Source organism: Balaenoptera ricei, chromosome 4 (assembly GCF_028023285.1).
Source record: "Balaenoptera ricei isolate mBalRic1 chromosome 4, mBalRic1.hap2, whole genome shotgun sequence".
Classification (NCBI taxonomy): domain Eukaryota; kingdom Metazoa; phylum Chordata; class Mammalia; order Artiodactyla; family Balaenopteridae; genus Balaenoptera; species Balaenoptera ricei.
In genome coordinates, this window is record NC_082642.1 from 102889790 (window position 1) to 103131027 (window position 241238).

General features: G+C 39.4%; 1 protein-coding gene across 13 annotated transcripts; it reads right to left on the reverse strand.

The window, feature by feature from the left end:
* Nucleotides 1-2843: 2843 nt before the first annotated feature.
* Nucleotides 2844-232547, reverse strand: PHLDB2 (pleckstrin homology like domain family B member 2). Of its 13 annotated transcripts, none has more exons than XM_059921180.1 (20): nt 232317-232547; nt 129841-129994; nt 93491-94839; nt 66775-66936; nt 53767-53910; nt 52624-52761; nt 41146-41274; nt 35513-35668; nt 34455-34565; nt 32606-32695; nt 28940-29083; nt 28102-28287; nt 26201-26341; nt 24911-25010; nt 17448-17655; nt 10139-10229; nt 8959-9105; nt 6907-7126; nt 3939-4024; nt 2844-3337 (listed from the first exon to the last, which is right to left on the reverse strand). In XM_059921180.1, exons 2-20 carry the CDS (start codon nt 129986-129988, stop codon nt 3197-3199), a joined length of 3891 nt encoding a protein of 1296 aa, XP_059777163.1. In that variant the 5' UTR covers nt 129989-129994; nt 232317-232547; the 3' UTR covers nt 2844-3196. The 13 variants fall into 13 exon arrangements, with proteins under 13 accessions (XP_059777163.1, XP_059777155.1, XP_059777154.1 ...); XM_059921172.1 differs by having other exon boundaries at nt 28940-29014; nt 66553-66936; XM_059921171.1 differs by having other exon boundaries at nt 66553-66936.
* Nucleotides 232548-241238: the final 8691 nt, after the last annotated feature.

Consider the following 241238-nt stretch of genomic DNA (forward strand, 5'->3'; position numbering starts at 1 on the left):
CATGATGATCAACCTAACTGAAAAATTGGAATTAAAAAAATAACCCATGCCATTTTTCCTACCCATCAGATTGGCAAAAGTTAAAAAGAACAACTATTGTTCTTTTTAACTTTTTTCCAGCAAGGAAGCTGGGCAATGGGCACTCATGTATGGTTGGTGGGAGGGTATACTGACAAACTCTTTTGTCAAGTAACCTGACCACCTATGGCAATTTAAAATATGCATCATTTTCATGCCCTTTGACCCAATGGCCCCAATTTGTGACTTTCCTATAGAAAATACTAGTTTATACGGATGCATATTATCTACTAGAGCACCGTTTTTAGAGGCAAACAGAAGAAAAAAATGGAATGGCCAATTAATGGTTGAATAAACTGTGGTACAAGGGTTTCTGGATTCCTGCTCTGACACCCTTCAAAGCAATTCTTGGAGGCCTCAAGCATCAACAAGTAAGGACTAGTTTTTTTTTGTTGTTTGTTTTCTATTTAAAAGTTACTGTAGCTGGTTTAATACTGGATACAGTGAATCCAGCCTATCTTTGGAGTCTTGAGAACCTGTCCTATTAGAACACACTAGAAAAGCTGGATAAATAAAAACTTAATAGATCTCTTGAGAGGTGTATTGCCAGAAACACCTGCTTGACAGCTGCTTGATTTAGCAACTTTCTCCAAAAGCTGCTGAGCTATTTTGCTAGTTCTCCATTAAGCCTGTTGTAGACTCTAAAGGGACTAAAATCACTAAGGTGATGCCCAATGCACATCACTTCAGCATCCTTTGTTTCTTAACAATAAACACTTCTCCCTATGGTTCTGGATATTTGCAAATATTCTCAATCATTCCTGTCCCTATTCTGTCCCTTTATTTTTGCAGGTCTTCTTGCATTTTATGTGCAGGAAAAAAAAAAATCTTACTTGTTCTCATAGTGGGAAAGGCACTGCACAAAAAAAGCAGGGAAACCCTTGGACCATTTTCTCCATCCACCTTCATCAGTGTAACAAATCAGGAAAAATTGTAGCTAGAGTCAAGTGAAGATGCTTTTACTGACAGCAATGGGCCTGAAGTAGACAAATTTGTTTCCGTTAACCTACTATCAATGTTGCCTTCACTGACAGGTGTGAAAGGACATACTGTAGAGGGCGGTTTCTTCCTCTGAAATCTGCTTCCTTGTTCAGGGAAACAAATGATGTCCCCACCAAGTAAAGCCTTAGAGCTTTAACTTCATACCTGCATGATTTTTTCCCCATCAGAGAGAAGGACAGGTAAACACAGTCCTTCAATCCCCAGTAGTAATTGCATCTGTGCAATTAGACAAAAAGATGTCAGGTTTCTCAGGGGTTATCTCATCTTGTTAGCAACAGAAATGTGACCAGAGATATTTCTGATTACTTCAGTTTATAAACTACAGGTCATAATGTTAGCACACAACAACCTTTATGTCGATTCTACAATGGACTTTTGCTGATTAATCCATCCTCTGTCATGTAACCAATGGGTGACTTCCTAATGAGAGATGATTTTATTTTCAAATGTGAAATCTGGTCAATATTTTAATCCAAACTCAACATATTTTAACACACATATTGGAAAGGTTTACTATATCATGCAAGGCATAAAGTTGATTAGAATATCTTTACAATCCTATGAAGAAGGTAAAGTACAGTTCAGAAAAGTTATATCTTTACATTAACCAACAAAAGTTTAGCAATTGTATTTCACTCTCATTACAGGGTTTAGGGGTGATCTCTGAAAAAACAGATTATAAAAATGTCTTCTGCAATTGTGATTTTGTCCTTCACTGTTCAAGTAAAATCATGTGTCATCCAGTTGCAAAATCTTATTATTGGCAACATGTATACAAACCACTGCAAATAAAAAAAAAAATTGTACCCAGGCAGGCCTGACAAAGATTTTACAGACACTTCTAATCTAATCATTTCGCTTGTACTAGTAAGTAATGTCATTATTTTCTGCTTTCATTCTTTTGCCAAAGCGTAGAAAGAGTACATTCATACTTACAAATGCACACATGACAAACCAGGATAAATGGAATTTGAAAATCATTATAAAAGGACTTTCCTGAAGTCATTTCATTCAACAAAAATTAATTTAACTCTAAAAAACAAAGGCTAATTGTAAAGAAAATACATAATATAATAGCACATTACAGAGTATATTAAGTTGAACTTCATTTGCCTTTTAATGGAATCACAATACTTCTGTAAATAAGGATTTTAATTGGTCTGTTCTTTGGTGAAAACAGCTGTATTTCATAGTTATGTCATGTGAGGCTGCAGCAAAGAGAAATCAGATAATATAAAGAAAATCGGCTACTGGTTGCCTTTATTCTCAGTACTGGGAATGGAGAGATCTTCATCAAAATAGCTCCTAAGTATTCTCTTTATTTTAAATTGCCCAATGTGACAAAATGTCTAAGACTGCTTCTTCCAAAAACACACAGCTTTTTGTTCTTCTTTTACAAAGAGTAGTTTGCTATATATGTACAGTAGCTTATGCTGGTGGTGATTCTTCAAAGTCAACTTCCTGGGCACTTGTTGGCATCAAAGTACCATTTTAAAATGTAGAATAACACTAACTGCAGTTCATCACTTGAAACTACTACTGTTAAACAGAGGTGATATCGAGTCTTTGGTTTTGGTGTAGTACTTTAAAAGTAGGGCCAAACTCCTCGTACAATATATTCCCTTCCAAGCCCTTATTTGCTTATATTTATAAAATAACATTAAGCAAAATACTCCTTTTTCAAAAAAGCCAGTTGATTACCAGTAAAGTCAATGCCAATGATTTGGGTGCTAAAATAATTTCAAATTTTCCATGTACATATAGACATTTGTAAACGGTTTAGTTTATTTCACCAAAATCAACAATTGATAAAAAAGAATTTATAAGAAATGTTCCTATAAGTGATGCTATTTACCAAAATAGTATTTTCTTTCTCCTAGGCGCTTCAATTCTTTGCTATTTATGATCAAGCTTTGAGTTATTTACGCTCAATCTTTGAATTAAAATCCCTTCTTTCCCTTTTACAAATGACTTCCTGTTTATATGAAAACAGTTCTTAGTATCCATAGTTAAAGGGATGGGTCTGTTGGGTCTTTCCACCTGGTGTTGAATATGGCTTTATTCTTGTAAGAAATTATTGCAGTCTGCCCTGAAGTGGACTATTGGCGTTAGTTCACTACAACAAGAAGTGAGTGTAACCTTCCGCCCCAGTAACTATAACATCCATCCAGATCCGCATGGCTTCTGGCGATGGGGCCACCATATAGTAGATCCTGTCATGCGTCTTGACGCTAAAGGTGAGTAATGGATTAGGACTCTAAAAAAATAGGAAAAGAACATAAAACAAAATCTTGAAATTATAACATTAAATATAACACAGAGATATGTGAAGGCTTCTATGTAGCTATTACTTCTGTTCTAATGTAACCTATTCCCTTGCCCTCAACACCTTTCTCAAGATTGACCATATTTCTGGCCTTTCCGCACAAGAGCTCTCACAGTGAGCTCACCAATCGTTTCAGCAGCTACTTGTAAAGCTCCAGCAGGGTATCTAGCTGATAGTGGGTGCGCTAAAAATAGCTCAATAAATGTTATTCTTAGCCCTACTAAGATGTTTCCTTATGATCTTCCTCATAAGTAGGTAGTAGCTCCTTCTTAGAAGCCTAGCAAAGAGTTACTTGGCAGGGTCTCCCAAACCAATATATCCAGAGTATTTTCTCATTTTGTCATGATTTATTTTTTCACAAAAAGATCAGCTGCACTAACTACTTTACTTCTATGTTTACTTTTCCAACACCATTCTGATCATAACAAATCGAAAATTAATAACAAATCGAAATTAATTAGAATGCAAAAAATACCTTTTCCCCTACTTAATTATGCATTCAAATTGTAGGAATCTGAAATTCAATGTTTACCTTATTAGCATTCTTGAGGTGATCATAATATACTTCTTCAATGGCTTGAAAGTATATTACTCCTTTTAATTTAGCTTCATGCTTGTCTGCAATGGTAGATGAGTGTTAAAACAAATACTTTATCACCACTGATGGACAGGAAAAATTATAATTTCATTATAACTATCATCATTAAAATATTTATCTAGCATTTAAATTATCTAAGATTAATTAAGATAACCTAGGTTAGTACGTTAGCCGCACTCTGTCCTGAAAAAAGAAAAAAAAAAAGAAGGTTGGAATTAGCAACCCTAAACAAAAGAGACTAAGTGACTTTACTCAAGGCTCTTTACAAATTAGCAGTCAAAAGGTAACCCAGAATACTGACTGTCAGGTTAGCACACAAAGTGTAAACACCATTGACATCAAGATAAATTATTTCCCCACATTCTCCAAGACAGTAGTTGTAATGAAAATATTAATATGCAGCTCTGTTGCAATTAAATTTGTAAGCTGCAATGAAATTTGTAACAAGTGTGTTTTTTGATTTCTAATTTAAAATAATATCCTACTTATGTTTCTTTCCTATCAAATTTCTTGTCTAGTATACTTGATATTTTATCCTGTTCTCAATGGAGTTTCATGTCAATAATTTAATGTCCTTTCAGTGCAGCGTTTTCCAAACTGCTTCCAAAGATTTCGTCAGATTTGCCGTAAAAGCCAAACAGAGCATAAAACAAAACAAAAACAAACAACCAAACCACCAACCAAACAGCATCACTCTGTGGTGACTAATAACACCAATATGTTCTTGAGACATTTTGCAATTTAAACTCTGCAGGGATGACAGCACATGCAAGCACATTAAAGAATCTCAAAATTATGGATGAGGATACAGAGAAAGAGACTCTATCATACCCTGCTGGTGGAAACGCAAATGAGAAAGTCTCTTTTGGAAGTCAATTGGTAAAACATACACAATGAAAAATGCCAGAATTCTTACTCAGCAATGCTGCTTCTAAAACTGCATCGTATAAGACCTACGCATGCGTGTGCACGTGTATTTGGGTTCGTTGGAGCACAAGCTGCAAAAGATCTGCTGGAGCTTTAATAAGGAACTGATTTAATTCTAGACCAGCCGTACACTGCAATCTACTACACAGCCACTGAAAAGACTGAGGTAAATCTGCATGTGCTCAAAGAGAAAAATCTTGAAATACTGTTATGTGAAGAAAGGTATGAACAGAGTGAATAATTTGGTCCTAACTGTATTAAAGAAGAAAGAATACCTATATAGACTGAAACATACATGAAAAGGAATGGAGAAAGTCTGAAAGGATATTTCAGGCTTAACAGTGTTAGAAAAGGGAGAACTTTTGTGATGGGAAGAGACTTACTTTCATTATATAGACTTAGTTCCTAGGGAAACTCTGTTTTAATTAATACCGTGTTCGGTGGGTTTCCACCAGTTTCTGTGAAAGAGAAGGTCAGTGTGTCTCTCAAACATTTGGTGGAAAAGGTCCTGCAATAATGAATTCATGGGAAAACAATAATACTTTGTTTTTTGGAAACAGAGGTAAAATAAAATCTGGAGATAAAAGTAAACCTTGTCAGTGTTTCAAAGCAGACAGAAAACTGGGGAAGAAAACTTTTGTTTGTAGGGAGGGCACTTCAGATATGAGAAAGAATGTGAAAAATACAAGCATAAGGATGAAATACAAATCCCAGAGAAAAGGAGCAGAAAAGAGTGAAGCTGTTTTGTCTGAGTTATTTTAAAATTTTACTTTTGGAAAATTCTGGCTGAGGTTGTCTTTGGAGACTAGCACGTAGCAAAGTTTCGTTTAGGCATTTTGCAGACACTAAATTGGCATTTCTTATTACATAGGCATCTTTTCTATTGTATTAACTAAAGAGACTGTCTCTGGATTCTTATAAAACCCGAGGTCAGAAAGCCCAAGAGAGGCAACCTGTGAGGGTTAGTAGACCATTTACTTCAGGCCACTCGCCCCTGTAGCAACTGGAACCCCACCCAAAGAGCCCCTAACTGAAAGGCATGCACCCCCTGCCCTTTCCTCACCCCGATTCTGGGGCTCCATTGCCAGTGTTTCCTTTCTTCCACATGCTTCTTGGTTGCTCACACCCCTCTTCATAAACATATCCTGACCTCACACTACAGATTAAATGACTGGACTGTTATTTTTTATTACCTTGATACACTTTGTAACAATTCCCAACAATGCTCATAAATGCTGATACAGTCACCCCAAGGCAGGGTCTCTTCATAACCTCTAGTCTGATTCTACTCTTACTCAGCAGTTGAAAAGAGAGCAGAGCTATTCTTATGCTGCTAATGGACATATTTCATATGTGATCTATGTGTAAATAAGGGGCTTCTTAATAAGTAAACTGGTTACACAAATACTCCTGTATTTATAGAAGATTCAGTAGGGTATGGTTCTCATAATCCATCATTTAAAGAATCCAAAAATATTCCAGTCACTTAATAAATACTTACTTATTCACTAGTTCACTGATGAGCTTTACTCTCTGTGCTGAAATTGTCATTCTAGTATATAAACTACAGTTGAATGACTGTCAGTTAAGCTGCCTAATTGTGTGTGACTTTAGAGCATATGACCATAGAGAAATAAATAGAAACATTTTTTTTCTGATTTCATGGTTTAAAAGATAATATTTTGGTCTAAAAAATAAATTCCATTTAATATTTATTTGGGCTTGAGCTTATTTCAGAACTAGAATAGACTAACACACACTTTTTAAATAACATAATTTTTATTATTTCTAGAGGAAATTCATATCAGGTGGACCATATAATCTGAATAGAAAATAATATACATCTATCAAGCTAATATTGCCATTAATTCTATTACTTATCACTCTAATTATTTATTCTGAATTTTATTGCCTTTGTTCTTTAACAGAGAATTCCTGATTTGAATATATCACTCAGATTTTTTTTATCACCCACCTGCATAATAAGAGAAGGTGCGCTTGTTCCGATCAAAAACAAACCAACGTTTTTTCCAAGTTTTAATTTTTCCACCCATTTTGATGAGGAATCCTCTGCAGGTCTTCTCTGTGATTGACACATGATAACAGGTATCAATATTGTGGCCAGCAGTCTCCACATGGCTGCGCAAATCAAAGTCTTCCTTCCGGATAGGCAGATAACGGGTCAGAGGTCGAGCCTGGAAAAGCACAAGCCCATCTCATCTATAGCTAATTATTTGTTTTGTTTTAGGTCACAGATGTTTAGAAGTGAAAGTGAACTGAAAAGCCTAAGTGTTAAAATGTCCATGTGATTATGAGAGCTTAAGCTAAACATTGTCGTTTGGAATCTAAAAAGCGAATGGCATTTTAAGAAGGATGCTATGGTATGGGGGGGAAAATGTGGATAAACTCAGGCCAACAGATTCTATTCCTTGAAATGGCCAGATGAGAAAAATGGAAACATGTCATTTACCTTAGCTTTAACAGAGGTACTTAGCACTTAAAAACACAGGGAAATAAGGCATGAAGTTATCTGGGCTCCTCCTTACAGATGAGGACTCCTCCTCTGTAACGTATCCAGGAGTTCTCCCTGCCACAACTCAACAATAGTTCTCCTTAAATAACCGCAGACATGACATAATTGACTGAACATTATTTAGTAAGTCCAGCCCCCAAGGATGTATGTACATGTCGGCTTGCATACACCCTGTGATAGAAATTGAAGGCAGAGATGTATGTTTTGAAAAGCGAAGCTAAAATAAGGTAAGAAGTGGAATCAAAGCTGTACCCAATGAACTGTCCAGGACGAGACACTGAAGAGATGTACATAGATGTCTTTTATTTTACTATGGCTGGAGTAGAGGTTCATCTAATCTAGGAAGCACATATTGCACGGGTAGTATTTCTAAAATAGTCTTTTATTTTATCCTGTTAAATTACCCCACCCCTTTGCCCTGGGGGAAAATAACCTAATCATACACTTGGAAGCAAAAGTTATAATTGGGATTAAAATAGAATTGTGCCTTTTGGTTTTGGCTTCAGATATCAAACAGGCATGGATGGCCTTTACACTAAATCAAAATGTGACAGAGGTTTGGCATAATGAAATAAAATGAACAAGTTTTAGTTTGTATTTTTCCTTTATTTTGCCTTTGATTCTGTGGTACTTTGATGTTAGACAGATGCCACAGATTTACTGAGCCCTCAAAGGACATGAAGTCTTAAGGCGAGTCTCCAACTGTTGTACTTCAGACTGCCAGCAACTGTGAGGAATAAGGGAATTGGTACCTTTTACCATTAAGTCTAGTAAGCTTTGGTAAAACTGATTTGAACTTTAAATTACATGGCACTTAAATTTTTATTTTAGTTTCTCAGAAAACATACATTATGTAAGCAGTTCTAGTGACAAGAACAGAGACTCAGACTCTGCTGACTGAGATAGGAAGTCAAACAAAGTGGATGGTTTTCCTGAGTTTTGCTCGAGTTCAGGAATCCTGTGCACGTGTGTGTGGACTGATGCAGCAAAGGGGAAACGTGTGACAACACAGTGGTTAGGAAAAAAAACCCCAAAACATGAACACCACCACCAAAAAACCGGGCTGGTAAAAGTATCCTGTTCTGGAGTGTTTGCTTCCAAAAGATGTCTTAGTAGAATCTCTTCTCTTTCTCAGCTTAGTTTGGGTGTTGTATTTGTTTTCAGTAATGAATCCAGCTGCATTTTCAAAGCTGCTCAAGAAGACATTCTCCTTTTAAATATACTCCAAAAAAAATGGGTAGAAGAAAAAGTGCCTCTCCAATCAAAATGTGCCACGTATAACTAAAGAGAAATGTCATTTTGTTAGTAGTTCCCAGTGGGTTTTGAAATAAACACACATTTTTTTTGCCCATTAATGCACTTCTCTTAGCCATTACATGTCAAGGGCTAATAGGCAGCACAACCAAAGGCATCCTCAGACATAGCATGACTGTCTTCTGAAAAACGACCACCAGGGGGCAACCTACTCCAATCCATCCAAATTGACCAACCAACCTGTGCCCTTTGTTTCTCCCTTATTTTTACTTCCTTTTCAATTAACTTCTGCCTCTGGCTGGTTTCTTCCTGCAATCGTTTTTCCAGGAGTTCTCGGCGTCGTTTTTCTTCTTCCAGAGCGCGTTTCTTGGCTTCCATTTCCCGTTCCTAAATATCATTATGCAGAAAAAAATTTTCAGACATACTGGTTATACTTGAATGATTCCAATATGAAAACAAATAATTCTCACTAGACAATTCCTGATTTTATAGCCCAGTATGTATCTAAGACTAAAACACCCGTAATCACCATTCACAGAACTTTCAAAAGCATCCTGTGCAGAAATGCAACCACTACATTTAATTAAAAATGAAATATTAAGTGAAACACAGCTTGTGACTCTATTCAGTCATTTCATACTAATGACCCCATATATTAAAAACTCTCCATTTTTAATATAAAAAAGGCTCACTAATTGTGACCCAACACCAGTCACGACTTTCGGCCTTTCTTTGATGGCCGTAGGTCCTTCCAATTCCTGTTGTTGCTCTGTGGCTTCCTGGCTGACGGTCACAGAGGAAGTGCCCAGGGAAGTTAGAAGAGGAAAGGAGGTGCCCTTTCAGGCAGGATGCAAAGGCATTAGGGGAATTCCTAAGGAAGTTCAGATTCTGGCTTGAAATACAGTCACAATAACATGGGAGTTTTAATATTACAATAGTGTCTTTACCACGAACTGGCAAGGCAGGGAGAATGCATAAAGACCTGCCATTCCTCCTGTTCCCCGGCAGGCAAACAAAGGCGCCATTGAAGGGAAAATGTAATACAAAGCATTCATTTCAGTTTATGTCCACACAATACACATTTTACATTATGAAAAATGGTAGTGCAGTAAAGAGCCGTAGAGAACATCTCTCTAACACCCTCACTTTTCAGAAAAGAAAACGGGGCCAGTGGGAATTCCCTGGCAGTCCAGTGGTTAGGACTCTGTGCTTTCACTGCCGAGGACCTGGGGTTCAATTCCTGGTCAGGGAACTAAGATCCCACAAGTCATGTGGCACGGCCAAAAAAAAAAAAGAAAATGAGGCCAAGAAAGGTGGAGTGACTACTCCAAGATCATGCTGCTTATTGAGGCCTGAAAACAGTTTCCCAGTGTCAAGTGCAGGGCATCTTGAACTACTACATCAAAGATATTAGGCCTACCCTGGATTCAAGAAGCCTTGTCTTCTCTGCATGAGCCTGCTTCAAAAGTCTCTCCATTTCTTCTATTCGGGCAATATTTGAAGTGCTGGCACTGAAGAAAACACAAAAGTCTTTCAAGAATACTGCTTCTTACTGATGTCTCTTCAAACACACACACACACACACACACACACACACACACACACACACACACACGACAAGATCCAATACAATTTAAAGGATGTTACTTACAAGAATCACTGGTCTGAAGAGGCAAGTCAATTCAACTCTGAAAACTGTAGGTGAAACTTAACTTACCTCAGTTTTGAGAGATAAAACATAGGCAAGGAAAATAATACCAAATAAAGTGCTTTACTCATAAATAAACCAAAACCAACTCCTACAAAGTGTGTTCTCAAAATGTTTCCTCCAAAGTCTAAAAATTTTGGCTTGCAGGAAGTCTTCCCATTAGTTTAATTATTCAGGGATGCCAGACCAACGACACTATCACCAAAGTTCTACGTAAATGACCCCTAAGTTTGGAAGTCACTTTATTTGGTTTGGGATCATGTATCACCAGCTACTTTTTTGTTATGCCTTTTTGCTTGTGGACATTTTATTTCTTAAATGGTGATTTAAGATGGCCAATTAAAAAAATGACTTCTCTTACAGGTGCAATAGAAGGGTAGTGGCCGGTTTTGCCAATAAAGCCCATCCACCGTACGAACGAGAAAACTGCATTAAGGGATTCAAGAGCTTCAAAAGTAATGCATCTTGAAAAAGATACCACATAAACACATGAAGGAAAAAACCAAAGGGAGTGAAAGCTGCAAGACCAGGTAGGATAACTAACAGAGAAGGAGAAGAACTTAGAAATGTTTAACATTAAACAAAATATATTATTTTTCCCTTGTTTACATTTTATTTGACTATTCTGGAAAAAAAGGACCTTGGCCTAAGTCAAAACTTATTTATTTTGATGTTCCAGCCATGGAGAACCAATGTCATTTCTTATGCATGTTTACTTGCATAGTCACTTAAATGTATCTTCTTTTCTAGACTCTCTTGGCTATAGAGAGGCTTTTGTGCCTGTATCCTCCATAGCATAAAGCCTGGTACACAGTAGGTGTTCATGTTTGCTACACACATTCATATAAAAATTAATTCATATAAAAATGAATAAGATAATCATTAGTATAGTCTCGCTAAATCATATTGTTGATCAACTCAAACCTACGATGTTTGAGGGCTAAGAGTTCTTTTGAAGAGAAACATGACCACAGTAATGTAGGACATATGGTTTACCTTAAAATCAGTACTGTGCACACATGTTTATAGCAGCTTTATTCATAAATGCCAAAACTTGGAAGCAACTAAGATATCCTTTAGTAGGTAAATGAATAAATAAACCATAGTACATCCAGACTATGGAATATTAGTCAGTACTAAAAAGAAATGAGCTATCAAGCCATGGAAAGACATGGAGAAACTATACATGCATATTACTAAGTGAAAGAAGCCAATCTGAAAAGCTAAATGCTTTATTACTCCAACTATATGACATTCTGGAAAAGACAAAACTATGGAGGCAGTAAAAAAAAATTGTATTTTATATACTTTAAAAGCTACTTTGGTTATTTTGTTAAAAAATAATTAATTTTTATCCATGGACACCTACTTGTTCTCTATAGGTACACTTTTGCTATTGATTTAATATTTCCTTGACATGTAAACCACTTTTATTCAGCAAAATTTTTGCTGCTCTATGATACTGTGTTGCCACCACCTGATACTTTGGGGGGGATCAGAACTGTACCTGCAGTGAAAAGCAAAAGCAATTGCAATAGCAATTTAGGGTGAAGTCTAGACTTGTCAATACAATGGCATGGAACAAATGAAATGCCATTTGGCTAGCACCTGTCATGCCAAGGGAGAGCCTGAAGTCACTGAAGATACACTTTGTAATGCATTACCTGTAGCACAAGACACTCATCATTGGTTTCTCCAGCCCACCTAAATTACAAGAGGAGTAATGCTTCCTCCCATTGCTCCAAATTCTGACCTTCTTCAGAAGGCAGGCACATTTCTGATCTCATGTAATTACTGTATGATACTGAATAATACTGAATCACTTGGCCATTAATGGTATAAAGATGACTAGTTTTGCCTCCTTTCTCTACTTAGCCATATTCTATTTTATCAACTGAAGATTACTTTTTTTATGTGACTAACTTTGGCAAAAACTCATAGTCATAAAGAAAAATGAAACTTCAGTCAAGGGTAAAGGAATCTAAATAGCACATTTAGTTTTCAGTGCTGAACAATACCTTTCAGCAAAATTTGAATTTGCTTTTTAGAATATTCACTTTAGAGGCAAAGGCAAAAACAGAAAAAGGAAGGAAAAATAGCAAACAAGAACATTGTCATACAACAAACAAATAAATAAGCAAAACGCAAAACAAAATTCTCCATAAAGACATAAAACTTTTCCAAGACTGCCTTCAGCATACCAATATTGCCACTAAATGAAGAGCCAGTGTCCCAGAATATTTATTTTCAATTCATCTTCTCAAGCATTTTTTCAGGTTAAGCAAATTATTACTCCATATAAAATGTCTAATCTTTCTCTATTCAAAAAGATTAGACTATCTGGTCTCTTTGACAGCTGTCTGCCCTCTTCTGAAATCCTCTGGTTTTCAGTATCTCTTCTGAAAGAACTCCCTAGAATAAAATGCAAACACTGGGTGTTGACTATCTAGGGTAGAAAGCAGAATACAAACCTTTGCCTGAAACAAAGGGATTAGAAGTATCTGAAATTCTGGTTGATGTATCTCTTAAAACCAAGCTCAGCCTTGGATGCCCTCAACCCCATACCCAGTCTTGTCCCCGCTCCACACACACAGTGCTGGTGGGTAATAGCTATAATGAGAGATCAACTTCCTTAACATTTTCTCAAAGCATGAACACAAGGTCAGGGCTTATTAGCAATAGTAATAAGAACATATAATTTTAGGTGGTATTCAGAACACTACACTCTGTGAACTCATTCAATCATTTTAGCAGAAAACAGACTTTATGCAGAATTGACCTTCAGCTGCTGTTTTCTAAGACCCAAGACCTGTTTTCTTAGCTTTATATTTGTGTACGGTGTAAGTAATGATGCTGAAATAGCAAAAACACTGTCTGACTCAAAGAACTTTCTGCTGGACACGAAAATGATGTCTCAACAAAAAGTGTAAGGCAAAGGTACCCACAACTCTGAGTAATTCGATAATTCTACCAATGGCTTTTTGTGACATAATAAACCACAAGACTAAGTTTATGTTGCTAGAACTTCAGCATGGAATTACCTCTTTAAAATGTGTATCATTTCAGGATATTTTAATACATAATTTTTTAAAAATCTAAAAAAAGAGAAAAATTTTTAGTTCTTTATTTCTTTTTCTACCTATCTTCAAAAAGTTCCCATTTAGCATGTGCTGTCATACTATACATGCCAAACATTAGTTCCCTATTACCATTTTCCTGATGTTTATCACATTATTTTCCTTCATAAAAATAGGTACAAGCTTATCTTAGGGCAGCATGAATTTTTTTTAGGTAGATGGTGGCACAGAAGAGAAATGCTTGTTTGTTTGTTTGTTTTTTCTCTCTCTGTCCCTTTTATTTATACTAGACCTTTTGCAGGCATCTTCTACTTGCCTTCAATTTTTTGACATTCAGACAATCTGACAGCATATTTAAATAAATACTATTAGTAATTTCTGACCATGGTGATTGGTTAGTTATCCATGACTGCTAGCATCACTGGGTCAATTCTCTGTGAAGTAACTATGGAATGATCATGGCCACATGTAGCTACCTTCCAGGAATGATCACTCTGCAATAATGCTATCCTCTTAATATGGCACATTTAGTGGAGTCAATTCTCATTTTCTACCTTTGGAAACCATTTAAAGAAAAAGTAAGTAGGTGAACAAATAAAATTAAATTAAGATTTTGGTGGCCACTGTGCTTAAGTCTCTAGACCTAAACTTCTAATGCTTGGTAAATCTAACTGAAGTGCCTCCCTTTTAGGTAATTTCCTGTACTCACTGCTGCACTGCTGCTGTTACCACCTTTAAATATGAGAGATGGGGTTTGAGGAGCGATCATTTGGAGGGATGCATATTTGCTTTTAGTTTTTGGTGGGGATGAAGAGGCAGGGAGAAGAAAATGGAGCAGAAAAAGCCACCAAGATAGGAAAACTATAATATAGAGTGTATTTATTTATTAAAGATGGCTCAAAAATAGAAAAAAAATGGTCAAGCTATCAGGAGTTCACCACAGGAATATTGCTTTAAAATGTTCACAATTATATGGGAAAGTAGTCTGATGTTTTCAAAATAACAACTTGCAAAAGTGCAGAGTGCCTAAGAAACCCCTCTGAGATCCCTATACTGGGAAATGAAACAGCTACACTGTCAACTTTCATTCCTCCCATCATCATTATACAATAGTTGCTGAGTTGCTGACTTTTGTTTGTGTCCTGTCATTCAAAAGTAACACATTTAATTGGTCGGTTTACTGGCATTTATGAATAAGTACTCAAAGTTCTAGGCTTTCTGTCCTGAGAGCATCAGCTCCCGGCACCCCTGCATGACTCTCTGACATCCTCCTGGGAGCAGCGGGTGTTACAAGAGCTCCTTCATAGCAAGAGATGGATGGTTTGATGCCCAATTGTGCCACACACTCAAGTGTCTTTCATTTTTCAAAAAGTGAGATACTGTATCTTCTAATAGTGAATGAAGTGAAATACTAACCCTTCTGACATTAAAAAATAATGGCAGCGAAAAATTATCTTTATTCTTTATTATTACATAATTCCCTACTTAAATTTAAATTAAATTAAATTTTCCCTTGTAACAAGGAGAAATACCTATAATTCTCATGGTTGCTTTAGTGTTTTTCCCAAGGGACTCCTTTCCTTCTCTGACAGGATATATCCAGTAATATCAATATTTCAAACATTATGATGTCAGAATTAAAATACACTATATTCTATTCACCACAAACTGTAGCATCTATCCTTCTCTTCTTTTCTTCCACTCCCCAAATTTCCTGGTTATAATATCTGGTTAGATGTAGGTCTCTCATATTCTTTTCATTTATGAGACACTGACCCAAAGCTAAGAATACCTTGCCGATATTACTTTCCCTCCGTCTCTGTCACTCCTTTTTTGGGGGGCGGGGGTGAGGAGCAAATGATTCAAACCTTTGTAAAGAAAGAAATTCTATATACACGATGGTAATTTTCCACCAAAATATTTTAAAATCCATCATCCTCTTGCATTCAAGAAACAATCCTCCATTTAGCAGATAAGCAAATCAGGACCGAGAGAGTTCTGTGATCTGCTTCCAGAAGCACAATCAGTTGTCAGGTCGAGCCCCAAAAGGTCCTGTCCCAGCCTGTGACTTCATTGAAATAGAGGAAAGTTTTTTTGATGGCCATTATTCAACTAGACATTTTCACCTGAGACACACAATTGCTCAATGAACATTGATTAAATATTGGATGTTTTGGGGGTTGAACTCATAATGGTTCTCAGCCAATTGAAATAGATCAAACAAAGAAAAAAATCAAATATCCCGAGGTATTTATTCAGCCGACACTTACTGAATGCCTACTATGTGCCCAGATCTCTGCTGAATGTGGAAACCAAAAGATAATTAGACATCCTCCTTGACATTGAGGAATGTACCAATTAATTATTGAAGAAAAAAACTGTATACTGCAATGTGATCAGTGATATAGTAGGAAAAAGTATCAAGTTCCATGGAAACATGAAAGAAAAATGCCCTGAAAGGAGAAATTCTCATGAGTTTCCAACTTAAGTTTGAGCTTAAAGGATGAGGAGACTTTCTCCAGGCTAAAATGGGAGGGGTTGGGGGAAGGTAAAGACATTTTGCAATGCCAGACACTCTCAATGCTCAGTAAGTACAGGTTGAGGGAATAAACAAATGAGAGGATGAATTGACTCTAGATAGTGGTGTGCTGGTAAACTAGCTCTCTGGAGAAAAACAAAACCCCCGATATGCAGCAAATGTCTATTTATGTGGAGTAAATACTCCCACCATGGCCAATTTCAAGCTACCAACATGACATCACTGATCACAGAGTTAGGAGATGGGCACCTTTGGCTCTTGCCAGCCAGTTTGAGCCGACTCCAGCTCACTGTTAACTGTAGAATATTCTATAAGGATTTGTGGAATGAATGAGCATATAAATAAAAGAAAGAACAGATTACATGATCCCAGGGCTAGAACCAATATGGTCAAAGGCACAGAGATCTGAGAATTCATCGCCCTCTCAATGAATAAGAAGCTCTGGGAGGTGTATCAGGAGGAGAGAATGAATGGGGAGTTGGGCTGGATCTAGAATGCCAGGCTCTGGGGTCTGACTTTATTCAAAAGGTAGTAGGGCATCATCAGAAGCTTTTTTTTTTTTTTTAATTAATTAATTAATTAATATTTGGCTGCGTTGGGTCTTCATTGCTATGCGCGGGCTTTCTCCAGTTGTGGCGAGCAGGGGCTACTCTTCGTTGTGGTGCGCGGGCTTCTCATTGCGGTGGCTTCTCTTGTTGCAGAGCATGGGCTCTAGGTGAGCATAGGCTTCAGTAATTGTGGCGCACAGGCTTAGCTGCTCCGCAGCATGTGGCATCTTCCCGGACCAGGGCTCGAACCCGTGTCCCCTGCATTGGCAGGCGGATTCTTAACCGGCGTGCCACCAGGGAAGTCCCCATCACAAGCTTTTGAAGGAGCACTCTGACCAGATCCATATTTTAGATGCACCTTTGGCCATAATCCCCTAAGACCACCTTTGCTTGCCTCAAAGTATGAACACAAATGTGAATGGTTAAATCCTTCCAAAATTTTAATATGCAGAACAGCTAAAGCCTTCCTTTCAACAAAACAGAAGGGTAAGATATCCTTCAAATTCTTACTCTGTTCTTGGAAATTACTTCTTTATTGAATCAAAAGCAGTCCTAATGAAACTGGAGTTAACCAACAGAGGCAAATCCATTTTGAAGCGCAGTATACGCGTGAAGTCAAATGTAAAGAATAAAGGAGAAAATGGATTAGATGGTGTGTTACTGGCTCAGTCACACAGGATACAAAGAAACTACTTTCAAAGACCACCGTGACACCCAACCCTTTTCTCTACTGTAGACTCTTTATGTTTCAGAAATTTGGGCTGGTACATATACATGGCCCCAAATTGATGGCTTTACTTTTTGAAACCGGCACGTGCTTTTCCAAACCAGAAACCTTCCCCAGGAATACAGCTTACCTAGAGATATTGTCAGGTGAGCAGGCAGAGATGCTTGTCTCCATGCTGTCAGAGCTGTCTAGGCTCAGAGTATCAAAGGCCTGGTCCTTGTAGCTGTGATCTGGGTAGTGGAAACTGTTCAAGTAGACATTTGATTCAGATGCTGTGCGGCTGTAAAATTCAGAAGACTTCTGCCTTTGTCCTTCACTCATCTGTTGGTGATTATATCCTAAGGAGAGAGCCATAAATACGTTAGTATGCCTCATTTCTTTCAGTCTTAGATCTTCTAAGACTTAAACCAGGAACCCAAAACATCTGCCTATGAAACTGGGGCCTTGGTCTAATTTGTTTTGAAGCCAAGAAGATCAAAGAAATGGCATAATGCTCAGTGCAAGGAAGAGTTTCAAAGAAGTGGTCTTGTGAATGATCTTTTCTGTCAGCAGATCACTTGACACTTTCCTATGCCATTTCTACATCTCAGCACAACTGAGAATAATACATCAGCACACACACAAACACACACACAAAACCAAAACAGAAACACATTTAAAGGCCCTGAATCCTCTGATAATAGCTGGGTTTAAGTGAAGCAAGATGACTCCAGTGACAAGCAACAACGGGGTTTTCGGGCAGTCACTTCTTCAGTGGTATTGCAATTTAAAGGGTACTGGATCTGGTCATAAAATAGCAGGTGGATCATCTAGGTGTAGGATTTGAGAAACCTGTGTCTCACTCATATCACTAACACTTTTAATCTGGTTAATGTTCAAACTGACATTTTTCTCATTCTTTTTTTTCAAATTCCCTTGTCTGCCAATTACTTATTTAAAACACTCAGAATCAACAATCCTTCCAATGGCTGTACTCCTCCTAATTAGTGTATATATAGCTCTCTTCTTTTTCTGCCTTAACAGTCAGCCTTCAGCTAGCTGGTGATATCAACCGTATGAAAACATAGGGATCACATCAACAGGAGCAAAAGTGCCACTAGTAAGAGGGGTTTTCCTTACCCTGGTACCTGGTCAGCTGGCACATGAGGCCACTGGCTTGACTTTGTGTTATTCTATGGCTTTCTTCTGGTAGCTGATTCTGGGCATCACAAATCGAATTATTCTTCCTTTCAATTCTCTATTTAGCATGTATTCAGGAATCAGGGATCATAGTGATAAACAAATCCCTTAATTCATTAAAAAGATGTTTCTTTAACCAGTACCATAGTTCGCAATCACTTTCTCCCTGATCAAATTTACTTACCAGACTTATGAAGAGTTTACAGCTGGACCATCTGGATTTTCCCTGTTTTCTTGTACTTTACCTACTTTTCTATGAGGCTTTTAATTAGTAATGAAATGGCAAAAAGCAGGCCAGAGGGCAAAAGAAGGCAAATAATTCCAAACAGCTTCCTCAGCTGTTGATTAACTATTTTCATTTAAAAACGGAAGCCACATCCATGAAGCTTTAACAAAGCATTATAGACCAAAACTAAATCTGTAAAATGATTTGAGTTCCATGAGGAGTTTGCATGCCATTAGTATTTAGAGCAGTTTTAGATATCTAAGTGAAAATATGTTAGTTCAGGTTAAGGCATTTCTGGGAAAATAAGTTTCCTTGATATAAGATGTAATTATAAATTATAAATATACACGTATGTAAAAACTACATATCACTTTGCTAAGGAAAGATGCAAAACATAAAAGCACACCATGAGACTTTAGAGAGAATATTATTAATTGTAATGATTAATGCATAAAGCATTACACAAAGCCAGTGCATTCATAAGCGTGGAGCTTGTGCCTTTATTTTTTTTTTGTCTTAAGAATGGCAAAATAATTCATTACTCAAATATTTACCTTTGATACTTGAACTTTTGGAATTACTAACTGCTCCTTTTAAATCGTTTCCAATTATTCATTATGAAAAAAAAAGGGGGACAATAAAAAAAAAAAACACCAGAAATTATTTGAAAAGGTCACACACATATCTTTCCTTATACTTTCAAAAAAGGTTCGTTGGCAAAGAAACCTTCACACTGGCACCAACGACATGGAAGACATTTCCTTGTTTTAGTATGAACAACACATCCCAAAAAGACAGCCCTGTCATTTCAAACATATACGACTTATCTCCTTGGTGATGACAGGTGCCACAACCTCCCTTCCCTTCAGTTTTTCACTATGAGGAAAAGCCAGTTCCTACAATGCAATTAACACTTTCTTGGAAAAGCAGAGAAGAGGGGGAACATATTTCTTCTTAAAGCAACTGTATGCCCTACTCCTCAGATCTCCCAGGATTTTTTTTTTTTTTTTCCCCAAAAGTACCACAGAATAAGAAAATGAACTTACCACCTTCAGGTGAGGTAGACAGTAAACTAAAATGGCTCCAAGTTTTCGGATGCGGCCATAAGGGAGAGCCGTGTTACAATGTGTGCTGTGCTAAGGATTGTGAATGTAAATTCCCTAGATCACCTCACTATGTGTTTTATTTTTATTTTATTTCTTTGCTCTATGTCTGAGAAAACCTTGCATCACTCTGATGGTAGGATAAGCACCTTGCATTTTCATGGCAACTTAAATGAAAAAGGCTGCTGCTATCAAGTAGCTTCCAAGGCAAGATTTGAGTTTCCTGTGGATCCAGTGTGAGTGGGAAGGTCCACCTTATGCAGTCCCTTCTATCCCCGCAACCGGCCAATATTTTACTGATCACGATGAACTCAGCTGTCACCTGGCTTAGCCTCCTCCCTCCTGAACAATTCCGAAAAAACCAAGTTACCCCTGCAATTACAATCGAGGGCATGGCCCTCTCCCTCGTGACCCCAGAATTGCACCAGCGTGATTCCTAAGAGCTGGCTTTAGGATCCAGGCTCTGGCCTGGCCATTTAAAGGTACAGATACTTTCAACAGAAGGACACCATAGGAGCGCAGGAGATGGAAGGAGCGTTCCTGGTAGGAGGCCCAAGAAGAACTGCTGTGCATGAAGCAGTGCCAGAACAGGTGTGAGCTGGATTAAGCCACTGCTCAAGTATAAGTTATCGGGGGGGGGGGGGGGTCATATATGTCCTGTTCACCACAGAATCCCCGCTCGTTTAGCATTCAGATGTCACAAAATAAAAAGTCACTGAATGAATTCACTTGTTCAATAAATTCCAAAAAGAGTTTGTTCAGGTTTTTCCACAAGATGTTACTGAAAAACCCAAATGAACGTTTTGGCCAACCCAATATATTAGTGACTAAATAAGGAAGTGGAATGCATCTACTGGTTCGGGTGGGGCAAAGTAAGCGGACTGGAAAAAATGAGACTTCCCCAAATCCCTGAGACTGCTTGGTTTTTGTTTTTGTTTTTAAATTATGTAGCAAGAATAATATTCAGCAGTGGGACAGCATCTGAAAAGTAAAAAGGGCCTTGTAAATGCTCTAAATCCTTCCTGTCCAGATAGAAATGGCTGTTTGAATAGGGTATTTTGTAAAGTTTATAAAGTAAGACCTGATAATATCTGAGGCTGGTCGCTAAGCATAGCACATACATGGAATCCAAATCAACTCAACTCTCTTCACTGCCCCGGAAGAGCCAATCGGTTGGATGTTCAAGGCCCATTTATTATTATTATTGTTATCATTATTTTTAATGTCAATCTCTATGAATTCTGGCTGATTGTACCTGAAAAGTGCTTTGTGAGTTAACCATTGTGGGATATATAATCTTGCCAATATTTTCCAAATGTGTGTTATATACCTTAAAATGGTTATCTGGGCCTTAATACAGAAAATGAGATGACTTAAAATTATAATCTCGGTTTAAGAGGATAAAATGAATCAGTATTTCTGACAGTTTCTCACCTGCTGAGACATTCATTCTTCCTAACCATAGTCCCCAGCCGGAAGATGAAGGTGCAGGACAAGTCAGGAATGAGGAGGAGAATGATAGAGAAAGGGAAAAAGATACAAGATCAAAAAGGATGACAAAGGGACAGGAAAATTAAACGTCTTCCAACATGCAGTCATTGACGGTGTTAGTAACAATACCAGCTTGACAAGGTAAGATATTCACATTTTTAGATTAAATTTGAGTGTATAGAGACGAACTCAAGAAGTTAACAAAACAAAAACAAGCTTCTGATACATGCACACAGTCAAAAATGATTTGTTACGGGAAAAAAAAATCTTTCACACATGTTCAACTAGAACACAGGGAGAATAAAAACAAGATTATATCTATAAAACAATTCTTTTTTCCAAGAAGACATTAACAAATAGTTTTTAAGACTTAAGCTTTGTAAAATGCCATTCAATGATTTGAAGCACAGTCCGTCAAACTTTATAACAAGTCAGTCTTTTAATGCCCTACATTTCTGTCACCCAGCCACGTAAGAATCATTTATTCTAGTCAGCAATTCAGGCTGTTCTTCACTCTTTACTAAGTCTCAAGGCTTAAATGGAATGAATAAGTAGGAGCCTCCTAAATCCTTACATCCTCTCACATAGCCTGCCGCCTGCCTTATTTATACCTGGCCTTTATAAAGGGAAGACATCATATTTTACACTTAGCCTATACACATCACAAGGCCCACTCTTTTCTTTATCTAGATCCTGAGTCTTACAAAACGGTGCTTCCGAAGCATTCGTGTTTCCTACATGGTCTGACCTTGCAATAAAAAAATCAAAACAAAGAGGGTCATGCAGCTGCCAGTGAATGAACAGCAGCTGCACGCAGCATTGTGCTTCTAGCAAATGTGCAACAATTTTCCTCTAATGTGTAAAAAGGAATAATCATTAGACTAAAGTCCACCATTGTACAGTTTTAAATCTGATCATTTCTTAAAGATGACAATGACCTTTCACTATTTGCTGGAAACAAAAACACCACACAGGGAGGTTGTCATACCTTTCTTGGACTTTCCTGCATTGAACAGAAGATAAAAGGACAAAGATTTCATTCATTCTAAAGCTTACAAAGGAATAGTTCACAAGTTGTACAAAAGCCAATAACCATTACAACTTTAGGATCTGAGTCCCTGGACCCTTTGCTTTAAACTCTGCTCTCAGAGATCTTTGTTTGCATGATTCACGCTGCCAGGTCTATTTAAAAAGTGCTTATTGAAGGAAGGCTTATACTTACACCATTGTCCTTGATGTATCCATTATGAATAAGCAGCAAAAAAATAGTTCATTTAAGTTAATTTGTGTAAGTCATAAAAATGATAAGATCTATTTAATTTGAGTTAATGAAAATGTGCGAGGTCTAATTTTTTCAAAACCATGGACTTTTACTTGGTGTTTGCTATTTTAATGGAGCCAACAAGTAGTAGTGAAACAATTCCAAATGAAATTATGATTCATCCTTCCTGGTCCTTGTGGGCCACCTGTATGGGCTTAGTAGAAAATCTGCCAATTTTATGGTCCGTTGTAGCTCTAAAAACTGCAGTCCCTGACCCTTCCTCCTCTGGGCGGGGAAGCCAAGGGTGGCAGGCTGGCCTCACAAGATACATCACATCCTCTTGGATCAGTACACATATGAGGTTTCTCTATTTCTCAGAAGCTGTCTCATCATCACGACATGAAACTCTTTAAGAGGAACACCACTCAGAGCTGCAGCAGGGAAAGACACGCTGCAGACTTCTGGGCTGTACAAAAGACCCAGCAGTGAAGAACAGGAGCACAGAGGACAGGTCAAAGACAATAGATTTAAAAAAAAAAAAAAAGACAATAGATTTTGTAGAGGGCACCTCATGTCACCTAAGGGAATTGGCTCAGTTCTTCTTCATGGACCTAGCATGGGGATTCCCATTATTTGGGGGGAACACAGATGAGAAAAATAGAGATCAAACATCCCTCCAGTTTCACCATATTCTCACAAGAATCCTCTTACACAGTATTGTTTACAGGTTTGTTTGGTATAAAGGACTAGTTTTTCTTACTCTCTATCTTAAGGCAAAAACTCTCAACATAAAGTATGGTGCTGTGGCCAGTCCAAACTTTGATGCCTTCAGCCAGTGGGAAAAATACATTAAAAAAGAAGTCTATAAATATCACAGAGAAATGCTTCAGCGCAAAACAGACTTGACCCACAAGCGAACAGTGATTAATGAGAGCCAAAATATACTCATTTATGTTTATTATTTATATACCATAAGAGATATTTTTAGTTTATTAAGAAATTATGATAAAATAAAAGAGAAGTTCAATCAAATGTATTTTATTCAAAGGTTAACACTGTAAACCTCTCATATATTATAAACCACTTTTATGAACACCATAGCTTCTATTAACTCTTAAATCACTCTGGTAATGATATGAAATCCCCATTCAAGTGATATATACAGCTCAATTATCCACACACATATACACATTATGTATACATGCATATATATACACCAATACATAACATATTTCTAATGGTACTAGTGATTATTCCCTGGTGACATTAGCAAAGAGGCCGAGCAGTCAGAATTGCCTCTAAGCTGGCTTAGAGGGAAGGGTTTCAATCCCACTAATGAACGCATTGAGAGGCCAGACGCTCATCACTCTGTCAGCATCCCCATTCACATCCCGGGCATACATCCATCACTGCATTTACCACATTTTATTGAAAGCATCTGTTTTGTTTTTCTGTTCCTCATGAGACTCTAGGCATTTCAAGGGCAAAGATCATGTAATTTATTTGCATTTTTGCTGTCTAGCACCATGCCTGCTCAAAAGTTAGGGCCAATATAGGTTGACCTAAACTACCGTGTTAACACAATAAATCTAATCTGCACGAGAAGCTCACCTCTGGAACTGCCTTACAGTATCTTCTTCTAGCCCCACAAAGACTACTTGAGAACCCCATTAGAAATGCAACCTATTATTACAAAGAAACAGAACATGCTGAGAGTCCAAGTCTACCTGAAACCTAACAACCACATAGAATAGAAGCTCAACCCACTTTAAAAGGCCTAAGGGAAGTCTGTCCTGGGCCACTAGTGCTCTGGTTCAGCTCAATGAGTCTTTAGCACGTGTTCAACAGGGTGGCTCAGCTACAAACCAGGGGAGTGACTTGACTTGGTTAAGTGCCTTGGTAATCCCTCAGGATCTCAGGGGTCTCTTTTTTCCTTCTCCCAATCAAATGGGAAGGTTAGTAATTCTCTGTGGGCCTTTCTGATTGGAGAAGTCTACTGAATTTATAAAGTACAACGGGTATGTACCAGCCAAATATGCGTATAGGAAAACTTATCTCAGTACAACAATAAGGAAGTATACATATATATATCCCTCCCCTAAGTGGACACATTAAGAGTAAAGTTGACTGAATCACTTTGCTGTACAGCAGAAATTAACACAACATTGTAAGTCAACTATACTTAAATAAAATTTAAAAAAAATAAAAAGAGTAAAGTTGAGGACTTAGGTTGATCCCCTCCCTAACGATCCCCAGCTCTGTGTGGTCTCCCTCTCCCTGAGGAATTCCAGTGCTTGACGAAGGACATGACACTGGGCTTAAAAGGTACCCACCTCTGAGCATCCTCCGAGATTCTGAGTCTTTGGTCATGGTTGCCAGCGAGTGGGGAAGCACGCTGCCACAGCTGTTGCTCTGTCCCAGGGGCAGGTGGCCCTGTGAGGAACAGGAGGAAAAACTCAGGCAAACTGCAGGCCCAATGGTCCTTCTGGACATGGTCACACCGCTGATTCCTAGCTCCTATCTAAGCGCAGAAGACAGCGAAGGTAGGTCTTTGCACCCCGTGTGTTGATGCTCAACGGTAAAGGCCAGTCGCTGTCTCTCCCCAGGAGCTCCACAGCAGTCTCAACATCACAGCCATTCCTCCAGTGGCAGCAGTTCCAAAAGTGAAGACAGATGGGGAAAACACTGTCCAAAACCACCTTAGAGAACAACTCAAAGTCCCTCATGCGCGAGGAGCAGGTGCAGGGACAAGAACGCATGCACGTCATGCACAAGGACAGAGGAGATCTACACACGTTACAAGGGCACCAATTTCCATCTGCTCCAAGTGATCTAGTGGGCTGAAAACTGGAGACACCTAATATTAGCTATCCTGGTGGTTTTAGCACACTTTCAAAATAGCAAATTCCTTGGAACACCAGTTTATAAAATAGATGAAAACAAAGTGATTAAGGACAAGGGAAGGACTCCAAAGTCTGTCCCACTCAAAACCTCCTTCTCACTTGCCCTTCCCCTCTTCCTGCCATGACCCCTCGGTAAGGCAGCAGAACGGGCGTGAGGGCAACTCTGGCATCAGACCACATGGATTCACATTCTAGCTTCAATGCCGACCAGCTTCAGGTGCCCAGGTGGACAAGTCACCTAGCTTCTTTCCACCTCAGTTTTATCCATGTGTACAATGGGGATACTAATTAGTACCTCTACTACCTAGTGTTGTTGGGTTTTACAATGAAACAATCCACATCAAAGGCTTAACCCAGTGTCAGGCTCCAAGAAATGGTTCGATAAATATTTTTTGCAATTATTCCTGGAATCCAGAGCTTACGTCCTGCAATTTCCATATCTGGGATACAGCTATGGGAGTGTGTCACATAAGTGAAGGCTACTCACCACTTGTGTGGTGGTAGAAAACACTCTGGACCAGGTGCTTTGGTCCCAGAGCGTATAATTCCAAATGTCCTCTGAATAGGATAGAAAATGCAGTTTAGTTAATGACGTCTGCCCAACAAGCAAACTTAATGGTTTATTATTTAGCATTTTCTTTAGGGGCCTTTGCATGTCAGTCAACATAAGGACAAAAAGACTCACTGAAGGTGAAGCCCGTGGTTCTCCCCATGTCCTACCTTTGGGGTGGTGCTTCTCCCCATAGTAGCACTGCTGAAATGAGGGGATATGGAAGGTGTGGTTTTCTTTCGAGGCAAAGTGTCACTCAGATAGAGGCCTTCTTGGTGCTGTTTTTTCCTTTCTTCCAGACTTCTAAAATGCTTTAAATGCAAATGTAAAGCAGAATAGCAAAACTTGACTAACTGAAACAGGTCACTGAAGTAATTAAGAGGTATGCATTTACAAAGAAGCTTTGGCATTTTAACACAGAATTTTTAAAAATTATTCAACTTAGACTTGTATTCACTAAGAAAATTGGGCTAGCATTCGGTAAGGTACATAGGCACTGGAAGAATTTATTACTGAACCTAGAAAAATTCAGAAAAATCCACCTGTCATTTCTGTAGTAGTGCCTGCTGCCTTGGGGCCTCAGGACAACTTACAAATTATTATGATGGTTGCCATGTGGATGGCGGAACAGCCAGTGGACAAAGCAAGTAAGCAGTTTCTCCCTTTGTCTGTCTGGACAGTTCTGTGTGATGGCACAGATCCCAGTGTGAGGAGAATAAGAAAAGGGAGAAGGAAGAAATGAAGAGAAAGCATAAACAGGGAAGTGGGTTTAAAGTTAGAATCATATTTCAATCACATAAACACACTCCAAATCCACATAATGTTTCCATATAAGGCATCCTTCTAGACTGAAAAAAGATCTTGGCCAAGGAGCCTCTACAGCAATCCCTCACATTTAAAAATCCTCCTGTTGACTATTTCATTTCTTTTTTCAGATTCCTAAGGCAAAATTTTTGCCAACTCGAAACTTATCCAAATTTTTCTTGGCCTCCTCCAAAATGTCTTCAATAGTAAATTTATTTCCTAATTAGAGGTTCTTTAGATTTGATCATTTTTATACTGAACTCAGGCCTTTGAAATATGTAAAAATTAATGCAACTTTGGGTTATCAAACTTACTATCAATCTCCAAACACGCCAATCATGAAGAATATCTACAATTTAACTTTACAATTATCTGTTTATACTAGATATTTATTAACCTAAAAGTAGTGAGGAGATATAGTCCTTTAACCAAAGGTAATAGATAGTAAAGGTAGCTGTAAGAAAGGTAAGGGCTGGGCATAGGAAACCAGAGCTCACCTACTTTGCGGTGGGGGGGGGGGGGGCTATTGACTGACTCCTTAGGATCTTCTAGGGCCAAATTCACATAAGGATTTGATTATAGTGGAAAGGAGTCTCAAAATAGATTTTTTGAATACCCAAGCATGAGTATGCATAGAATGTATCAAAAGAGGGCAACACTTTTGGAATAATAAATTATCTATTTTAAAAAGTGCAATAAAAAACTATTGTTCTATGGACCAAATGCACTGCTTGTGGTGTTACCCTGGACAAGTTACTTACCAACGCTGAGCCTCAGTTCCCTAAATATCAATATGGAGATAGTTCGTATTTCACGGGATTGTTAGAAGGAAGAAATGAGACATTCGTAAAATGTTGAGGAAATTTTGGCTCATAGCAGAGGAATGATGTCTATTATTATGGTTTCAGTAATGTGTAAGGAAAATATTTTGTGTTGACACAGGAACTTTTTACACCATGGATTTTGTGGAAATAATTATTATGATTTTGAAAAATACCTGAAGTAAGTTGCAATATTTTGGTTGAATGGCAACTGAAGCATGAGGATGTGAAACTAGCTCAAACACATCAAAAGCCAGGAGAGGACAATCAAGGTCTCAAACTTTCTAACAATCCCCACACTCTTAGGCCATAATAAATGTCCTTAAAAAAAAACAGGAGTATGCATCTTATCTTTTTAAAAAATACCTTTGGAAAAGCTGAAGAAAAGATTTCCCATCAGTAAGTTTGTTGTTATGGTGAAACTCTAAACACCAGTTCCTAATTACCTGCTGGTCCTGCTGCTGCTGCCTTCTGTGTTTCTTAGCTGGTAGAGGAGGTGGTGTGTCATTTAAAGGAAAAGAATCGACAGATGTAGCCACGACTTCAGGCCAAGGGGCCGATGGAGGTTGAGTGATAGGATGAGGAGAAAGGGTGGAAGGAAACATAAATCCAGAACAGACAGGTGCTCTTTGCTTTATAGGAGAAAGAAAAAATATATGTGTCCACATGAAATGAAAGAATAAGACAAAGAAATGAAATCAATAATCTGATTGTTTTGTTTTCTTATATGTTACTCAAGAAGGCATAAATGATGGGCAGTATCTTTCAATTTAGCCTCTTGTTGAGATCTCACACTGTGAGCAACTTGGATCCGTAAGAGGTATTTTAATTTACTATTATTTACGCCTCCCCAGATGTTTTAAAGCAGCTTAATATTAAAAAGAAATCCATACTGCATAAAAAATATAGGACAAAATCAACTTGGAAAGGTGATTCAAACCAACAATTTTAGAAAGGCTTTTTGGTTTCTAAGAAAAGTAGGTTGGGCTAAAGTGCTAAGAGATATATATATATGTGTGTATATTTATATGTATGTATAGTTCATTTTTCTGAACTTACTTCTCCTAGTACTCTATACTCTGTACCATATATTTCATGGTTTCTAGTATTATCATTGGTAGAGCACTACCCCCAAATCGGTCTGTTTTTTTCATCTCACCATCCCGCTGGCCTTCTGGTCAACCAAACAAATATTTGTCTCACACACTCTTATTTTCAGTTAACCATGGGTTAATTTTTGACATGAGGAAAGCAGTGAATGAATGAAATGGCATGCCAACACACCTCTTTATTTTGTGGCTGGCTCACCAGCACAGCTGTGGTAGGCCCAGTGGCAACAGCATCAGCATCAGCAGGGAACTGAGTGGAAGGGGAGAGATTCGTGGAATTGCCACATGGCTCATTAATTTCATTTACAATGATATAGCCCTAAAAGGAGGAAGTCAGAAGTTAAACACAAGGAAAGCAAGAGCTGAGGCATGCGAGAGTATTAATGCTCCAGTACAATGGAGTTAGCTTAGAGCATCAGAGCCAGATATCTGTGGTATTATCAGATGTTTCATTAAGGCAATCATCAGCTATTAAAATGGATTTATGGTGCTTAATCTTGAAAAATGATATTTCAAACATTAAAAGTAAATTTTCAGATAAAATCAAAATGACTTTATTATAAATAACCCAATACCTTTGATTTAAATATCCATCCATATCGGCATTCATTCTGTTGACTGAATAGGCTGTCACTACACAGCATTTAAAATCATCACAAGCAAAAATAAATATGAGACAAAAAATCGACAGTGCAATCACTCTCTAATTCAAGAGCCTTTTCCATAAATCTTTATTTTTAGATTTTCCCTTCTTCTGTTTCCTGACAAATTAGAGAGTGAATAAATGTAGACTAAGGGCTACTGGTTTTTGCACTAAGACATTTATAAAGCAGTAATTTATTCGTAATGGAATCTTGCTTTTAGGTGTCTCAACAAAATGAAAATAAAAAGGACACTGTTCTGTTGTGAGCCTTCCTTAGCAAGAGAAACGTGTATATACACACACGCATACACACACTCACACAAATCCCTAAGATGAAGTTGCAGCTTGAGGATGTTTCAATTTAAGGCAGCTTGCCCAACTCCCAACTCTACCCCTAGGACAGAGAATTTCCAGTTACTTTTAAATTCAGTGATTCAGTTCTGGCTTCAGCTTAGAGAAAATACCCATGAATCAAAATTGATGAGAATCAAAACTCCTGAATTTACATTTGAGGAAAAGGCACTTGTAAATTACCATGGAAAGTAATTGTACAGACCATTCATGATTTTCACCACACCAATAAAACAGTATGAAAAAAAGAATAAAGGGTATAAATTAATATCTCTCTTTTAAAAGTAAATTGAGTTAAATTTAACACTTGGGTTCTTCTATTTGCCCATCAATCCTTTCAAACAGTGGCTCCAGGAAAGGCAAGATATTGTTATGTTGGTGAAGCAAAAATTCCAGGCTGCAAGCAAGGTTTTCACTGAGAATTTATAATCCTGACAAAGTGGAGAAAGCCAGAGTTGACTGTTTATAAATTGGAGGTATCAAAATGCTGCCGAATTTAGTCTTGCACTTCAGAAAGGGGCAATACATACTATGTAAAGTTTTATAAGATTAAATTGAAGAAAGGAAGTCGACAACTAGGTTGTCAAATTTATTTTATCTTTGATAATGAATGAGAGTGAAGAGTAACAACTTTGAGTTATTCTTTTGCTAAGTTGATAGTAGGATCTTTCAAAACCAAGGTTGGATTCTTTATATGAGTCATAACCATATATCCTAATTAATTGCTTCAAAAATGTATGTCATTTTCCAGAAGTGGGACTTGTTTAAAAGAGTTGGATATAAATTCATCACTCTTTAAAAAAAGAGAGAGGATGAGAGTGAGAGAGAGAGAGAAAGAAGGAAAGAGGGAGAGAGAGAAAGAAAGGGAGAGGAAGGAAGGAAGGAAGGAAGGGAGGAAGGAAGAAAGGAAGGAAGGAAGGAAGGAAGGAAGGAAGGGAGGGAGGGAGGGAGGAAGAAAGGAGAAAATCAAAACATCTTCTGAGCCAAGTCTGCTTGACAGGAAGGAAGGAAGGAAGGAAGGAAGGAAGGAATGAAGGAAGGAAGGAAGAAAGGAGAAAATCAAAACATCTTCTGAGTCAAGTCTGCTTGACAGGAAGGAAGGAAGGAAGGAAGGAAGAAAGGAGAAAATCAAAACATCTTCTGAGCCAAGTCTGCTTGACATGAAGGAGGACACACAGCCACTCAACAAACACAAGAGTTGCAGACACACCAATACAGTCAAAAAGGCAAATTGGATTTTGACAACAGGAGGGCTGCAGAGAATAAGAACAACTCTTGAATAGAAAGGGAAAGATTTTATTCTTCTAAGAGGCGAAGTGACCTTAGAGCTTATCTAATGCATTTGGAAGCCACAAGCCTTCAAACTCAGTATGTCCAGAGTCAAACCGCATTTCCCTCTCAAATCTATTCTTTCCCCAGTCTTCCCTATCTCAGTAAGAGCTACTCACAATCAACCTCATTATTCAAACTGGAATAACGGCAGCATTCCTGACAATACCCTTAATTTAATTCATCCCCACATCCAATCTATCAACAAGAACTGTCAACTCTGTCTCCAAAGTATTTCTGCATCCAGCTAATTTTCTCCATCACTCTTCATTTGTTCAAATCCAAGCCACCAGCACCTCCAGCCTATACTATTGCAATCACCACTATACTGGTTTCCCGGCATCTCCTCTTTATAATCCAGTAGAGCAGCCCAGAGTGATCTTTAACAAATGGACCTCAAATAATGTCACTTCCCTGCTTAAAATCCCTCAGTGGCTTCCCATCCACATAAAATAAACCAAATTTCTTTAACATGACTCACAAGACCCAGCCCCTGCCCACCTCACTGACAACCTTATTCCACTACACTCCATTCACAACCACCCTTTATGCAGTGAATCTGCCGGATCTGTGTTCTAAATAATGGAGAGAAACTACGAAACTGAATGGTCTAAAAAAGTTTTTTGGAAACATTTCACAAAATGCTTCCGAGGGACATATTATTCACTCCTATTATGTGATGAGCATTTACCTCACACACCTACACACACACACACACACACACACACACACACACACACACACACTACTTTCTATGAAGGAATTCCTAACTCTGCTGTCTTTTTAAAGCAGTTTATAAATAAAGGGTTTTTTTGCTATTATGAAAAATTTTATGCAGAAGCAAGCTTTTTCTTTAGCTTTTTGAAAAAAAATAAAACTATTTTCTTTCTCAGTCAGGGTTTTAATTTTCCAAATTAGAGTTAAAATATTTAACCATTATAGCAATGTAGCTCTGTAAAAAGATATTTGGGCAAGGGTGGCGATGGGGCCTGGGAAAAGATGGACATTTGGGATAAAGAGAGTGTACTACTTAATGTAAACAGGATTTTCCGATTTAGGGGCAAAAATAGCATAGACAACATTGGAGGAAAAAGGAGATAGAGATGTTTGGGGGCATTTTCACGTTCTAGAAGACTTAGGAGAAAGAGAAGAAAGTAGGAAAGAGGAGAAACTGAGAAAGGAAAATGGAGGAAGGAAAGAAGAGAATTTAAGACTAGCTTTGGTCTGGATCCTAAATTTTTTGAAACTTCAAGTTAACCCACAATGTCACTGTTAAGCAAAGTATACACACACACACACACACACACACACACACAGAGTGAATCTGCATTAGACACAAAGATAATCCCTGAAATTCTCAAAGCACAAATAACAAAAGGCAGGAAAACCATCAAAGCATTGAGTGCTTTCATAAGTCACTTCAGTTAGTGTTTTTCCTAGTCAGCTAATCGTATAAAACTGAGGCACATCTCCTGAGTTCTAAGGTGATATGAGTAGACAAGAAAAATCACAGCTTACCTCTTTTAGAGTATTGGGGTTGACAGGAAACCCTTTGCCCCCAGAGAGGCTGGAGTATTTCTTTTCCAAATTACATAGATTTTCCTTTTCCTGAAGGAACACAAAATCTATTAAACTGAGTCAACCTTGTATTTCCCTGATGACTAACGACTGAGTATTCTTTCATGGGATTTATTGACTCTTCACATAACTTCTCTTGTGAAGTGTTTCAATTCCAGTCTTTTGTCTGTTTTTTAAAAATTTATTTATTGGTTGTTTATCTACTATTTTTGAGTTTGTAGGAGTTTTTAATATATTCTGGATACAAGCCTTCTGTCATTTCCTCTTTAAGGAATCTTTGCTTACTCCAAGGCCATGAAGGTGTACTTGCACACCTGTATTTTCTAGAAACTTTTTCACCTTAATTTTTATGTTTAGGTCTATAATCTGTCTCAAATTAATTTATATGCATGGTGTGAGGATGAATGGTATTGAGATTCATTTTTTTCCATGTTTACCTAGTTGATCCAGCACCACATGCTGGACTTTCCTTTCCCTACTGGATTGTCTTAGAACCTTTGTCAAGAATCTATAGACAGTATATGTGTGGGTCTATTTCTGGACTCTGTTCCATTCCTTTGATCTATATGTCTATTTGTATGCCAGTACCACACCCTCTTAAATACTATGGCTTTATAGTAAAACTTGAAGTCAAATAGTATAAATCCTCCAACTTTGTTCTTCTTATTCAAAGTTGTTTCAGCTACTCTATGCCCTTTACATTTTCATATACAGTCGATTCTCATTATCTGCAGTAGTTGTGTTCTATAATGTTGCCATGAACACTGAACTAGAGAATATTGAACCATTGGGTTTCTGGTCACAATATTTTCATCAACTGATTACTGCATAACTTTGTTTTATGTGTGTCTCTTTTTAAAGACATCTTATTTAATATACAATGTTGATTCATTAACATTAAATTCATAGCCAACAGCACCATAATTCATGCCTGAAAGCTGTTTATCTAACACATGTATTTTCACCATAAGGCACATCACAGCCTTCCTGACCTTAGGAACACCAGACAATACTTTAGCACTTGTGAGCCACTTTAAACAGCAAAATCACCAAAAAGCACAAAAATGTGAAAACATGGCACTAAACAGTCCACAAAAAGAACACTTGTTTACAGTAAGAGAGCTGAAACAAGAAGGCAGAGAAGTGCCTTGTTCAATCTCAGCTGGGAACATGTCCATTGAGTGACTCAAAATTTTCACTGTTCTGTGCCTGTCCATCAATTACTGCATGACAAGTATTAATTTTAGGGTTACAAATGAATTTTAGTGAACAGATGGATTCACAAATACAGACTCCATGAATAATGAAGATCAACTGCTAATTTTAGCATCAACTTGTCAATTTCTACAAAAAAGTCTGTTGGGATTTTTATTGGGCCTTTGCCAGGAAGACCCACATGCAAATAATTGGAGTTCAAAACACCAGAGCAACTGAGCCAAAATGTTTGAGAGCAGTAAAAAGAGCAGAATATGTTTTACCTATTTGATGAAAAATATGATTTTTTTTAAAAGAAGAAAATCAGAAAACGTACAGATTTTTCATAGTTTGGATTTTCACACTGTGGAAAAAGCATGAATAAAATGTCTTTGCTTATTTTCTGTATTATAGTTAATCATTCAGAGCATCAGCTTATTAATGTGGAGGATTAAATAAAAATGTATATAGAAAATTCTTCCTCAAATTATAATTCACTATTCTTTATTAAAAGGTACTTACTTTGATGGAAGCAACTTTCCCTGAGTTGGAACCTGTGTTTTACTGCAACCAGTGCTGAAAAGGAAATACTTACTCTCTGCAACATCATTATTAAGTTATTCTTTTCTTTCACAAAATGATCTTGTTCTCTCTGAGCCTGCTGGACAATGTGATTAGCTTGCTTTTTCAATGCAGAAATTTTTTCCTGGAGGAAAAAAACACAAAAACGACCATAGAGATGTACATTAGACATTCAAGAGTTTTCCAGTCTGTCCTGGGAAAGGGAGAAAAAGTGTTATAACCTGAAGCACAGTGACCACATTTCATTGATGGTAGGTAGGCAGTGATTATTACCCAGAGACTATGGGCAGTTTCTTTGAACTGACAAGCTCAAGGCTTTTCTTTACCTAAGGCCAAGTGATTCAAAATCTATTTCAAGAACCTGGAAGTCAACAGGAAATCTTGTGTTAGAATATAAATGAATTTTTGGCATCATTTTGGGAGACGCCTCATGAGAAAAAACAATGGAATTTCTTATTTAAACTGAAAGCTTAAGAAGTCACCTTCTCCATCGTCCTCTCCCTCAACTTTATCAGTTTAGTACAGAGCACGGGGGTGCGATTCTAAATTCTGGAACAAGAGTTGAATTCTGGACTGGACATCCGGGTGCTCAGGGCTGGATGGAGGCGGTCATCTGCATAGCATTCCACGAGGCTGCTTCTAGTAGTAGTAAACTATCAGCCATCTTTGAGAACTACTGGGCAATGGGAACAGAGGAATTCTAAAAGAGACTGTTCGTAGAATTATTCTAAATCCAGTTACTGTGATTGCAAAAGCAAGTAATTTAAAACAAACATCTAGATTTCTGATTTTCTCTACCTTGGTTTTCACATTTATATTCATAAATGCATCTACAGCATCAAGTAACAATAACAAGTCTCAGTTTATCTAGTTGGGAGCACCATTTGGCATGTAAATGGCAGGCTCCATAATCTGCCAAATGTGACACGTGGTTAAACACACAAAGATATTCAGATATAACAGATATACAGACAGATGGACACATGCTATAGCTATATTAATAATCATTATTGTCACATAGCAAGGGGTATATTTTGACTTTTCACATTGAACAACACCTGGCAAAAGTACCTTTCTAGTAACAATGTTCCGTTGATATTCAGCCACTTCACGCAGGAGCTGCTGGGTCAGGTTCTCCTTTTCCTCATCTAGACGGCTCTCACGCTCAAGCTGCTGGAATTCCAGGTCTTCAAAGTGTTTGCTCTCCACATCCAACAGATCAGCATCCTTTGGAGAAAAGGGAATGAAAACAAGACACACCAGAATAGCTGCAGTGTTCTTAATGTGAAGAAAAAATTATTAAAAGCAAAAAGACCAAAATATCTTTCCAGTTACAACACTGACCAGGGTTAGAACATGATAATCCTCTCTCTGGAGTTAAACCCCAGAGCAGTGACTTTAGGATGAAACTGAAAGGGACTGGGGTAGGGGTAGGAGGGCAGCATCTATTTCACCATTGGTTTTAGACTGCTCTGTGGTTGTAGGAATTCTTGCTTTAAATCTACCAGGTGGCTTTAAAATGGATCATGAAATATAAAAAGAACTCAATAAATAACCTAAACATTATCTGCAGACCAAAGGTGTGACATAATCTCTTGAGAAAAATTCCTGTTTTCCACAAATTTTCAAATGAAATGAGACTTTAGTATAAAGATTAAATTCAATATTCCAAAGTTGTTGACTATAAAAAAAAAGATTCAAAAGTTGGCATACATAACAGATCAGAGGTCTCTAAGAGGAATATATGTACCCCAAATGGCATACCACACAAGGCACTGGGATGTGAGGAAGGAATATTACAGCTTCTTTATATTTATTTTTAGTTTTTCCTCTTCTTTTACAAATTCTCAATAAATGTTCTCTAATGTACTTTCAAGTAGAGTAGTATATGTACATTATTTTAAAAGAATATATATATTTTGAGCATGTATGCAATACATATAATATATACATTTATAATATAATGTGATCTATATGTATGTATATGTAGGCATGCATGCTCAAATAATTTTAATGAAGGGAGAAGTCGCCAAAAACATTTGAAGATTGGAGTTCTTAAACTGGGCTTCTGTGAATTCCTTAAAATTGTTCACAAACCTTTTTATTAGCAACAGTAGGAACCACAGCATTCATCAAGCACAAAGAATGACTCGAAAGGTTAAGCACTCGAAAGGTTAACTGAAAGGTTAAGATTATTCTAGGAATAATTTTCAGGACATTTAAGAACAAACAGAAATCACAGAAGTCAGATAGTCTAGAAGAGGCGTTCTCCAACCTATGAGATGTCTGAAGACAGGAGTGAATCTGTATCTGAGCAGAGACTGCTGCATGTTGTATGAATTGTTCTCCCATCTACTTAAAAAACAAAAAAAGATAACCACACACACACAAAAATACCTCCTTATTTTGGGAGCCTTTGACAGAACTGTAAATGTGGTATGTACAGAAGATTTTTTTAAAAATATAATTTATAAATAATTAATGAGCAAAAAAGAAAAAGTCAGCTGGGCTACATAGCTCATGGCGCTACATGGGTGAAAGTGCCAGGGCATTTTTTTCAATCGACACGTTAAAAAGAGTTGGATAAATAAATATATGATAAATTAGATCTATATCAGTATTTAAACACACCACCCCTTCCCCTGGTTTTTATATAAGTGATAAACTTATATATAAGTCTTCTAATCAAATGGAACATTTTTCTATCTTCTGGAATGAGTTTATTCTGGGGATGATTCACAGAAGGACTATGGGCTACCATGAAATTACAACCAACACTATAGCAACAAGATTATTATGTCAACACAGACAGTGGATTCTCAAAGCCTAAGAAGAGGAAAAACAATTTGAAAAACATATTCAGCATTTCTTAAAGCTTCTTTACATTTTAATTGGCCAAAAGTAAAGTGGTCTTGGTTTCAAGTAACTGGGTGACATTTCAAGTTTATCAGATATTTCATGCTTATAACATCTACAGGAATTAATGAATGTGGACCAAATCTAGTCACTGCTAAAGGAACTGAGACATAACACTAGTGTTATGTCTTGAAACAAAATATCTGTAGTCCTAAAACATCAGTGATATGTTTATTCATACAGGCCTCCATACTCAAGTTTTTAAGGTTTTTCAATTAAACTTGGTTTGCAGCTAAAGCTTATTGAGATAAAAATTTTAATAGGCTTTTTTTTTTTTTTTTTAGTTTATAAAGAATCTTCATTCAAAGTGGGCATATGGCTCACAATATATACACTATGCTAGTCAGTCGCTTACTCCACATCTGGTTAATGCGCAACATATGCTATTTTAACCACATGAAGGTCACACAGCCATTAATTTATTTGTAGTAAATATTTAAACCACTACATGAAAATAATAGCACACTAGGCAGGAAAGTTGAAAATTAAAGCTTAGCTCAGCACTCAGATTCCTCTGGTGTAATCATCTGATCAAGTTATCTAAACCATTAAAACGTGTGTATATAAACTTACACTGTGAAAGAAAAACAACTTGGGAGGGGAAAAAACTTTTACAAGATTTTAGATAAGAATAAGAATTCAAGAGATGGAATTTGGGGGCAGGAGTAGCTTAATTGAGCACAGAATAATATATACAGGAAGCTCAAAGTCAAGTGTATGACTAGTTGAGTGAAAATTTTAACTAAACTTCTCCACTAAAAGAACATGACAAATCTCTACTGGCTGGCAAGTTCAAAGGCCAGGCGTGAAAGGAAATAAGACAGCTGTGCTCAAGAAAATTCAACGGAATTCCTTTTTGCTTTCCAATAACTTTTTTGAGAATGTATACGGCAGAAGTTTACATGTACAACTTTATGTTTTCTTTGCCTAGTAGAGGAACAGAAAGAAGAGACTAGACGTGGAATGGCCAGGAGAGATTACAGGAATAATCTTATGACAGCTCAAGGTCAATTTTGAAAGCAAATTTAAATGGAGCTCAGGGTTTGTTACTATTTCTCCATCTTATGTGCTACAGTCAAACACTTTTTTGCATACTTTTGGAATTTGGAAAAAGACAATGGAAATCATGTAGTACAATCTTCTCATTTTATACGTGAGGATATTGAGGCCCACAGAGGTTGAATGACTTGTCCAAGGTTAAAGGATAAACTCATTGTAGAGCTAGTGAGAAAAAAAAAAAGGCTCCTAATTGTAGATATCACTGAACAGAATTGTTTAAAAATCAAGAGACCGAAATCAACCATTCAGCTGAGTAAATACCAAAACACAACAATACTATCCTAGCCAGTCCTCTCCAGCAGATGAAAGGCTCAATTTTCTTCAGGGTTTTTTTCTCACACTACTTGTATCCCAGGGAACAATTCGATTGGTGAGCCCGTTATCAACTACATTAAACCATGGGCCATGAAATCAACATTGGATGAAAACTATTCTGCTTCTAAAGCAATGATTTGGGGTCAGAAGCCCAGTCATAAATCCATAGTGCTGCATGCACAAAATCATTCTACAATTTCAGCTTAAGTATTTGAGACAGCATACAGTTTAAGAAAATGATTTTATTCCTATTCATTTATTTTCTATTCTGTCTGACTTGCTGCCTAATGAAGTTACTTGTAATAAAATCAACTTTATTGAATCTAGCTTAAATGCCTTGGGGAAAGTTTTGTAATGAAGTGCTATTCTGGAGTGTTCAAAGTCTGAAGGGAAATGAGTTGTGATAAGACAGGAAGTTCCAGTATGAATGGACTTCTCATGAAATAAGTGAACTTTTTACTGATTAAGCCAAAGGACTGGTGAAGAGTTATTTTGGTCATCATCCTTCCCTGGAAAACAGAATTAGTAGTTCTCTTAATATCAGGTGAACAGAAGCTAGCACAAACCAGTTTTCTCTCCTAAGGAAAGGGGTTTTATGATAAGAATTTTGCACTCTGCTTGGAAAGGAAGAGGAAGGAGTCTTTGCCTTCAGTTAGTGGAATAGGCTGTCTGTATCATTTCCTTTCCTCGTTTGTAGTCAAAATCCTTGGAACATATACAAATTTATGAGTTATCCTATAGAATCTAACAGATTAAGCAAATTAAGTAATTTGTAATTACTTAATTACAAAATTACAATTGTAATTACAATTGTAATTACTTAATTACAAAATTACAAAATAATTAAGTAATTTTTCATATCATGCTGACTCCAGGTTATTAATAGAATCTATCAATTTTTATTTGAAGCAATATTTATGAAGAATACAAACAATAACTGGATAACTAAAGGAAGGGAAGAACAAAATATATAACCATGCTTCTGACTCTACATAAAACATTATGGTGACTGTGTAAAATCTTTAGCAATAAGGAAGGTTGAAAAACAGTAAACAACTATAAAAAAATCAGTCTCCCAATCTCTTTTGTGAACTGGCATAAACACAAAAAAATTACAAGCTAGAATAATTTTACAAATACTATTCTTTTTCCAATCATTTTTTATCATAAGACTTTCACAGCCTTGGGACACTGAGGGACAGGAAGTTTTACCTTCTTTTAGCAAATTAAGCTGTACACAATAAAATGAGTAAAGGGGAAGAAACATTTTTAAAACTTTTTTTGATCCAACATTGTAAAAAATTAAAAATATTAGAACCGTTCCACTGTAGTTTAACCTGTCTGTACTGGGTACTCTTTATTCAACCTGTACAATGCATTGAAAAGTTTCAACTGTAATTTTTCATAACCTAGTGATACTCAGAGATATCAAACGTATTTGTATTCAAGGTCATCTTAAACATTTTCAGGGGTGTGCTATCTTAACTGACTTTTTCCCAGTTGCCCAAGAAGGTACAGACATAGCAATATGAATAAAACTAGTCTTCCTTCCTACTCATGTGGAATCATAAGTTGTTACTGACTTGGGACTAATTACTATTAGGCTCCTTTAGAGGTCCAAGACTGTTAATGACTGCCTCCCCAGAGTCACAGTCTATTTGGGCTGCTGTTTAGAGCAAATAACGCAGCTGTCAAGCGGCTATGAATTATCAAGTGGCCTTGCTAGTGTCTGCAAAACTATCCACCTAGGAAGATAAGTATCGAGGTCGTTTCAACACTGCCAACATTAAAGATCGAAGAATAACCTGATGAAGTTCAACTAGAAGATCTATGCTGCACGAAGTTTTAAAAAATATTAAGCTTGTATGAAAAAATGTTGAATGCCCTGCATCTTGGGTCTTGTTTGATTGCTGTAATCATGCTAATGAGTTCAAGGTCACTAAGAAGAAGAAAGGAAAAGAGAAACAAAATGATGAGTGGTGGTGGGGAGCAAATCAGAGAATAGAAAAATTTGTGGACAGGAGTATAAAATCAAGAGGAGGAAAAAAAAAACATTCGAGGGCAAACAGGACTCAAGATGCAGTAGAGAACAGAATGCAGGAAAAGACGTCAGCTGATTTAAACGCTACAGTCTTGTTGGTTACATGTCAGTAATAGCCCTCTTTTGTTACAAAAAAGGACTTGGGAAATGTGTTTGCATTATTAATGAGGCAAAGGATTCCAACAAGGAATTTTTCTACGGATTAGCATGGAATATATATGGTCAGCATGCATATTTCTATTTAAAACGTATCTAATGACCAGAATTTATGCAAATTTATGCTATGTGAAGGAGGAAGTCATAGGTAAGTGGAACTTAATTAAAAAAAACAAAAAAACAAAAAACAACTAGCACATTCCTGTTTGCTACTGACCCTCTTCAGTTGTTGTTGCAACTGTTCCCTCATGGACTCAGGACAATTGTCCAGCTGGGTCTTCTGCTCGGAGTAAAGCTCCTGAAGCCTCTCTAGTTTTTCCCTTTCAGCATCAAGCTTTACCTTCTCCTGAAGTTCAGAAATCAGAAAATAGAAGAATAGAAATTACCTTCACACCCCAAGCAGTCGTTAGTGAACATTTCCCAAGGATAACACAAACAAGCAAACACACACAAACTCCAGACATCCTATGAATGTAGAAACGTATCTCGTTAGTGACTAGGATAAGGGGGTGTAAGTGGAAGTAAGGACAAGGGGCCCCGTTTCTACATTCTCCAAACCCAGTTCACTCCATCAGGTATTGGCAACGACCCCTGTCCTTCCTTCCTCCCTTCCTTCCTGCCACCACGTTACAAAAGCAGGGGAAGCAACGGTCATATTGGTCAATGGTCAACAAAGAACAAAAGAAATGCCAACCGAATTCCTAAGATAGCCCTGCAAAGAGTCACTCGGCAGGGAACCAGACAAAGGAGAGCGGGCGTTTACCTCAAGCACTGTCAGAGCCCAGTTTGCTGAAGGCATGTGTTAAGCAAGCTTTGGCAATTATTGAAATTTTGTTCTCAGGTTAGAGGCACATTAGGTGCACAAGTTGATACCCTGGTCATGTGGAACAGTTCTAGCTCTTTGGCAAACTTCAGAGCTTAAGCAATTAGAAAATCTGCTGCCCTGGAGAGCGTCTAATTCAGACACTGAGAGAGCTAGTAAAAATGCAAGACTGACAAAGCAGCAAGAGGAAGGCATATTAGACAGCTCAGATGCACCAAAGGTGTGACATTTACTGTGGAGATAAGGACTTTCCTACAATGACTGACTGACATAAAAAATAATTGAAACATGGACCGTGGAAAAAACGAAAGGGTCACAGGATAGAAGAAAGGAGAAGATTACACTAAATCCCTCCCAAGTGACCCTGGACATTCTCCAGGGTATAACAGGCAAATACTATAATACAGTATCACACGGTCTTCCAAGGCCACCTCTTAAACTGAGAAACAAAACTTCAATGCGTTTAGTGCCAGTTTTCCCATCTTATGTTCCCTTTACGATACTCTGAACCCTTGAAGTAAATTTCAGACCTAATTCTCTCCTTGTGTAACACTCTCAACCTAAACTAAAGCACTTTAGTGGAATGGAAGCACCACCACCCTTTGACCCCCTCAATAAGCAAAATATTTACCATCACCTGACTTTCTTATGTTCACTATTGATTTGGTAGAAATAAAACTGGCTTCTAAGCATATCACAGAAAAAATTTTTTAAAGGATGAAGATTTGAAGTAGCCCTATAAATTTATACTACTCTCATTTCTTCATCCAAATGGTCATGATTTCCTGTGTAAACATATACATAGATTCTTTATAAAAGATGTTCGAGTTTAAGTCTAAAACTCTATGACATCAATACCTACACAAGTACACTTGAATCTCCACTTTTGGCTTACATTTTAAAATGTCAAGGGCATTTTAGAAAGGTATATTTTGATTTAGAAGCACTTTTTTTTTTTTCTCAAAATGATTACATCTAGAAGTGAGAAAACTGAGAATCCTACTCCATATATCAACCTAAAAATGATTCTACAACTTAGAATTTAGCAGATGATAACGAAAGTTTCCTAAAAGGGAATTCCCTGGCGGTCCAGCGGTTACAGCGTGGCGCTTTCACTGCCAAGGGCCCAGGTTCAATCCCTGGTCAGGGAATTAGGATCCCACAAGCTATGTGGCCGAACAAAAAAAATAAAAGAAAGAAAGTTTCCTCAGTCTTTACTGTGAAGTGTGCTCAGTGTGCACAGCTGCTGTGTAGGAGTGAGAAAAAGCGATGGCATCATTCACAGAATAAAGGATTCTCAAGTGTTACCTCACAGAAAAATTGAATATACTAGTGCCAGTTAGATTTAGTCTTTAGCTTCAGAATTAATAATTTTTTTCCCTTAATAAAACCAACAATACAGAACACCTGTTGTCTTTGGCTAAGAAAATGTGTTATTTCCCTTGCGTGCAGATCTAAGATTGCCCTATTACACAGCAAAAGAATTTTGTCCACAAAGAGTTCTATTTCTAGGTGTTGTCTCACCAGAATTTGCAGCCATTCTAGTTTCAAACAGAAAGTTAAATAAATAAGGAAACTATTCATTCCAATCAAAGAGCAAAGATGCCAAGCCTTAAAATTTAAAATAATATTCGATAGAAAACACTGATACGATATTTAATAACATGGAAAGGCACTGGCCTAAAACACAGGTCTCAACTCCGAAGAAATAACCAAACTATTCCTCTGATGCTCTCAATGTTTAAATTGCTAATAATAAGCACAAATAAACAACTAATAAAAAATACCTTATGTTTACATAGTGCCTTCCTTCTGAGGTGCTCAAAACATTTTGCAATTCCATACAAGGGGGCAGTTAGAACCATTATGCAAGCGGACACCATCAGGACCTTCTGCAGCTTCTCTGTGGTTTATCCGTAATTCTGTGACCACTACCTGGGTCTCAGAGTGACAGGTCAGTGGGGCCGAAGCTAGGGCAAAGGAAGTGAGGGGAAGGATGAAAGAGGGACTAGTGGCAGATGGGCCCGGCCATAAACCACAGGGGGCCACAGACGTGCTATCACTCCTACAAGAGCCAAAAGTAGACCACCTCTGAGCCAGAAAGAAATTAATATACCTCTCTTCTATTTACTGTCCAGGAAGTTTTCAAAGATAAATTAGCTCTAGGCAAGCAGCTAATTAGAGCTGAAAGTATCACCTTCTACAGCGAAGGTAAAATAGTTGGACAAATTAGATGACATTCCAGGGTTCAGGGATTCTAGCTTTTTACATGTAAAATATGAACACTGGGTGTTATTCTCTTCCCCCCAGATTTAAATTAGTTAAAGTCACCTATTCTAACTACTATAGGCACAGCAATATTTTCCAAACATCAAACTGGGAGAGAGCACAACATTTTTTTCTTAGGATTCATAAATCTGTTTTCAGGAAATAAATGAATTAAAATGCATTTTTAATATATTTAACAAATTTAACTTTGTGGAAAGAATGAGATTATAAGGAATCAGAACACTCCAGGAAGATCCAGATGTAAAGGGTGTATTTATAAAACAAAGACCAGAACATGACTTCCCTAGAAACACAGCCACCTCCATCATTCTCGAATTGACTTGTCCTCTCCTGATGGGCCAGCAAAAATCCAGTTGGGTCACAAGTTCATTGCAAGATTCTGCCTATTTTGCATATTTAAGACTGATGTTCCTGGGAATTCCCTGGCGGTCCAGTGGTTAGGACTTTCACTGCTGAGGAGGGTTCAATCCCTAGTCGGGGAACTAAGATCCCGCAAACTATGCAGCGTGGCCAAAAAAAGAAAAGAAAAGACTGATGTTCCTAAAGTGTATATAGCGCCAAAGGTAAATTTTTCACCAGCAAGTGAAAGTAAAAAGCAGTATATAAAATTGGGCCTACATCTGCTTCCATGGTGAGTTGTTCATTCACTCAATCAATAAATATTTATAAGGGGAATAGAGACAGAGAAATGAGGTAACTTGATCACTGTCTTCATGAAGTACAGTGGTTCTTAGCCCTGACCACATTAGAATAAGCTGGATGAGCTTTTAAATATACTATTTCCCAGGCCTCCACTTAGAAATCTAGGGGGTATAAGGCTAGGGAACAAGCTTTTTAAAAATCTCTCCAGGTGTTCTCATATGCAATCAGAATCACTGATTTAGCCACCCAGAATAATGTGAGAGGCAAAGGCAAAATTAATTACAATTTGATTTTTGTAATGAAGACGTAGGACATTAATACAGAATCTACCAAAGCTTGAAGACATTTGGCCTCAGCACCTTTCCTTCATAGTATAAAAGTCCTCTCTTACAGGTAACACCCCAAACGTAAAATTTTTACTTTTAGATTAAATGCCTCAAGTAAACCAAAAGAAAAAAAGAACTGTGAGATTCCAATATCCAATATGCTTTCAGAGAGGAATGATGCATTTCAATTTCAGAGGTAGAACGACTCGCTTCTAATCATACAAATGATCAGGAGTGGTTATAAACTTACCCTAAATAATTTGAACATGTACACAAGAATTGCCAATAATCTTGAATAAACTTAATAATCTAAGGCTTTCTCAGGACCACTTATTTTGCCAGATCCGTGGTTAAAAGACAATAATAAATTTTCTCTAAGTTGTATTCTCGAAGGAAGGAACTGAAATTTAACTTGCTGGCTCTATTTGAATTCCAATACTACACGGAAAATTTTTGAATACCTATAAAAAAATAATTTTACCACATTTAACTAATATTTGGTAAGCAGATGGTTCAAGGTTACCCTGAAAAGATGCCTACTTCATTACTTTATAGGGTTGCCAGATAAAATAGAGGACACACAATTAAACGTGAATTTAAGATGAACAACAAATGATTTTTTAAATGTAAGTTATGTCTTAAATAATGCACGGGGGGCTTCCCTGGTGGCGCAGTGGTTGGGAATCTGCCTGCCAATGCAGGGGACACGGGTTCAAGCCCTGGTCTGGGAGGATCCCACATGCCGCGGAGCAACTGAGCCCGTGAGCCACAATTACTGAGCCTGCGCGTCTGGAGCCTGTGCTCTGCAACAAGAGAGGTCGCGACAGTGAGAGGCCCGCGCACCGCGATGAAGAGTGGACCCCGCTTGCCACAACTAGAGAAAGCCCTCACACAGAAACGGAGACCCAACACAGCCAAAAATAAAAATAAACTAATTAATTTAAAAAAAATAAAATAAAAAAAAAATAATGCACGGGACATAATTACACCAAAAAATTATTCTCTTTATTTGAAATTTAAATTTAACCAAGCATCCTATATATTTTTTCCTAATTTGGCAGCCTTATTAGCTTGATAAAGATTTTCTTAAAAATTAAGGTTCATCTTTGTAATTTCCAAACTGTTCAGCATAGACTCCAGCATGCACTAGGTACTCAGGCCATGTTTATTGAAACACTGGGTCAGGTTTGGAATTGATGCAGTGATATGTCAAAATTCATAGTACCTAAGCCATCATTTTTAAGGGTAGCCCCTCCAAAGTCCTCTCCATACACCCTGAGGGTCCCCTTCCTTCCAGTTCCTGAGCCCTGTGGGGTGGTTTGAGAGGCAGGCATCCTCAGAGGTTCAAGATTAGGCAATTGTTTTAGACCCAAAATCACTTATCTGAAATTCTTAAGGCCAGATGTGTTCTAGATTTCGGAATATTCTGCATTTGATAGAGGTAACACAGTTCATATAGCATATACTGTATGGCATTTCCAGTGAGTTCTGGGGCAAAACCCTGTAATCAAACATGTTTCCATTTCTGCAGCTACTTATGAATATTCATATTGAGTGTGAATATCAGTCCAAGTCAGGTTTTGAAACCAACTAAGTTTTGGTGCCAACCTTATAAAAAGTTTTTTTCCTCTACAAAACTTTTCAGAATTGCAGAGGAAAGATTACGGACCTGTGTCCCCAGATGGTTATTGCTGAAAACCCATTCTCTGCCTGCCTCTAAAGAGGCACATTTTTATGTTACTTTCCTAGGCTTTTTTTTAACCATTGGCTTTGACATTTTAATTGCACAGTTGATGGATGTTTAGGGTAGAAAACATTGGAAAATCAGAACACTAAGGATTTACGTAATCAAACAACCACCAGAAAAAAATCACCCTAATCTGGAACCCTGTTGATTTAATCCCCAAATCCCATGATATATTTCCACTTCCTCTAACCAGGGAGCTAACTTTGAAATGTAAGAAAGAGGCACGGGAAGGGCTGGGTCCCTTCTGAACACTGCCTGTGACTTGGCAAAGACTCTGCACTCAAGAGGCATTAACACTTTGCTGAGGAATTCTGGGCAGGCTCTCTGTCTTCCCTTGGCTCTGAAGGAAAGATGGGGAGGAAGTAAAAGGTACTCTGGGGCAAGATAATAATGGAGAATACAATTTAACCACTTAAGACACAAAGCTATATGCTTATTACAGAAAAATTAGTCAACTAATTCAAGATTTCACCCAGGAACGTGTTGCATGGCGTAGAGTGATTTAAACTTCAGCTCACACCTTTAAGTGTGTTTAGCTATAAAAGTGTGCAGACCAGTATAGCTACAAAATATCACAACCTATCTGTGTGAGAACAGATCCTTAAACAGAAGGATGGTTTGAACTTTGTGATCACCATCTAGGTGATGGAAAGACTCTTCAACAATACTAGGTAAGCAGAGCCTTTCCTTAACCATTTTATTTAATTTCAGTACAGCTAACTTTTCATTGTCATATGCTAAGGAGCAGGAATGAGACAGACAATCCAAAAATAGAGAAGCTGAAAAACTATTTTTAGTTCTGAATTTTTTATGTAGTCAGAAATAGACAAAGACAGAAGGAAAATGTACATAAACAACTGCAGGAACACTTTCATACTTTTCAGCAATTGCCCCAAATCAGGCTTTGCCTTGGAGAGGGGAAGTGCAGGCGGGAGGGAAGCCGTTTCCAGCTTTTGCCCAAACTGAGCTTCATGGTTCTGGTGGCTTCCCCACCCCCAGTCACCAAGCCCATCAACCTAAAACAGTCTACCAGCACAGAGGTTAACGAGTCTCTCTCCTTTCTCTTGCCCTAAGAAAACACTATGGATTTTTGCTTACTGCTTCAAATAAACATCCCCTCTGGGTTTATGTTCGAGTCTGATACTTCTATTTGTTTAGGGTTTATAAGTTCATAGAGACTCTATTTGTGATGTGGCTACCGTCTGAGAACACAACAGGCAGGTGGCATTTAGCTCTGAGCTGCATGGAAACGGGTGCACTGATGTTCCTGACTGTGGTCCCCATAAGGACGGTGAAAGGTCAGCCCAGGGAGCCACTGCAAAAATGTTCAACAAATACACAATTAAATACATTGTCTATATTTTATGTTGTATATGTAATTATGTCTATAGTTTTTATTTTATATGGTAGCATACAATAAATAGTGGTCACCTATGAAATACATTAATTTATACTAAATATGTAAAATAGAATGACAGCTCCCAAATCAGCAAAAAGAAACAGTGCTAAAGACTGGTCTTGAGAGCCAAGGAAACAATGTCATTAATTTCACACCAGGATTTGAACTCTGAGGTGTTACTGAACTTTCTTCCAATGGCTCCAGGCCTTGTCTCCAAAAAATGAGGCCAGGCTTACAGGATGTGCTATTGACATCTGAATTGGAACTTCCCCAACAGGGATATCTTTTCAGGTTTTGGTTTTCTCATTCCACAGTTTATATCTGACAGCAGCAACAGGTGTATAGAAAAGGAAACGAGATCCAAAAGGGCAAAGGCCATTTCCTTCTTCTGTCTTAACGCTCTGGCTCGACGGGCAGCGTGATTACAAGCCCCTGGCATGAGCACTTGGACAGACCACCCCAGCTGTCCTGAAACTTGGCTGCACGTAGCTCTCAGGCAGGTGTTTGGCTCAGTGTTTCTGTTCAGACCCAGCCAGGACTCACTGTTAGCAGGAGATCCAAGTACAATATTCCCGAAGAACACTGGGCGGTATTCTGGCACCTATTATGAGCTGGATAAACAGTGGATAACAGTGCCTGCCTCTATTTCACAGGCTAGAGAGGGAAATAAATATCTAACAAGCCCAAAACAAATATAAATTATAAAATGTGATTTGTAAAAGGACTGAAAGAACAACAGAGAGAATATAATCTGAGCTGGAAAGGGCTAGTAGGGTTTTTCTGAAGAACTAACACTGAACTTAAGCCCTGAAAGACAGGCAACCAACAAGGCATGGAATATAGGAAAGAGAATTCCAGGCAGGCCACGCAGGGTGGGATGGATCTTTAAACAAACAGAAGGAAGGCCGCCATGAGAGTGGTGTGAAGAGGGAAGAAAGGTGATAGAAAGGGTCAGGACACGTAAGGAGGTTAGGTATATATAAAATACAGGGGAACACAAACCAGAGTGATCTGATCTAATTTAAATTTTAAAAGAAAAATCACTCTGGTTGCTGTGAAGCAAACGGACTGAAGGGAAGTAAATGGAAATGGAACTCAAAAGGACATTTTGATGATTTAGAAGAGAATGCTATTAGGGGAGATGCGGAGAAGTTAAAGTAATTGAAAAATAGCTTTGTAATCAATTAGAAGTGGGGGTGATAGAGAAAGCAGTATCAAGATCTACTTCCAGGTTTCTGTTTGGACATACAGGTGGATAGAGATGCCATTTCCTGGTGGGAAAACTAGAGGAAGAACAGGATCAGAGGCAGGGGAAGTGTATGCAAGGCCAGGGGAAGGATGAGATCAAGAGTTCGGTTACGTCGTGTTCAGCTGGAAATACCTGAGAAATATCTCAGTGGAGATATCAGGTAGGCTACAGGATATGAGTCAGAAGTACAGAAAAGGGTTGTGGGCTAAACACATACGTTTGGCAGTCACCAGCATGTACACGTTATTTGAAGCCATGGCTATAAAAGAATGTGAGAACGTAAGAGAAGAGAGTTCTCAACAAGAGATGGCAGATGTTAACCAGAAATATTGTGGTGATCATTTCACAATGTATACAAATATCGAATCGTGTTGTACACCTGAAACTAATATAATATTATATGTCAATTACACCTCAATTTTGAAAAAAAAAAGTAAATGATTCAAAGCATATATCTTCATTCAGACCAATGAGAGCAAGCAGAATTTTTCTGTGGACTTCTGGGGAAGTCTGAGCTTGCTTCAAAAAAAAAAAGAAGAAGAAGGTTTAGATCAGAGACACTGTAACAACTGGCTGGATAGAGGCAGAGGAAGAAGGAACGGGAACTCGGATGGAAAAGTCAGAGAGATAAGTAAGAGGAAGAGAAGGAAAGCCGGAGGAGTGTGGTACACGAAGGCAAAGGGGTGGGGGAAGGGAAGTGTCAAGGAAAAGAGTTGTCCCTTGTCTTGAATGCCACTCAGGAGTCTGATCATAAGAGAGCTGAAAAGCACCCAGTGGGTGGGTTAGGCAGCACCAAGGCTTTTAGTGGTCTTAACAGGAGCAAATCCGATGGCGTAGTGGAACAAGAATGGGATGAATGGGGAACTAAGCAGGAGAACGCACAGTATACTGAGAAAACTGTTTGAAAAGCTTGGCTATGCTGAAGAGAAACTAGCTAAGGCAGGTGCCGGAAGGAACTTTATTTTTAAATAATAATAATTTTAAAAAATAATAATATCGGCATACTGACAGTACAGGTCCAGTAAAGAGGGAGAGGCTGGGGGGAGTGGGGAACAGAAGGACTGTGGACCTCTAGATGGTGGGACGGTACCCTGGGCACATCCAAAGGGACTGGTGTTTGAGGGGAAGAGAGCCTCCCTTAGTTGTGAAGATGAGATGCTCTAAGTTCTCAGTGAAGTAGGTGGTGAGATCATCTCAGAGCCAGGGGCAGGAAAAGTGGGCTAGAAGTTTGAACAGAGTGAAGGTATGAAATAGCCGTGCTATAAAATGGTAGAATAACTTCACTTGAGAAACCAAGAGATGTTGCCAAGCAGTGCTGGGTCTCTATTTGAGTTTGGTTGTCAAGAATATGCAGTACCATCATCCAGCTCAGTCTGCTTTCACTTCCCTCATTCTCCTCTGGAATCCCTCACCCAAAGCCAGTTTTTGCCATTTTTCATATCATGTGATGACAGACAATAATCCCACCTTCCGAGACCAACTAATCCCCTAACAGCTGCATGAGCTGATTCTATACTTCAAGCCCCCAGCGTCCTCTCTCCTATGCACAGCCTCTATCAAGCCACCAAAACAATAATAGGAAGGATGGAAGTAGCCTCCCCCTTGCTTGTTTCCACTCATGTTCCTGGAGTTCCGACTCTACCTTACTTAGGTCTGGAGAATATAACACAGCTGTCCCTGGGAAGTGAGATTCAGCATTGACTCAACTTGCTTCACTTTTGTGTAGAATCTGATGCTAATGACAGGTAGACAAATAGAATTTATAGGTCATGTCATATGCGGGCTACACAAAGATAAACAACTACATGGATGGGGAAGGCAGACAGGTTCATAGGGAACCTGATACCCCATTCCTATGTCCCGCTAGCTTTCCGGTATGACATAAATAGTAAAATACTAGTAAGCACCAAAACAAAAACATCTGATGCCTCCAATGAAAGTTTCTTGCTGTATCAGTGCGGAAACTTTGAAAACCATAATCCTCCTGTACAGCAGAACTAGACAATCAATCCTTTGATATGGTTTTGAGCTTTTATAGAAAAATATAGCTACTACCCAAATGGATTCTTTACTATTTCAAAGTCTAGAGCTCGAAGGCACATACGTAAAATTTAATATGAAAAAGATGTGCAGTTTGATCTTGATAAGCAGGCAACCAAGATACTGATATGTAGCTTTTAATCTGACTTCAATTTTTGACAATATCTTTTTGAGCTCATTCTCTGGCACCAAGATCAAATGCCCTTCTTTATAGGTCTCAAACAAAGAGAAGCCTAAAAAGGAAGCCACACTGAGCAGAAATCCTTTCCACATATTACCACTGGAGTTTACTCAAACTGAAATTTTTTTCTTTTTCTCAGCTTAGTGGAGAACGTGATGAGCAAGAAAGGAATGTGTTCAAGCTCTTTAGTTTTTCTTTCTCAAACTGGAATTTTAATTTTTAATTTAGGCTTAGTTCAGCTGTAACTAACTCAGAACTTGAGAGGAGAGTAAGTGAAATATTTTCCGCAAAAAATAGACAAACAGAAAAACAAGAAAACCCAACTACCACCCTGAATTCTAAAAACTGCAAGTAATTCTTCCTACTCCCTAGGAGGTATCGGCTAACATTCAGGTTGTGGCCTGAAATGTGTAAGCAATATTCCTTTCCAAAATAAGTGTCAGCTGTGTTTCACAGTTTTCACTCGGCAGTGTGTGAGGATCCGCCGAAAACTGCAGTGCATTTTGCAAAGAGCAGTGCACTTGCATTGAAGCCAATGGCAAGGCGAGACAGATGAAATGCATGGTTCCCATTCATCTTTTTAATAAACAGAAAAATGAAAAGAAATGAGGCAACCATATTTGAATATGTTTAAGCCACCCTTACAGGGCACTGCTGGAAAGAAGTTCCAAAGTACTAAAATGATTCTTTAAAAACAAAGCAGAATCAGAAGAGCAGAAAGGCTGATTGGAAAAAAGCAATTCACTCAGCTCAAGCAGAATAAGCTGCCATGAATACTGGCTCAAAAACTGAACAGGCTCTTCTATCTGCTGCTCTGCCCCTGACAGTTCTTAATTTGCAACAACTTACCTCATCTTAAGACTTTTTTCCAGTGCCGCTTGTCTCCAGGAACATGACACACAAATCCAAAACCATGGCAATTCATACAACATTTAAATTCAATCAAATGGAAGCACCATTTTGCCCGTAAAATTGGTATCAAATATAATTTTCTTTTACCTTGGTCTTTTCACCAACAATGTTCTTTTCCAGTTCTGCTATTTTCCGGTTTAGATGATCCAAAATCTCCTTCTCTTTCATAAGTTCGGTTGTTTCTGATTTTTGTTCTCCATCCAGGAGAGCACATTCCATATCCAACTGAGGACACAAAACAAAGCTCAGAGGTGTTTCACCTTCAGGGAAATTTTCAGCTGCCCCCTTTAGAGGTGTATTTTTAACAGCTACATATTGCAAAAAGTATTACCATTATCAGTCAGATTATGGAGCCCAGAAAACACGCCAGAGAACCCGTGTGAGACTCAGGATTCCTCTATGAGAAAGTGGGGAGGCCAGAGTATATTTGCTAAGAACACTAGTTATCTTCTCATTTAATTTTTCTACGATAACCCCTTTTCTGCTCACTTCTCAAGGATATTTTGCCTATTCGCTTAGATTCAAGCTCAAGCGTGAACGATCTTGGGAGCAGCCACATCTCTGTTTGTCCCTAGAGCATGGGAAATGAAAATTACACTCAGCCCAGCACGCAGGTGCTGCATTCCTAGCAATGCCAGCAGGAGGGGCTTCCCAGGGTCTGTGCATAAGATGACAGGTGAGCAGTCCCCTTCCACACATGGGCTGACTGCATCATCCGTGAGTACAGACATGCAGATCCTTCTTAGGCAGAGTTAGCTGCTTCTTCTCATTCCATGGAGGTATTAAAAAATTGCCCCTTTCTTTAATTATGTAAATCCCCCCATAGTGCCAAGATGATACCCAACTCATGCTTAACATGCTCAGAAAATGTTTGTTGGATTTGAACTTAAACGTCTAAATACATGGTACCTCAGCTGACAGATCTTGAAGCAGCTCAGAAAGCATACACTAGTTAAGACAAAGTCGGTTATATATAACGCACATTAAAAATGGCTTCATATGTTCATCTCATTGGATGAAAAAAAAAAAAAACCCAGAAAGAAGAAAGAAACATTAAAAAAGGCATTTCTACCCCACATATGTACCCATTTTACACTGCTACAAATTGCTCATGTTGACCTCTATGTACTCTGCCCCCCAAGGCCTGTGCCCTAATAGGCATTGATATATTTAAGCCAAAGGAAAGAAAGAAAAATGAGAGAGGGTAATAAGTGAACTTGTGGTTTATACCTCTCTGGAAGATTCCTCCATCTGGTCATTTATATCTTTGATTTTTTGTTCAAGTTCCTCGAGGTTGTTCAGAATTGCTATCCGGGACTCTTCCATCGCAGTCAACTCCTGAATCCTTTGTTCTTCACTTATACCCTCTGGGGTCTGTGATTAATCAACACAGAAAAGGGCTAGTCACACTTCAATTCCAGAATTTCCCAGTTAATAAACCAGTCACAAGCCTAGCGTTTCACAGTCTGTGTCTATTTGGATTCTATGATAAAAGCATCCTTGTAATTGTTTATTTGGAACTCTGCATTTTCCCATAGACCCTCAGTACATAGGGGCTTAGTTTAGCTCCTACAAACCAACTTCAGTGTACAAATTCATGTCCTTTTAAAGCCGAAATAACTAAGAGGTTATACAGATGAGGAAGCTGTGGTCCGCAGAGATTGTCGTGACTTCTCTCAGGTTATAGACAAAGTTCAGCAGAGCAGAGAACTAGAATCTGGACTAGACTTTCGACAACCTCCTCAGGGATGTCTCTTGGGCACGCTGCTACCCTCATCATAAGCTCCATACTCTCTCCCATCTCCAAGCGAGTACATCTCCTACCACAGTCTCTAGAATCTCTGTTGGGTCCCACTGCTAGGGTTATCTGCAAATGAGCAAGCACTCTTATTTATTTCCTTTCCAACACAAGGTGGAGAAGAGGGACATGGCATTTGGCCTCATCTCACTGAAATGTTCCCCAAAGTTAATAATCAGGACAACACAAGGCTTTTTTATTACTTATTACTTTAGTGACCCCCCAAATGATTTAAAGCTACACACTTAGTATTAAGTTAATTCATGTTTCAGTTTTTGCATTAGCACACTACTTATCGGTCTTTATCCTATGTAATGATTAAAACACTAACTGGGCCAATGCGCTTTTGTGACATGAAATAGGATACTGGCCATTATTCATAAAATTATTTCATGGAAAAACTGAGATCCTTAACAAGGAATGAGAAAGTCAGGAAAGAAATTAAGTGAGAGAGGACATACTTATACCCCAAACAGAGTTATGACAAATGCCCGGGAAAGAAAGGAACATTTAGATGATACACACAGCCAAAATACGACTACCGATTATTTTAAGAAGAGAATACAGTGAATTGAAAACAGCTTCTTCTCTTAAGAATTTCAGGTTAGTTGTTTTGGATATCACCTCGTGGAGACCAGTCTTTCTGTAAGTGAAGGGGCACCCGTATTGGTATATTATTTATTTAATTTTATCTCTCTTTGAAAAAGAAGTAATTTCTTTGCACCAGTAAGTCAATAATTACATAATTTCACAACTGGAAATTGGAAACAGCAGCCTAGTTAAGTAAATTATTGACGATTACTCACTAACCACTGAAAAGAATATTCAGATTAACTAAAGAAACCATTAACATTTTGTGTTCCTTAGTAAGTTCATTTAGTGTTTAACAATCCTAAAAATTACTGTAACACGATAGGCATCATGTTGGGTTCTTTATTCTTTATTCATATTCTTTATTCTTTAACCTACTTCGCTGCTCCTGAAGATTAAACCATTGAGAAGTCAAGTATCTCAGGTTGACTGGAACAAAGGTATGCAGGCCTTCCAAGCCTCGACATTTAGCTTTTGTTTGTTTATTTGTTTGTTTGTTTGTTGACGTTTAGCTTTTAAATTGTCATCTTAATTCCAGTATCTTATGAACTAGTAAAACAACTGCTGACCTTTCTTCACATACAATGAATCTCATTGTCCTAATGCTTGGGTGCCTGTTTTAGGGCATGAGGAATGCTTACAACAGTGAATGGCATTCCTAAATCACTGACAAGTAATCCTAGCAGGAAAGCTTCAAGAAGGCCAGTATCCTGTCGGGTCAACATTTCATATTAGGTTTCAACTTCCAGCATGGTTTAAAAATATTTCTCTCATTGGTGGAAGCAAAGCATCAAAAGAAAACAAAAACTGAACAATCTGCAAAACTATAAAGATAGATAATAGTGGCAATTATAAGTATCTGTACAGCTCAAAGTTTCTAGAAAATTTATCACAATAGGTATATTTAATAATAAACAACTTGAGAGTCTGTTTGTAGCAATAAATGTTATCTAGGTAATGACTGTTTTTTATTGTTAAGTTGTTTATAAAAAGCAAAATCTTCAAGAGGCATTCTAAAACTCTGGTTTGTAATAGACTGGGATGAGGATACTGTAATATCATTTATATCCAAATAAAAAAACAATAGAGAGCCAAGGGTGTGGTAGCCACTGAATAGCTTTAGTTTATGGTGACAGAGAAAAGTGAAATTTTGATCTATCCAGGTTTTAAAATTTTTTTTAATAGTAACGTATAGGGTACTACTGAGAGTGACGTGTTTTAATGAAAGCACATATATGTGCATCCCCAAATATGCTGCCTTTGAGGTAACTTGATCCACACACACACAGAAAGGGGAGACAGTAGGGACAAGACAGTTTGCATCAACCTTTTTTTTTTTTTTTTTTGCAGATTTCTTCTTAGAAACCTCTTGCGACCAGAGAAGTTTGCGAGTGTGAGGGCTTTCCACTGCAGACAGAATGATTACTCAAGAAGAGAAGAGTGGAAAAGTTTTCATCACAAGGGAAAAAAACATTTTTTGGCAAATACATGAGGTGATGGATGTTAACTAAATTTATTGCAGTAATCATTTTGCAAAATATGTAAGTCAAGTCATTAGGTTGTACCCCTTTACTTTATACAGTGCTGTATGTCAATTATATCTCAGTAAAACTGCAAGGGAAAAAAAAAAAGAGAAGAGTGAGCTATTCTCAGCTTTCACCTCAGGTGGTGGTAGACAGGTTCACAAAAGCCAGTTAAAATGAGCGTATTTCCAAGGTCATCTACATCTTTAAGTCTTAGGTAAAGCAAAGTCTAGAATGGTAAATCTCAGGCTTCCTAAATATCATTAACATCTTTGTTTCATTAAACCAGCTTAGAGTGTTTTTCACATTCCTCTCTTCTCCATTAATCCTACGAACACTGTACTTTGTTAAGTAACTAATCCAGTGAGCAGATTACTCAAAGAGGAAGAGCATCTAAAACAATAATCAGGACTTCTTTTTCTTTTTTAAGATTCCTCTGTCTTCTGTCTCGAGGTAACATATGTCTGTCTTCAAAGAGTAATAAATGAAAAACCCATTGCCTCTCAGCTGCACTCTGTCTAAGCTGCCGTGTGGTACCCAGAGGTGCCCTTGATGTTCCCTGTGTCTAAAGGAGGCACAGTCTTCTATTGCATGCCACAGGGGAGCTGCTCCAAGCTTCAAAGGCCTCCTATTTCACAAAAGCATACTGGAGCAATGAAAAACATCTGTCATGATCTGCTCATTCACACCCAACAGCTTTCTTATCAAAGCCCTCTTCAGGAGGAAACCTATTTCCCAAAAGTTAGTCCTTAGAGCACACAGCTCACCACTTCAGCAAAAGTCTGGCAGATCTCTGTGAAGGAAGAAAGGGAAAGAATAAGACAACAAGGCAGTGCAGGAAGCCCAATAGCTGATGACAACAGCTCAAATGTTCAAATGACGGGTCATTTACTTTGCCTGAAACCAACAACTTTTGATTTCTACCCCAGATCCTAGTTTCTAACAGTTGCAACTTTCTGGCAAGAGGGACAGATGTCCTAACAGAATTGCTCTCCCTTGAGAATAAGTAAGGTAAACCTAGTCATTAGAAGAAAGAAGAATTGAACAGTCCAGAGTCCTGATGAATACAATGGGAGAACTCCATAGATAGATAAGGATTTCTGACTAGGAACATTCAGTCAGAAAGTCTTGTTGCAGCCAAACAAACAAAAATAAAAGCAAAGACACAAATTTCCCTGAATAATACTCCCTGTGATAAACTACCTGCAGAATTTAGTATGATAATATCTTTCTCTTAAAGAATCAGTATGTGTCCTCTTATAACAAAAATCTAATTAATGTACCTTTTTAAATTTTTGGCTCTTCGGGCATGACTGCTAAGAAATTTAATGGTCAGAGTTACTTAAATAAATTAATAAATCTAATTTATCTTTCAATAAATAAATTCTTGTGACTATGGTACCTGCTTTTTCTCTTATTTACTATTTTTGGTGTTCAGACTTTATTCTAATAAAATTGATGTCTTTTATTATAAGGTCTCTTAAATCCTTTCTAGAAAACAGGTAGGGGAGTAATTTTTTTTTATTTCATAGAAAAAAATTTCTTAACCTGTGTGAAAAATATAGCACCAAAAGATCTTCCCCGAACTCCTTTTAAGCAATCCTCAAATTTGGAAGACACTTTTAGATCAGCAAACAACTGGAAAACTAAGTAATAATTATGACTACATATAAATGTCCTATACATTGAAAAAAAATCATTAATAAAGCGAAGGGGAAGACAAATCACGATAAAAGACTAATTTCCTTACCACAAATAGCTCCTACTACTGAGTAAAAACAAGACAAAACATTTTTTAAAAAATGGGTGAAGAGGAAGACAAGGGAGATCAAGATGGCAGAGCAGGAGGACGCCGAGCTCACCTCCCTGACAAACACATCAAGAATACATCTAGTGGGAAGACATGGAGTTCGCGTCTCCCCCCAACTAGGGCGCCTGCCGGTTGCTGGTGGAGGACCTCAACGCCCAAGGAGATGGGAGGAACACCTGAGCGACTGGGTAGGACATGGGGGGATGAGGGGGGAGAAGTGGAGGCTGGACGGGACCAGTGCCCCTGAGGGGTGGCTGGGAGGGGGGACAGGTTCCCACTCCTGGAGGGACCCTCAGGGGCTTGGAGGATCAGGGGGAGCACACCTAGCATTTCCCCAGCCCAGTCGGGCCCCAGGAAGCCTGCGGGGCTCTCGGGCCAGGTCCTCCACCTTCTGAGGCCCTCTCCGGGCTGCGTTGGTCCTAGTGGGGTAGGAGGGAAGTGGGGGGAGAAGAAGAGAGGTGGATGGGAGGGGGCCTCAGGGATCAGAGGACCAGGGGAGGCACAGAAGGCGCTTCCCCCACCCTCTCAGCCTCAGGAAGCCCGTTGGGCTCCCAGACCTGGTCCTCTATTCTCTGAGGCCCCCTCCAGCCTTGTGGGCCCTAGGGCCGTGGGAGGGAGGGAGGAGGGGGAAAGAGGAGGAGAGGCGGTCGGGGAGGGGCCCTCTGGGATCAAGAGGATCAGGGGAGGCACGGAGAGCATTTCCCCCACCATCTCAGCCTCAGGAAGCCTGTTGGGGTTCCAGGTCTGCTCCCCTGCCTTCTGGGGCCCCCTCCTGCCATGTGACTCCTAGGGGCATAGGAGGAAGAGGGAGAAGAAGAGAGGCCAATGGGGAGGGGCCCTCCGGGATCGGAAGATGAGGGGGCAATGTGCCTAGTGCTTCCCCTGCCTACTCGGGCCCAGTGAGCCTGCTGCGGTCCTGGACCTGGTCTTACAACCTCCAAGGCCAGAGGCACTCCTGGGCCCCTCCTGCTGAGTCTAAGCACCACCCCCCCTTCCCAGGGCCTTTTCGGGCCCTGTGGGTCTTAAGCATATGCCCCACCCACTGCCTAAACCTCGCCCCCACCTAAGCCCCATCCCCCACAGCTAAGGCCTTTTCTGGCTTTTTTTTTTCCTCCTCTTTTTTACTATTGTGCTCTGTTTTACCTTCCGGTTGTTGTTTCATCTATATTTTTATTTTTTTATTCTTTCTAACATATTTGTTACTTTTCTAATCTTATTTTACTTTTTATTCTTTGGTATTGTTCTCCTCCTTTTTTTCTTTGTTCTTTTTTTTTTTCCTGCCCCACACAGTTTGCAGGATCTTGGTTCACGAGCCGGGGGTAGGGCCAGAGCTCCTGCAGTAGGAGCTCCCAGTACAAACCACTGGACTAACAGAGAACCTCAGACCCCAGGGAATATTCATCTGAGTGAGGTCTCCCAGAGGTCCTCATCTTGGCACCAAGACCCAGTTCTACCTAACAGCCTACAAACTCAGTGCTGGAAGCCTCAGGCCAAACAACCAGTAAGACAGGAACACAATCCTATCCATCAAAAAAAAAAATGAGATGACAAAAAAAATGTCACAGAAGAAGGAGCGAGGTAAAAACCTACAAGACCAAATAAATGAAGAGAAACTAGGCAACCTACCTGAAAAAGAATTCAGAGTAATGATAGTAAAGATGATCCAGAATCTCAGAAATAGAATGGAGGCACGGATTGAGAAAATACAAGAAATGTTTAACAAAGATCTAGAAGAACTAAAGAACAAACAAACAGTGATGAACAACACAATAACTGAAATGAAAAATACACTAGAAGGGATCCATAACAGAAAAACTGAGGCAGAAAAACGAACAAGTGAACTGGAAGACAAACTGCTGGAAATAACTGCCGAGGAGCAGAATAAAGAATAAAAGAATGAAAAGAATTGAAGACAATCTCAGAGACCTCTGGGACAACACTAAATGCACCAACATTCGAATTATAGGGTCCCAGAAGAAGAAGAGAAAAAGAAAGTGTCTGAGAAAATATTTGAAGAGATTATAGTGGAAAACTTCCCTAACATGGGAAAGGAAATAGTCAATCAAGTCCAGGAAGCACAGAGAGTCTCATACAGGATAAACCCTAGGAGAAATACATCAAGACACATATTAATCAAACAAAAAAAAATTAAATTCAAAGAAAAAATATTAAAAGCAGCAAGGGAAAAGCAAAAAATAACATACAAAGGAATCCTCATAAGGTTATCAGCTGATTTTTCAGCAGAAACTCTGCAGGCCAGAAGGAAGTGGCAGGATATACTTTAAGTGATGAAAGAGAAAAACCTACAACCCAGATGACTCTACCCAGCAAAGATCTCATTCAGATTCGACAGAGAAATCAAAAGCTTTTCAGACAAGCAAAAGCTAAGAGAATTCAGCACCACAAAACCAGCTTTCCACCAAATGCTAAAGGAACTTCTCTAGGCGGGAAACACAAGAGAAGAAAAAGACCCACAAAAACAAACCCAAAACAATTAAGAAAATGGTAATAGGAACATACTATTGATAATAACCTTGAATGTAAATGGATTAAATGCTCCAAACAAAAGACACAGACTGGATGAATGGATACAAAAACAAGACCCATAGATACGCTGTCTACAAGAGACCCACTTCAGACCTAGGGACACATACAGACCAGGGACACATACAGACTGAAAGTGAGGTGACGGAAAAAGATATTCCATGCAAATGGAAATCAAAAGAAAGCCGGAGTAGCAATTCTCATATCACACAAAATACTAGCAAACAGAATCCAACAACACATTGAAAGGATCATACACCATGATCAAGTGGGATTTATCCCAGGAATGCAAGCATTCTTCAATATACGTAAATCAATCAGGGTGAAACACCATATTAACAAATTAAGGAATAAAAACCATATGATCATCTCAATAGATTCAGAAAAAGCTTTTGACAAAATTCAACAAACACAGGCAAATTCCATCACACATTTAGAGAAGAGCTAACACCTATATTTCTCAAACTCTTCCAAAAAATTGTTGAGGGAGGAAGACTCCCAAATTCGTTCTATGAGGCCACCATCACTCATACCAAAATCAGACAAAGGTATCACAAAAAAAGAAAATCACAGACCAATATCACTGATGAACATAGATGCAAACATCATTCTCAATGGTTAAAAACTGAAAGCATTTCCATTAAGATCAGGAACAAGACAAGGATGGCCACTCTCGCCACTTTTATTCAACATAGTTTTGGAAGTCTTAGCCATGGCAATCAGAGAAGAAAAAGAACTAAAAGGAATACAAACTGGAAAAGAAGTAAAACTGTCACTGTTTGCAGATGACATGATACTATATGTAGAAAATCCTAAAGATGCCACTAGAAAACTACTAGAACTAATCAATGAATTTGGTAAAGTTGCAGGATACAAAATTAATGCACAGAAATCTCTGGCATTCCTATACACTAACAACGAAAAGACAGAAAGACAAATTAAGGAAACAATCCTATTTACCATCTCAACAAAAAGCATAAAATACCTAGGAATAAACCTACTTAAGGAGGCAAAAGACTTGTACTCAGAAAACTATAAAACACTGATGAAAGAAATCAAAGATGATATAAACAGATGGAGATATATACCATGTTCTTGGATTGGAAGAATCAACATTGTGAAAATGACTATACTACCCAAAGCAATCTATATATTCTATGCAATCCCAATCAAAACACCAATGGCATCCTTCACAGAATTAGAACAAAAAGTGTTACAATTTGTATGGAAACACAAAAGACCCTGAATAGCCAAAGCAATTTTGAGAAAGAAAAATGCAGCTGGAGGAAGCAGGCTCTCCGACTTCAAACTATACTACAAAGCTACAGTAATCAACACAGTATGGTACAAAAACAGAAATATAGATCAATGGTACAGGATAGAAAGCCCAGAGATAAAGCCACACAAATATGGTCACCTAATTTATGACAAAGGAGGCAAGAACATACAATGGAGAAAAATAGCCTCTTCAATAAGTGGTGCTTAGAAAACTGGACAGCTACATGTAAAAGAATGAAACTAGAACACTGCCTAATACCATACACAAAAATAAACTCCAAATGGATTAAAGACCTAAATGTAAGACCGGACACTATAAAACTCTTAGAGGGCCGAAGACCTAAATAGACATTTCACCAAAAAAAGATACACAGATGGCCAAGAGGCATGTGAAAAGATGCTCAACATCACTAATTATTAGAGAAATGCAATTGAAATTACAATGAGGTATCACCTCACACTGGTTAGAATGGGTATCATCAGAAAATCTACAAACAACAAATGCTGGAGAGGGTATGGAGTAAAGGGAACCCTTTTGCACTGTTGGTGGGAATGTAAATTGAAACAGCCACTATGGAGAACAGTATGGAAGTTCCTTAAAAAACTAAAAATAGAACTACCATATGACCCAGAAATCCCACTACTGGGCATATACCCTGAAAAAACTAATTCAAAAGGATACATGTACCTCAAAGTTCATTGCAGCACTATTTACAATAGCCAGGACATGGAAACATCCTAAATGTCCAATGACAGATGAATGGATAAAGAAGATGTGGTACATATATACAATGGAATATTACTCAGCCATAAAAGGAACAAAATTGGGTCATTTATAGAGATGTGGTGGACCTAGAGTCTGTCATACAGAGTGAAGTAAGCCAGAAAGAGAATAACAAATATCGTATATTAATGCATATATGTGGAATCTAGAAAAATGGTACTGATGAACCTATTTGCAGGGCAGGAATAGAGACGTAGATGTAGAGAACAGACATGTGGACACAGAGGGGGATGGGAAGGGTGGGACAAATTGGGAGATTAGGTTTGACATAAATACACTACCATGTGTGAAATAGCTAGCTAGTGGGAACCTGCTGTATAGAGTGGGGAGCTCAGCTTGGTGCTCTGTGACGACCTAGATGGGTGGGATGGAGGGATGGGAGGGAGGTCCAAGAGGGAGGGGATGTAAGTATGCACGTAGCTGATTCGCTTCATTGTGCAGCAGAAACTGACACAACATTGTGAAGTAATTTTACTCCAATAAAAAAAAAAAAAAGAATACATCTAAATGTGGAGCAACTCTTGCTGGACACAAACGGGAGTCTGAAAGAAAGGCTCTTCTACAACCAAGGCTGTAAAGATCCACATGGCGTCGGGTAGGAAGAGAGGAGAAGCAATCAGGCAAGACCCACACATTTAGCAGGACACAGAGGAGAAGGGAGATATGATGGGCTCAGAGATCCTCCCTGCAGAGTTAGGGGTTTGAACCACATATTGGGCACACCAGCCCTGGGGTCCAACACAAGGAAGACAAGTCCCCTTAGCTAGTTTGAAGACCAGTGGGACTTAGAGGAGGGTTGTAAGAAGCCGAGACTCTGCTCATGAAGAGCAGGTGCACCTGCTTGCCTACTCTAGGGAACAAGGGGGAGGAAGCAGATTTAAAACTGTGTGGGGCTCTGGCTGGTTTCCCACAACTGCTCCTGTCTGCAGCAAGTGCCTGATCAAGCTGCTCTTGCTCCTGTGCAGCTCTCTACTAGGATCAAGGTGCTTTAAGGGGTGGGGGGGAGTGCACACTTAGAGGAAATGAACCAGTTTGGACCCGACCCTCAGGGCTTCTGTTCCATCACCTTGAGCTCTGATCACACCCAGATAGGTCAGTGACAGCCACTGAGCATAGGAGAAGCCGGCTTGCACCTGGCTCTGGCTCTAGCCCCTCCATCTCCAGCCCTACCTCTCACCAAGGTGATAGCTGCCTGCACACCCCAGGAGAAGATGTGACCCATGCTCACTTCCCACCAAAGCCACTGGGCACATGCAAACTGCATAGGGACACTCCCATGCAAGGATACTCCTTCAAGACCAGGATAGGTAACTATTTCACCTAATTTCATAGAGAAAGAGAAACTTAAACAAAATGGGAAGACAGAAGAAATTGTTTCAAATGAAAGAACAGGGAAATAAACCGGAAGAAAACCCTAATGAAACAGAGATAAATAACTTACCAGATAAAGGGTTCAAAGCATTAGTAATAAGAATGCTAACTGAACTTGGTTAAAAAAAAATAGATGAACACAGGAAGAATTTTAACAAGGAACCAGAAAATATTAAAAAAAGAAAGAAAGAAAAACCAAATGGAGCTCAAAAATACAATAACTGAAATGGAAAATACACTAGAAGGAATTAATAGCAGATTAGGTGATACAGAAGAACACATAAGCAATCTGAAAGAGAGAATAATGAAATCACCCAATCAGAACAGCAAAAAGAAAAACGAATTTTAAAAGATGATTAAGGGACCTCTGGGACAACATCAAGTGTTATAACATTCACATTATAGGGGTCCCAGAGGGTGAAAAGAGACAGAAAGGGATAGAAAATGTATTTGATGAAATTATGGCTGAAAAGTTCCTGAAGTTGAAGAAGGAAACAGATTCCTGGTACAGGAAGCACAGGTAGTCCCAAACAAATGAACCTAAAGAGACCCACATTGAGACATACCATAATTAAAATGGCAAAGGCTAGAGATAAAAAGAGAATTTTAAAGACAGCAAAAGAAAAACAGAGTCACATACAAGGGAATCCCTATAAGGCTATCAGCTGATTTTTCTGAGGGAACTTTGCAGGCCAGAAGGAAACAGCATGATATATTCAAAATCTTGAAAGGGAAGAACCTGCAACCTAGGATACTCTATCCGACAAGGTTATCATTCAGAATTGAAGGAAAGATGAATTTCTCTGACAAGCAAAAACTAAAAGTTCATCAATACTAAAGTGACCCTAAAAGAAAAAGGTCTCTTTAAGTGGAAAAGAAAAGGCTACAGCAAGAAGTGAGAATTTATACGAAAGGAAAAATCCCACAGGTAAAGGCAAAAATACAGTAAAGGCTGTGGATCAGTCACTTAAATAAGTGAGCATGAAGATTGAAAGACAAAGATTGTAAAATCAACTATAACTACAATAAAGAGTTAAAAGGCCGTTTATGACAAACACACAGCTAACATACTAACATACTCAATTGTGAAAAGTTGAAAGATTTTCCTCTACAATCAGGAACAAGACAAGGATGCCCACTATCAGAATTTCTATTTAACATAGTATTAGAAGCCCTAGCCACAGCAAGCAGACAAGAAAAAGAAATAAAAAGGCATCCAAATTAGAAGAGAATAAGTTAAACTGTCACTATTTGCAGATGACATGACCATATACACAAAACCCTGAAGTCTCCACCAAAATTTAATTGGATTCCCCCACCGCCCCCAAAATGGGACCTAATTAAACTTAAAAGCTTTTGCACAGCAATGGAAACCATCAACAAAATGAAAAGACAACCTACTGAATGGGAGAAAATATTTGCAATGATATGACCAATAAGGAGTTAATATTCAAAATATACAGCTCATATAAGTCAATATCAGAAAAACAACTCAATTAAAAAATGGGCAGAAGACCTGAATAGACATTTTTTCAAAAAAGACATACAGATGGCAAACAGGCACATGAAAAGATGCTCAACATTGCTAGTCATCAGAAAAATGCAAATCATAACCACAGTGAGATATCACCTCATACCTGTCAGAAAACAACAAAAAGTCCACAAATAACAAGTATTGGGAAGAATGTCGAGCAAAGAGAACCCTAATACACTGTTGGTGGGAATGTAAACTGGTAGAGCCACTATGGAAAACAGTATGGAGTTTCCCCCAAAAAGCTAAAAACAGAACTACCATATGATCCAGCAACTCCAATCCTGGGTATAATCTGAAGAAAACAAAAAACAGTAATTTGAAAAGATACTAGTCAACCAAAGAATGAGGCAGAACTGTGTATAGTAATATGCAAAGATGCTCCAGACATTCAGTGAGGGAAAAAAAAAAATCGTACAGAACACTATACTTCTATATATGTATGTCTAGGCTTATAATATACGGCCATATATGCACAGAAATATTGGGAAGGCACGTAAGACACTTTGTGTTTTTCTCTCTCAGGTGTACAACTGGAGGGGGCAGGGAGAAGAGAAATTGTTTTTCTTTATACTTTTCTGTACTGCTACATTTTCTAGAGTGCAAATTTGTTACTTTATAGTAAACGCCCTAATTTGCTGCACCTTGCTTAGCTAATTACCTCTTAAATTGAAGCTTCGCTGAAAACATTTTGGAAAACAACCAGGATAAAACCTCTAGTGTCTAGGACAGTGCAGATGCATGGTCCAGGCCCTAAATTTAATCTGTGTGTGTGGCCGGCTTTACCTTTGGTAGGATACTTAGATAAGCGGACTCGCTGGAAGCTTTCAGAAAGGCAGAGGAGGGCGGTGGGGGAGTCCTGGTGAGGTCCCTGATCAGTTCATCATTCCTGGAGCTCCTGAGGGAAAAGAAGCTGGCGCTACTCTGACTGAGGCTCCCGAAGCCTGCCAGGTCTGCATCGTGGAGAGAGCTTTTCTGGTGGCACCTGTATCTGGTGTCAGGGCTCACCAGGGCTTCTTCAAACACGGACTCCTCGTCAGAGAGCTGCAGCTTCTCCAGTTCCTTATTGATTTTCTGTACATCTGCCACGGTGGTGCCAGTGGACACGTGACTGTCAGGCTTTGTGTACTCGGCACAGAGACTGAGGATGGTCTCCAGACGCTGTCTCTCCTAGAACACAGAGGAGGGAAGGTCAGTGAGTTTGTGAGAAGGAGACAACTCCGAATAAAAAGACGGAAGAGGCTGGGACCCCTGGTGAATTCAACCCACACATAATCCCACAGATACTTGGCTGGTGATGTTTTTCATCATCTTTGATGAACCCATTTATAAATCCAGATGAAACCTGGGTTAACAATGCCTGATTTTCCTCTCAAATTCAATTCTTTATTTGTATATCCCAGTGCTGATCCTAGCACATACTAGCACTCAGCGTGACCTTCCTTGATTTATCAATTCTCCAAACACTTCAAATGTTTTTGTTTAATCTCCTTTTTAAAATCTCACCCCCTTCCCTCCCTCTACTATCCACCTTCAACAATATCTAGCTCTTTCATCACTGCAGACTTAATATTTGAGTTTAAAATTAATTCTCTAGGGCTTCCCTGGTGGCGTAGTGGTTAAGAATCCGCCTGCCAATGCAGGGGACACAGGTTCGAGCCCTGGTCTGGGAAGATCCCACATGCCGCAGAGCAACTAAGCCCATGTGTCACAACTACTGAGCCCGTGCTCTGGAGCCCGCAAGCCACAACTACTGAGCCCGTGTGCCACAACCACTGAAGCCCATGCGCCTACAGCCCATGTTCCACAACGAACGAAGAGTAGCCCCCATTCACCGCAACCAGAGAAAAAGCCTGCATGCAGCAACGAAGACCCAACACAGCCTAAAATAAACAAATTTCTTAAAAAACTATTAAAAAAAATTAATTCTCTAACTTCCTATAGAAATATCATTCTACTGTTTAGACACACAAAAGAAAAATGCTACTTTAGAAAAGGCTTAATTTGAAAGGCTTAATAACTAGGTCTTCAATTTTTGCTTGAAATGCTTCAAATTTTTTAACACTCTTTTTTATGTCTTGTCACCATATAAAGGTCTTTCCCACCAATTTCTCAAATGAAAAATTGAAATGATTTTTAAAAAAAGAGATGAAGAACATTTAACGTCACGTCCAGATAGAAAGACAGCAACATATTTCAAATTCTGAGATCATTAAATCTTTGAATCATTTAGCTGGAAAATAAAATGATAGTTTATTTGTCTAAAAAAAATTAATATAAGGCCATTGATGTCTATAATGGTACCACTAACTGACACTTCACCAAGCTCCCCATGTAAAACACGTAGGTATTTATGATTTTTGACTTTAAGTGAACTTACTATACATTTGTGAACAAGGAGATATAGTTTACAAAATGCTTATCATAAACCTAGACAGCACTCTTTGGAGTGGGGAATCTCAACATCTTCACCTTTCACATTAGCCCAACTGCCAAAGTGAAAAGAAAAAAATAAAATAGCAAAAAACATCTTTGGTTATTACATCTACCACATTGAAAAGAGAATTCAAAAGCCTTCCATAGAAAAATGTTTTCCAACCTAAACAGGAGGGAAATCCAAAAGGGAGGGGATATATGTATATATACGGCTGATTCATTTTGTTGTGCAGTAGAAGCTAACACAACATTGTAACGCAACTATACTCCAATAAAAATTAATTTAAAAAAAAAAAAAAAGAAAAGAAAAAAGTTTTCCAAACTGGTTATCAGTAACAAAATAGAAAAGTGTTAAGCACCCCTGGGCTGCTGTTTTTAATATCTAATTGCAGAAAATTTGGAAAAACAAAATTCCGAAGGTAGTTCTCTTTATTAGCGGAAGAGTATCAAATAGACAAGTCAAATAGAACAGACTAACATAATTCCCTGGTTTTCATTAAATACATCCATTAAATGACAAAATAGCATGAAATGACTTTCATCTGTCCTCTAAAGTACTCTCCCCACCCCAAAAATGCAACAGCTTGATCAAAAGGACTCTTAAACGGGTTCTTATAAGCCCCACCTCCCTTTCACTGCCTGAACTTCTGGACTCCAGCTGCAGCTCCATCCTCATGGCCTCGTCCCAGGGAAGGCACTCGCCTGCACAACCTCATCCCAGGCGCTTCTGCAGGCTGTCCATCCAGGAGCCCTGATGCTTATTTATCTCTGTAGCCGCTACCAGCTGCCAAGCCCTACCCACCTCAGCTTTGTGGGGAAGCGGGGGGGCGGGGGACACACACAGCATTCATTGCCTTATTTTAAACTCCAACAATCTAGAAAAGTCTGCATGTGAATATGCAAAGACAACTGCAAGGGCGTATGTGAGGAAGGGGACAGGAACAAGATGTTATATTTTACCCCTTCTCAAAAGCATCTGCATCAGAGGCTAATCTCCAAAGAAAAGTTCTCTTTCTGCCATGTAGGTGAATTAAGTTGAAGCATCTAAACTCAGTCTTTGCTAATCTTCATAGATGACAGTGTGTATGCGTTCACCTCAACATGCATTACATTTGGGATTATCGGAAAGTTGTCAGTTTCTCTTTACCAGGGCACTGATGAACAGTGCGGTCCTCAAAAGCATGAAAGGTACTTCTGCCCAGCCTGTCATACATAGCAAAATTCCTCCCACATCTCCTTCCCAAAATAGTTTCTTCTGCTGCCAATGCCATTGCTTAATTCCAGAGGAAATAAATGATCCCAGCCAAAAGATGAATGCTATTTCAGACAGTGAAACAGTATTCAAAGGCGGGTACACAGGAAGTTTGGTCTACTGCTATGTGCTTCTCTCTATTCTTATCACCCCATTCACAGCCGATCTGTTCAGGTTTGAATCACACATGGATGCAGGACTGCTGCCCACGAGTCTAACAGAAATCCAGGCCGTGCTGAGACACACCGGCCCCGCAAGAACTGCATCAAAGAAAAATAAACTGATGATGAGAAGTGCGTCAGAAGAAAGTCTGTGAGGCATTTCAGAAAGCACGAGAAGCCTTTTAAGGAAACCCTGCACAGAATTTACCCTCATAACTCTCCCTTGAGCCCTCTTCATCTTTCCCATTCATCACGCGAATATTCTCTACTCTGCATGACCTAAAACGAGGGCGGCCATTCCACACAGGACACTTTTGAGAATCAAATAGGGCACTATTAATTACGCTGGGACAGCAAGCGCAAACTGGGACTGGCAACCTGAGATATGTGGCTCTCTTCCTAAAATTCAATTTTCTTTGACGCTTCACCTAACAACCTAATGAATTAGGAGGCTACCCTCTTTGACATCTCCAATTCCTACCCACCTTTCCAAACCAGCAATCCACTGCACATTCTCTTGAAAAGGCACCAGTAGAGAGCCCAAATATCTAAATGGCCCAAAACATTGGTGTTAAGGGTTTAGAACGTAGGTCCCTTTGAATTAAATTATTTAAAATACATTTTAATTTTTTCTCTCTCTCTCCATTTTCCCTTTCCTCCAACTCCATGTATCAAAGAAAGCTTTGAAGGGGACACAAGAGCTTAACAAATATACCTGAAGAAAATGGTGCACAATTCTTTTCCTTAGTGGTTAAAAAAAATGTTGTGGGCCGAGTGTATGGCTTTTGACCTCAGAGCTTTCTTTCTTTTTCAGAGGAATGTGTCTGGCACTGACCCACTTCAGTTCACAGTCCTCGGTCAGGAAACTCTTCCATCTCCTGAACCCATCCAGTCCCCTCGTAATCAACAGCAGCCAGTCTAGGCCCTAGGACTGTGAATATAATATAGAAATAAATTATGCAGAAAATCAAGTGCTGATACTTAAGCACAGGTGAAATCTTTGTTAAAATCCCTCTTTTAACAGCCACTATGGAGAACAGTATGGAGATTCCTTAAAAAACTAAAAATAGAGTTACCATATGATCCTGCAAACCCACTCCTGGGCATATATCTGGAGAAAACTATAATTTGGAAAGAAAGATGCACCCCAATATTCATTGCAGCACTGTTTACAATAACCAAGACATGGAAGCAAGGTAAGTGTCCATCGACAGATGAATGGATAAAGAAGATGTGGGGCTTCCCTGGTGGCGCAGTGGTTGAGAGTCTGCCTGCTAATGCAGGGGACACGGGTTCGAGCCCTGGTCTGGGAGGATCCCACATGCCGCGGAGCAACTAGGCCCGCGAGCCACAACTACTGAGCCTGCGCGTCTGGAGCCTGTGCTCCGCAACAAGAGAGGCCGCGATAGTGAGAGGCCCGTGCACCGCGATGAAGAGTGGCCCCCTCTTGCCACAACTAGAGAAAGCCCTCACATAGAAACGAAGACCCAACACAGCCAAAAATAAATAAATTAATTAATTAAAAAAAAAAAAAAAGATGTGGTGTATATACACAATGGAATATTACACAACCATAAAAGAGAATGAAATTCATGTTGCAGCAAAATGAATGGACCTAGAATTATCATATTAAGTGAAGTCAGACAAAGACAAATATCTTATGATATTGCTTATATGTGGACTCTAAAAAAAAACAGGTACAAATGAACTTATTTACAAAAAAGAAATAGACCCACAGACATAGAAAACAAGCTTACGGTTACCAAGGGGAAAGGAGGGCGGAAGGATAAATTAGGAGTTTGGGATTAACATATACACACTACTATATATAAAATAGATAACCAACAAGGACCTACTGTATAGCACAGGGAACTATACTCAGTATTTTGTAATAACCTATAAGGGAAAAGAATCTGAAAAAGAATATATACATTACATATTATACATATATATAAAGCTGAATCACTGGGTACATCTGAAACTAACGGGACATTATAAATCAACTATACTTCAATAAAAAAAAAACCTCAAGAAAAAAAAAAGAAAATCCTTCTTTTATAATTATATATGTTAGGTCATTTATTACATAAAACAAAGGGTTAACCTTTAATGGTTAGAAATAATTTAGTTGAAAGGAGATTTTTCTCTAGTTAAGAAGACCTGTTATAACTGATAAAAAAGACCTCTCTCTTCTGTTAACTCTAGGGATTCAATGTTTCCATATCTTCAGTTCAATAACAATCTATTAAGTTACTCTGCCCCGTAATGTACTGGGGATACAAAGAGGAAAAAAGACAGCATTTCTACCCTCAAATCTTTAACAAGAGGCACAAATAGTCAATCGATTAAAGAAACAGTGATAACAGAGGTGTACCAAAAGCCAATGGAGTCTTTTATGGGAAAGCAATGCACAAAAATTACAGAAAAAGAAATGTGAGTTGAGTCCTCAAGGATAAATATGAGTCTGGTCTGTTGGACAGGTGGGCAGGGCATTTCTGTAAAGGAAACATATAATCAAAGGCATAGAGTCATGGATTCTCGTAGTATGCTCAGAGATCAGCAACTACTATGTGGCTAGAGAGATGGGGTTCTTTGGAGGAAGAGGGATGAGGTACATGCAAGAAATGGGCCAAATTTCTTCCTCTTCATATCAGGACTCGTTAGATCCCAATACCCTAAATAAACTTTGGGAATAAATTCATAGGGTATACCAGCAAGAGTCAGAGACCTTGGTCGAGAAGTGGATGGCAGAATGAGAAGAGCTGGAGCTGACAGCAAGTAAGCAGAATTTCCAGGATTCCACGATCAAACTCTGATGTCTCAATTAGGTAGGTCAATAAAGAGGAAAAACAGAAGCAATGGCTAAAAGTCCTTTCTGTGGGTCTATTTGTTTTTAGAGATAAATCCCTTAGGGCAGAGATAAATCCCTGGGGCTTTTAAGATCAGTCCTCTTCTTTCTGGGCACAGAATAAAATGGTTCTTCTCTTCCCAACCCCCAAACTGGATATGACAGTCAAACTTGCATCAGCCAATGAAATGTGAGAAGCAACAAGTGTCACTTCTGCCTGAACAACCAGCACAGGATTCATTACATGCCTGACTTTGTCATGGCAGTGTGACACCCCAGATGATGTTGGTTCCATCAGTCTGGGCCCTGAGTGAGGAACTGTGGAGCAGAGGACTCATTCACCCCAAGCTGGCCATGGGGTATGAAGGAGAAACAGATCTATGCTGCGTTAAGCTTTTAAGCCTTTTTTTTTTTTTTTTTTTTAATTTATTTATTTATGGCTGTGTTGCGTCTTCGTTTCTGTGCGAGGGCTTTCTCTAGTTGCGGCAAGTGGGGGCCACTCTTCATCGCGGTGCACGGGCCTCTCACTATCGCGGCCCCCCTTGTTGCAGAGCACAGGCTCCAGACGCGCAGGCTCAGCAATTGTGGCTCACGGGCCTAGTCGCTCCGCGGCATGTGGGATCTTCCCAGACCAGGGCTCGAACCCATGTCCCCTGCATTGGCAGGCAGACTCTCAACCACTGCGCCACCAGGGAAGCCCCTGCATTAAGCTTTTGAGATACACTTGCTATATAATAAAGAATTTGACTTTGCCCAAAGAGAAGTCTGCCTCTGCTGTTGGCTTCTGGAAAGTAATCTACTTCATACCTGATCTGAGTGTTTTTGTTCATTAGGGCAAGTTTGGCCACACCAGATAATCTTAGGGTGGGGACTGGACACTCCAGAAACACCAACCGTGTGATTTCGCGTGGGTGCTTTGGGTCATGTGGTATCAATCGACCTGGAGACAGAGATTAATAACGTGGGCGATCAATCAACTATGGATTGTGTGATGAAGTCCAATAAAAACTCTGGACACCAAAGTTCAGGTAAGCTTCCTTGGTGGCCTACTCCATGTGTGCTATCACACACCAATGAAAGTAGAGTAATGCATCCTGACACCAAAGGGAGGGGACAGTGGAAGCTTCACACTTGGAAACGTCTGACTCTGCTTTATATATCTCTTCCTTCAGCATATCTTTGTCTGTAGCCTTTCCCTGTAACAAACAATAATCGTGACTATAATAGCTTTCAGTGGGTTCTGTCAGTCTTTCTATGGAATTATTGAACCTGAGAGTGGTCTGGGGAACACCTTGAACTTGCAGTTAGTGTCAGAAGTGAGGGCTGGTCTTGGAGACTGTGCCTTTCAACCTTGTAATTGGCTTTACACTTACCCAAACATTGCCTTAGTATTGTTTTCATCAGTTGAGGACAAAAGATCTGATTAAGAAATTGTATACATAAGTAAGGAGTTTTTATTGTTTGGTTTTACAAATTATCTTCATGGAAGTCAGTTTAATATCTAGCTAAGAATATTTTATTTTATTTTATAAACTGGCCGGGAAGTCTACCTTCAGGCTTGTGGTCAGGAAAGTACTTTATTCTGCCACCCTGAGTTTAAATAGATGTGCATGTGTGCCATCAGAAGGGCTGAGCTGGAAAGAGGCACATCTGACAAACAAAAGAGTAATGGTTTTGTGTGACTGTATCTGTTCTGGAGGCAACTGCAAGTTATTTAGAGAGTTACTAATAATGTGACAGCTACTAATTGATCAACAAACATTTGTTGTACACAGATTACTATTAGGACATCGTATCACATACACCTGTTCTCCTTCCATAGTAATGGACAACCCAGTACTGAGGGAGAGTAAGACATATGCAAATAACTAGGGCAACTTACCACTCAGTCAGTTTTCAGTACCTGTTTCTCAAATATACTCAGTACACTCAAATGCACAAACACTGCCTAAGGAGATCAAGGCTATCTTGCTTAAACTCCCTAAACTTCCCTCCTCTATCATCTTTATCTAGCTGGTCCTCCTTTCCTCACTGTGCCATAGTGGTTAAAAGCATGAACTTTGGAGCCAGCCTGCTTGGGTTTGAATGCTGCTTCCATAGCTACTTGTGTGGCCCTGGGCAAGTCATTTAGCTTTTCTGAGTCTTAGTTCCTCATGTATAGAACAGGGGATTACTGGAGTATCTACCTTACAGGGTGGTTGTGAAGATTTTAAAAAATATATATAGATAGCTGGCACTTAGAATGCTGTCTGGGACACAGTAAACACAATAAAAGAATTGAATTAACTCAGTTGCCTAAGGAGCGTCCCTCAGTCTTTCCAAGGCAAAGCCCCCTGCTTGCACCATTGCATCCATTTCTCTCCCACCTCCTTTGTGGCTTTGGTCTATTAATTATCCCTTCTCCTACACTCTTATTTCCCCTCTATTGACTCCTTCTCCTCTGTCTGAAAATGTACTCAAACCCCTTCCCTACACCCCCAATAACAATTACATTATCAATTAAACAACTAATTATCCTTATCAGATGACGCAGTAGCTCTACCCTTCTACTTCCCTTCCTTCCTTCATGCCCCACCACCCCACACTCCCGATCTCAAAGAAGTTGCCAATGTTCAACACGTCACTTCCCATCAACCCCAGCCCTCTGCAGTCTGGGGCAGTGTGTCCTGCATTTGTGCGGACTGGACACACAGTAAGAGAAGGGGGCACCTCCCACTTCTCCAGGAAAATTAGGGGTAAAGTGACCAGAAACAGGAGAAGCACTTTGAAATAAAGATATTTTCATGAAGGGAGCTTGGTAACTCTCTCTGTCATCTTATATTTTAATGATCTGTGGGGTAAAATGGCTTCTCCCTCTCACAGAACCACTGGATTTTCAGGGCAGAATCTGTGCTAAGTTTGATTAAGCGGAAAGAACATTTATTTGGATTTGAAGTTCTGGACTTACCAGATCCATAACACAGAAGCTCAATCTTTCTAGTTATTACCTGGTCTGTAAAACAGAGATTGTAAAATTAGCGCCTACCCTTAAGTTCTTGGAGAAACCAATAAGAGCTTGTGTATGAGAACCTTTCATACACTTTATACTATAAAGTTTACAATTGGTGCCTGAGCGGGTCCTCAGTGTTTGTTAACCAGGATTAGAGATGGTTCCCATTAAAACATGATGTGAAATAGACAATTGTCTTGTGGGTCCTGGGGAACCATCTCTAATCCTGGTTAACAAACAAACCTGAAAAACAAATCCAATTATTTTCAGGCAGAGGAAATACAGGAAAAATATGTTATGCAGCCAAATGGCTCCCTGAAAATTCACGAATCTATGGGGTTCCTTTGCCAATCTGGAAAGAGACAGAACGCCCTCATTGCCCAAAATGCCTCCCCATGGTAGATCACGTGCCTGAGCCCAGTCGCCATGGTAACCCGGGGAGGAAGGAATTTTTTCTGTCACTCACTGCCATTTGGTCCCTCTATCCCCACTGTTACAGAGCAACATATATTCCCTACAGCATAAGTCCAGTGGAGTAGCTTCTAGAAAGAACTACCTTCCAAAAAATTCATCTCCTATCCAGTGCACACTTCACCCTTGACATAAAACCCAGGTTTCTATTCCAGGTTGCCCCTGGCTCCACCTTAAATGCCAGAGATAATCATTGTCCCTGCCCTGTGAGTACATGCCTCATTCAAATACCTGAGGAGTTTATCACATCCTGCCTTTGCTCATACCCAAAGAAATTCAGTTCTTTTCATCTCATTTCATAAATGCATCCTCACACTCCTGATCATTTTTTAAAAAATTACTAATACTCACAGCTCCCTTAAACCTGCTTGCCTCTACTATTATTCTTAGCTGTGTCCCTCTTCTAGAAAGAGCTTATGCTTTAAAAAATATGTATAAATATAAGTATATAATATGTTTAATTATTAACACATTTATAAAATATATTTAAATATTAGTTTCATAACTTAATAATATATATGAATTACGTATAATACATGTGTATGCTGAGGTAACGTTTATTTTTATTCTCATTTATATCAGGCATGTCCTAAAATACTACCATTTGATTAAATTAATCCTGTTACTTTTTAATCCAAGAATGTTTTCTCAACTTGCTTTTTCCACCTCTATTTATTCCTTGCATTTGCTAGGCAGACTCAAGTTAATCTCTGACCATCTAACTAGGATCTTCTGTATTTTAGTCCTTTCCTGATGCCTTTTTTGCATCATTTTGCCATTTAAAATCAACTGACAGACATGTGAGTTTTGATAAGTTTTACTTTTATAAAATATCAGTCTTGTAGTGACCTTCTCTTAAAATATTACAAGATGCCAGTTGAAAGAAAATGCCCATTATGAATGACTGCATAACATTATTGCTGCTACTCAGAAAATTTAAGGTGGAAAATAATACACTTCTCCCTATAGACTGAAAAACATTGGCTGTAAAGAAATGAAATTCATGTGATCAATATAATCATAATTTTCACAGTGTGTAAGAAAAATATGTCAGATATTTTTCCTCTTACATGGACAGGGTTTCAGAAGAAAATCTACATGGTGTCTGAGTCCCTTCTGTTAAAGAAATTATGCTATTGTTCTACACCATTAAAGAAAACATGACAAAACAAAAGTCCAATAGTACTGTCATTTCTTTACATTTTCACCTTGGCTTAACTAAGTTCCAGAGGATCTTTTTGTTTTGTTTTGTTGTTGTTGTTGTTTCTCCTGAAAGGCCACAGTTTACAATATACAATCCATTGAAATACTTTTAGAATATTATGTAATATTTTATTTTGTTCAATCAAAACCAGTTCATGAGAGGTATCAAAACTCAATCTTCACATTTGAAAATCTATCCTAAAAAAAAATAAACTCTTTTTTTTTAATGCACAAAGAAGTTGGTGGAGTGAAAAAGTAAGAAAGTCTAACAAGTGAAAAAAAGAGACTGGGCTATCACATATCAACTGAAAGTACTGCAATGCAACTATTGATGGGAGATACATCTCATGGGAAATACTATGTGTTAAAATTTAAAAAGCATGCTAACAAGTTTTATATATAGAAATTCAAAATAAACAATGACATGTCTTCTTTATTTGAGCTGTTAGGAAAGTAACAATATTTTCCTTCCTCCCAAGACAACTTTCAAAAATTGCAATCTCTGTCTAACATGATTTAGGCCTTGGTCTTCATGAGCTGATGGAAACGACAAACTTTCAAAGTTCTGGCTCTGTTATTCTATAATCAAAATGAAAGAATAATACATGTCTGAAGAAACTTGTTCTTTTTAACTGTACTTTTAGCATTTTCTTAAAATTATCTTTTTTTCAAAATCTGAATTACAATCCCAGAGCTGGGATAGGGTCTTAGCCATTTTGAATCAGAAAAACATCAATTTTTCCAAACCAAAATTCTTTTATAAAACATGCCCCCACAGAAATATTTCCCCCTTGCAGTCAATTAGACTTCACCAGAGCAAAGTTCTTGGCTATTCTGAACTTTCAAAAACCAGTCTCACCGATTTCTGCTTTTGGGAAGATGGTGTAGAGGTCCTTTTCCCTATTCTTCTCACTAAGTACTACTAAGAACCTTGGACATTTTAAATATAAGACAAGCATAAGACCCTGAAAAATGGAGAGAAGGCAGCAGATCAGTTAGGAAAGTAGGGACTCAAGGAAAAGCACAGAGACAGGTTCCCTGGGATTTTCTTTTGCCTCATAAATCCCAGACTTAGAGTTGAAGAAGAGGCAACAACATCAACAACCTGGCTCAATCGCTAGAGAATTACGCAGTGAAAAAAGCCAAACGCAAAAGTTTACACAGTATGTGATTATATTTGTGTAACATTCTTGAAATGACAAAATTATAGAAATGGAAGACAGACCAGTGGTTGCCAGGGGTTGAGGAGGAGATGAGGGTAGGAGGAAAGCAGGAGTGGCTATAAAAGGGCAACAGGAGAAACCCTTGTGGTGTTAAAACTGTTCTGTACCTTGACTGCATCATCATCAATATCCTGGTGTAATAGGGAAGAACAAATCTGACTCCATGTTAGATCTGTTTCTTTTACTTTAACTTTGTATTTTATTGCTTTTGCTACAAGTTAAGAATGTTGCCTATAGCCTGAAATACATGATAGGCCATTCTCAAGGGCCTGACTTTTAAAAATATACTTTCCCATTCATATCGAGATACAAAGTTGCAGAACACTGAATACCATTTGTCTTATTGGAGGTTTACAGGAACATCATGACTGACCTACAAGGACAGCGGCAAGAACAAAGGATTCCAACACCAAGAAGTATGCAACAACCAACCACCCCCTGCCCCTTTTAGTATAAAAGAAGCCTGAATTCTAACTGGGGTAAGATGAGTCTCCTGGGCACTAGTGCACCATCTTCTCCGTCTGCTGCCTTTCTCAACAAAGTTGCTATTCCTTGCTCCAACCACTTGTCTCTTGACTTACTGGCCTGCCATGAGGCAAGCAGTATGAACTTGGACTCGGTAACACTGTTTGTGATACTGTACTCGAGTGTGCAAGATGTTACCACTGGAGGAAACTGGGTATAGGGTGCACAGGACCTCTCTGAATTATCAATATTTCTTATAATTAATTGCATGGGAATCTACAGTTACCGCAAAATAAAGACATTAACTTTTTTAAAAAAGTGCCTTCTAATATGTCTTAACGTACACACTGAGATGGCTGAATCAAAATTCTTCCATTGAAAAAGTGATGAATGTGTTTGATTTCTAATACTTATTTTGGACTTCTTCATCTTTTTCTTTTTTTTTTTCTGAAGAATCAATCTCAAACTTTAAAAATAGTCTTCACTGCAAATATCCCCATAAATTTTTCTAGAACTAAGGAAGAAAATTTCTCATATGAGAATTAGCCAGCACAGTCACTAAATCTAATCTTTGATGAGATATTTTTAACAGGCAGGTCAATAAATGGATTTAATTTAGAAATACTAAGTAATTTAACAACAAATATGGGGATCACTTTTCCTATGAAGAATCAATAGTCCTCCCTCATCACCCCTCTCCCATGTACCTGTTGGTATTGATATACTGTATTTCCAATGTTCATGTAGTTTGTACATTTTTCTATATTGATTTATCATTTTTGAAAAAAGAATGTGACTTTTCCCAGACATAGTGGCATACAGGGCCTCTTTTTAGTCTAAGTTACATTGTGTATTTCGGCATTCAGCCCGAGAATGCTAAATTATGCTACATAAGATGAAGAGTACACATCCCTCAGTTCTAAGCAGGGATTTTTAAATGTGTGGCACCATCAAGAGGCAAGAGCTTGTACTGTCACTGTAACAAGAACCTAGGGTTTGCTCTCAAGTATAGGGGACTATTTTAACACAAAATTACACTAAGACTTTGGCTCAGTTTTTCCGCAATGTGGAGTCACTAGATTATTGCTAAATGCTATTTTTTTCCCTTCCCATTCCTCTTCTACCCATCTAGCCCTCCAACTGAAGAAGAAGAAAAAAGACATTTTATTCTCAGTTAACTGGGGACAGTTGGCAACTCTAATTTGCTAAGAATTAATTCCTTCAATATTTACTGAACATCTACATTTATGCCAGCAATTTGCTATTTAAAAGATAAAGTCTTTATTCTCTAATGACCCAAGGTGATCTGACCATAGATAACAGTCTACTTTATATTATCTACTAGTTATAGAGTTACTCTTATTTTATTAGAAATTAAAGAAGTTGTCTTAGAGAATGGATAGCTTATTTAGAAAGTAGACAGTATTACCAATCTAATCCTGTGCTGACCAATATCCAATATATTATAATTAATTTCACCTTTTTTTTTTTGTAGTTTTTCTCAATGTAAGAAAATTTTAAAACACATGGTTCACATTTACGGCTCACATTGTATTTCTGCGTCAGACCCTACAAACCATCCAAACGAGTCATGAAAGTAAAGGGGGCAGAGAATGGCAGAGAACTGACTGGCTGCTTTAAACATCAGAGCTAGGAAAAGCAAGGCTCCACAGAAACAAATCATTCTAAAGCTTATGTCAAACCTGAAGATTAAATCAATTAATTAACGAATGGACATTCTGACCCAGAATACAGGAAGAGGGTCATAATTTCTAAATATCCCTTTAAAAAGTGTGAGCCATCAAATTTATTTGGTTAGTAAACCAACCTGTCACCCCATTTGCAGTTTAACTGACTCACTTTCCACCACTGCAACCCTTGTTTTTTTTTTTAAGTTAAAACTATAGTCAGGATGTAGCAAGAGGAAGGGCCACATCAGGAAGTAGATGCCTTTCAAGTCAGACGGGAGTGCAAAATAGTTTTCAATACTTAAGTTTGCCTTCACATTTCAAACACATTCTTCTTAGGAAAAAAAGGAAGATGGCTAGGAAGCCATAGGCATTCTTATAACACTGTCCTTTCTGCTTCCAGTGAAGAGGTGTCGTCAAATTTACAGTACAAAAAGGTCTGAATGACCAAACTGTCTTTTGGGGTCAGAAGTCACTAGCAAGTAGAGGCAGCAAGAAGCAGATATAAAAGCAAAACACATCCACAGGTAGACTAACTCTCACCTGACAATGCTCACTCTTCTTGAGTTCCCAAATTTTCTTAATTATAGAACTGAATTATAAAGCCTGTTTACTCTCTGGTCTTTAAAATAGTATCTGTCTTACCACCTTAAGGAGATTAGAGAACATACACTTTTATTTTATAAAATCCCATTTTATATAACTCCTTAAATATGCTCAATTATACTTTTAGTTAATTTTAGAAACATTATATCTATTGTCTACTCAAAAGTCCACAAGCCTTGGTTTTGCATGATTCTGGAGAGCACCAATTCTTACAAAGAATGCTACAAATTTTTCAGCATAAAGAAAAATAACTCATTCTCATCTTTTTATTTTTAATTGAAAAGTGGAAGAGAATTTTCTGTTTCTGGAAGTAAAAAGAATGCATTTATGCTGAGATATTTGCATTCTTTTGTGGAGAGCTTCACTGTTACCTAGAACTAAGTATGTAAACTTAAGTTTGAGATGTCTGGGAACTAGGGGAGCAGCCTATGGCCACAGAATAAGGAAAGCCAGAATGAATATCATTCACTCTTTCTAAAAACATGTGTGCAATGTTTCCCATACTCTACTCATCTGGCTACAAGGTGGATGCACAGCCGTGAGCAAGACAGGCATGGTCCCAGCACTTTGCAACTTAAAATTCTTTAGTTGTAAAGCACTTTCAGAAACGCTATTAGAACAAAACATCTTCTAAATTGTAGAGAATCACTGTCCCAGACATTTCACCTATTCACATAATAAATACCATGGAAGTATTATTACGTGTCTTGAAAGAAAGTCAACCTCATCTCCGGGGTGGCAGAATATGTAAAAAGTTAGAAAACCTTATTCCATGGTGCCTCATGACAGCTGGCCTCATATTACAACTTGCTGGAGAAATGAACACCAAGTGTGACCCTACAGAGTTCTAAACAGTGACAATACTGTTTATCAAGGTACCACAGATGACTGTCATCAGCCAGAAAGAAAATAATGGATTGCTACAACTCAATTTGTGGGAATCTATTGGTTCTGCACAATAGCACACAGATGCTTTTGGTGATGTAACCAAATGAATACTCTTAATAGCAGTAGGGTTTGCTTTAAGTTTTTTATTTTCCCCTTTTCTTCCTAAAATGACTTTAACTGCCCTGGACCGTAAGATGAACTAGATGGGCATCCCTACCTCTGTATTACTGGAAGGGAGGCAGGTATCAAATGAGACAAATAAAAGAATATCCTGTCTACTTTGTAATGATTTCTTTAGCCTTTCAAGCATCTAGTTTGTCAAAGGATCAGCATCCCAGCCCACTAGAGGTACCTTATCCATTCCCCTACTTGGAAAACAGCTCAGAACTGGGAAGTTTAAATGACCACTGGCCAGCCCAGAAGGATGTCACAAGGTCTATAAGCTGACGTGCACACACTTCGTGCACACAGGACCCTCTTAAGACCTCACTTGCACCTAGTAACTCTTAGTTGGCAGTATTTTTAAATAAGGCTTGATATCTGGTTTCTAAAAATCATAAATTTAAAAAAGGAGGCTGGCTTAATGACAAAAGAAAAATTGGCAGCTTAGAGCAAGAAAGAAGAAAAATTATAGAAAACAAAACAACTCAACTAGCACAGCAGTTGGAAGCTATTTAATGTTGACTCACTGTGGATAGTTGTACCCCATTAGTAGGTCCTTAGAGATTCATGATTAGGGTTCAGCCTTTAATACTCAATATAATTACCTTGAGTTTTCAAATAAAGATTACACAAGTAAAAAAATCCAAATGAAACACTGGGATAATCACAACTCAAGCTAAAAAATACTACAGAAATTATGCTTAGTGAATCAACTTTATCCTGCTTGGTTTCCTCATTAATGAATTCAATAAATCTTTGGCATCTATTAATTCTATATTTGTCTAAGAGTTGGGTTTATTTTTTGAAAATTATGCTTTGACAATTTGGAGGTCCCAGTGGACTCATCCTGTAGAGTCAATTAAACTGTACTGCTCATGAAGAATAGCTCATGGGCTGGAAGCCCAGGCACAGCTTTTCTTGGCTCCTGGAGTAAACCCCATATGGCAGTAGAACTTTACCTTCACTGACTCGCTATCTTCTGAAATTTTTGTTTTCCTGCTCTGGGTTTCTGATTCATGTCTACATCTGATTGGGGTTTTCGATTGCACACAATCAATAGTTATCTGCACTGATGGTGCAATGACTGGGAATCTGGTTTTATGATCTGACCACTTGGTGAACTGTCACGTAGAACTGGAAGCTACCCTTGTTCTGGTGAGAGACGGCTGAGCATTTATTTGTTGTCATTTCTCACTTGTTTGTTGTTCTTCTATTTGTGAACTCAAATCAGGACAATTTTTTTTGCCTAGTCTCTGTAACTGAGAAAAAAAAATCACTGTGTGTGAGTGAAATATTTTCCTACTTCCTGAGGATAATAATACATTAAAATAAAGGAACTCTATTATGATTGGTTTATAGAGACTAATAAGCATTTAAATAAATCTAACATTCCCAAAATTCCAAAAAAATAAAAAGGAAATTCTAAAAATTTAAATGTGTTCTCCTTTAGAAAAGACCTTCCTCTTCAAAACTGTTGACTTCAGAAGCAGTTTTCTTTGCCTTAGAAAACAAGTTTAGATGAATAAAGTGAATCCTTACACAAATTATCAAACACTGATTTGATGATTCGGTTTAAAAAACAGCTATATGTCTTTGCCTTGTCTTATCAGTGTACAGTATAATACAAGTTTAATTTCATCTTTAAAATAAGTTTGGATTACTTTTATCATAAAGAGATTAGTTTCTCTGAACTTCTTTACTAGTTTACTGAAAAGATAAGCTAAGATTACTTCCATATACAGTGTAAGATTAAGAAAAACATAAAATTTGTGTTCAACCAAACAATTATAACTATGACAAACATTTTTATATCAATAGTAATTATGTTCTGTGATGTGTCAGCTTAAATACAGTTTACAATATCTTAAGTTAAGGGCTTCTGTCTGAAGTGTCTGATTCTTCCAGAAAGTGAAAGAAGACCGTGAAGAACAAAAATTGATGGAAATTAAAAAATTACATATTTGGATGTCAGGGAGATCAAGATGGTGGAGAAGGAGGATGCTGAGCTCATCTCCCCCCAGGAACACATCAAAAATACAGTTTTCTGCAGAAACTTTGCAGGCCAGAAGCGAATGGCATGATATATTTAAAGTACTGAAAGGGAAAAACCTAAGACCTAGGACACTCTACCCAGCAAGGTTATCATTCAGAAGTGAAGGAGAGATAAAGAACTTCTCAGACAAGCAAAAACTAAGAGTTCAGCAATACTAAAGTGACCCTAAAAGAAGTGTTAAAGGGTCTTCTCTAAGAGGAAAAGAAAAGGCTACAACAAAAAGTGAGAATTTATAGGAAAGAAAAAAATCCCACAGATAAAGGCAAATATATAGTAAAGATTGTGGATCAACTACTTAAATAGTCGAGCATGAAGATTAAAAGACAAAAATTGTAAAATCAACTATAACTACAATAAACAGTTATGGGATAGACATGAAGATGTAAAATATGACATCAAAAACCCAAAAGTGGGGTAGGGGAGTAAAAAGCGTAGATCTTTTAGAATGTGTTTGAATTTAAATGACTATCAGTTTAGAACAAGTAGATATATTTATAGGTCAACATATGAACCCCATGGTTACCACAAATCAAAACTTACAATAGATAGACAAAAACTAAGCAGAAAGAAACACAAGCATACCACTGAAGAAAATCATCAAACCACAAGGGAACAAACTAAAAGAAGAGAAAAAACAGAAGAACTACAATAACAACCAGTAAACATGTAACAAAATGGCAAGAAGTACACACTTATCAATAGTCACTTTAAGTGTCAATGAACTAAATGCTCCAATCAAAAGACATAGGATGCCTGATTGGATAAAAAAACAACAAGACCCATCTATATGCTGCCTACAAGAGACTCACTTCAGAGCTAAAAACACACACAGACTGAAAGTGAGGGGATGGAAAAAGATATTTCATGAAAATGGAATTGGAAGAAAGCTAGGGTAGTAATACTCATATCAGACAAAGTAGACTTTAAAACAAAGTCTATATCCAAAGACAAAGAAGGGCATTATATGATGATAAAGGGATCAATATGAGAAGAGGATATAACACTCATTAACATATTTAGGTGCTCCTGTATTAGTTAACATATACCTAATATAGGAGCACCTGAATATATAAAGTAAATATTAACAGACATAAAGGGGGAAATTAACAATAATACAATAGAAGTAGAGGACTTTAACACCTCTCTTACATCAATTGACAGATCATCCAAACAGAAAATCAATAAGAAAACAATGGTCTTAAATGACATATAGACCAGTTGGACTTCACAGATATCTACAGGACATTCCGCTCAAAAACAGCAGAATACACATTTCTTTTCAAGTGCACATGGAACATTCTCCAGGAAAGATCACATGCTAGGAAACAAAATGAATCCCAACAAATTTAAGAGTCTAGAAATTATATCAAGCATCTTTTTCAACCACATGGTATGAAACTAAAAATCAATTACAGGGAAAAAAATGGGAAAAACACAAACATGTGGAGATTAAACAACATGCCACTAAAAAACCAGTGGACCAATGAAGAAATCAAAGAGGAAATCAGAAAATACCCTGAGACAAATGAAAATAAATACACAGGGACTTCCCTGGTGGCACAGTGGTTAAGAATCTGCCTGCCAACGCAGGGGACATGGGTTTGATCCCTGGTCCATGAATATCCCACATGCCGTGGAGCAACTAAGCTCATGTGCCACAACTACTGAGCCCACATGCCACAACTACTGAAGCCTGTGCACCTACAGCCCGTGCTCCGCAACAAGAGAAGCCACCGCGATGAGAAGCCTGCACTCTGCAATGAAGAGTAGCCCCTGCTTGAGGCAACTAGAGAAAGCCCATGTGCAGCAACAAAGAACCAACACAGCCAAAAATAAATAAAATAAGTAATTAAAAAACAAAACAAAACACAACTTTCCAAAACCTATGGGACACAGAAAAAGTGGTTCTAAGAGGGAAGTTTATAGCAATACAGGACTATCTCAAGAAATAAGAAAAATCTCAAATAAACAAGTTAAACTGCCATCTAAAGGAATTAAAAAAGGAAGAACAAACAAAGCCTAAAGGCAGCAGAAGGAAGAAAATAATAAATATCAGAGAGGAAATAAATATAATAGAGACCAAAAATAAATAGAAAAGATTCATGAAACCAAGAGCTGATTGTTTAAAAGATAAATAAAATTGATAAGCCTTTAGCCAGACTCATTAAAAAAAAAAGAGAAAGGACACAAATAAAATAAGAAACAAAAGAGAAGAACCAATATCACAGAGATACAAAAAATCATAATAGAACACTATAAACAGTTATAAACCAATAAATTGTACAACCTAGAAGAAATGGATAAATTCCTAGAAACACACAATCTTCCAAGACTGAATAAGGCAGAAATAGATAATCTGAACAGACCAATCACTAGTGGTGAAATTGAATGAAGAATAAAAAAAATTCCCAGTAAACAAAAGTCCAGGACCATATGGCTTCATGGGGAACTCTAAAAGACATATAAAGAAGAGCTAATACCTATCCTTCTCAAACTATTCCAAAAAATCGAAGAAAAGGGAACACTCCCAAATAAATTCTGTGAGGCCACCATTACCCTGATACCAAAACCAGACAAAGACACTACAAAAAAAGAAAGAAAGAAAGAAAATTACAGACCAATATCTCTGATGAACAGAGGTGCAAAACTCCTCAACAGAATATTAGGAAACCAAATTCAACAATATATAAAAAAGGATCATACACCATGATCAAGTAGGATTTATTCCAGGGATGCAAAGATGATTCAATATCCACAAATTAACGAATGCAATACATCACATTAACAAAAAGAAAGATAAAAATCACATAACCATTTCAATAGACATAGGAAAAGCATTTAACAAAATTCAACAACCATTCATGATTAAAACTCTCATCAAAGTTGGCATACAGGGAACATATCTCAACATATTAAAGGCCATTTATGACAATCCCATAACTAACATCATTCTTAATGGTGAAAAGCTGAAAGCTTTTCCTCTACAACCAGGAACAAGGCAAGGATGCCCACTCTTACCACTTCTATTTAACATGGTATTAGAAATCCTATCCACAGCAATCAGATAATAAAAGAAATAAAAGGCATCAAAATGGGAAAGGAAGAAGTAAAACTGTCACTATTTGCAGATGACATGACACTATATATTCAAAACCCTAAAGTCTCCACAAAAAACTATTAGAACTAATAAAGGAATTCAGTAAAGTTGCAGGATACAAGTTTAATATACAGAAATCTCTTGCTTTTCTATACACTAATGATGAACTATCAGAAAGAGAAATCAAAAAAACAATCCTGTTTAAAATCACATCAAAAAGAATAAAATACCTGGGAATAAATTTAATCAACTAGGAGAAAGACCTATACTCTGAAAACTATAAAACACTGATGAACTAAATTGATGATGATACAAAGAAATAGAGATTTCCTATGTTCATGAATCTGAAGAATTAACATTGTTAAAATGTCCATACTACCCAAAGCAATCTACAGATTTAATGTGATCCTTATCAAAATATCCAAGACATTTTTCACAGAATAAGAATGAATAATCCTAAAACTTATTTGTAACCACAAAAGACCCTGCATAGCCAAAGCAGTCTTGACAAAAATGAACAAAGCTGGAGGAATCACACGCCTTGATTTCAGACTATACTACAAAGCTACGGTAATCAAATAGTATGGTGCTGGCACAAAAACATACACATAGATCAATGTAACAGAATAGAGAGCACAGAAACAAACCCATATACTTATGGTCAATACTCTGTGACAAAGGAGGCAAGAATATACAATGGAAAAAAGACAGTCTCTTCAACAAGTGGTGCTGGGAAAACTGGACAACTACATGTGAAAGAATGAAATTAGAACATTCTCTAACACCATACACAAAAATAAACTCAAAATGGATTAAAGACTTAAATGTAAAACCAGAAACCATAAAACTCCTAGAAGAAAACATAGGCAGAACACTCTTTGACATAAGTTGTAGCAGTATTTTTTTGGATCTTTCTCCTCAGGCAAAGGAAACAAAAGCAAAAATAAACAAGTGGGACCTAATTAAACTTCACAGCTTTTGCAAAGCAAAGGAAACCACCAATACAACAAAAAGACAGCCTACTGGATGGGAGAATATTTGCAAATGATATATTCAATAAGGCGTTAATATCAAAAAAATATATAAACAGCTCATACAACTCAATATCATAAAACCAAACAACTCAATTAAAAAATAGGCAGAAGACCTGAAAAGACATTTTTCCAAAGAAGACATACAGATGGCAAATAGACACATGAAAAGATGCGCAACATTGCTAATCATCAGAAAAATGCAAATCATAACCACAGTGAGATATCCCCTCTCACCTGTCGGAATGGCTATCATCAAAAAGACCACAAATAACAAATGCTGGCGAGGATGTGGAGAAAACGGAACCCTAGTAAACTGTTGGTGGGAATGTAAACTGGCAGAGACATTATGGAAAACAGTATGGAGATGCTTCAAAATATTAAAAACAGAACTACCATATGATCCAGCAATTCTACTTCTGGGTACATACCAAAAGAAAACAGAAATCAGTAATTTGAGAAGACATATGCACCCCAATGTTCATAGCAGCATTATTTACAATAGCCAAGATATGGAAGCAACCTAAGAGCTCATCAACAGATGAATAAAGAAGATGTGGTATATACAGACAATGGAATATTATTCAGCCATAAAAAATAATGAAGTTTTCCCATTTGCAACAACATGGATGGACCTGGAGGATATTATGCTTAATGAAATAAGTCAGCCAGAGAAAGACAAATACTGTATGTTAGCACTTACATGTAGAATCTAAACAATAAAACAAATGAATAAACATAACAAAACAGAAAGAGACTCACAGATATAGAGAACAAACTGGTGATAACATGTGGGGAGAGGGATGGAGAGGCAATAGAAGGGTAGGGAATTAAGAGGTACAAACTACTATGTATAAAATAAACTATAAGGATATATGGTACAGTATAGGGAATACAGCCAATATCTTATAATAACTTTAAGTGGAGTATAATCTATAAAAATGTTGAATCACCATGTTGTACACCTGAAAGTTATACAATACTGTAAATCAACTGTACTTTAATAAAATAAAGTTACATTAAAAATTTTAGATTTGCAGAAAGGGAGCTTATTTGACTTATTTTATAATACCTGCAAATAGTTAATTCTGTAAAGATGTAATAAAATGTTAAAATTTTGGCAAAGTTTGAACAGCATTGATGAATTTATTTATGAAGTAATTTTTTTATGAGAAGTATCCTATTAATGTAAAACTAAAATGCAATTATCTCTTATTGAAATTACCTACTTACTTATCTTGGAGAAATCAGCCTATGCTTACAAAAGATAGCAAAAGTTTATTTTATTTTTTTGTAATCTGCCCAGAGAGAAGAGTTTCAGTATCTCACAAGAGTAATCTTTTGTGCCTTCTCCTAACTGGGATATATACTTGCATATTTAAAATGACCAAAAACAGTTCCTCATCTGATTATTTTAAGATTTATTGTTTATAATAAATAACTTATTCTCACTTTATTAGGTAACCAAACTGCGAACATTCATTTTCTCAGGCATCCACAACGCTATATTATTCAAATAACATAATCTCTGATTAATATTTGATTTTGCCTTCCCAAGATCAGACCCTAAATTCAGGAAAACAAATTTTTTCCAAGATACCTTTTACATTTGAACTGTCTTTAAGTTTTCCCAGAGGACTATTGGGCAACGACAAAGATTTTTTTTCTTAACCTTACAAAAAGAAGAATGCTAGAAATAATTAGGTTTATTTGTTAAGCCCCTTCTTGATAAATAGCTCAACACTATCAAGAAATGCATAGGAAGATTTATCAAATCAAATGAGAAGCTCAGCCTTCCCTAGGCTAATTTTGTACAGGCAAAATATTATAAAGTTCAGTGATTGCATACTTTACAGAAAGGCCCTGGATATATGTCAACGTCCTCACTCTCTGTAATATGTTCTCACCCTCAGGGGAAACACTGATTAAATAAGACCAACATGGGCTTCCTTGGTGGTGCAGTGGTGAAGAGAATCTGCCCTCCAATGAAGGGGACATGGGTTTGAGCCCTGGTCCAGGAAGATTCCCACATGCCGTGCAGCAACTAAGCCAATGTGCCACATCTACTGAGCCTGAGCTCTAGAGCCCGCGAGCCACAACTACTGAGCCTGCATGCCACAACTACTGAAGCCCGCATGCCTAGAGCTAGTGCTCCGCAACAAGAGAAGCCACCGCAATGAGAAGCCCGCACACCGCAACAAAGGGTAGCCCCCTCTCACCACAACTAGAGAAAGCCTGCGCACAGCAACGAAGACCCAACGCAGCCAAAAATAAATACATAAATAAAATAAATTTATTAAAAAAAATAAGAGAAGATCAACATCATATTGCCTAATGGAAGATTTAAATTCTCCTTCTTGCTGATGCTGTTTGTTAAATTAACCGTAGATTAACCATAGCCACTTACTCTTACCCTCACCCAGTAGTCCACGATTTCCTCTCATGCTTTCCTAAAGACTCTGCTTAAGTTATAGGTGAGGATGTGCCTTTAACAAAGAAAGACAGTCTCAGAGCCTCGTGGACAGAACTTTACCAGATACTCTTCACTCTTGATATTTCAAAGAATGGACTTAGGGTCAGAGGCTGACAGAAGAGCTGACATTACATAGACAAGTATAAGATAGTACTAGAGGCTAAATCAGATTTTCAGGACTTCTTTTAGTTCAGAAATAGATAACTTGATGAAATCAAATTAATGACCCAAGGTTAGAGGAATAAGAATTAATTACATAGAACAGACTGAACTGAAACTGGAAATCTAATTTCTAAATGTGGACATGTGTTTTGGAAAATTATTGGCATTATCTTAATGTTCTATTTTCTGATGGGGAAAACCCTTTTAGCATTCATGCTGATCTATCTCTAACCATCAATTTAGTTGACTCCGATGTTGCAAACTAAATGAAACATTCTTTAAATGTTAGTTTGTTCTCCTTGGTCCTTCAGATTCAGGAAAAAACATTTTTTTCTGAGACATTTTACTTTTTAATGGCAATAGCATTATTTGCATGGGCTCAATAAGAATCTGTCCTCCCTTTTAGTGGAATATAATCAGACAAATAGACAATACAACAGAGGCCAAATGTAAAGTGTCTTACTTAAAAATTAGCCTCACTTCATCAGATATGACAAGCCCCTTATTAAGGAGAAAGGGTTATAACTTCATATCTGAAGCTAATACCCAAAGCTTCTCCCAAGAAGTTGAACTAGGACCAGTTTGCGGCTTACAGGACACCAACCTTATAGGCAGTAAAAAGGTCACTTGCTGGATAGCCAGGAACCTTAGCAGATTTGGGAAAACTAGAGGAAAGAAAAATTCACCAACTCTTATAAGTGCTAAAGATGAAACCAGTTTGGGACTTCCCTGGTGGCGCAGTGGTTAAGAATCCTCCTGCCAATGCAGGGGACACGGGTTCAAGCCCTGGTCCAGGAAGATCCCACATGCCGCAGAGCAACTAAGCCTGTGCACCACAACTACTGAGCCTGCGCTCCAGAGGCTGCAAGCCACAACTACCGAGCCCACGCGCTGCACCTAGAGCCCATGCTCAGCAACAAGAGAAGCCACCACAATGAGAAGCTTGTGCACCACAACAAAGAGTAGCCCCTCTCACCTCAACTAGAGAAAGCCCGCGTGCAGCAAGAAAGACCCAACACAGCCAAAAATATAAATAAATAAATAAATAAATAAATAAGAGTTTGGTTTCCTACCCTTAGAACAGAAGAGTAAATAAAAGCATTTAACGAAGACCTCTGGAGTGATGAAGCCATTGAAATGCTCTCCTAGGTAACTTAATAAATCATAGAAGTTGATTCTCTGGCTTTATCAATGACAGTTGTTCAGTACAGTATAGCACTAGATTTGCTATCTATATACAAGAAGGCTTTTATATGCTAATTAAAAGTTTTTCTAGCTTATGTCAATGAATCAGGACCAAATACAATGGCTTTTGTGATCATGAAAAATCTTTGGAGACTATTTATGATAACAAAGGAACTGCCATACTGGAGCACCATCTAACATACCCACCCACAGAATACCAAATTCTCTAGGGGTATACACATTTGTTTTCATTCACTATTAGTGATTAGGATATTTGGAAACTCTGTAAGGATAGATATTAACTTATCAAAAACTGTGAGTGATGTGAATAATTATTTTTCTAAAATTTCAAGCAAATTCTGTCCTGTATAGATGCAAAAGTTTCTGTTCATTATAATCCAGAAGTTACAATTTTATTGTCCTGTAGGGCATTAACTAGTTTTGTATGTGATTCAGAAATCTTATTCCAGGATACTTTCTTTTAGTAACTAAAATACTTTTGATACTCCTATACTTCTGTAAATCAGCTTTACCATCTTGCAGCTTCCCACATTAAGGAAATCATTAATCATTAATCACTAATGAATCAAAATAATCTTACAGGTATTCACCCTAAAAAATTGTGCTTAAAAGAAAATAGAAAAACGCAGCAGTTTGTTCTCATTCATTAGTGGGACTCTCCTGTTTCCTCTTTTCTTATTATTTTCAATATTTTTTACAGTAATCATAAATCCATAGAAAAAGACAACTCAGTAATTTTTTTTGAGCATGTGTAGTTTGGAGTCACTATATGTATTAAGACATGGCTGAAGGGAGTATGGTGTGTGTGTGTCTATATACAGTGCAGAAAAAAGGTTGAGCACCATTGGGGCAACCTTTCAACTTTACAGACAACTTGCTATACAGAGAAACTTACTGCCTAATTTCCAATGAGTTGTCATTTCACTGATTATTACCATCATAGCATATACATGCAAATTTGATGACATAAATAATACAAATCAGTGTTTCCTCATAGTCTTAAGAGAGAAGTTTGTAAGACTTTTAAAGAAATTCAGTAAAATTCACAACTATCTTTGTTAGATTTATCAAGAATTTATACTTGTGAGACCTCTGCAGAGCAACTTAATATAACATTAGGCACATGTAGGCCTTCAAACTATCCATTTATGACTAATAATAGTGATCTGGGAAGAGGAAGGTTAGCAGGAGGAAATCTAGGAGGGGACCAGTGGCTGGTGCACATGGAAATTCTACACATATATCCTTGGAGTTTGTCTCCAAGAAGTTATTCAATGAAACAGTGAGGTCAAGTCAGATGAGAAGATTACCAGTCGCTCCATCTCCTGCTCCCTGAGTCTCTCCTCCCTCTGCCGCCGGTGATAATCCATCAGGTCGTCTCGTCCTGAAATGGAGCTAATGCTGCTTTTCCGTTCCCGAAGGACAGGCTGGGGGGTTCCTGAGGCCTGTCTGAGGCTGTCCGGATCTGCATCATCAAACTCAACAGACCCACACGAGAAGTTCCTCCTGGCCGCAAACGCTCTGTCCAGCTCTCCGGGAGGGAATGAATGACCTGGGCTTGTCCCCAAGTAGGAAGCCCTATCAAGGTCATCAGAGGTACAGGAGGAGGTGGAGGCCAGAAGCATCTTCCGAGCCACTCGAGGACTGGCAGGGACGCTGAGGGTGGAACTCACGTAAGGGTTGCCCTCAGAGGCAGAGGTTTTATAGGGTAAAGCTCCTGAGCTCAAAGAAGAAAAATTCAGGTAATTGTCATTGTCTGTGATGCTATGAGGTAGATCCTTTTCCCCCAGTTTCGTTCGTTTGGAATTGCCCAGAGAGCTTCTTGGAGGCAAACTGAGAGGTGCCAGCTGATTCTCTGTGGCTCTGTGCAACCTGGGGAGAGATCGGCTATAGGCGCCCATGTGACTCAGGCTGCTGCTCGAGTACTTCCTAGTTCTTAAACTGATGTTTTCAGATGCCAGATCCTTGTGTCTGGTCAACTTGGGCTGAAGTGTCAGGTTGTCCTGGATGCTTATTTTCCTGGCTTGCTTTGGGCTTGAAGGCATGCTGGCTGCCCCTGACCTACCGATGGGCAAGGAGCCAGTATCACTCAGGGGACTTCCATTCCACATGGTCAGGAGTGAGCCAGATGCTTTTCGGCCTTCCAGCCCTCCGAGAAAGTAGACATTGTCATGGGATTTATTCCTTGAGCTATATTTGGAATAGGGAGGCTTCTCTGAAAGCCTCAAGGACCTTTCAGTGTCCCGGCCTGTAAAATGATCAAAGTCTGCTCTCCCAAGTGGATATCCACTAAGGGAGGGTGAAGTGCTGCGTAAAGGGGTGGGAGGTTTCACGGAAATATTTTTGTCATTTCCATCGCAAGAGAACTGCTTGGTTCCCTGGATTTTGGCCAAGGAGGGGCTACTTCTGACACTGGTTCCCAAAGGAGAAGGGCTTCTTTTAGCAGGCACAGGTTGTGAGAGGGTTAAATAGGAACCAGAATAGTCTCCATTGGTTTTAAATCTCAGACTGGAAGAATATTTCTTCGGGCTCAGGCTCTCCATCATGTTTTGGGAATCGTTTTCGAGGGAATTCGCCACAAAGCCCGCCTCTAAGCTACCATTCTGTAAATCCAGCTGCTTTTGCATGTGGCTCTGCTCTGCCATAATCTTGTTGGAATCTGTAAAGGAAAAAACAAGAGAAAGCTTTACTTAACAAAGAAGATTTAAAAAGACGAACCACATTTTTCAGCCTACATCAGTACAAATAGGTTTGCAGTCCAATCTGTTGTAATTAAAAAACACAAACGCTGTTTTAGTAATAAACCTAGAAAAGCTGTCCTGCAAAATGAAGATGTATAAAGACCACTGATCTGGGATGTTTCTTGTACAAAAGAAAAATAACTCAAGAGGACATCAATGAAATTTGAGAGGAACAAATCCCTAACCAAGTACAGCTGCAAGATGAGGCTGGTACCTAAAAAAGACAATGTCCCTTTAGTTTTCTAGTCCCTGGAGGACCACCTGCTTCCTGAGTACCTAGCAAACACCCAAAGGGATGTTGCAATGGGCCTTCCTTTAGATGTCTCTGCAAGAATCATTAACCGCTCAGAAGTTAAGTCCTGAGGAAACTAAATTCACATTCTGGCAAAGAAAGAAAATTTTGTGTTAGACACTGATCAATAACGTGAGGGTTAGAAGATGATTCTTTAAAGGGGGACTATGAGAGTTACCTTCTCAACAAAAAGACTTAATCAAGCTCCCGCATCCATCAGAGAAAGGTAGGTAATAGTAGAGGAAGGAGTGTTCCCCATATTCCTGACATATCAGGGTCAGGGTGGAGTATTTAAAAACCTGAAACTGACGTATCCTTCAAGTTCCCAGGCATCCCAGAGGCACCATGATCATCCTTGATCTAACTCTCTCCTCTCATGGAAACACCCTTCTCCTTTTGCACCCATCCAAACCCATCCATTCTTCGAGGCTCAGCTTAGGATTCTATTTTCCACGATGAAAAGAAAATTTTTTTAATGGATGTACCCATAAGAATATGTTTTGGACCCTAGTTTGAACAATATTAACTTAAGAAACTGCAGTTTTAGTCTATGAAAATGTCTTTTTAATCACAAATTATCACTGTAAATGTGAAGCCTTATATTTCAAACTGATAAAAATATTTTCTTTAAGTTATCATCAAAGTGAAAACACAATTTAAACATAAATTTGAACTCAGGTACTGCGAAGACAGTCCTCCAACTCCATAGGCACCTCAAACACTGGTTACTGCATCTCTGCACTATATATAAACAGTATTACGTATGGTTAGTAATCAATATCATAATGTGTGACCAAGACACAAGTTTAAGGCAGAGGGTTTTCTAGTATTTCTATCGTATCTCCAGCCCCTCCTGACTCCCATCGCCCCACAGGTGAGACACTCAATGAACGCAAGTTTTCAATGTCCATCTCAGCCTTCCCCACTCCCTCCCAGCCACAGATGGAGGACCTTCACCTTGCTTGCTCAGCCTCAGAGATTTCCTGGGCAAATGCAGGCAGCCCAATAAGGAACTGCTTCTTACCCAGAGAGTGGGGCAAAGAAACAGTTTGGCTGCTTAAATCCTAGAGATGGGCTGAGTCCTCAGACCCCTCAAAGCTGCAGCTTCCCACAGGAAGCTCTGCCTTGGGTACCTTATCCTCCAATCCAAAGCCCTACCCTGATGGATAAAAGCATGATTGTCTTTTTAAGTGGACCTCAAAAAAATTTTTGAGATTCTCCTTTAGAATTGCCCCCCAGCTGGGATCTGGCCCGGCCATCTGGCTCTTGCCAGGTCTTTCATTCCTCGGGGACAGTGCCATCTCTGCATCCAAGACAAATGTCCCTCTCAGCAATTGTCTACCACTACCAATTCTGACCTCGAAAGCAACACCAGTCTGGTTTGAGCTATATCTCACCATACCCCCTTGGAAGACTGAAACCAAGATGACCTCTAGTCTTGGTTCCTTCTATTCCCAACTCACTTTATCACATGTTGGTTTGCTATGTTGAAATTCCAGCAAACCTTGGTCAATTCCCTCAAGTTAAATATTTTTGAATTGAGGAGACAAGGAAGTAGGTGGATCCTGAGAACATTACCATGTTATTTATTAAAGGGGAAAAAACACCTTAATTGCCCCCAAAATAGGGAGAAAATCAACAGCTATAGCATATCATATGAGTGAATATTAAACCATTTAAAATCTTATTTCAAGGTATGTTTATAGCATTAAAAATACGTTAATATAATGTTAAGTAAATTTTAAAAACCACACATACAATGAGTGCAGTCTTATATATACACCCACCTCTGCACATGGATTACATTCAGATGTTCAAGCCAAAATCTGGGGAAGCATCACTGATCTCCTCTATCACTATATCCTCTATCCTCTACCATCTCTATCATTTCTCTGTTCCCTCCTTCCTCATTTTATCCATCAACAAATCCTACCAATATTGTCCTTAATCCATAGTCTCAATTTGATCATTTCTTGATATTGCCACTGTTACCCCCCATTACAAGCCAATATCTTCTCTTCCCTTGTCCATATGCTTATTCTATAACAAGAACAATGGAATAAAAGAAATCACACCAGTGATTTTTAATTCACCTTTCTCAAACTAGTTTGTATTTTCCACATTTTATACAATGTGTTTGGGTTACCTTAACAATGAAGAAAAAATTTAGTGTAAAATATTAGCATACAATCTGCAGCAATACTTCATTTTTAAGTTGATTAGACTCTCATTTTTCCTAAGCTCTTGCCCAATTTTTGATCCAGATATTAACTCTTCCGAAAAAGGTTACTTTAAATAACTTCTTCATCAGACTAAATATGTAAATACTTGAAGACTTCAACATTTTTTCCAAATCCTCTAAATGACTCAGGCAAAAATGACAATTATGCAAATTGACCCATTCCATACTTTATGCATCTGAAAAACTGCAAAATCAAACATAACACCTTCCCTAATATGAATAAAGTGAACAGAGTGGTTACAAAAAAAGTCTCCAGATGTTTGCTGAATATGGCTTAGATAATATATTTAGTATGCTCATTTTTTAATGTAGTTATTAGATTATTTCATTACTTGGAGTGATTCTGCTTATTGTATAGAAAAAAATTAAAATCCTAACAGGTAGTTTCAGGTACCTCATTCATTAACTAGGTATTGAGCGCCTACCATGTAACAGACTTTGGCTTAACAGGCACTAGTGTTGCTATTATTCCTGTTCTCTCCTTTCAGAAACAAAGCAGTGCTGTTCTTCCTCATTCCCATGACATTAGGTGTGGCTATGTCCCTTGCTTTGATCAATGAAACAGGAGAGAAAGTGACATGTCAGTTCCAAGCTGAAACATCAAGAGCTGGAGCATGATTCACCATTCCCATCCCCTGCTAAGATGACTCACTTGCATCCAAGTCTGTAGAGGCTTCCTTAGCCTACCTCCCTCAGTGAGGACGATAGAGAGCAGGGTCTTTGCCAATCCAAGATTGTCTTAAACCACTGAGATTTCGGAGCTGTGTGTTACTATGAAGGTGTTAATCTTCATTAAGTGCCTACTATAAACCAGGCTTTGAGCTAGGCGCTGGAAAATATGTGGTCAAAGATACCATTTCCTGCCTTCACATAGCTTACAGTCCAAAGGGGAAAACACACATATGAATGAATGCTATATGGTGTGATGCATGCCTTAATAGAGGATTGATTGACAGATCGGTAAAGGAGCATGGAGCGGGGGCTAACCCAGTGAGACTGGTAGTCTGGGGAAGTTATCATAGAAAGAAATGACAATGGAGTTAAGTCCTATTGAAGAAAGGGAATCTGATGGGTATTATCCAATGGTAGCGTAAAGCCACCTCCACACCTCAAATTTTGTGGTTTTGAAAATATAAACAAAATCTCAAGCCCATCTGAGGTCAGGCTACTGGTACATCCAGCGAACATCCTGTCTCTGACAGAATTAATAACAAAAATTGTGTAGGAAAAAAGCAACAGTTATTTTCTATATTTAATAACTATGTATCTCTCTCTCATAGTTCTCTAAATCCTTTCCCATCTTCATCACCATGTAAGATATGCTCTCTGGGGTCCAAGTCTATGCCTTTCTTAAGTGTGGTTTAAATTGGACAGCAATCCTCCAACCATTTAGGATATTTTAGATAAGGATACAAAGGGAAATCCATAAGTGAGATGTTAGAATAACAAGAAAAGAATTAAAGCCAGTTAGTGGGGAAGACTTTGGTTATAAAGTGGTGCATACAAAATAGGAAACACAGCTAAGATAGTGCAGAGTTAGCCATCCAGAAAGCAAGGCAGAGCAGGTGCTGTTAAATGGAAGTCAGAAGCTAAGCACTGAGCCCAAACTCTGCATTTTCAATATTTGCTCCAACGGTATAGAATTGAGGGTTTATGTCAAAAAGGACACTTAAAAGTTTAATTTTTGACTCAGCAGCATAGGACATGAATGTCATTTTAGATGATAAAATGTATTAATGTATTTCAACCGGTTTGCAGTTGCAAATGCTACTTAATCACCCAAACAAAATATTACCAAATACCATTCCCTCTTCCAACAAAACTACATAGTATCAAACTACTATAGGGTATTCTTACTACCCTACAGGGTGGCAACACTTGGTCCCTCTCTCATCCTCACATACACTTTTTTTTTTAATTAAAAAATTTAATTATTGGGAATTCCCTGGGGGTCCAGTGGTTAGGACTCCATGCTTCCACTACAGGGGCCACAGGTTCGATCCCTGGTCAGGGAACTAAGATCCCGCATGCCTCGCAGCTCAGCCAAAACCCACCCACCACCAAAAAATGCAATTATTGACGCAGTTTCGTTGGCCAAACAAAATACAACACCAAAATATTCCACAGTAGTACTAGCTGAAAGATCAGCTTTACAGTCTCTAGGGAAGAGACAAGCAGGACATTTGCAAATAATAAACCACATCTGAGAAACAGTCATGCAACATTTCTCCCCCACACATATTGCAGAAGAAAGCTACAGATGATCTGGATGGAAGAACATTCCAGAGAATATTTTAAGATATTCATGTCTGATACCCCAGTTTTTCAGTTCAACCTTATTGGGTCTGTTAAGGATGTGTAAAAAGTTGTACACTTAAAGATTTATCATCAAGTATAAACATGTAATTCACTCATTTTCCTGAAGCTGAGTTTACCGGTCATAGCTGAGTACATACGTATGTATACTTGTGTCAATTTGAGATCTCTTAATCCCATAAATCAATTCAACTCAAAAGGTGGAGAATCACACAGGTGGTCTTTCTGACCCTAGGAGTGACAATAATGGCTCATGATACCTCTCTCTCCTTCCCCAGTGCCAGGGTGTTCTTTTCATTGAGGGTGAGATCACAAGAGTGGAGGCCTAGAGGTGGGAAAAGCATAGGGAAATGTAGAACAGGAAGCAGTAATGTACTCTGAATGAGGATGAGAGCAAAGGCAAGGCGAGTAGAGGCAGGAGGGCAGAGGATACCATGGGAGAGAATGGGTTTAATTCCCCAGCAGTGAGGGAGACAGCAACGCGATGGAGCCCTGCAGACAATGTATTAGAGACTGCAGCTGAGGTTAGGAAAAGAAAGCAGAGGAAGAACTAGGGCTGCGGGAGGTGAAAGGGCACGCTGCAAGAGGTGTTGTCAAAGTGACACCCAAGAGGGAGGGCGGCGGGACAGAGGTCTGTGTTAACACGTGTAAGAAAGGTGAGGAACTCTCCGAGGTTTCTAGCCTGGCTTCTTGATCTCCGCTGGTGTGTTTCTTTTTGCTTTCCTGTACATTTTATGTAAACAAAAAAGAAGTCTCAGGGAAATTATAAAATCACTGCATTACGTTATTGTGGAAGCAAAACAGCCCCAAGGGCACTAATAGCTCCATATACTGCACGCGTACGCACAGAAACAGAACCGGTGTGGAGAAGGGAAGAAGGCATCTGGTGCCCATCTGAAAGAAGAGACAACACCGGGTCGTCTAAACAGGAAAGAAGTTAATGTGTGTTGAAACATTTGGGCTTACTTCCCAATCCATAAATTTAATCCCTCCAGAGCTCTCTTGTTATTTTATCACCTGAAACGTATATCATCTCTTTGTCGATTAGAAAATGCCAGGAGTCATTTAGAGATCTCTGGAAGGTACCATGGAAAGTCACAGTACATTTTACCTTAAGAAGAAAATTACTGGAAAAACTAACCTCAGGGATCATGTTTGAAAGTTTCTTGGTAGAGTCTTTCCTCTTTGGCACAATGCTCGTATATGTTTTAAAATATAATTCTCCTGCTCCATTTGTACCAAATAACACCACAGTGAACTAATCCCATCCAAACTGTTAAGTCACTAATGGTGACTTCAGAGCACCGCGATGGCCAGAGTTGTAGGGATCTTGGTTTCAAAATAATGAATACACACCCAGGGAGCAAAGTTTTAAAAAATGAACAAATTAAAATGAAGTATTTACTGTGTTGTGTTCTGTGTGTTGCATTAGAAGTAGGAGTCTTAAAGTCTGGCCTATATATATAAATGCAGTTTTCCAGGTAATTTATACCAAGAGTTTGGAGGATTCTTAAATTATACAACACTTTACTTGTCATTCTACATCGCCGTGCACAAACACTTCTCAGGATCAGCCAATATAGCAGGAATTAATCAAAGGGGGAGTGCAAGAGCAAGTGATAGGAAAGGGGAAATCTTTTCATATTGCTGGGGAAAGGGGAGGGATGATGATTACAGAAGCAAATTCAGAAAAAGAATCTTAAAAAAAAAATCAGGAGGGTTTAGGTTAAAATGTCCACTTTATGAAAAAGTTTGAGTCTCTGTCGTTCTTATGAGGGGCCTTAGAGCTGAGGTGCTGGATCTGGGAGCGTATTTTGTCACAGACAGTGGTTGATGCCTGGTGTTTCAAGCTCTCCCAGCACACTGGTGGTCCACAGGCTGGCCTCTTTCAGCACTGATGTTTACGGTATGGCAATGTTTTAAAGCACGTACTGATGACACGTAATTGAATTCAGACACCAGCTTAGAGCAGTTTGTCGGAAGCAGTGCCATTGGGGAGGTGGAGGGGAGGGGGGGAATTCTGTGGTGACCAGTGGTGCCTGAGGGAAGAAGCTTTTAGAGGACTGAATAGGAAAAACTAAGAAATCTATTTCAGCCCCAAACTCCAAGCTTAAGAATGGAGAACAGTAAAAGTATGAAATTAGAACACTCCCTGACACCATACACAAAAATAAACTCAAAATGGATTAAAGACCTAAGTGTAAGGCCAGACACTATCAAACTCTTAGAGGAAAACATAGGCAGAACACTCTATGACATAAATCACAGCAAGATCCTTTTTGACCCAGCTCCTAGAGAAATGGAAATAAAAACACAAATAAACGAGACCTAATGAAACTTAAAAGCTTTTGTACAGCAAAGGAAACCATAAACAAGACCAAAAGACAACCCTCAGAATGGGAGAAAATATTTGCAAATGAAGCAACTGACAAAGGATTAATCTCCAAGATTTACAAGCAGCTCATGCAGCTCAATAACAAAAAAACAAACAACCCAATCCAAAAATGGGCAGAAGACCTAAATAGACATTTCTCCAAAGAAGATATACAGATTGCCAACAGACACATGAAAGAGTGCTCAACATCATTAATCATTAGAGAAATGCAAATCAAAACTACAATGAAATATCATCTCACACCGGTCAGAATGGCCATCATCAAAAAATCTAGAAACAATAAATGCTGGAGAGGGTGTGGAGAAAAGGGAACACTCCTGAACTGTTGGTGGGAATGTAAATTGATACAGCCACTATGGAGAACAGTATGGAGGTTCCTTAAAAAACTAAAAATAGAACTACCATACGACCCAGCAATCCCGCTACTGGGCATATACCCTGAGAAAACCATAATTCAAAAAGAGTCATGTACCATAATGTTCATTGCAGCTCTATTTACAATAGCCAGGACATGGAAGCAACCTAAGTGTCCATCATCGGATGAATGGATAAAGAAGATGCGGCACATATATACAATGGAATATTACTCAGCCATAAAAAGAAATGAAATGGAGGTATTTGTAGTGAGGTGGATGGAGTTAGAGTCTGTCATACAGAGTGAAGTAAGTCAGAAAGAGAAAAACAGATACAGTATGCTAACACATATATATGGAATCTAAGAAAAAAAAAAAAGGTCATGAAGAACCTAGTGGCAAGACGGGAATAAAGACACAGACCTACTAGAGAAGGGACTTGAGGATATGGGGAGGGGGAGGGGTGAGATGTGACAGGGTGAGAGAGTGGCATGGACATATATACACTACCAAATGTAAAATAGATAGCTAGTGGGAAGCAGCCGCATAGCACAGGGAGATCAGCTCGGTGCTTTGTGACCGCCTGGAGGGGTGGGATGGGGAGGGTGGGAGGGGGGGAGACGCAGGAGGGAGGAGATGTGGGAACGTATGTATATGTATGACTGATTCACTTTGTTATGAAGCAGAAACTGGCGCACCATTTTAAAGCAATTATACTCCAATAAAGATGTTTTTAAAAAAAAAAAGGAATGGAGAACAATGGACACAAAAACCTCCCTCTTTTCCCACTAATCCCAACATGAAAACATGATGAAGGGGGAGGGGGACTACTTAGAAGCTTCAGGAACAACCACTTCCTTCTCTAGCAATATTCTCATTTCAGAAATCCAAAAGCAGCCTGTTTTCCCCACCCTCCGTTATCCAAACACCATCCTCAGTTAAACAAACCCTCAGTCCTCTCGACTCTGCCTTGGCAAATATACCCTCCTTTTTCACAAATATTTCCTTTCATCACTAAATCCTCAGCCTCCTGCTTCTCTGCACACAAGCCTCATCTCTCCACACAACCCCACACTCACTGGCAAACACCTTCCCAGATCCTCTCTTCTTCAAATATCCCCTCCTACGCACAGGTTTTGTTTTTTTAATTTATTTATTTATTTTACTTAGTTATTTTGGTTGCTTTGGTTCTTTGTTGCTGTGCACGACTTTCTCTAGTTGCGGAGAGCGGGGGCTACTCTCTGTTGTGGTGCGCGGGCTTCTCATTGCGGTGGCTTCTCTTGTTGTGGAGCACGGGCTCTAGGCACATGGGCTTCAGTAGTCATGGCACATGGACTCCAGAGCGCAGGCTCGGTAGTTGTGGCTCACGGGCTTAGTTGCTCCGCGGCATGTGGGATCTTCCCGGACCAGGGCTCAAACCCGTGTCCCCTGCATTCGCAGGCGGATTCTTAACCACTGCGCCACCAGAGAAGCCCCCATGCACAGGTTTTGCAAGCATCCCTAAATCTGGACCTTCCCACTGTCTCAACATCCATCCCCACAGAACTTCATCTCCCATTCATGCAACCTGGCCTCCTAAACTCTGTTCCTCTAAACTCTTCCTCACACTCACGATTTTACGTCTCAGCGCAGGGAAGAAAAAAACAAAAACCAAAAAACCAAACTTCTGTTAGTGGACACTGAGCCCTTATTGGTTTTTTGCAAATAAACAGAGCAGAAAATGGATTCTCATTCCTCATTCCTTGCGCCATGTTCTTTGTCATTTAAAGATCAGCCTTTTTGAACAAAATAATTATTATCCACTAGATACATGTAGATACATTGATAATCTCCAAGGAGGGCACTTTTATCTCTCAAAAAAGACCCAAGAATAAGGAGGATGTTTTGTTCTTGCAGACTGAGGCTGTCACAACAGTAAATCTTACTGTATGCAGACAGACACACAGAGACAGACATACACTGCCCACATGCCCATAGCAGTCTAAAAGGCACAAAGACTTTGTGACTGCCAGAGGAGGCTCTTCAGAACCCAGGCAAGTTGAGGCATCCTCAGAATTTGCCAGGTGTCAGGGTGATGCGTGGCAGGCAGGGGAGAAAGGGAGGACCACTGGAATGCCGATATGATCTCAGGACACTGATTACACAGTTTCTTTCTTGGTTTTCTTGTTTTCCCTTTTGAATTTTTACTTTATTACATTCTGAAAACATCTAAAAGAAGAGGTAAGGGAGACCATTAAGGAAAGAACAAAAGTATCAGATGATGCCACAGGGAGGAAGGGAGCACAGAAGGGACTGGGGCATGATGGGGAATAGGGGGAGGAAATGAGAGATGGAAGAAGTGATGAAAAAAAGTTAAAAAAAAAAAAAAGTTTCAGCTTCTTCCTATCACAATAAATCAGTCTACCCCATGGTACCATTCCTTTCTGTCATCTCCAGCCCACTGAAGTCTAAGCTCTGTCAAAAGAAGTCCAGATGGTATCCAATGGTTCCTAAAGGTAATCACAGTCAATAGCAAAAACCATATTCAAATGAGGATCTTTATCTCCTGTGACAGAGGTTCCTTTTAAATAAGTCTAGATTGTTTTATATTAGGAATTCTTAAGAAACTTAGAGGACTCTTGTCAAGAGGGTGAAACATCAATTATAGGGAGTTTAAACAATTTTGTGCTAGTCCCTTGAATAAGACTTGTCTGCCTGAACTTTAAAATATACTTTAGACTACCCAAGGAATTTGGCTGCATGCTTCCTGTGATAACTCTTTTCAGCCTGTGAGGAAGGCAGGGGAAGGACAGAAAGCAGGAAGAACCCCAAAAAACATTTGGGTTATTCAAATTCCCTTCCCACTTGCAAAACTTCTGACTTTTATCTAAATATTCAAGATGTGACTTTTACCAATTGGACTCACATTTGTGTTTATATCATTATTAAAACAACTTTTCAATTCTGCAGCCTGTGGAATGAAAACCACACTCACAGAAAGAGAGACAAAATAAAAAGACAGAGGACTATGTACCAGATGAACGAACAAGATAACCCCCCCCCACAAAAAAATAAATGAGGTGGAGAGAGGCAACCTTCCAGAAAAAGAATTCAGAATAATGATAGTGAAGATGATTCAGGACTTCGGAAAAAGAATGGAGGCAAAGATCAAGAAGATGCAAGAAATGTTTAACAAAGACCTAAAAGAATTAAAGAACAAACACCTAGACGAACAGAGATTAACAATACAATAACTGAAATGAAAAATAGACTAGAAGGAATCAATAACAGAATAACTAGGGCAGAAGAATGGATAACTGACTTGGAAGACAGAATGGTGGAATTCACAGCTGTGGAACAGAATAAGAAAAAAGAATGAAAAGAAATGAAGACAGCCTAAGAGACCCCTGGGACAACATTAAATGCAACAACATTCACATTATAGGGGTCCCAGAAGGAGAAGAGAGAGAGAAAGAACCCGAGAAAATATGTGAAGAGATTATAATTGAAAACTTCCGTAACATGGGAAAGAAAATTGCCACCCAAGCCCAGAAAGTGCAGGGAGTCCCAGGCAGGATAAACCCAAGGAGAAACACACTGAGACACATAGTAATAAATTGGCAAAAATCAAAGACAAAGAAAAATTATTAAAAGCAACAAGGGAAAAATGACAAATAACATACAAGGGAACTCCCATAGGTTAACAGCTGATTTCTCAACAGAAACTCTACAAGCCAGAAGGAAGTGGCATGATATATTTAAAGTGATGAAGGGGAAGAACCTACAACCAAGATTACTATACCCGGCAAGGATCTCATTCAGACTTGATGGAGAAATCAAAAGATTTACAGACAAGCAAAAGCTAAGAGAATTCAGCACCACCAAACCAGCTCTACAACAAATGCTAAAGGAACTTCTCTAAGTGGGAAACACAAGAGAAGAAAAGAACCTACAAAAACAAACCCCCCAAAATTAAGAAAATGGTAATAGGAACATACATATTGATAATTACCTTAAATGTACATGGATTAAATGCTTCAACCAAAAGACACAGGCTCTCTGAAAGGATACAAAAACAAGACCAATCTATATGCTGTCTAAAAGAGATCCACTTCAGACCTAGGGACACATACAGACTAAAAGTGCGGGGACGCAAAAAGATATTCCGTGCAAATGGAAAATAAAAAAAAGCTGGAGTAGCAATATTCATACCAGATAAAACAGACTTTATTTTTTTTTTAAATGAAATCTGAAGTTTTGTTTTGTTTTGTTTTTTTAATTAATTAATTAATTTATTTATGGCTGTGTTGGGTCTTCGCTTCTGTGCTAGGGCCTTCTCTAGTTGTGGCAAGCGGGGGCCACTCTTCATCGCGGTGCGCGGGCCTCTCACTATCGCGGCCTCTCTTGTTGCGGAGCGCAGGCTCCAGATGCGCAGGCTCAGTAATTGTGGCTCACGGGCCCAGCTGTTCCACGGCGTGTGGGATCTTCCCAGACCAGGGCTCGAACCCGTGTCCCCTGCATTGGCAGGCAGATTCTCAACCACTGTGCCACCAGGGAAGCCCAAAACAGACTTTAAAATAAGAATGTTACAAGAGACAAGGAAGGACACTGCATAATGATCAAGGGATCAATCCAAGAAGAAGATATAACAATTATAAATACTTATGCACCCAACATAGGATCACCTCAATACAAAAGGCAAACGTTAACAACTATAGAGGAGGAAATCAACAGTAACACAATAACAGTGGGAGACCTTAACACCTCACTAACACCAATGGACAGATCATCCAGACATAAAATGAATAAGGAAACACAAGCTTTAAATGACACAATAGACCAGATAGATTTAATTGATATTTATAGAACATTCTATCCAAAGACAGCAGATTACACTTTCTTCTCAAGTGCACACAGAACATTCTCCAGGATAGATCACATCTTGGGTCACAAATCAAGCCTCAGTAAATTTAAGAAAACTGAAATCATCTCAAGCATCTTTTCCAACCACAACCCTATGAGATTAGAAATCCATTACAGGGAAAAAAACATAAAAAACAGAAACACATGGAGGCTAAACAGTACGTTACTAAATAACCAAGAGATCACTGAAGAAATCAAAGAACAAATCAAAAAATACCTAGACACAAATGACAACAAAAACACAACGATCTAAAACCTATGGGATGCAGCAAAAGCAGTTCTAAGAGGGAAGTATGTAGCAATACAATCCTACCTCAAGAAACAAGAAAAATCTCAAATAAACAATCTAACCTTACACCTAAAGCAACTAGAAAAAGAACAAACAAAATCCAAAGTTAGTTGAAGGAAAGAAGTCATAAAGATCAGAGCAGAAATAAATGAAATAGAAACAAAGAAAACAATAGCAAAGATCAATAAAACTAAAAGCTGGTTCTTTGAGAAGATAAACAAAATTGATAAACCTTTACCCACACTCATCAAGAAAAAGAGGGAGAGGACTCAAGTCAATAAAATTAGAAATGAAAATGGAGAAGTTACAACAGACACTGAAGAAATACAAAGCATCATAAGAGACTACTACAAGCAACTCTATGCCAATAAAATGGACAACCACGAATAAATGGACAAATTCTTAGAAAGGTATAACCTTCCAAGACTGAACCAGGAAGAAATAGAAAATATGAACAGACCAATCACAAGGAATGAAATTGAAACTGTGATTAAAAATCTTCCAACAAACAGAAGTCCAGGACCAGATGGCTTCACAGGTGAATTCTATCAAACATTTAGACAGGAGCTAACACCCATCCTTCTCAAACTCTTCCAAAAAACTGCAGAGGAAGGAACACTTCCAAACTCGTTCTATGAGGCCACCATCACCATCACTATCACCCTGATACCAAAACCAGACAAAGATACTACAAAAAAAGAAAATTACAGACCAATATCGCTGATGAATATAGATGAAAAAATCCTAATCAAAATACTAGCAAACAGAATCCAACAACACATTAAAAGGATCATACACCATGATCAAGTGGGATTTATCCCAGCAATGCAAGGATTCTTCAACATATGCAAATCAATCAATGTGATACACCATATTAACAAATTGAAGAATAAAATCCATATGATCATCTCAATAGACGCAGAAAAAGCTTTTGACAAAATTCAACACCCTTTCATGATAAAAACTCTCCAGAAAGTGGACATAGAGGGAACATACCTCAACATAATAAAGGCCATATATGACAAACCCACAGCAAACATCATTCTCAATGGTGAAAAACTGAAAGCATTTCCTCTAAGATCAGGAACAAGACAAGGATGTCTACTCTTGCCACTATTATTCAACATAGTTTTGGAAGTCCTAGCCACGGCAATCAGAGAAGAAAAAGAAATAACAGGAATCCAAATTGGAAAAGAATAAGTAAAACTGTCACTGTTTGCAGATGACATGATACTATACATAGATAATGCTAAAGATGTTGCCAGAAAACTACTAGAGCTAATCAATGAATTTGGTAAAGTTGCAGGATACAAAATTAATGCACAGAAATCTCTTGCATTCCTATACACTAACAGCAAAAGATCAGAAAGAGAAATTAGGGAAACACTCCCAGTTACCGTTGCAGCAAAAAGAATAAAAAACCTAGAAATAAACCTACCTAAGGAGGTAAAAGACCTATACTCAGAAAACTATAAGACACTGATGAAAGAAATCAAAGATGACACAAACAGATGGAGAGATATACCATGTACTTGGATGGGAAGAATCAATACTGTGAAAATGACTATACTACCCAAAGCAATCTACAGATTCAATGCAATCCCTATCAAATTACCAATGTCATTTTTTACAGAACTAGAACAAAAAATTGCATAATTTGTATGGAGATAAAAAAGACCCTGAATAGCCAAAGCAATCTTTAGGGAAAAAAATGGAGCTGGAGGAATCAGACACCCTGACTTGAGACTATACTACTAAGCTACAGTAATCAAGACAGTAAGGTACTGGCACAAAAACAGAAATATAGATCAATGGAACAGGATAGAAAGCCCAGAGATAAACCCAGACACTTATGATCAACTAATCTATGACAAAGGAGGCAAGGATATACAACGGAGAAAAGACAGTCTCTTCAAGAAGTGGTGCTGGGAAAACTGGACAGCTACATGTAAAAGAATGAAATCAGAACACTCCCTAACACCATACACAAAAATAAGCTCAAAATGGATTAAAGACCTAAATGTAAGACCAGACACTATAAAACTCTTAGAGGAAAACATAGGAAGAACACTCTTTGACATAAATCACAGCAAGATCTTTTTTGACCCACCTCCTAGAGTAATGGAAATAAAAACAAAAATAAACAAATGGGACCTAATGAAACTTAAAAGCTTTTGCATAGCAAAGGAAACTATAAACAAGATGAAAAGATAACCCTCAGAATGGGAGAAAATATTTGCAAATGAATCAACGGACAAAGGATTAATCTCCAAAATATATAAACAGCTCATGCAGCTCAATATTAAAAAAAAAAAACAACCCAATCAAAAAATGGGCAGACGGCCTAAACAGACATTTCTCCAAAGAAGACATACAGATGGCCAAGAGGCACATGAAAAACTGCTCAACATCACTAATTATTAGAGAAAGGCAAATCAAAAGTACAATGAGGTATCACCTCACACCGGTTAGAATGGGCACCATCGGAAAATCTACAAACAACAAATGCTGGAGAGGGTGTAGAGAAAAGGGAACCCTCTTGCACTGTTGGTGGGAATGTAAATTGATACAGCCACTATGGAGAACAGTATGGAGGTTCCTTAAAAAACTAAAAATAGAATTACCATATGACCCAGCAATTCCACTACTGGGCATATACAGAGAGAAAACCATAATTCAAAAAGACACATGTGGGCTTCCCTGGTGGTGCAGTGGTTGAGAATCTGCCTGCCAATGCAAGGGACACAGGTTCAAGCCCTGGTCCGGGAAGATCCCACATGCCGCGGAGCAACTAAGCCCCTGTGCCACAACTACTGAGCCTGCGTGCCACAACTACTGAAGCCCGCGCGCCTAGAGCCCGTGCTCTGCAACAAGAGAAGCCACCGCAACGAGAAGCCCACGCACCGCAACCAAGAGTAGCCCCCGCTCGCTGCAACTAGAGAAAGCCTGTGTGCAGCAACGAAGACCCAACACAGCCAAAAATAAATAAATAAATAAATACATTTATTAAAAAACAAAAAAGCATGGTGTCTCCAATTACAGAAAATACAAAGAACAGAGGAATACATTAAACAACACTATGGAGACAGTATCACTTAAATCTAAAACATGGGGAAGTCTAGAGAAAAATAACCAATGTCTTCAACCAGCAAATGGCAAGGAAAAAAATAAAGAGAGGGAACTGTTCTAGATTTAAAAAGACCCAGGAGATACACCAATTAACAATTAAATGGAATATGTAGACCTTGTTTGGATCCTGTTTTGAACAATCCAACTATTGAACAAAAATTTTATGTGACCATCAGAGAATCTGAACACTGACTGGAAAAAAGATATTTTAATTACTGCCATTTTTTTTTTAGGTGTGATAATGATTTGCTGTATTTTTTAAAAATCCTAAGCTCTTAGATTTATATTTTAAATTTTTTATGAATAAAATACTACGATATTTGGCACTTGCTTTATAACAATCTATGTTTGGGGGGAAGTACGGTCTACAGATGAAACAATATTAGCATATGTAGATAACTGTTTAAACTGAATGATGGGTACATGGGATTTCACTGCATTATTATTTTAATTTTTATGTATGTTTAAAATTTTCCATAATAAAATATTTAAAAAGTAAAAGATGTGTGCATACCGAAAACCAATATGAATAAAAATATATGAATATATAATGACTTAAAAACGATAGTGGCTCACTTTACAAAGAAGGATGTGTTCATACAGTGGCTCCTGGCTGATTTTTTAAAAAGTACGAAATACTAACCCTCTATTATATTGAATTAAGCTCCTAAAAGCAGATTTTTTTTTTTTTTTAAGTACCTTGGAGAAATCTGAAAGGAAATACATTGTCTGGATTACAAGTATCAGGCTATTATATTTCGGATACTTGCAAGATAATGGTAGGTCACAGTATCTAAATTTCATTACTATGCATATTCAAATAAATCCCACCTCTTCAGAAAGTTAAAATGTAAACACAAAAACTCACAAACCTGCCATATCTTGAAGAATTTCAGCCTCAAAAAACCATTGAAACACACACACACACACCCTTCCATATATATGCTAAGACAGAGACCAACATACTTTATAGATTCTTAAATTATGTGATGGCTTCTCTGAAAGTGGGAGAGTTCTTTAGGTAGGAAGTTACAGACCCATATTTTCCGGGTTCTTTATAGAATCCTAAGATAGCTTTAGTTGAAGATGAAGGTTTCTAAAATTTTCGCAAGTAAAGCAAGTATTTCCAGATGTTTCTTATTCCTGATCATTGGCATAATTCATCCCCGGGTTTAGGTGATTCTGACTGTAGCCTCTGAAGAATCCTCCTGTATTATGTGATCACCACAGTGAGACAAAGCCAAGAAGCAGAGAGTCATGGAATAACTAAGTTGGAGGTCTTGAATGTCTGTGTGCACCTGTGCTTCAGATTTACTTCCTGAAGCAGAGGGGTACTCCAGGAAAAAGCATCCTCTAAAACCAATTTATGCAAGAAAAATATTGACTCTGGGATCACATGGGGATGAAGATGCTCTCTCTTGACCCTGAAACCACCCCTATGGGCTGGAATTGGAAGCTGAGAGTTGGTGGGAGCAAACTCTGATCTTTACAGTATCCTGTCCCCATTCCACACTACCGATCAAAATACATTCTCTTCAGAGTCAGCTTCTATTTTTTCAAAGTAACATTCACCAAATCCAAACGTACTATGTTTTCCATTCCCTCACGCAATACTTATGAACTGGGAATAGTCAGGGGATAAGTAGGCTCAGGAGGGATGGCACAAACACAAGGTGACCACATCACCCATGGTCATAATGTTTTTCCCTTTAACTCAGAAACTGAGTGGATGGGTTTTAAAAATACTATAAAGTAAACAAAACAATAATGATACCATCTCTTCATTACTTAACTGTAGATTATGCAAAGTGGGTGTTATGGACACCTAATATTTCCCTTTGCTGCAACCTACCTTTTAACCGTTTATTTTGCTTGGAAGGAAAAGGAAAAAGGACTTGAACCAGCAGAGGTCAGTAAACAACTGACTACACTAAATTTAATCAATGCTGTTTTTTATATCCGACCAAAAGCCCTAATAAAGGAAATGGTTACATTAAGATGTTATTTTTATTGTAATGGCCAATCTAGCACAAAAAATACTGGACAGACTACCAGGAACATGAGTCAGGATACCGGACCCTAGTCCTGGTTCTGCCAAGATAACCAACAGAAGAAAGAGCCAGAGCAAATCCCTTGGCCCGTCTTCACCTTGTTTTAGCAGAGGTTTCCCCATATTTAAAATGGTGAGGGTGAACTAGATGTTCTTTCTGCTCCAACTTCTAGGCTCCCATAGACACAGGTTAAATAACACAGGAGTGCCAGTTATACAACGCAGGAAATGGAAATGACTACAGAACAGAAACATGTTTTAGTGATAAGGTGGCAGCTACCTAACTGGGAAAAGATTGCACCGGTGCGGTTGCCCATGACATTCCAAGGGCATGGTAAATTATTTCAGCATAACGTAGTGGGAAGAAGGCCTGGTCAGAGCTATGTTAGTGTAATATAATACGGCTATTTGATTCGGCATGATGTATAAGAAATATTTTGTCTACATTCCCATGGCTTGCAATTTCCTTACTAAATATGTTTTCAAAAACCTACTTCTGCAATGATGTAAGCAGTGTGGCAGCCAGACCTCACTTCCCAGTCCCCTCTGAATATCTCTTGACTATGAAGCACTACTCAGGCTGCATCTGAACTGGGCAAACGAACGCAGAAGCTGGCTTTCCTTTGCTTTTACCTGCCCTTGTTTTAGCAATACAGTGCTCAAGAAACAAATCGAGGAGAAAGATTGTAACTTTTAGCTTTTTTGCCATTCCTTATGCTGATTCCACAAGCACATCGCCATCTGGAGAGGTCACATGCTGCATGCAAACAAAATATTCTAAGATGATCAACACTGATTTCCACTGAACTCTACATTTAGCAGCAAACCTTGGAAAAAGCTGACCCTGCTTGAGGTAACAATATTAAATATAGGCATGAACAAACTTTTTCTTCCCCTTAATTTGCAAAGTAAGGAAAAGGAGTTCATCTAATAAACTCAACCCACTCACACTAAGCAAAACAAGTAGCTCTTGTAAAAAACCTCTCAAAAAAGTCTCCGTATAACTTAGCCTGTTACTCTGTACCTTATTTACCTGTTTCTTTGTATGGCAAGCTTCTCCAGCCCCTAGCCTTCCCACTGAATTTCAATAAAAATGAATTTTATACTTGGGTTTCCCCTGTTGATCATTAGCTGCTATAGATAACAATCTTGCCTTTAACAGCACAAACCTTTTCAACATCTAAAAACATTCCTAAATATCATGAAAACAACTCTGCAAATTAACCCCTACAAGGTTTGAATTTCTGGGTGGCAGAAACAAGTTCTGCCTTACTAAATACTCATTTTGAAGGGATTTGAAAACCTGAGCTACCCTTTTTGGTTTTATTCACTTTCAAAAGATAGGAGTCACATTAATCAAATGCCAACAAATATTTCCAGCCAACAATTATAAAAAAACAAACTCATCTTCTCTTCCATCACCTGAAAAATAAGTAACAAGAATGACTGCACGAAAGGTGATAATGAAAAGGGTGATACACCCCTTTACTGCAGCACCTGCAGAGAGCAGCCCTCTTTAAAAAGTCATCACTTCTGAATCATTTCTAAATATACTACTATGTACTCGGCTTTGAGGTACACCCATTGGCTAGTTGTCAAAATGATAAGAACCTACCACAGCGAGGTTCAGACCTCTTCCAAGAAAGGCACACTAAAAAATTCTCCTATTATTTCCAGAACCTCCCAGATTTGAGGATTATAACTACCATGGAGGGACCACTTAGCACACAACTAAAATCCATAATTACAGGCCTAACGGGTAATCGTAGTAACGTAAAATGTGAGAGCGGCCATACGTGTACAACTTTTCTGATCGTCAAAAGCTCTTTGAGATAACTCCTTTCTATAAGCAGAGCTATTCACAAATACATGCTTTTTACACTCTCTCAGAAAATGAACAAAAACTTTGTATTACTATCATTTTCTTCCCCACTAAGTAAACAGATGGAAAGATACAGACTGGGGGTTGTACAAGAAAGTACAATGAAACAGGAGTTAGGAGGTTCTCACTAGCCAAGTGAGCAGATTCAGATAAGAGGATTTCTGAGATTCCTTTTACCCCCATTATTATTTTGCCCTATTCCCCCAAAGAAGTGCCAAGCTTGAAATGTCTTCAGATTCCTAACCCAAGTTCTATGCAAATATCACATTTATCTTACATATCCACTCACCAGCTTATGAATATCCCTCACAACTGCCCCAAAGCATGCTCATTTCCTTATACGCCAGGTGTCTTTTTTAACTCTGTATTCAGGAGGCCTCTCTCATCCTCTCTTCTGTCCAAGACAACCCTATCCATTCATGCCCTCTACTCTTAACCCATAAGGCAGGGAGGGACAAAAAATCTCAAATGTTCTGTTTTGTACCATAGCATCTGCTATGAATGTGGAACCATCTGTTGCCCACTTTGCCATGGGAAGGATGGTGCAGGCATCAGACGTGGAGTGTCACAGGTCGCACAAGAGAATTATGTTCTTCTTGGGGCTGACACACCCAGGCATATGCTCCACAGTCACCATGGCTAATGCTACCCTTCCCCCATCAAAGAGTTTATTTATTTCCTCACAGAGAATGTGACCTCTAAATTCTCACAAAGGGTCAGGCCCATTTTTAAAAAACTTACATTTGCCTGAATATCAGTTTCTAAATTCTCTAATCCTGGGTTGTATCTAAAACTAACATCTGTCACTAACACACTTGAGACTTTACCAGTCACTATCTCTGGGCCTCTCAGTTTTTGTGTCTATAAAACAAAAAGGTTGAGCTCAGTGATCTCTGAGGCTGCCTTGCACTGTAACACTCCAAAATTCTGTAATTTTAAGCCAACTCAAAGTCAGTGAACGCAAGTTCCTTCACATCTATGGTATATTAAGACTCTTAATGCCAAGGACAAAAGAATCTGCTGCAGACAAAAAGGTCTCTCTGTGTTGAGCAAGAATACAGTCAGTTTCTTGAAGATCCAAATTAGATTAAGATCCCTAATCTTGTTAACATATGCCTTCAAGGTAATACCCTAGTGAAGAGTTTAGGGCTAGATATTCATTGTTTGTGTGTCCTGTGCATTATAGGATATTACACAGCATCTGAGGCCTCTACCCACTAGAGGCCAGCCCCAGTTGGCAACTGGGGTTGTCCCCTGCCCCCAGTTGGGACAACCAAAAATGTTTCCAGACACTGGCCAATAACCCCTGGGGAGCAAATTACCCCCATTCCACCCGCCTCCATTCAGAACCACAGCTGTTGTGTATACCAGGGCTTTATAATAAAGCACATCACTTAAAAGTTGTTTTTGTTTCAAATAGATGACATTTACACAGCTAATAAGTAAAGTACATCAAGATCTAACAGTCAGATTTATAAAGCACATGTATTCCACTTGGAAGATGTACAAAACCACTGTCTTTCCAAGTTATTCATAGAACCAACCGCCTTTCTGCTAAGGGTTGAGAATTAGCATACAGAGTCATAACCTCAACTGCTCTTTAAAAGTATTTAAAAGCAATCACGTTTTCACAGCAAGTCCTCTGGTGCACTCCAGAATCAACCCCTGCATACAGTACAGACCTCAAAATAGGGCTTTGAAGAAAACAGCAAAATCCAGTGGTGGGTTTAATCACTTCAGCTTTTTCTTCTCTCTCTTGTGCAAAAGCCAGTAAATAAAATATTTCTGAAAAGGTTGCTAAAGAGTTCCAGCTTTGGTCTGGTGTTCTTTAAGATAGGAGGTAGCAAGCTCTTAGGCAAATTTCCCAGGTATCTTTTCCTCCCTCATTTCAAATGGGGATCCAAGAGACACCCCCTAAAGTCAGTCCTCAGCCCAAAAGAACAGCATCTGACAGTTGCATGAAACAGATTGAAGCCTGCAAACTGAAATTATAACTACTCCTAGCCAAACATCTCATTTTCTCATTTGTGAAAAAGGCTGGGATTTGCAAACCTCTGGGTCTCAGGAGGTGAAGGCTACACTAGTCAACTAAGAGCAAAAGCTCTATTCCCCCTCATTTTAAAAGGAACCCCAGTTATAAACGTTTTTGGGACTTTACAGAGTTTCTCAAGTACATATAATGTTTAAATTTCCACATTAAATATGTAAAATGAAAACAATAAAATAAAACACAAAACCTTTTAAATAACTTAAGCCCAGGATATGAAAAGGGAATCGTGAATAGACACAACTGTTACTTTTCAAAGAACCTTAGCTCTTTATTCAAACAAATATTTACACAATTGAGGGCAATGGTACCAGGGATGTAGCCATTCTGTTAAAATAGTGGGCAACTCTAAAGGTTTATTTATCCCAAATCCAACTACTCTGTTGCTATCCTACCAGGAACCAAGAATTCAAGAGCTCTCAGGGCAAAAGTTTAACTAACACTCTGAAACTGTGAACTTCATTTAGACCTCTCCCAGCTGAACTCAGACGTTAGAATCTCGGAGACATATCTCAAACGCCTAAATTAAGCCAAACTAGGAAGCTTAAAGTTACGCGTCCAATACTTGAAAATAAATGTCTGTAATTAATACATTCATACAATGAAGGGAAATGTGGCTGACATATATCTACACTAAAAGCACGCCACATTTTTATGCCTCTTCTTCTAGTTCCACTCCCAGCTGCGTCTGGCTGTGACTAGCTGGGCATTCTAGAATTCTTGAGAGCTTCTTTAGAGCAGCAGAAGGAAGACTTCTAGGGACGAGGGCAGGGCCAGGCGAGAGGATTTCCAGCCCCGGGCAAGTCTACCGACATAAAAGGCTGAGGGCGCAGTTCCCGCTTTTACATGAGAAAGGTAGATGGGTAGCAGGTTCGACTTCCGAAGCTCTTTCAAACAGGAAACCCCAAGTCTGGAAGCGACAGCCTGTCAGCCTTTTAATTTCCTGGCGGTGGCGGGAGTTAGCCAGGTCCTCGGCGCTTTAATAAGTGATGACTGCTAGAGCTAAGTTATTCAATGTACCAGCAAACATTTCAGCTGCGCCTCGGCCGTGCCGGGCGCGGGTGAAACAGGGGTTCGAAACATTCTCTACTTCCAGCCGCTATCTCTAGGGTTGCGGAGACCGCCCCACCATAAATTTGGGGGGGGGCACCCAAGGCCAAATGGGAATTTGAGTCTCTGGGCGGTTCAAACTAGTGAGCCCCACTCTTGAAACAAAGTGAGCCAGGAGGGCAGCTAGCTAGATATTTGGGGGAGGGGGTCTTTTCTGAATTCCGCGCCCAGACCGTCCAGCAGCGGACTCTCTTTCCTCCGCCCACGGCGACAAAGCAGCTCTAGCCCCAACATCCCGATCCCTCTCTCCTTGGGTATTCCAGACTTCCCGGCAAAAGTTGCCTCCGGCTCCCCCAAATCCCGCCCGTTTCCTACAACCGTTCTGTGAGCTGCTCTTCCACCCCGCCACTCCCTCCCCAGGATCCTCTCAACCGAGGTCCACCCATTCTTGGGGTTCGGGGCCCCAGAGGCTGCTTAGCCCGGGCTCTGCTAACCCCAGCCCGGGCTTTTGTCCCTGCAGCCTGCAAGAGAAGCTAGAAACTCTGCGTCCCCGGCACCCACTCACCGTCTCATCTTCCCTCCGCGCCGCCGCTCTCCGCCGGCCCCAGCGGCCCTCGCCTGGCCCTCGCCCCGCCTCCCTCCCACCCTCCCTCCGGCCCCGGACCCCCGGCCCCGCCGCAGCCCCAGCCGCAGCCGCCCGGTCACTCTGGACGCGCGGTGCGCAGGCAGCGCGCCCCCCCTGGCCCCGGCGGCCACTGCCTCCTCTCCGCCCACAACCCTCGGCCGCGCAAACGGGCGGCGACCAACTCGGCGGCGGGGGAGGCAGCGCCCGGGGGATGCGGCCCGGACGCGCGGAGCCTGCGCGGCCCCTTCCACCCCGCCGGCGGTCGCCTCCTCCTCACCTGGCGCGTCGGCGCGGCCGGGTCCCCAGGGCGAGGGAGGGAAGGCGCGCTGCGGGCACCCAGCCGCCGGGTGCGGTCCCCCTCGGGCCGCGGTGGTGGGCTCCGCGCGGCTCGGTCCTGTGCTCCGGCCCCCTTCGTAACCACCGCGGCGGGCACCGAGGGACTCGGAGCAGTGAAGTCGGTGAAGGTGCCAGGCAGTTTGCAGTTGGGGCTTTTACTGCTGCAGCAGGGGTCTGGCTGGTCGCCCCATCACGGGGCGCCAGCTCCTCGGAGCCGCGTTTACAGCCGCGTGGTAGAAACCTTGTGGCAGGCTTTGCTAATGAGCTGGAAGAGGGCGGGTGGGTACACGTCCTCGAGGGACGATTTCCTCGCCCGACGGTGAGGTTTCTACTGGGAAACTCCAGGTGACCGCACCTCCTCCCGACAGTTCGCCCGCGGGCAGGTACCTGATGCGTCAGAAAAGCAGTTTTGCAAAATTGTTGGGGAACGGCCTCAGCGGGGGATTTTAAACTAACTTGTACTGATTTCCTTTCATTTACTTCTCTTGAAAGTTTCTATATTTTCCAACGTGTTTTTCTCGTTGCTGCAACCAATGAAAACAATGCTGATGTGAACGGCGGGTGTTTCCACGGAAAGGGACCAACTGGACCCAGGGCGGCCTCAGTCGATCTCCGCACGAATGCGTGTGAGTGAACCTCTTCCAAGTTCTGGGTGAATCTCTGGGCTTAGAAAGAGGCAGGTCGTCGGCCCTCGCGGAACTCACAACAGCAAGAAAGAGCACAATAAAGTGCAGACTAATTTATGATCACTGTGGCTTTGGTTGGCCAAGTCGTTTTAGCTCCTAGCAACAATGTCATTAACAGTATAGTGACAGTGATAGCTGATGTTTAGCATGGTTAATAAGCTTCCGGATAATGTATACAAAGTCCCTGACACCACGAGTGGCACTCAGTAGGCACTCAACAAATAGCTTATTTATAATGCACTTTTCATTTGTGCAAGTAAAAGTCTGCCTTCTAATTTATAGGAAAGGCTCACCTATGAACTGCTTGGTGTTTTATAGGAATTAGTTTCCCCTGTCTTGGCTCTTTTCCCTACAGAAACATACAGGAATCTATCCAACACTTAAATGCTCCAGCAGTTTCCCCGATTGGATCATCCCATCGCCATAAAATCATGTTATTTCTCCCATCTTAAAAACCAAAAACTCTCCTTGAATCCACTTCCCCCTCCAGCCACTTGCCCCTTTTTTTCTGCTCAGCCACAGCAAAACTCCTTTAGAGTTGTTAAGAAAAGCTGTCTCCAAGTTTTCTCTACCCATTTATTCCAATTGGGCTTTTGCTTCTACTCTGTCCCCTAGAACTCCTCCTGTCAAGGTCAAACTCCTAAACTGGACATTTTCTCAGGGCTCACCTCACTCAAACTATCAGCAGAAATCAATGGTGGAACACTTCTTCCTCCTGGAAAAGTTTTATTTGGACTTCCACAACTTTTTCATGTTTTTTTTTTTTTTTCCTACTCCATTGCTTGCTCCTTCGCAGTCTTCTCTGGGAAGAAGATTGCTTGCTGGTCCCTTCTCTTCTCCCAGTGCCTGAGCAGTAGAGTCCCCAGAGTTCAGACTTTGGATCTCTTCTGTATCTACACTCACACCCTTGGTGATCTCACGACACTAAAGATCACATATGTGGTAATAACTCCCCAATTTTAACTCCAGCCTGACCATCTCTTCTTGAACTGCAGGCTCCAGGCTATTGCCCAGTTAGATGCCTACTAGGCTACTCCCACATAACATTTCTGATGCTGAAATCCTGAAATTCCTCCTTCTGTCCCCCAATCACCCTGTGCCAAATGAAGTTTTCCTCATATCAGGCCAAAAAGCTTGGTGTCATCCTTGACTTTTCTGTTTCTCTCACATTTCAAATCCAATCCATCAGAAAAAATTTTTTCAGCTCTACTTTTAAAATAAATCCAAAATTCAACTACTTAACCACCTCCACTGTTAATTAACACCCTAATTTACCATCACATCTTGACTTTATCCTTGCCCTGTTTCTACTTTTGTCCCCATGAAGGAAGTTTTCAACACACTGCCAGAGCGATCGTTTTTAAACGTTGAGACAACTCATATCACTCCTCTGCTCAAAACCCTGCAATGGTCCCCATCTCAATCACGGCTAAAGCCAAAGGCTATAGAAAGGCCCAGAAGGACAATACGTGATGTGCCATTCTTTGATTTAAGCTCCTACTTCTTTCACTTCACTCACTTAGCTCCTGCCATAATGGCCTCCTCAATATTCCTGGATTAGAGTCCCAGACAGTATGCTTTCATCCCAAGGCCTTGGTGCTAGCTGTCCTCTCTGCCTGGAATTCCTCCCCACCCCAAGTACCAGTATGGCTTTACCCTCTCACTTCCTTTAAGACACTGCTCAAACGTCACCATGTTCCTTAGGTCTACCCTGACCACGCTACTTAAAATTTAAAAGGCGTTCCACATACTAGTGAGCTTTCTTTATTATTTTTAATGACAGAACGATCACCTTCTATCATATTATAAAATGTATTTCTCTATTGTGCTTATTATCTGACTCTCCTCACTAGAATGTAAGTTCTGTGCAGGCAGGGATTTTTGTCTGCTCCCTCCAGTGATACAGCCACAGTACTCCTAAAATGATGCCTGGCATGTAGTTGGTGCTCAAAAATGAATGGCTTTGACCCAAAGCACTATGGGTGCAAACATTTCCTGGCCTCGAACAATACCAGCAAGACTCCTGACTAGACAGACATCTCAGAGACAGTCGTTCTCCCTCTAAGGTTCTGAGGAGAATGTTTACCAACACAGCACACCTAGAATGGCCATAGTTAGGGTGACAATATTCATATCTAAGAAAATATAGCTAACAGTTATTGAGAGCAATAGTTACTGTATGTGCCAGGTGTTCATCCAAATATACTACAGTCTTAATTAGTTTAATCCTTATAACAACGCTTTGAGGTCAGTACTGTTACTACTTCCATTTTATAAGTGAAAAGGGTGAGGCACAGAGAAGTAAATGGTCACTCAGCTAATAAGTTTGTAGAGGCAGAATTGGACACAGGGCAGCCTGGTTCTAGAGTTCATGCTCTTCAATACTCCCCTCCACCTCTTCTCTAAATAGGAATGATATCAGAGAAAACATCTGTATAATGAGTAATTCCAAATCACTAGACCAGAAAAAAAATGATCCTCATTGACCTTCCTTCACCCTCTTGTTTTATTTGTTGACATCTCTGTCTCTTTTACTATAGTCAAGCTCCTTGAAGGCTAGAAGGGGTCATTTTATTCACATTTGCGTGAACCACACTCCAAGACTTGATGCATGGAAGGGGCTCAAAGAGTATTCATTTAATGTGATTTTTTTTTTAAGTGACTAAACTCAGCAAAACATCTCACTTCCAATGAGTTAGTATGGTTTTCAATAGTTTTCATAATGCCACAGCAACCTGAAGATAGAAGAGATCAACAAGGTACAAGGGTTATATTAAATGTGAAAAGCAGACCCCAACATCTTAAAATGTATAGAAGGTGCTCAAAATTTAACACCTATTATTATTGCAATAATTGTTATTACCAGAATTTTTTTATAGTTATGATGGTATTTTTTTAAATAGAAAGAAAAAATAAAAAGACATAAGCTCTTTCCTTCTACTTTTTCCATTTCCTGGGTTCTTTAAAACAAAGTCACCTATTTAATCACAGATCCAGCCACACCTACCTCTGTCTGCCATTCCCTGTTGTCCACCAGGGATATTGTGTTGTAAACTACACCGCAGAACTTCCTTCCCTGTTCCCTTGTCTAGGATCTGTAGTGGTTACAGTACCTGATGGTACTTTTCTTTAGCCACCCCTCTCAGCTAAGGAAAGGTGAAGTGTTGCACACAGTAATATAATGAATTATTTATGGATTATTTTATTCGGAATTAGTTTTCCAAATGGCTGGTTGGACTTGATTAGCTCATGTCCTGAATCTGTACATCGTTTCCTCTCTCTGCAGTAATAACCTAAAAAAATCTTTGAAGCTATTAACTTGGTCATTCTCAACTCCAGTCCAATTTGTGGAACAACTGTTTATACTAAAGTTATCTTTAATATTATGCTTATAAAAAGAATCAAGAAGTTTTTATTTGTAGAGTGCAGTGGAAAGATCATTGATTTTGGAGTCAGGGAGATCTGGGTTAAAACCCTGACTCAGCCCCTTTACCAGTCAGGTAATTTGAGTGTGTTATTTACCTTCACTGAGAACCATACTTCTATTCTGGAAAATGGGACTGATAACACCCGACCCATATGTTTATGAATTAATGTGATAATGTAGGCACCACTCTTTGCACAGGAGATAGCACCCAGGGATTACTCAAAAGTGTAGTTTCTTTTTTTTTTTTTTATTCTTTTCTTTTTTAATGAAAATAGTATATATTTAAGGTAGACAACATGAGTATTTTATGGACATACACGTAATGAAAGGATTGTAACAGTCAAGCTAATTAACATACCTTCTCACAGTTATCTTTTTTATGTGTATAATGAGAACACCTGATATCTGCTCTCACCAAATTTCCAATATTCAACACAGTATCGTCATGCTGTCACATTAGATCTCTAGACCTATTTATCCTTTAACTGCGACTTTGTACCCTTTGACAAACATCATCCCATCCCCCACCCCCAGCCCCGCCTCCTTGCCCCTGGTAACCACCTTTCCACACCTACCTTCTATGTGTTGTAATCCACTTTTTTAGGTTCCACATGTAAGTGAGATCATGCAGTTTTTTTCTTTCTGTGCCTGGCTTTCACTTAGCATAACGTCCTCATCAAACAAGTAGTTTCCAACCACACTTGCCTTTTTCTGGAACTGTTATTAATGACATCAATCATTGTGTTGTACTGCCTTATAGACGTTGAGTTCTACTTCATAAACTCCTTTTAGAATTTAGTGCTAGGGACTTCCCTGGTGGTGCAGTGGTTAAGAATCCGCCTGCCAATGCGGGGAACACGGGTTCGAGCCCTGGTCTAGGAAGATCCCACATGCCACGGAACAGTTAAGCCTGCGAGCCACAACTACTGAGCCCGTGTGCTGCAACTACTGAAGTCCGCGCACCTAGAGCCCGTGCTCCGCAACCAGAGAGGCCACTGCAATGAGAAGCCTGTGCACCTCAACGAAGGGTAGCCCCCGTTTGCCGCAACTAGAGAAAGTCTGTGCAACAACAAAGACCCAACGCAGCCAAAAATAAAAATATATATATAATAAAATTTTAACAGTTAAAAAAAAAAAAAAGAATTTAGTGCTAGGATAAATTTTCTCTCTCAAATCCAAGTACTTTCATTTCTTAGAAAAGGTATCTTCATCTGTTTTCATATTGGATTTGCAATCATTGTTAAGGAAAACTGTGTAAACCAATATTTACCTTTGTATCCTGTTTGTAAGGAAGCACAGTGTCAAATTTACTATTAAATTATTGTACTATTATAAATTATAATTTTTAATATATAGTAGCACAATTTAATGTACTATATCATAATGTATAATGTAATATAATTGTACTACTATAAATTAAGTTATTAAATTATTGTACTAAAGATTTTTGCTTCCTACTCTTTTTTTATGCCTTCAATGCATTCTTATTCCAATAATCTTATTGGATATTTGGATTTTACTCTGTGTTCTCATATATATATATATATATATATATATATATATATATATATATTCAAATATATTAAGTATAAATGACACATTAACTCATCAAATTAACATCAGAAAATTAATCAAAATTAAAGTGGAAATTTATCCCCATGTGCTTCCTTATGTTCAAACTATTATAAGACTGGCTCTCTAATTATGAGAATAATTTAAATACATTTGGAACATCTGATTAATTTCTGCATCAAAATGTTTCTTTCTGATCTGTCTCCAATTTTTTCTGTGAGTTTGTATTGGAATCAGGCAGGAAAAGGATACTCTGTGTGTGTGTGTGTGTGTGTGTGTGTGTGTCTGTGTGTGTGTGTGTATCCCCTTTAGATTAACCTATCCCAGCTGTGTTTATCTGGTTTACTTTTCTAATCATCTGAGGACCCTGAGTTGGTCTACTTTTCCTGCATGGCAGATTTAAAACAAGGAGTTTTCTTTGTAGCTTATCTGCTCATCACAGAAAAAAGCAGTGCTCTATCAGTGGTAATCCTTGATATTGCTGGGAACTCAGTTTCTCTTCTCTGTTGATCCTGTTTAATTTTTCTTTCATCTGACTTTCACCATCCCTCCAGTAATCTCATACCTTGAATTCAAGTTCCCCCATAATATAATATACATAATATACTATACTATAATTTATGTATTTATTTTGGAGCCATGTTTTACAGGAATAAGTGTTTGACGTGCCAGATATATACAGACTTCAATGCACTAGAGACTTCTGACAACTCAGAGCAGCGGCCAAGATTCAGATCATGAGGCATGTTAAACACAGAGGCAGATTTACTAAGCATCTACTCTGTTCCACACAATATGCCTGGATTGGTGGGAAGTGGAGATAAAACAAGACATTTACTGTGTGTCTATACATAAGGAATTTACTGCCTAGCATATAACTAATGTGATCATGTAATACAAAATCTAAAGAAAATGATACAAAGGAGTTCAGAGAAGGAGTATCTCTGCCCAGTGAGTCTATCAGGGAAGACAACGTGTGTGGCCTTCATACTGAAAGAACAGCCTCCCAGCAGAGGAGACAACATGCACAAAGCAGCTGGGCGGTAAAGGCAGGTTAGGGAAGTGGTGAGTAATGCAGCCTGCCTGAACCTACAGTACATGGAGGGGGGCTTGGGAGATAAGATCGAGGGAGCTGGGGGTGGGAGGGGACTTGGGGGGAGGGAAGGGATGGGGCCTTGAATTTTAGATTTTATGTCTAATACCATTTTAATTATGTCATTTCCTTGCTCTAAACTTGCACTGGCTCCTCCTTGCCTGACAAATACAGGAAGAGCCAGTGGCTATGTGGGAAGTGGAAACTGATTATATAGGAGTAGGATGAAAGAGAAAGATGAGCTCCAGCCACAGAATTTAAACACTCCAATAAAGTGGTCCAGATTCTGTTTCTTAATATGTTAAACAAAGCTATCAGTCCAAGAAAAAGCTGCTCAATTGAATTTTCACTAAGGGCCCAGTTAAAATACTGAATTTCTGCCCACTCCTGACTGCCATCCATTTTTTAATCTTTGGATGACTCCATAGTTACAGATCCTGAGTTCTCACAGAAATAAGTACGAAACAGGTAACTTTTGACTATTATGGTCAAGTGTTGAACTGGAAATTCAGTGACTTAATATTCCAGTGAACCAGTTGTGTCACCAGGGACTTAGGGCTACTTGCTTGACCTTTTTATTTATTTACTTTTTAATATCATTATTGGAGTATAATTGCTTTACAATGTTGTGTTAATTTCTGCTGTACAACAAAGTGAATCAGCTATATGTATACATATATCCCTATATCCCCTTCCTCTTGAACCTCCCTCCCACCCTCCTTATCCCACCCCTCTAGGTCATCACAAAGCACCGAGCTGATCTCCCTGTGCTATGCAGCTGCTTCCCACTAGCCATCCATTTTACATTTGGTAGTATATATATATCAATGCTACTCTCTCACTTCGTCCCAGCTTCCTCTTCCTCCCCTGTGTCCTCAAGTCTGTTCTCTACATCTGCATCTTTATTCCTGCCCTGGCACTAGGTTCATCAGTACTGTTTTTTTAGATTCCGTATATGTGCGTTAGCATCCGGTATTTGATTTTCTCTTTCTGACTTACTTCACTCTGTATGACAGACTCTAGGTCCATCCACCTCACTACAAATAACCCAATTTCGTTTCTTTTTACGGCTAATATTCCATTGTATATATGTGCCACATCTTCTTTATCCATTCATCTGTGCTTGACCTTCTTAAATATTTCACATTATGGGGGTAATTTCTCTCAGGGGAGTTGTTAAGAGAGCTAGTAAAACATTATTACATACCACCCATCTCTAACTAGATATTTAGCATCAGTGCTCAAAGAGTTCTAAGTGGTTGTTTGAAGCATTTATTTCTGAGATACAGATAGTGATGCTTATGACTGGTACAGTTCTTTTAGACTCATTTGAATGTCTGGCTATTCACAAGAACTAGGCATTTCTATGAGTTACAAATATGCCTAAAGAAGGTAATCGAAATTCATTTACTGGGTTTCTCAAATGGGAACAAAAAGAAATTCTATTCAAAAGGTCCTTCTCTTATTGTTCATCTCAAGAGGCTGATCTCCAAGGTATAAGTGTTATAAGGTTTACATAAGAATCTCCAGAAATTTAATGTGGGTAGATAGATACACTATACCTTTAATGTTAATATTAAAAGCTTTATAGAAGGTGTATCAACCCAAGAACTCACAAGAGGGAAGTTACAGGTATTGAAATGAATTTGCTAGTCAAGAAGGCAAATACGGATATGATTAAAGAGTGCATTTCCTTCCCTCTCTCCCACCCCTGCTTGCAGAACTTTCTGTGGCTCTCCCACTGGTTCCTCTCCAAAAAGCCCTGATAAGGTCTGAGGACCCCAACAGCTGGAGTGCTGGTGGAGGGAAGTCACCTACATGCTCTTCATTCCCCTGGTCTGTTGAGCGTTGATAGGCAATGTTATCAAGTCAAGCCCTGATGTGGTTTATTGGTTTCCTGTCTCACAAGCTAGTTTTGTCCTTCATCCTATCTGGCTCCTGAGTTAATCGAAGTGATGATCCAGGTGGGGAATTCCTTACACAGGCAATTTTGAAAGATCGATATGGGTGGAGGGCAACATTACTTCTAATGGATAATTCACTGGTAGTTAGTCTCCAAAAGAAAGTTTTATCTCTCGTGGGCTATTAGCATCCATGTTAAATTCCCTATGACTTTGTAAACAGTTGAATGCTTTGATCCTATTGGAAATATCAATCCCTTGTACTGCTCCCACCTTCAGTACAAGAAAGGACAGAATGAGGTATAGGGCAGTTGCTGAGGGATTACTCAGTATTTGAAGCTCGCACTTATGGCAGGGATGTGACGGCCGGGGATGACAGGAGTAAGCAGACATTGGAATGATAAGCTTCTAAATCAAGACTCTGTTCTCAATAACACAAATTAAAATTTGTAATTATTTTATTTGTCTTTTTTTCTCCCCTCATTCCCTCACCTCCCCCACCCCTATAATTCTAAGCTTTGTGAGGGCAAGGAACTTCTACATTGTTTACCATTATATGCCCAGTGCCTCCCCCAGTACTTCATATGTGACAGACACCATAACTTATTTGTTGAATAATTACATAAATTGGTCTTGAATACTGAAAATCTAATTTCATCACTTCAACGCTTAAGAATTCTTCAGTGACTTCTCCAAGATGTGAGATAAAATAAATCCAGAATCCTTGTTTTAGCATTAAACAAATAAACAAAAAAGTAAGTCATCTGGTTACTCCAGGTTATTTTCCTAACTAGTAGTTCACTGTTTCCTCTGCCCTCTCCCTGCAAGGAGGGGACATTTCAATCATCATAAACGACTTGCAGTTATTCACAAGTGTCATATTCGTTCACCTCTTTCCTCATAACCAGCAATAGTAAGTACAGGAATCACACATTCCAGAAAGCTTTTCCTAACTCCACCCCGGTCTTGGTTAGGAGCTAAAGTACTTCATGTTATTGGATTGCAAATTTTCTGTTTTATCATCTCTCTCTGCTCAAGACATAAACTCCCTCAGGTTAGAGGGCTGTGATGGTTAATTTTATAGCAACTCAGCCAGGCTATGGTGCCCAGTTTTTTGGTAGAACACCAGACTAGATGTTGCTGTGAAGGTGTTTTTAGATATGATTAGCATTTAAATCAGTGGACTTTGAGTAAAGCAAATTACCCTTCATAACATGACTGGGCCTCATCCAATAGTTGAGACCTTAAGAGCAAAGATAGAGGTTTCCCAAAGAAGAAGGAATTCTCAAGATCTTAACATAGAAACACTACATCACTTTCCAGCGTGTCCCCCGGAACCTGTGTTCAAGACTACGGCATAAGATCTTGCCTGAATTGCCAGTCTTCGGGCCTGCCCTGCAGATTTCAGCCCTGCCAGCCCCCACTATGTAAGACAAGTCCTTAAACCACCCTCTCACTCTCTCTCTCTCTTTCTCTCCATCTCTCTATCTCTACCTCTATCTCTAGCACTCTCTCTCTCTGTCTCTCTATTATATAAAATATAAATATATATATATATATATTTCTCTATATACATATACATCTCTTGTTGGTTCTGTTTCTCTGGAGAACCTTCACTAACCCAGGAGCTTTCTATTTTAACTCCTGTGTCTAAAACGTAGCACAATAAGTAAATGAAAAATTAAATCTAGCTTGAAATCAGCCTCCCTTACTAGAAGAGGACTTTGCAGTGCAGAGATGACCAGCTAATCCTGGTGAGGTCAACTAAACCAGGTCCCCAGCACATCCCTGAGCACCCCCTCCCTGTCCCCTGGTAACCTGATCATCTGATGCATATTAAAAAATAATGAGGAAAATACACACTTTATGAATCTATTTATTTTGTTGATGCTGGGGAACACATTACAAAGATTACAACCAGCGCTGTGAGCCCTGTGAATTGGAGAGCTACTGAGCTGGAGCCTCATCCCCGACCCTGCAAGGAGACAGCAGGATCAGCTGCTCTTCTAGAGCACCTACAACTTCATGCCTTTCTCTCTGCATCCCATCCCACCCCTTTTTGTGTGCATCTTGATCTTTCAATGACTGATGAGTCACTGGAAAAGACCTCTCCACATCAGCTGCTTTGGCCTGCCTGTCACTCAGCATCTGGTCCAAACAAAACCTCAGCACGTGTTCAGTGGGGTAAGTAAGCACATGATCAAAGCTCCAGGCTAGAATTGACAGCCTCAGCCTATCTTCTGGGTGTTTGCTGGACTCCCGGGTTTATACTGGGAAATGCCAGGTCATTCCCAATATGCATCACAAAGAGTAGGTACTCATAAATATTTACTGAAAACCTCTGAGGATGAAGTGCACACAAAGGGAGATCTCACGACATGTTGCCCGTCACCAGCTCTGTCCTCCTTGGGCTCCTCTTTCTGGGCATTATTCTCCATCAGGATCTTCTGCTGAATCTCAAAGGAGAAACTGGGATCCATGCCAGCCTGTGCTCAGCAAGAAAAGAGAGATACCATGAGTGGGAAGCTGGAAGCTGAGGTGACCTCTGAAAGCTGAAGGTCAGCAGAGCTAACATCTGGGAAACACTAACTGCTGTCGAAATTGAAAAACAGATATCCCGGGTCATCCTATATTTCCACCACTGACTATCCTTTAGGATGACAAAACTTTCACACCATCAACACTAACCACCACCAACCACCAACAACAAAAGCACACTTTTGGATAAAATAATTAGAGATTTTTTTAAAAAAATGGATGCTGGCAAACAATCAATGGGCAATATTTAGGCAAAGAGAAGAATCAGTTTTTCAGCATAGTTTCTGCTTGGGGTTTGTTGGTGCTTATTTTCTATTTTTCATCCCATGCTTATTATTTACCAGCATGTTAGGTACTTTGTCTTTATTATATCATTTAAGTTTTACAAAATCTCATATTATAGAAAAGGAAACCAATGTCCTTGCTCTTAAGAGCTCCCCATGGAGCTCCTGACTTTAATTCAGACCTCCCACAGCTCTCATATGTCCAGTTTTCTCTGCAGACTCAGGGCTGCCTCAGGAGACGGTATGGTCCCGCCATCATGTTAGGGTTCCCATTTGTTTGGTACTTACTATGCCAAATATTCCTCATTTGATTTTCACGATGACTCTAAGGTATGGCGTGAGGAGGGGAATTCAATTTTGGACATGTTGAGTTGGGGGTATCTGTAGATCATCCAAGTGAAGGACAGGGTAGAGATCATGGCCATGGCTGGAGATGTATATTTGGAGGATGCAGATTTTTTTTTTTAATATTTTATTAAAATATTAAAGTTCCTGGGAGAAGATGGAGGGGACGAGGTCATCCTACAGTTGGAGGGTTGGCCTTGACTAGGATATATATTCCTCATTTCAAGAGGATGAATAAAGGAAAGGAGAAGGGGATAGATACCTACGTAGATCAAGAGCTGTGTGATGGAAAGAGTTAAGAACACAGGATTTTTACATACTGAGGGCTTCACTCTTGTCAATGAAGTACAAGACCAACTCTTCCATTGAAAGTCTACCAACTGAAATATTTTTGTAGGAGCTAAATGCTGAAATATAGACTTCCATAAGTTACATTGAAAAGAAGCTTAAAAAACTTTTGTGCTACAAATAATACCAAGAAAGAAAAAACACAACCCACAGAATGGGAGAAAATATTTACAAATCATATATCTGATATGGGACTTGTATCTAGAATATAAAAAAAAACTTAAAATTCAAAATGCTCATAGAATCTGAATAGATATCTCTCCAATGAAGATATACACATGACCAATAAGCACATGAAAAGAAGCTGAACATTATTCATTAGGGAAAAGCACTTCAATACCACAATTTGATACCACTTCACACCCACTATACTGGCTATAATGTAAAAGACAGATAATATCACATGTTGGAAAGGATAACATGCTTGTGGGGATGTAAAATGCCACTTGGGAAAACAGTCTCTCAGTTCTTCAAAAGATTAAACACAGAGCTGCAATAAGACCCAGCAATTCCACTCATAGGTATATACCCAAAAGAAATGAAAACATGTTCACACATAACTTGAATACAAATGTTCATATCATCACTATTCATAATGGCCAAAAAGTAGAAACAACTCAGATGTCCTTCAACTGGTGAATGGATAAATAAAATGTGTAAAATAAAATGTGTAAAATAAAATGGTATATCTGTACAATGGAATATTATTTGGCCATATAAAGGAATGAAGTACTGACACATGGTCTGACATAGATGAACCTTGAAAACACTATGCTAAGTGAAAGAAGCCAGTCACAAAGGATCACATACTGTATGATTCCATTTATAGGAAATGTCCAGAACAGGCAAGTCTATAGAGATGGAAAATAGATTGGTGGTTGCCTAGAGCTCGTTGTGGGGAGTAGTGGAGGAGGGGTAGGGAGCGACTGCTAATGGGCAGGGGGTTTCTTCTGGGGGTTGATGAAAATGTTCTAATATACATTGTGGACAACTTTATAAATGCATTTAAAAAATACAGAATTCTACAATTTAAATGAATGAATTGTATGGTTATGGGAATCATATCTCAGTAAGCTGTTTAAAAAAAAAAAAAGAAACTTGAGGAAAGGACTATTGACAAAGGCAAGACTGAGGAACACTACTGAAGACCAGATAATAATAACAGCCATTATCTTTGAAGACTCACATGCCAGGCGCTAGGCTAAGTGATTTCCCTGCATCATTTCCTTTAATTTCACCATGAACCCATATATATTAGGTCCTTTTCCCTCATTTTACAGACAATACAATTAAAGCTCAGAAAACATAAGGAACTTGTTCAAGGTCAACAACAAGAAAGAAATAAAATGTAGCCCCCGGTCTGGGTCAGTCTGGAGCCTGTTTCTTAGTACCTGCACTATGCTGTCTTCCACAGGTTTTGCTTTTCTATTTAGCTTCAACTTTCTAGGTTCAGCACAAATGCCAGTGTCTTTAGGCCAACCTCTTTCTCCCCAGCACGCCCACAATTATCTGTCTACCAGTCTTAGAGTGGTAGACAGCCTTTTCATCTCAGAGTTAATAAAGAGATGTAGAATCAATGCATCAATAAATTAGCACTCTCCTTACCCTCTCCACACTCAGGAGCCCTAGAAGCATGACCATAGCCCCGTACAGAGAGATTTCCCCAGGCTCAGAACACTGACTAAGAGATTAGGTAGCCAGGAGCTCAACTCAGAGATAATGCATCTTTCCCTTCTCCTCTGCTTGGAGAGGGTAAGAAGAAAAGAACAAAAGCTAATCTCAACTCTTAGATAGAGAAACGACACCCACCCCTACCCCCAAGCTGGTTCTCTCAGGTTTTGAGATCTTGACGCTACCTGCCAGCTTTCCTCACCTATTAACTACAAATAGACCTAAATTAGCCCCTGGCATGTAGTAGGGGTTCAAGAAATTTTATCTTCCTTTTCCATTCAGTTCACAGTCCCCCACCCTGTCCCCCACATGGCACTTACTGTTTACGTCGAACCTCTAGTCTGGAATGGGGTGACTATAAAAGAAGGGACAAAATACAAAGCTGGCTCACTAAGCCGGTCTGCTTAATCTCCTCTGGGCTCCTCCGTAATCATAGCAGAATCCTGGGGACCATTTAAGCTGAGGCACTAAGTGGCTCCTGAGGAAACTATGGTATCTGTTTACATATATCCTAACACTACTTTCATTTTCATAATATGAGAAGCAGCAGAAGAAAAATAATTCTTTATAGTAAAATATCCCAATGTTTATGTGGGCTTACATTGTGCCAGACATTGTACTGGTATTTTTTTTTAATTGAGGTAACATTGGTTTATAACATTATATCAGTTTCATGTACAGCACTATAGTCTGACTTCTGTGTACGCTACAGTGTGCTCACCACTAGAAGTCTAGTTTCCATCACCACCATACAGTTGACCCCCTTCATCCGTCGTGCCCTTCTCCTCTGGTGACCACTACTCTGTTCTCTGTATCTATGTATGTTTGTACTGGAGTCTTTATAGACGTCATTTTGTCCTCACACAACCCATGGTTCTCTTATTGGACAGATGAGGAAATAGAAGGTAGAAGAGCAGGAATAATTTCTCCAAGGTCACTCAGTCAGTAAGAGGAGGGGGCCAGAAACCTCTCAAAGGCTTGTGTGACTCTAATGCCAGGTCTCTCCATCTCTCCCTGACACCTCCTCCCACATCATTTCTGTTACCACCAAGCCCCGTTTCATGGAGGTTGTTCTGCCAAAAAGAGTACAGAGGAATGTGATTCTAACATGAAAATATGTTTACAAGCAATCATCCTATATCAATGCAAAAATACTAGATTAAACATTTAATAGAGAACAAACGTATGGGCACCAAGGGGGGAAAACCACGGTGGGGTGGGGATGGTGGTGTGCTGAATTGGGCGATTGGGATTGACATGTATACACTGATGTGTATAAAATTGATGACTGATTAAAAAAAAATTTTTATGGAAAAAAAAAACATTTAAAAACAGGACACAATACCACATTAAGATAATGTACCATGAGCAAGTGGGAGTCATTTCTGGAACGCAAGGATGATTCAGTATTAGGAAATCTATTAATATGAGCATGACATTAGTAGATGTAAGAGTAATAATCACATGATTATTCCCTAGATGAAGAAAAAACCTCTTGAAAGATGCTTCCTGATTAAAAAAAAAATTGCTCAAGAAAATAGGAAATGATGCATATTTCTTAAAGCCAAAATTGTGTTTAATGGGATAATATTAGGGGAATTTCTAATAAGATTAGGAAAAATGTCAGGAATGTCCACTATCTCTGTTACTATTGAACACTGTCCTGGAGTTATTAACCAGCAGAATTTAAAAAGAGAAAACAATAAGGGGTACAGGAATTTACTTAAAAGAAGTAAAACTATTTTCAGGTGATTTGGTAGTTTACCTAGAGAACCTGAGAAAATCAACGATAAACTAACACAAACGATAAAATGAATGTAGTCTTTCTAAATGCTAAAGATAATGTTAATTTTAAAATAATTTCAAACAATTTCAGAATAACTTCAGAAAAGCTGCAAGAATAACACAGAAACATTCTTTCTGAAACCATTTGGGGGTAAGTTTTGAATGTGGTGCCCATCACTCCTGAATAGTTTAGGACATTCTCCAGATAACCACAACATAAGGATCAAAATAAGGAAATTATCATTGACGAACACTGAATTCACAAACTCCATTCAAGTTTAATCAATTGTCCCAATAATATTCTTTATAGGCTCTAACATAGGACCATGTGTTGCATTTAATGGTCATGTCTCTTTATCTTCTTCCAGTCTGGAAGAGTGCAGCATGGGTGGCCTCTCACAGGCTAATTTATCCTTACTCCATCCCCTCTGCACCAAGGGTGCTGGAAAAGGCAGAGAGTGACCGCAACCAAATGCTATCTTGTCAGACATATAGAATGATTAACTGCCTGAGTGGGTAAAGAGATGCCTGGAAGTGATGTTATGCTTTTATCTTCTTTTATTTTTACCATAAAAGTTTTAAAGCGGGCTGTAAAAGTAGAAATATATATAACCATTCACTCTTTGCTAAATTCTTCTGAGTTAGGATGTTCACAAGAAAAAACTGTCTTGTTTCCAAATGGTCTCAGACACTCTCTCTTAAATTAGATTTAACAGTATATCTCTTAGATCAGCATATTCTCAGGTCTCTTTTGATCTTCAAATAAATCTCAGTGAGGGAGCTTTTTCCTAGATTAAATTTTAAACAGGCACACAGAGAGCACAAATATCCCCATTGTGTTAGATATGAGTTCTAAGTAGGTTTAAAAAGTGTAATCTGACTGCCTCAAAGTTCTGTTAGGAATTCTTAGAAATCTGTCAGATTACCAGTAATTCCATGGGGCGGTAATTTGAATTTCTTTTTTTCGTTAGATTTACTTCTCTTTGTTTTTATTTTATTTTACATACTTTTTAATCAATTTATTTATTTAATTTATTTATTTTTGGCTGCATTGGGTCTTCATTGCTGCACGCGGGCTAGTTGTGGCAAGCGGGGGCTACTCTTCTTTGCAGTGCGTGGGCTTCTCATTGCAGTGGCTTCTCTTGTTGCGGAGCACGGGCTCTAGGTACATGGGCTTCAGTAGTTGTGGCTCTAGGGTTCTAGAGTGCAGGCTTAGTAGTTGTGGCGCACGGGCTTAGCTGCTCTGCGGCATGTGGGATCTACCCGGATCAGGGCTCGAACCCGTGTCCCCTCCATTGGCAGGCGGATTCTTAACCACTGCGCCACCAGGGAAGTTCCTTGAATTTCTTTATACGTAGAGCCTACAACTACTTTTGCCTAATTAAATTTTATGATAATCAAATCATTAGCTTTCATCCACATTGACAGTCGACTGTCTGAAGGTGTTTGAAAGCATAACAGGTATGTAGATAATGGTTATGCTATGCTTGTTTGATGAATCTTTGTTCTCATTATGCTTTCTGGATAACTTACTCAGATATATTATTGGAGAGTCCTTATAATGTAAATAATGACATTGAGAGTTCCCAAAGAAGGTTTTTTGTTTTTGTTGGTTTGTTTGTTTATAAAGAGCAGATTACAGATTTCCTTGAGTGCCTGGGGTCCATGCTTCATTAAGTCGACTCAATGGAAGTGTTTATGGATGTTGATCTTCTATTTTCTAGTCATCTCCTTGGTGGCAGAATTACCCCCCCCCCTTTTTTTGCTACCCCTCTTTGTGGGAGCCATTTTTCGCAGAATAGGTTGGAAAGAGAGAAGGGGGTTGTGGGAGGGGTCAGTTACTCTTCGGAGCTGCTTGGAGGCAAGGCGACATCTGGGAGTTTTTTAAAAAAATACAGATTCCTTAACCCTACACCAGAATTTCTAATCAGAATCTATGGAGGTGGATCCACTAATATGTATTTTTAAGAAGTTTCCCAAGAGATTTTTCCTTGACCAACTTTGAGAAGTTGTGTTCTACACATTGGTTTAGCAGAATGATCCCTATAAAAACCTAAGAGTTGGGGAAATGTTGCTCTCTTTATCTCCTTCTTAGCCAGCCATAACTCGTATTGGCATATACATTTAAGAAAAGTCTATTTAATTTTAACTCAGCATTTCTCCAATTTATTTGAGTATAGAACATACTTTTTTTTCTTGATGCAACATATATTACTACAGCATGCTCAAAAGCACAGACTTTATGAAATATTGGTCTAGAGAATATGACTCACCCTGTCACCCCCTCTTAGTTATTAACAGTCAGCAACTCTTCGATGCTTGGCAACTCAGTAATAAATGTAACCACAGCTATTCATTAGGACTATTACACAAGGTTTCATAAAGCCTTCATGCCCAGTGTGATTCTCTGGCTCTTCCTCTGCTTATTCCTGAACTTTAGATGAAAAAAAAAAAAAAACTGAGAAGAGTTATGGTAATTAATATACATTGATTGCTGACTATGTGCCAGGCTCTGTTCTAAGCTCTTTGCAGGCATTATACCAGGTAATCCACAGTCCTGTGAGTAGTTTGTATTATTTATAACAATGCTTCAATAAGATGCTGAGGAGGGGCTTCCCTGGTGGCATAGTGGTTAAGAATCCGCCTGCCAATGCAGGGGACATGGGTTCGATCCCTGGTCCGGGAAGATCCCACATGCCGCGGAGCAACTAAGCCCGTGCGCCACAACTACTGAGCCTGTGCGCCACAACTACTGAAGCCCACGCGCCTAGAGCCCGTGCTCCGCAACAAGAGAAGCCACTGCAATGAGAAGCCCGCGCACTGCAACTAAGAGTAGCCCCCGCTCACTGCAACTAGAGAAAGCCCGCATGCAGCAACGAAGACCCAGCACATCCAAAAATAAAATAAATAGTAAATAAATAGTACACATAGTGAATGGTGGTTAAAACACCCGCTTTGTGCTCAGCCCTACGCCTTGCACCAGGAGGGCACAGAGCGTGGGGAAAAAAAAAAAAAAGAATCCGCCTGCCAGTGCAGGGCACACGGGTTTAAGCCCTGATCTGGGAAGATCCCACATGCCGCGGAGCAACTAAGCCAGTGCACCACAACTACTGAGCCTGCGCTCTAGAGTCCACACGCCACAACTACTGAAGCCCACGCACCCACGCGCCTAGAGCCTGAGCTCCACAACAAGAGAAGCCACCGCAATGAGAAGCCCGCGCACAGCGACGAAGAGTAGCCCCTGCTCACCGCAACTAGAGAAAGCCCGCCTGCAGCAACCAAGACCCAATGCAGCCAAAAATAAATAAATAAATTAATTAATTAATTTTAAAAAAAGATCCTGAGGAACAGAGAGATTAAGTAGCCAAACCTAAGAAAATACATCGAAAGTGGTGAAGCAGGTATTACAGACATTAAATCTGACAGATTTAAAGCCTATCACATTAATCACTCATTATTTTGCTTGAGCTTTACTCATCTGTCTTCCTCTACATGCTCCTCCTTGACAGTCTCATTCAGCCAAAGTTTGACCTTGGCCATGGCTTCCTAAGCCCTCTTCCTAACTCTTGCTCTCTCTGTTGAACCACAGACCCACCTTCTTAACTGCTTGTTAGATATCTCAGTGAGGAGCTACAGCTGGAACCTTAAACTCAACATATTTCTAATAGAATCTCATCTTTCCTCTCCAAACTTATCCCTTCTTTTGTGTCCCCTCTTTCCAGTCATTCATGTATGTCTTCATGTGACACACATGAGCCCCTACTATGTGCTTGTACTGTACTCTGTTGAGGATACACATGAAAGTGAATAAGACTTGGGTTTTTACTCCTAGTGTCTACTGCTCCATAATGTCAGTGAATGCATGCCCCATCATGTCCTCCTCCTCTTTCTCTGTTATGTCCTTCCAGATGAATCTCCAGCAGCTATTTTAGTCTCTAAATTATTCGTAAATTATATTCACTTGAAAGGGAATTTGATTGTCCTGGATTATTTTCCTATGACAGGTCACTGGCACCTCCATGGGTGATGTGGCAGATTGTATTCTAATGAGGGCAGCACCATCCCACACGCCCTTCTTACAAGGTGATGTCAATAGTCCTTCATCATGAGTTGGGGTCTACATTTCCTCCCCTTGGATCTGTGTGGGCCTATAGCTGCAGTGGAAGTAATACTAAGTGATACTTTCCAAGGCTGAGTCCTAACAGGCAAAACAGCTTTGGCCTGGCCCTTTAGGGATGCTTGTGCTTGGAACCCAGGCCCCAAGCCAGAAAGACTACATAGAAGGTATTTCAGGTGACAGTCTCCACCGAGGACCAAGCTGACAGCTAGCACCAACCTCTAGACTAAGGAGTAAGGAAACTTTCAGATGATTCCCATTCCTGGCCTTCAATACACTCTAGCTGATGCTGAGTGTAGCAGAGACAAGATGTCCCCTCTGAGACTTACCTAAATTGCAGATTTGTGAACATCATAAATATTGTCATTGTTTTAAGCCACTGCATTTTGGGGTGGCTTGTTAGGTAGCAATAGATCACCAGAACAGGTGCCTACCTTTGTTTCAGTCAGCTATTGCCAGGGACCAGGTCCCCTGGCAGGAAGCTCACTGCCTGGAAGGAGTTGTTGCCAGAGAGGCAGGCATCATGATTAAATGTCAGTTATGTTCCATGTTTTTTAAATGTTTAATGCTCTCTAGCACATAACAAAGTGTTTTACATGGAGTATATGTCAAATAAATATTTACTGAATTGAATTCAAATAGAGTGTGATAGTAAGAACATGCATTTTGCTGTCAGATATACTAAATTTCAAACCACAACTCTAGATGCTACAGCTCTGGGGTAGGGAGTAAATTGCCTTCCCAATCCATCAGTTTCCCTTCTTCTGAAACTGATATGACTATTAAAATACTTAAGGCATATAAAGTGCCTAAGAGTTTGTGGTTCATGGTAGATCTCTCTCCCAATCCCTCCCTCACTCTCAAATTTTTAAATAGGAGACATAAGGATAAAATGAGAAAAATTGAAACATGATTATGAAGGATACTGAATGCATGGTTAAGGTCTATTTTTTAGGCAATGGGGATTATAGAGATGTGATATACATAAGATAATTTTTGAGAAGATTAATATGGCTCTAATGTGTAGAATGAGAAACCAGGTAGAGAAAAATTACTTAGGAAGCTAAAGTCAGTGTCTAAGCATGTTAGGGTCTAAATAGTATCTTAAAAATGTAGTCAGGGTGATATCAGGTCTGAATTAAATGGCAGGATGATATTACAAAAGAAGTTTCCATAGACTTTGAGTTGGAGTCTACAAAGGAGAAGCATAAAGGACAAGAGAATCCAAAACTGACAACAATATTGTGACAGCATCTATTAAAAATTATTCACATGGGATACCCTATGATCCAGCAATGTCACGCCTAAAAATCTATCTTATAAAGAAGTGATAGCAAAAGTACTTAAAGTTATATGTGCCAAGATATTTACTGCAGCCTTGTTTGTGATAGCACAACATTAAAAAACCGAAATCACCATCAGTCAGGTAATGGTTAAGTAAACTATGGTATATCTATGTAATGGAATCATGTGAGTAAATCTAAATAAACTGACCTGAATACATTTCAAGTGAAAAGAGAAAGTTATAAACCAATATGCATAATGTCATCTTTTGTTAAAAGCAGAAGAAATGCCTAAGTGTCAGAAAAGAAAGACTGAATTAAAGGCTATTTGGGAAGAACTTATGTGATTTTTTCAGAGTTGCTGATCATCTACATTATTACATTTTAGTAATAAAATGCATGTCATAAATAATAAATATGAAAACTGCAAACAAAAAAAAAAAGAAAAGAAACACTGAAATTCATGCTGTTTTCCTCTGGGGATTGGGAATGTAGGGGTGTGAGGTGGCATGGTCTTAAAAATATTTGAATAATTTGTATAATTTTACGTTTTGGTATTCTTCAGTTTTTTTCTTTAATAAAAACTTAAAAACATTTTAAGTTTGCAATTTCCATACCAATACAAGCAAACAGTATCGTTAATAGAAACAGTTGAAGATTCTGGGAAAGATGATGATTCCATATAGGTTAATGTGTAGTTGGTAGAAAGAGCTGAATTGTGATGCGAGTTGTAATAGCTGTTGGCAGTGGTTGAAGGTGTACGTGAGCAAGACTTCTGGGTCCTTGCTCTGGAAAGGATCAGACAAGAGATGTGGTCCACCTGGGCAGAGCTCACAGCTAAGACTGCAGTCAAAGGCAAACTCCTGAGCCAACATCATGGAAAACAGCACCACAGATCTTCTCTATTTCTGTCCATCCCAGAATTGGAGGGAATAACTCTCCCTGACACAGCCTGTTCATGCTATCTATGAGATGCCCTAATAATTAACTCTGGGCCTTCCAACCTAATATGAATGTTGGTAGGTAATGCAACATCTTACTGGTGAATTAGTCTTTATGAATTTATCTTTCCCCAACTTGAACTTAACTATGTTTTTAACCTGGGGTACATCTATACCTACATTCATGTCTACATTTGTATCTATATTTACATCATCTATATTATCTATATATCTGGCTAGATAGATGGATAGATATAGCTAGATATCCTTATCTGCATATTCTCATATCTCATATAAAATAATCAGCATTTATTCAAATTTATCTTTGAACGATACTAGGTATTGGGTTATATTAATTACAGGATAAACATACTATAAAAATGGAGCATTACATGGGGCATTACAGTGGTATGTTATAGAGCCAGGGTTTTATTACAGGATTACTGATTGCTTCTCCAGATGGATTTAAATTGACGGCTCTAAGAAAATTTTTGCCAAAGATCCCCTTCTAGCTTATCAACCCCAGAAATGTGCTTGCCACTATTTCTGGGAATATCCCATTTTCCTTCATGGCTTCAAAATGCTTTGGGCAAAAAAAACCCAAAACAAACACTGTATATTTTATTAAGTGAATATTATCTGACTTTTTTTTAGCCCAATAATGACTTTTTTTTTAGTACATGAAATCCTCTTTTAAAATCTGTTTAATGGTTAATATACCTTCCATTGGGTCATTATTTAATAATACATTAAAATTTTTAAAAATACATATACAAAATGATTTGGAGAAGTGCCTACAAGATTTGTGATTCTACTGTCTACCGTTTCCTTTTATTTATCCTATCTGAACAGGCATAGAGATTAAAAAAACCATGTCATGATGACTTTCTTTTCCTTTTTTCTCTACAAAGCTAGAAAAAAGGCATAGAAGTATAATTAGTTGCCCAAGATCCTATAGCCCTTCATGTAGACAATGATATTCTTTTTTTTTTTTTTTTTTGACAATGATATTCTTATACTCTGGGATGTGTTGCCTCTTTTTGCTATTTTCCTTATTCATGATGTTTAGAAACAAAAGATTTATATGTGCCCCCAAAGTTATATATATATAGTTATTTATTTATTTATTTTTAATCACTGCTATGAATCCATATGCTATTTCATAAATGCATCTCAAGTAAAGAATTTTTGATTGCTTTAACTATGTCATTCTCTTTTTTTCCAAGCAGAAATACCAGCCCTGGTTTTCCTGCTTGTCCTCATGCAGTATATGCTGCCAAGCTATTCCAAAGTGAAAATGGCAATTTCCTTTACAAATTACTTTGTGCTCCTGCTATTAATCTAATAGAGATATGGAAGTGGGCGAAAGAAAAGAAGCTGCTCTTCTGGCAATAAGGAACAATCCTGAGACCATGGAGGCCTGCTCCAAATTACACATTTCTTCATATGGTTTGGCTAAACAGTTGAAGTTGAGAGTAGACCCTGACTCTATCTCTTAGGAATTAGAGTCATTTATAATCCCTGTTTCTTTTGACTAGTTCTGCCAGTTGGTGATAAGATATAAGACAAAATGAGATAAAAACAAAACAGAATTTTTAAAAAACTATTGTGAGTTTAAGATCTAGTAAAATAATGTGGGTAGTCTTCTAGAATCTAGTTAAATAAAAAAACAAATAAAATTCTTAGAAATATAAGATATCAACATTTTTTAAAACAAAAGAACAATGGAAGATCCAGGAAGATAAGAGAGGACAGGAGTAACTTTGATGCCTTCGTGCAGGGAGGTGAAATCATTCATCCCCTAGTTTGAGTTGTTTTCCAGTGGTGATGATGGATTTGAACAATCTGTCCAAACCTTTTCACCCAGTTCCTCTCTTTACCAATTGCAGGCCTCTGCAATGGGGCAATGTGCATGAGATGTGAGAAGATAAATGACTCTCCAGAGGTTACTGTGAACTTTATCACTAGTATCTTGACTCTAATGCTGATGATAGAAGAGAAATGTCTTAAATTCTGGGTAAACAGTCACTTAACTACTCAGAACATTTGGAAATTAGAAAAAAAAAAAAAGGAATATTTTTCTCTGTTCATTTTGATTTCATAAGTGACTGAGTTTCCTTTTCTCTGTCTAAGAGAAAAGATCCAGTAGATGCTGACTAGATTGTAAGCACCAGAAGATCACTATGATACACTCATCTTTATATTCTACTGTGTTTGGCACTTGTCAGGGTCTCAATAAATATTTGTTAGGTTTCATTGAATTAACTGAGTAAAAGAGGAGGTATAATCTTTTAGAAACAAAAACAATTTAAAAATCTTGATAAGAACTTTAAGTACATCATTCAATCTGTGTTCATAGATCAACTGAAAAGGGGGAATTAGAGAGGGGAAGTCAAAAGATAATCTACTGACTGATATATAATTTGGGGGTATTTTTGTAATCCACTTTTCCTGTCACTTGTGGGAAATATCACCAGCATCTAAATCAATCAGTGCACATAAGGATAATGGGGATGGGAGCACAGCAACTTCCCTTGGCTCCTGTTTGCAAGTCCAACTGACATCAGTTGCTGCAACCTTCTTGGTCTCTCTCCCCTATTTGACTCACTTTGTCCCAGAGAAGAAGCATCTCTTTCATTAGTGCATTTAAGAAATAAACTGGCGCTGCATAGTTGGGAGCGAGTGGACCTCAGGAAGTACACATTTTGGTCTGCTCCTTCTCCCTCTAAGTTGTGCAGAGGCACGTCTTCTAGTGGAAGCTGTGCTGTGGCTGGTGGGTAAGTCTTTTAGGAAGCCCGCTGTTGTCATGCACCTAAGCCATGCCCTTCTTTATTATCTTTATCAGTAATGAGGATGACATTTTAATCTCCTTCTGCCAGACTTCCATGCCTATCTTTTCATTATTTTCAAACTTGATTGGGAAAAGAATGTTACTTTTTGGTCCCTTATAAGGTACTTATTCTGGCTCCAGCAACTCTACAAATCTATACTTTGCATCTGGTTATCTGAGGTGTATTCATTTATTCATTCAGCCATTCATTTGGAAATAGTTATGGAGTGCCTAAAATATACCGAGTACTATGGTAAGCCCTGGGACCCTACCCATAAAGAGCTCACTGAAAGCATTTCCTCTAAGATCAGGGACAAGACAAGGATGTCCACTCTCGCCACTATTATTCAGCATAGTTTTGGAAGTCCTAGCCACGGCAATCAGAGAAGAAAAAGAAATAAAAGGAATACAAATTGGAAAAAAAGAAGTAAAACTGTCTCTGTTTGCAGATGACATGATACTATACATAGAAAATCCTAAAGACGCCACCAGACAACTACTAGAGCTAATCAGTGAATTTGGTAAAGCTGCAGGATACAAAATTAATACACAGAAATCTCTTGCATTCCTATACACTAACAACAAAGATCAGAAAGAGAAATTAAGGAAACACTCCCATTTACCATTGCAACAAAAAGAATAAAATACCTAGGAATAAACCTACCTAAGGAGGCAAAAGACCTGTACGCAGTAAACTATAAGACACTGATGAAAGAAATCAAAGATGACACAAACAGATGGAGAGATATGTCATGTTTTTGGATTGGAAGAATGACTATACTACCGAAAGCCTACAGATTCAGTGCAATCCCTATCAAATTACCAATGGCATTCTTCACAGAATTAGAACCAAAAATTTTACGCTTTGTATGGAAACACAAAAGACCCTGAATAGCCAGAGCAATCTTGAGAAAGAAAAATGGAGCTGGAGGAATCAAGCTCCCCAAGTTCAAACTATACTACAAAGCTACAGTAATCAAGACAGTATGGTACTGGCATAAAATCAGAAATATAGATCAATGGAACAGGATAGAAAGCCCAAAGATAAACCCACATACCTATGGTCACCTAATCTATGACAAAGGAGGCAAGGATATACAATGGAGAGAAGACATCCTCTTCAATAAGTGGTGCTGGGAAACCTGGACAGCTACATGTAAAAGAATGAAATTAGAACACTCCCTAACACCATACACAAAAATAAACTCAAAATGGATTAAAGACCTAAATTTAAGACTGGACACTATAAAACTCTTAGCGGAAAACATAGGCAGAACGCTCTTTGACATAAATTACAGCAAGATGTTTTCTGATCCACCTCCTAGAGTAATGAAAATAAAAACAAAAATAAACAAATGGGACCTAATGAAACTTAAAAGCTTCTGCACAGCAAAGGAAACCGTAAACAAGACGAAAAGACAACCCTCAGAATGGGAGAAAATATTTGCAAATGAAGCAACACACAAAAGATTAATCTCCAAAATACACAAACAGCTCAATATCGAAAAACAAACAACCCAGTCAAAAAATGGGTGGAAGACTTAATAGACATTTCTCCAAAGAGGACATACAAATGCCAAGAGGCACATGAAAAGATGCTCAACATCACTACTTTTTAGAGAAATGCAAATCAAAACTACAATGAGGTATCACCTCACACCGGTCAGAATGGCCATCATCTAAAAATCTACAAAGAATAAATGGTGGAGAGGGTGTGGAGAAAAGGTAACCCTCTTACACTGTTGGTGGGAATGTAAATTGACAGAGCCATTGTGGAGAACAGTATGGAGGTTCCTTAAATAAAAATAGAGCTACCATATGACCCAGCAATCCCACTACTGGGCATATACCCTGAGGAAACCATAATTCAAAAAAAGTCATGTACCACAATGTTCACTGCAGCTCTATTTACAATAGCCAGGACATGGAAGCAACCTAAGTGTCCATCGACAGATGAATGGATAAAAAAGATGTGGTATATATATACAATGGAATATTACTCAGCCATAAAAAGGAACAAAATTGGGTCATTTGTAGAAAAAAAAAAAAAAAGAGCTCACATTATAGTGTATTTATAAAGCAATTTGACAAATGGGTAAGCACGTAGCTTCCCAAGAATTAACAGAGTCTAAGCTGAGTTGCTCATTTTTTTGGTGTTTTCTTAACTGAGTCATAACCCAGTAGGATTTGGCCAGGAGGTAGCTGATTTACCTGATCAAATCTGGTCTACCTAGTCAGAGCTGAGGGTGAAGGGGCAGGCAGGGGCTCAGTTCTGAAAGACCCTCCCTAAAAACCTAGACTCTGCCCAGTGGATAACAGGCAACTGTGTAAGAGATTAGAGGAGTGATATGGTCAGGTTTCTGTCCATAAGGTCACTTTGAAAGCTGGGAACATCTATCTGAGGAGGACAAGCCTGGAGAGACCAATTTGCAGATTGTTCTAGGCGAGAGACTCTAAGAATGTGATTTAGCAGCACTTTTGCTTACTTTTGTTTTATCTTTCCTTTTTTTTTTTTTTGGCGATCTTGACATTTTGTAGGATGAGCAGTAAGCGCTCTGGTGATGATGATGATGAAGAAAAAGAAGATGATAATTTTGCTAATGCTAAGTTCTTGCTATGAACTGCCACTGGGCTAAAATGTTTCTGTGTACTAGCTCAATTTGTAGTCACTAAAAATGCATAAGGTAGATAGTACTCTTTTGCATTTTATGTATGAGAAAACTAAGGCTTCAGGGGTAAAATAACTTGCCCCAGGGTGTACAGCCAGCCAGCAGCAGACCTGGGACTATCTGACAGTTTCCAGCCTGTCTGACTTCAGCTTCCATTCTGATGACCCTGTGCTCTATGAAAAGTTTCATAGCACTTTACCAAGCACTTTCTTATACAGTGTCTCACTAGAGCTCTAACAGGATCCTTAGGTCAACCTTCAGTTCACTCCAAACAGAGTAGCTCATTCTCATTTAGCAGAATCATGCTCAAGAAAATTGTTTGTGATATACTTTGAAATCACAAAATATATTACTCTTTATTTGTACATTGATTACCCATTTAGTGCCTTCTTGACCAAATTTTAACAGTCAAATGTCTTCACCTTGCCATCAAACAGATATATACAGAATGAATTTTAATGTTAACTTTAAGTAAATAAGAAAATATTCTGTAAAATATCATTAAAATATTGTAGGTGAAGTGATTTCTGGTTTATCTTTTGCTATGGATTATTCATTCAACATTCAAAAAGTACTAAGTACTTAGCATGTGTTATGCACTACTCCTTTTAAGAGTATGGAGGATTATAATCAATAACTCATTCAGATTTGCTCACGCAGAGCACAGATCAGTCCATTGTACAGAGGTCCTCAATATCTGCTTTCAGAATAAATAAATCCAGTGAAAGAAAGCAAAGGAAGTACACTGTATGGGCCAAGCATCAAATTAATTAAATTAATTAAATTAAATCATTGTACTACCTTACATTTACTACTTTTATTCCTTGGAAATCTTCAGATTAGTTTTTTTTTCCCACCCATGTTGATAAGGTAAAGGTGATTGTGTTGCTTTACATTCACTTAGCATTAGCTTAGGTAAATAAGTTAGTTATCTATTTATCCAGGATTGCGAGTGCTTCAACATTTATGTTAGCATTACTTATCCCAAACCTCCCAGTTTTAAACAGAAACCTCAAAGGGCCATAATGAACAACTTGTTATTCTTGGTGAATGGACTTGTAATAGTTACAAGGGTGATTCCAAACCACCCAGCAAGTTCTGGCTGGAATCAGGCCTACAATTAGAAATTGCAGATATGTAACCTGCCTTGCTCCCAATGATAGGCTGTCTCTCCCAGAGGGTGAGGGTTCTGGTTCCTCTAATCTTCACTCCCTGCCCCCACTCCCACCTCCTCACCACATGACGTGACCACACCTCCCTGCTCAGAACTGCCAAAAGACTGTGGATGGCAGAGTTCCTGCATTCCTTCCCTGGCAATGGAGCAAACTTACAGCATTACTGTTGGGCTGTAAGGAGTTCCCCTTTGTTCTACTTTTATCACGCTTTCTTGTGCTCTGACTCTCACAATTTGAGAGAAAATGTAGCGTCTAATTCTTGTTTTAGCTGCCAAGATTCCACAATGCTTAGGCAAAGGAAGGAAAAATGGCGCAGGCGTTTAAATTTACCCAAATGCCTCAGAAAATGACACTTTCTGGACTTGAATAAAGAGTATGTGAGTAAACTTATTCCTAATGTGCCAGGTTTATCCCTTTGAATAATTGGATAATGTCAGCAAATACCATGTTGACAGTTTTACCTGCCTGGCTTAGTTTTGAGGCTTTATTTAAAAGACTATTTAATAAGACAATCAAGTATTAAGTTTTAATGTGGTATTAATAGAGTAATAATAAACGTACTAAGGAGAGATGGCAAAGATAAACTTAAAGATAACCCAGATTTCATTCCAGAAAACTCTTTCCTAAATTAAACTTCTTAAAACTACCAAAGAGAAGCTAATTGCTTATATTTCAACCTTCCTTTCCTTTTCCAGCTCTCTTATAGGCTAATGATTTAAATGAGTTAAAAATTGAGAACATTCAAGTGAAAAAAATCTTCATTTCAGGGGTTATTTACGAAGAAATGTGGTTTGTGTATCCCTCCCATGGGAAATGCTTATTTATCTAACTTTACTACAAGCATTTCCCACTACACCTGGCTTCATTAAGAGTTCTAGGACTTCCCTGGCGGGAGGTCCAGTGGTTAAGACTCCACACTTCCGCTGCAGAGGGCACGGGTTAGATCCCTGGTTGGGGAACTAAGATCCTGCATGCTATGTGGTGCAGCCCCCAATCCCTGGCAAAAAAGAAAAGAAAAGAAAAGAAAAAAGTTCTAAAAGATGAGAATCTCTTGAAACTAACATCTTAATGTCTCCCTACAGATCTCTCCTTTTGATGGTGTAAGAATCTTCATATATTATTAAAGTAGAAATGTATTGACAGAGTTAAGACTCTGGGTCCAGCATATCAGAGAAAATCTCAGCCTTTTGTATGTTTGTGGAATTGTTCTACACTGATTTGTGTTGGTGACAATTACCTAGATTATGGAAATTTGTGGGCTTAAGCAAGTCTTTTCCTTTTGGGTATTTCTGTTCTCGCACCTATACATTATTGATAATGTTAAAGCTAAAAAGCCTTCTTGGGAGTACACCATGGAACAGCCATTCTTTGAACTCATACATTGAATGTTAAGTTCTTAGTGTGAGCAGATGAGTCTATCAAGATATGCTACAGAAAGGTGAAGTAACTAGAAATAGAAATATAAGGAACAAATTTTCCATGGTTCCAAGAACATCCAAGCAGAATAAATTTATGCATCAATGACTAAAAAAGCTACACTGATCTGTGGCTTTTCCCCCCATATTGTACGTACTCTAAAATGTCCTCTAAAGTTTGAATCTTTTAGGATACTCTCAACTGCAAGTCTGTCAAAGTAGTTTAAACCATATAGAAAGTCATTGACTCGGATAAGTGGGCATTAGTTCATGGACTCAGATGCGTTTCATCTCTGAGCTCTGTTGAACACAGGCTTCATCCTAAGGACAGTTGTCCTCATAACTGCAAAACAGCTGCCAGCTACAATCAGGGATACATGCTTTTTTCTTCCACTTCCAGTGTGAAGGAGACTTGCTTCCTGAAGCATCCCCTAGGGACAAGGAACGTTTTTCCCTGGAAATCTCTAGCAGAAGCTCGTTGATCAGTCTAATTTGGATCACATGCTCATTTCAGAACCAATCACAAGAAAAAGTTATGTAATAACCCTTTGACCTATCAGCCCATTGAGGACATGGACTGTGTCAAGAAGGAGTGGATACCTAAACATTATCATAGTCTGTCGGAAAGGAAGAAAGGACAATGAGTGCTGTAGGCCACCGGTAATGTCCACTCCAGAGTTCCTGGGAGGAACATGGCCAGACAGTAAGTACTAAAACCGTTATGACCATTAACACACAGTAAGATTGCATGTTGAAGCTACCAAATGAGTCAGATAAAAGATCTATTTATAAGGAGAAGTATTGACCCTGATTCCCCAAGACCCCATGGTACAGCTAAGGATTTCTTTTTTCTTCATTTCTCAAGGAGAGTAGAGAGCATGTTACACGTTGTCTGCAAAAAGGTAAGTAATCGAGCAATAACTCTGTGACTGACCACTCCGTTCTCGAATACCATTTGAGTCTGAGCTTTTTGCATCACAGCTACACGTGATGAGCCTTCGATGCATGTGAGACTTGGAATTGTAAAGACAATGAGATGGTCAATAGCCAGCTTCTGGCATCTCACATGGGATATTTGAGTCTGCCACAAAGCAAGAGACTAAAAAGCCAGATAATTTTTGGAGAGAAAAGTAATTTCTAAATTTCTTTCTCTCTTTCTTTTGTTTTCTTCAACGTACCAAGAGGTAAGGCCTGGTGGATTTGATCATAGTGTTTGAGAAAAGGGTGATCTGAGTCAGGTAGGAAAAGGAAGCTAGGAAAGAGTGACACTTTTGGTCCCGCTGGATTGTTGGGAGAAGAGGGAGGCAAAAGTCTGGAAAGCAGGCAGTCAGCTGTGTGCCCTGACCTCCAGGGGCTGCAAGGTGATGGAGATGGGGGAGGGGTGGGGCAATGTCTGAGTGAGGACAACCCACAGGGTCCGTCGTGCTTCCTGTTTGGGATGCTGGCAGGTGGCTCTCTCACAGGACCCAGGAAATTCCAGTTCTATCCTGTGGTGGTGTATTAGTTTCCTGGAGCTGCTATAAGAAAGTACTACAAACTGGGGGCTTAAAACAATAGGTATTTATCGTCTCACAGTTCTGGAGGCTAGAAGTCCAAAATCAAGGCATTGGCAGGGCCATGCTCCCTCTGAAACCTGCACAGGAGAAACTTCATTGCTTATTGCTAGCTTCCTGCAGTTGTGGCAACCCTTGGCATTTGTTCGTGGGCTTCCAGCTGCAGCATTTCAATCTCCACCTCTGTCGTCACATGGCCTCCTCCCCTCACACATTTGTGTCTCTGTGTCTCTTCTTAGAAGGACACCAGTCATGCTAGATTAAGGGCCCAGCCTACTCCTGCATGACCTCATCTTAACTTATCACATCTGCAACAACCCTATTTCCCAAAAAGATCACATTCTGAGATACTGAGGGTCAGGACTTCAAATATCTTTTTGGGTGGGACACAATTCAACCCTTAACAGGTGGTCACATGAAAGTAAAAGTGGGGCAGATTAGATAGAGACAGGCTTGGAATTTAGCTTTGTTCCCAAGTGGCATGGCCGGACTCAAAAACTCCCACTTGCCCTGGGAGGGGTGGGGAAAGTTTGTCGAAAATCACCAAGTAAGGGCAAAATGGCCATGGAGCTGGGGGCTATAGAACAAAACACCTGACCTGGGAACCTTTAGGGAAGAGCAGTCAGACCTCAGGTGGGAGATGCAGCATCACTGGCGACTAAGGAAGGATGGAGTCATCAGGAGAAATTCCTGGGCCCAGATGAACTGAGAAAACCCACCATAAATTACGAAGTACATCAGCTGCGGCCTTCCGCAGCAGATGCCAAAAGAACTCTCAGTCCAGGGAGCAGCTGAGATCAGCCGCTCCATAGAAGATCCAGGCAGCTCAGCATAGCTCCTAGAACCGTGCCTTCTTTAACTACCTTGAGCTACACGTCTACACTCAGATGTCATCTTGGCTATTAAAAGAGGAGGAAATGGGGCTCTGAAAGACTGAGCATTTTTTAAGAGTAATCCAAGCTGAGAATAAGTTACTTAAAGAGACAGATGAGACTACTGGGTTGACATAAATCTCCATCCCCTTTCCTACCTCACCCTGCCGGCTCACCCCCCCCCCCCCAACACACACACACTGCTACCCAGAGGAAAGGGGGCTGGTGAGGAACATCAGGCCAGTCACAGAGAAATCAAGAAGACATTTTCTTTACACCCATTAATGGTAAGTGAACCCAGCACACATTCTCTATTACATAATGACGACCAGGCCATTCTACAGATCCAAAAATTCATGCATACTGATCGTGATTTTACATTTGTCTCCAATAAGTTTACTGTGAATGTATCTGTCTGAGCAGATGTAAATAGACAGCTAGCCTTTGCTAGGTTTATGAAAGCCTGGCAGACTTTGGTCAGTGTGGAGCTAATCCTAGTGAAAGATCTTCATGCAGTTCTAGATGTTATAGCGATTGGCTACTTTACAGAGGACTCTTGAGATCAGTGATTATCTGTCTTAAACTCTTTTTTATCTACAGACACACAATTCCACAATTCAATCCATGATAAATATCTTTTCTGCAAGCATTGTGATATGGCACTGCTGTATTTGAAATTTCTGAGTTGAGCTGATTCAGATGAAATAATATCTGCAAGCCTCTAAAAACATAAGAATCTATCAGGCATACCATCCTGGGGTCAAGCAAATGGGGTGCAAACTACAGAACACTTATTCCCACCTCACCCATGGGAACTGTTGGAATTGTAGCTCTTTAAAGCAAGAATTCTGGCCCAGAAGAGATGATCAGGATCTTTCTCAACTCCCATCTTCCTCCTGGTCCCTGAGGCCACGTGGTCACAGACTACTTGGGAAGTTACACCATTTGAGCACACCAGCATCACCTGGTGAGCCCATATGTTATTAATACAACTACTGCTGCTCCTTCAACCGTCTGACACAACCACTATTTCTGAGATTCCTTCCAGGAAAGTAAATTGCTTGCTCCCTTGATGCCCTTCCTATGCTCTCATACTATCCATTACATAAATTTGTTGTATTACTTAACCAGGTATATTTTAATTATGTGCATATTTGTTTGTTTTTCTCCAGGGCTAGACAGCAAGTCCCTCAAGACACAGGGACTGTGACTTTCATCTCCTATTTGTAGTGCTTTTCCTGGTATGTAGTATGTGATCAATTAATGAAGGAAAGAATAAATGAAGAAAAGTTTTGGTGACTTTTTGTATTGGTTCCTGTCACTGATTTGGACCAAGGAAGAGAAATAAGAGTAAGAAAAGAGCTCAGGTCATCAACTTGATCCCTAAGGCTTCTTCTTCTGCAACTTGCCAATCTTTCCTAGAGCTCATAGGAAAAGGTTCTGTACCTTGACTTTGGTCTTTCTCATTGGATTTTCACTGCAGTTGGATAAATTCCCATTCTTTAAGATGAACTGAGAAAATTCCAGAAACTCGAGGTGGCCTGGAAACTGGTCAAAGGGGTTTTCAGCCCTGGGAGTCGATGCTACTTTATATGTCCGCTGAAAGTTCCTGAGTTTCCTGACACTCCTGGAATTGAGAGAAGTCTGAGAGGCATCGTTTCTACATCTGCCTTTCACTTTTCCGCAAAGAAAGCAGCTGCTTGAATCCTGGCAGAACAACTTGTTTTCAGTGTGCCTCAGGCAGGTCATTCAAATTTTCTGAATCTTAACCTTACCTTTAAATTGGGAGAAATGACATTTACTGCCTTGTATTTAGAACTAGAAATAATGTATACATAATGTGTCTGGCAGTGTTTGGCATACACAGTTGGTATTGAATCCATGCTATTATTATTATGTTTAATATTCCTACTTTGCATCTTATAAATCTCTTTCTCTTTTCTTCTTTGGTTAGTATATATCGATTGAATGGATGGCATAGTCCCTGTGACTACTAATTTGAGTGTCTATAAAGCATGGTAAATTTTATCTGGATTCTTAAAATCCTTAGTGAATCCAGATTATTTATATAGATAGAAAAAAAGTATCTCCACCCATTTTATTTATATATATATATATATATATATATATATATATATATATATATATATATATGGGAGGAGATACTATTTTTCCCTCTCTAGTGCAAAGTACAAAAGAAATAGAGACAAGCACCATGTGAGAAGCTAATACCTAACTTTACTGCTTAAGGTTCTGTCTTCAAAAAGTGGCTGGAAAGGTAATCAGTACGGTTATAAGTAACCTGGCCTGCTTTTATTTATGGGGCTTGACATATCACCTCAATTTGCCAAATATAGGATTTCCTGACAACTGAAATTCAAACTCTTCCTGTGGAAATGTGGTCATGCCTAGTAAAGCTGTTAGCCCATAGAAGTTATATGTCTTTTCGGTACTGACATTTTTGCCTGCCAGCAGTAGAATGGAAACAAAATCTAGAGGTTTTGACCATTAGGCAGCTTACTGGGCCTCCTCTAGGTTTACTGATATTTTCCTAGGTAAAGTAGCAAGATGGACATGTTCAAATACAACTTTAAAGAATGTAATAGCACTTGGCAAACAAGGTCTTATTTTTAGAATCATTACTGCTGTTTATCTAAGAACAGATTTGCTGCCATGGAGCCTATGATGGTTAATTTTGCTTCAACTTGGCTAGGCCACAGTATCCACGTATTTGGTTAACATTAGTCTGGATGTTGATGTGAAGGTGTTTTTGTTTTTGTTTTTGTCTTCAAATATCTGCCAGTTTCTTCAGTTCTCTTTGTGCTTTGAGACATGCCCATCCACATCTTTCCAATTTCAGGAAATGCTCCTTATACCATGAAGGTGTTTTTTAAAGAAGAGATTAACATTTAAATGAGTAGATTTTGAGTAAAGCAGCTTACTCTCAATAATGTTGGTGGGCCCCATCTAATCAGCTGGAGGCCTTAAGAGAAAAAAGACAGACTTCCCCTGAAGAAGAGGAAATTCTGCCAGCAGATTGCCTGTGGACTTGAGCTGCAACATCAAGTCTTCCCTGGGTCTCCAGCCAGCATGCTTACCCTGCAGATTTTGAGTTTTCCTGCCTCTATAATCACGTGAGCCAATTCCTTAAAATAAATCGTATATATTTATTACCTTATGATAAAATAAATCATATGTATTTATGCCAAGTTCCTCTTCAAGGACCCACCAGCCAGCCATGAGTTGGAGCCCTTGAAGCCAGTGGCTGTTCCTTCACGGTACTTTGTCCACCTGGCTGGTGATATAGACATCAGTCACACTGGTACTCAACTCCACCACCGGCCCACAGGCCCCCTCCCTGAACCTATGATAACCCTTGTTCTGGGACTCTTTGCAGTGCATGTTTGCTGAGAGAGCTCTGTGGTGGGCATACCCCAGGTAGCCCAACAACTGTGCTTTGGGGAGGCAAGGTGTGGGCAGGGCTGGGCCCCATTTATATGTATATTTAATCTCCAAATGTTCTATTTCTCTGGAGAACCCTAATACAAAGTCTTTACACATCTTCCTTTGGAAACTTGGAAGAGTCAATTTGTTGGGCTCCTTGGCCCAGTGTCTTGGGTCTTAGAAGTGATGAGTCTTGCCTGACCTGGAAAAGGCATGTGAAATTCACCAAGGTGGCAGGACATGTGTTTCTCTGGGTCCTATCTTGGGAGAACTGCTGAAGGCAGACCTGATTTGACTCAGAATTCCACTAGAGGCTCAGAATCATTGGGGATCCTAAAATAGGACCCATGTAAGACCCAAAAGAAGACTTTCCTTGAGGTCTCCAGGGAAGGAGAACTTCAGAACTTCAGGGAAGGAGGTCTCCAGGGAAGGAGAACTATCTTGGCACAAACACTGGTTGCGGAATTTTACTCTCTGAACTAGCATATTTTGGCTGCTAAGGTCTGAAGGCAGAATCTTACCTGACTCTGGAATTTGTTCTTAACCCTTTTTTAGCTTTGTTTTTAACTTTTAAATATTTAGACATGGGATATTTACTTGTACCCTTGGCCATCTGTGTCAATCATTAAAACAGTAAAGGAATTTGTGACTCAAATAAAGCTTTAGACTAGCTGATCACTCAGTTCCCTGCCAACTCTGATTCTACATGTAGTTGTTAGAGGCAGAAGAATATGGTCAGACTCCTCTAGAGAGCCCAAGAAAAACAAAGAGGAACAACCTCAAGCCACTAGGGCAAAGATGGTTTGACCTTAGTCCAAGTTTCTTTTGGTTAGACCTTCTACTTGGACACTGCTTTTCTGCAAAGTTTCATAATCACTAAGGCCTGAGACACACTTCATACCATGACAGATGTGGTTGCTAAATGAGGTCTGAGCCCTCACCAACCTTGCTTGGTTTCCAGCTCAATAATTTGAGAAATATGGATGCATCCTGAGAATTAAATTCACAGACGCCAGTGAGGTTTGTTTATCTTTGGGGTACACAGATAAAAGAAAATCAGAATGAGCTATGATATGATAGTGGGGTATATTCTAAAGGATAAACAACATAAGGGTTGAGAAAATAGCGGCTTTGTTTCCTGAAAGGAATTATAGTATGTCCATAAAGAATGTACTAATCATGTTTCTAGGACACCCACTTTGGCTTTTTGGACATTTTAGGCAGCTTCTCAAAATTCCTTACTACATAAATTCTCCAAAAAAGAACAAACAAACAAACTAGAATTTGAAATGAAGCTCTCCTGTACCCAGTGTCCCCTAGATGGGAAGCAGTCAGTGTAGTGGGACATCTCTGGCTATGCCATACATTAAGGATGCAGATAGGTCTTCCACTTCAGATGATAATACATGAAAGATTATGTGGCCTTGAATTCAGATGGGTTAATTAACCTGGATTTTACAGATTCTCTTGCAGAAGAATGAGTTGAAATTCTACATCCCTGAAGTTAAAAAGATTTTTTATTGTGAACTAGGATGGACACGAACATTGAAAGTTACATTGGAAGGGAAAAGCAACAAGCTCTGTAAAATAAAACTAACTTCAAGGAAAGAAAGCATCTAGTCTAGTGACCAAAGTTCAAGATGTATAGGAAGGATGTGGCACAGCATGTTGCTGATGGAAGAATTTCCTTGGGATTCAGCCAGTCTGGACTTGTGTCAGCTTTGTGGAATATGACATAAGAGCTACAACTTTGGATCCTTACTATTGGGTACCACTGTAGCACTAGCAAAGCTCCAGCTAGCAAGCACATTACTACAAAGAGATGTTAGACTCTGTAGGACCCACCTTCAACAGTGAAAGTGTATGATATTGAAAAATCCTGGCTGTAGTTGTCCAATGAGACTCTTACCTGAGAGGTAGAAGCAAGACTAACACACTTGGGCTAAAGTCAACCCCTAGAGTTTTTTGATAACAGAGTTAAGTAGGAGACTTGAGAGTTGATGCTAATGGGAGAAAATGGACTCAGTAACCAAGAGCCCATATTGGGGGAGAGGGTAAAACAAGAAACAAAAGAAAACAAACAAAACTATGTGACCATATATTGTGAATGTATTTGTACTGAGTTTAGAAAGTAGATTATATCATTTATTTAATATATAAATAAGCCTCCAAGGGACTTCCCTGGCTGTCCAGTGGTTAAGACTCCACACTCCCAATGCAGGGGGTATGGGTTTGCTCCCTGGTTGGGGAACTAAATCCCACATTCTGCATGGTGCGGCAAAAAAAAAGAAGGGCTACCATATCTCCATTTGCAAGGCCACTACGCTTCTTTCTGATACTTTACAGAAGGGAAACACAAACAAACACACAGTTGATTTTTTTACTTCTTTTCAAGCAAGACTGGCTTCCCAAAGCCCATTTCTATGAGTCAGTTTGTACTAACAGGAACCACACTTTCTATCAAAGGCTTTTACACAAGAGCTCAATCTCAGAGATGAACATTACTGTATAAAATGAGAAAAAAATCACCAAATAAAAATAAGGCACCATAGCTCATCAGAGAAGGAATAAAGGCCTAATGGTCTACAAAACTCAGTTTGCTGTGTACTTACTAACTTAAATAATCTATTACCAGCCTATATTCTCCCCTAAGAGACATTCTTAATAAAGTGGACAAAATTCACTATCCTTTCTACTCATTCTGAATCAATTCTTATAACTCAGTCAGCTAAGCAGTGTTATTATTAGTGTGTCTATAAAATTTGAGAAGACAGGGTCCCCAGGAGTCCAGATATTCTGAGCCTATTCTTAATGCTGGGCTCCCTCTACCAGGGGAATCATGGTCTTAAATATAATGGACTATGAGATAAGATTTTGGAAAGACACAATAAAAATGCTAGAAAATATGGGAAATGAATTTTGGTCAAGGGATCAAAGTTGTTCTTCAGCCTAATTTGAAGAGTAAAGAATTAAAAGGTGGGAATTGGGAATTCCCTGGAGGTCCAGTGGTTAGGACTCAGTGCTTCCACTGCCGAGGGCCAGGGTTCAATCCCTGGTTGGAGAATTAAGAGTGCTAAAGGGTTAAACATTCTCAGAATGATGATTCACTTCTAGTACTAAATGATTCAGTGATTCACTTCTAGTACTAAAGAATGGTAAAGAGCAGCAACTATTCTAATTCTAAATAGCAATGGAATAACAAGTCCATAGTAAGCACTTTCTATGTGTTGGGCATTGTGCTTAGTTTACAAATATATGTATATATTTAAATATATATGTACATATGTATGTATGTATTATGTATATGTAATTGTCCCAAACTAATAAGCAGTAAAAGTAGCCCACGCCCTTAATCAATAAACAACTCTTGAGTTTTGCCTTTTTACATATGGGCCCTAGAAAAAGGAAGAGGTCTTTTGCCTCCCCCACCATACGTATAAGACAGCTGGTATGGAACCTCATTCATATCATGTATCCAAGGAATGCTAAATGAACTGCTGCTCTTGTGTATAAAACCACATAAGACACCGATGGACCAAACTCAGTATCGTGGGATACAATACAAAAATCTGTTTTCTGGGGCTTCCCTGGTGGCGCAGTGGTTGAGAATCTGCGTGCTAATGCAGGGGACACAGGTTCAAGCCCTGGTCTGGGAAGATCCCACATGCCGCGAAGCAACTAGGCCCGTGAGCCACAATTACTGAGCCTGTGCATCTGGAGCCTGTGCTCCGCAAGGGGAGGCCGCGATAGTGAGAGGCCCGCGCACCGCGATGAAGGGTGGCCCCCACTTGCCGCAACTAGAGAAAGCCCTCGCACAGAAACGAAGACCCAACACAGCCATAAATAAATAAACAAAAAAATAAAAATTAAAAAAAAAAATCTGTTTTCTAGGCTTACTCTAAGGATTGCTCTAACCTGCTCATAGTTCTTTACCTAGAACTAGATACTAGAGTTTTTCTAAAACTTAGTCATTCATTTGTACCCTTCATGATTTTTGCCATATCATATATTATCTAGACCATTATTTTTCTTTAAATCAAGTTATTGTTTAATAGTTAAATTAACAAAAGGAAATTTTATATCATTGTATAAAATAAATCAAAGGAAACAATAAAAATACACAGAAAGTCATGAAATTCATTCCATTCTAGTTAAATATTGTTGCTTGAGAAAATTGTAGCCTGAAACCTACGCTCTCTTTATTAAAAAAAAAACAGATTGGGAAGTTCTAAAAGACACTTAGCACTATTCTGAGACTTATTCCTTGACGTAATCAGAAAGGTTGAAAGAGAATCGAAAAGAATCTCACTTTGTGACTCATTGTTATTTCATGCTACATGAGTGTGCCATTTAAAATCCTCTCTCCCACTGTCAACAGCAAGTGCCTTACCTTTTGGGAATCATTGATGTGAGCCTATTACCTATTAACTTGAAGTATTGGTTAGTTAAACTTTAAACTCATCACAAGTTACCACAGTTACACTTGGTTAGGTACCAGTTTCTGCACTAGGTTTTTCAAAGTGCAAAACAGGTTTAAAGTTGATCCAGTCAGGGTATTTTTCAGGCAATGGGAAAAGATGCACATACATTCTAATGGGGCTTGAAAAGTGGTAAAAGCAGAGGCCTGCTCTAAGACCCCCCAGGCACATTTCTCGGCGCACATAAATGCTGCCCATGGTTTAAGGCCAGGATTCTCAAGCTTTATGTGCCTAAGTATCATCTAAGGAGCTTGTTAAAATGTGAATTTCCAACCTCACTCCTACAGACTTTGATATGGAAGGTCTGGTGTGAGGGAGCTAGTGATTCTGATGTAAGAGGTCGAAGAATGATACCCTGAAAAACTCAGGAGAAGGGAAAAGTAGGTTCCAATTTGGGAGTTGGTAGCAGGAGGGAGTCAGATGGTAGGGATGGAACTGGTGCTCTGAGTGTAGGTCTAAGGGATGCCGCAGGGGAAGAAAGAAACAGGAATGGAGAGGTGGAATTCTGGACAAATATGGTCTTGCCTTTTAAGTGGGCTTCAAAAGCTATCTTTTACTACAGTGAGAAGAATTAGGCTAAAGAGGAATGTCTCAAGGGACTCAGGGTATCCAGGTACCAATGTATACCAATCTGTAAGGCTTCTTGAAATAAAAAATGTTCAGGATAAAGTAATAGGTTATATTCTATGGAGATCTGAAGGAAAACACAGTTTAGGTTAACGTTTGGAATAGAAGAGTCAATGTTTAGTGAGAGGGTTATCACAGTATGCTGAGGCATTTGTATTTCCTTCAAGTTTACTGTAAATTGCTGCAAATAATGGCAACCTTTGTGTTTGGTGCTTTATCTATTTGGGCTTCCTATCAGCCCAAAGGTAAGTGCTGCAATTCCAGTGTCACAGATAAGGAAACTAAGATTCCGAGCAATAAAGTAATTTGTCCAAAGTTACATAACTGTCTCTCTTTATGATCATTTTAGAAAATGCTTTCCTCTTAATTTGTATTTAGGTAGCTGTTTGAATAATTAGCTCTATTTTTAATAGAAGCATCATAATTGGGCAGGGAAGGCAGGCTTAGCTTGGCTTCCTCTCATCTCAGTTATATGAGCTGCACCCCTTTCAAACCGAGGGGATGTGGCTCAACAGTTCCTTCCATGGGGTAGAGGGTCATTCAAATAGGAGGAGATAAAAAAGCACATGTGTTGATGAGATCACTCTTATAAACACAATGAGCAGACATCTGAGTGCTGTAATGTCCTATTTAGCAAGGGTGTTTCCAAGTTTTAGACTGGCCTCACCCACTTCCTAAGCCAGTGATGACCAAGCCCAACCCATGTGAGGGCCCCTTTGCGTAGATTAACTTCACCTCCTTCTCCCACATGTTCTCTGAGTCGCTCACTTCCATTATGTTATTCTCCTGGTCTGAGCCACAGCTGGTTGATGTTTTCCCTCTTCTCACCAGTTCTCACCTCTCCTCATGGCTTGCCCAGAAAGGCCAGGTCCATGTGCTTCTTAGGTGAACGTTCATGGGTTACAACAACGTGCTGCATGTCATTCACTCATTTATTTATCCATTCATTGATTGACTACAAGACTAGGTCAGATGGTGGGGATACCACTGTGAACCCCATTTCTGCCCTTAGGGAGTTTAGAGTCTAATTGGGAATATTAAATAAGTAATAACAATGGTGCAATGGGTGCTGTGAAAGAGGAGGCTATGAGACCATACGCCAAGGGCACAGGTGGAGACAGGTAGGAGTTTAAGCTGAGACCTGAACAATGAATAGTAAAAGTTAACCAGACCAGGGGAAGGTTTATAGGAGGAGAAGTTCTTTGCAGACAACAGTAGCATGGGTAAGGTGTCTGTGAGGGATGCATAGAGGGCAATTTTATCAACTGTCATGATTTCAGTCACCACCAATGTGCTAACAAGTTCCAAAAACCCATTTCCAGCTCATATCTCTCTCATCATATTTAATGTTGAAAGATTCCATAGGAAGTTTTGCTTATACATTAATCTTTCTCTAAAATAGGAGTAGAGATAAGATACTAGGTGATTTTGAGTTGTGAGTTGGGTGGGAAACATCTGGGTGGAAAGGTAGGTGGTAAGGCTTTTATCACATTTTGTGCCAGTCGACGCTGATGAATGGATTTCATAGCAGATGTACCATGACAGACTGCATTTCTTGAGCCCATCCATTCTCATCCCTTAATCCCCTTCTTCTGTCATATTATTCATTTCTGACCATAGATTTTGGATTATTTCTGCTGTTTATGTTCTTTCCTTCCCCTTCTTTAACCATATATGGCTAAACCAAGGGGGTTAGTATCCCTTGGTTTTCAACCTCTGCTTCCCCTTGGCTAAATTTTCATCTGGTCTCCTTGTCCTGCTGTATTCAGATAGCCTTCCTTACCCTTGCAAATTCTCAAACTCTTCCCTTTTCATGAAGGGATTGTGAGGCTACTTCTTCCCAGCTCATATTTTTGGCTTTCAGGGAAGGACCTAGACATGTGTAAAGTCTTGTACCACCTTTGCCTCCCATGATTCCTTGGATCAGGAATGAACATGTGTTTGTTGGGGCAGAACTTCTAATTCTTTGATCATTTTGGCTAGTGGTTCTGTCTTGAAGTTCTATCTTATTTTTTAAAAGATTTCTTTTGTTCATATTGACATACCACCTATAATATTATTTAACTGGTTCTTCATTATACTTAAATTTATTTTTAAAGAAAATGGCATTATTATAAATGAAAAACTTGTATCATTTGCAAGAAATAATCTAAAAATAAATACAATGAAAGCAAAGTAACTCTATTTAATTTAAGCTACATTAAAACCTGTGAACTAGAGTTCTGTTATGTAATACAGTGAAAGACTAATAACTGTTAGAGAGGAGATAAAAACAATTTAGCACCTAAATCCAACTTTCTCCTTGCTGTGATGTTATTTTATGCAGTGTCCTTTGTTCTTTGTGACCCCAGATCAGATTCTCACTCGGTCATGTATTCCACCTTTTGGGAAACACTGGTCTGGGCCATGTCCTCACAGCTGGGCTATGAATGGGTGTGTTTGAAGCAGACTTATGTTCACTTCCGGCTGGCATAACATGGGAGCCCAATTAAGATCTCCCCTTGAGCAAAATATGGAACATTTTGAAAAAAATACACAGAATAAAAAGAAGCCCCTTAAGTGGATGGAGAGTAGAGCAAACATATGTGTTAGGTTGTCTGAGACAGACCTGGTTTAGTGTCCCCTTTCATTTGCAAAAGTGTCTCAGATTGGATGATAAATTATAAGTTCACCCGAATTAAGTGGCTTAAATATCACACTCACATAATGAATCACAGGCTTCAGAATACATTACTTCTTTATTCAGTTCAAGAGCTAAGGGCAAAGAAGAGAAACTACAAACTAGGCTGGGGACTCACATGTGCTTTATAGTTTTTCCAATAAGGTTACGGTTATTAGCAATTTCTGGCACTCTTCCACTTCCCTTTTCTTTAGCAGTTCTTTCCACATCTTCGTGTAATTTCCAATTTTGTGTACTATGCTGTTTTGGACTTTCAGTCAAAACATTTACATTCTGGTAGAAGGAAAAACTTGTCATAAAAACATAAAGTCTGATAGGTTTGCTTGAGCCTTAAACCATGAATTTTTTTCCTCTCACTTAATTATTTTATATTTGCTAGAGAGGAGAGGAAACCCAAATATACTGAAAATGCCACTTCCTTTCCCCCTTTCCAAAAATTTCTGAGTTGCCAAAACACCAAAAATGTCTTGCACACTTTTAAAATACTTGAGCAGAAAGTTTCCATCCAGCAGGAGTCCTTTCACTTGAATCTGCTGCAAACTACCATTATGCACCAAAGCTCTCTGCTAGACTTAGATCATTGAAGACTAGGTCTGTCCTGTAGAGATGCTCCCAGTCTAATGAGTGATAGTTATATATTTCACAAAGCAATGTGATAAGGCTATTAGAGAAGCTTCCTGCCAGCCTTTGTACTGTTTTCCTCACAGTTTTAGGGACATTTACCTCACTTCTGTATTAGGGCTCCGAAGGCTGCCCAACTAGTTTCCCTCTCACCAGTCTCTCTAAGTTTTTGGAACACAACTTAAAAATAAACAGAAAATGTAAAAAATTAATTTGTCTGACTCTAAGCTATATTCATTAACTTTCTCTCCAGAAGGTCAAAGGCAAGTGGTATTTGATGGATCCCCAGTCTGAATCCTTTCCTCAGGGACTTGTCTCCATGGAGTTGCTTAGAATAGTGGGGGTAAAACCAGGCAGCAAGTGACCCTCTGAGGATGACCCGTAGTAAGTGAACTCTTATCCTAAGCCTACAGATGGGTTCATAGAGTGGAAGAGACCAACTGAGGATGCCCTAACGAAGTCCTTATTTCTCCCTCCTTGACTGATTCCATCTAAAATTGAGCAGCTCCATAATCCAAAAACCTTGGATTATGAAAAAAAAATCAGTTCCCTGGTCCATCCACTGGATCATTGATTGAATTTGGGTTTCTTTACACAACTCAGACACCATGCATTTATGCTGTCCTTCTCCATTCCTCTTCCAGAGTACTTTCCTCACAAAGTACTAGCTTTTGTGCTCACTGTGTCTTTTCATAAAGACACAATCCATGTGCCCCATCCCTCCCTTCAAGAAAATGATCTTAAGTTCTATTCATATTAACTGAAAAAGAAATACTGATCACAGAAAGATGCCCTAGACATACAAATGATGTTCTAAATGACTTGGAATGTCCTAGAAGAGATAGAATGTTAAAAAAAACCTATCTGGCCTGAAACACACTAGTGACCTTGGAAATGGAATTGGACATAATGGACAGCAGGGAGACCGTAGTGTCTTATTTGAGGACTGGAATTCAGGTTCTAAGACCTCACAGGGACATGGCTGGTGGTAGAGTGAGAAGGAAGAGAGCAGATAGTGCTAAAGGAATATTCCAAGTTTTTTCCCTTGGGGCATCATTTTGAACATAAAAATGAAAGTGGAAAATCACCAGCTTCACAGGATGAAGGTTGCAAAAATGAAAGCTGCTGAGGCATCATTACTTCCTCTGTCTCCGGGGCTTCATCACAATGGCGTGGTCCAATGTGTTTAGAGTAAACAAAAGATGCTTGTTTTTAATAATTCTGATGCAGATAGAAGGTCAGGAATGTAGGCCTAATACCACACTTCGCTAGCATGAACCTGAGAAACACAGACTTATAGGATATGAAAGGCAGAGGATTTTAAAGATCATCAGTGTTTTCTCAAAGTGTGTGGGTGTAGGGGGGACATCTTGATTGTCTGTATCACAATCAACAGGCTATCAGTAAATAAAGCAAATTCCTGTTGCCACTGAATAACAGAATCAGATTTTGCGGGGGGAGCTACAGGTCAGAAAGCCTACATTTAAAATAAACTGTCCAGCTAATTCTTATATACATTAAAGTTTGAGGCTCACTGGCCTAATTCACCCCTTTATTTACTCATCAGGAAACTGGGCCACTTCTCCAGCAAAGCTAAGTGGTGGCAAAATATGGATGAGACCAGAGTTCCCCTGATCCCAGTCCAAGACATTTGCTTAATGATTTGATGAAAAGACCTGGACTCTCCTGCAGCAAAAATTACATCCTGTTTGCAAAGCTTCCACTTTTGCAGGTACTTTGATTTTATCAGTAAGATCCTAAAGGGTGTGCATTCTTGCAAGAGGCTTTAACTTGCTGGACCAGTTGCTTAAATCCCTCTGCCAAATACCCTGATGACTCAGGATGAGACACCCTCTAGCAGATTCTCTTCATGCAGTCAGGGTCATGTTGGCTGCACTCTGTTGCATGATAACCACAGAGGTACAGCTGCTTTTACAGATTCTCCTGTGTGATAGCAGTGAAGAAATTTCCCCTCGGGGTTTCAAGGTATGTGCCCCTTGAGCTATTTGCCCAGGATGGCAGCTCCTAGAAATCTCCTGTGTGTTTTCTCATAGAGCTGCTTTGGTGCCAAAACAAATGTCCACACCTACACAGGTTGAAAACATTTTCCAACCTCACCTTCCAGTACATTATTTATTTACAGTAGTCCCCTCTTATCCAAGGTTTCAGTTACTCGCCATTTTAGTTTCCTGAGGTCACCCGCTTAATTCCAGAAACAAACAATTCATAAGTTGTAAATTGCATGCCGTTCTGAGTAGTGTGATGAAATCTGACGCTGTCCCACTCTGTCCTGCCTGGGACGTGAATCATCCCTTTGTCCAGCATATCTAGCCTGGTAGTCACTTATTAGCTATCTGGTTATCAGATTGACTATCGCAGCACTGCAATGCTTGTGTTCAAGTAACCCTTATTTTCCTTCATAATGGTCCCACAGCTCAAAAGGCACAGTGATCTGGCAATTTGGCCATGCCAAAGAGAAGCCGTAAAGTTCTTCCTTTAAGTGAAAATGCAGAAGTTCTTGACTTAATAAGAAAAAAAGTCATATAGGGTTGCTAAGATCTACAGCAAGAATGGGTCTTCTATCTGTGAAATTGCGAAGAAGGAAAAAGAAGTTTGTGTTAGTTTTGCTGTCGCACCTCAAACTGCAAAAGTTACAGCCACAGTGCGTGGTTAAGTGCTTAGTTATGACGAAAATGGCATCAAATTTACATAATAAGATATTTTGATGGAGAGAGACCACATTCACTTAACACTTATTACAGTATATTTTATGATTGCTCTATTTTATTATTAGTTATTGTTGTTACTCTCGTATGGTGCCTAATCTATAAATTAAACTTTTTCATACGTATGTATGTATAGAAAAAAACATAGTATTTATAGGGTTCAGTACTATCCATGGCATTTTTTAGGCATTCCCCTGGGGGGCTTGGAATCTACCCCCTAAGATAAGGTGGGCGCTACTCCATTTATTTATTTATTTATTTATTTATATATTATATCCTGGATATCTTTGTAAAAATTTATTTTGGATAAAGCATTCTGTTATCAAAAATAAGGCATTTGTAAAATGTTACTCTAAAGAGTGAAAGTGATTTTTGCCTTTGGGGATCTTCTGTGTGGGTTGCTGGGTCATGCTACAGACTGAATTGTGTTACCCAAAACTCATCTGTTGAAGCCTTAATCCTAAGTGTCACTGTATTTGGAGACGGGATTCTATAGGTAGTTAAGGTTAAATGCGGTCATATGGGTTAAGCCCTAAGAGGACTGGTGGCCTTGCAAGAAGAGGAAGAGAGCCCGTCTTCCTTGCTCTCCCTCCCTACAACCTGAGCATGCAGTGAGGGGAGCTGTCTGCAAGGCAGGAGGAGGGCTCTCGCCAGAGACCCCCTGTGCTGGCCTCCTGATCTCAGACTTGCCGGCCTCCGGAACTGCGAGAAATAAATATCTGCTGTGTGAACCACCCGGTCTATGGTATTTTGTTATGGCGGCCGGAGCAGATTAAGGCAGTCATGAAGAAGAGGTCTGGTTTCAGAAATGCACGGGAAAACACAGAAGTCTGGCCCCAGATAGACCCTTTCCTGGAACACGTGTTTCCCATCTCTTTGTTTGGTGTGTGCAGTCCCTGTTTGAGACGTCCTGGCAGTGGGACAGTGACACCCCACTGGGTTCTCTGGGCTTGCCAACCATGACATGATGCACTGAGTTGTGCCATATTACATTCTTTTTTTCATACCTCTTAAAATTTTTAAAGTGTACAATAAGGTTTGTTAACTACAGGCATAGGGTTATACAGCAGATCTCTAGAACTTACTTATCTTACATAAGTGAAATTTTACCTTATATTCTTAGGACAGTATCTAACCTCTTGGATTTGTATACTTTATTTAATTACCTATTATCCTCAAACCTCTACAAGTGACTAGACCAATGAACTTAAGGTGACTCTTACTGCAGATAAGTTATGTCACTGACCCTCCTTTCTTTTAACCTCATACCACCAGAAAGCAGAGTTTCTCTATAACTGGGAGACCTGCCAGGCTGTGCCTTAGAAATTAGGAAGAGGAATCTTGTTAAAGTTATTTCAGGGGCAATGAGCTGATACTGGCATTAAAGAAAGAGAACCTATCCTAAGAAAGGAGGAAGTTAGTGAGTATACAGGTTTTTGTGGAGAAAAGAGGAGGAAATCAGGCCAGTGTGGCTGGGAAGTGGCCTATTGCCAAACTACAGAGAGACTCTCCAGAATTACTGACATGCCACAAAACCACAGGCTTGGAGACAGCGTTCTCACAAGGAAAGAGGTTGAGCATAAGGTCACCCAAAGGCAGAGGAAAATATTTACTTTACTATTTTGAGTTGTTTTCCTTTCTTTAAACAAACTGCCCTTCAATTCCATAGCAAAAGCTTTCTTCTGGTACTTCTGGTTTATGTGGATTTATTAGTGATTTACCTAGGAAGATGCAGCATCACACAAAGGCTCTTAATCTTTTCACCAGGTAATGGTTAATGTCATATCACAACTTTGCAATATTGTAGTTGACCAATTAGTACATCAATTAGGGTTCTGTCATTACGTTATCTGTCAGGGATAATAACTTATTAACGTAGCATTTCCTCGATTACATCTGTCAGTTCCTTCTGGAAATTATGTGCTGAGCCATTGTCTTTCTTGGGAAATGTAATTTAAATATACTACTCAAAGATCAAATATATCACTTAGGTGTATGTGCTAATGATTTTAACAGAAATCTAAACCCTCACTTTAAGAGTTGTTTAGTACTAGCAACGGAGTCATAAACGGGAACTTAAATGAAGAATTTGCTCTTATTGTATTAGTTATGAGAATTACAACCATTGAATCACAGTAACTGGAGAATACCTTAGAGTTCATAAATTGAACTCCATTAATTTTATAAATAAATACTTGGAGACTAGAGAGGGTAGAGGACCTCTCCAGGCTTTCTGGGTATTTAGAGCTTTTAAATTAGAGCAATAGTCCAGGCAGATTTTGTCTCCTTATGATAGTTATGCATGCAAGATGCACACATATTGCTTAGGAATATGTGTTAAAACCCAGTTCTGACTGAGGAGTGAAAAGAAAAGTGGCAGTGGAGGTGGAGGTAGAGGACAGCCTCCCCTTTCTGAGCAGAAATAGCTAATGTCATGCATACAAAGCCTTCACACTTGATTGCCCAAACCTCCAACTCTGCTTAGAAGATTGAGAAAGATCGTTTGTGGATGGAACATCTGGATGGGGGCAGGCAGGCTCTGTGGTTTGCCTCTTCCTAAGGTGTTAGAAGTGGTATAATCTAGAGACTGTTTAATCCACTATTTTGAATCGGTTCCCTAAATCACAGGAAATAAATCAGATGCTTAGTTTGGCCACGGCTTTTTCACAGTGGCTATACACTAACATTGCCAGGGGAACCATTAAAATCCCCAATGCCCAGACAGCTCCTCAGACCAATGAAATCAGAATTTCTGGGCTGGGACCCAGGCGCTGGCAGTTTTTAACACTACCCAGGTGAGTCTTATGTGCAGCCAGGACTGAGAACTATTGAGCTAGGCATAAAATCAGGCAAAAAAAAAAAAAAAAGGATTATTCATAAAATGTTCTTCCTACTAAGGAAGTAAAGCAACGTTTCAGTTAACTACATTTAGCAAATTATTCTTAGTTTTACTGGCACTGCCTTTGATCTGTGGAATTCATTTTTCTTTTACATAAGTCAATGCTTAAACCCTAATTTTCAGTTACAACTTGCATTACTTTCCCTCCCTAGGTCCTTTTTCTCAAGATGGAATGTGCTTTAATGATTTCCTAGTCAACAATAATGATCATTTATTAACTTTTTAATATTTGCCTGGCCCTGTCTTCTGCACTTTGTACACTTAATTTATTCCTCACGACAGAGTTATGCATTAGATTTTGTTATCCTCATTTTACATACGGAGAATTTAGCCTTAGAGAAGCTGCTAGTTGCCTCAACTACACAGCGAGAGATAACAGCAGATCTGACCTCCTGCACCAAGGTTTTTTCTGTCCTGGCAAACCCTGTATTCTGGCAATAGCATGGCATCATGGAAAGATCCTGGACTAAGAATCAGCAAATGTGGGCTCTTGTCCTGGGTCTGCTACTAACATTTCAGACAAGTCCCATGCCCACTCTGGACCTGAGTTTCTTCTTCTTAAGAAAACAGAAAGGGGAAAGAAACAATAAAAGAACACAAAAAAGAACCCAATCACACAAGACTACAGTTTGTGTTATATAAAATTCCATTTATATGAAATTTCTAGAAAAGGCAAAGGTATACAGAGAGTACTTCGGTGGTTGCCTGGGGCTGGGGTGGGAGAGAGGATGGACTGGGGAAGAGGTACGAGGGAGCTTTTTGGTGTGCTGGGTGTGTTCTAAACTGGACTGTGGTGATAGCTGCATAACTATACATTTACTAAAAGTCATCTATCTATACACTTACAATGGGAGAAATGGTATGTAAATTACATCTCCATCAAGCTATAGAAAATGGTGCTGGGACTTATACCACAAATACTATTTGTAGCAGTTTCACAATTGGTAACTTTCACTGCTGTACCTTTATCATTTTGACCTACATTTTTAATGCACCCATTTTAAGTTGACAACTCTTGACAAAGGTAACCATCTAGGTAACCACTATTACAAGCAAGATATAAAATATTTCCATCCCCCTCAAAAAGTTCCCTTGTGTCCGTCCCAGTTACCCTCTACTCACCAACCCTGCCCCAGGCACCGCAGACTGGCTTTCTTGTCACTATACATTAGATTCATCTTTAACAGAGTTCCATAAAAATGGAATCAGATAATGTGTACTCTTTTGTGTTTGGCTTCTTTCACTCAGCATATTGTTTCTGAGATTCACCTATGTTGTTGCATTTATCAGTAATTCGTTCTTTTTATTGCTGAGTAGTGTTATATTGTATGACTATATCACAGTGTGTTCTTGGCTACTTATGAACAAAGCTGCTATAAACATTTGTGTGCAAATCATATGTGGACTTATATTGTCATTTCTCTTGGGCAAATATTATAACTAGGATTCGTTGGATAACATGGTAAGTGTATATTTAACTTGTTAAGAAAATGCCCAACTGTTTTCCAAAGTGGTTGTATCATTTCGATTTCCACCAGCAGTGAGTGTATGAGAGTTTCAGTTGCTTCACAGTCTCCCCAACACTTAGTATTGTTCTATTTTATTAATTTTTATATTATAACCTTGAATTTGACTAAATTTGGTATTGTTCTATTATTTACAGTGACAAAACTCTATTTCTCATTAAAATTTTTTATTACAAGATTTTGAGGTTTTTCTCAAAAAAATAAGAAATACGCCCTACTTTGTAGAAGCTTAGTGTACAAATAAAGTCTTACAAATTGTCCTCAGAATTATTTTAAAAATTCAAATAAAGGCTGCAGTTTAGGAAAGTTCCCCCATAAAAACTTCAATTATATGCACTAAGATGAAGGTGGTACCAGCTGTAATTTTAAGTGGGGAATAAAAGTTTAAAATGGGGCAGAGTCTGGACATCTTCATAGAGTAGAGTTAAAACCATTTAGTCAACTGACGTGGGACGAATTTTTGGAGGTTTAGCCCTATTATCTGTGTACTCAAGCTGCAGATGGCATGTCACAATATCCTGAGTGGAGAAGAACACATCAGAGGGTTAGGGCCTAGCAGCATTTAATTTCTTGCACCCCAGGCTTCTTTCTTTATTTCTGACATATTGACCTGGACCTTGGTGGCTAATCATAGGAAATAAAAAATCTGCTAAAAACTTGGCTAACTCTCTTGTACTTCTAATCGTTATGAGATTATGATAGGAAGAGTGCTCCGAAATAGAATCCAACGTTGTCTTCCTCCACAGTCTTTAAGAAATATCTCCTCGTAAATCCTCAGTTTTATAGAATAGGCCATCTATCCTCAATGGAGGCCATATCACACCCAAGGGGATGAAAATTGGTTCTTGGGGGGCGAGTGAAAAAATTTGCTCTTTCTATGTAAAAACACAGATATACATGTGGTACATAATCAAGTATAATAGTATATTTGTGCTATTAAATTTCATGGGAGAGAGAAGATTAAAAAAATTATCTATAAAGGCTTTTTACGGGTGTGGTAATGGACAAAAGGTTTAGAAACACTGGAGTAGACAGAGGACAAGAAAGTCCATGTAAAGAGTTTCAGGGAGCTAATTAAGTCAAATGCCTTCTAATGAATACATGTATTCATATATTCTGGGATTGATCCCTCAGAACCTTCCTACTCTCAAGATACTGCTTGGCCTGACTGAAGTCATTAGCTTTGGAAAAGGAAGGAAGAAATATAAGATTTGTTAAGAAATACTTGTAAAGTGAAACGTTCTGTTCTTTACCTCATTTTCTTTTAAAACAACGCTTCTAAAGGAAGATACTGACATCTTCATTATTGTAGATGAGGAAATGATGGTCCAATGAGATGAACACTTTCAAGTTTTACATAGGTTGCAAGGCAGAGTTGAGATAAAGTTCCGAGTTTGTTGGATTTCAAACCCGTCATTTCCAACACTCCACATGACAGCCACTGGTTGCTGGTGGGTGGGATGGTGTCCCATTCAATTATCCTGAGTTCACTGAAAATTGGTTCAAGTGCCTGAGTCAGGGTTGACTAGCAGGTGGGGGGTGGCACTGTCACTGAGATACCCCAGGAGTTCTGTGAGTGGGTGAGGGATGGTCCCCAGGGAGGCTCAATGGATTGGCGCTAAGAGGAATCCAAGGGATTTGGTTAGAACAGAACTAATCTCAGGACTGCAGAGAACCCGTTAGTCACAACCTTACATTCCATTCCATATTGGTCAGTGATGGAGAGGCACTCCAATCCTGACCAAAAGTCGAAGAATCACATAAATGTTGGCTAGTTGCCTGTTACTTCTGCTTCACAGCTTGAAGGTGGACCTCTTGTTCTCTGTGTTCTCCTAAATTCCACTCCCAGATAACACATGCATCAAGGAATGTCTGCTGATTTCAAAATTAGAGAGACGGCTATGTAACAACAATGAACATGTAGACAACATTTCTGCTTTTTCTTTTGGGCCTAGAGGTAAGTATACAACTTTTTGTATAAATCTCCTACACACATGTAGAGTTAAATCTTTCATCTCCTTGGTGCTACCTGATACTACATATCTGCTTTATTTTATATTTTTGCTTTTCTTTTCCTTTTCCAGTGACATGTTGCCATTTTAACTATGATTGATTATCTATCTTTGGGAGCAGGACCAAAACGTTTAACTTTTCTTGGGAGGACAGAAACCACATGTCCCCATCACCCACCTCCCTTATAATTCACTCCAACCTTCGGGCAAAAAAACTAAGTGTAAGAAAGTCTGCTTGATCCCCTTGGTAGGAAAGAAGAGAGGAACATAAACTAGGAGTTAGAAGATGGAGGTTTTAGTGCTATGTTTATTTCCTTTGCTTTAAAAGAGAGACAGCGGATGATGCTTGCCTCACTCTGTTGTAACACATAAGGGCATGTACAAAATAAAAGAAACCTTAGGAAACTGTCACATATAACCCACAAGCAAGGACAAGCTGTGATTGTTGTTATTTTATTATTAGCCAAATTAATAGGCTTAACATATGTCCTGGAGGATAAACACCAAGCATTCACAAGAGGTTATGGGTCATCTTGCTCTATGCTACCCTAGAAATAAATTAGACTTGAGAAAACAGGAAATGAATATTCTAAGGTATCGCGGAATACAGCAGAGGCACCATAGGGATATTGGTAGTTATTCTGGATTCTCAAGCAAGACCTGAGATACAAGGGCCACTGGGGGGATATCAAGGAAGATGGAGAGAAAATGAGGAACCTCTTGGAAGGAGCTCTCCCCTCATTCTTTCTCTCCTCTGCTTTGTGCTACACCCCTCACAGGCCAGAGCTTCTGGAGTCAGAGTGCAGCCTCCACTGGGTTAACACCTTGGTCCATGCGGTTCCTGTGTGTAAGTCTCATGTCTATGGCACCTGAGAGAGAACTTGTGGTGCTCTGCAAATTTCTGGGTGGTAGCTTGATAGACTGGGAAATGCCCTAGGTAGGAGCCAGAAGTCTTGATGTTAGACTCAGAATTCCACTAACTGAATTTGTGTGTGTGTGTGGCTGTGTTGGGTCTGCGTTGCTGCGCGCGGGCTTTCTTTAGTTGCAGCGAGGGGGGCTACTCTTCATGCGGTATGCGAACTTCTCATTGCAGTGGCTTCTCTTGTTGCGGAGCCCGAGCTCTAGGCACGTGGGCTCAGTAGTTGTGGCTTGTGGGCTCTAGTGCTCAGGCTCAGTGGTTGTGGTGCACGGGCTTAGTTGCTCCGCGGCATGTGGGATCTTCCCGGACCAGGGCTCGAACCCGTGTCCCCTGCACTGGCAGGAGGATTCTTAAACACTGTGCCATCAGGGAAGTCCCTTATGGAATATTTGATCTTTAGCAAGTTAGTCACTCTCTCCATCTTGGTCTAGTTCTTTAAAAAAATTTTTTTAAATTGAGCTGTAATTTACATACTACAGTATCCACCCTTTTTAAACTGTACAATTAAATAGTTTTTAGTATATCACAGAGTTGTGCAACCATCAACACATTCTAATTTCAGAACCTTTTAATCATATTAAAAAACCGAAAACACCCATACCCATAAGCAGTCACTCCCCATTCCTTCCTCTTCCCAGCCCCTGACAACCACTAATCTACTCTCTGCATCTATAGACTTGCCTATTCTGGACATTTTATATAAATGGAATCATACAATATGTGGCCTTTTATGTCTGGTTTCTTTTACACTGCATAATATTTTGTAGTTTCATCCAAGTTGTAACATGGGTCAGTACTTCATTCCTTTATGTGGCCAAATAACATTCCGTTGTGGTTCTTTATTTAGTCACTCATTCACCTGTCATCACTCACTTTTAGTGAACACCTATTGTGAACCAACCTTGTCCCAGGCTCTTGGCACATTGATTCATGTTTATTCATGTTTATTACATGAATAAATGAAGGCACACATTTATTCATTTATATAGACAAATCATTATAAGACCTTCCTATCCCCTCAGTTAAAAAAAGTTTAGGTTAATGGATTATTTATGAGTTTTTTAATTTTGAGAAGTGTTTGTCTATATAGGTAAGGGTTGAGTATACCAACAGCCTTGTTAGAAGCATGCTTTTCCTTATTCTGTAGGGCTTTTTCTTATTGTAATCATTTTTTAAAAGCAGCATTATAAATTCATCTGTTTTTTATAATATGCAAAAATGAAAAAGTGAAAGGCAGAATTCATGACCCACTCCATTGCTTAAAGGCCTGGATTATTTAGCTATTTGAGCAACTGCTGCAATGTGATTTTATACATTTCTTAACACAATTGTACAAGTGTGCACAGGAAAAATTTAAAAAGCATTATCCTCTATACATGATATTGGCATCTCCAGTTGAATTGGTATTTGTTCTAAATCTGAAGAGCACAGGGCATGAAACAGGGCCTGAGGAGGTCTGGGTTCTTATTTACATTCTGACTCTAGAGCCTTCTAGGAACCGAGGTAAGAGGAGGGAGTGAGGCCTGCATCGCTGGCCTGAGGCCCATGTGGTAGTTGCACAAGGCCCCGTGCTCAGAAGTGCACATGCTTGATTTAATGCTTTGTTGTAGCTGTCTTGAAATTCTTTTGTTTTTTATAAATTAAGCATCGTAAGTACAGATGCCATCTTCTTTTTTTTTTTTAATTAATTAATTTATTTATCTATTTTTGGCTGTGTTGGGTCTTCGTTTCTGTGTGAGGGCTTTCTCCAGTTGCGGCAAGTGGGGGCCACTCTTCAACGCGGTGCGCGGGCCTCTCACTATCGCGGCCTCTCTTGTTGTGGAGCACAGGCTCCAGACGCGCAGGCTCAGCAATTGTGGCTCACGGGCCCAGTCGCTCCGCGGCATGTGGGATCTTCCCAGACCAGGGCTCGAACCCATGTCCCCTGCATTGGCAGGCGGATTCTCAACCACTGCACCACCAGGGAAGCCCTGTCTTGAAATTCTTAATCATTTTGAACAAGGTGCCTTGTAAATTATGTAGTTGGTCCTGGAGGGAAGGAAGTGTCTACTCTGTACTGATCACTTAATCTGAACCCCCAGCCCTTGTTGTTTTAAAAATCAATGTTTCTTCATTTTTATTATTTTTTTTTATAAATTTATTTATTTATTCATTTATTTAATTTTTGGCTGCATTGGGTCTTCGCTGCTGCACGCGGGATTTCTCTAGTTGCAGTGAGCGGGGGCTACTCTTTGTTGCGGGGCGCAGGCTTCTCATTGTGGTGGCTTCTCTTGTTGCAGAGCACAGACTCTATGCGCGCGGGCTTCAGTAGCTGTGGCACACGGGCTTCAGTAGTTGTGGCTCGCGGGCTCTAGAGCGCAGGCTCAGTAGTTGCGGCGCACGGGCTTAGTTGCTCCGCGGCATGTGTGATCTTCCCGGACCAGGGCTCGAACCCGTGTCCCCTGCATTGGCAGGCGAATTCTTAACCACTGCGCCACCAGGGAAGCCCTGTTTCTTCATTTTTAAAATAGGAGGGTTAGACTTCATTTTCTTTTAAGGTCACCTCTACGTCTAAAATTGTCTAATTCCAGGTCACGTAAAATGTTCTAGTGAAGGTAGTGGCGTTGTACCAACTATTCCTTTTGTTTTTGGAGATTCATCTTAATTGTTATGTTTTCCTAGAAATCTTCCTTGATCCAGTGTAATTTAGTAACTTTTCTTCTGTGTCCCACTCCCCCTTTGCATTAAGAACTTTTTGGAACAGGTTATATAGAGTAAAACTAGTTTCTATCTCTCCCACTTCATTTCATGCTCCTTAAAATCAGGTACTTTGTCTTAATCAACTTGTAACTGCAAAATGCTACATATGCAATGCTATGTCCATAAAGGTAGGTTAAATGAATGATTAGCTGAAAGACTAAGGATCCCATACAATTTTGATTTTGAACTTAAATTTAGAAGGAACTTTAAAATCACTATTTTAACAGATTTCTGTAAAGAAACCTGAAAGTGTTTCTTAAAATAAGCAGGATTAAAGAGTCCAGTAGCAGAAATGAAAATTCAGACTTGCCAGCACATAATATTATTAGAGATGGCGCAAGCTAAGGCAAATGCATAGCCCACAACAGTAACTGGGATACAGAAACTGAAGATACACAGTGAGAAAAGAAGCCAGGGCATTTTCCCAAGTAACTTCAATCTAAAAGCACTTTAGCTTTAAACTAATATATGTGTAATAGTATAAGAATCTGATAACAAAAAGTAATACCCATTCATGATTAAAAGATAATCAAAAGGTACAGAAGAGTATAAAATTTAAAAAGTAAAAGTTCTCTTCACCCCAAGCCACACTTTCATTTCCCAAAACTATCTGCAATAAGAGTTTCTTGAATATCCTTCCAGAAATGCTTTCTGAATAGTATATTATATAATTTTATTTTTGTACAAATAGGATTCTATTTATGCATAGTTTGTCCTTTGCATTTTCATTAATAATATTTCTTAGCCCTTCTCCCATGTTGGTACTTGTAGGTCCCCCTTATTCTTTTTCAGGAGTGTATAGTATTATATTTCATAGATTGGACATGGTTGATTAAAACAACCCTTTCTGATAAACATTTATGTTGTTTTCAATTTTGGGAAATTACATGAAAGCACAATGAATATCTTCACATAGGAATGCATCCACAGGATAAATTCCCAGCAGTGAGACTGCTTGAAGTCTCTCTGATTTGATATGAAGGAAAAACTAATTCAGTTACCAACTTAATGACTTAGAGGCAACTACAAATATACTTGTTTATTCTTGTCCTAGAACTGTTTTTAGAAACATTTTCCAATGGGTATGGCTTTTTTTTTTTTTAAACAGGGTAATTCCTAGTTTTCAAAAAAATAATTTCTAAACAATCAGTCTGTATAATTTTAAAGACCAGCTGAAATTTTCTGCTTCACCAAAGTGAAGAATTGGGGGGTAGGGGTGGAGAGGTGTTATGGAGGAGACTTGGTGAAAGGGGAAAGATTGCAGGATGTCTCCCAAGAGGCTGATTCTTCTTAAAGTTGATTAAGTGCAAGGACAAATATTCCTCACTTTCTGCTTGGAAGTAAATACATATTTATTCCTGACATATGTTCCTATTATTCCAGTTTGTAAGTATATTTGCCAGATTTATAGCAGTCTCCCAAGCATCAAAAAAAAAAAAAAAAAAAAAAAGCCACAGATAGGAAAGATGAAAAATGGCACAGATTGTAGCAAATATAGAACTAAGGCATTTTTGCCTTTGTCTCATGACTGACTGTCTCATGGAATCCTTGCACATGGATTGAATTGCTTGCAAGTATGTCAGTCAACAGTAATATGAAACAGAAAGGCTGTAACAATGGTTGGGTTGGGCCTCTTGTTACTCAGTTTCTGAACTGAGAATTAGGAGAGGGTGGGGCTGTTCAATAATCCACAACTACTGTAACTACTGTGTGTGTGTGTGTGTGTGTGTGTGTGTGTGTGTGTGTGTGTGTATCTGCCTAAGTAGAACTTAAGCCACTCAAGGTTCCATATCTTTCTCTTTCATTCATTAATTTCTTCAGTGTCTACTATTCATTAGGCACTAGAAATACGTGGTCAGGGCCAACATGTAGATAATGATGAATTGTGAAACTACCAAGAAGGATAATAAAGGGTATAAGGAGAAATGAAAACAGGATCACTCATTCAGATTTTGGAATCAATGAAAGACATCTCTGAGGAAGTAGCATTTAGCTAAGACCCAAGGCATAAGCAGGAGGTAGACAGGAAAAGATTTCAGGCAGAGGGCTAGACTAAGCCTGCGGTAGTGAAGAGCCAGGGAGAGTTTAAAAACAAAGAAAGAAACAAACAAACAAAACTGTTTGTGTCTAGCACTTAGAGAAGAGCAGCAGGGAATAAGGCTGGATGGCTTATAGGCCTTGTCCTTGATTAGGATTTTTAATTTGAATACATTATTATTCTTACTGTTTCATATCTTACTAATTAAGGCTGTAACACAATCCGATTTGTGTTTTTAAAATCTCCCACTGGCTGCTCTGTGGAGAATACATCTGAAGAAAACAAGGGAGATTTGTTTATATTTGTTGTAACAGTCCACATAAGAATGATGGTGGCTTGAATTAGGTGACAGCAAAGGAGCTGGAGAGAAGTGGGTACATTTTTGACATACTTTGAGGGTATGTTCACTAGGACAATGTCATAACACCTCTGGAATTTTTTGTAAGATATCAGTTTACTTTGTCTTCACTACTCTAGACTCTGGAAAGACTGAAAGATAACCCCTCAGGTAAACAGGCCTTTATGATGACCAGGCAAACTGAGGCAGCCTGAAGGATAATCCAAGAGGGAGAGGAGCTCCAAGGGTTGGAGGAGGCGGTGTGGGTGGGAAAGAGACTGGGATCTCCCAAGACTTGAAGATGTGTGGAGGGGAGTGATTTTATTGAATACATATTTTATTTCAAATAGATATGATGGGGGCCAAGTTCTGCTCTCATGGGGCTCACTGAAGATGGACAGATCTTTGATGGAAGCCCTTGTGGAGGCCAGTGTGATAAGCCTCAACGATAGGTCCCCATCTCCAGCTTACCACAGAGAGAATAGAGGCAGCTGCATGCACATGGACACAAGCTTGGACCATGTGCACTTCGGCAATGGACTAAATTTTCTAGTTAGAGTACCATCTCCTTTTCAGCCATTTCTATTCTCCTGCCATCTTTGGGAGGGAAAGGGGCTCTTAAACATTGCTGAGATGCAATGTCTCATGACTGGAGGGCAGAGGCCTAAGCATATTTATCTGATTTAAAAATAAATAGAGGGCTTCCCTGGTGGCGCAGTGGTTGAGAATCTGCCTGCCAATGCAGGGGACACGGGTTCGAGCCCTGGTCTGGGAAGATCCCACATGCTGCGGAGCAACTGGGCCCGTGCGCCACAATTACTGAGCCTGCGCGTCTGGATCCTGTGCTCCGCAACAAGAGAGGCCGCGATAATGAGAGGCCCGCACACCGTGATGAAGAGTGGTCCCCACTTGCCGCAACTGGAGAAAGCCCTCGCACAGAAACGAAGAGCCAACACAGCCATACATAAATAAATAGATAAATACAAGTATATATATTCTTATTTATATACCTGACACTTCTGGCATCTTAAACAAAAACCAGACGTTAGTTGCTACTGTTAATGATGATAGTGATGGACAGCAGGCAGTTTTTAGAATAGTACTGGCAAATACATTTGGGGAAAATGTTGCTGAAAGGGGGCTGTGGCTGGAGTAAGCAAGGAAACAGCTGCAGAGCAGGTGGTTCTCTTCACATCTGGAAGTCACTAAAAACAATGGTAATAGAGACATTTCATATGGTTCCACCCCTCAGCCCAGTGCTATATAGGCCGTGCTTCACATCCCATCTTCCAGCAGCAGACCAAAATAGGCAGGCTTTCAGCAAAGATGAGACCGGTAAAGGTGGACCAAATGCCTCACCATTAGGGGATCGGGGACAGAGGTTCCCATTTCATTCCATACACCGTGGCCCAGGTGCATTCAGTCCAATCGTTTTAGCATTACAGAATAATTCAGGACACTGTGAAATAGGCACTCATACATTTTGGTGGGAATATAAATTGTTTAATCTTTCTTGAGGGCAGATCTGGTAATATTTTAATTTTAATATTTAATTTAATATTTAATTTAATATTTTAAGGTAATAACCTTAAAATGTGCATTTCCTCCCCTATCCTCATTGGAGATGAATTAATGGCAATCTTGACTTCATTACATATACATGGTCTTCTTTTGTTTGTTTATTTCCTTGTTTGTTTGTGATAAATCCTTAGAATGCACCACCCTAAACAAATGCTCTTATCTTGATGATAACTGACCTAATAACCATAAGGTCTCTGGATTTCTTCCTATTGCTTCCCTCCTCTCTGAGGTAACCTGAATCTCATATTCATCATCATATAAATGCTTTCTATTTTATACAGATTTTTTGGGAGGATTCGTATTTCTAAAATTTTATTTTTGGTATATATGTCTATATATACACATGTAAATGTGTGTATTTAATCTTTACAAAATTATTTTTTAATTTAATAATATATTGCTAAGATATCCATAGTGTTGCATGATACTTCGATGAACTCATTTTGGCTGCTGAATTATACCACATTGTATACAGCACAGCTCATTCATGTCCTCTCCTTTTGATAGGCATTTGGGTTGTGTTCAATTTTTGTTGGCTCAACCCAAACATCAGAATAGAAAGTAGTCAAAAGGTATAAACAGGCATTTCAAAGGAGAGGAAAAAAAAAAAATATATATATATATATATATGGCTAACAAAAATATGAAATGGTATATAACATCAACAGAGATTAGGACGTGTAAATCATGATTTTAATAAAATAGCATTCTACAACCATTTGATTGAAAAACATGAAAAAGTCTAACAGGACCAGGTGTCAGAGGGGCTGTGGATCCAGAGCGTCACTTTTACATTATTGGGGCAGTTTGAGTCGGCGCAACAATTTTGGGAACAGTTTTGCATTATCTCTAAAAGGAAAGCATTCATCTACCCTATGACTAGGATGACTATCTATACATTGCCTAAACCAAGACACTTTTTAAAAAAATAATTAATTAATTAATTTATGGCTGCGTTGCGTCTTCGTTGCTGCGCGCGGGCTTTCTCTAGTTGCGGCGAGCGGGGGCTACTCTTCATTGCGGTGCGCGGGCTTCTCATTGCGGTGGCTTCTCTTGTTGCGGAGCACGGGCTCTAGGTGCACGGGCTTCAGTAGTTGTGGCACGTGGGCTCAGTAGTTGTGGCTTGTGGGCTCTAGAGCGCAGGCTCAGTAGTTGTGGCTTGCAGGCTCTAGAGCACAGGCTTAGTAGTTGTGGCGCACGGGCTTAGTTGCTCTGCGGCATGTGGGATCTTCCAGGACCAGGATTCAAACCCGTGTCCCCTGCATTGGCAGGCAGATTCTTAACCACTGCACCACCAGGGAAGCCCCAACAAAGACACTTTTGAGAATAAAAAGGGTCACTAAAAGGGTGAGTCCCTGGGTCAGCAGAAATTAACTGGGACCGCCTGGGAAAACTGAGCCATATGGTCCTTTATCCAAGACCTGGAAAGTCCACTCCCAGGAGACATGTGTTGCATCTATTCCATAGGAGTCCTGCGTGGAATGTTCAGAGCAGCCTTCTTCATGTGAACAAAATCCTGTGCAGAGCCTTTCACTCAACAAATGCAATATCTTGGAACTTATTGTAAGGAAAGGATACTGACTAAGAACAAATATTTATCGACTATGTCATTCATCAAAGTATTTTTGTAATACTGAAAATCTGGAAACTATCCAAATATTGACAATTCAGCCTTGGTTAAATGATTGTGGTACATTCATAAAATGGATTATTAAGCAGTCATCTAAGATTAACTGTATATATAAAGAGACCAAGAGGTTGTATTTTACAGCATTAATATTCATGGATTCTTAGGAAACGTTTAATTTTTTAGTTTGCTTCTCTATATTATTGTGCTTTCTTACAATGTTTGTTTGCTTATCTATCTAGAAGTGAAAAGAAGCAAACCAAATGAAAAAACAAATCCTGTCATAGCAGAGGACTATTTGGTCTGGAAGCTGTTCTGTTATTGTTGCTTTCATTATATGTAATTTCATCCAGAGTGCCCTGGATAGGCAGCTTTTCTTACACTATGCTCACCTCACCAAACAAAAGTTTCTACTGCATCCATGAGAGGTTATCTCTCTTCATCAAAACACCACGGCAAATGTTCATTGCAGCTCTATTTACAATAGTCAGGACATGGAAGCAACCTAAGTGTCCATCATCGGATGAATGGATAAAGAAGATGTGGCACATATATACAATGGAATATTACTCCGCCATAAAAAGAAATGAAATGGAGGTATTTGTAGTGAGGTGGATGGAGTTAAAGTCTGTCATACAGAGTGAAGTAAGTCAGAAAGAGAAAAACAAATACAGTGTGCTAACACATATATATGGAATCTAAGGAAAAAAAAAAAAAGGTCATGAAGAACCTAGTGGCAAGACGGGAATAAAGACACAGACCTACTAGAGAATGGACTTGAGGATATCGGGAGGGGGAATGGTAAGATGTGACAGGGTGAGAGAGTGGCATGGACATATATACACTACCAAATGTAAAATAGATAGCTAGTGGGAAGCAGCCACATAGCACAGGGAGATCAGCTCTGTGCTTTGTGACCACCTAGAGGGGTGGGATAGGGAGGGTGGGAGGGAGGGAGATGCAAGAGAGAAGAGATATGGGAACATGTGTATATGTATAACTGATTCACTTTGTTATAGGGCAGAAACTGACACACCATTGTAAAGCAATTATACTCCAATAAAGATGTTTTAAAAAAAAAAAAAACACCACGGCTTAGGTGGCCACAAACATAAATTAGTTTACTGTCATAGTCTGTCTCCTTAATTGCAATCACTCAGCAACCCACTGAGAAAGTCCTAACACCTTAAATGCTGTGAAGAGGATGTGAAGAGACTATTATGGGGATTAGAAACTTCTGGAAGGTAAATACTAAACTTTTCAAGGACTTTGAATGCTTGGCTCCTTGTCAGAGGAGAGGCATTTACCTGAGGAATTTGAATAAGTCTGTTTAGAAAGGAGACATTCAGAGCCTGCCTGGAGTCAAAGGGCAACAGAGTGAGTCCCCATTTCCTACAATAGAAGGAGTTTCTTGCTTGGCCAATCTCTAGATGGAGAGTTGTCTTTATTTCTGATGAGGGAAGCTGAATATTCAGGCTATGGTATAAGGCCTTCAGAATTATGAAAACCTGGGGTATGGCCTATTTCTGGTTATGAATAAACACTAAGAGGCTAGGCTTCCACCTCCTGGTGGTTGACTCAGCTGAAACACCTCTGAGGCAATGGTAAGATCCAGGGAAGTTTGAAGCCTCCTGTCCACAACCCACCTCCCCGCCCAACCCCATTAAGCTTCTCAAGCTCATGGAGACACCACAGCAGCTATTCTAGTGATGGAACGCCAATCCAAAGTTCTGAAGTGGTCTTGGCTGGATAGACTCTGACTGCCCGATCATAGACTTCACAATATGGTGGTGGTGATCATCAAAGAGGTCATTGCTCCCAAGATCTTTTGGGGACTCCGTCTTACATTGCTCAGTTGGCTAAAGGTAAGTGTCAAACAAAAACACTCCAGGCACATAGCTCCTGTGATGGTAGCTTGGCCAATCTTGGCACAATTAGTAATCATCACCAATATATTAACCACTGTTTATTGATGGAACCCCTATAGGGTCAGACATTGTATGCATAATAAGTACATAATTCACATTATCTCATGCAATTTTTAACAACCCTACAAGGTAAGCTATTATCATTTCCATTTTATGGATGAGAAAACTGCATCTCAGAAAGGTCAAATAACTTTCCCAAGTCCACAAACCTAGTAAAGAAATTTGAACTCAGGACCATCTGAACCCAAAGCTGTACTCTCATTCACTACAAGACATGGCTTCCCATGTGTATATGGTAGAGCATTTAATTCTTTCTCTTTATTTATGGAGAATATACTTATATGTACTTAGAGCAAAACTACTTTGTTCTTTATAGCCTTTAAAATCATCCAGACAGGAAGATATATGCTAATTATGTAACCAAATATGAATGCTGTTTCCTTAATTGTTGGTTGACCAAATGACTACCTAGTTCCAATAGAAAGTGTATTATTACACCCTCTAAGAAAGGGCTAGTAAGGAGTTCTATTGAAGACAGCAATCTTTTCTTCAAAGGAACTCCTAATCTGATGCCAGGAATCTGATAGAACCTTGAACTGCATTCAAGGTTGTTGTTTAGCCTTTGTTGTTTAGCAGAACCCTCTTTGGTTGTGAGGAGCATTGCTTTGTCCAGTGCTTTGTTCTAAAACCTGCAGTGATGATTGGGGAAAATAGAGTTAGTCTGCAAAAGAGTCACAGACAGATTTGATGTGTAAACCTTGGTGCTGCTTTCTCACCAATTTGACTCCAATGAGGGGAAGAACCTAATGTAGCTCTCATAACAACACTTCTTTGCCAATGATCTTGCAATGCTTTCTCTCTGCCAACGAGGAAAGAAGGAGTTCTCTATTGAGCATCTACTATCTGTCTGCTGGGTGCTTTCTCATAGGTTATCCTTTTAATCTTTAAAGCATCTCTATGTGGTAGGTTTATCCATTCCAATTTTACCACCTTACCTCGGTCTTTTTTTAGAGAGAAAGAATAATAGGTAGCTAGAGTGGAGAAGTAAACAAGAGAAGAGTCAAGTAAATGTTTTAGAGGTGCCTTTTCACTTAGGGAGTATCAAATTAATGTCATTTAAAATAATAGTGACATATATTTTCTCTTCTTGAACTTTTTTCTAACCTTTAGAAGATGAAGACCTTGACATTAAATAGCAGGACTAATGCCTACGAATTTGAGTTCTACTTCTGACCTGGCCAAGTCTATCTGGATGTCAGTCTTAGTTTTCTGTCGGAGGAGGGGAGTTACACAGATCTATCCCCATGGCTTTCAAAAGACACAAAATAACACCTATCCAAATCACAGTTTTGAAATTATATTAAAAAGAATAAAAGCGTAGTGATTCTCTCTCTCCGCTAGCTTCTTTGCCTAAGGTCCTTTCTCTTGTTCTTTAACCATATCTAAGGCTAAAATATCCAACTGTCTTCCTGGAAACCAGTGACCTGCTCGGGTCAGAATGCATGAGGTGATCATATTGGTTTAAGTGAGGAGGCTATTTGTGACCAAGAGTCTTGGTCCATTTTCCATTCATGCTTCCATTCCTGTCTTTGCCAGATTAGAAGACTCCTAACCATCTATTTCTAATATACTTAGAAAAAAATTACTTCCTTATTCTCATAGGTTTATTTTGGGGGCCTACAAAGTCTATGTTTATTTAAAGACCGTAGAAAAAGAAGAATTTGGTGTACATTTAACTGGATGTTTTATTTTAGAGAAATATGCAATAGGGTTGGATCCACCCCAAAATAGCCTGGGTGGGCTGCCAGCGGCTCTACCCTCGGGTGGCACTTTCTTCTTAGCTGTGTCTGTGGAATGCCTCCCCTTTCTCCCATGGGGACCTACATCTTCTTTGAGGTGAGGTGGACCGGAAGGGAAATGGTAGGGCCAGAAGCAAGGCCCAGAGAACAAGGGAAAGTCTAGAATCAGCCCAGGCTGCCAGCCATGTTTTTGGAAATGGATACAAGCAAATGGAGCACTACAGTTCCAGCTTGAAAGTGCTTTAATCAGCGGCATATGCTTGGCCACAGTCACACACAATGACAAGTCAGGAAGGGTCTGTGGATGACACTGTGGGGAGAGCCCTTACTTCCATCCTTTGAAACCCAAGAAAGTATCCAAAGATAAAGAAGAATCTTTCACTTATAGGGATCACTTGATTTTAAATTAACTGCTCTCTAAAGAAATTCTGATAGCATAGCATGCTATAGAGAATATAATGAATACCCACATTGGTGAACTATTGAGCTGTTTAAATAGAGAACACATCCACCTTGAGTAACTTGAGATCACAAAGATAAGAATTTCTTAAGATATGAAAGCAACCTAAGTTTCCATCAACAGATGAATGGATAAAGAAGATGTGGTATATATAGACAATTGAATACTACTCAGCCATAAAAAAGAATGAAATTTTGCCATTTGCAGCAACACGGATGGACTTGGAGGGCATTATGTTAAGTGAAATAAGTCAGACAGAGAAAGACAAATACTGTATGATATCACTTATATTTGGAATCTAAAAAAATAACAACTAGTGAATATAACAGTAAAGAAGCAGACACACAGGTAGTATAGAGAACAAACTAGTGTTTACCAGTGGGGAGAGGGAAGGGGGGAGGGGCAAGTCAGGGGTAGGGGATTAAGAAGTACAAACTCTTAGGTATAAAGTAAGCTACAAGGATATATTGTACAACAATATTTTATAATAACTATAAATGGAGTATAACCTTTAAAAACTGTGAATCAGTATACCATACACCTGTAACCAATATGGTATTATATGTCAACTATACTTCAATAAAAAAATAATAAAAAAGAGAATTTCTTGGAGTTTCTCAGGTTATACATGGAGTACTTAAAGGCCCAAGAGCTCAGCTCCAGTAGTCATCATAAACAACAAGAAAACAGGAGGACTAGGATATTCCTGAGGAATGGGAGAAACAGCCACAGTCTGAAGTATGATATCCTGATGGTTTGTGTCCTTGTCTTCTCCATGCTGATTCATATGAGGTCATTGGTTCCACCTATTGTGGATGCTATCCGCTTACACCATACATCAAGGTCATTGATCTATTCATATCTTTTCTTCTGGCCTCAGGAAAACTCTTAAGACTGTTTACTTCCATTCTTTTCCTTATTGCATTTCTGAGAGATCTCTCTAGGGAGACCCACAGTAGACATAGAGGCCTGGCTTGTCTTGGGAAGTTCTTTGAGATGGGAGAGCATTTGTCAAGTATCAGCTATCTTCTAAGGTAGTCGTTCTCAAAGTTTGGTCCCTATACCAGCCGCAGCATAACCTGGAACTTACAGAAATACAAATTCTTAGGTATCACCTCAGACCTATGTGAATCACAAACTCTGGGTTGTGAGTCAGCATTCCATGTTTTAATAAGCCCTCCAGGTGATTCTGAGACCACTATTCTAAGATGAGCTTTTCTCCCTGAGCTGCTGCATACCTGGGGTTGTGTTTTTATTTGAAAACTAGTAGTGGGAGAAGCAATCACATGTGTCAGGATCCTGTTGAAATGTTCTGTTCTGTCAGTTGATGTATTTTCTCTTCCTCTGTTCTTAATCAGGTACTGCCAGGTTATTCCTAATGAAACAAAACCTGGAGTTTCATAATGTGGGAGTCTGAGGGCTTAGCGCTATACAAAATATAATGTGAGAATCCTGCCCCAATAGTTTACAGGCTCTAAGAGGCAGATCATATAACTATCTCTGCAAAGGTCAACTTTAGATACTAGACAAGCCACATCCCAGACATCTCTTGTATCAGTACACTTTGCCAATACAACCACAGAGGTATCATTAGACCCTTCCCTAAAACAAAATGTGCCTTTACTGAGCAGGTTGCTAAAGCATAGAAAAGATGTCCCTTTGAGTTTTATTTATACCATCCTATGAAATCTTAGGTGAATCATCAGTATGGAAAATGTTCACAGAAGGTCATTGTCAGTAGGGATATATAGAGGCTGTTTGTGGTTTGCTTGATTGAGACTCCAGAGGCATCTTTAAACTTAAACAGGCAGTTGTGCTTGAGTCTTTGACTTGAGCCTTGGAGGCATTGCTCAGCATCTGTCTTTATACAACTACTGGTTAACCCTGGTGAAGTGGGTATGGCAGGCTAGTCTTCTGATTCAGAAGCATGTGCAAGATGTAGAGCTGGAAGAGTGTTTAGACACTGTCTAGACCTACTGTTGAGAGACTTCCTAGAAGATGCATGCCTTTGAACCTATGGCACTTAAAGACACTCCACAAAATTATCACATCGTGTCGTAATTGTTTTTTTGTTTTTTTTTTTAATAAATTTATTTATTTTATTTATTTATTTTTGACCGTGTTGGGTCTTCATTGCTGCTCACGGGCTTTCTCTAGTTGCGGTGAACGGGGGCTACTCTTCGTTGCGGCAGGCAGGTTTCTCATTGCAGTGGCTTCTCTTGTTGCGGAGCACAGGCTCTAGGCACGCGGTCTTCAGTAGTTGTGGCACGTGGGCTCAGTAGTTGTGGCTCGCAGGCTCTAGAGCGTGGGCTCAGTAGTTGTGGCACACGGGCTTAGTTGCTCCATGGCATGTGGGATCTTCCCAGACCAGGGCTCGAACCCGTGTCCCCTGCATTGGCAGGCAGATTCTTAGCCACTGCGCCACCAGGGAAGTCCCCGTGTTGTAATTGTTAGTCTACTAGGCTCTTATCACTACTAAGCTGTGAGGTCTTTGAGAATGCAGACTTCATTTTAATCAAGTTTGAATCTCTGGTAACTAGCATAGTGCCTGGTACACAATAGATTCTTAAAAATTTTGATTAATAATGAACGTATGAATCTTGGATTTAACCTCTGGATCTGCTTGTAGTGGCTCTCAATAAGATAAAGCATTGAAATGATTGAGGTTTATTAGAATAGGCATCTGGGTTTCTATTTGGAAACCTGGTTATGTAGTTTATTCCACCTATTTATTAAACATGGAATTATAGCATCTTGGACTTTGATGGGATCTTTAGATTATCTCATAACGATATCTTCCTTCACTTCACTCATTTTAGAATGACAAACCGTAGCCCAAGCAAGATAAGCGATTTGCCTAAGGTTCTATTGCTTATTACTGGGTGGTGAGGTCTGAGCTAGTACACAAATGCCCAAAGTTAAGGCTCCTGCTCTTCAGCTGAGGCTCTGTCTTGTCTTCTCAACTTAAGTCATTTTCAGAACTCAGGCCTAAATTTCTGAAAGGAATAAGGGTTACTTATTAGGCCATTTTCTTCAGGCAGGTCAAACATAGTCCAGAATGGTAAAATCTTAGATTTTGGGAGGGCCTTAGAGATTTTTGGTCCAACCCAGGAAAGGATCTCCTCTACAAACTTCCTGATAGAATGACATTTAGTCATTGTTTGAAATCCTTTAGTAGTGGGAATGTCAATACCTTATTTTTGAACAGATCTAATGGACACAAAATTCTTCCTTTTATTTAAGTGAAGTAAGCATTGCTATACATTTTAATGCAACAAATGCTGACATCTAGAACTACACAGAATGAATCTAGTATTCTTCATGGCAGTTGTTGCTAAATCTGAATATAATTTTCATCATCAACATTAATCTCTTCTCCAAGCAAAACATTCCTTGAATTATTCTTCTGAAACCAGGGTTTCCAGACCTCTATCATTCTGTTGGCCCTTCTCTGATTATCCTCCAATTTGCCAATATCCCAGTTTAGATGTAAAACCCAAAACTAAATATTTTAGATGCAGTCTAATGGATACAGAATGCAGTAGAATTGACTTCCTTTTTCGTGTGTCCTGGATTTTTGTTAAGTAAGTTTAAAATTGCATTAATCTGTTTGTCTGCCTCAGTACTTGCTTCTTGTTGTGTTTTACGTCAGTTAAAAACTCCAGGTCTTTTTTTGAGTGGGGAAGAAAAGATTCCTATTATATTCGATATTCTTAAATAAATTCCAGATGGATTAAAAATGTACATGTAAAAAAATAATAAAAGTACTAGAGAAAAATATTATATTTTATTTGGAGATTTGAGAAGATATTTTAAGTTTGACTTCCAAGACATAAGTCACATAGAAAAGATTGCTATATTTTGTTAACTAGAATTTATAACTTCAATATGGAAAAAATCATAAATAATATTTAAAAAAAGAAAACTGAGAAATATGTTTGCAAAAAATATGATGGGGTTAATAGACTTAGTATCAAATGACATCTTGTGAATCAACTAAGATAAACAAAAGAAAAAGGCCATGAATAATTGAAAAACAAAGAAATAAAACGGCCCACAAGAATGTGAAGAAATGTTCAAACAAACTAGCTACCATAAATGTGGGCAAAATTAGACTGGTAAAGATGAAAATAGCCAATATCCTATGTAGAAAAATATCTGGTGAAACTGGGTTTCTCACACACAATTGGTGGGACTATATGTTTGTATTAGTTATTTTAGGATAATTTGAAAATGATAATAAAAGCCCAATAAAGCAATAACCTTTCTTCTTTTTTTTAAAATTTATTTATTTTATTTTTATTTATTTTTGGCTGCGTTGGGTCTTCATTGCTGTGCGTGGGCTTTCTTTAGTTGTGGTGAGTGAGGCTACTCTTTGTTGTGGTGCGTGGGCTTCTCATTGTGGTGGCTTCTCGTTGCGGAGCACGGGCTCTAGGCACGTGGGCTTCAGTAGTTGTGGCACGTGGGCTCAGTAGTTGTGGCTCGCGGGCTCTAGAGCGCAGGCTCAGTAATTGTGGTGCACGGGCTTAGTTGCTCCACGGCATGTGGGATCTTCTCGGACCAGGGCTCGAACCTGTGTTCCCTGCATTGGCAGGCGGATTCTTAACCACTGTGCCACCAAGGAAGCCCTCTTCTTTTTTTTTTTATAAATTTATTTATTTTATTTTTATTTATTTTTGGCTGCATTGGGTCTTTGTTGCTGAGCCCGGGCTTCCTCTAGTTGTGGTGAGCGGGGGCTACTCTTCGTTGCAGTGCACGTGCTTCTCATTGTGGTGGCTTCTCTTGTTGCGGAGCACGGGTTTTAGGCACACGGGCTTCAGTAGTTGCGGCATGCAGGCTCAGTAGTTGTGGCTCGCGGGCTCTAGAGCGCAGGCTCAGTAGTTGTGGCTCACAGGCTTAGTTGCTCCGTGCCGTGTGAGATCTTCCTGGACCAAGGCTCGAACCCATGTCCCTTGCATTGGCAGGAGGATTCTTAACCACTGTGCCACCAGGGAAGCCCAACCATTCTTCCTATGATACCACTCTCTTAAATTTATCCTAAGTAAAATATTAAAGATGTGGTAAAGAGTGTCATTATAGCATTAATTATCATATAATAGGAAAAATTAAGTTCTAACAGTAGGGGATTGGTTGAATAATGAGTTCAATGTCCAAAGTTATAAAATTGATGTTATAGAAATATATTTACCTCACAATTTAATGAAGTGAACCAGTATGTTACAAATTAGAGTGGCGACATTTTTATAATTTATGTGTGTACAATACATACGTACTAAAATTGTACTGGAAATTAACACACCACAAACACAGCTCTTCTCATCTTTTTGTTCAGAAATACTAGTTTTATCAGTCAAAATAGGTTAGGTTTTGTTGCAGTAACAAATAATCCCAAATCTCAGTGACTTAATACAACACCCAAACCTCAACAACAAAAGATTAGTTCTTGCTCATGCTACCTACCAACGCAAACTATGAGAGGGGGCCTGCTCATCATACCCACTTAAAGACACAGGCAGATGGAGGCTCCAGAAGCTTCCATTGTCACTGAGGCAGGAATAAAGGATAGAGCAACTTGAACACACTGCATGACACTTCTGCTATTTTATAGAAAGAAAATCACAAGGCCATGTCTCACTTCAAAGGGAGTAAAGAAGTGTAATCTTACCAATGAGCTTGGAAAGAGCTGCAGTTTTTGCAGATTTTCTGATGACTACCACACTGACAGTTTTTTCTTCCATTTGCTTGTTTGTATTTTCTGATTTTTCTAAATCAACCTATAGAATACTTGTTTAACAAAAATTCCTGTTCAGACATGTGTCCTTAATCATAAGTTTGTGGAATGTTGACAATTAAATTTATTGCCAGTTAAAACATTTCTCAATCTTGATCTTGATTTTATTAATCAACATATTTTCTCTCCCAGCTTGGTGCTTTTGGCAGTTTTAAAAAATGTCATCGACATGATACCAGGCAGGGTGAGCCCTATGACATGCCAGAGAGACTACTCCTTCCAAAGGACATGGATCCACTAAATAATTCCCTTTAATAGATTTGTTCAATCAACTCTGAAACTACCCCACTGTGTTTTCATATAGGCCTCAGTTTACCTTCTGGTTCTTAATGATATGATAACAAACTTTTATCAAAAGTTTTACTGAAATAAAAATTGAATTCCTCTTTGGTATTCACCTGATGTAGTGTTTTCAGTGTGACGAAACTTAATTTTAACCAACTTCTTTGGGACCAAGCCAAGATATTCTGACCCGAATACCCACAAATTGGTGATTTAATGTTCAATTCTAGAATCTTGCTAAAGATCAACAGCAAGCTTATTAATCTCTAAATCAGAAGGACACTTTTCTGTCTCTGGAATGCAGGTACATTCATAGTTATACATGTTTCTCTCAAACGTTTTCTCTCCCTGGGAGTTCCCTGATTGGTCTGCAAGTTTGTTCAGAATAATCTGTACCCGAAGACGTGAACACACTTAAAGGAGATGTTTTGTGTTCTCTCTTAATCTTGCTCCTGCTTCAGTTCCTTCCTAGCAATGCTTGTTCTATTCTTTCCTTTTAAAGAATTTGTCACTACTAAGAAAAGGAGAAGTAAATTTCCAAAACAAAGTGGACATTTTGGATGTAACTGCCTGTTGAGTTGTTCCATTTCAGGGAGAAGTATTCTAAGCAACGGTGATCTTCTACTATTACTCAGTAGAGGATTTGCACATATTCATTGGAGGGCTCCAGGAATCTCCTCTTGAACAGTAAGGATTTTCCCATGACCTTGATGCTGAAGCCACAGACCTTAGAACTCCCACAAACACAGTTTTCTAGAAATAAACACGTAAAGCAAGAATTCTCAAATTCTGAAGGCCAGAGTGCATTGGAATTTTAGAAAGTGCTATCCTGGAATAGCCACTGGGGACAGAAGAGGGGAAAGCAGATAGGAACTAAGAAGAAAAATGAAAAACAAAACTGGAAGTAAGACAAAAGTATATGTAACACAAGGTTAGTTTGTAAAGATTAATTCAAACTATGTAATAACATGCAAATATATATAGATAAATAGATAGCCTTAAAAAAGGACACTGTCGGGCTTCCCTGGTGGCACAGTGGTTGAGAATCTGCCTGCCAATGCAGGGGACACGGGTTCGAGCCCTGGTCTGGGAAGATCCCACATGCCGCGGAGCAACTGGGCCCGTGAGCCACAACTACTGAGCCTGCGCGTCTGGAGCTTGTGCTCCCAACAAGAGAGGCCGCGATAGTGAGAGGCCCACGCACTGCGATGAAGAGTGGCCCCTGCTTGCCGCAACTAGAGAAAGCCCTCGCACAGAAACGAAGACCCAACACAGCCAAAAATTAATTAATTAATTAATTAATTTTAAAAAAAAAAAGGACACTATCTATAGAAATATTTCAAAATTTCCCTTCTCTCTGAATAGGCTGAGAACAAGAACAAATCTCTAGATACCGTCTTAAATGTGCTAAGCACTTGTTTAAAATGGTGCAGAGTAATATTCCATTGTACATATGTACCATATCTCAGCCAATAAAAAGGAACGAAACAGTGCCATTTGCAGAGATGTGGATGGACTTAGTGATTGTCATACAGGATGAAGTAGGTCAGAAAGAGATAAACAAATATTCTATGATATCATTTATATGTGGAATCTAGAAAAATAGTACAGATGAGCTTATTTGCAAAGCAGAAATAGAGTCACAGATGTAGAGAACAAACTTATGGTTACCAAGAGGAGAAGGAAGGGGTGGGACAAATTGGGAGATTGGGACTGACATATATACATTACTATGTATAAAATAGATAACTAATGAGAACCTACTGCATAGCACAGGGAACTCTACTCAATGGTCTGTGGTGACCTAAATGGGAAGGAAATCTAAAAAGAGTGGATATATATATACTGATTCACTTTGCTGTACAGCAGAATCATTGTGTAAAGCAAATATACTCCAATAAAAAAAATTAAATTAAATTAAATAAAGTGGTGCAGAAAGTAGAGAGTCATTGCCTTCATGGAATTTACCATTTATCAGAAAGACAGACAATCCCTGAGCAGGAACAGACGTGTCATAATAGTCTGCCAGGATCAATACTTGGTGCTACAGAGGCTCCAACAGGAGGTCACCTAGTTTAAAGGAGAGTAGGGAGCACCAGGGCAGGGCTGTCTGGCATAAATGATGTTTAAACTAAAGCCAAAAAGATAAGCAAGAATTTGCTATGGTGAAAAGGAGGGTGGAGAGCATTCTAGATTTAGGAATAATAAGAACAAAAACTTAACAAAATCAATTGACTATAAGAGCTTGAACTTGAGTTCTTGAGCTCAAAGAGTGGTCACCATTTCTGGGGCCTCATGCAGGCACAGAACATCTCTCCTTTTTCCCACTGGGGAACAAGAGCTATGGATTAGCTCAATGTTTGACACAGTTGCCGGGAACTTGGCTTCCTTTCCAAGACTGACCATTTAACTTAGAATAAGAGGTTCCATATTTACCTAAGTAGAAATCTGGACATTTGTTATCAAGTGCAAAGGCAGTCATTGCCTATCTCCAAATTCTATTATTATTGTCACTTGGATGCCAATTGTGAGTTTTATCTTTATAATTTGTCTCTCTCCTTCAAATCTTCTCACCATATCTTGGTCCTGGTCCTCAGATCTTGTTCCATTCCTGAGATACTAAATGAGTAAACAGAGCTTTTGCCTGAGGGAGATAGAATTAAGTCATTCTTCCCTTGTTTAATAAATTCAAAATAGGCAGGTTGCACCATAGCTCTTTGACCAGAGTAGATTGGTGCTAGAGGAGATACTGTCTCGGTCTACAGCTGCCACCTCAGACTTCAAATACAGAAGACTGTATTTCCTCTGCACTAAAGGGAATATTTGAACTACTTAAGAAAAGCTTGCAAAGTTCTCTTGATTCTTTTCTAAATTAAAAAAAAAAAAAAACAACCCTCAAAACTTCTGTGCTTACGAATTTGAGAGTTGAGAGTGTAGGGAGAAAGGAATGCACCTGCATAACAGAAGCTGAAGAAAATTCTTGCTTTTAAATTGAAACATATTTGGAAGATTACTGATCATTTCTACCATCCACATGAGGCTGATCTTTTTGTGACTACCCACAAAGGAGAGATTCAGTTGTGACTTGACAAAAATACTTCAAAAGTAGAAGCAAAGGCTCCTAGAAGAATGGGCTCTTGGGAAGAGGCTGTTTTCATTGGGGAGGCCTGATAAACCCCCCAAATTAAGTTCAGTACTGGGGCAAACCATGAGTATTCCAAACTATTCTGGCAACCCTGCCTTAGGAGGGCCCTTGATAAGGAATTTGTTACAAAATTTGGAAGAAAAGGGGAAAGATAGAAAAGGATGGGGTTCCATGTGGGCTGGAGTTGCTGGAAAGAAGTTTTCCTGGGAGTGTCAAAAGAGGTTTGGGTCTGAGGAAAGCAGGTGGAGAGAGACAAGGAGATTTTAAAAAAGTGATCACCATGATCAGTAGATTTCCTTTATAATTCTTCAGAAATAAGAAGTTATTTTGAAATTTTTTTAAGAATTAGACTTTTATTTACTTGTGATATCACTGTCACTGTGCCACAGGAATGTCAGCTTGAATCATAAAAACTGAAAAATGACTTCAGAGCAAATTCCATACATTATGATGATGACAGAGATAATACCAGTGGAAAGATTCTAAGTAACTACACAAACGTAAAGGATGTTAATCACTCATTCGTTGATCAAATACTTACAAGCATCTGTTATGTGTTATAGCTCTATGCTTGACCCAGGGCGGAAACCAAGATTCAGTATGTGTAGGGAAACAGACAGACAATCTATTTGTGAGGACACAGATAATCCTTGATTAACACTCAATTAATATACACACATATAAAAACATTTATCGACATCCCTTATAGATTTTTGTCTCTACTTCTGTTGCCATTGCTTCAATCAGGCCCATTCCCTTGCTGTCAAAGCTACGAGTCGTGATTTTACCTGAAGAATCTTTATGAGATGAGAGGCAACCCGAGTTAGAACTAAAAACGTGCTTCTCCTTTAACATGACACTCTTCAACATGATTCTGAGATGCTATAGCTTCTAGTAATGTATAGTATGAAGCCAACATTTGAGAACTGACTGTGACAAATATCTGACTGATAAATAAACTTTTAGCCCACATTTTACACTAGACACATGTCAGAGTCCTTGACTCCTGGCTCCACATATAAAATCTACAGAAGGGGTATTTCAATATATAAGCAGAGGAGGATCTGGGTCAGATCTTTTTCAAGATTATAGACTTTGGGAAACTGAAAGCTTGTAGATAAGTAATTAGTGAAAACTGAAGCAGAAATGTCATATTATATAACAGTGGTTCTCAAAGTGTGGTCACTAGACCAACAGCATGAGTATCACCTAGAAACTTGTTAGTGCTTCCCCAGACCTACTGAATCAGAAACTCTGGGAATAAGGCTTGGTAATCTGAATTTTTAGACCCAATCAAGTGATACTGATGCCACTAAAGTATGAGAACCACTATTGGAACAGTAGCCAAAGAGAGGCTGCATGAGTGACCTAATGGACACCATGGAAGATAAAGTGAGTCACTGAGGAACTCTGTGTGAGGAAAAGAAAATTATAGGGAAAGGAGAATGGATCTGTTGGCAGAAAATAACCAAAGAGAAAGCATGATCTCCATAGACTCCTCAGTTCCATTTTTTACCCAGGTATTGTCTACAAAATTGTTATGTTTTCTTTAGGGGTTCAGAATGGATCTTTGGGTTTCTTAGGACCAAATTGGCCTGTCTTAAGCCCTGGGTAGTAAGTAGAGATGCTCTGTACAAGGTACTCTAAGACCATGGACACTATGATGAGAGCTGAAGCACATTTCACATGAGACCATGAATTGTCTCCTAATTTCACTGAAACTGGTCAAATACAGTGTTCTAGGAAGGGCAACCTCAGAGCCCTGAAGCTGGATTGGACATTTGACATATTCTCTAGAATCCTTAATACAGCCCAGTGAGGTGGATCTATAATACTATCTGTATTAGTTGGCTAGAGCTCTCATGGCAAAGTGCCACAAACTGTGTGGTTTGAACAACAGAAATTTATTGGCTCACCGTTGTGGAGATAGAAGTCTGAAATTAAGGAGTTGGCAAAGTTGGTTCCTTCTTAAGGGGCTGTGAGGGAAGGATTTATCCCATCCTCTCTCCTTGGCTTGTAGACAGCCATATTATGTTCACATGGTGTTTTTTCTGTATGTGGGTCTGTGTCTAAATTTCCCCATTCTATAAGGACATCAGTCACATCAACTTGCACCCACCCTAATAATCTCATTTTAACTTGATTGCATTTGTTAAGATCCTATCTCTAAATAAAGCCACACTAGGAGATATTGTGAGTTAGGATTTCAACATACGAATTTTTGGGGGGACATCATTCAATCCATAACAGTATACCTATTTTCAAAATGAGAGGTTATATGACTCCTTCAAGGAAGTGGGTTGGTTGTGTGATGGAAGGCAAACCCAGAGCTCTCCACAAGATTGTGCTGACTCCTATGCTTATAAAATATACTTTCTAAGGCTTGTCAAGTTGTCTGGATTTGCCAAAAGCCAGTCTATTTACCAGGAAAAAGGGAGAGCAATGATGTAGAAGAACATGTAACATTTATACTTGGGTAAAAAAACGTTTCACATCTGAAACTAGTTGAAGGATTTAGCACCTGTGACTTTTGCCCAGTCGAATAGTACCATACATTTCTTTGGAGGGGGATCAGATGATGTGATAGGACTCCTATTTCTGTTCCATTGTGTTAAACAGATGGCATCAAACAACACGTTGTGAATATGATGCGTACGGCGGGGTGAGGGGGGGTACCACAAGCCAGCATCCTTTTGAAGAAAAAAGAAACGTGGCACATAATTGAAGGAAATCACATAAAGATGAACAGAGAACGAAAGAACTGCTTTAGTAATCTGCAACCAAAGTGCCTCTGATCTCTTTGTTCTTCTAAATATTCGCCTTTGAGAGAGAACTGGTCTGATTTATGATACTGTACTAAATGTCCCTTTGTTAGAAAACAAGAGGAAAGAAATACTCAAATTATATTCTGCATGTTTTGGATTGTTTTACAAGTTAAAAAGAAAGAAAGAAAAGAAATAAGCATAAATCCTTATTTAGGAAATCATAATGGTTCAATTTTAATCATTAATTCCTTATTAGTATTGTATAGTGGAGATCTCTTTCTCTAGCAGAGATCTCTTCCACTAGCAAGAACCACTGTCTTCATATAGAGGACTCGTTTTCTCAGGACTTCCTGTGGCAAATACTGCTGCTTCTCATAAAGCCCTTCTGTCTGAGCTTCCTGTGTCCTCGCATGTGACTGCTTCTTGGCTTACCTTTCTGTCTTCTTTTTTTTATGCTGCTTCGTGGCTTTTCTTCTTTTGGCTCCTAAACTGTACACTCTTTCCAAATTTTCTTAGCTTGACCATAAGCTCTTTAAGGCTAAGAGTCTATCTTCTATTTCCTTAGCAGTATACAGGCATACCTCGTTTTATTGTGCTTCGCAGATACTGTAGTTTTTTTTTTTTACAAATTGAAGGTTCGTGACAACCCTGCATGGAGCAAGTCTACATACAGCATTTTTTCCAACTGTATTTGCTCACTGCATGTCTCTATGTCATGTTTTGGTAATTCTCATAGAATTTCAAACCCTCCACCAGCAAAAAGATTATGATTCACTGAAGGTTCAGATGATGGTTAGCATTTTTTAGCAATAAGGCGTTTTTAAATTAAGGTATGTACGTTTTTTGAGACACTATTGAAACAGGAGGGAAGGGGGCAGAGAACAACCTTTAAAAGAATGAGAGAGCCATAGGACATGACAAAAACTGGTTAGAACCAACTAGGTCCAAGATGGCAGAATATTCGACTTCCAGGGGACCTTGAGCCTCATCATATGCTAATTATAATACATTAGCATATGCTAAATAACACATCCACCAATGCCATGACAGTTCTGAGCCTAACCATAAAAGGCCAAAAGGTGGGCTGTGGCCCAATTCCTGGAAATCTCTGTCCCTTCCCTGAAATAATTGGGATAATCCTCCCACTCATTAGCCTATGAAATTATCCAGCCCATGAAAACTAACCACCCCATGTTTCGGGGCATCTTGCCTCCTGAGATAGCCCACACTCTGTCTGTGGAGTGTGTATCTCTCTAAATAAATGCACTTCTTGCCCATCACTTTGTCTCTCACTGGATTTTTTTTGTGACGAGACACCAAGAACCTGAGCTTCATTAAGTCCTGAGACCAGGTGTGTAATCTCAGTTAAAAGACTGTGGGTTCAAGTCCCAATCTGGGTTGCACAGTTTCACTATTGCACACTTAGTAGACTACAGTAGAGTGTAAACATAAATTTTGTATGCATTGGGAAACCAAAAAATTCGTGTGACTCACTTTATTGAGATGTTCACTTTATGGCGTTGGTCTGGAATCAAACCCGAAATACCTCGGAGGTATTCCTGTACTTAAATGTCTTCAGCCTAGGCATCTTTGGACAGAATATATTTCTATCTTCTCTTCCTGAGAAAGACTGGAAAGGAGCGAGCATAATAATTACCACTGGCTCCAGGGCCAACTGCCAAATCCAAAGGAAATGCATATTGTTAAACTTCCCCAGGACTATGGGAAGGTGAAGGTTATATGCAATTTCGAGGGTTAACTGTGCCTACTTTGTACTCTTATGCTGGCCTAGATTCTTTGAGCTCTATATCCAGGTGTATGAATCATTACAGATTCCTTCCTTCACATTTTTCAGTTTTCTAAGATAGGGTGCAGTTGATTTAGTATTTTGGCAAAGAAAGATTTACCCTCAGGAAGCCGGACTTTTTGGGATGCTGTGGGAGATCCCCACTGGATCAACGTGGAGAGTGAGGCATAATTGTAGGAATGTGCACTCAGATAGTAAATTAATACTTGGTTTATAAAATAGATATCAGAGCCCATAAATCATAAATACTTTGGAAATACGTTACAAGAGTAGAAAGGGACTTTCCATAAATGGAAATGTTGTCCTTTGCACCATACTAATTGTTTTTCTATCTTCCTTTTCCTGCTTCCTTTCCTCTCCCTTAGTCCCTCTTAAATGACAAAGAGAGACTTAGAACAGGAGGACTCAGGGATGTTTACATAATAAAGGGGATTCTTGCACAGATGCAGTATACTCCAAGTATATAGTTAATTCCCCAGTCCACAATTAAAGAAGGCCTATTCTTCAAGAGCACCTTCTCAAATAACAGTTATCAGGATTTCTCATTCCAGTTATTCATAAGCATCAGCCCAGGGGCTTGCTCTGTGCTGTACACTATGCTTCAGGATCTCCTGCCTTCGGCATTGCTGTGGATGAGCTCAGTATCTCTGAAAAAGAGCTAAATTTGTCCCAAAGCTTGCATTAGTGGCTCTTCAGGGCTAATTTTACAGCAAAGCAATGAGGCATACTTAAATACTTTAATTGAGAAATGAGTACTCATTTCCATAAACTGAATGCAAATTCTAGGTTCTCATTAATTTAGCAACAAAATATAAATGTAAATGCAACTGTAGAAAAATCTACCAATTGTGTTAATTTATACAGTAGAGAAAAACATATCTAAAATAATTATTCTCTGGGTTAAATTTCAAGCCAAAGTTTCATTACATCCAATTCTATAGTTACCTTTCTTGGTTGCTCTACTCTCCTTTTTATTTAACCTTCCAAATAAACCAGATTCCATGCACATGAATGGCATAACATTAAAAAACTGTACATTAGAAGACGATCTGGGTGAGGCTGCCAAAAATCTGGATTAGCTATCATGTAAGGGTTTCCAAACTCCTTTTCTAACACATTTTCTGCTATCAGAGTGCTTTGAGCTGTATCAAATTCAGATCACACCTTCAGCATCCATACTCTGCATTTTCCCACTCTTACTTCGTGACTCACTAGTCTTCCCAAATTATCATCTACATGCCCTTCTGTGATTTTCTTCCATGGTTACTCACCTTTTTAATCTATGAGGGGAAACTGTCTTGACTAAATAAATTAGACCAGCGTTCTTAATGTTTGTTTTTTAAGTGTGTGAACCAATAATGCATCTGGCAAATGATAGGTCAAGCCATGTCCCTTTGATCTGTCTGCTCTTTGATTTCATTTATAAATGATGATGATGATGATGTCCACTGATAAGGCTGTTGGGAGGATCATGTATCTATAAAGTCACCAGAGCAGCGCCCTGCAAAAGAGTCAGTGCTCAATAACTGATAGCTATAATTATCATCATTATTAGGAGTTCTTATAATAAAACCCTCATATTTTCTTTATATCACACATAATGAGGTAGGACATAGGCGGGCCCCTGGGCTGGACAGCTGGTGTTTGTCAAGTGGAGTAAAATTGAAGCCTTTGTTCTCACCCAGACACTCCAAGGACAAAGCTATTGGCAAAAGCTGAGCTCTGCTGAAGTAAAGAGGTCAAGGAAAACTTCCTTGTCTGCACACGTGCAGGAAGTCTCCTTGAGGGTCAAAAAGGGAGGGGGGCGCCATGCATAATAAGTGTGGCCATGCACCCACAGGTCTCTGGGGTGGGATCCATCTTAGCAAAAAAGTTGTGCACGCATCTTGGGAAGGGTCCTGGGACCAGTCAGGTGTAAAAAAAGAAACAAGGTAATTGGCCAAATGTAGACAAAGACCCAGAAGGACCACCCTATAGAAGTGATTTAAATCATCTCTTTACTGCGCTCCTTATTCAGGACGCCCGCACTCTTCTCCGGGTGTGTATTTCTGCCTTGCTTTTGTCTTAAATAAGCAAACTGCTTCTCTGTGTGCTTTCCCATACGTTGTGTTGTGTGTTTAATAATAAACTTTGTACCTGTTTTTACAGTTTTTGCCTCCTTGAAACATTCTTGCTTTCAAACGTGGGAAAGAGCCAGGGCCACTTTGCTTCTAGCCTCTAGCCCCTGGGGGTCTAGTGGTTAGGATTCCTGGTTTTCATCCAGGCTACCCAGGTCCAATTCCTGGGCAGGGAACTAAGATCTCTCTTCAGGACCGCTCACTGCTGTCTCTCCGAGATCAATAACACTATTAAATATAAATTTTAATTTGGTCCCCCTGTTTTGGCAACTCGTTCCTTACGGTGTGTCTCTCACATCACATGCAGGTGGAAGCCAATCCATCGAGAGTATTTTCCCATTTCGTGGCCATCGTGTTTGGTTTCCTAGCAGCACAGAGGGAAGGCCAACAGGGGAACGAAACCACACCCGAGCTGTGGAGTTGATAAAAGAGCTGGTTAATGAAAATATTTCTCTTAGGGCTAGGTTTGGCAAAACCCTCTGTTTAAATTAAAAACACTATGAAGCTTGGGCCTAGTAAATTGAATGTTCTTTGAAATAAAAAGAAGTTAACATGATAAAGAACGTGCCAGAGTTAGGATATACACATGACTAAAATTATTTCAAGTCAGCTTTAGTTCAGTTTTTTATATTTGGGGGATGAAAACAGGAAAAAAAAACCCCATGAAAACCACCCCAAGCCCTGGCGGCAGTGCCCTTTCCCAGGACCCCGTATTTCTTCTCACATTTCTAGTCCTGGCACTTCTTCAGTCAGCACATCTCGAACCAGATGTGCCAAGCCACTCAGCGCTTTCATCCCCATCATTTTCCTGTCCGATCTCCGTCAATTTCCTGGAGCTAGAGTGCTGATTAACCTCAGAAGTTATGATCAAATTTATTTGTTTCTTTCTGACTTTATTAATTTCCTAAGCCACCAAACCATCCCTGAAGGGTCACTAGTCAGAGGGTAACTCTGCAGCCTAACAGCATGTTTGGCGAAACACCTAGTGTGAAATGCATTCCTGCAGCACATCACCCAGATGCCTCAGCCTCTCCCAGACCCTACCTGAGAGCTTCAGGAGCACTCAGCAGGGAGGGAGCAGAGTCAACAATGGGGTCGCTCTCCCAGGCACTGGCTTTCTCTTCTCTGCTGGGTCTGTAGTCCCTGTGCACTTGGAGCAGAAACGTGCAAAAGACTGCACTATCATGGTGCCGGGTGCCATGGAACTGGTGTTCCTAGACCTTGGCTAACTGGAGGGGTCACTTTTGTACTGAATACAGTCGGCCCTCCATATCTGTGGGTGCCCCATCCGTGGACTCACACAACCCTGGGTCAAAAATATTTGAAAATATTCCAGAAAGTTCCAAAAAGCAAACTTGAACTTGCTGCACACCAGCAACTATTTATATAGCTTTTATATTGTATTAGGTACTATAAGTAATCTAGAGATGGTTTAAAGTATACGGGAGGATGTGTGTGGGTTATGTGCAAATACTACACCATTTTATAAAAGGAACTTGAGCATCCATGGATTTTGGTTATCTGAGGGGGACCTGGAACCACTCCCTCAGAGGATACCTAGGGATGACTGTATACATAAACTAAACACCATTAGGACCTTCTTCTCTAATTAGGCCAGTTTGGCTCCTTTGAGCTACCCAATATCAGCATAGCTTTTCCAATGAGGAATGAGAAGAAAAGAGGGCACGTAAACAGGTTTCCAACTCAAGAGACGATGGTGGCAACATTTGTGATAAAATTCTGTTACGGGATATTAGGAATAAAGCTAAAGGTCCAACCAGACCTGGCCTGATATTAAACCTATACTGTAAAAAAAACAACTCAATAGCTTATTGAGAACAAGCATAAACTTTTTGCTTGCTAGTTTCCTGATGGGTAAAGCAGCTAGGTTTATATATTTAATCAACAGAGGTTTATTAAGCAGGCACTCTGCCAAGCAAGGGATATATAAAGACATAAAGATAATAAGCCACTGTCTCTGCCTGCAAGAGAAATTCATGTAAATTGATCATGGTAATTCATTGGCACAGATGATATTAGAAGTACGGCAGAAAACACAAAGGTACAGAAACACACTTTGCAGAGATCTCAGGAGATCTCAGGAAAATCCTGTCTAAAATGCAACTTTCTTGAAAGACTGACTTTATCGGTCTATAAGGGACCCTCAAGTACATATTGGAATCCATATGCACAGAACCCTTGGCTGTCCTCACGTGCATTTGGGTCATGAAGTGGTTCTCATACTTTAATGTGTGTTGAAGGCACCTGGGAAACTTGATAAAAATAAGATTCCTGAGTTCCCACTCCAAGAATTTTTGATTATTTTGGTTTGGAGCAGAGCCTGGGAAACCTTGTTAATTTTTATTAACAAGTTTTGCAGGTGATTCTGCTAAAAGTAGTTCCCAGACTGTACTTTGAATAACACTGAATTTCCTGGTCTCCTTCACCAAGGACTCTTCTCAGACCTTTACAAATTTAATCCTTGCAGCAAAAAAGCAGCTTCTTACCTGTTTACTGCAATGTTTGCTTCTATGTTTAAACCCAGGAAAAATATGCTGGGAATCAGAAGTGTCTGATTTGCAAGAGTGGGAGTGGGTAGAGGAAGGGTTTTGGACCTCATCTTAGAGTTCTCATCTCTCTGTGGAGAAAACCCAAACTACATTCCTTATACACCCCAGCCCTCCTTCAGGGGGCAGAACTGTGGGGCATCTGAAAAGATCGTGAGGGAGGGGGTCTGGGCGGTGTTTCATTTATGATATCCTGTCTTTCCCTGAAGCATGTGGACATGCAAGGCAAACAGGTAAGTTCTTGGGTAGAGGTAAGCCCTTTGATGAAGAAAGCGACCTTGGATATTCTCTTGAGGGAATTTTTACCTGTGAATTTGAACCAAGAAAAATGCTAACACAAATGAAAAAGGGAGTTTAGACTTGGCTGGGTCCCTAGCACAAACTTTATAAGAAGAATGTTACTCCTAGCCAGTGTCTGGCTAGAACACAGCTAATCTTGTCACTTATCAGCCCAGAGAACAGACAGCTGGCAGAGCTTTAAAAATCCACTAGCTTTGGGGTGAACTCACAGTCAAAGAAACCTGTAGCCTTTGTCATTTATATGCTACAGACTTTCATGGGTTTACTTTTCCTCTTTTCTTCCTTCTTCTCCTTTTCTTTTCCTCTTTCCCCTTTAAAAAATATTCTTTTACCTTAAAAAGTATAAAGATAATTTATTTTTTAGAAAATATATCAGAAATATAAAATTAAATCCTTTTGAAGATACAACTTGTAGAACTTTCCAATATCACATAGGAAAAGACTTTCTTCTGACCAGAGTCTCTTTTTAAATAATAATAATAACAATTATAATAATATCATAGATTTTGAGCCATTTTAAGTATATTTCTTGTTCTTGGTGATATGAATAGATGGAAGTTCATAGTTCAAGTAAGAGAGAATAAATTCTCATAATGATGATAGCCTTCTATTTTAGTAGAGCATTTATCTTTTTGGGGAGGGGGTTGGTGATGAGGGTATTCTATACCAAATTCAAAGGGTCATTTGTTAAAATGTACGAAGTAAATAAAAGACCTAACAGAAAAAAATTTTTCTTCATAAAAAAGATATGTTTTCATTATATAAGATACTCATTAAGATAATCATTATGTTTGAGGTAGGTGAAACCAAATTAAAGGATGACTTTTTGGATTAGGAGATGTTTTCCAAGAAGAAACATTTTCTTTCTGTTATGAATTGAATTACATCCCCCGCAAAGATACTGAAGTCCTAATTCCCAGTACCTGTGGAAATGGGTTATTATTTGGGAACAGGCTTTTTGCAGATGATCAAGTTAAAATGAGATTGTTAGGGTGAACCCTAATCCAATGTGACTGGTGTCATTATAAAAGGGGGCATTTGGACAAAGAGACAGACTTGCACCCAGGAAGTGTGAAGATGAAGATGAAGATATGAAGATGAAGACAGAGATCAGGGCGATGCACTATAGGCCAAGGAGCACCAAAGATTACCAGCAAACCACTGGAAACCAAGGAGAGAGGCATGGAAAGGATTCTCCCTCACAGCCCTCCGAACGAACCAACCTCCCTGAACCTTGATCTTGAAATTTTAGCCTCCAGAACTGTGAGATAAATTTCTGTTGTTTAAGCCACCCAGTCTGTAACCCTTTGTTACAGCAGCCCTAGGAAACTAATACATTTACCTAGACACAGCATCTTCTTTCTCAAGGCCCTGGATTGCCCAGATACTGGTTTGAGTGGGTTGAGCTGTACCAGAACTGCCATCAAAAAAGGGACCACTGTACACAGGTGTGTGAGGGGCCTTGGGGGAAGGTTCTTGGTGCCCTGAGGCTGTTGGGCTCCATTTCTTTGCTCATCCCCACCAAAGCCCCCTCACTAGCCTTTGCTCCAGCTTACTGGATTTGTACCAATTATTGTTTTGTTCTCCTCTCTGTAGATGATCAGATCCTTGACTAGCCCACGGGGACTAGGATCTTTATCATTGCCTCCCTTTGCTCGTCTTCCAGAAGGAGGCTTACAGCATAAACTGGCAAGTTCCTGGGTTGAGACGTCAGATTTTCACTCTTGGTTTCCAATTCCATCTTTATGATACAAGAACCATGTAATATTGGCAAATCACTTCATATCTGTGAATAAATTTTTCCATTTGTGAAACGGGTACAGTAACATGAGCCCTCTCATAGTAGTCCTATAATAGCATAAGCTAAAGTATCTTGTACACTGTACAACATTTTCCTAAGTGTGTTCCTTTGGTCTTATAACCTGGTGTGTGTCTGTGTGTGTGTGTGTGTGTGGTGTGCCTGAGCCAAAAGAATTGTTATTTCTGGAAAGAAAATATAGCATGAAAGTCACAGAGTCTCAGAGGGCAACCACTTAATATTTGCATTAAAAAGAGTAACAAATAATTGTCAGACTAAATTTACAAATTCTCACTAATTGGTAATCGCTGAGGAAAAGGGTACCTACACATATACACACACACTGGGAAAATAGGAGAAAAAGTGATGAGCAAAAAAAGATCTAAATACTTGCTGAGGGATGATAAATGCTTCCCCAGACAGAGTTTCTACATCCCAAAGGAGCCTGGTATCTGGAAAAATACATTGATGATGTAATGGAACCTTTCCCAGAGGAAGTACCTTCTACTGAGGGAAACGTGGGCCTCTGGACACAACCAGTGATTTTCAGCTGTACGGCTGTGGTCTGTCTTTCTCATTACCTCAGTTTTCCGCTTATGAATTGATGATTCTTCTCCTTTCTCTAAAATACTACATAAGAATACTGGAAAGTGAAGTAAATTTTGTGAAATTATATGAGAGGCTAAAAAATAAAGTGCTAAAATTCGACAATAGATTTTATGGGTGAATTTATCTTTATCTTCTAAACTGCTGCAATACTGTGGCAATCACTAGTCAAATATACCCAATCCAGCAGGGTTCTTAATCTCTGTCTCTCTAAACCATCTGTGTTTCATCAGTTCTCATCCATCTGCCCAAACACTTACTGAACAGAGCAGCTAAAAATCATACAGCTTCAAGATGGAACAAAACACAGGGGGTGGACGGGAAACTTTCTAAAGCAGTTAGGGAGCTTGGGATTGATATGTATACACTACTATATTTAAAATAAATAACCAACGTGGAAAAAAAAATAAATCAGCAGGTTGTAGACAGTGTTGCACATCCAGGATCCTAAGAGTTTCTCTACAGTTTTCACAAGTGCATTTTCAACCTGGGATATCTTGAAGATGAGGAAGCCAATTCTCTAACATCCTTGGCCCCTAAACACGCTTGAACATGCTTCAGCATGCCATCAGCACTTTGGCTGTTTTGTTTGGGAATATATTGAAGAGACTCCAACAAAAGCTTGATCTAGAGCTACAAAATATTCAGATTGGGGAAAGGCAGATGATGAAATTTGGTCTCAGTGGCTTGTGAGGTAAAAGAGCTTGTCTTTATAATCTCTGGGATGTTGGAATATGTGGAGAGGATAGTGTCTAACAACTTGGCCGAGGAAGGCTTTGGACTGAGGTGAAAATGTTTCTTTGGGCATTGGGTTCCCTCCCAGACCACTAGGCCCTAATAACTTGGACTGGCTTCCCCTTCCTCCTTTCGGCCTGGGTGCTTAAAGGAACTTAGGGAGAACACATTTTTCTCTCTTCCACAGACCAAGCCACATCCAAACACATAGGGTTTCACACAAAACATTGAGGTCTCTTATGTACTAAACAAAAGTCCAACCCACAGGTTTACTGATGAGTGAGGCCCTTGGGTCATAAATAAAAGTGCTGTTACATGTGGATCTTCACTAACAATTTCCATCTGGCAACACTCACGGCTGCATGTCTGACCGCGGGTCAGAGGTGAAAGGGAGACAGCCGTTCACTGAAGGCATTGTTTTCATTGGTCCATAGTTAAAGACTCGAGAAATTGCTCATTGGCGGCCAGAGGGCTTCTTGGACGTTTGTGAATCTCTTCCTCCAGCAAAAATGAGAGTGGGAGTTAGCTGGATGGTACGCTGAAGCATTCCAGTCATGAATCTAAGTATTGTCTCTGAGGATCTCTGCACGTAGGCCCAGCTAGACAATGCAAAATAAGCCGGCAAGACAGAGCAAACGCTAAGAATGTAGGTGGTTTGGAGTGATGAGGGTTCGCAGGAAGACATTTAAATCCCTGGCAGTTGTATGGACCTTTATTCAGCATGGGTCCCTTAACATTGCAGTGACGGTGATTCATGTATTTGTGGCCAGATCAGAGGGTGTTGAGGCGGGGACCCACTGGCTAGCTGATGGGTGGACACGCGGTCTCCAGATCTCTCGGACTGTCCCCGAATTCTTGTGGCCTATGAGTCCCATTGTTTTCATTCAAGGCTTAGGGCTTAGTCTAAGAGACAGAAGGGTCCTCTTCAGGTCATCTTTTTAGCACCAGAGCTCTCACCAACTGTCTCTTACACTGTCTTCCTCTACAAATGTGTCATAACCTGAGTCTGCTGTTTACAGAAAATAATAACCTGACTTCAATGTGGAAAAACATTTGTTACAAACTATATATACACGTAGGTAACTCAGCCATTGAATCCAGGTTGACTCAACAGGGTTTTATGTTAAAATCTCTTAGTTCTTCTCAACATATAACATCATTTCCTAATTCTGCTCCATATAGAAATTCTATTGTATTCCTGCAACCCAGTTTCCAGTCATAATCCCCTAAAACTAAATGAGATAACTTGCCTTGGACATTACTCAGATTATTAACACAAATTATTTCCCTAAGCCCTTTCTAATAGGGGACAGTGTATTCACTTGCTGATCTCTGCTCTTGCTTCTTCCCAATTTTCTTTCGGGTACTCCCCATCAGGTCAATCATCTCTCTTTCCGATTCTCCTTTTCTAATTTACCTTCTGATCCTCACCCTTTAGTTCATCCCAGCAGCTCTTCCCAAATGCCACCCGCTTCCCCTATACAACCCAAGTTATATACCTCTCAATCTGGAGCTTAAAAAAATCAAGGCTAAGTCATTACAAAAATTAACATCTCTACAGACAAATTAGTAGCCATATTAAAAAATGATTCTTGGAGAATAGCAGTTACAACAAAACGTATTTCCCATTGCTGGTAAAATCAATGGGTCTGTGACAAAGCGAAGGATATAGCTGTTGAGGATGGGACCAATGAAAAGGATAATCGTTACCATTTGCTGAGCTTTCACTAAGTGCCAGCCACAGTTCTGAGCCCTTTATACGAAAGAAGTCATTTAATTTCACAACAACTAAATGGAGTCACAATTATCATCCTCATTTTCAGATAGGGAAAATATGTTTCTTATGCTTCACCAAACTAGAAAGTGGTAGAGTGATTTAAACCCCGGACTGCAGGAATTTAGAAGCAAAAAAAATAATAATAATAAAAATAAAAACCAAAAAGCCCTCTGCTCATAGTGAAAATGCCTGTTTCCGATTTTGAGTTATGTCACCAGAAACATTTGATTTGCTAGTTTGGCAGTAAAAATCTACAAGAGCTGTACTTTGTAGAATGTGGGAAAATGACAAATGATTACAGATACCCTTTCACTGGCATGAGGGGAATCAGACCAGGAGACCCCAGAACCATGAGGAGTTGTGCTTTACCCAAAACTGAACACAGCTTTCCTCCGCTTATCTGCACCCAAATCTTTTGGTGCATCAAGTCCTGGGTAAAAGAACACCTTCATAGATCTGGGAAAAGTCCCTTGTGGATAGCACAGGGAACTATACTCAGTATTTTGTAATAACCTATAAGAGAAAAGAATCTAAAAAAGAATATATATATATATGAATTGCCATGCTGTATACCTGAAACGAATTATATTATTAGTATATAATAATATAATTATTATTATATTATAAATCAACTATGCTTCAATTTTTTTAATGGTTTAGAAAAAAGAGTCCCTTGTCTTTTTTGTATATGATTTCCCTGTCTCAAAACAGAGGTGACCACTACCCACAACCTAACCAGAATAACCAGATGGGAGCTTTGAGGTCAGATACCTTAGTGAGGTGACCTTCTTCATTTTTTTTTTTTTTTTGTCATGTGCCTTGCAGGAGACTATATTTAGTTCCCCAACCAAGGATCGAACCCAGGCCCACAACAGTGAAAACTCTGCATCCTAACCACTGGACCAGCAGGGAAGTCCAGAGGTGAACTTCTTAGTTGATACAATACATGTGAAGGGACTTCTTTGCTTTAATACAGGATATCTGTGCCCCTGAAGCCCCCAGTACCTACTAAGAGCCCAGTATGGGTTTATCAAATAAACAAATGCCTCTTCCTAGTTTATGCCAAGGAAAATGCTGTACTTGTCCAGGCTGGAATATTCCATATTTGGTGAGCACTTTTAGAGTGGGTGGTAAGTGGGGGTCTTCAGACGCTCTGTGAACCCCCTGAAATTATATGCAAAATTTTGTATCTACATGTGGGAATTTTGGCGAGGGTCTTTAGCATTCATCAAATTTTTAAGAAGGTTCTTGAACCAAATTATTGAAGAATCACTGCTTCATGGTTTGCAGAGCAGTTATGCTTCATTATTTTTTTTGATCTATACAACAATGCCATGAGAAAGACATTACAATGATCCTTAATTTACAGAAGAAAATGTGAAATTGAGAAAGATGACACAAGTATTAAATTTAAAAACCTGGTGTTCTGGCTCCAGACTTGTGTTCTTCCCATTTGCAGTGTGTGTATGTGTGTGTGTGTGTGTGTGTGTGTGTCTGTGTGTCTGTGTGTGTGTTTGCAGAAAAAGAAACAACAGGGAAGTGTTAAGTGGATTCTACGTGACTGATTAGAGATGGGATCACTTCCCCCTCAAGATTCAACCGGTGGGTTCATGTCTTCCCACCCACCTATCAGCTTCAATTCTCTGGGAGCTGGCTCTGGTCAGCGCAAGTCCTCATGCCTCCATAGATTGCCCAACCCGGCAGAGACGTTTAAGAAGCAGGAAAGAAGATGCATCACCATTCACTTTTGAGCCTTAGCTTCTTTATCTATATAATAGAGTTTACAAAACCACTTACTCTGACCTGAATACATTTCTCTCTCCTTCTAAAGGCAGCTGAAAGCATAAGTGATTTCTAGATCGATCGTCTTTCCTGGATGCTTTGTACTGCCTGACATCTGCGACTCATTTCCTCATCTGAAAACAGAGGGCTTTAAGACCAGATTATTTCATGGGTGGCTTTTAGCTCTAAAGAGCTCTGTCTATAATACTGTTGTGGAAGAAGTAAGATGGGGGAAGGGAAATTATAAAAAGCACAAAAACAGCCGCTCTGTTGGCGTTCCTGGAGTCATGACTTTCCACTGGTGTTTGAGTTCATCCATTTTTTTGCTCACTGCACCTTGAGTGCCGACATCACTGCATTCTTCCATCTCTTTGGGAAACCCGTTAGTCATATTCAGGTGCTTCCAGCACAGGTGCTGGTGGAGGGAGCCAAGGGCGAAGAGGCTTTGCGCCTGTGCGTTTCCCCCACCATCCTTCAGGGAGAACCAGAGGTTATTAAACACTGACGCTCTCTGGAAGCCATTGCCAGAGGCTGTTTTTTCCTATTGACAAAAGGCAAACCAGAACTGTGCTGGCTCGTTCCTCCGGGGCACCGGAGGGAGTTGGCCTGATGACTTGTGTAGGCCTTTCAACTCTCAGAACCGGTGATTCTGCAACTCCTCTTGAATATATCACCGGGGGATTAGCACGTTATCACTCAGCAAGGATAAATTAAGGTTTGGAAGACTGAGTCTGACTCATGAAAAGTAAGGGGGGGCAGGTAGAGCCCAAGTCAGAGCAAGTGGACCTTATTTCCTGCGCTTTGGGGTCAGAACTATCCTGTTGCACAACTGGGGGCGGCGCCCATTCTGTTCTATTTTCTGTTAAAGGCATCCTTGGAGCACAGTTTTAATACAGTGTGGTAGGAGTACTGCCCCCTAGAATTGAGCGGTGCTACTGCCCTGCCTGTGATGCCTCAAGTGCCTTCATTTCAACACACAAAAAGTTCACATCATCTGGAGGTTGGAGTCTGAAGGTTCGGGGAGTACTTTCATCATAGTGCTCTTATGAAACCCGGCAAAATCCCCTATCAGCATGCATAGGCAGGGACAAAAATGGGATTGATAAGAAAGAGGCTAGGTTGGGGTTGGGGACGATGAGTAACTTCTAAATCCAGACAGCTAACCAAGTTTACCACCAGAGACAGAAGAATGTACAAAAGACCATTTTACTCTACATTCTTTGACATATATATATATATATATATATATATATATATATATTTTTTTTTTTTTTTTTTGGTAAGAATCTTAGATGTTGGAATTATTTTAGTCAGTTGTATCACGTAGGGAGGTTGTAAGTGGTTCCGAAGTTAATGGGTTTCTTTGTTCCTGTGACCAGTTTACAATATAATAAGTACTGTTTCCTGGCTGCCAACCAATGGCCACGTGCTTCCCAAACGTTGCTTCACTGAATCCTCCCAGTAACCCTCTGAGGTAGGTGTTATTATTTCTATTTTATAAAAAGAAAATTGGATTTCCACTACGTTCATAACTTGCCCAAGGTCACACAACTTAAATAGCAATGTTGGTGGCCAAATCAGATCTGTCTGATTCCAAAGTTGTGCCAGTTACCAGAACACCAAACTGCTTCCTATTTAGACATTATGTTTTCTAGAGCAAATATAGCCATAACTGTTCCTTTACTTGCAGTAACAGTAGTAACAGTAATAATAGCAACATATGTGGAGCTTAGTATGTGCCAGGAACTGTCCTAATAATTTAGGACTTTATAATTTATTAAATAACTAATCCCTTGTAAAAGTTTACAATGTAGAGTCAAGCCCCATTTATGGATGAGGAAGACATGGAGAGGTTGAGAGACTGGCCCAAAGTCACCCAGCACGCGGGTAAGGGGCGGAGCTGGGAATCAAAGCCAGAAGATTGGGCTCCAGAGCCTGTGCAGACCACTGGAGACTAGAGTAGGTTGTCAAAGAGATAAGTCACTCAGTGACTTATCAGAAAACCCACTGTCCTATTCAGACTGGTCCGGGCTTGCATTAGACAGAGTTTGTGAAGAGTTGACACTCTAGGAGAGAAGAGTGCTAGTGAGTCAATGAGAGAAACCTCTAATCCTTGGTTTCCATTGCCTGCTTGGCCAGCGTACCCAGTTTCAGGCAAGGTCATAAATCCCAGGGCAGCTATGTTCTCCTGTCTTTCCTTGGGGGTGCCTGTGGGGTGCTGGCTGAGGGGCACAGGAGGAGAAGTTGGGCTTGCAGAGTGATATATCCTGCATCCAAAGAGAAGGTAGTTTTAATTTTCCCATTTCTCTTGTCACTTAGTTATTGCTCTCCTTTTTCAGAAAAGTGAAATTAATTCTTTACAATTCTTAGGAACCAGAAGGTTTTGAATCTGTGATGCTTCTGTATCTGCTGAGAGCACTGGGAAGTGAGGCTTCTTTTTGCACATGAAGTCATATTTTAGCCCAAACCAAAAAAAAAAAAAAAAAAAAAAGACTTGAGAGTCTGTGGGGATCAGAGCTGGGTATTGTGTTACAGAAATTTTCCATTTCAGACACAAACTACATACAGCGGTATGTGGGCCAAAAAAGGCAGAGAGAAACCCCAGGAGGGCCTGAAGAAATAATACCCCCTCCTTTAATCCTGAGAGGAGTGTGGCCAGGTTCTCAGGGAAGGCTGTCCAGAGGGTCTGGATCAGATCACACTTAGACGTCTGGGATTAGAATGATGATGATGGTAGCAGCATCACGGGGCATAACTTCAGAGAGCTCCCTAAAATGCCCTTGGGCAAGAGAGGTAATTTCTCAGTGACTCAGTTTCCAGGATCGGAAGATGAGATAAACACTTCAGAATTTGTTGAGAAAAATGGTATGAATGATGATACGATAGTGCTAGTTATAATATTATTAAACGATACTTATCATTAGCATTTATTGAAGCCTTATTATGTATGAGCCACTGTGTTAAAGCTTTGTAAGCATTATCTCATTTAATTCTCACCACTCGATGAGATCAGTGGTATTATTTTTCCAGTTTTGTATCCAAGGAAACTACAGTTTAGAAAAGCTAAAGGACTGACTTGAACAAGCTCATAACCTTCAGTGATGAAGTTGGGTCTCAAATTTAAGTCTAGTCTGGCACCAGTGAACTGATACCTTATCCTGCCTCCCCAAGGACAGGACAGCCTTGGCCCACACTGCTCTGGTCCTGAGCTGAATCTGGTGAGCGGGATAGGGGACATCACTTGATTGACAGTGTGTTCCGTTGACCCCCTCATCCTATTGTTTAGCAGTGCCCCTTTCAGGTTAACATGGAAGCACCTATTTTTAAGAAATGTTGGGATGGCTTTCCAGGTAAGGAAACTGGTCTTGGTCCCTTGGGCTCAATTCTGAAACGGGTATTGCCTGCGGCCGTGGGTCTTATAGCTCAGTATCCTCAACTAGCAGTGCCAGCATCACCAGGAAACTTGCAAGAAAGGTAAATTCTCTGCCCCTGCCCAGATCTGCTGAAATCAGAAACCATGAGGGTGGGGCTCAGCGATCCGTATTTTAACAAGCCGGCAAGCTGATTCTGACGCAGCTAAAGTTTGAGAGCCACTGGCCTCTGGGGTAGATAAAGGAGAGAGTTAAATCAGGAATAGAGGTCTATGATTCTTAACAGCTGCTAGTGACTCACTCTCCCCAGTCATTCCCTTCTGGGTTTCTGTCCTTTTTAGGATGAAGGATTTGCTCGCATCCCATCGTGTATGATGAATTTCATCAACAGTGTCCATTCCTTTCTGAATCGATGTGCATGAGGAGGCTTTGAGCTTCATCCCCTCCCGTGTGTATGCATAGCCCCTTCCGTTTCTGGCACCACTTGCTCATTTTCCAGTCTGGATGATTAGCCTCAAGTTACCGTTATGCCAGAGGAGCAAAATAAGGTTTAATAAAACCGTGGTTCCAGGTTGAATTGAACAATTGCAGAATTGGGGCTGGGTCTCCAAATGTGCTTAGTTTTGAGGGTTCCGAATAGCGCTGCTATGTACCAGCAAGTGACGCCCTGTCCCCCTCTCTCTTCCCCACCCCACCTAAAATTCGTGACAGAGGGTGAAGCAACTAAAGCTGAAAATGGGGAAAATCACTGCTTCAGTTGTTAGTGTAAGCTCTGACTCAGACTTTGTCTGCCTCCCAGGCTCACGGGTCCCACGTGGCTCTCAGTGGGAAAACGAAAACCGAACGCAGATCGCAGAAGCAAGAAAATGGGAAAGGTTTTCTTCGCTCTAGTTCTTTCTCCAGAGACTGGTGTAAAATGGGTCTCCAGTCCAACACAAATCCCCCTTTTAAACATAACTTTCAATAAAGATTACTCCGAGTTTGCTCGTTTGTTACAGAAGCCTTTCTTGTTATCTGAGATGCTACTTTTCCTAATTGAAAAATAGTGGGAAATTTTATTCAGCTTTGCCAGAAAATGGAAACAGTGGTTGTTGATGTGACCTGTATTTAGCATCTGTGGGGTAGAAGGACATTTTCTTTTATCTCAACAAAGATTTACTAACATTAAGTTCTGGTTGGAGGGGTCTCTGGAGTCCATCTTACATCTCCAAATAAGGTAAAATAAGAATTTTAAAAATGTGAACATGGTTTCTGTTTCCAGAACCTGTTTTGGAGTTTCGAGAGAGTTTTGCTCAGCGCTTTGTGTTGCTATCTGGCCTTATTTTAATTCACTGCAGACCTACTGAAGAATTTAAGTCATGAGCATGAGCCAGCAACACACAAATGAAGGCAAGATGTGTTCTGGGTATTAAACCCTGACCTAGTGCAAGTGGAGACTCTGCTTAGCAATGCCTTTCCTGAGATGCGTTTACAGGAATGTCATGGCTGCAGAATAAATTCAATAGGGGAGAATGACAAAACTGGGACTTCCTCTGCCCTTGCCTGTTTGACAGATACACTAAGTTCTCTGCCCTTAAAGATCCTTGTGTTACAAGTTGCACGTTGTTGCTCTTGTGAACCAACAATAAATATTTTATCGCAACATAAAATTTTGATTAACAATTTTGGAGAGAGATAAATCCAAGTCCAGTATCTGACTTTATTTCTTACTATCTGGGTGCCCTTGGACAAGTAAGTCAACCTCTTTGAGACTACTTTCCTTCTCTATAAATTAGGGATAAAATAATCACCACATAGAGTTGCTATGAAGACTGGTTTGGATAATGTTTAATGTTGGCATTTAGTAGCTGTTATTATTATTATTATTATTATTTTTTTGCCATCTTAAACTCAGTTGGTTCAAACAGTAAACTTACATGTTAAAACAAGTATTCCCTGCTGCCGATATATATATATATATATATATATGTATATATATATATATATATATACATATATATATACATACTCATATATGAGACAAATATATAATAAATAGATATGTAAAATTACATCTTAACTCCAATCAGCTCTGAAAAGCCGTTAAGTTTTCCCTTTTCTTTCTTCCTTGAACTTCACTGTGAACTCTGCAGACTTACTCCTGGCATCATGAGTGATGCTTCCAACCTAAAGATGCCCCGGGCAGGCCCCACATTGATAAGACCCATTGGCAAAGTACAGGTTGTTGCATCTGTCTCACCAGTGTCTAGTAGATTACAAAACCATTTTCATGGTTTCATCATGATTGTTTACTCACCCATCCTATGGATTCAATCCTTTGAAAAATGTCAAGCCATGGATTATTCAAGCTATACCCACAGTAAAAAAATGCACTTGGAATATATTGTTAGAAAAGAACTTAATGACAATTTGATGTTTCTAGTAAACTCTGATTCTGGTATTTAAAATATATATACTCATAAAGTCAAGAAATAAACTATTAATGTCATAACATTATCTCTTTGTTTTGTAAATCAACTTCTTATTAATGTGCCTCCCAAATTCAATATTAAAAAAGTGGGGATTCTGTGGGAAAAGAGGATAGTAGAATTTTAGAATGTGTTAGGATATGAGTACAGGCATTTCTTTGGTAAAAAAATGCACATACATATCTATGCACTAAACTTTAGAAACTCCCACCGACTAGAGGAATGCAGAGAGAACCAGGGCATGAAGGCGGTGAGGGTGGGAGCTGGTGGAGAAGCATTAGGTCATCCATTCCTCCCTGCCACAGTGAGATTATCCCCCATACGGTGGTTTATGTTTCTGTGGTTTGCTGAGGGCTTGAGTTAGTTTTAAGTAATTTTCTTCAAGGTCCTCTAAGCCAGTTTAAAATTATTTTGTGAACAATTCATTCTATCACATGCTTTAGCAAAATCTACCACAATCTAATAAGCATCTGGATATGTTCTCTGAGATGCAGCTCAGAGTCTCCTTTCCTTAAATTTCAACTTTCTACCTCGTTGCAGCAAAATCTCTTTACCTCCTTGGTGTTTAAATGTTTCCCGGGCACTGAATGTTTCGACCCAGTCTTGCTACACAATCCACAAGAGACTCTTTAGGAGTCACGGTCTGTGTCTCCAACCAGAGGTTTTACAAAATGAATTGAACATAGGGTGGTAACAAATAGGTCATGAAATGCTTGAGGGTTACAGCTTGCTTTGTTCCTTGCTTCATTTTTAATTCAGTCAGTACAAAGTATTTCTTGAGGGTCTATTACGTGAAAGACACTGGGCCAGAGCTCTTTGGCCCTGGACCTTGTGCAAATTTTCTCTTCTTGTGTAATCCCAAGGGGATTACTATTTGTTTTACACACACAAGCACACACACACACTCACATATACATCTGTGTCTCCATCTGCTTTTTTTTTTTTTTTCTTACGTTTGGTATTTGTTTAATGTTTCACTTTCTGAGATCACAAGGTTGACTTTTAGAACAGTTTTTCCCAAACTTCCCAGTTGAAAATAATCACCTGAGGCATTTTTAAAAAACAAATAAACAAACAAAAATACAAACAAACAGTTCTTGGACCCTCTGAGCCAGTTTAAAATTATTTACATATATGTAAAAGAGGGCTCATATATTCCCTTGCATATCTGATTCAATAAGCTTGAGGGAAAGACCAGGAATTTCACTTTTAGGGGGTTTCTCATATGATCCTTTTCAACAGATAAGTCTAGGAAGCACTGGAATAGGAGGTGATCTCCCAGGTCTCTTCCAACTTTAACAGATTACTCTTCAGACAATCCTGATGGCTTTTCTCAGAGGTCTCGGTTGATAATTCCATCAACTCTCTTCTTTAACCTCTGGCGCTTCTTTAACCCGTTCAGCAGTTCCTCATGCACTAACTTCTTCAATGCCTCAAACTTTCACTTAAATCTTTAATTATATACATTTTTTATAATTTATTTATTATTTATTTTATTTTTGGCTGCATTGGGTCTTTGTTGCTGCGCGCGGGCTTTCTCTAGTTGCAGCAAGCAGGGGCTACTCTTCGTTGTGATACGTGGGCTTCTCATTGCGGTGGCTTCTCTTGTTGAAGAGCACGGGCTCTAGGCACGCAGGCTTCAGTAGTTGTGGCACATGGGCTCAGTAGTTATGGTTCGCGGGCTCTAGAGTGCAGGCTCAGTAGTTGTGGCGCACAGGCTTAGTTGCTCCACGGCATATGGAAGCTTCCCAGACCAGGGATCGAACCCATGTCCCCTGCATTGGCAGGCAGATTCTTAACCACTGCGCCACTAAGGAAGTCCCTTTAATTATATTTTAGTGTTTCAAAAATTTTCATGCCTACTGAGACTATGGTGGATTCCTTAAGAGGAGGGACTACATTTTATATACTTCTGTTGATTCTTCATTTGTATTCACACAATACTTTGCGCTCAGAGGAATGAGGTTTTGTTTCTAATTTAATTTTCCCTTTAAATATTAATATCTCACTGCATTGGTAAAGAATATATCTTTTCATTCCATATACCAAGAAGCATACGATTCGGGAACCCTAGTTTTAGTCTATCTGGTGCAGCTGTTAGGTACTCATATAACCCCCTAATCCTTTATAAAAACTTAATCGGACAGCTGCCTTGATAATATGCAGTTTCAATAACAGCCTCTGTTGAGGAATATAATATCCCATTGTAGTAAGTCTCACAGATTAATGATGTTTCTCTGCAAAAAAAAAAAAAAAAAGTCTAATGGACAGGCTTTCTCTGAACTGGGAATCAAGCTACAAGCTGAAAAAACATCAGCTTTAATTTCTACTGTGAGATGGAAGTGTATTCTTTGGTTTAGCAACTATTGGTATCTTTGTTATATTAATGGCTTAATTAGACTGTTTCAGGGTGGTAGAACAGCTCTTTAAAGGACTTTCAACAAGGACTCTATTGTTAAAGCAAAACAGCTCTTTCATTTGAGCCATTAAAATCATAGGGGGAAAAATGAAAAATACCCCAGCAGCATATTTTTTAGTTCAGCTGTGACTTCTCCAGCACATCGCCAAAAATCCTCTGCAAGGCAGTTCTTGTTTATACAGCAGTTTGATCTGGATCCTTGTAAAATTAACATAGGTTGACAAATTAAATTTAACACCACCACCCTCCAGGATGTTGTAAATGTAAAGGAGACTAAACTAAACATTGGGAATGTTATTGTAATAGGGCAGTGTGAAGTCAGACCCAATAAAACATAAAAATCTTGCTTAGGAATATAATTTAGTACAAAGAGTATCAACAGTTGACATTAATTATTTTTTATACTTACTGACATCATCTTTCATACATCACTAAATCAGATGTGTTTGTTTCCCCACAGATTGTTTTTTACTAGAATTTACCAGCAACATCTATTGGGTTCTTAAGTTAAGCAGTTCAGTGTATTTGTACTAGCACAGTTTAAAATCTTCAAGAATTTATAAAATAAGCATCTTACACTGTTTGTGGTTGATTGCATTAGACCATTCAGCCTCTCTGAATTTATCCTCAGAATGGATTTTTTTAAAATGAAAGAAACTCACAGGTAATCTGCAACTTAAGTTCCAATAGAATTTAACAGGGAAGACTCCTCAGCCTTGTCCAGGTTTATTTAGAAGTACAAATAAATAGACACTAAAATTTTAAATGAGAAACTTATGTTTAAAGTCTGACTTTGAAAGAAGTAGAAAGTACATATTATGTAAATATAATTAATCCAACATAAATATCCTGATTTGCAAACTGCTCAGTTTAATGAGAGCAATGAGGTAACAATAAAGAGGAGCATGGAAGCCTGCTCTGGTAGAGCCACAGAAGGTCACCAAGTGAACTGGACTTTCCCGATGTTTGCCTGCCCTGCTTCCTATGTCAGGGAATTTCTGTAAGGAGACCCAGGCCCCAAGGGCCAGAGGTTTCCTTCTCTAGATCACAGGCAGCTCAGGCTATCAGCTACATCTGCCTAAGACTTTGAGTCTTCACTGAGGCATGCAAATGTCCAGGGCCTTTAGAGATTATGTTCGGTGCCTCTGATGGAAGGTAGAGTCCAGGTGCGGCTGGTGGAACTGTAGCGGGCTTGTGTGGTGACAACACCAGTATCAGCATCTTGAACAGACTGTCCTGGGGTGCCATCTTGGCTCTGTTTTGCCCCCTCTGTTTCCTCCCTGTGCTTCTCTCCAGCCTTCCTAGCCATTCTGTGAACTATCTGACATACTTCCAATAAATTCCTTTTCTGCTTAGAGCTTCAGAGTTACTGTCTGTTTGTGGCACCAAGAACCCTGACTATAGGACCAGAAGCTCCAGTGTGTCCATGTGCCCGTAGGTGATCAGGCTCTGGAGGCTGTGAATCTCACAAGAAACCGAGATTAGTGTGACTAGTATTATTTAGATAAACTCTTCCTCACTCCAAATGAGATTTGAGATTACACAGAAAGATGCAATCTAAGAAGATTAAAAAATTAGAGGGAAAGAGGAGGAAGTAAAAATAAAGATATTGGCATGTAAGTCATATTGCTAAATGCATTACTTTATAAGGACAAATGGAACTTGTGGGCAAATGAGAACACTCAGTTCAACTGGTCCTCACATTCTCTTCCCTGCTGGAGGGGTTACCTGGGGACCCAAAAGAGTCAGAAGCTTCCGTGGGGAGGGCGATGGATATGGAATCTAAGCAATGGAAACTCAGCCACCTTCAGGGGTGGGTCACCAAATAATGGTCCCTAGGCTCCTCTGCCCTGGCATTGCTGTGGCTGATGAGTTCTTGCTTTTGGCTCTGCAGTGTTCTTTAAGTCTTTTCTTTTAAAATCTAAGTATATTTGGAAGAGATAATACATTAAGTCATTTACTTTAGCAAAATGTCAGTCATTCATGCACTATCATCACAATCCTGCTGTATTCATATATTATATTTTTTTAAAAATTTTTTATATGTAAATACCTACAATACCTTTGTTCTAAATAACATACATGAATGTAAGAGCTTGCTATACTCCAGCTCTTTAATATTCATGGAAATAAACTCATAGTAGTAAAATGATTAAACATCATTGTCTTACATGATGCAGAAAGTTTATCAAGTGAACTAGGGTTTTGCCCTTGTTTAAAAAATTGTGCATAGAAGTTAACATTTCAGAGTCTGTATCTACCAGAAAGTGTCCAGATTTATAGTTTGGTAGGGTATAGAATTCCAGCTCTAACCCTGATTTATAGTTTGGTTGGGTATAGAATTCCGGGTTGAAATCATGTCTCCTCAGAACTTTGAAGGAGTTTCTCCAACATCTTTGAATATCATACAGTGATTTTTTTTTTTTTTTTTGTAAAAATGCAAAGGAGTTTTTTAAATTTATTTTTTTTTAATTGAATTTTATTTTATTTATTTTTATACAGCAGGTTCTTATTAGTCATCAATTTTATACACATCAATGTATACATGTCAACCCCAATTGCCAAAATCATCACACCCCCACCCCCACCCCCCCGCTGCTTTCCCCCCTTGGTGTCCATACATTTGTTCTCTACATCTGTGTCTCAATTTCTGCCCGTGCATAGCAACAAAGACCCAACGCAGCCAAAAATAAATAAATAAATGAACAAAATTAAAAAAAAAAAAAGTGGTTGCAACAATTCACACTTCCACCATTGCAGTGTGTGAATGTGCCTGTCTCCCACGCTCTCTGACACCCGGTGTTACCCAATTTTTGCCAATCTTATAAAATGGAAATGTTATCTCACTGTTTAAATTTACTTTTATTTCTTTTTTGGTGTGGCTAAACAGCTCTTCATATGATTATAGGTCATTTGCCTTTCTTCTTTTGTGAATTGCCAATTCATTTTCTGCCCAACTTTCAACTGGAGTATTCCCTAGAGCAGGTATGGATCTGCAAATACTCTTTAAGGATAGTCATATTTTGCCTGTTATTTATGTTGCAAATATACTTCCCTGGGTCACTGTTTCTATTTTTACCTTTGCATATAATATTTGTAAAAGAAGTTTTAAGTACTTATGTAATCAAATCTACTCTAATTAGCTTTTACTTACATTCTTTATTTCAGTGGATGAAAGAATGAAACCAACATGAAAGTTGGTCCATCAGAAGTTTGATTTATAATCTGAGTTTCTAAAAAGAATCCGACAACTCAACAATCTCTTGGCCCAACTTCAGGAAACAGGCCAATTGTTTAAGGTGGTAAAAGTTTTCACTTACATACTAAATATTTACCTAAGCCAACTTAAGAAGGATTTCCAACCAGGCTAGGGTGAAAGCTACTAAGCTTGCCCTTCCGGCTTGTATCCTGCTTAAAATGTGTGGTATTCAAGTCGGAGTTGGATTTGGATGTTAATGGAGGCTGTTGGGCTGGGTGCCAGGTGGGTCATCCCTATTCTTTAACCCTGAGCTTGCTAAATGGTGCCTGCTTGCTGAAGTCAGAACCCTCACTGCCATTTCTACAGTGCTTGGCTCTTTGTTCTTCCTAAAAGTTTCTCCCAGGATAAATGAAGTTCAAATCATAACTGAGTAGAGCTCAGATTTATAACACTACTGTTCACCAGGCAAAAGTCCCCAGGGTTTGCGAGAACACGTGGGGCCTGGACCGCACAGAATGATTCTAAGTTAAGGCTCCAGGTTCAAGAGCTGAGAATTAGGTACAGGCTCTGATTCAGGGTAAAGTTCGAGTTCTTATCTTTTAATTAGAAGGCTCCCTCTGGACCCTCTTACCTTCCTTCTCTGTGCAATCAGAACTTGCTCAGCCATGCCTACTACAACTGTCTCCACTCCTGTACTTTCTCTTCTTTAAGATATTCAGACAAATTCCGGAAAGGAGGCAGCTTTCTCTTCAAAGTCTGAATTCTTAAAAAAGAAGGATGCAAATTCTAATTCCTTTTCTTTAAAACACCACTTGGACCTCAACTCCTCTGAAAATCTTCCTGAGCAGCTATCTAGAACTTTTCTGTGTTGTGTTCAGTTGCCACTGTCCTTACAGCTTCACACCATGCTGCCTTGGCTCCTTCACTAGTTCATCTGCTCTACGAGATGCTGGTCTTCTCTGGGCAGAACTGTGAGCTACTCATCTCTGTATCTGTAGTGCTTAGCACAGTGTCAAGTGTACATTAGGCACTCCATAAATGTCTTTTTATTGGATCTATGGTAGAACAATGGAAAATATTTGATTCCAACATGCCATTATGACCTTGGCTTGGGTCAAGTGGGAACTCATAGCTTCTGAGATAAGTGCATGTGAAAATAGTAGTATCCCAGTTGGAGGTGTATCAGATAGTGGTTTAAAGGAGAAATATTGTGACCCTCCTCTCTGGAGAACAGCCAAAGATTACGACATAATCAGAGTGCCTGTCTGTAGAAGAAAAAAATATGTCTGGAGAGTGGGCTAAGCATACATGTAGCCAAATAATGCTCAGGCCACTGTATCAATCTATCAGTTTACTTGAATTTCATTAGTTAATCTTACTTATAAGATCATGTAAAATAAGATGGTAATGGGATATAAGCTTTAGCATGCCAAGAGTTACTTGAAGACATCTGAAGTCCAGTATTATTAACTGATCCTGACATTCATTTAGATATCTCAAAAAAGTTTTTACATGGCAAAAGTTCTTGTAGTTTGCCTTTTCTAAAAATGATCAAAATGTGTTGTAGCAATTTTAAAGAAGGGGGTGTACTATCAATGGAAGTCTTTAAGGCCCATGATTTGGACAGACATTTGCTAATTAATTCCAGAAATTAAGCAAGTATCTAGATTTCGTGGAACCCACACCCAGAAATAGACCAGACAAAAGATTTGTCTTTTCACAAAATTAATCTAATGCCTTTCTCATATTAAAATTCTTTCCATACATTGTACACACACACACACACACACACACACACAAAACGTGTAAATTATTTTTGTTCCACTGCAATTACAGTAAAACACTTGGTGCCTACAAATGCCTGAAGATTTATGGCATGAAAGTCTCCTCTGTTCAAAATGTTGCCTTTTCCCTTTCAGGTAATGCACAGTGAAAAACAGTATTATCAGGAACAGTCCCTGCATCTTCTGGAAAGTCTCTGCTGGCTACGCCCTTCCTTACCTTCACTGTCTAGCAGACTCTCAGGCACAGATGGGATACTCATGGGGTAGAATGAGGACTAGAGGTAAGTGTATATGTGGCCACATGGCTTTTTGAAAGTAGGAAAACAGAGTTCCATATTGCCTCATGCTCTGAAACACTTTTCCTCCTGCTAGAAAACTGGCAGGGCTAGAGAATCTAGTTCAATATTAGGAATTCAGTTCAATTCAAGAAGCAAGGTGTGCTCACTGACCCTGTAAAAAATGCTATGAAGGCGCCAACTGGTGTTTGGCCACTTGGTCATTAACATTAGAGAATACATGACATTGTCCCATATTTCAGCACCTTGCCTGTTTTATTTATTTATTTTTAACTTGATGGGAGTACATTGAGGTCTACATTGAGCCAAAATTTGACACTGATAATGATTGTTGGAACCATAGGCCATTTTGATTCTCTGGCCTCACTAAAAGGTAGTTCATGGTTGAATCATAAGTCTATTCTGTTCCTAACCTGCCTTAGCTGAATGTATATGGTGGGCAACCCAAGGGTGACTTTCCGTGGTTTGTTTTGTGGCTTCTAGAAAGTAAGTGTAGCCAGTATGTAGACTATCAGGTAAGCATTATTTATTGTGTTACACACCCCTCTCCCCAAAAGACTACCTAAGAAGTCAATTAGATATTAGGAATAGACTCAAAACTGAGAAATGTGAAAACTCAGTAAGATTTTTGCTGAGTACAATAGAAAGTCACTTGAGGATGCTGTCAGGAAATTGGTCTATTCTGACTGAATTCAAGTCATTCCCTCATCACCTGGAAAATTGCCAGATAACCCTTAGTGATTATAATTAATGTTGTCTTTCCCTCTCTCATCTTTAAAAAGGAACAAAAATGGGCAGCAAGATGATGCAGTCTCTGACTGCTACTGAAACATCAGACCACTGATGCCCAATTTCTTTGAGTGCTTTTCTTGTTGGACCAGAGGTTCTTTGCCATTACCTATGAGACTGGTTCTTCAGGGCCTTAGAGCTCCCTGGGCATGGTCTGTGGCGATGAAGTGAACTGGTGTGTGCCAGGATGCTACACATTTTCTTTATGAGAACTTCCCGTCATGCCTTGGCGCTTGGTGCAATTAGCAGTTTCCTTTGAACAGTACTGCCCTGGGCAGCTTTCTCTCATACAATGTCACAGTGAGCAACGTTATTCTTTCCTTTTTATAGGAAAAGGAGAGCAGAGTAAACTAACCTGAGGTTAAAAATAAAAATATCAGTGCTTGGAATGGAACGTCATAATTCTGTCAGTCATCCTGATGATCATTCATCTCTGCAGAATATAAGAGCGAAGTGAGAGCCTCTCTAAAGAAAATTGCCCTTTCAGTTTGGGGCCTCGGGGAAGATCTTTGATGCATTCTTCTTCCTCGTTATGCCTTCTCTTCATTACAAATAGCCTTTCATGAAGCTTACAAGAAGGGACATGAGCACAGGCACTCAGTCAGCAATGGGTGAGCAACCCTGGGCAGGCAGCTGAGGTGGGGTAGGAAGGGGCAGGAGGTCAGAGATGCACCATTCCCTCCGCACCACAGTGAATACTTCTAGTTTGCTAGTCATCCCTGGAAATTCCAAAGTCTTTTTTTTTTTTTTTTTAATAAATCACTTTTTTTCTACTCAATTTACAGTCAATTACTAATTTATTATCACCAAGGAATATTTATTGAGAACTCGTAATCATCAGAGTACTCTACAAATAATTAGAAGTGTATTTATACACACAAAGAGACCCAAACATGGGACTCTAAGGAGGTTGTGGTTTGGCTCGCTTGATAAATGTAAGACCTCTAAGATTATTTAATCCTGTTTCAAAAATAGCACCTACCATGTTTCTGGGAAAGAGTGGGTGACTATGGCAGAAGTGAAGATGACCTGTTAACAAATGTTTGTGGTTCTTCACAGGAAGGATGCAGATGGTAAAGAGTTGAAACTGAGTCACCAGCAAGAACTTTAGAAACCGGCACCAAGGCGCAGAGCAAGACGCTGGTGAGGTCAGGATCGGGATGCCTACACTGGGCTACGTTTTATGTTCTATTTGTTGGAGTGCAAGTTACCAACACAACTACATTCTATAATAATACCTCTTCTCAGGGGCACTTCCATTTTCCAAAGAGATGAATTTTGGTAGAGGTCAGGTTTGGGAAAGGTTAGCCATTGGTTCTTGCCTATATTCGGGATTCCTGTCTAGGAAGCAGAGCTCAGTGTTGTGGAATACATATGTTTGAACTTGAGGTTGCATCTCCTTTGAATTGAGACAAGGGTTTTCCTTTGGTCAGAGAGAAGCCTGCTTTCTGCAACATCTCTGGTCGGCCTTTGGGTTTTCTCTCTTCTTGCTACCTGCTCACAAACTAACCCCAAGTTTCCAGCTGCTTACCTTGTGAAATCTAATGAGAGCACCACAGAGCAGGTCCCATGGATGACAGCCATCATTATCCAGAAATAAACAAGAGCTCCAGCTAAATGCACCATATAAGGCTTATTTTAAGAAATGAATCCTTGAAAACATCAGCCCAGCGATGATAAAAAAGAATTCTGCCTAGTTAGAGTTCTTTGCAGGAAAGGTTTTTGATATTGCTTTGGCTTTAGGGGAAAAAAAAAACCACGCTGGACTTTATGGGGGTTACCTAAGTGCACAGTGAAACTGCAAATTCAAACTGTTTGAATCCTGTCCTCCAAATACAGAGGTCTTATGTGAAAACAATCTCATTTTCCTTTTGCTTTCTGGGAAGCCCTCCAAGGCATGGTGAATTGCCAGCTTTTGTGACCTTTAGTTTCTTAGCTGCTCCCAAGGGAAACTTGACCTTGGAACTGTAGAAAGGAGGGAAATAATTTTCAAGCTGGTGCAGGGCAGAGGCAGAAGTTTCGTTCTGTTTTCTCATTGCCCAAAGCTTATAGGTTCTCCAGCACCAATATCCTTAGAGCCTCTGAGGTCACAGAAATGAGGACAAAAGTTGTGATGAAGATGTGTATTAACCCCAAGGCAAGGACACGGACAACAAGACTGCCACATGGGATGGAGACTCAGGTGACCAACCAAGTGCAGTTCCTAGTAAAGCATTAGGAGTAAAAAAATTAGTCCCCACCCAGATTCACAGCTGATACAGGGCTTTCTGACTCCTCATAGCATTTTAGGACTGAAATGGAATTCATAGGGCACAAGAATTCCTCCTGTAACTTTAGTTGGCTTCTATAGGTATTGGGACTACATCTAGGATGGATTCTCAACCTCCTTAGGTTTCCTACTATTTGGCAACTGCTTGACTCGTGAGACATTCATCTGGTTACAGAGTTAACCAACAGAGGACTTGTGTATATCAAGAGACACCACGGGGGCTCTGTAAGCCCTACTCACATACACTGTCCCCCAGGAATGGAATAGATTAGGGGACAGTGATTTGTTACCACTGATTTCTCCAAGCAAGAATTTCTTTGACATCTTACTTTGCTCGTGGGCACGTGGGTTTAAAAGTTTTTGCCTTTGAGGCAGATTTTGTTAAGTAACAATTAGTGTCTTCATTTCCAGTACTCAATGAAAATCTAATTAGAGTAACAACATTACCATACTGACCTGATAGAATCCCAGCCCAAAGCAGTCACTATCTGAGTGGATCTCTGTAGCCTGAGAACAGACTGTGTAGTCATTCGGCACTTTTAATTTCTGAAAATAGCTGTGTGTCCCATTCTTACCATTTTTAAGCCTTAGGAATCCAGAGAACTGTTTGTGTGTTAGAAAAAAAGAGCAAAGAATTTGGAGTCCCAAACCCTCTAGGACGTGCCAGCTGAGTGATATTGAGGACACACCTTGAATGAGTCTCAGGTTCCTTATTTCAAAGGCTATCATCAGAAAATGACACTTCTCTTACAGGGCTCTTATGAAGATTAAATAAAACCATACTGGAAAGTTTTGACATACTTAGCTTTCTCAAAGACAGAAATTTGCAGAAGTAAACATCAAAAAAATCCTGGTATAATGCATAAAAAATTTGTTTGTATGTCACATTAAAATCAAACAAACTAAACAATGTTTGTGAACCAGGAGAGAAAAACAATTTTCTCTTACAGTTTCAGAAAGGGATAAATGTGCTAACCTGTGGGCAATTGTTTGTGCGTGTGCGTGTGTGTGTTTTGTGGTTACTTTCCTGGAGGAGAGGAAAACCACTGTGATATAGATTTTTATACCTGTATAGGATCAAGGATACCATGGGGGTGGTGGTGTCATAAATATATACTCTGAGGATCCAAGCAAATAATTTAGAAAGGACTCCTTAGTCTTTTACACTTAAAATACAAATAGTATAGATACTGTTGGGTGAGTATTTTTCCCGGAGTGTAGAGAACATGGGCTTTGGAGTCAGATAGGCTCCAACACGAATTTCACCTCATCTCACTAGCTCTGTGACTTGAGCAAGTATTGTAAATTTCTTATAGGGATTAAATGAAAAAGAAATGAGGACAAAAAAGCAATAGTTCAATTCCTGGTCCTAAGAAGCACTGGATAAAAGTGAAATGTTGTTATTCGTCCTTATATTTCAGCTTCAACTTTTCTCTTTATCCTAATGCTAACAAAACATTTTTTTATCCTGTTTATCCTAAGTTAACAAAAATGATAGCATTTGAGTAGAGTTCATGCGGGGCCAGCTGTATAAAAAAGGGCACTCAGTGGACTTGGTGATGCAATCCTTGTTTGTAATGCCTTTGCTATCACACTCTTAGGTATGTATGAGGTGGGTCAGTAAAAATGAAGAAACTCTTTGTTCAAAGTTGTTTGGCCAACCACATTTCATGATGGCATTCCTTTATCTTGATCTTATAAATGCTCAGGAATTGTGGCTGCTTTGGAATGTCCGCCAGACAACTAGTGGAATTTTTAGGATGTATCTGAAAAATAGTGCAAGCGTCTTTCTGTCCAAATCCATTGGATTTAGATGAGTGGATATTAGCTGAGGTGAAGTGAAACAGTAATTAAATTCTTCAGTTTTCAGAGAAAGATTAAGATGGTGTCATTTTTCCCTGGAAATTGTGCAGATGTTGTATTTTACTTGAGGCTCATGAATCTCTGGAAGGGAATGGGGCAGAGATCTAGCCTGAGAATTGCCTGGGTTTCCTTAGGAAATATTCGGGACTGGGAAGACCCCAGTGACTGCCACCACTAGAGCTGGGAACGCTTCCCTTTGTTCCTCACCCACTCCTCCCCTTTCTCCCCTCAAAGAAGGTCCAGTCTAGTCAATGCTGGCCTTTTGGTTATAGTGGTACCCAACTGGCCCAGGGCATGGCACATCCAAGGGCCAGTGGAGAACCACTGACTTTGTTAGTCAGCCTTGCTTTCCTCAGTGACATTCCCACCCACGACCCAATTTAAGCTCCTGCATGTGCTTAATTCCATGGCCACTTGGGAAAACCAATGGGTTGGGAATGAGGCAGAAATGAGTAGAATCCTGGCTCAGCCTCTGACTGAGTGAACTTGGGCAAATTAGTTACCTTCTGAGTTCTAACTTCCTTACATGTAAAAGGAATAATACTGTCTATCTAGTCTAGTCAATCTCAAGAATAATCTCCCTCCACCTAACATCCAATATGCATGAAGAGGGAAGAAAAGCTGGGTATGCGTTCAAGGGGCCACCAGAGTTTTGGCCTCGAGCCAGATGCTGCACAGAAAGGATAGGTAAGACCTAGTGTGGGACAGACAGCCTACAGGACTGTGGGTAAATCTGGCCAATGCATTTGAATGCACTGACACCCTTCCCCCTCTTCAAAACCACCTCCATCGTTATCTCCAAGAATTCTCTGGCAACCGGCCAGATACACACTTACCATTTTACTGAGCTTAATATTGTCACAGAAATCTATCAGTTTCTCATAATTCTTCACCACATTCCTGGGAATTAGCCCCAGATTCATCGAAAATCACACATGGGGTTTGTGCCTGGGCTGCACTCTCAGTGGTCTCAACTCCTGCCTCTAGTTAACTGCCGGAGCCACTTAAAATTTCCAGCCACAAACCTCACCAGAGGGGACTCACTTCAGTTCCATAAATGATTGACAAAAATAGTGTCAAACATTGGGACTTCCCTGGTGGCACAGTGGTTAAGAATCTGCCTGCCAATGCAGGGGACATGGGTTCGAGCCCTGGTCCGGGAAGATCGCACATGCCACTGAGCAACTAAGCCCGTGTGCCACTACTGAGCCTGTGCTCTAGAGCCCACAAGCCACAACTACTGAGCCCATGTGCCACAACTACTGAAGCCTGCACACCTAGAGCCCGTGCTCCGCAACAAGAGAAGCCACCGCAATGAGAAGCCCATGCACCGCAACGAAGAGTAGCCCCCTCTCTTTGCAACTAGAGAAAGCCCTCGCGCAGAAACAAAGACCCAACACAGCCCCCCAAAAAATAGTGTCAAACATTACCAGGTCAAATACATGGCCCAGCCCCTTCCCTAAAGGGAGTTCAGAAAAATAGGGCCTCCCTACCACCAGGCTTCTAATAATTATAAAAAACAGGAACCACTGCACAGACCTGACAGACATATGCTGTGACAATATGACAATGTTTCTAGAGGCGTTACATTCAGGCCTAAAGAAGAGTGGATCATGTTCACTAAGAATAACATATTTCTGGAATGTGTAGACTTGGAGGGGAAAATTCCATGTTTTTTGAGGATTATGTAACAACCTCAATCCCCCCCTAGAATAATAACATTCTAGAGCTAGTCTATTTCTTCCCTATAGACTTCCAGCAGCAGGAGAAGTTTCTCCAAAGTCATGAGCTCTTATGCCTGAGGTGGTATCAGATACCCAGTTTGTGTGTGAATCTTGTTCATATTTATTATCGAGCTGGGAGGGACCCTGTGGCATTTACTACTCTGGGCAGGGTAAAAATGTACTCTGGTCTGGAGAGAATACCGGCTATAGCTTCAGAGAAATGTATCTTCTAAGTTGCCTTGTGTCCATTCTTTAGAGCGAATCAGGCAAGGGCTTTAGTGGTCCTCCACCAAAGGTAGGAAAGAGCCTGGCATCAGTAAATGATTGACCTGCTGCCTGGGGTGATAAGCTTAGGTAAATAGGCTTGATTCTGCTCCAGCAATTTCAAGACTTTCAACTCCCTAGGTTCCAAAGCAGAAAAATGCACATGGCTTCTGGGGCTATCCTGTCTTTTGAGGTTTACAGCCTCTTCATGGACTGTGCGTTCCTCAGAATAATTGCAAACTGTCCTCTTTGGTGTATCTTGAAAGTGAAAAGAATTCATGCAAACGAAATTCTGGAACAAAGCCATGTTTGCAGAGCCACGACCGATGGAAGAATTTCAACAAATCACAAATAGGATTTTTTATAATGAAAGATTTTTCTAAAACTTTTGAAATATGTAGAAGAACAGCAGCAATTTTCAAAGAAGAGAGGAGCTGGAAGAAAAATACAACCCACTTTCAGAACACGTTGGAGGACAAATGATTTGATTTGCCCGACATACACCCACATCGACCACACCTCCTTCAGATGAACATCATCCGAGACATGATGGCTGCAAGGTTGGGTCAAGTGCTTACTTTGTGATCTCCAGAGAAGGGCCTGTGACCAGACAGATCACCTACCTTGATTGCTGCTTCTTGATCTGGATTCTTCCCTCAGCTTCCTTCCTGGTTCAGCAGGGGTGGCGGGAGACTGTTCCAATCCTTGTTGGAGATTCTGGGATGTTCGGAAGAAGCATCGACACAGGCTTCTACTTTTCCCCCAAGCACGAAATTGAGACGTTCCCCTCTGTTTCCTTTCCCGGTCTCTCTGGCTCCTGCACACAGTGGTCACGGGCAGTAATTTGCTTGCAGCCAGGTATGTTGACAGATGTGAAGGCGGGAGCCCGTGCTGGTCTCAGCTGCCTGGTCTGGCCAATCATTACACACCAGGTCAGGCTCTCAGTCCTGCTCAAACCCAACCAGAGATCTAGGTGACACAATCAGATAGCAGTACCACAGGGGGCAAAAAGCAGGGTCTGTTAGCTATTGACAAGCCAGAAAAGCAATTACCTGGCCTCTGGATCTGTGAAGTAGACAACACAATTATATCTGGGAGAAAAATCCCCTTTACTTCATTCCTTTTTATTTTAGCAATCTCAGAAGAGAAATTGGAGGTCACTTTATCAAATCTTATAGAATTTAATAATGGAATGTCTTCTACTGAATTCCTGTCTGGTGGGAATCATCTGGAAGTTCCTTGAACAAATATGGCTGCCACTTACTGAGGGTGCACTCTATGTTAGGCATTTTATATATATTGCCACAAATCCTCATAATGATAACCTTGAGATTTTATTCTTCTTTGTGGATGAGGGGACAGAAGCTCAAAGGGGTAATTGTTGGGCAATGAATAGGTGCTGAAGCCAGGATTTGAAGTCAGGCCTGCTTTAAACTCAGTACCAGTGTGAACGCACCTTTCAGGATCCACTGTATGGCAGGCTGAATAAGAGCCCCCAGAGATGTCCGTGTCCTCATCCCCAGAGTCTGTGAATAAGCCACCTTATATGGTAAATAAGACTTTGCATATGTGATCGAGTTAAGAATTTTGAGATGGAAAGTTATCCTGGCTCATCCAGGTGGGACTAATGGATCACAAGGGTCCTCATAAGAGGTTAGAATCAAAGAAGATGAGATGACAGAACCAGAGTCAGGGGGAGATTGAAGATGCTACACTGCTGGCTTTGAAGATGCAGGGAGTTGGCTTCTAGAAATTAAAGGCAAGGAAATGGATTCTCCTCTAGGGGCTCTTGAAGGAACACAGCCCTGCTGGCCCATTTTAGACTTCTGGCTCCAGACTGGAAAGATAATAAATCTGTGCTGTTGTAAGCTATTGTTTGTGGTTACTTTGTTATAACAGCAATAGGAAACTAATATACACTCTCTCAGAAATACTCTTTGTGATGGTGAGCTCACTCAGTGTCCCATTCCACATACGAACGCTTTTTATGAAGCCGTGATCTACCTTCCTGAAATGGCAGCTCATGAGTTCTAGTTCTTTCCTGCACATCAGGCACTCAGGGAGGCAGCTGGAAATGACGGAAAGGGACTCAGAGACCAAATTGTAGTGTCAGCTCTGCCTTAGGCCAGGCAGTCCTCTCCGGTTTTGTTTCCTCTCCTGTAACATGAGCAATGGCACAAATGTTCTTTGGTCCCTTCCACATCTAAAGTCATAAGATTCTAAAATCTCAGTCATAAATATCCCTGTCACCTTTCTCTCAATCTTTTCTAAACCCAACATTCCTGCTTTCTCATGAGACGTGACTTCCGGCTTCTTCACTCTCCTGGTTGCCTTTCTCTGGGGAGGCTCCGATGTACCCATCTGCCTCTGAACTTGTGCTCCAATCTCTGCCTCGTGCCCAGTCATCTCTCCGTGTCTGCCAGTGGGCCGGCTGCTCTGGCTTTCCCACCCTCCTCTCTTGCTAGAGCTCATCTAACTGTCTCTTAGGATCCTTTGGACTTGGCTTAGCCTGTTCCTTTTTATCTTGTTCTATCCAATCTTACGTCTTGAAAGAGAGCACTTCTAGTGAACAAATGCGTGAGTCTCAATTTAGTTAGTTTTTTTGTCATAGGAAGGACCAAGGCTTTCTAGTGCTAGCCTAAATTAGCCATCTTTGCTTGCTCAACAACATTTAAATGATAATTCATTCTCATGGGCACTTGAAAGGCAATGGTATATAATTTTTTAGCATCATCGATTCCTTGATGAAAGCTATGGATCCTCTACCAGGAAAAAGTGCATATACATCGAAAATTTTGTGTGTTGCTTCAGCGCATGCGCATTCTGGCTCTACTAAAGCATTCCACCACCCCCGCCGCCGCTTTCCCACCATGTCTGGCAAGTTAGTTCTACACTCACAAGGTTGCTGGTGGGGGACGCTTCTGTAAAAGGCAATCTAATGTCCTATATTTCACAGAGATCTAGAAATGAAACTCTCTGCACCCTGACTGAGAACACACCCACTGGGGATCGAGGCAGGAAAGTCTTTAGACAGCAGTCGCCTTAGATTAAATCCATCTGCTTGCCTAAGGCTTCTCTCAATGGCATGATGCTACTGGACAGAGGCTGACACTTCTGTGTCCCCTTTCCCCACCCATGCTGTCCCCAAACACTGCCCAGCTGTGCAAACACCCTGGGCTGACCAGCACTTTGTTTTACTGGCACTTGTCCAGGCCATCCCTGGTGAGGTTTGAGGTACATGGGCTTTGTCCACTGTCCCTCCCTTGTAACCCTCCACTCTCTCTGAGAATGAAAGGTTTCAAGTCTTAAAGATAATAACACTCCTTTCTTTAGTCATACTGAGCAGATTAGCAGAGGGGTAAACAAAGAACATGCTGCTGATCAAGAAGAATTCCTTTGGGGGAAAAAAAAAAACCACAAGAAAAATCCAGGACATCCAAACATCCCAGCCTCAGGGAGTCACAGAAAAGGAGTCACTTTTGAAGCTGGAGGAATGGGGTTTGCTCTCTGCATTGTGTGCTAACCGGGTGCAGCCATCTGTGGTACTGAGTGACTCCAGGACCTCTTTTCCCCGAGTTTAAACTACTGCCTGGACAACGTGGAGAGAAGATGGTCTGAGTGTGGACCTTCTGCAGGAAACACGAAGAAAGTTCCTTTATGAAAAAAGAGGTGATTCCCTATCTCAGATAGTAGTTTATTTATGTATTTATTTATTTAGTAAAGATGTTCAAAAAGAGCCCAGCCAAACCTAATTCTCGGCAAAAGTGTGGTAGAATCAATTGCAATCATTTTCAGCCTGGAAAGGATTGTAAACATAGGTCATTCCCAGAGCTTCTTCACAGTGGACTCTTCAAAAAAACTTAAATTTATTATTATTTTTAAATTTTTTTAGGTTTGGAAAGGGCTTTATGCTCTATAATTCTCTCACAAATTCACAATATGTATTAACAGAGGCTCTGAGGTGTCTGCTATAAAGGAATCAGGTTAGCTCTGCTTAATTCATCTTCTCTCAAAACCAATGTCAACATTACAGCAAGTATTATCTTTCTAAAATGTAAATGTGCTGAAAATGTTCATTGGCTCACCATTGCCCTCAGGGTAAAGTCCGAATCTCCTAGAATGGGTTATAAGATCTCTTGAGATCAGACCCTGCCTACCTCTCGAGTCTGTTAACTGATTCTTTATTCCCTGCATGTCTGTGCTCCAGCCATACTGAACTATCTATCTGCATTTCTACATGTTTGCTCTTTTTTGTGTCTGTGCCTTATCACAGAAATGCCCACTGTTGCACCCACACCTCCACCCCATGAGGTTAACTGCTACTTATTAGTCAAGGTTACTTACATTGGAAAACTTTTTTTAAGCCAGTATGTCATCTCTTCTACCTTTTCGTATCACTTATCACACTGTATTGTAATTGCATGTTTACTTATTTTTCTTATCCCTGCTCTTCTGTAAGCTCCTTAAGGGTATTTCTAGTATTTTTTTTTTAAACTTAAATTTATTTTGAAAGGAAATTTTATATCACTCTTGAAAAACCCTGGATCACTTTGCTACAGAGAGAAGGTAACCAAAAGATAAATACAATACAAAATGATATTTAATGTTTGCTAGATACTATTATCTTTTTTGTTTTTGCTGAACAAACAAGGGTCAAAGAGATTTTTGTCACTAAGCTGAGACTTTCCCCTCAACTAATCAGAATGGTTAAGTGATTAACGATATTAATGCTATTAGGATGTGGCCACTTTCCACCTTACATCATTTTGCAGACCACCAGTGGTATGAATCCCACTCTCTGAGCAATGTATCAATATATTTGGTCCAGGGATTGTGCAACTTTCTCTTTCACTGTCTGAATGTATCTGCTTTCTCTCTCATTAACTGGTTTCTGTTAAATCATTTACCAGTAGACACAATGGTTAGCAGTCAACCGTGTACAAGAGGCTGTGCTGGGTGCTCTTTGGAGGGGGTGGGTGCAAAGTCCCCACCCTAGTATTAAGACTAATAGTTACTCGAGTATTTACTATGTGCCAGGCTCTGTGCTAGATGCTTTCCATATATTTTCTTGTTTGGACTTCTCAATAACCCTTCATAGTAGGTATTATTAGTCCTATATCCTATATACTTAGAGATATTAGTTTGCCTAAGATCACATGGCCAGGGCATGCTCTAGTTGGGATAGAAACCCAGGTCTATGCATCTCTGAAATGCTTGTTCTTAGTTTCTGTGCTAAATAGAATGTTTATGACTCAGCTGTAATATGATAAATTGTGATATTAAAGGGTTCATATATAATGCAACAGTTCCATTGTCATAGGGACAATGTTTCAGCCCTAGTGTATGTTCAGAAATTGAGTCAGACTGGTAGAAACATTGCACTTTCACCATGCAGGTTATACCTGCTTCGCTTATGTTTGGACACAGCCCTGTCTACATTATGTTGTTTTTTATTAAAACCAAATGGAAAGGACTGGAAATGGTGCTTATCAAAGTCAACCAAAGTACAGTATGGTAGATTTACTACACAATAACTAAAAACACAGGCAGAAAATTCTGACTATGACTATGTTCTTCACTTGCTATGATAACTTGAATAGAAATATAATTATCCCTAATTACCTGTTCTAACATTCAACTATATGAAATGAATAATTACTTAGAATTAATTTGATTTCTGCTAAATTCATAAAAAGGACTTTCACCTCAACTCATTATTTTTGTAGGGGATAGGGCAAAAAGAGAAATTCACCAAAACTAAGTGGCCTAAGATACTCTATTAAAAAGAATTAGGAATGAGGAAAATATTGAAATCTTCATTGCCAACAGAAACTGTAGGCCCACTTTTATTTATTCCTTATATGCACAACACATAACCTCCGCGTTGTTCTATTTCTGGGCATTTGGTGACCACTCAGAGTAACATGGGCCAGAGGTGTTGGTCAAATGAGAACATGAATGTAAGTAGGACCGAGCCTAAGCCTAGTACAAATAGCTGAAGTGCTGAGGGTGAAGCTTGGAAAAGCATGGGTGACAAGACTGTGTACATTTCATGAACAGCTCATTTTGGGAATCGCAGGCCTATGCAACTAATTCCAGTATGTGCGAGACAAGGCTGAGAGGGTCTTCATCCAATATACTATAATCAGGTATTTTATTGATGCTGAGTCTGTAACTTTTTAAAACAAAATTAGAAGTGGGCCAATAATAAAATTTGCATACCAACAAAGGAAAAGTGCCTGCCAAAGTTTTATATTTATTATTAGGTTTAAGCCTATTTAGGTAGTTCAAATCAAATACAAGAAAAGATATCATGTCATCATATCTACTAAACTTTTTTCACAGTTAGAATGAGGTAATCTGGCTTTACAATGTTTTAGGTTGAATTAAGCAGTTTAATCCAGGTTACCAGAAAGATGGAGAGAGATATATTTGAACAGTTATTTCCTAGGGGGAAAAAAAGCCATGTGAAATGCATATGAATAAGAGAATTATGCCACAAAATACATTTCAGAGTATCAAGCAGCATATATGTAAAATTTTCATTCTAACCTTAAAATTGGTATAATGTATTACTTTTTTACTTCGCAAACAGCATGCATTGTCATATAAAACAAGCATAAAGAAGAAAATATAATATCTAACAGAGCATTTATCAGATTCACATTATCATCTGAATTGACCAAGATTTATTTTCACTTTGACAATCTCTGTATCTTCTAATCAGTGAGGTTAAGTATTACAGTTGGCATATACACAATACAAATAATGCATACACGATCTGCATGTAATACTTATTACCATTAGGGTGGAAATTAGTAAGTATAATAGCAGTAAGGTACCACTGTTTCTAGAATATGTTCTAAGATTTATCATATTGATACGATAGATTTATGACTGAAGTGTTATTAGTGCTCTAACCTAATAACAAATGTAAAACTGCAAACGTACAAAGCTACGGAAGGCTTATTTGACTTTTCAAAATGCTGTGCTTCTCGTTGGGCTCAGAGTTTGTGAGCAAGCCCCAACTATTTGGATGAAGTACTGGCCCCAGGTCTGGGCTCCAATCAGGTAAAGTTCTACTGATGGGGTGCGAGTAGGGGTGCAGAATAATGCATCTGAGGAGAGTAAGGTGCGAAAACCACTGTGGTAAGAGTGCATTTGCACATCATTGAATGTATGTGCTTTTTATTGTTAAGTTTTGCCAGCATCCTGTGATTAACAGTAATCAGCAGCTGATCAAGGATGACCGGGAGACAAGAGGAGGCAGTGGTATATTCTATGACAGAGATGAGAGGGAAAGAGATGGAAAATGCCTCTAGATTATTGATGGGGGGTACTCAGTAGACTGTGGGATTGGATTCCCAGTGAAGAGAAGGAAAATATTTTATCCAAACTATGAGGCTTAGAAACGAGTTTGAAAAGTCCTAAGAACAACTTTTGTTGGAGAAAAGACTAGAACACTATATCCACTGCAGGATAGAGTTATCTTAGAATACTTTTAGTGTCTAAGACTGTGCCAACAACATCAATAGCATTTTGTACACTATTCCCCTGGTTTAGGGCCAATTCAATGATGACAGTGCCATTAGTGTCACAATTTCTAGTAGGACTCTGGGGAAGCCAGAGGATAAGGGGACAGTGGCGCTCTCGGAGCAGTAAAGAGCTGTTCACTATCATTTGGAATTAAGGGTAAAGTTTCCAGCTAATTCACTTATCACCCCATCAGTTCACTCCTGTGTGTCCCAAGGCAACATCTGAGTTGACACAGCTCTGGTAGCAGATAACAGGAAGCCGTCTGAGGTAGAGGGGTGAGATGTACAGGGAAGGTGGCGGAATTTAGGGGCACAGCCACGTTCTATGCCATACAAAATAAACTTCCTGTCAGTTTGGACGTTTTATGTTTTCAGTTTCTATTTATTTCCTTTTGGTATAACGTGACCATTTAGCATGTATTTGGGAAAGCTCACCTCCCTAGCTCAGATATTGCTTTCAGCCCTACTCATCTCATTTGACGGGTCACTAAAGGTGCCACTGGTGGACAAGTCTGTCGTCCTAAGCCACTCTCTTGATAAATGAGCCAAGTAGCATTTCTCTACACATCTCACACAAGGAAGACTACTGCCCCAGTACACACTCTGCGCACAGGCATTTAACCTAATTGTTAGGGACCTGATGTTTTGGGGGAGCTAGTTGACTGTGGTTTGCAAAACAGCAGACAGCATTTTTATTCCAGATGAAAGAACCAAGGCAGATTTAGCCCAGGATCGCTTCTCTGCTCTGCAAGGGGAGGGGGGTCTCATGGCTGTGCCCCCATCATTAGCCCGTTCCATTTCCCAGAACCTAACGGCAAAAATCTGCAATTAGGCAATGAAGGCCATTACAAAAACTGCATCTGTGGCATGAACAAATTCTGTAAGATGGCCTAAACTTGTGTCGTGCTTTTGCTTCCTAGGAAGCAAAAGTTTCGTCTCAGGCTTAATCTCTTCTGTTTCTCCACCTTTAGTTTAGCACTAAGCCCCCTAGCTGGATTGTATGTAATAATAATGTCTCTGTGGGCAGCACTTCAGAAAAAATGAAAGCAGAAAATCCTGACCCACCACGAAATGCATTTAATTCCAGAATGCTCCACTACATTGTCTTCTTGAACAGAAAGATAAACTTTTTGATGCAAATATAAGGTCATGTTAGAAGAAGTAGGATTCTTAAGGGTGATCATTACCTGGGCTCAGATCTTGTGCTTTTGTTTGCGTTTATATAAAATCCTGGGTTTGGGCTGTGGCTTAACTGTTCTCAAGAATGCAGGGGTCTGCACTCAGCACTAAGGAAAATAATGACACTTAATTACTGTAGAGTCTAATACAGCAAATACGTAATATTTTTGGCATAACCCTCTTAGATCTGCCATTAATTTAAAGTTTAATCTTCAATAATTTATCATTCCCTTCCATCAATTCCATCTTGACCTCTTTCTCCAATCCTAAGAATATCTTCTATACCCATGAAACCACGGTGGTACCTCTAAAAGGCTCAAAGTTCAAGCCTTTAAACACTGCTCTACTCTAACTGCAACCTGTGACTGTCCCCTTTGCCACGAAGCCATGGAGGTGTGGCCATGTGGGAAGTGGTCCTGGGAGCCCAAGAAAAACTCAGTCTACATTTCAGAATGAACATGGCCCCAAATCCCGTGAAACTAAAGTCCTCTTTTGCTCAACCAAGCAGCTTTTTCGCTGATCTTGAAGTTCATTCTGAGCAAATAGGATAGCCTTGTTTGATCTGAAAAATCCCAAGACCTTGTGAGAATAAATGATGTGATCAGGTCACAATTTTTTATTGTTGGCAGTTGCAGAATGAGTCATAGACCTAAAGTGCCTTTTCCCTCGGTCCCATCACTGAGTCTCCTGCTTGGCCTGAGGTCAAGGAGCAGAATACACACATCCTTTACAATATATTAAGCAACTTGGTCTTGGGGCAGAAATTCTGCCAATTCAGGGGTGTTTACCAAGGGTGAACTGTAAATAATCCTCCTCCTATCTTCCAGAACT

Bases quoted from the DNA above. Each gene is read 5' to 3' on its own strand.
- PHLDB2 (XM_059921171.1), bottom strand. From the start codon at position 129,988: ATGGATCCCAGTTTCTCCTTTGAGATTCAGCAGAAGATCCTGATGGAG. The intron at 32,696-34,454 runs GTAAGTATTTCC...GTGTTCCTTCAG, and splicing joins TAATAATGATGTTGCAGAGA to GAAAAGGAAAATCTATGTAA. The intron at 9,106-10,138 runs GTAGGCCTAATA...AATGATATTTAG, and splicing joins CAAGGCTTCTTGAATCCAGG to GAACGGGAAATGGAAGCCAA.